Here is a 288,358-nt window from a genome sequence, read left to right as displayed (position 1 = left end):
GTCTTGAAAAGTAGATGTATTGCTGCCCTTGACATGGAAGTTCCATTTTTAGCTACTACTAGCAAATCGACCCTGTGTATGCCTGATCTTGTCTGATTGTGGAAGCTAAGGAGGGTTAGGCCTGGTTAATACTTGGATGGGAGACCACCAAGGAATAGCAGGTGCTATAGGCTTATACCATAGTCTTTCGAGACTGAAGGTTGACAACCAACCATTGGCGATTAGTCCTTGATAGATCCATAAATTTTTCTACTGTATTTTTTTTAATCATCCATCTTAGTGGCTATCACTACATTTTGCAATAATCAATGCCCAAACTCGGTGAAAATCAATATCACATTTTAAAATCTGAATCTGCCTGAATACTGATGAGATCTGTGTATTTTTGAAGCATTTGGGTTCTTATGATCAAATTTTTGTATATAACTTCAGATTCATGAATGCATGACAGAGAACATACTGCATGACAGTGAAATCCTTTACATGTCTACTCAGAAGTAAGTCTAATTTAATTCAGTTTAGAGATGTTAGTTTCCAGTGAGTAAGATAGGATTACAGTCTAAGTCTTACTGAACACAGTGAACTTACTTCTGAGTAAAATAACACCATTTTCAAACATTTCTATCCAATGATACTTATTCCCAGGTAAGTGTTTATAGAATCTCAGGCCAAATCTGCTTCTAAATTCAGGGTTTTTGTATCTATGAGAACTTCTTTTGATATACTTAAAAAGCACCTTCACTGAGATGTTAGTAGCATTCACCTATTTGTAGATAACCCATTTTTGCCCGGCCCACCTGTGGGCTGGGGAAAAATGGGTTAAGGACTTTGTCATGCAATATATGGACTTCCTATTGTCCCTCCTAAGATATGATGATGGCCATTGAAGTTTAAACAGCTTTATAAGAAGATTAGACAAATTGATGGATAGGCTTATCAACCAGTATTATGGCGCTTCCATGTTTAGATACAGTAAGACTTCTGAATACCAGATGCTCAGGAGTCAGGAAACAAACAGTGAGGGAAAGCTGCATGTCCTACATGTAAGCATTCCAAGGGAACATGGCTGACCACTGCTGAAAACCAATTGTCAGACTAAGTCAAGTTCTGATCTGATCCAACAAAGCTCTTGTCATGCATTCTTCTGTTCTTAAGAACATAAGAAGACTCTTGCAGCATCAGGCTAAAGACTCATCTAGCCCACCTTCCTGTATCTCACAGTAGCCCACATGGTACCTCTGGTAGGGACTCAAGATGACAAGATGGTATCCTCTTGCCATTTTCTTGCATCAAGCATTTAGAGACAGTCTCTGAATATTAACTGATCACCTAAAGCCAGATGAGGATTTTTTAACTTGAAGATTTTTTTAAATTGGCTGATAGATCAATGAAGATTTTTTTAATTGGCTGACAGATCTATCACATACTTTTAAATAATTATACATTAAAGTATGCCAAATAAATCTGTTTAGCTATCCTGATTGCATGGGTGGTAAAATGGCATTTTGTTGTTGCCTTGATAACTGTTTGCGTTTAAGCATTTGTACAAAAGATTGTTGTGAATTTGAACCAGGAGATGGTAACCATTCTAGCTTTAACTGTTCTGGAGCAAGCTGAATGTGAGTGCAGAAAGAGAGAGGAAACTTAATATGTGTCTATGTGCTTTTAAAAGATAAAGTAAGAGACCTAACCTTGTCCTAAATTCATTGAGTGACTATGTCTCACCCATTTAAAATGAGCATTGGTAGGTTTTATAACAGTAAATAAAAGTCTTTGGTATGCGTGACCTTAGTAAGCTCACATTAATCAATCATCTTCAGAGAACCAATGCAAGCTCTAAGGCAGAAGCCAGCCTTACTACTGGGAGGCCAAGCTAGTGTGACCATTTACAGTGAAAAAGGCCAATTTAGAATGTATGCTAATGGGAGCTGAAGCCTCATTTGTAATCCAGGCCTATTAAACTAAGCTCCCATGAAGCCAATTTCATTAGTTAAACACACATAATGCAATGAAGAGATCTCAAGGTTCAAATCATGATTTAACCATAAGTCACAAGGGAAACGTGTCTGGCACGTTTCATCCAAGTATGGATGAGAGAAATTGCTGCCCAGACTGGCATGATTTGTAGCATGCATTTGAAGGCCAGGCAAAGAGTAATGGAGCCGTTTGTAGGCTGCTTCAGAGACATGGTTGCACAGGCACAGGGCTGTCATCGGTAGGGGGTCATGCTGAAATGAGTAGAGGTCAAAGCAAATTATCCCAGTCTGATTAGGCTTCCCAGATTCTAATTTACAATATTCTAATTTGATTTTTATTCATTATACCCAGTCATAGAGCCTATTAGATTTGGGGAAGGTTTTAAAAAAGGGTGTGTGAGTGCCTGCTATTGCATTTATTAGTTTGATCCTTAGCATTCACCCTTTTAAAAAGCATCTTTCAAATATGCATTTCAAAATGAAGTTATTTTGCTGAACGTGGGCCAATGTCATTTCAATACTAGCAGAGACTCTGTGCTGTAACTTAGGAACACTTAGGGCCCAATCCTATGGACCATCAGTGTTGGTGTTGCGCTCCAGTGTTGGCACTAGGTGTCAAATGTGCCATGAAGCACATTTATGTGTACCATGGGAAGAGGGAGTTGTATCGGGCCATTGCCAGTCTGCACTGGGCCCAGCGTCAGGAGGAGAGCACTGGGCAGCCTCCGGAGACAGGTAAGACCATAGGGCAGTGGTACAGCTTTTCAGAACAGGAGGGGGTATTCCAGAATGGATATTTGAGATGCAATTCAATATTATAAAAATCTCAGCTCAAGTGAGATTTTCCATGCTTGCGGAAGGATACTTGAAAACATGTGAACAGCATCTAGCAACACCTCCGACGCAAGAGAATAGTTCAGCAGAACATCCAATAGTCAATGATTAGCGATTTCTTACCCTAGTGAGCTCCTTCCCCATTGCTATTACTTCCTAACACCTGATTTTTCACCATGTCTGTCCCCATTGGCCAGAACTCACGGAGCCCTGTATGCAAAGCCAAATGATTTCATGTGTACATTGGAGCTTTCCCAAGTTAAATGGTCCAATCATGATTCTTTGTATGACATCAGGGAGTGTGTTCTTACTGGGGCCTCCAGATCTCTAAGGCATGAGTGAAAGTTCCATATCAAAACTTGACTCTTGTCTTTACCTCATTTTAGTTCCCCTGATTTAAAAAAAAATGATCCAAATTCTTAGAAAATCTGAATCAGGACAAATTCCACACAACTCAAGTAGGTTGCTGCAAACTTCATAATGTGCTTATTAATTCTGGATGCAGGTTCATTGGCAGTGGTGTCACTAGCGGGGTGCGGGGGGTGTGAGCCACACCGGGTGATGCACAAAGGGGGAGTGACGCGCAAGGGGAGGGTGACACCACTAGTGAGCAAGATTGCTAAAATGACAGTTTCTAGGAAAAATACCATCATGTTATATAAAATTTGATGCATAATTTACAGCCGAATGCAATGAAAAAACCGGAGTGAAATCATTCTGACTTGCATTCTGAGGCAGCATGCCAAATACTGTCCCTCACATTCAGCAATGTACCAGACTCTGCTCCTCCCACTCTGCAATGTTCTAGCTTAGCACTCTCCTCCTCTCCACACTCCCTCTTCCTCTCAGCCCCCCTCTTCCTTTTCCAGTCTGGTGAATGGAAGGAGGAAGAGGAGCAGTGGAGGCAAATAGGTGGTCAGAGATGGGCACTCCCCACTAATCCGCTGCCTGAGGCAACTGACTCAAATGGCCTCATGAGTGGGCCAACCCTATGTAACTCTAGATGCCTATGCATATATTTTGTGATTGGTTCACTGTGCTTTATTCCCATATCCCTGTGTATATGAGACGATACAAGAATAGTAGCAGAGATTGAATCAATATGTGCTTCGTTGTGTCAGCTGTGGGAGTACATTGCGAGTACAACAGTGGCGTCACTAGGGTTTGGGTCACCCCATGCGGGAGGCCAGCTTGTCACCCCCTTGATGGACTTCCTTCTATGCTCCACTTGTGGGTGTCCCAGGGGTTGGGCACTATTACAGGCAGCATGTTGGTCAAGGTGAACCGTTGGTCAGCTTCAGCAAGACTCCCCTTACATTCTTCCTCTAAAATTGAATTAACTAATGGGTTGACTGGCATCTTGATCCAACAGATATGAATTTCTTCCATATTAGGCAGGAGGTCTGGTCTGGGCAGGAGGTCTGGTCTAGAGGGTAGAGCATCCGTCTGCCTGAAGATAACATCCACAAGGTCGCCAGTTCGAGGCCACCGGCACCGTGCGACCTTGGAGCAGCTGACAAGCTGAAGCCGAGCTATTCCATCTGCTCTGAGCGTGGGAGGATGGAGGCCAGAATGTGAAGCCAGATCAGAATGAAACACCTTGAATGTAGTCGTTCTTGAAAGAAAGAACCTTCTTTGAAATTGTAAAAATCCCTATTTAATAAGGGATTTAATAAAACCTGCCTATGTAAACCGCCTTGAATAAAGTCTTGAATAAAGACCAAGAAAGGCGGTATATAAATACCTGTTGTTGTTGTTGTTGTTGTTGTTATTGTGAACTCCTTTGTAAGACAGGTGGGGCAGGACTGGCCTGGCATAATATGCATATCATATCCAATATAACTGTAGAAGGTTATTACCATCACTACATACCCAAGTGCAAACCTACAGCTTTGGACTGATGCGAAGGCTTTGTGGGTGATCTGGAGACAGTCTGTTGGTAAGTTTGTATTGGCAACCTTCAGTCTCGAAAGACTATGGTATCGCGCTCTGAAAGGTGGTTCTGGCACAGCGTCTAGTGTGGCTGAAAAGGCCAATCCGGGAGTGACAATCCCTTCCACACCAGGAGCAAGTGCAGTCTGTCCCTGGTCTGTCTCCCTGGCTATGGGCCTTCCTTCTTTGCCTCTTAGCCTCAGACTGTTGGCAAAGTGTCTCTTCAAACTGGGAAAGGCCATGCTGCACAGCCTGCCTCCAAGCGGGCCGCTCAGAGGCCAGGGTTTCCCACTTGTTGAGGTCCATCCCTAAGGCCTTCAGATCCCTCTTGCAGATGTCCTTGTATCACAGCTGTGGTCTACCTGTAGGGCGCTTTCCTTGCACGAGTTCTCCATAGAGGAGATCCTTTGGGATCCGGCCATCATCCATTCTCACGACATGACCAAGCCAACGCAGGCGTCTCTGTTTCAGCAGTGAATACATGCTAGGGATTCCAGCACGTTCCAGGACTGTGTTGTTTGGAACTTTGTCCTGCCAGGTGATGCCGAGGATGCGTCGGAGGCAGCGCATGTGGAAAGCGCTCAGTTTCCTCTCCTGTTGTGAGCGAAGAGTCCATGACTCGCTGCAGTACAGAAGTGTACTCAGGACGCAAGCTCTGTAGACCTGGATCTTGGTATGTTCCGTCAGCTTCTTGTTGGACCAGACTCTCTTTGTGAGTCTGGAAAACGTGGTAGCTGCTTTACCGATGCGCTTGTTTAGCTCGGTATCGAGAGAATGAGTGTCGGAGATCGTTGAGCCAAGGTACACAAAGTCATGGACAACCTCCAGTTCATGCTCAGAGATTGTAATGCAGGGAGGTGAGTCCACATCCTGAACCATGACCTGTGTTTTCTTCAGGCTGATTGTCAGTCCAAAATCTTGGCAGGCCTTGCTAAAACGATCCATGAGCTGCTGGAGATCTTTGTAAGATCTCCAGCAAGTTGGTAAGTTATCCCACCTATTATCTCACAGCTCACCGCTGCCTCTTTTTTGCTGCCTTTTCCTGTGCTGCTGTACAGTTTTCTACTAATTATTATCACCAGTTCTCTGATGCTGTGGAGTTATAGAAGTGCAAGCAACACCTATGGTCACTGCAACTGAATTGTGATCTTCTGCATCCTGTGGGATTGTGCGCAATAAGGTGAGTTTGCTTCCCTTCCCTGGAAAACTCGAGTCCTCTCCTTTCCATGAAACAATGCCAGAAGTACATTTCATTAGTCCCTAAGGCTCTTGCAGCCAAAAAGGCTGGAATCCTTCCCTGTGCTCCCTCCTTATCAGAGTCTGAGAAGGAATATCAGCACCTTCAAAGGAAGCTAAGGATTGGGTCCTAACAATGACACATTGTGTCACCTTGTAGAAACACCCAGTAGAGTTCAGTTGGATCATGTGTCTGTCTGCTTGGACCCAAAGACTCATTGGATCAATGAATAGGAAATGTCTATGTATGGTGACCAATTAGGACACTTAAGAGGGAATGGGAAGTTTGCATAGAATCATAGAGTTGGAAGGGACCTTCAAGGTCATCTAGTCCAACTCCCTGCCTATAGTAGGACATCATCCTGGAGCAACGCCAGCAGGTTAGGCGTTCAGGTGCTCTGTTGAGCCTCTGCTTGAAGATCTCCAGTGAGGGAGCCTCCCTTGGCAATCTGTTCCATCGCTGAACCACCCTTACACATCCTCCATTTTCTTGGTTCTGGCTCCACCCACGGTAAAAATACCCTGAGGTTCATCATTTCTTAGCAACCTGAGCAGCATGCCACACTGTTCCCGATCATATGGGATTTTTCCATTTTCAATCTATTTCCTACATATGTTGTTTAGCTGAGCGGCTGGCAAGAGGGCTAGATCTCTTATTAGAATTAGATAATGACATAGAGGCTATTACGGAAGAAAGACATATAGACAAAAATGACATTTTAATACTCCTCTGTTTAGCTTTAGGGGATAAAATATGCAAATGAATGATCAGGTTCTTAAGAAATTCCAAATGTCCCTCCTGTGGGTAGAATATTTAATTGCGCCCCCCCCCCCATTTCCCAATGAACACTCATTCTTTTCAATGAGGAATGCAGCCCATTTGGGACAGGAGGGAGGAGGAGGAGGAGGAATTAACAGCTCCAGATACCTTTTCACCTTTAATCATAAGGCATATACAGCTGCTTTCATTAGTGCCAAATGCACACTCTCTGCTCGCTTCACTGCCCTTCATTATCATCAGCAGAAAACAACTCTTGTTCACTTGTACACAGAGAGAAGTGTACGCAGTGAAGATCATTTGTAGAGCACGCCGCTCCTCCGGAAAGAGCAATTGCATGAATTTTGTTGAAAAGTTAAGAAAGCAGGAAGGAAAGCAAAGGTCACCCAGCCACTTATGCTAATATTTGGCTATAATTCTCTCCACGCTGACACTAAATAACTAAGCTACTAAATTTTAATAGCTAAGTTAAGCCTTCTAGACAAGCACAATATGGGGCATGAGTAGAAGGGATGAAACCACAGCTATTTAACCTATTTTAATTATTTGAAAGAAAAAAAGGGGGGATTTCCATAGTCTAACATTTAGACACTGCTCCAGAAATACATTGTTATGATATTTCTGCTTTGTGTTTGAATTAGATATCAGCAGAATAAAATTGTGAGCAGAGAATTAAAGAAGAAGGTTATATAAAGCTGTGTGACTCATAAATCTCTGTAGGAGAGTAGACTGGCAATAGCTATTATTTGGTTTGGTCAAGATCAACAGCCCATTCTGGGTGTGTTGGGGGTTTATAGGGCAGGAGGTCTGGTCTAGAGGGTAGAGCCTCCGTTAGCCCGAAGATAACATCAGAAGGTTGCCAGTTCGCCAGCTCCCTGATTGGCTGAGAATGGCGAGACCTTGAAGCAGCTGACAAGCCCAGCTGAGTGATTCCACCTGCTCTTGGTGTGAGCAAGAAGCGTTTTGGCTGCCCTCCATGTGAGAGGTGGAGCTGCTTGTCAGCCTGCCTGGGAGAACTGGAGGCCAGAAGTGAGACCAAACCAGGAAGATCCATCTGAGATGTGGTTGGTTCTTGAAAGAGAGAACTTCTATGATTGTAAAATTCCCCTTGAGGGATTTAGAAATGCCTGCCTATGTAAACCGCCTTGAATAAAGTCAGAAGAGTAATCCGATGACCAGAAAGGCGGTATATAAATACCGAGTTATTATTATTATTATAATACACACACACACACACACACACACACAGAGAGAGAGAGAGAGAGAGAGAGAGAGAGCTACATCATTGTACATGACCGTTTACCCAGAATACAACTGTTACCCTGCACATGCCCAGTTAGTACTTGGATGGGAGATCGCCTGGGAATACTGGGTGCTGTAGGCTTATACCATAGTCTTTCAAGACTGAAGGTTGCCAACCAACCGTTACCCTGGCCCAATGGGCTTACAACCTAGACCAATAATTTTCAACCTTTTTCATCTCGTGGCACACTGACAAGGCACTAAAGTTGTCAAGGCATGCCATCAATTTTTTTACAATTGACAAGGCACACCAAGCTTTTGGTGGGGGGCTCACATCCCCCAATGGCCTTACTAATAAATGAGTAAGGCCATGAGTAAGGCCTCCTCCAAACTCCTGTGGCACATCTGTGCACAGTGCACCAGTGTTCCCCAGCACAGTGGTTGAAAATGGCTGATCTAGAGAGACATGAGGGAAACAACAGAGGAAGAGAAGTGGAGGAAGGCAGGACAGAATATGTTATTATTTCAGTTTCTTGTACTTAAGATGTTATACAGTAGCAAGAGAAGATTAAAGCATTGTGCCAAAGACTTTGCAGAAATGGTAAGGTTTTAAGAAGGGATTTGAAGGACATACAAGAGGTGGCATCATGCCAGAGTCAGGAGGCAGCTCCAAGCATACAGGTTTTCCCAGTGGTGCCACTCGCAGTCTCGGCAAACTGACCAGCAATGCCCATTCAGATTTTTCAGTCCCATCATGTTTCTCTGTCTCCATCAGCAATAATGATGTGGAGTCAGGGTGGTCTTGTGGTTGTTCTTTGGTGTTTCTCTGTAGGTTGGAAACTTTGGAGGAATGTGGGTCAAAAAGCACAGTTTAAGTTGTATTTATTAAATAATATGCATTTTCCACATTCTTGGTTCAGAAATAGCCACATGCCAACTACTCGAGCTTCATTTTCCTCACCATTTACTCCTGGAAGCTTTTCAATCCTATCACAACATTCTCACTCATGATTGCTCAGCCTTCCTGTGGAACTCATAGATATATGTAGCATATAAAAATTCCTGATATGATACATAGACCAGTAAAGCATGATATGAAATATACGTATTGTTCTTCTAAGCTAAAATCATAATTTTACTACAAAGATATCTCAGTTGAGTTCCATTATGGTATCACTTTCTATTCCTCAAATGTAACAAACATGAAATAAAGGATCATTGCATGTATAGCTTTCGACTCTCATCCCTTGTTTCCTTCAAAGGCATTCTGATAAATATTTTTAGAAGAGCATACCAGAGAAGATCCCATAAATGATTATTTATAATGGGCAAGATAAACAGTCTCAAACCAGACACACACATAGGGACATTCACTAAGTTGGATGGGCTGAAGTAAGAGTGGATAGCTTATAACAAGGATGTGTAGCCTAAATGATACCACAAAAGAGCCGAAAAAAGGAAGGGACCAGTATAATGGAGATCTCAACAACAGAGGCTGTAAGATGAAAGGAAAAGAGAACTTTGTGTGTTTTCTGCCTTCTTGTGTTTGGTCTCAGATGCAACCACACATCCTTGTAAAATGTCAGCAAGCTGGAAAGCAAATCAAAAGGGGCATCTCTGATATAAGATGGGTTTCGTATATAAAAAGGAAGAGGGTTTGAGAAGGTGAAACATGGCCCATTAGGCCAGCTGGTAATGAGGGGAAGGAGATGAAAAACACAGCGAAGGAATTATGACAGCCCTACAATGAAAAGGATGATGGTGGAGTTGTGTCCATTTTGCTGCTACAAGTACAATTCCACACCATTTATCAAAGAGCCCATTGAATTGCAGCTTTTGTTCCTTTTCATTTTTCCCCCAGAAAAATGTGGTTTAAAAGGTCTTGATATGTTATGTTTAGGAGCAGCAAGAATATAGCCATATACTATGATTAGATTCAAAGGCACTGAATAAACTCCCCTAAACTGAAATTCATACCCTGGCAGCTCTCAGGGCTGCAGGACCAGTTCACCATCAAGTAATATTATCAGCTGTGCTTTTCAGACAGATGTTAACATGCATACACAGGGGAAATGCATCTTGTATTCTGAGACTCCGTGCAGTGGACAATGACATGGCTCAATGTCCGGCAGGAAAAGAAGAGGGAGGCAACAATGAAGGTGCAATGAACAAAGCTTTATTGGGATTAACATACAAATGCAAGAAGGGGTAATCATGAATAAAAAACCATTTAATGTCTCTTATGGTCCAGTCCTATCCACCAGGCTATAGCACACTGCACCACTGTTGAAACATGTGCTGCATGCGATGGGAGACAACCACATAGCCCTGGAGAGGTAAGTAAAACTTTTTCTTACTTACCTCCCTGTAGGCCATCTGGCCTCCAATGGGTCTGCTCAGATTTACGCCCTCTATTTTGCTGGCACAGATCCAAGAGTCTCAGGAAGTGTTTAGGGGTGAGAAAAGGGGAATAGGATCTTGATATGTGTCATTGCTGCTGAAAACCTCCTCTTGCCCCCAAATGACTCTCTGCCCAGCCCACTTCCCATCCTAAACTGCACTGACATCAACCTACCAGCTCCAGTGGGGTGCTCCAGTTTCATGTATATTGGGCCTTCAGCTGTTTGCACTGACAGCCCTGAAGTGCATGTTGGTAACAGCTTTACAGTGGCAGATTGCAAGAACCACCCATGTGTGCCCCCCATAGGTTAGGGCAGTTAGCCATTCACACAGCTAGGCCCTAAATATAGTCAGTTGCTAGATAAGACAGAAGGGAAAAGAGGAAATTCTTATAGTGTGTGTGTGATGGAGCAAGCATGGAGGGGGGAAAGAAGGGGGAGAGAAGGATGTAGGGAAATTAGGAGAGTTACCCCGAGGGGGGGCTGAAAAACCAGGAATTTGACAGTAGCAAGAGGTGGAGAGCTAGTGGAGACAGGGGAATGAAACAAGAGATGTTCCAAAGGTTCTGGCCAAAGGCCTTGTCTGGATTGCAGTGTTGTCTGAATCAAGGGCTACAGGCAAGGAGTAAGCCCTTAAGTGGACTGTGAAACCACTTCACATTCTTGCAGTGGGGGGGGGGGCTAATCCCTTCCAATGAATGATTCCCTTTTACCACAAATCAGCTGCTCACCTACACCAGGCCTACACCATGGCTTCCTCAGGAGGAAGCTGCTTGAACCATTCACTAAAGAGGCTATACTGTATCTCCAAAACAAGACATGAGAGGTCAAAACGGATGCCATTTTTGGAATCAGCATCCCAAATTCATATCGAACCACCATAAAGTTTGGGAAAAACTTTTCTGACCCTCAATTTTGTAGGCCTGTGTTATCTGCTTCTCGACAAACACAAACAAAATTAGGTTGAGGCTTCCATCTGGCCATCAGATATACAGCAAGTATTCCCTTTATTGTTGTCTTGTAAAGAGAAATCTCAGATACATTAGATGTCACATATACATCAGATGGTGAAATGAATGTGGATAAAATTATTATCAAGTATAAGGTGTCATTTTTTAATGTGTTTGATATGATGATATTCAACAGATTCCTGTGTATAATAGCATTAAACCAAATAAACCTTCTCAAATTCTAATTGTGATCATTTAAAGGTAAGTAGAATAATTCACCCTTGTTCCTGATTCAATCTGCCTGAAAAAACTGCCAGGTGCCTCTTGCTACAGGTAACATTTGGCCCACAATTGCTGCCCTCTGCATAAGCTCTTAAGACTCCATGAAGGTACTAAGATGTCTGTACTGTTTTAATAATGAGATGTTTAGTGTCTTCCTTTGCGATTGCTTAGGAACTACTTGACTGATGCTAAGCTGTTATAGTTCCATCCCCCTGCCTCCACCTATGACAAGAAACTCAGGTTAGAGCATATAGCAGGTCTAGAACGCCACAAGAAGCAAGGAAAAACTCACATTTTGTGAATAGAGATGATAACCCCAATCCAAATGCACTGGTTACAAGGAAGTTCCTACTGGCATTAGGTTTCCTCATTACACTGGCTCTGGTCCTCTCTTATATGTACAGTCAGTTCTCTTCATATGCAAATTCACTATGCAAATGATTATGGGGCTGGGGCGGCGTTTGGGCCTCTTCAGCCTAGAAAAGAGACGCCTGAGGGGGGACATGATTGAGACATACAAAATTATGCAGGGGAAGGATAAAGTGGATAGAGAGATGCTCTACACTCTCACATAACACCAGAACCAGGGGACACCCACTAAAATTGAGTGTTGGGAGAATTAGAACAGACAAAAGAAAATATTTCTTTACTCAGCATGTGGTTGGTCTGTGGAACTCCTTGCCACAGGATGTGGTGATGGCGTCTAGCCTGGACGCCTTTAAAAGGGAATTGGACAAGTTTCTGGAGGAAAAATCCATTACGGTGTACAAGCTATGATGTGTATGCGCAACCTCCTGATTTTAGGAATGGGTTATGTCAGAATGCCAGATGCACGGGAGGGCACCAGAATGAGGTCTCTTGTTATCTGGTGTGCTCCCTGGGGCATTTGGTGGGCCGCAGTGAGATACAGGAAGCTGGACTAGATGGGCCTATGGCCTGATCCAGTGGGGCTGTTCTTATGTTCTTACTATCTGAGAATTTTCGTATCTACAAGGGGCAGAATTGCTACCTATCTTTCATTATCTGTTCTCATTATCTGCCAGTGCACTCTGGGCAGGGGGGTGGTGGGCTCAGCACAGCCATAACCAGGTAGGCGGGAGGCAAGAGAAGTTGTGGAAGGAGGAGGAGAGACAGTGGGCTCCTCATGAGCAGAAGGTGCTGCTGGCACCATGCATGGAGGAGAGGAAGAGAGTCTTCCTACAGTCTCTGCCCAGTCTCTGGGAGCCACTGGGAGAGGGGGTTGTGGAAATTGAATCCAGACAATTACACTCCTTGTTTTTGAGCAAGTTGTCTAGTTTGGGACCATTTTCTGCATTGAACAGGCATTGGTAGTGGCCCATGGAGAATTGTTGAACACATTTGTGTCTACTTCCAGACTTGCCCCACTATCTTGGGCACCATCTTGGGGACTCCAGCTGAATCTTCACAGCCCTGGCAGTGATGAGAGGCCAATGATGAGAGGTCTCTGGAAGGCTACCTGAGGGCTGCCTTGGAGCTGAGGCAAGCCTAGGAAAGAGCCAACAGACATGCGGAGGAGGAGCACAGATTAAGCAATACCCTCCCCACTGCTGAACTCTGAGGCCTTGTTGTTGGGCCAGTAATCTTCAACAAGTCGAAGGGTAGCCAGAATGGAGGAGGAAGCATCAGATATTGGAGACATTGATGAGTCCTCATAAGAACATAAGAACATAAGAACAGCCCCACTGGATCAGGCCATAGGCCCATCTAGTCCAGCTTCCTGTATCTCACAGCGGCCCACCAAATGCCCCAGGGAGCACACCAGATAACAAGAGACCTCATCCTGGTGCCCTCCCCTACATCTGGCATTCTGACTTAACCCATTCCTAAAATCAGGAGGTTGCGCATACTCATCATGGCTTGTACCCCATAATGGATTTTTCCTCCAGAAACTCGTCCAATCCCCTTTTAAAGGAGTCTAGGCTAGACGCCAGCACCACATCCTGTGGCAAGGAGTTCCACAGACCGACCACGCGCTGAGTAAAGAAATATTTTCTTTTGTCTGTCCTAACCCGCCCAACACTCAATTTTAGTGCATGTCCCCTGGTTCTGGTATTATGTGAGAGTGTAAAGAGCATCTCCCTATCCACTCTGTCCATCCCCTGCATAATTTTGTATGTCTCAATCATGTCCCCCCTCAAGTGTCTCTTTTCTAGGCTGAAGAGGCCCAAACGCCATAGCCTTTCCTCATAAGGAAGGTGCCCCAGCCCCGTAATCATCTTAGTCGCTCTCTTTTGCACCTTTTCCATTTCCACTATGTCTTTTTTGAGATGCGGAGACCAGAACTGGACACAATACTCCAGGTGTGGCCTTACCATAGATTTGTACAACGGCATTCTAATACTAGCCGTTTTGTTCTCAATACCCTTCCTAATGATCCCAAGCATAGAATTGGCCTTCTTCACTGCCGCCGCACATTGGGTCGACACTTTCATCGACCTGTCCACCACCACCCCAAGATCTCTCTCCTGATCTGTCACAGACAGCTCAGAACCCATCAGCCTATATCTAAAGTTTTGATTTTTTGCCCCAATGTGCATGACTTTACACTTACTGACATTGAAGCGCATCTGCCATTTTGCTGCCCATTCTGCCAGTCTAGAGAGATCCTTCTGGAGCTCCTCACAATCACTTCTGGTCTTTACCACTCGGAAAAGTTTGGTGTCGTCTGCAAACTTAGCCACTTCACTGCTCAACCCTGTCTCCAGGTCATTTATGAAGAGGTTGAAAAGCACCGGTCCCAGGACAGATCCTTGGGGCACACCGCTTTTCACCTCTCTCCATTGTGAAAATTGCCCATTGACACCCACTCTCTGTTTCCTGGCCTTCAACCAGTTCTCAATCCACGAGAGGACCTGTCCTCTAATTCCCTGACTGTGGAATTTTTCAGTAGCCTTTGGTGAGGGACCATGTCAAACGCCTTCTGAAAGTCCAGATATAGAATGTCCACGGGTTCTCCTGCATCCACGTGCCTGTTGACCTTTTCAAAGAATTCTATAAGGTTCGTGAGGCAAGACTTACCCTTACAGAAGCCATGCTGACTCTCCCTCAGCAAGGCCTGTTCGTCTATGTGTTTTGAGATCCTATCTTTGATGAGGCATTCCACCATCTTACCCGGTATGGATGTTAGGCTGACCGGCCTATAGTTTCCCGGGTCCCCCCTCTTTCCCTTTTTAAAAATAGGTGTGACATTTGCTATCCTCCAATCTTCTGGTACCGTGGCTGTTTTGAGGGACAAGTTGCATACCTTAGTCAAGAGATCTGCAACTTCATTCTTCAATTCCTTAATAACCCTTGGGTGGATGCCATCAGGGCCCGGTGACTTATTGATCTTTAATTTATCAATGAGGTCACCTCGCTGTCACCCAGTCCCACAGACTTCAAATTAAGATACAGTTTCATCAAGTTCATAGAGAGTATGGTGAAGAGAGTCCCCTGGAACCTAACCCCATTTTTCCCATAGGCTCAAGATTCCATATCTGCTCATTCTGTATGCACTAGGACAGTGGTTCTCAAACTGGTGGGTCGTGACCCACCAGTTCATGTAATGCTTCCCCTGTCTCTTTCAGGATGTAATGCTTCCCTTTAAGGGGAGGGGGGAGGCAGCAACATGACCCCCAGGATTCCATTGCTAAGTGAGGGGTGAGGGGGTGCTTTTACTTACTGTGTGTTAGGTCAAGCAGCAGGAAGTGCAGGGAGCCCCACGCAGGGATAATTTCGCTGCCCTCACCCCTCCCCTGCAAAGACTTAATTTGAGAATAAAGCTCCCAAAAATTTTGAGAACCACTGCACTAGGGACTTCCAGGAACCTAACCCTAGTAGATAATGAGAACTGACTGCACCCTCAAAAGCATAACTAGTCAGAAATCACTCATTTCTCACGATGTTCTAATGCAGCCATTTTCAACCACTGCACTGTGGCACACTGGTGTGCCATGAATGGTTGGCAGGTGTGCCACAGGACTTTTAGGGAGGGTCATTTATTTGTAGGATCATTGGGGGATGTGCAGTGCAGCGTGCCTTGTCAATGGTCAAAGAACCGATGGTGTACCTTGGCTGTTTTAGCTCCTTGTCAGTGTGCTGTGAGATGAAAAAAGCTGAAAATCACTGCTCTAACGGGACTAATATCAGACCAAAACACTGAGATAAATGCAGCAGAGGCATGAAATGCATTGCTTGATTGAAAGCAAACTGGCAAAAGCAGACCTTCAGGACCCACCAGTCTTCTTCAGAATTAACAGTCAGCGTTTCAACAGCACTTGCTACATCTTGTCACAGAAACAAAGTCTTTTGTTTATATATCTGTAATAAGTGAGAATAGAGACTCTCTTTATCTTGCCAAGTGTTTCATTGCCTGTTCAGAGGAAATCTTGAGCAGCCCCAGAGCTGAGTTTTCAGCAATAACAAGGAGGCACTGCACCAGGTTTTAAGAAGAGGAAAAACTAGATTTAGAGACCTTTATTGGCATTAACTCATGTTCCAACAAATGAGTCAATAAAGTAAAAAAGAAAGAAAGATATAAAGTAAAAAGAAATAATGAATTAAAAAATAAAGTAAAGATAAGATAAAAGAAGATAAAGGTCACACAAATTTTAGGGTTAAAAAGCAAACAAATCATACAGGAGCAGGGCAGGAGGTCTGGTCTAGAGGGTAGAGCCTCCATCTGCCTGAAGATAACATCCTCAAGGTTGCCAGTTCGAGGCCACCAGCACCGTGCGACCTTGAAGCAGCTGACAAGCTGAAGCCAAGCTATTCCATCTGCTCTGAGCGTGGGAGGATGGAGGCCAGAATGTGAAGCCAGATCGGAATGAAACACCTGAATGTAGTGGTTCTTGAAAGAAAGAACCTTCTTTCAAATTGTAAAAATCCCTATTTAATAAGGGATTTAAATAAAGCCTACCTATGTAAACCGCCTTGAATAAAGTCTTGAATAAAGAGCAAGAAAGGTGGTATATAAATACCTGTTATTGTTATTATTATTATTATACAAATAAACATTACACCAATCTCTTTCCATACTTTTCTACAACTGACAAAAGGAAATTAGCAATGCCCTGCAACACATCTACTGGGCTGTCATTTAATAAATATACAAGTTTCATCTGCTCCGGGAGCCCATTCAAGAGGAGGAAAAAATTTAAAATATACCACTGTTTCATGGCAAGGTAGCTGTCAAATGCAGCAGCTTCATACACACCTGGGAACCACATCCCTTGCTGAGACTTCAACACTCTGGGACTTTCTGTTTTGCCATTTGAGCTTCTTTTCTAAAGTGGATATACCATTATTGGCAAATATTCAGGAATCCAGTGAACTTGTGCCTAGATGCCTTCTATCCTGTCTTATAGAGATGATATTAAATGTGTGAGTCATAGTTCTATTTGGTTGAAAAATCCTGGCAACGGAGGGAAAGCGTTTTGAATGAAGACATTTTCCCTACCCATCTTTGTACATGGCTCCTTGCCATAAAGCACTGTGACCTAATGGAACCATTGGATTCTGATATTCTTGTCAGAAAGCAAAACGGCAAAGAAAACAGATTCTTTTGTGCGTCGGTTAAAGGTTGTGGTACTATGAGCAGAAGGCTGGGCAATATTGATTGAATATTGGTCAACCTGTGGGCATTATATATCTGGACTTTCAGAAGGTGTTTGACACAGTCCCTCACCAAAGGCTACTGAGAAAACTCCACAGTCAGGGAATTAGAGGGCAGGTCCTCTCCTGGATTGGGAACTGGTTGAAAACCAGGAAACAGAGTGTGGGTGTCAATGGGTAATTTTCACAATGGAGAGAGGTGAAAAGTGGTGTGCCCCAAGGATTTGTCTGGGGACAAGTGTCTTCAACCCCCTCATAAATGACCTGGAGACAGGGTTGAGCAGTGAGGTGGCTAAGTTTGCAGACGACATCAAGTTTTTCCGAGCGGTGAAGACCAGAAGTGATTGTGAGGAGCTCCAGAAGGATCTCTTCACACTGGCAGAATGGGCAGCAAAATGGCAGATGCGTTTCAAATGTAAGTGTAAAGTAATGCGCATTGGGGCAAAAAATCAAAACTTCACATATAGGCTAATGGGTTCTGAGCTGTCTGTGATAGATCAGGAGAGAGATCTGGGGGGGGGGGGTGGACATCTTGATGAAAGTGTTGACCCAATATGCGGCAGCAGTGAAGAAGGCCAATTCTATGCTTTCGATCATTAAAAAAGGTATTGAGAACAAAACAGCTAATATTATAATGCCGTTGTACAAATTGATGGTAAGGCTACACCTGGAGTATTGTTCAGTTCTGGTCACCACATCACCAAAAGGACAGTGGAAATGGAAAAGGTGCAAAAGAGAGTGACTAAGGGTGCAATCCTAATCCCTTATGTCAGTGCTTTCTAGCACTGACATAAGGGCAATGCAGCTCCAAGTTAAGGGAACAAACATTCTCTTACTTTGAGGAGGCCTCCATGAGTGACACCCAACTGCAGGATGACCACATGTCCCATTGGCACTGCTATGCCAGTGTTGGAAAGTACTGACATAAGGGGTTAGGATTGTGCCCTAAAATGATTACAGGGCTGGGGCACCTTCCTTATGAGGAAAGGCTATGGCGTTTGGGCCTCTTCAGTCTCGAAAAGAGGCACCTGAGAGGGGACATGATTGAGGCATACAAAATTATGCACAGAAAGGATAGAGGTGGATAGAGAGATGCTCTTTACACTCTCACATAACACCAGAACCAGGGAGCATCCACTAAAATTGAGTGTTGGGAGAGTTAGGACAGACGTATTTCTTTACTCAGCGTGTGGTTGGTCTGTGGAACTCCTTGCTACAGGATGTGATGATAGCATCTGACCTGGATGCCTTTAAAAGGGGATTGAACAAATTTCTGGAGGAAAAATTCATCACAGGTTACAAGCCATGATGTGTATGTGCAACCTCCTGATTTTAGAAATGGGCTATGTCAGAATGCCAGACAAAAGGGAGGGCACCAGGATGCAGGACTCTTGTTATCTGATGTGCTTCCTGGGGCATTTGGTAGGCCACTGTGAGACACAGGAAGCTGGACTAGATGGGCCTATGGCCTGATCCAGCGGGGCTGTTCTTATGTTTAAAGTCATTTTAGTTAAGGCTTTGAATCCTGTTTGTTCAATTTATGAATAAGATCTACAGTAGATGACATGCTTCTGGTCTTGCAAGTTGTGACACTAACAAAACATCTTTCAATTTGATTTCCCTTTTCTCAAACAATGCAGCCACACCACAGTTCAAGACCAGCCCCATGCACAAGGCAAGAAACGCAGCACCCTCATGGATTGGGTGCTTGGGGAGAGGAATCTTTCCCTCAGTGTTTTCTCTCCCATTTGTATGCTGAGGTAGCCATTCGGAGCTTGTCCCATCTGAAATATTCCATCTCCTAATGCCCACTTTTTGGCTAATCGACACCTACCCTTCTCCACAAACAGCAGCTGCAGTGTGCAAAGGAACTACAGTACACTCTTATCAGTTGAGAGCAATTAACAAAATTTATTGCTACACAAATATTCACCTGCAATTTCTCTTGTCCAGAGGCTTTCTCTTCCCCCAAAGCTCCACTTAACTTAATGGGTAAAAGTCTTAAGCATCTAGTCCAAGTCCACAGCAGCTACAAAGCACAGTCCAATCTTCCCAGTCCAATCCAGCCGCATCCACAGGTCCTCTTCCATGGATGGGTGCAACACAGATCTGTCAGGCAGAATCCCAGCAGTCCATTCCTCTGTGTGTGTCTCCAGCAGAGTCCTGACAATCCCCTCCTCTGTGTGTGTCCCTTCTGGGGCTGCTTTTTATTCCTGCAACCCCTTGTTAAATCCAAATGAAGCTCAACTGTGAGCTACCTTGTTAGTCCATGTCCATGCAAAGACCCATCAAAGTCCAATGAAGCTCAGGTGTCCATCAAAGTCTCCATTGGCAGGAGGTCTGGTCTAGAGGGTAGAGCCTCCATTTGCCTGAAGATAACATCCACAAGGTCGCCAGTTCGAGGCCACTGGCACCGTGCGACCTTGAAGCAGCTGACAAGCTGAGCTGAGTTATTCCATCTGCTCTGAGCGTGGGAGGGTGGAGGCCAGAATGTGAAACCAGATCAGAAAGAAACATCTGAATGTTCTGGTTCTTGGAAGATAGAACCTTCTTTCAATTGTAAAAATCCCTACGGGGATTTAAATAGCCTGCCTATGTAAACTGCCTTGAATTCTTGTTGGCATCCTTCAGTCTCAGAAGACTGTGGTATCGCGCTCTGAATAGTGTTCTGGAACAGAGTGTCCTCTCCAGTGCGCAAAGCCTGGGTAAAGTAGATATGGAGGATAGACTTTTACCCATGCAGCAAATCCCCCCTCTCCACGTCGCTGAAATGCTCCAACGGAAAGGCAGAAGCCAATACGGTTGGTTCCAGCGACGTCGCAGGAGTTGCCAGAACGTGACTGTGTTCAGCCATGAACTGCCTCAGGGACTCCGGCTCAGGTTGACTCTTGAAGCCTTTTCCATAACTGGATGTAGCCACAGGGCAGTGGAGGTTTGGGATCAGAGTTTTCCTTCTTTCAGATGAGCTGCCTTCCCAGGCTAAGGAGTCCCATCTACCTGGTGGCTATTTAGTCGCCTCTTACAACAAGTACAGCCAAACTGAGGGCCTTGAATAAAGTCTTGAATAAAGACCAAGAAAGGCAGTATATAAATACCTGTTGTATTATTATTATTATTATTATTATTATTATTATTATTATTATTATTGATTACAGCTGTGGACACTAACCCTGCCCTTCCCAGAGATGTCAACCAGCTGTCAAAACATGGGAATCGCTGTCAACACCACATCTTCTGTCTGGTGATCTCCTGATCTTCCATTACAGAGCTTAGGTGACAATGTACCCATCCCACCTCCCTTAGGGATAGATTGAGATGATCTGGCCACCTTTGGGGGTTAAGTAGGAATGTTTTGGTCCCCACCTGATTAGCAAGAGGTGGGGTGGAGGGATGTTTTGCCTATTCCAGATGGCCTCCTTTGCTGAGGTGCTAGATTAACAAGTTTGATCACTTCTGGCTGGTGCAGGACTGGGAGTAGGAAGTGGGATCTGGCATACAACCTAAGATATGAAAAGGCCAGTGGGGAAGCCAGTACCGACCTCAAGAGGCAACCTGGCTCAGAGATGCTGGCTGGCGACCCTTAAGGCCTGAATTGCAAAGTCCACCCTAAAGGCTTTCCAGTTTGGGATGAGCCAGTGACGTGGAGTGAGATCCAGGCCAGAGAAGGCAACACATATTCACTCTCCCACCTTCCCGCCTTAAGCTTAGCCTCTGGAACACACACTCTCCCCACCCACCCATCCCCAAGAAATAAATAAATAAAGCTCAGTCTCTGGAACACTCTCTCCCATCCCCTCAATAATTTTTTTTAACTCACCCTTCTTCTTCAGTGCTGGGGATAGCTCAGCACAGTCCTCCTAAAGAAAATAGCTGCTCCTGGTGCTTTGGAGAGCTGGTCCATAGAACAGGGTCTCTGCTTTTTTCATTTTTTTTTTTAAACAGAAGAGGAGCAACTCTTCCTACTGCCTCCCCAGAGCTTGCTGATGGAGGTAACCTGCTATTTTTTGATTGGCTAGCCAGCTGTCCTGATTTTAATTTTTTTTAAAACAGTTGCAACTGTTGCCTCAAGGTAGCTGCTTAACCTAAAGGGAGAAGAGCTTGAAAGAAGGACTCGCTGAGGGATTTAAGCTTATTGAATCATAGAATTAATAAAGTGACCTGGCTTTATATCACATATCACCTTGTCTTGTGTAATTTGTGTGTGTGGGGAAGGGGTACTTGGGCAAAGCTCTTGTACAATGAAGAACATGATGGATCCAACCCCTTGCAATGACCTTTGGTTAAATTACTTTTTTAAAAAGAAGAAATGGCAGTTCCCTACCCAAGCAGTTGGCTTTGCAATCCACAATTTGATAGGGGTGGGGTGAAGTGTGAGAGAGTTGAAGGTATATGGAGAGAGGCAGGATTAATCAGGAAAGAACATGAAAACAAAATGCACTTGTACATGTATTTAGGCTTAATTTCATTTGGGCATAAGGACCAAGGGATTAAGCAACAGAAAATGTTTGGTCAAAGAAGGAATTGGAAGGAAGAGAGAGGTGTCACCATGATACTCTGGGAAGGAGTTCCAGATGATATGGGGGGCAGCAAGGGACAATTAAAAAAAATAGGTCAGCAATCCTCTGAAGTACTACATAATAGAATTTTTTTTTCCTGGTGGGAAATTGGAAATAGTACAGAGGCAGAATAGACCACAGTGCATTCCATGGTTTTAATTATAAGCTTAAAGGGGATTATCATTCAATGCCAGCGTATTCCATCCAATCTACAAAAATAACACTTAGATTACTGTTTATTGAGATACGGATCTTTATGGATCTGACACACCGATATGGTGATTTACTGATTAAGAAAGGCCCATTCTGGAGGGGAAAGAGGAAAGGAATGAAACTGGTTTGCTGCTAAAACGAAGAGTCATGCAATTAAGGAAAAGCCATGGTGAACCACCCAGTCCACCATCCTGTTTCTCACAGTAACCCACCAAATGTCTCTCGGAAGGAAAAACATCTCCACCAGCAGGAGATGATGGGATGCATGAAGGTGTGTGCCTCTTCCACAATTCCTCTCCTGTTATTGGTATTCAGAGGTCAACTACCTCCAAACCTGGAGGAAGTATGTGGACATTGGGACTAGTAGCAACTGAGAGCCCAATCCTAACTTGCACTAGAGACAGGCAGTCCAGAGTACCTACATTGTATCCAGTGCAAGTTTCTGGTGAACAAAGGCTCGACCGGGGCAAGGGGAAACTTTTCCCCTTGAGCCACTGGAGTCCCAATGGGGCTACGGAGGTGGCGCAAATCCGAGCAGCCCGGGATTGCCCTGGCCGCCTGAGAATGGGGTCAGGATCTGACATAACTGCCAGGTCCTGGCCCCGCCTCCTGCTCCCTGCCCCCCGCCACCCAAAACGCCTCCCTCCTGCCTCCTCCCCACCTTCCCCATGCCCCCTCCCAGACTCCTGCATCAGCCAAGCTCAACCAACACAACTCCCCCTCTCCCTGGGGCCCGCAATGCCGTAGGGAGGCCAGCACATGTCCGTGCACCGGCCTATCTCTCAGAAGAGTGGTGCAAAAGTGCTTTATGGCACTTATGTGACACTCCCAGGCTGGCACAAGGGACATGTATTGGCCCACATCCACTGTAGGATTGCTCCCTACTTGTTCTCCAACTTGTTCTCCAACTTCCTGAATTTTCAGATCAAGGATTCAGCATGAAGCTCCAATTCACCTGTGGCTGATTGTAAAATGTAAAATGTTTGATTGATTGATTGATTGATTGATTGATTGATTGATTGATTGATTGATTGATTGATTTCTATACTGACTTTCACCAGGCTACAAGCCTGGGGCTCATTAACAGCCCAATCCTACCTAAATCCCTGCATGGTGATGGCACAGCACTGGCATGACTGATGCTTGCATGTGGGGGGGTCTCCAGATCAAATCAAAGCTCCAGTGTACACCCTGGAATGTCACTGTCAGTTAGTGTCGGCAAAACTGAGCTAGATGGAGCACTGACCTCACTTGACATGAGGCAGCCTCCTATGTTCATCTTGGATATTTCATGAGAACAGGCCTATAGTTTCATAACAAAGAATTTGTTTCACTGAGGAGATTAATGCTGAAGAATGTTTACACATGAACATAAGAACAGCCCAGCTGGATCAGGCCATAGGCCCCTCTAGTCCAGTTTCCTGTATCTCACAGCGGCCCACCAAATGCCTCAGGGAGCACACAAGACAACAAGAGACTGGCATCCTAGTGCGCTCCCTTGCATCTGGCATTCTGACGTGACCAACTTCTAAAATCAGGAGGATGCACATACACATCATGGCTTGTAACCTGTGATGGACTTTTCCTCCAGAAATGTGTCCAATTCCCTTTTAAAGGCATCTAAATCAGATGCCATCACCACATCCTGTGGCAAGGAGTTCCACAGATAAGAGCCTACACAGTAGCTATAAAGTCTACAAAGTAGCTGGGTTTGGAAATTGGGACTGCAAGCCCATGTACACTTTCCTAGGAATAAGCCCACTGAAAACAATGGGATTTACTTCTGAATAGACATGTCTCAGGTTTAGTGGGATGCTGATCAAGCACACTTAGAATCTTTTTTTTAGATTGCAAACCCAAAGAAAAACTTTGGGAAGGGGGAATTGCGTTCCGTTCGGTATACAATCATATATTACAAGCTCAACAAATTAATATTCCAAACCAACTCCTGAGGAACTTCGGCGACATCACTAATTGGAGCCAAAGACTGTATCTTTTCCTAACAGCTGGACATTTGCCTCGAACTCATTAAGTTCATTTCAGTTCTCAGAGGAATGCCCTTGGGATGTGTGCATGTCTGTGTGCCCGCGTGTTCATGTGTGTGCTTTCATTTACTGACTAATCATAAAGGAACAAACAGATACATAATGAATGCCAATTTACCAATCTGTGCCGGGAGAAAGAAATCTCCACTGAAATAAAATATCAGTGTTTTCTTCTGATGAGTTTAATTCTGCAATATATCCATTTCAAACTAATTAGTTTTGGAGAGACTATTAATAAGCCCTAATATTTCTCACGGAGGAATGGGCTGGCAATGTGCTTATTTGTGTATTTATTTATTTTAATGAGCAGTTCCCCAGCTCTGTGCTCATTAAAAGCCAAGCGTCAATCAGCAATTGATCCAAAGTGAATTTGGAAAATGCAAACAAGGAAGCAAAATGAGCAAACAGTGCAGTATTTCTCGGGTGAAGATAAACCATGTACAGACCAAGAAGAACGAGGGGGCGAAAAGTGGTGAAGCAGAGGAAGGGTTAGCTGGAGCTGCCTTTTCCTTTGCTGGTGCAGAGAGCTTAATATTTTATGAGCCCTGCTGGGTTCTGCATGTATTTCTTCCAGATTGTCTGGGCACCGTCCAATGAACACTCGAGACAACACACATGGGAGAAAGGGCCACTTTATTAGCATTTTAATATGGAAAGGAGGCTGAGACCTACAGTTGCAGGGGCAGCGAAAACCCCTTTGCGGTGCAGAGGCAGGACCACTGGGCGGCCCCAGAACCAACTCTGTCCCCCAGGCTGGATGTGCACCCGACTCCAAGCTGTGCCCCGTTCTTGGGCAACGCAGCTCATCCAGGTCTGTCCCATAAGGGGAAGACAGCCGAACCGCGGGTTGTGCCACCTCAAGCCACTGAGCCTCTGAGGAGGACCCCTGTGGTCCCGACCAGGGCCCCAATCAATGTCCTCGTGCTGCTGAGCCCCTGAGGACTGCTATTGGGTTCTGCCCTGCCTATGCTGTCTGAAGGTGCACTCCAAAGTCCCAAGCACGCCTCTGCCGCACCACCTGCCACAAGGAGGGGTCAGCCTAGCACTTAACCACCCACTCCCAAACAGGGGGAGAAGCGCCTTAAGGCCATCCTGTAGGTCTCTCAGAAGGATGTCCGCCCCCTGCTCAGACAAGTGCCCCCATCTCCTCTGTAGAGAGCAGGCATCGAGAAGGCAATGGCTGGATGCCGAATGACCCATCCACCGGTCCTTGCCACCAACTGGCCAGTCTCTTGGTAACCTTCCTCCTCATCCCCTCCGCCTTAGCACAGCAGCTGGCATCACGTCACACCTGCCGCTACAGGAAGTCTGACCAGAACACCATGATGCCTGGCAGCCAACCCTGAAGGGTGGCGAGGTCCTTGCATGCTCTGAGCCTGAGTGACAGCCCGGACAACCCACACAGCTCATTTCCACCCAGGTGGATCACCAATATATCAGGCAAAAGGTTCTCCTTCAAATACTCCGCCATTGCAGGCAGCAGCTGGCTCCACTGCATCCCCCACTTGGCCGGCCAGCCCACTTGCGTGGTAGGGCCTAGTCCGAGCCATGTTCCAAATTGACTTGCAGCCACCCTCTTGCGGGCCCAAAATACAATGGAATGGCTGCAGAACAGAACACGAACCGGCTTATCCCCACATCCTGCAGAACAAGAAAAAGAAGTTATTGCCACCACCCCTGCACTTTGCAGCGTCCCCCCATATACGGAGGGTGCCAATGAAGGAGCCTGCCTCTAAAAGGTCTGAACGTAGCACCTATAAGCTGCAGAATGCTCACTCCGCAGAATGTTGCCCCTGGATGGGCCCAATGCCAGGGCTGCAGAAGCTGTCCCAATATGCAGGGAATGATGGCTATACTCCTTTGGCTGCCACCCCAGGGCTATGAGGGCATGCAAAAGGACCACCCTAAACTGGAATAGAGTCAGCGGGGAGCTGTCCGCATACTGGAACAGGGCACCTGCTCACACCCCTGAATTTGCTACGTGCTCCTGCAGCGCCTTAACCAGGCATAGCAGCAACACGCCTGTTAAGCAGGTTGGAAAACATCACCCCTCTCTGAAGGCGTAGGGGTAGCTTAGCTAAAAGGGGTAGCTAAGGTTGTCATCATAAGAACATAAGAACATAAGAACAGCCCCACTGGATCAGGCCATAGGCCCATCTAGTCCAGCTTCCTGTATCTCACAGCGGCCCACCAAATGCCCCAGGGAGCACACCAGATAGCAAGAGACCTCCTCCTGGTCCCCTCCCTTGTATCTGGCATTCTGACATAACCCATTTCTAAAATCAGGAGGTTGCGCATACACATCATGGCTTGTACCCCGTAATGGATTTTTCCTCCAGAAATTTGTCCAATCCCCTTTTAAAGGCATCTAGGCTAGACGCCAGCACCACATCCTGCAGCAAGGAGTTCCACAGACCGACCACACGCTGAGTAAAGAAATATTTTCTTTTGTCTGTCCTAACCCGCCCAACACTCAATTTTAGTGGATGTCCCCTGGTTCTGGTATTATGTGAGAGTGTAAAGAGCATCTCCCTATCCACTCTGTCCATCACCTGCATAATTTTGTATGTCTCAATCATGTCCCCCCTCAGGCGTTTCTTTTCTAGGCTGAAGAGGCCCAAATGCCGTAGCCTTTCCTCATAAGGAAGGTGCCCCAGCCCCGTAATCATCTTAGTCGCTCTCTTTTGCACCTTTTCCATTTCCACTATGTCTTTTTTGAGATGCAGCGACCAGAACTGGACACAATACTCCAGGTGTGGCCTTACCATAGATTTGTACAACGGCATTATAATATTAGCTGTTTTGTTCTCAATACCCTTCCTAATGACCCCAAGCATAGAATTGGCCTTCTTCAATGCCGCCACACATTGGGTCGACACTTTCAACGACCTGTCCACCACCACCCCAAGATCTCTCTCCTGATCTGTCACAGACAGCTCAGAACCCATCAGCCTATATCTAAAGTTTTGATTTTTTGCCCCAATGTGCATGACTTTACACTTACTGACATTGAAGCGCATCTGCCATTTTGCTGCCCATTCTGCCAGTCTGGAGAGATCCTTCTGGAGCTCCTCACAATCACTTCTGGTCTTCACCACTCAGAAAAGTTTGGTGTCGTCTGCAAACTTTGCAACCTCACTGCTCAACCCTGTCTTCAGGTCATTTATGAAGAGGTTGAAAAGCACCGGTCCCAGGACAGATCCTTGGGGCACACCGCTTTTCACCTCTCTCCATTGTGAAAATTGCCCATTGACACCCACTCTCTGCTTCCTGGCCTCCAACCAGTTCTCAATCCATGAGAGGACCTGTCCTCTAATTCCCTGACTGTGGAGCTTTTTCAGTAGCCTTTGGTGAGGGACCATGTCGAACGCCTTCTGAAAGTCCAGATATACAATGTCTATGGGTTCTCCCGCATCCACATGCCTGCTGACCTTTTGAAAGAATTCTATAAGGTTCATGAGGCAAGACTTACCCTTACAGAAGCCATGCTGATTCTCCCTCAGCAAGGCCTGTTCATCTATGTGTTTTGAGACCCTATCGTTGATGAGGCATTCCACCATCTTATCAGGTATGGATGTTAGACTGACCGGCCTATAGTTTCCTGGGTCCCCCCTCTTTCCCTTTTTAAAGATCGGCGTGACATTTGCTATCCTCCAATCTTCTGGCACTGTGGCCGTTTTGAGGGACAAGTTGCATACCTTAGTCAAGAGATCTGCAACTTCATTCTTCAATTCCTTAATAACTCTTGGGTGGATGCCATCAGGGCCCGGTGACTTATTGATCAGAACATTGCCCCTCTCTCACCAGAGCAGGGATCGCTCACTTGTTAAGTGAGTTGGTGGCATCACCCAGCTCTACAAAGGAATAGGAGCTGCGCACCTGTTGGCAGGTTGTTGACCGCACATCTCCCCTCTCCCACTGCAGAAGGGACAGCACGCCCATTAAAGTGGTTGGCAACACTGCTTGTTAAGCAGGTTGGTAACAACATTACCCTTCTTTCAAAGGAGTAGGGGCAGCACACCCGCTAAGCAGGTTGCTGACAAAACCTCACCCCTCCCCCACCGGAAGAGGGGCTGCTCAGTCATTAAGCTGGCTGGTGACCTCACCCTTCTCTCAAGGAACAGGGGCAACATACTCGCCAGCAGGTTGTTGACTGAACGTCACCTCTCTCCCACTGGAGGAGGGGCCACTCGCCCATTAGGCGGGTTGGTAACCTCACCCCTCTCTCAAGGAATGGGGGCAGCATACCTGCTAGCAGGTAGTTGACAGAACATCACTCCTCACCCAGCAAGGCAGGGGTAGCACCCCGTTAAGTGGGTTGGTAATAACGGTGCCCTTAACGCAGTAGGAGGGGCCTAGCACCTGTTAAGCGGGCTGTTAACAGAAAATTCTCCCTCTCGAGGAGTGCCATGATCCCATCAGGCAGGCTGGTAACTGAACATCACCCCTCCCCCAGGAGGAAGGGCAGCACCCCTTAAATGGTTGCTAATAGAATGTCCCCCTCTCAAGGAAGAAGGGGCCACAAATCCGTAAGTGGGTTTGCGAACATCGCCCCTTCCCAAGGAGCAGGGACAGTGCACCCATTAAGTGGGCTGGTAACAGAACCTCACCCCTCTCTAAGTAAAAGCGGTTACACAGGTTGTTAGCAGATCCTTCTCCCTTCTTCCAAAAGCCTAGGGGCATTACGCCCACTAAGTGGGTCAGCACAGAAACACCCCCCTTCTCTGGAAGGAGTAGATAAGCGCATTGTCGCCACAAGACCACCTCTCCCACGAGAGACGGGGACGCGCACCTGGTAGGCAGGCTGGTAACAGCTCAACATCTTCTCCTCAGGAGAAAGGGGTAGCATGCCTGTTAAGCAGGTCAGTAATGGAACACCCCTCTTCCCTTAAAGGTGTAGGGGCGGCACACCCAGTAAGCGGGGGTGGTACGAAACATATCTCCTCCCTCAAGGAGCAGGGGCAGCATGCCCACTATGTGCGTTGTTAAATGCTGTGCTGCCGCCCAGTGAAAACATAGTATTAAATGTGCCGGAGCGTCCCCTTCCACTCCTCTCAATTTCATGGGTGCTGAAGCCTGGCCCGGCAGCTTTCAAAGCGGCTCCCAATTAGATGGAGTACAGGCTGAAAGCAATCCGAGATGGCCGGGGTCCCCAATGAATCCCCTGAAACCGATGAAGTATCAACAGGGAGGAGTTTAGGTGCCTGCATAAAAGGGGAGGGACCTTCCATGGTCGGAGATCGTTGCGGGTGTTTGGACATGGTGCAAGCTGGGCCGATGTGACAGTTAGGGGAGCCACCACCGCACCATCGTCCATGCCCCTTCTCGGCAGTCTTATACATCTGCCAGAGTAAGTATGTTGTGTTAGGACTCAACCAGCCACCAACATGCTGCTGTGCATGTTGGGGGGGAAGCAAACCCCCATGCTTGGCGGGGGGAAGCAAACCTAGATTTGGCGAGCCGCTCGTTGGAGGGAGAATGCGCCCCTGTAAAGATACCAAGATACTCGCCCGCACGGCGACGCCTCCCCAGCCAAAGGGCAACGTAAGCAAGTTTCATGTTAATCCCCGCACGTGATGCTGGAGGTAGGTGGCTTGCACCCCTTAGCCACTATGAAGGCGACTCAACTAAAACCCGCCAGTGTCTTTTATATTTGCAAGTCCCAAGTGTAAACCAGCCAACGCTCCTGGGCCTAACTGAAAGGTCTCTTTATCTAGCCCCAGTAGTGACAGCATGAGAGAAAGGGGGGGACCTTCCTTTGCGAAGGGAGCTGACGTGCAAAATCTGCCGAACCTGCATGTCTTACTCAGGCAGCTGGATCTGCAAGGTTATGCCACCCCTGCCCAGGTGGCCTACTGATCCGTGCTGAGCTAAGGTCTCAGCGGACTGTGCTCAGAGTCCTGGTGTGCCTCCTGAGCTCTCAGCCAGGATGCCCTTCCTAAAAGGGGGAAGAACCTCAGCTCAGTCCTTATTTATTCAAGAGACATGCTGGGCAAAAGTGTCTGCATGTTCACTTTAAAATGCATAAAGCAGTGAAGCACCCCCCAGACACTTGCAGAGTCCCAATGCTGGTTGCAACTTGGAACTGACACAATTTGCAAATACCGTTGGCCCAGGACAAGAAACTAGCAACTGCCATGCTACGTCTTCTGCAGCTACCCTGTGCTCACCCTCAGTGGCCGGATCAGGGCCAGCTCCACCCGAAGGTGTGCGGAGACTGCTTGCTTTGTGCTGCAGAGACTGCAGGCATGTACTCTTGTATGTATGAGCGGCTGCATCTGAGCACTGCGGGTGGGTGGCAGGTGCTGAGGGGGAGGCACCGCAGCGACCCACCTGGCTGCCCCTCGCTCCCTGGACACCATCCAGCACCTGTCAGGAGCAGCGGCTGAGGAATCCGCCGCCGTTTGCGCCTCTGAGCCCCAGTAAATGGGGGAGGGGGCCCTCTGGCCAGGGGGGCAGTCCCCTTGCTCGACCCAAATGGGGCAGGGGGGGTATGGGTGCCCCTCAAGTGGTCACCCCATGGGAGCTTAATCTCTAGAAGCTTCCCTCTCCCTGGAAATTCTCCCTTAGCCCCCTCCAGCACCACCCAGTCTGCTTGCCACACCACGAGGAGGATCCCTCTCCACTTGATGCTCCGTTGCTGGCTGGGTGCTGTCTGCTCAGGGCCCACAAGCAAAGAAGGATGGGGGGCTGTTGCTGTGTCCTTAAATTACCTCTGCTCCCCCCAGCCACAGCCCTCCGCCAATCCCCTCAGGGGAAGGAGCTCGTGTGTTCCGGCCAGGCCATACAAACTCTGATCTCCCTGCTGTAATTGGGCGATCGGGAGACTGATTCTTCTGTTGTGGCCTGGGTTAAAGGTTGGTTACCGAGGTAGTCCTTTCTCTGCATATACGACTCACTATCAAAGGACTGCTGCCTGGGTTGGAATACAAAAGCAAACAGGGAGAGATGAAAAACAAGATCAAAGACCCAACCACAGGACGGAGGGACAGTGTGCCACAGATTTGCATTGCACGTGCATTTGTATCTGAGTAAGGCTCAGATCTCACCAGGGATGAAGTCAATGGAAAACCATTCCTCCAGTCCAGGGTCACTTACAACTGAAAGGCTACAATCCATGCCTAGAGGACTCCTTCTTCAAGGGCTTCCCATTCATTTCATTGGAGAGGGAGGGTCTGAGTCTGCCAAGGAGCTGCCTTCTACTGCAGGTGTGTCAAACTCATTTCATATAGTGGGCCAAATAGCAATCATGGCACCGGCTAAGACCAGAAGTGACATTATTAAACAGGAAGTGACATCATTAAGCAAATGGCAGCCAGAAATAAGCACTTTGTTCTCACATAGAAACTCATTAGCTACAAATGACAGAAGAGAAAATGTGCAAATCTTGTTCATAATTTCAAGATATGAGAGAGCCCAATTATCAAACTGGGAGAGCCTAATTATAATGAGGGCCATAGAAATTGCTTCTGGGGCCACATTCGGCCCGCAGACCTTATTTTTGGCACCCCTATTCTACTGAGTCTAACCAGCAATCCATCTAGCTTAGCATTGACTGTACTATCTAGCAGTGACTCACCAAGGTTTCAGATAGGGGTCTTTCCCAGCACTACCTGGAGATGTCAGAGATTGTCCCTGGGACATTCTTCATGCAACGCATGTGCTCTACCATTGAGCTATGACCCACCACTGCGCATTTGACGAACCTGCACCACCACAATGAACTGGGAAGCCTGCCATATGTAGGAGAGCCTGCTGGGGACCAGGCAGCAGAGAAGAGGTACATAAAAAAACTGATCTACTCTGCCACAGCCTGGGCACCAATAGGCCTACTTGGATCTGCAGCAGCTCTTTGGCTGGTGTAAATCCTAGTAAGTCCAAAGAGGGATGTCAAGCCTAGGCCAGGGACATAAGTTATTGGTGTTGCTCCTGCCTAAAACACATCCTTGGCCTGGTCAAAACCCTGTCCTGATCCTCCACTGAAACACCCCCTCTGCCAACCTGTGTGTGGGCATGGGTTTGGTACTCGATTGGTGCACGCACTGGTTGATGCATGCACTATGCACTTTTGCAGTGGCTGCCACACCAGCAATGCAGGCTTTGTTCTGACAGAGTGCAAGCTCTGTCAGTGCAAGACCTAGATAAAACTAGGTTAGAATTCTCTGCACGCTTCCTGGGAGTAAACCTTCACTGGACACAATTGGACTTACTTCTGAGTAAGTAATTGCTGATTGATTGGCATGCATAGGATTGTGCTGTAAGAAACTCCTAAGCTCATCTCACCTAGCAACAGGCATTGTCTGTTATTATGTGATCACTTGGTCTTTTGTGTCGTAAGAACATCACAGTTTCAGTGTTAAAAGTGAAAAATGTCTGTCACTATGACAGTGACTATGGAGGTGATCGACTGTCCAATCCTTTCCTCTCACTTATGTACTTCTAGTCAAAGAGACCAGCAATTATGTCCATTGGACAGCGTATGCATTGAAATAAAAATGTGATTCAATTCTTTTCAATGCACTGGTATGCTTCAAGTCACTTGCTTGTTTTCTCTCCCATTCAAATGTTTGTTCATCCAGTTGGTTTAGCGTATAATGGGGCCATTGGCAGCTTGAGGCTTTCTTGCCTCCTTGTCTTGCATTTCTATTTAGCATCATTAGGTTTTATGATTTCTACAACTTCTACACAGTGGTACTTTCACCCTGATATTATTCTGTGCATTATAATAACTTCCAATTAAAGCCTGCTCTGGAAATGGCAATGAATACACTGTGTGATATTTATTTAATGAGAAGAACATGTTTTCCACCACTGACCTTTTCATTGTATTTGTGTCTACTAAGGGAAGGAGAAATTTTTCTTTTTCCTTTTATTTCCATGGTCCTTGGCATGCAGCGCAATCCTAAGCTGCAGGAGGGTTGCAAATGTGCCATAAAGCATGTTTGCACCTCCTCATGAGCAAGCCGTGCCAGCTCATGGAGGTGCGCTGGCACACAGAGGCTGATTCCAGTCTCTGTGGTAGCTTGCATGGCAAGCCTTGCGTCAGCCCACCTGGGCCGACGCAAGGCTGTGGAGTAGACGGGGAGAAGGTGGGAGGGAGGTGTTTCTGGGTGGGGGGAGGGTGGGTGGGGAATGGGAGGCAGGGCTGGGATCCAGCAGGGCTGGGATCCGGCTCTCGCAGAGTTCGGAGCAGCTTGAAGCTCCAGAGGTGGCGCAGGTCCAAGGAGACCCAAAGGGGTCAGGGCACCTTTCCCAGGGGTAAGGGGAAAAGTTTCCCCTTGCCTCTGGCTGAGCTGATTCTGACCCCTATCCTGTCTGGATACAATGCAAGCCTCTAGGCATTCTCAACTTGCTCAATCATGATCCTGCTTGCTTTCCTGATATGAATGACTAATTACACAAACCTATGCAAGTTGCTGCCAATTACCTCACTTTCCAAATAATACCAGTATTTTTTGTCACTGGATTTCTCTTCTGATTTTAACACAAAGCAGTTATCTTTCTGGCTGCATTCACTTCCATGCTTCATCTGAGGGCACTCCTTCACTCTCAGTGAAATCCGGGGTCATCCTCTGCTCTTCTCACCAGCTGAGATGACTAATTTTGTCAGCAGCAACAGCTCTAGGATGGTCTCTGAGATAGGGGTGGGGTCATGCTAATGATAAGTCATGCTAATAAGAGACAATTCATCCAAATGGAAAGCTGTAGCACTCTGGAGCATCTATGTGTCAGCTTCCTCTAAGGTCTTGCCAATTCAGACTCTCTGCCTTGCCATAATGTCTCTTGCAAGCACACATTTTCCTGCATAATAAATTAAGCCTAACTACCTGGTGGCCACCTGGATAGTACTCTCAGATTCCTTCTCCAACAAGCCTCTCACATTAATGAACTAAGCATGGGCGCACCCCACAACCTGCCATACCTTTTGTCCCTCAGGATCCTTTCTGATTGGGGTGCAATTGAGCCTTTGTGATCTCCTGGAAGGACACACCTTAATCAACCCCAGGAATGCCTTTGTTGTCCATGCCCAAGGTCTTATAACTATAATTTTTTTTTTCACTGCTGAAGGCATCAATGCTTTTTTGTAGTCTGTCCATGTTTGGTAAAGTCTTTCCCCATAACTCGTGGATCCCATATCCACAGATTCACTTATTGCACTTTCTCACATTCATTACTTATCTATAAGTAATATAGAGCCATTTAGTTATTTGATTTTTCTCTGTAAACCGCTTCATGAACTTCTAGTTGAAAAGCGGTATATAAATACTGTCAATAATAATAATAATAATAATAATAATAATAATAATAATAATAATAATAATAATAATAACTGTAGCGCCAAACACTCATGGAATGCTAGAGGAGCGAGACAGGCAGAATGCTAACAGGAAGCAGGAAGCTTTCTACTTCCTGATAGCATTATCTTAAGGCCCAATCTTATCCAACTTTCCAGCACTGATGCAATCACGCCAATGGGGCGTGCACTTCATCCTGCTGTGGGGGGGGAGCAGTTAAGGAAGCCTCCTCAAGATAAGGGACAGTTTCTTCCCTTACCTTGAGGCTACACTGCAGCTGTATATATGCTAGAAAGTTGGACAGGATTGGGTCCTGAGTGTCATGTGAAAATCCTGACTCATATATATTTAAAAAATCAAAGAGATCAAACCCAAAAATAAATTGTATGGTCTCCTACATGGCTGAAAGTCAAATCAGGGCATTTCATAGCTCTTGCCTTTGTCTTCCATACCAATTGTGACAATAGTCAAAGGGTTACTTCAGAACAAGCCAACTGTAAAATATAACTTGGGTTTGTTTGCTGCTGTTTTAAACTGCCAGAATGAGCTAATTTATCTTTCTCTTATTTCTCATAAATAATTATACAAACTGTAAAACCCCAGAAGGGAAATTCTTTATGTTTACAAAGAAAATACAATACCCCCTCCCCTATTTGTGCCGCAAACACAGCAAATATCTTCTATAAACTAGTCTCTGCTGTTCCCATTTGTTTAAATTACAGGGTTTTTTTTATTTGGGAGACAAATGGTTTTGTGTACTTATAATACAAAAAGTTTGGCACTGGGAGGATGAACGAAAATGGCCAACGCCTGCTAGAGTTTTGCTGTCATCACGGTCTCTGTGTCAGCAACACGTTCTTCAACACAAAGCCCCAACATAGAGTCTCTTGGAGACATCCAAGATCAAAGCACTGGCACCAGCTCGACCTGATCCTCACCAGACGCTCCAGCCTTCCCAGCATCAAGATCACACGCAGTTATCATGGTGCTGCCTGCGACACTGACCACTCCCTGGTGTGCAGCAGAGTGAAACTGCAAACAAAGCGACTGTATCACACGAAAAAGGAAGGAAGACCTCGCATTGATACCAGCAAGACCCGGGATCAGAGAAAAGTGGAGGAATTTGCACAAGCACTTGAGGAATCTCTTCCAGGCCCGGCCGACGCAAACGCATCCAACAGATGGGAACATTTCAAGAATACCGTTTACAACACCGCCTTGTCCATATTCGGCAAGAAGACCAACAAGGCAGCAGACTGGTTTGAAGCCCACTCTGAGGAGTTGACACCAGTCATTGAGGAAAAGAGGAGAGCTCAAGCAGCATACAAGGCCTGTCCCAGTGAGCGCAACCTGCAGGTCCTCCGAACTGCTCGCAGCAAAGTCCAACAGACTGCCAGGAGATGTGCTAACGACTACTGGCTCCAGCTCTGTTCCGAGATACAGATAGCAGCTGACACGGGCAACATCAAGGGGATGTATGATGGTATCAAGCAGGCCCTAGGTCCAACACAGAGGAAAATTGCCCCTCTGAAGTCAGCCACAGGCGAGGTCATCCAGGATCGGGCGCAGCAGATGGAACGCTGGGTGCAGCACTACTCTGAGCTATATTCCAGAGAAAATGTAGTCACCGAAGAAGCACTGAACAACATTGAGTGCCTGCCTGTGCTGGAGGAGCTTGACAGTGAACCAACCCTAGAAGAACTTCACGTGGCCCTGGACTCCCTTGCCTTTGGCAAGGCACCTGGAAAAGACAGCATCCCTGCTGAAGTCCTAAAATGCTGCAAAGAGATCATCGTCACTGAGCTGCATGAAATCCTCTGTCTCTGCTGGAGAGAAGGTGGAGTACCTCAAGACATGAGGGATGCAAACATCATCACGCTGTACAAGAACAAAGGTGACAGGGGTGACTGCAACAACTACCACGGCATCTCTCTCCTTAGCGTTGTAGGAAAGCTGTTTGCCCGAGTTGTACTAAAGAGGCTCCAGGTACTTGCAGAGAGCGTCTATCCAGAATCGCAGTGTGGATTCCGAGCCAACAGGTCCACCACTGATATGGTATTCTCCCTTAGACAACTGCAGGAGAAATGCAGGGAACAACGACAGCCACTCTTTATAGCCTTCATAGATCTCACAAAGGCTTTTGACCTGGTCAGCAGAGACGGCCTCTTCAAGATTCTCCCCAAGATTGGATGTCCACCCAGGCTCCTCAGCATCATCAGATCTTTCCACAAGGACATGAAGGGCACTGTTGTCTTTGATGGCTCCACATCAGACCGTTTTGACATCCGAAGCGGAGTGAAGCAGGGCTGTGTTCTTGCACCAACCTTGTTTGGGATTTTCTTCGCTGTCCTGCTGAAGCAGGCCTTTGGAACTGCAACAGAAGGCATCTATCTCCGGACCAGATCAGACGAAAAGCTCTTCAACCTCTCCAGACTGAGAGCAAAATCCAAAGTCCAGCTGAAATGTCTGCGTGACTTCCTCTTTGCCGACGATGCAGCTGTCACTACCCACTCTGCCAAAGATCTCCAGCAGCTCATGGATCGTTTTAGCAAGGCCAAGATTTTGGACTGACAATCAGCCTGAAGAAAACACAGGTCATGGTTCAGGATGTGGACTCACCTCCCTGCATTACAATCTCTGAGCATGAACTGGAGGTTGTCCATGACTTTGTGTACCTTGGCTCAACGATCTCCGACACTCATTCTCTCGATACCGAGCTAAACAAGCGCATCGGTAAAGCAGCTACCACGTTTTCCAGACTCACAAAGAGAGTCTGGTCCAACAAGAAGCTGACGGAACATACCAAGATCCAGGTCTACAGAGCTTGCGTCCTGAGTACACTTCTGTACTGCAGCGAGTCATGGACTCTTCGCTCACAACAGGAGAGGAAACTGAGCGCTTTCCACATGCGCTGCCTCTGACGCATCCTCGGCATCACCTGGCAGGACAAAGTTCCAAACAACACAGTCCTGGAACGTGCTGGAATCCCTAGCATGTATGCACTGCTGAAACAGAGACGCCTGCGTTGGCTCGGTCATGTCGTGAGAATGGATGATGGCCGGATCCCAAAGGATCTCCTCTATGGAGAACTCGTGCAAGGAAAGCACCCTACAGGTAGACCACAGCTGCGATACAAGGACATCTGCAAGAGGAATCTGAAGGCCTTAGGGATGGACCTCAACAAGTGGGAAACCCTGGCCTCTGAGCGGCCCGCTTGGAGGCAGGCTGTGCAGCATGGCCTTTCCCAGCTTGAAGAGACACTTTGCCAACAGTCTGAGGCTAAGAGGCAAAGAAGGAAGGCCCATAGCCAGGGAGACAGACCAGGGACAGACTGCACTTGCTCCCGGTGTGGAAGGGATTGTCACTCCCGGATTGGCCTTTTCAGCCACACTAGACGCTGTGCCAGAACCACCTTTCAGAGCGCGATACCATAGTCTTTCGAGACTGAAGGTTGCCAATACAATACAAAAAAAATACAAAAAGAATAAAGTCTCTTCTCCAGTCTGTTTGAGCCTTTCTGTGGATAGTCACCAGGGTGTCTTTAAAAAGTGTATTTTGTTTGTTTTTAAACAATGGCCATAAATTGTGTTACAGCAAGTACTAAAAGGGCCACACCACCCTCACCTCTCTTGCATGTATTTGGGCATGGGTTTGTTTTTTGTTTTGTTTTTTTAATGCACAGGGTAAATCTTGCACACATTTTTTCTTGTGCTTCAGCCATTTGCATTTTCATTCCCTGAGACAAATGCATTCATTCTGTCAAGAAAGGTATTTCCATGAAAGGCTTGCCTGTCGGATTGTGTTAATCGCTCATCTTCAGTGATATTCATTATTGTTACTATCATCATTGTTCCAGAGGGAACTGCTGGTTTGCCAAGAAACAGGAAAAACAAAAACAAAAACCCCAGTTTCTGAAACCTGTACTGTTTAAAGCAAAGTTCACACAAAGAATACTTCACAGCCTGATCCTATCCTTGGCCAGCCTGCAGGGCACCAAGGCTACATCCTGTGGGCTGGCCAGCGACCATAACACAACAGAGAGGTAAGTTAATGAAATTCTTCCTTCCTTACTCTGCCTTGTCATAGTCCCCAATGGGTGTATTTGGATCTGTTTCAGCTCTTTGGCTGGTACAAGTGCAAGTGGACTGGGGGGGGGGGAGGTGATGACTGCATGTGATATCCTATGTGAACGTAGGATATCAGCAGCTCCATTGCCACCAATAACTGCCCCTGCCCTCCTCTGACATGCTTCCTGATGGCCCCAATCTCTACTCTGATCCTCCCCCTCCCCACTCGCAGCCCACCCACACTGTGCCAACTCACTGGTAGTGGCTGGGCACTCCCATGGCATGCACATGCAGTCATAAAAATTTCACACTGGGCACATCGTCACTGCAGCACCAACAGAGTGGACTTTTCTGCTGATAAAACACTTCTTCCATCAGCAGAAGGTGACCAAAGGATTGGAGTGTTAGCCTGCAAGCCTATACACGTTTTCCAAGGAGTAAGGCTCATTGAACACAATGAGAATTACATCTGAGTAGACGTTCATAAGATTGAGCTGTTAGTATTCAGGGGCACATTCTAGAACAGTGGTCTCCAAAACACAACCTGCAGTGGGCGTGGTGCAGATGAAGTCTTACTCTTCTGCTGCACAGCCTCCTTTCGTCACACCTGATCTTCGCAGAGCCTCATGCCAAGCAGCCTCTTCTGCTGCACATCACCCAGAAGGCTCTGTGCCCCAATTTCCCAGGGGATGTGGCTGCCTGGCGTGAGGCTCTGCAAAGATTGGACATGAAGAAAGGAGGCTGCAGGACGGCACAGTGAGGCTTTGCCACCACTGTGCCATACCCAAGCGGATTATGCTGGTGCATTGGAGCCTGCCTGCGAACCAGTGTTTGAAAGCTCCTGATCTAGAACGTGTGGCTGATGTGCAGCGCCATTCTATCTTGCACTGTAACAGGCAGGCCAGGAAGCCTGCGCTGTATCCAGTGCAAGATTGCAGCCAGAAGTGGCTCAGCCAGAGGCAAGGAGAAACTCTTCCCCTTACCCCCGAGTAAACCACCGCAGCCCCAATGGGTCTCCTTGGACGTGCCATCTCAGGATTGGTCATTGATTGATCATCTCAGGAGATGGCACAAGTCTGTGGAGAACAGAGTGGCTTCAAACCTCTCTGCGCTGCTCAGGGAATGGGGTTGGGATCTGGCATAAGTGCCAGGTCCCAGCCCTGCCTCCAGCTCCCTACCTACCCCCTGGAACACCCTCTGCCTGCCCTCCCCCTGCCCCAGAACACTGCCCTTCTGCCTCCTCCCCGCCCTTCCCAGACCCAGCCGAGCTTAGCCAATGCAACCCTCCCTCCCCAGGTTGGCACAGAGACTGGATGCAGCCTCTGTGGGCCAGAGCGCATCCCTGTGCCAGTCCAGTCAATTCCTGAGGTGGCCCAAATGTGCCTTATGGCACATTTGCAACCCTCCTGGGCCGGTGCAAGGGATTTGTGCTGGCCTAATATATAGTTAGGATTGTTCCCTTACACCAGTGATTTTCAATCTATTTCATCTTGTGGCACGGCACTACAATGGTCAAGGCACACCATCAGCTATTTGACAATTGACCAGGCACACTGTGCTGTCAATAGGGGCTCACATCTCCCAATTTACCATGGTTGATAAATGACCCTCTTCCAAATTCCCACTGCACACCTGGGGACCATTTGTGGCACACCAGTGTGCCACAGCACAGTGGTTGAAAATGGCTGTCTTAGACATTGATCAAACCTCCATAAAGTTCCTAAATTCCCTCCTTAAGGCCATTTAAATCATGGTTCTCACCAGGTCTTGTGGAAGCAAATATTCTCAGCAATGTGCTTGTCTATTTATCAAAGTCGTTAATCTTCTTTCCAGGTCAAGGTGCAACAAAACAACTGAACTTGCTCCTAGAGAGAACAGAAGAGGAAATTAGAGATACCCTTAGCTGGAGCAATTGTTGATGACCCTAGTGAGTTCTTGTACTGGATGCAGCAGATTAATGGTTTCCATCAAGGCAACAAGATGCCATTTTTCTCCAGAGCAACAGGATGAGGTCTTCTCCAGAGCTGATTGATCGAACCACATGCAATGGCTTAATGAATTAATGTTGCAGTGACCCCATTAATGCACTAGATGGCTAGCTATTTCATTCAGGTTTTGTTTAATTCAATGCTCCAATGTTTGTGTGTGCATTTGTGGAGTATTTCCAAGCACCAGCACAGAACTGGAATAAAGCAATGAAGAAGAGGCAATCTGGAAAAGGTAATGTGAGGAACAAACGTTATTACTGAAATAAAAACTCTCCTCGCCTCCGCAATTACTCAGTAAGTGTACTACTCGAAAGGAAATACAAGCCATTCAGCTTCCTCATGACTCATCTGGGGGATATCATCTTGGTAAATATTGACTCAGTGTTGTCAGTGTGATGCTTAGTGAAAACATTGTTCATGCACAATAAACCCAGGGAAAAGATGCAAGGTGTGTGTGTGTGTGTGTGTGTGTGTGTGTGTGTGTGTGTGTGTGTGAATGCTTTTGGAATTCAGTCCAATGCAGAGTTTTTGCTCTTATTCTCATGAATGGGGGGGCCCCCCCACGGGGTGGAGAGAAGCATAAATGCCCTGTTCTCAGATAATTAGAAAGAGATAAGATGGGGCAATGTTTGGCAAACATCATGATTGCCAACTCATTGCACGTTAAAATCTTTCACTCCTAAGGATGTTGGCTCTCAAACATCAATGACACTGTGTGAGACCCAAATGCCAGTGAACTGAGAGGCAAATCTTATCAGTCTCTGTGCTGAAAATGATGTGACAAGGTTAGCACAAGCACATGGGCCAACTGCTAACCTGTACAGATGTTGCAGCCTGCTACCCAAACACGACTCCGTCACCAAGGAAGGGGCAGCCAAAGGCATTCAGGGGAAGGAATGTAGCTCAGTAGAAAAGATCCCTTTCAATCTGGCTTCAGTCAGGCTTTGGGACAGAAATGGCCTTGGTCACCTTGGTGGGTGGCTACACTGGTGATTAGACAGGGGGAATGTGTCCCTGTTTGTCCTGCTGGACCTCTAAGTGGCTTGTGACCCCATTGATCATGGTGTCCTTCTGGGCCAATTTGCTGAGTTGGGGGTTGGGGCACCATCTTGCAAAGAATCCCACATAACCGATCTAATAGACATCAATGGAATGTCACCAGACATTGTCATTGTGGAGTCCAAGTTGTGATGAATGCATACAATTTTATCTTGAAAGTGCCTCGCAAACATGTCACAGCGGGCCTCTGTGTGTTCTTTCTGATCTATCAGAATGGAGTAGGTTTTGTATACAACATGGAACAGTTCTGCTGGACTGCTCTCTGCAGATGCGATGGTGGCAGAGAAGAAAATTCGCTTCTCTGCCCTCCGTAACATGGAATAGACTCTACAATTAGCTCATGTTTAGTTGGACTTAGTACAAGTTTTCTGTTACCGTTGCTGAAGACATCTTCCCTGTCACTTCATTATTGCAGCTCCTCAGGAGCTGCTCTGAGTCCACGACACTGCAGTGGTTGCTCAGGTGCAATTTCATCCACTGTCCTGGCCATTTCCCCATTCCAAAGGTCAACCAGGTCCTTTGGCAGCTGGAAAATCCCCCAGAGCCTTCAGAAAACCCTAAGAATCCATTAGCTACTGAGGGCAGACCATATAGTGCAGTCCCCCACCTCTGCAGAGGTAACCTGCAAACCTACCAGGAAGTTATCTGTTCACAAGACCAGAGTGATCTTAATCTCCTCCATATCCGGATCACCATTGACTTGTCCAGCTGTTAACACCAGGCACAAAATGTGTCCCACCTTGTTTGTTGGGTCAGGTCCATGGTTGTCATGGTGGCCATGAAATCCTGAGCCACACCTACCCCAGGGACCTCAGCATTAACACTGAAATCCCCCAGCATTAAAAGATGGGGGAACTCCAGTGCAATGCCCAAGACCAACCCGGTCAGCCCAAGCAGGGAGACTGTTGGGCTTTACTGTGTCAGACAGAGCTCTACTATATCACACAGAAAATCAAGTCCAACATCTTGTTTCAAGCATAGGCAGCAATACATATCAACACAAAATCAGAACAAAAATTAAAGTAAGCTATTGCAGTATTTTAAATTAATCTGAAATATGCTTCATCTTAATTTGTCTAGCACAGGAGCTCTATGCTTGAGAGCTGATTATAAATCTGTGCCCAGTTACATCTGCTTACGCCTTACTATGTGGCAGACTTAAATTGCAACACTGCAGTCCTAATGTGTTTTTGAAACCAGTTCCAGAAGCGACACATGCCATTTTGTTGTTGAAAAGCAAACATGGCTCCCTGGAGAGCCTATGATTGGCTGCTATGTTGCCCTGGCTGCTTCTGCATTCTTAATGCTCAGAGCTATTCGGTAACTGGAAATCAATCACAAGGGAGCTGTCCAGCTGCTGTTTCACATAAGTTGGTTTTCACAGTATAGTTTAACTCAAGCACATAGTTTTACTCTTTGTGCTAGACTGGCACACACCCTATTCACTCCAATGTGCTTAGTGAAGTATGCCCTTTGCCTTTAAGTGTATTGTATCACCAGTGTCACTCCCCAAAAAGTGCTTGAACTGTATAATTTTGAAGTCCCAGATAGTCCTTGTTTAATGAAGTAGATCAGAATCAGGTAAGGAAAGTGTGATGGTAGTGTAGGAAGATTAACTTTAGAAACCACAGCGTGAAGAGTGAAATTGGGACATCTAAAAATCAAGCAGAAACTTCTAGAAGCTGTCATAGAAACATAATTAAAATATAAACTGAAGCTGTTATGATTAGAGTGCACCAGGTCTAGGAAACAATCTGCAAGGACTCGGCTAATCTTGAGGGCCACCCCCCTTCCCCCCAAATGGATTTCCTATAAATAATTTCCTTTTCTTTATAACTACATGCCTTGAACTGACCTTGTTAAAAGAAGTCATTTACTAAACTACGTGCCTTGAACTGACCTTGTTAAAAGAAGTCATAGATGAACAGGCCTTGCTGAGGGAGAGTCAGCATGGCTTCTGTAAGGGTAAGTCTTGCCTCACGCACCTTATAGAATTCTTTGAAAAGGTCAATAGGCATGTGGATTTGGGAGAACCCGTGGACATTATATATCTGGACGTTCAGAAGGCATTTGACACGGTCCCTCACCAAAGGCTACTGAAAAAGCTCCACAGTCAGGGAATTATAGGACAGGTCCTCTCATGGATTGAGAACTGGTTGGAGGCCAGGAGGCAGAGAGTGGGTGTCAATGGGCAATTTTCACAATGGAGAGAGGTGAAAAGCGGTGTGCCCCAAGGATCTGTCCTGGGACCGGTGCTTTTCAACCTCTTCATAAATGACCTGGAGATAGGGTTGAGCAGTGAAGTGGCTAAGTTTGCAGATGACACCAAACTTTTCTGAGTGGTGAAGACCAGAAGTGATTGTGAGGAGCTCCAAAAGGATCTCTCCAGACTGGCAGAATGGGCAGCAAAATGGCAGATGCGCTTCAATGTCAGTAAGTGTAAAGTCATGCACATTGGGGCAAAAAATCAAAACTTTAGATATAGGCTGATGGGTTCTGAGCTGTCTGTGACAGATCAGGAGAGAGATCTTGGGGTGGTGGTGGACAGGTCGATGGAAGTGTTGACCCAATGTGCGGCGGCAGTGAAGAAGGCCAATTCTATGCTTGGGATCATTAGGAAGGGTATTGAGAACAAAACGGCTAGTAATAATGCCGTTGTACAAATCGATGGTAAGGCCACACCTGGAGTATTGTGTCCAGTTCTGGTCGCCGCATCTCAAAAAAGACATAGTGGAAATGGAAAAGGTGCAAAAGAGAGCGAATAAGATGATTACGGGGCTGGGGCACCTTCCTTATGAGGAAAGGCTACTGCGTTTGGGCCTCTTCAGCCTAGAAAAGAGACGCTTGAGGGGGGACATGATTGAGACATACAAAATTATGCAGGGGATGGACAGAGTGGATAGGGAGATGCTCTTTACACTCTCACATAATACCAGAACCAGGGGACATCCACTAAAATTGAGTGTTGGGCGGGTTAGGACAGACAAAAGAAAATATTTCTTTACTCAGCGTGTGGTTGGTCTGTGGAACTCCTTGCCACAGGATGTGGTGCTGGCGTCTAGCCTAGACGCCTTTAAAAGGGGATTGGATAAGTTTCTGGAGGAAAAATCCATTATGGGGTACAAGCCATGATGTGTATGCGCAACTTCCTGATTTTAGAAATGGGTTAGGTCAGAATGCCAGATGCAGGGGAGGGCACCAGGATGAGGTCTCTTGTTATCTGGTGTGCTCCCTGGGGCATTTGGTGGACCGCTGTGAGATACAGGAAGCTGGACTAGATGGGCCTATGGCCTGATCCAGTGGGGCTGTTCTTATGTTCTTATGTTAAGTCTGCTGAGAGCACCGTAATGAACTCACAGGGGTGCAACAGAATGGCCCCAGTAGTCTCTTCTTCCTGGCTCACCTGAGCACCACCATAACCCAATATCCTCTTTTCAACAATGGCCCACCTGATGCTTCCAGGCACAAAGGCATCAGTCCTCATTTCATTTGTCCCAAGCTAGTGATAACCAGAGATATATGGACAGGCAGATTCTACTTAGCTCTCAAGTATACTGATAGGCCTATCCTCCTTTATTTTTAACTCTGTATAATTTTGCTGAAGAACACTGGCTTTAAGTTGCACATTTTGTTCTTAAAACTCATCTTCTTTAGAAGTTTTAAGAGCTAAATCGGGAACTAAGAACTCCCCTTATGCTCATTCTCCCAGTGTGGCTTCTGATGTGCTTCACAGCTCAGTAATCTTAGCTTAGAGTTGTATTATAAGGGGGCCTATGTTGAGAGTACAAATTTATTTTGTCACAGACTGACACATAAAGAAGAAAGACTCTTTGGCTCTAAAGAATGACCAACTCTTTAAACCAGAGATGTCAAACTTGTTTCATACAGCAGGCCAAATTGCATTCATGGCACCTGCTGAGGATCAGAAATGATGTCATTAAGCAGGAAGTGATGTCATTGAGCAGGCAATGACCAGAAATAAGCACTTTTTTCACTTACAAACTCATTAGCTGCAAATAGAAGAGAAAATAAGCAAATCTGATAATTTTTCCAAGATATGGGAGAACCCAGTTCACACAGGCCGTCCCTTCAGCAGTGACACCTCAGCACAGTTCAGCAGCTGAGAGTAATTGATGGTGGTGCTGGGAGAGCCTAACTATCATGCAGACCAGATAAAGATCTTCCAAAGGCTGCATCCGGCCCACAGGCCTTATGTCTAACACCCCTCTTTAAACAGCAAAGAGATGTCCACCAAGATTCTCCTTCAGCTGAACCTCATTTCCACTGAGTCTTTTGTGCCTTGCTTTCTGCTTGCAGGATAGGGACTGTCAAATCATGGAAGGCTGGAAAGGCAGTGGCACAGCCTTCCTGGCACAGTATAAGAGAATCTGATGGTTTCTGCACATGTAACAGCCTCTACTTCGAGGCCCACTAAAATGTTTTCTTGGCATCTGTCTTCATGCAGCTAACCATGCATGTAATTGTTCACCATATGGTACAGACTCTGCCACAGCATCCTCCTCTCTCCTAGCCTCAGGACTGCGTTATCAAGTTCTTTATCACTCCTTATTTGTCTTTATTTGACATACGCTACTAGCGACCCGATCCTAGAAGCTTCTCACTCCAATCCGAAACATAATTTACAGAATAAGTGGCCTTGGAGAGGGGATTTGAAAATAGACAGGAAGGCGGCTTGACCAGTAGAAAAGAGGCAAGTGGTCTTTAAGTAGAAAGAGCAACGCATTAGAGGGTGCAAAAGGAGGAACAAAGAAATGAGGGGAGCTGAGAAGACATGAGATCATATGGAGTGGAGAGTATGCTGTGGAATTTAAGGGTCAGGGAAATTCACACATGATGATGTTGGCAACCTTCAGTCTCGAAAGACTATGGTATCGCGTTCTGAATGGTGGTTCTGGAACAGCGTCTAGTGTGGCTGGAAAGGCCGATTCAGGAGTGACAATCCCTTCCATGCCGGGAGCAAGTGCAGTCTGTCCCTGGTCTGTCTCCCTGGCTATGGGCCTTCTTTCTTTGCCTCTTTGCCTCAGTCTGTTGGCCAAGTGTCTCTTCAAACTGGGAAAGGCCATGCTGCACAGCCTGCCTCCAAGCGGGCCACTCAGAGGCCAGGGTTTCCCACCTGTTGAGGTTCACTCCTAAGGTCTTCAGATCCCTCATGCAGATGTCCTTGTATCGCAGCTGTGGTCTACCTGTAGGGCGCTTTCCTTGCACGAGTTTTCCATAGAGGAGATACTTTGGGATCCGGCCATCATCCATTCTCACGACATGACCGAGCCAACGCAGGCGTCTCTGTTTCAGCAGTGCATACATGCTAGGGATTCCAGCTCGTTCCAGGACTGTGTTGTTTGGAACAACTGTGTTGTTTGGACTGTGTTGTGTGGAAATTCACACAATCAGGCACAAAAATAAGACATACCAATACATTTGCTGAAGCAAATGTAAGAATCTGAAATTGACATTAGGAACGTAGGAAGGTGCTTTTTAATGACTCAATGATATGAGTCATTATAAAGCACCTTCCGAGACCATTGGTCTACCTAGGTCAGAATGGCCTATTCTTGTAACAGCATTCTTGGGTTTGGGGGGGGGGGGCAGGCTTTCCTATCTGGAGAGACCAGGAATTGAACCTTTCTACATTCAGTTTCTCACTGAGCTACATACAGCCCCTTCCCAGTTTCTTTGTCCACTTTTAGGCTAGATGAGGGCGGGGATTATGGCACTATCCAGAAGCATTAAAGTTAGAAATGGCAGCATTTGGGGGAAACTCTGACACTCAGCAATGACATTATCACTATGGGTGGAGGCAGGCCGCCACATTCTCCCCTGGCCCCACACAGTGGCTTGAACTGCTGCAGCTCACACCTCCCATTCTCACTGGTGCTCAGCTCAAGATCTCAACCTCCCATGGCTGCTTTGAAAAAAGTCAGGAGAAAGTTATGTGCAAATAGGTGTTACGTGTAGTCTGGTCCAGAGAGCTTTTGTCCCAGTTGTATTACAAACAGAAGAAAAGGGCAATGTGGGACTGTGACCTTTGCAGCATGATTTGTTGCTTTTCAAGCTCTGGTGCCTTTATTATTTTTCCCCCCTGATCTTTTATTTTTCCAAATTAGTTCTTTACAGGGGGCTTTTCTACAGGCTGCCTGGGTGTATTTGGGTCACTCTTCACTGTAAATATTTCATAAGAAACAAACTGTTCAGTCAGGAGAGTGAGTTCCACAGAGGGATCTGAGGGCGTTTTGAATTTTTCATGGCACAATTGAGCCAAATATGTTTCCAGTTTGATTCTTGGCACTGCACGCAGTCAAGCTGCTGACCCAGGAGCTATCTTGGCTCTTCGTTCCAATTAGCGGAACTCTGCCTGGATTTTGACTGCGCCCAGCATACCCACTGCAAGCAATGGTGAGAAAAGAATGCCTGGTTCTCTGCCCAGCTGCCATTCATAGGGAGAAAGCCAGAGCGTTTATGCTTCTTCTGGGGGTAGTGTCTCAGCTGTTTCTGGTGGGAGATGCTAACAGCTTCTAAAATGAACCTCCTCTGTTTCCTTGCCAGTTCACAAGATCATTTCCTTGCATAACTTCTCTGCGGAGATCAGATTGGAACAGAGAAAATGAGTTTCTGGACACCTGCCACTCATGTGGCTGTGGAGGTGTCGAGCCTGAAATGGATGCTGTAAACACATAAAATTGTGACCTCCTCCATCTCAGGCACAGAATATTTTTGAATTAGTGGTGACATATCTGCGAATAAGCTCTCCTGCATTTTTTAACTATAGTCACGGGGTGGTAGAGGCAGGGGAGGTGGCTCAGTTTCCTGTATTTATATGAATGAATCTGGTTGCTAGAGGTCCTGGGACAAAGACTTGCAAGGGCTCCCCATGGCACTCCAACTGCCCCCTGCAACACCACTGGTACTGGGGGTTCATCAGTCAACCTGGCTCTAATGAGGCTGGGCCATTGGCCAACTCGGCTGACCCATGACACCACCCCTGGGTATGTATATGCTGCCTTTCTTATCCATCAGGAGAGATTCAAGGTTACTCACAATTATTTAAAAAAACTCAATAAAACCAAAAAAAATTGCCATTTTGCCATCAGTTCTGCTCCTGAAATCATGTTACTAGCTTGGGCTGTGTTCTCTTGGCAGGCTCCCAGCACACATGTATACATATCATGCATCTCTGACATAAAATGGGAGGCAGGGTAGGAGGTTTGTCAGGCTACAGGGAGCCAAAGGGACTTTCCTTTTTCCTTCTTTTTCTGGCTTTGTCTTCCTTTTCTTTGCTGCCATTGTCAACTTTACAGTAGTCGGAATGGTGGCTGCCATGTTTGTTGTGGAGGGTAGGAGTTTCCAGCAGAGCAATATAAACAACTGTGCAGCAGAAACTTGAAGCCGATGCTCAAGGCTGTCCCACAAGAGGCACGACGGTTGCAAATAACCACTCCAAACAGAAGGCTGGGTTCCACCACCAAGGTATATTTACCGGAGATATTTACAGCAACATAGCAGACAGCAATGCTGGTCAAACAGACAAACACATGTCCAGCTCCACAATCTCCTATGCCCCTGGGGAGAGTTTGTTTGCAGGCCTGCTTTATACATACAGCTATGCCCAAACTCAGGTGCACGGGGTTTGCACTTAGTAGCACCTGTCACTTAGATACATGGTGCACAACAGAATTAAACACCAACAGGCTACATCAGATACAATGCCTGTAACTTTCCTCCTGTGAACAAGACCTAAGGGATTTCTCTGAGGGATCTTTTCAAACCTCAAGATTGTTTTTCTCCAATGATTCCCTAAAGTGAAGCATTGCCCTGTTGGACTTCAGAATGGTGCTACATGACATGATGGCATCATTCAGAAAACAAAGGAGAACATTTCCTTCCCTTACTCTAGCGACCCTGGGAAGGGGGGAGGAAATGGCAGCTGCTGAGGGCCTCTACTACTACAACAGGACTTTCTCATCCAACGACATTCTTGTGCCATTCACATCTGCAAGACGGGTACAGAGGTGGAAACAGTGGCACATGTTGAATTTCCGCTTGTCATGCAGCTGTTAAAGGCTCAGGAGTTCTGCCGGAAACTTCATCTTACTTGGTGCTCGAAGTGATGGTGTGTAATTGGTGATTATTTAGCAACCTGTGCACAAACTTAATTGGTTCTCCCACAAGTGTGTTGAATCCACAGACCTTTAAGCCTGGAGATAGTCTTGTGCAAATGAGAGGAACCAAATCTTCAATGTGTGTCATGTTAATTTCTCCTGTTACTGTCACCAGCGCCTGGGTAGCTTTTAAGAAAAGGAGGAGGTGAAAATTATGAATTAGAATTGCACGTGCCATATGATATTAAAGTCCAGAGTATTTTAAAAGTTAGCAATTTCAGATGAGCTGCTCATCAGCTCACAGGAGCAATTTCCCCATCATATTCTGCTCTTCTCTTCCTCACTAAAGAGAGAGGAGGTAGTGTCTACTCAGGTGTAAAAACTGCAGCAATCTAACTCCAACTCAAAAGCAGAAAAATGGTTCCGCTTGAGGGTTTAATGCATTTTAAGCGTTCTGACTTTCTGTGATGCAGAGTTCTGTTTGCATCACGCAGGTCCACCATGGGAGGCTCAGACAGGCAGAAGTCATTAGATTTTCCATCACTCTGCTAATGCCTTCAAGCCTGCTAAGCTTTTCATAAGGCTCCAACTTGTGAAAATCTTTCGTGTCATGCGAGAGCATAGTGAAGCCTGATCTTTACATTGTCCTAGAAGGCAGAGCTGTGCTAACGTGAGCAGAAAAATCCTCAAATGCATTTGCCTCCAGTACAATGGGCATATCACCTGTGCTACTCAGTCTCTCTCAGAATAGGCCTCTTTTGTTCTGGGCACTCTTTCTCTTGTGCCATTATTCCAGCACACTTGTGGTGACTACTTTTTTTATCCATCTTTCTGTCTGACAGTATCCTACCCTTTCTCCAAGGAGCCATATGTAAGGTTGTCTCTAGGTCCAGCAAGGATTCACAGTCCTCTCAAGCAAATGCCAAGCCAGTTCAGTGTTTTAGAGGCAGCCTATTTCTGATTGCCAGATGCAAGGGAGTGGCAACAGGATATATGTATCTTGTTATCTTGAGTGCTATCTGATGCATCTGGTGGGCCACTGTGAGATACAGGAAGCAGGACTAGATGGGCCTCTGGCCATCTGATCCAGCAAGGCTCTTCTTATGTTCTTACGGCATGTTGGGGAGCTACCATTGCTGTGATCTGCACTGGACCCCTCAATGTTGAGACTGAAGGGTACCATTTTGATTCCACAAATTGCATTGCCTGTCACAGTTTAGTGTTGCTCTGGAGTCATTTTGCATAGAGGCACAATGCATTTTGGGGATGGGGAACTAAAATGGTGCCTCTCAGAGCCAGTGTTGAAAAGGAGTGCAGTCTGTTGCTCACTCTCAGTGCTGGAGCTGAGAGGCACCACTGTTGTTACCTCAGAACATAAGTCCACCCTGATTTAATGTTGCTTCAGAGCAACACTACAGAGAGGACAGTGCACTGTGGGAAGGAGGACTTAAAATGGCATCTCTCACTACTGGCACTGGGAAGGAACAATGCCCACTGCTGCAACCAGCCATCACTCTTTCCTGGTAAGCCAGAGCCTCCCGTAAATGCTAGAATAATAGAATCAGAGAGTTGGAAGAGACCCACAAGGTCATCTAGTCCCACTGCCTGCAGTATGAAATCATCCTAGAGCACTTCCAGCAGGTGCCTGCCAAACCCTCTGCTTGAAGATCTCCAGCGAGAGAGAATCCAGCACTTCCCTCAGCAATCTGTTCCACCACCAAACCATCCTTACCATCAAGAATTTCTTCCTGATACCCAGTTGGATTCTTTTCTCTTGAAATTTTTTACCCATTTGATCTAGTTCTGCTCTCAGAGGAAGTTGAGAGCAAATGTGTTCCTTCCTCCACATGACAGCCCTTCAGGTATTTGAAGAACGCTAACATATCCCCTCTCAGCATCTCTTCTCCAGGTTAAACATACCAAGTTCCCTCAACCTTTCCTCACAGGGCTTGTTCTCTTTAAAATCAGTTTCAATTTATTACTTTAAAAAAAAATGAAATTACCATAAGACAGAAAATTTGGCATTAGGATAATTTCTGGAACTTATGCATTTGCTAAATAGTTTTGACTTTAAAAATATACTAAGTACAGAATGCTGTGTTGAAAGCTGAAAAGCAAAATGCACACATACAGTAGAAAAATCAAATAGTTAATATTTGCTATTTGTGTGTACTCAGGCACAACAATTGTTGTGCTTTGGAGAAATGTCTGTAATTTGGAGGATTCATTACACAGCAGATCCCATCAAACTGACTTTCACATGAATACAACCCTGTGGTGGCTGAAACCTGATGTTCATCTAGACCAGGGGTGCCCAAAGCCCGGCCCGGGGGCCACTTGCGGCTCTCGAGGCCTCTCAATGTGGCCCTCAGGGAGTCCCCAGTCTCCAATGAACCTCTGGCCCTCTGGAGATTTGTTGAAGCCCGTACTGGCCCAACACAACTTCTCTCAGCATGAGGGCGACTGTTTGACCTCTCGTGTGAGCTGTGGGATGAGAGCTCCCTCCACTGCTTGCTCTTTCACATCTGTGATGCAGTAGCAGCAGCAAAGGAAAGGCCAGCCTTGCTTTGTGCAAGGCCTTTTATAGGCCTTGAGCTATTGCAAGACTTTCATTCATTCATATAAGTTCATCTTTAATATATTCATTTATGTAAACTTATGTAAATTTATTCAAATTATAAATGTAAATTAATTCTTTTTCCCCCCCCTGGCCCCCAACACAGTGTCAGCGAGGTGATGTGGCCCTCCTGGCAAAAACTTTGGACACCCCCGATCTAGACCAGTGTTTCTCAAACTATGAGTTGCAACCCACTAGTGGCTCATGACCTGATATGTAGTAGATCACAAATCAATTCTCACTGTCACACTACAAAGCATTACTGGGAGCCACCAGAAGCTGATTCTGGGTTGCACCAGGCCTGTGACCCACCTCATGGGCCTCCACGGACCCCAGAATACCTTGCAGAATCAACCACAAGCAACTTCTGGTTTGCTTCTGTGACTTCTGGTTTGCTTCCGCAAGGTATTCTGGGGCCTGGAGAGACCAATGGAGTAGGTCATGGGTCGAGCAAGATTTAGAAGTAACTTCCAGTGGCTCCCAGTAATGTCATGCAATGGCAAGCACTGGGTCACAACCCAGCATGGAGATGAGGTGGGTTGTGGTGGTACAAAGTTTGAGAACTGATGATCTACAATTCATTAGAGATGTCACTGCACTTTGTGATTCCTTGGCTAATAATATAAACCTCGGTGACTTGAAAAGATCTCCTTAAACCAAGGGAGCATTAGCAAATTCATCTCCAGATTTTTACTGAACTACAGAAGATTATGAATAGAAGAGAAAAGAAAAAAAAAGAAATGAAACATTTCCAGAATCCTAACAGAGATGTGCCTCGCTCGCTTCCTTCATGAGGTTTTCTTGCATTTGTTTTCCTTTGCCATAAAATTAATGCAACAAATACCAAGCAAAAAATCTATCATAGAGGCAAATTGCAGAGGGAGGGGCAGGGAGAGAATTGGCTGAAGCTTCAAAAAAGAAAGGGAGGACAGAAATAGAAGGTCAGATATGCCCTGCTGGGTGTGATCGGAAAGGTGAAGTTCTGGACCCCCCAGGGTAACCTTCTCTAACTAGCTATTACGCCATGCTTCATAAAGGCAAAAGAAAGAGCTGAGAGGAGGCCTATTATAGACAGATTTAATCAGACACCACTCCTGTTGTCAGGCAACTCCTGGAAAGAGATTGCTTTGGCTCTTTGGTTTCCCTCAAATCAGATTATTAAGTGTGGGGGGATTTTAATTTAGAAAGGTGCTGACCAGTCGCAGCATGCTCATAAATTTTTTTGCCATTTTTCTCCTCACCTCCATGTAGTTCCTGGCAAGTGATTGAAAATAAAATTGCATGAAGAAAGCCAGAAAGAGAAGGCATTTTTTTTTTCCAATTTTGAAAGTCAAAAGCATGTCAAGAAACTTCATGGTTGAAGATTCATAAAAGTAAGAAATGCCCACAACTTCCAGGCTAAATAAGTTCCAAATGTACCTTCATTGTGGACTTAATTTTGATTATGCCTTTCTTCAGAGTGCAGTGAACAGACAAACGGCACTGCTGTTATGTGGCCTCATCCACTCGCAGAAAATAATCCCTTTCAAGACAGGTCCCTTTCAAGACAGCAAACAGTTTTTCTGTAAGTAAAGAGGTGTCCCAAAGTTTGGGGAGGATCTAAATTACAGATGATAATAAACTTCAGTAGCTGATAGGGCATCTGCTGAAATGTTAGTGCCTCAAACTCAGAGAGAATTACAGCCCATCTTATCTATTACCACCACCACCACCACCACCACCACCACCCCAACCCGCCGGTCAATGTGGCACCAAAATAGCAACTACTGCATCTTGTGGGGGGAGGCAGTCCAGGAGGTCTCCTCTAAGTAAAAGAACAGTTCCTTTAACTGGGGGTAAGCCTCCATGATGGGTGGGGAGGTCTACTTAGACCGGTGTTAAATAAATAGGTCCATGTGACCTGCGCCAGAGGATTGGGTCCTGGTAGGGAGTTAGGAGATCAGCAGCAACGCCTGGGCCTAATCTGCCCATCTCCTGCCTTCCCCTGCCCTGTTTTGCCTCCTCCAACCCCATTCTGCCTTCCCACCCCCCTTTCCAGCTAACTTTCATCAGCGATCGGTGAGAAAAGCGCTGCATCGGACAGGAAGGCACAAGCTAGTGCAGGAGTGTCAAACATAAGACTGGCAATCTAAATGTGGCCCCTGGAAGCAATTTATCCAACCGCCATTATAATTGGGCTCTCCCAGCTTGATAATTGGGCTGTCTCATATCTTGAAAATATGAAGATTTGCACATTTTCTTTTCTGTCATTTGCAACTAATGAGTTTCTATGTGAGAACAAGGTGCTTAGTTCTGGCCATTGTCTGCTAAATGATGTCACTTCCTGCATGATGATGTCACTTCCAGCCCTCAGCAGGGACCATGAATGCTAACTTTGGCCCTCTGTAAGAAATGAGTTTGACATCCTGGGCTAGCGCATTGACAGAGCACCTTTTGCAACTGAACAGAAGACCTGAGGATGCATGGTAAGAAGACCCGAGGATGTGCAGTAAGTATAAGATTGGGCTCTTCAGCTGTGCACATAAATAAATGTTCTTGCCCAGAGACTCCAGGCCAATGACTAGAACAGGAAGATCATAGTAAGTGCACCTTGGAGCACAGATGGCCAAATTGCAGCATGGGTGCTGCAATTGGTACAGGCCGAAACAAATGATGGAATTCCTGGACATGAGCATAAAAGTTCATGAACGTGTGGGCATCTCTAAGGAAGGCTAGAAAAGACCCTTGGCTGAAATCTTAACTGACAGTTAATGTCAGGGGTGGTATCAGAGATCAGCCAGGTGAGGCACTGATTAAGGCTCCATTCCCATCAGAGGGCCCACCCAGCCAGGCCCCTGAATTCTCACTACTGGTAGCAGAGGTTGAACCTCACGCACCATACTGATGGAGGTATTCTATACTGGTGGAGTTGCACGAGTGGTTTGACTCAGCATCTTCGTCTGTTTAGTGGGGAGAGTCTAATGAACAAAGGCAAGCTGTAGATATTACATTCTGTACCTTCCCTATACTTTTTGAAGCCACAAGACATAATTGGAAGCAGGGATGTGCAGAGTAGGGGTGGCAGGTGAGGCGGAACTGCCCCATTGTTGTCCATGGGAAAGTACAGCAGCTGCCCTGTCTGCTTAGGGCTCTCCTTACATCCACTTTCTCCTATATAAAGTGAATATAGGAGAATAAGGAATATCTCCTCAGGTGTAAGTGGGTGGGGTGGCTGTGGTGCTTTTCCACAGACAACACCAGGAAAAGGGCACCAGGATGGGCACCAGGATGAAGGTCTCTTGTTATCTGGTGTGCTTCCTGGGGCATTTGGTGGGCCGCTGTGAGATACAGGAAGCTGGACTAGATGGACCATTGGCCTGATCCAGTGGGGCTGTTCTTATGTTCTTAACAATGGGGAGGATCTGCCTCACCTACTGTCCCTGCACCGCCTGTTTCTGATTGGAAGCCACGAGACTATCCCAGTAAAAGCTCCTGAAAGAAGTACTTCTATTCTTGCTCTTTTCAGAGCAAGGATAAGAACCACGAGCAGAATAAATGATGCTGACACTGACTACCAGTGATAATAACAAATAATCCCCAAAAGTACATGACAAGGACAGTGTCTTTCCTGAACTGTGTTTCTAAACTAGATTCCCATCCACCCATCCCATTTCTATTTGTCTTTCCTGTAGCTGAGTATTTATTATGCAGTGTGACTCTTTAGCAAAGTACTTCTGGAGGAAAAAAATCACAGCTTTCCATTTCCTTCCTCAAACTTTGCTTGATCTGGAATGCGCAGAGAAAAATACTCAAAAAAAAAAAAAATACTAAAATTCAAGGGTTCCTCAAGAAATTTAAGGGAATAAAAATTTTAGGGAATGGGTGGCCCAATCCTGAGCTACCCGTTGCGCCAAAACGGCTGCTGTGGCATCCTACACTCAACAGGGCAGCCGCTGCCAGCTCCTTGGGGTAAGGCACTTTCGTTCCCTTCCCCCGGGTAAGGCAAGTAGCCCCACAATGGGGCTACTTGATTCTGTGGCAGCCTTTGGGCTGCCGCAGAATCAAGAGCTTCCGTGTCAGGCCCGTGGCCCGATACGGAGGCTCTGAATGCAGAGGAGAGGAGCTACTCCAGTCCCACCTCCCTCCCTCCCCAGGCACACTTCCTCCCCACCTCCCCCTGCCCTCCCCCCACCTCCCCCACCCCAGAATGCCCACTTCTCCGCATGGCCCTACCTACCTCTCCACCGCCCTGCAGTTCTGGAGACCATGGAGTGGCAGAGTAGCAGCAGTCTACCGGTGCTAGCCCAGAGCCAGCCAGCACTGGACTGGTGCTGAGGGCTGCAGACATGCCTTATGGCACATTTGTGACACTCAGTGCTGGCGGTGGACCGGCACTAAGAGCTCAGGATTGGGCTTGTAGTCAGTTATTTAACTTGGGATGGGACTCCAACTGTTTTTTGTTAACCTTTGAGCTTGCTATCATCATATGCAGAGTCAGGAGGTTAAATCTATTTATAATGCATCCCTGCGGAGATAGGAATGCATTTTGCAAAAACATAATTTAAATCAGTAGGCGAACCACACTTTTCTCCCAAGGTTCCCACAAATCTAAGAGGGAAATGCATCAGTTTGCAACTTGTGATATGATTCCATCTCTCTGGCATCACTGTTTCAGCAAGTTGTTGGAGGAGATAGCAAAGCTGTTGGACTCTCATTATGGGTTCTTGGTTCACATGTCCCATGCATCTGTACTTCAATGAGCCATCTGATTGGCTGCTGTGGGAAGCCAGGCTGAGCCTCATGGACTTTTGTTTGATCCATCAAGGCCCTTCTTATGCTTATAAGACCCTCAGATGCTTATATGACCCTCAGATGCCTGCTGAGGGTCAGAAGTGATGTCATTAGGCAGGAAGTGATGTCATTAAACAGGTCTTAACCAAAAGTAAGCACTTTTTCTCACGTAGGAACCCATTAGTTGCAAAGACAGAAGAGAAAACACACAAATCTTGATCATATTTCAAGATATTGGAGAACCCAATTTTCAAGTGGCTGCCCTTTCAGAAGTAACACCTCAGCACTGCTCAGCAGCTGAGAGCCTGAGGGCCAGATAAAAAGCTTCCATGGGCCACATCCGGCCCCCAGGCGTTATGTTTGACACCCCTGATCTAGCCTGTTCTCCATCTCAAACTGGCCATCAGTACCTGCAACCATATTAAAATACCAAATGGTCAAAAATAAAAACAATACATAGCAAAGTTTTAAAAAAGGATTACTTTACAATCTGATGCAAAATTTTCTCACAGAAAGACTTATCATTGAGCATGGGAAGCTGCCTTGGAATGAATCAGATAATTGTGCCTCTACTTCAGACTGGCATAAGAACATAAGCTCCACTGGATCAGGCCAAAGACCCATCTAGTCCAGCTTTCTGTATCTCACAGTGACTCACCAGGTGCCTCAGGGAGCACACAAGACAATAGGAGACCTGCATCCCAGTGCCCTCCCTCACATCTGATGTTCAGAGACAGCCTACATCTAAAATCAGGAGGTTGCACATACACATCATAGCTTGTAACCTGTGATGGACTTTTCCTCCAGAAAATTGTCCAATCCCTTTTTAAAGGCGTCCAGGCCAGATGCCATCACTACATCCTGTGGCAAGGGGTTCCACAGACCAACTGTATGCTGGGTAAAGAAATATTTTCTTTTTTCTGTCCTAACTCACTCAACAATTAATTTTAATGGATGTCCCCTGGTTCTGATGTTGTGAGAGAGAGAAAATAACATTCCCCTAGCCACTCTATCCATCACCTACATAACTTTGTATGTCTCAGTCATGTCCCCCTTCAGATGCTTTTTTCTTAGACTGAAGAGCCCCAAACTCTGTAGCCTTTCCTCATAAGGAAGGTGCCCCAGCCCAGTAATCATTTTGGTTGCTCTCTTCTGCACCTTTTCCATTTCCACTATGTCCTTTTTGAGATATGGCAACCAGAACTGGGTGCAATACTCCAGGTATGGCCTTACCATCAATTTGTACAACAGCAATTGGTCATTTTATTCTAATGCCATTGTACAAATCAATGGTAAGGCCACACCTGAAGTATTTTGTCCTGGTCATCACATCTCAAAAAGGATCTATCTCAAAAAAGGCAGAAGCTCTCTTTCAGATAGGCTTCTGTCCTGGCCCATTCCTAGACATGCCATGGACCAGACCTCGGATTATATGCCTGTAATGTACATTCTTTTCCAGCCAGCTATAATTTCTTCCCTAACACTGAACAAAGTGGGACTTTGTTCTCCAGCCAGAACAAAGTCAGGATTCTGCAGCCAGCCAGCAAATACCATTAAAAGTGTTGAACTCTTGTTTAATCACAGTAAACAGTGCTGCACCTATTTCTGGAGATTCCTCTGCTCTCTTACAATCTTTCCATGCCACAGCCACACCATTGTTGAAGGGCCTTCAACTCTCAGGGGGCTTTGTCTGCAGGAGGAAGGAGAAGACAGAAAAAAAAATTGCTTGTTATAAAACTGTTGTGCAAGTGCAGCTGAGGATGCTGCAGAGTTAGCATGAGCTCCTAATGAAATGACAGTAGTAGGGTTTTCCAAAGGTAAGGTGCTACAACTGAAAAGGCCCTCTTGATTAATACTAGATTAATACAGGCCCAGCTAATTAATACTGCAAGTGTGCTTACCAGCAGATTGGACTGGAGTTATCATTTTAATCTTGGCATGGAACCCTAGTTGAGGGCAGGTGCCTATTCCTTTGGGGGCAAAACAAAGTGCTAATTTCATTGAGGTGGAATCAAAGAGATTCCCGAAAACATGTCTATGTGACAAACAGGGACCCAGAAATGAGAGACCCATATATTTGCATTGCCACTGTCAGGATCATGTTATTATTTTGTATCACCTGTCAAATGTGTGACTTTCAGCATTTCAGTCAAAGGTTTTCAAAAGAAACAAACAAACAAGGTGGGAAAAGGAAACCAGCCAGCAGCACTGATAATTGCTATGAATAGAGAGCGGCAATGCAGCTCTTTAGCATTTCAAAGGAACTATTTCTTTTTCTCTAAACCTTTTTCAATGCTTCACATCCATCAGCAGCAACAATCCCAAAAAGAAGGAGAAAAAAAAATCTGACTCCAAACAACCATCTCCAAGACATGTTTTCAAAGGAGATTGCAATGACGGATTGTAATATATTGTGCTCGTGTGTCAGCCCAGACTGAGCTAGAGCTGTGGGGGTGACCTGTCAGTTCTAACCAAGATAAATGTTGCCTCTGACTTTCCATATTTCATTGTGCCAACTCTTGGATGATGGTTTCCCAAGCTGATAAATGCTATGGTCAGGAGTGGTGGCATCTCATGACCTAACCGTCTGTAGAATATGGTTGGTCTGCCTTTGATGAGGTTGATGATGACAAATCACACTCCAGAACTTTCTGTGAAATACGGCACTTCAAGTGAACAACATTTCACAGTGCACACCTTATGCAGCTTCTAAACTTTCTCTCTTCTTTGCCTGTCCTACAGTAGTTCATTTTCTATTTATGTTTCCCAGGTTAAGACCCCCTCCCACCTATTTCTCAATAACAGTTTCACCGAACTCCTTCCCTCCATGATTTTCAAGATGACACAACAGGAATAATTAGGAGTTTGTTTCCCAGCATGGACATCAATCTGTTGAGCATGCTAACTCCCTGTCCTTGATCTAAATTCAGTACTGCTCAACTATACTTTCTGTGCAAAGTTAGAACATTCAGACTCACCTAAATAGTTTATTTCTCTTTATTTGGTAAGGAGATAAGTTGTTCCTCAGTAGTCAGGACTAAAATAAATAAGCGTTTTTGCCAGTCACATTAAATGGTCTCCTGAATGCATATACAGGTGCCCCTGGTATCTGCGGCGGATATGTTCCTGCCCCCCCCCAGATACCAGAAACGATGAATAAGGGGGAACCTTAAATCTGTTGCTCCCTGTGTTCCACACCCATTATGTTCATTTAACTTCATTGCATTCATGTGAAGCAATAACTTGTCTTTTTTTAACCCAGCCATTTTCAACAACTGTGCCGTGGCCCACGGGTATGCTGCGAGTGGTCCACAGGTGTGCCACAGGAATTTGGGGGAAGGTCATTTATTAATAGGGCCAATGGGAGATGTGAGCCCCCACTGGCAGCATGATGTGCCTTGTCAATTGTCAAAAACCTGGTGGTGTGCCTTGACCATTTTAGTGCCTTGCCGTGAGATGAAAAAGATTGAAAATCACTGCTTTAACCAAAAATACTATAAGCCAGGGTTTCTCAAACTGTGGGTCGCCCGGATGTCAGGTAGGTCGCGGAAAGATGCACACCGCCATCTTGGAAACTGCAAATTAGGCAGGCGGCGCCATCTTGGAAGTTGGAACTGTCTTTGCATACGCTTGCTGTGTATGTCCGATGCTATCTTGGAAGCTGGCAAATTGGGCAGGCAGCCACCTTTGAAGCTAGAACAGCCTTTGCCTCAGCTTGCTTGTGTGTACTCAGAGTTCCTCCCAGGAGCAAAAGAGCGGGATGCACAGGTGCACAGGAGTGAGTGTGCCTGCTAAGTGACTTCAGGGAGCATGTTGCTGGATTATTTTGAGGTGGGTTGCATGCTCTCCCTGCAAATGGGGTGCATGTCTTTTTTGTTTGTTTCTTTCCAGTTCAAGCTCTGCCCTGTGATCCAGCTCTGGTAGAGAAATGTGCGTTCCTCTCCCCCTCCCCCTCTTCCCCCACTTCCATCCAGCCCAAGCTCTGCCTTTCCCACCCCCCTCCAAGAACTTAAACCTTGCAAGATTTTAGGTTTTTCTGGAGTCCAGTGTTTGTTTTTAGTGAAATAGATGTCTCAATTTATGAACTTTTTAAAATTACATACGTGGGAAACCCCCTGATTGTAAAGGTGACTTGTGGAGACTAGGTTAAGCATTATGGCAGAAGTACTGCTGTGCTACATTACGGTGATTGACAGCCCAGTCCTATCCACACTTTCCTGGGAGTAAGCCCCATTGATTCTAATGGGTCTTACTTCTGAGTAGACATGCACAGGATTGGGCTCTCAGGCTGCAGTCCTATCCACGTTTACCTGGGAGTAAGCTCCTTTGACTATAATGGGTCTTCTGAGTAGACGTGTATAGGATTGAGATCTCACTGACTTGGCTTAGCAAGCGTGTACTGAAGTTTGGTATTTGTGGTGTGTTCACGCAGGCCTATTTGTAGCATACCATTCTTTGGGGTGAAAATGTACAAGCAAAACCTAAAGTGACAAAGTGACATGGATTTGGTCCTTGCATTTAATTATGGAATCTTTATGGAAAGCTGATGTGATTGTTTAGAGATGGAGGGAGGGAAGGTGCATCTGTTGGTCTTATACTAGGAATGGTCTCTGAAAGGCAAGGTAGCAGTCTGTTCCTGTGCTCTCCTTTGCAGCCTATTTGTTTGGCTTTTTACTTATTAGTGAAAATACAAACTGGTGTGTGAGCAGGACACAGTTTTCTAAGCCTGATTTGCAAGTGGTGCAGCAGAAAGCCCTTTCTACAGCTTTTGTTGCTCTGATAAGCTGAGATTCTTCCAGGCTGACTTTTGCAGAATATTTGCTCTGGCAATCCTGTAATCCAGGATATTATTTTGCTTGTGTCAAGGGTGTAAATAGGTTTTTTCTCCTTATAATTTGCTATTGGAAAATGGCTGATAAATAACCCAATAAAAGTTAATAAAATACCATGAGATACTTTCCCTTTAATACAGTCAACAGGTGGCATGGTTGGTAGCAGTGGGGAGGGTGCAGTGAGAATTAAAACAAGTTTCTGAGCTGGACTATTTTCTCTTATCATTTGCAGTTTATGAATTACTAGGTGAGACCAGAGATGTCACTTCCTGCCATGACATCACGTCCAGGTTGATGATATCACTTCCTGAAGATCCCGGACAGATTGTCATTCTCCAAAGTGGGTCCCGGTCTAAAAGTGTGACAACCACTGCTATAAGCAGAAAGCTTATAGTAAGAAGCAGGCAGGCAGCTTGCAGGCTAGAGTTTAGATTAAGAGCAATCATTAGCAGGAAGTGGGAAGTTAATATTCATTCATAGTCTCCCTCTAGCCTGCAAGCTGCCTGCCTGCTTGCTTGCTGTAAACTTTCTACTTATAGTCAGGGCTTTTCTTCCCTCCTCCTTGCCCCCACCTTTTTTCCCCTGCCTGCACCACCCCGCTCCGCACTGCTGGCTAGGGAGGGATTCAAACGTCCAACCTTGTGCTCCACAGCCCAGCACTCTCTCCATTGGGCTATAGGAAAGCCTATTGTTAAAGTGTTCAGAACTAATATATAAGGACTTCAGCCCAGCTGGTAGCTATCAGTGCCTCAAGTATTAGTTCCAAACACTTTGAGCCTAGGAGCTCTGGTGGCTCAATGGCTAAATTGCAGGTCTGTGGGGGGGGGGGTTCAAATCCCAGTGAGGAATAATATATTTATTTATTTATATATATTTATTTATAATTTTTTTTAGGTGGGAAGGTGCTCCATGCCTGCAAAATATAAAGGTTGGTTGCTAGTTGCCAAAAGGGGGGCCAGTTGAGGCTGCAAAACTCCTCAAAGTTCAGTCCCAGGCAGGCTCTTTTTTGAACTTTTTTTTTTTTTAAGTCCCAGGTAGGACTTAACCCACAGCCTCCAGCAGGGGGCTCACTCCAGGAGCTTAACTGTGGGTTAAGTCCTAACTAGAACTTAAAAAAAAAAAAAGGTCAAAAAAGAGCCTGCCTGGGACTGAACTTTGAGGAGTTTTGCAGCCTCAACTGGCCCCCCTTTTGGCAACTAGCAACCAACCTTTATATTTTGCAGCCATGGAGCACCTTCCCACCTAAAAAAAATTATCCCTCATAGGGATTTGAACCCCAAGCCTCTGGCTCCACAGACCTGCAGTTTAGCCATTGAGCCACCAGAGCTCTTAGGCTGAAAGTGTTTGGAACTAACACTTGAGGCACTGATGGCCACCAGCTGGGCTCAAGACCTTATATATTTGTTCTGAACACTTTAACTACTGTATAGGCTTTCCTATAGCCCAATGGAGAGAGTTTCCTATAGCCCAATGGAGCACCTCCCCAGCTAAAAAAAAATGGGGTGTTTCACTCCAGCTGTGGCAGGAGTGCTTTTGCTATCAGGGAGCTCACACGGGATGGACGTGTGTGTGTGTGTGTGTGTGTGTGTGTGTGTGTGTGTGTGTGTGTGTGTGTGTGTGCGCGTGTGTGTGCACACGCGCGTGTATAAAAATGGTTTAAAAATAAATAAATAAATAAATAAAAAGTTGTGAGTTCCTGCACTTTTAATACAGCGGTCTGCAAATTTCACAGAACGAGGGCCACATCATATATTTTATACAGTTTCATGGGCCAACTGGGCAGCATCAGCATGAGGTCACATTGGCCAGTCTTTTTCCTTAAGGTAGGGCAGCAGCAGAATGAGGACACAATGGCTCGCAATTCTCCATCAGCCTGAGAAGCAACACCATGAAATCACAATGACCAGCCTCTCTCCTTCAAACTGGGCAGCATCACCACAAGGTCATAATGACCAGCCTCTCTTCTTCAGGCAGGACAGCATCAGCATGAGGTCACAATGGCCAGCCTCTCTCCTTCAAACTGGGCATCATCACCATTAGGTCACTATGGCCAGCCTCTCTCCTTCAGGCAGGGCAGCATCAATGTGTCACAATGGTCAGCCTCTCCCCATCAGGAAGGACAGCATGAGGTCACAATAGCCAGCCTCTCTCCATCAGACTAGGCAATGTCAGCATGATGTCTGGGGCAGGAGGTCTGGTCTAGAGGGCTGAGCCTCAGTTTGCCTGAAGATAACATCTGAAGGTCGCCAGTTCGTGGCCACTGGCACCATGAATGGTGAGACCTTGAAGCAGCTGACAAGTTGAGTTATTCCACCTGCTCTTTGGAGAGATGAAGGAGCTGCTTGTCAGCCTGTGTGGGAGGAATTTGGAGGCCAGAAAGTGATAACAGACCACAAAAGATCCATCTGAAATGTTGTGCGGTTCTTGAAAGACAGAACCTCTTCAATTGTAAAAATCCCTACGGGGATTTAGAACAGCCTGCCTATGTAAACCGCCTTGAATTAAAGTCTGAGGAGAAATCTGATGACCAAGAAAGGCAGTATATAAATACCTGTATTATTATTAATACAGGAGGCAGGAGGGCAGGAGGTCTGGTCTAGAGGGTAGAGCCTCCATTTGCCTGAAGATAACATCCACAAGGTTGCCAGTTCGAGGCCACCGGCACTGTGCGACCTTGAAGCAGCTGACAAGCTGAGCCGAGTTATTCCATCTGCTCTGAGCGTGGGAGGATGGAGGCCAGAATGTGAAACCAGATCAAGAAAGTAACACCTGAATGCTGTGGTTCTTGTAAGATAGAACATTCTTTCAAATTGTAAAAATCCCTACGGGGATTTAATAAGCTTGCCTATGTAAACCGCCTTGAATAAAGTCTTGAATAAAGACCAAGAAAGGCGGTATATAAATACCTGTATTATTATTATTAATAGAGAAGTGTCTCAATCAGCCTATCATTTGATGGGTAATGCAATGAAACAAACCATGTTGAACTACCTCCATTCTATCAAAAGTTATAGCTAAATAACCAAAGAAAGGAAAACACAACAACAAAAAGTGTTTACTTACTTTAACTCAGAACTGACTGATTGTTCTGAGAGCCAATGAGGTGTTATGATGACACAGCAGGGAACCAGTATGAGTCAGCTCTCATTTCCATGAATCAGAGCTAATACTAGAACTCTTATTCAGTTGTGTGTCTTCAAGTTGGCCACTGGTTTTTGTGTCAGTTTATTGATTTGTTGGCTGACCTGTACTGTTATATATTAAAATTAGTAAAGTTAATGGGGGTTACAGCAACCCTAGTCATTCCACTGTATTTAGGCTCTCACACTGGATGATGTAAACCCTAGTGACACCTCTGAGTAAGCTACAAACCTATCCTTGTAGTATATAAAGTTTCTAGGGTATAACTCTGTATTATGTCAATGTGACCAAGGGCCTTTGTAGGCCCTCTTTGGATCCAGTCCCACTAACATGTTGGGAGTACAGTATATGTTGCAGCTAAAACAGTCCTTCTCAAAGGGCAGCAGACTTTCAACACGTGTGCTGCTATTTGGCTTCACAAAATCCCAACAGCTATTAAATAAATGCTGTTTCCAGAGTTGTTTAATAGAGGTCATAGAGGAAAGGAAGTGCTAGCTGTTTTATATTTCCTTCATATGCAAGTTTGTAAGGTCTTTTGTCTTCCTATTCCATATTCACTTAGACCCCAAAGTGGGAATTTATCAAAGAAGACTATCAATTAAATAAGCAAACGGAAGCAAAGCAAGATTTATATAATCAGAGAAATAAACCCTAGGATGAGGTCAGTGATGAATTAAAACAAAAACTGCTAGGAAATGTCAGACGCCATGAGCCCATAAATATGTGGTGGCCAGTTATGGTTTTATTGATTGATCTGAGTTTTATTTCATATTATGTTGTTGTTTTGGTACTTGCCGTTGTTGAAAACCACCTCAGGTCTCTTTAAGAGAAAAGCAGGACAGAAATCTTTAAAAATAAGACAAGAAGAAAAGTTTCTAAATGCCTAACCTCAAAACACTGAGCAGGACACAAACTACAATGCTCTTGTCAGTTCTCTTGTCAGTGTACATGAGGGAGCAGGAACTGGCTACTCTGGGGTCAAATCCAGCCCCCTGAGGATGATTAGCCAGTGACATGGGTTTTCCAGAAAATGTTGAATCAGAACATTTTCTGAAAAGTGTCCTGATGCCTTAAATCAACTGGGATCTGACTTGGCACATTTTGATTTATGTTTCTTAAACAAAACTAAAAACATAGGCTATGTTAATTTTACATGCTGCATAAACAAATTTCAAGAGTTTCTGTAGGAGCCTTAAGTATTGAACTGAACTAATTTGATTAGGGAAATAAGTAAATAAATAAATAAAACACATCGAACATGGTTAAAATGATAAATTCAAATTACATCTAAGCTTGGAAATCGTTTTTTTTTTTGTTTTTTGTTTTTTTTTTGTGGGAATGTTTGTCAGTATTTTAAAATATGGCCATTCAGTAGTGAATGTCCTTATGGGGGAATGAAGAGGCTGAAAAGTGAAAACTGTTAGCATACTAAGAGCCAAATCCTATCCAATTTTCCAGCACCAGTGCAGCCATGCCAATGGGGCATGTGCTGCATCCTGCAGTGATGGTGCAATCATGGAGGCCTCCTCCAGGTTAGTGAGCATTTGTTCCCTTTCCTCAAGGCTGCATTGCGGTTGCACCGGCACTGGAAAGTTGGATAGGCTTGGGCCCTAAGGCTGCAATCCTAAGTACAGTTACAAGGGCATAAGGGCCCAATCCTTACCAGCCCTAGTGCTGAGCTCCAATGACAGCGCTGGGTGTTGCAGATGTGCCATAAGGTACATCCATGGCACCCGGGGAGGATGGTCTGTCGATACTCGGCCTCAGTTCCACATGGACGGACGGATGGTGCTCCTCCAGCGGTAAAGCCAGCAGTAAGCCTTCTCGGGATGGGGGAGGAAATGGGAAGTGAGTGGAACTGGGAGGATGAAGGGGAGGATCAGGTCCAGGAGGGGGGGTGGAGATTGTACCAAATGTGATTGTACAACATTTTAATCAAGGTGTATTTTTGCTTTATGGGCACCAATTTACCCATAATTTTACTCAAAAGGGGGAAAAATTGTTGTTTGTAAGTGAGATTCTAGCAGACCAATTGAAGATTTTGTATGTAATGTCCCATCTATGCTTGAGCCTCTGTGATCTATAACCATGAAGGCCTTACTTTTGGGTACTGACAAATTTAGTGCATACCTGAACCATGAGATGGGCAGCAAAGTACGCTTTTGCCCTCAGTCTAACCTGAATTGAATTGTTAGTAGCCTGTCCCCAGGGAGTACAGATGCTGGCCAACCCAGTCCTTGGCAATCTAGTATCTTTGCTCTCTGTTGAGAGAGAGCAAATAGCTAGCAAACAGTCCTGCTCAGTAATAGCTAGTATTGACAGATTTAATATTGGAGAGGTGTCTTTTGCCCTCAGGCAAATGGCAGAGGCAGCAATGCTGCCCTCCAGACCTCTCTTTGTACTTGGAGACCCCTGAAGGTGGAATCACAGCTTGCAGTTTGTCTATCACCTCCTATGCTTCTTCTCTGTCAGTAAAGTTCCTGTGTCAGTAATGGTTCAGGCTGGACTCCTGTTAACTTTCAAGCTGCTGAATTTTTTTTTTTCATGCTTGCTTTCCTTCCCTCTTTCAGCCATAACACACTTTTTCTTTATACACAGTGAGCTTTAGACATTTGGGAGCTAGGATGGTATCATGGTTCTGAAGTTACAGTCCAATCCTAACTAACAGCTGTGCTACACCAATAGCATAGGGCAGTGGTTCCCAAACTTTTTAGCACCAGGACCCACTTTTTAAAATGACACTTTATCAGAACCCACCTAGATATAAGAGACTTAAAAAAGAGATCTAGAAATCAATAACATTATTTCTTCAAGTAATAATTACCAGAAAAAAGATGCAGACATTTTATCTCCCTATACTTACACAAGCTTGCTAACTGCAGGAGCTGAGTTCCTTGCAAACCGCTGGAGCTGAGCTCTTTGCAGGGCAATAAGCAGCTTTCTGATATTTGAATAGCTTCAGGGCTTGATGCAATTAGTTGTCTGATCTTTCCATCCCCAGTGTTTTCACTGGAGGCTCTGCTTGGGGCTTTGAGATGCAGCAAAAATTGGGTTGCAAACCACCAATGGGTCCCGTCGCACAGTTTGGGAACCACTGGCATAGGGACACCCGTGCAGCCTAAACCAAATTCTATGCTGGCAGCTCTGCCATACCCCAAGGGCAAGCACAAAGCAAGGGCTGCCAACGTACACAAAGAAGCAAGGCACAGAAGAAAAAATGCCCCAAGGGGCAGTGTGTTCTGCCACAGCTTCTCCCCACTGTGCCTCATGCCCACTTAAGGCTGATTAGTTTCCCTTGTGAAACTCACCAGTGCTGCAAGCAAAAGTCAGAGTTCAGTTCCAGTCCACAGGTTCCAAGTAAACCAGTCCAATCAATGAGAGTTGCCAAATCAGAGTCCAGAGCCAATAAGCCAAGTTACAGTCCAAGGTCAGGTTCCAGGTAAGTCAGTCAAATCAGTCAGGGTATCCAAGTCACAGTCCGAGGTCAGATTCCAAGTTCAATAAGCCAAGTCAGTCAGTCTCCTCTCCAACCTGCACTCCTTCTACAACCCACAAACCCTTCCTGCCTCAGGTGTTCCTTATATCCCTGAGGTCCCTATTGCCTTCAAGTGGCTGCAGTTGTGCAGCACACTCTGCTGGATGCCCAGGCCTTACCCTTAAAGGGGCCACTGCTGACACCACATCTACCTCCTTGCCAGATCTTCCTTGATTCCAATACACAGTGGCCAAGCTGCACATGCTTTTATGCAAATGCCCGAAGTCTACGAGCAAAGGTGGGAGAACTGGAATGTCTGGTGACAAGGGAAAACATTGACATAGTGGGCATAACAGAAACCTGGTGGAATGCGGAGAATCAGTGGGATACTGCAATCCCGGGCTATAAACTCTACAGGAGGGACAAGCAGGGGCGTGTTGGAGGTGGGGTGGCCGTTTATGTTAAGGAAGGGATAGAATCCAGCAAAGTAGAGACTGAAGGTGGGTCCAACTGCACCGTAGAATCTCTGTGGGTTAAATTAACAGGCTTGTGCAGCGATGTAATACTGGGGGCGTGCTATCGTCCTCCAGACCAGAAATCTGATGGGGACCTTGAAATGAGGAAACAGATCAGGGAGGTGACAAGGAGGGACAGGGTTGTAATCATGGGGGACTTCAATTATCCTCATATTGACTGGGACAATTTGTGTTCTGGTCACGATAAGGAAACCGGATTTCTTGACATGCTAAATGACTGTGCCTTAGAGCAGCTAGTCACGGAGCCCACCAGAGGACAGGTGACTCTGGATTTAATATTGTGCGGTATGCAGGACCTGGTTAGAGATGTAAACGTTACTGAGCCATTGGGGAACAATGATCATGCTGCGATCCGTTTTGACATGCACGTTGGGGGAAGAATACCAGGCAAATCTCTAATAAAAACCCTTGACTTCTGACGGGCAGACTTCCCCCAAATGAGGAGGCTGGTTAGAAGGAGGTTGAAAGGGAGGGTAAAAAGAGTCCAATCTCTCCAGAGTGCATGGAGGCTGCTTAAAACAACAGTAATAGAGACCCAGCAGAGGTGTATACCGCAAAGAAAGAAGGGTTCCACTAAATCCAGGAGGGTGCCCGCATGGCTAACCAGCCAAGTTAGAGAGGCTGTGAAGGGCAAGGAAGCTTCCTTCCGTAAATGGAAGTCTTGCCCTAATGAGGAGAATAAAAAGGAACATAAACTGTGGCAAAAGAAATGTAAGAAGGTGATACGGGAAGCCAAGCGAGACTATGAGGAACGCATGGCCAGCAACATTAAGGGGAATAATAAAAGCTTCTTCAAATATGTTAGAAGCAGGAAACCCGCCAGAGAAGCGGTTGGCCCTCTGGATGGTGAGGGAGGGAAAGGGGAGATAAAAGGAGACTTAGAGATGGCAGAGAAATTAAATGAGTTCTTTGCATCTGTCTTCACGGCAGAATACCTTGGGCAGATACCGCTGCCCGAACGGCCCCTCCTGACCAAGGAGTTAAGTCAGTTAGAGGTTAAAAGAGAAGATGTTTCAGACCTCATTGATAAATTAAAGATCAATAAGTCACCGGGCCCTGATGGCATCCACCCAAGAGTTATTAAGGAATTGAAGAATGAAGTTGCAGATCTCTTGACTAAGGTATGCAACTTGTCCCTCAAAACGGCCACGGTGCCAGAAGATTGGAGGATAGCAAATGTCAAGCCGATCTTTAAAAAGGGAAAGGGAAACTATAGGCCGGTCAGCCTAACATCCATACCGGGTAAGATGGTGGAATGCCTCATCAAAGATAGGATCTCAAAACACATAGACGAACAGGCCTTGCTGAGGGAGAGTCAGCATGGCTTCTGTAAGGGTAAGTCTTGCCTCACGAACCTTACAGAATTCTTTAAAAAGGTCAACAGGCATGTGGATTTGGGAGAACCCGTGGACGTTATATATCTGGACTTTCAGAAGGCCAGTCCCTCACCAAAGGCTACTGAAAAAACTCCACAATCAGGGAATTAGAGGACAGGTCCTCTCATGGATTGAGAACTGGTTGGAGGCCAGGAAGCAGAGAGTGGGTGTCAATGGGCAATTTTCACAATGGAGAGAGGTGAAAAGCGGTGTGCCCCAAGGATCTGTCCTGGGACCGGTGCTTTTCAACCTCTTCATAAATGACCTGGAGACAGGGTTGAGCAGTGAAGTGGCTAAGTTTGCAGACGACACCAAACTTTTCTGAGTGGTGAAGACCAGAAGTGATTGTGAGGAGCTCCAGGAGGATCTCTCCAGACTGGCAGAATGGGCAGCAAAATGGCAGATGCGCTTCAATATCAGTAAGTGTAAAGTCATGCACATTGGGGCAAAAGATCAAAACTTTAGGATATAAGCTGATGGGTTCTGAGCTGTCTGTGACAGATCAGGAGAGAGATCTTGGGGTGGTGGTGAACAGGTCGATGAAAGTGTCGACCCAATGTGCGGCAGCAGTGAAGAAGGCCAATTCTATGCTTGGGATCATTAGGAAGGGTATTGAGAACAAAACGGCTAGTATTATAATGCCGTTGTACAAATCGATGGTAAGGCCACACCTGGAGTATTGTGTCCAGTTCTGGTCGCCGCATCTCAAAAAAGACATAGTGGAAATGGAAAAGGTGCAAAAGAGAGTGACTAAGATGATTATGGGGCTGGGGCACCTTCCTTATGAGGAAAGGCTACAGCGTTTGGGCCTCTTCAGCCTAGAAAAGAGACGCCTGAGGGGGAACATGATTGAGACATACAAAATTATGCAGGGGATGGACAGAGTGGATAGGGAGATGCTCTTTACACTCTCACATAATACCAGAACCAGGGGACATCCACTAAAATTGTGTGTTGGGCGGGTTAGGACAGACAAAAGAAAATATTTCTTTATTCAGTGTGTGGTCGGTCTGTGGAACTCCTTGCCACAGGAAGTGGTGCTGGCGTCTAGCCTAGACGCCTTTAAAAGGGGATTAGACAAGTTTCTGGAGGAAAAATCCATTATGGGGTACAAGCTATGATGTGTATGCGCAACCTCCTGATTTTAGAAATGGGTTATGTCAGAATGCCAGATGCAAAGGAGGGCACCAGGATGAGGTCTCTTGTTATCTGGTGTGCTCCCTGGGGCATTTGGTGGGCCGCAGTGAGATACAGGAAGCTGGACTAGATGGGCCTATGGCCTGATCCAGTGGGGCTGTTCTTATGTTCTTATGTTCACATGGCAAGTGAGCTGTGTAAGCAAGCCACACATGCACAGCGACCTCCTGGCAACTAAGCTGAGCATGGCTAGTGACCAAACTGTGCATATGCAGTGAACCAAGTGCAACCAACATACATAGCACAATTCCGTGCCTGCCCTCACACAGGTAAGCCCCACTGGGGAGCCAATCCCCAGGAAGGCACATCAAAGGCAGCTTCCACAGGGTGCAATCTGATACACGCCTCCCAAGGAGTAAGCGCCATTGAACACAGTAGGCCTTACCCCTGAGCAGGCAGATATAAGGTTACACTTTGTAAATATAAAGTACATTGGTTGGCAATCTTCAGTCTTGAAAGACTATGGTATAAGCCTACAGCACCCGGTATTCCCAGGCAGTCTCCCATCCAAGTACTATCCAGGCCTGACCCTGCTTAGCTTCTGAGATCAGACAAGATCAGGCATGTGCAGGGTAACAGTTGCTGCAAAGTACACATTGAGGCTACAATCCTATCCACACTTTCCTGGGAGTAAGCCCCACTGACTATAGCATGACGTACTTCTGAGTAGACATGCATAGCATTGGGCTCTGAGTTTTCTAACATTATTTACTGCATCACTGTTTGGTGGGGAAAGCTGTACTGATGTCAGCTCTGCTCCGGAGAAAACAGCACAGCCATGCACCTTGTGATGGACATAGTCATAGAACAGCAGACACCTTCCTCTCCTCTGTTGGCATCCATCACAGGAGTTGTGCAAGCACACTGCCTTCCTTGAGGCAAGCTTGGCATTCAGATTGTGTTCCCACAAAACAGTGATGCTGTGAATAACATTAGCAAACTTAACATTTACATGATACATAAACACAGTGTCCCAGCTGTGCCCTGAAATAAATGTAGCTAATGTAAATACAGGCACTAATGGGGATTAATGATTTCAAAATCTCCCTTGGTGAAGAATAATTCACTGGTGCTGTGTATTTTTTGGCTAGGCACATTATTACTGTTCCCTCCTCCCCTCCTTCCTCCGCTCTCAGTCCCACCTCATTCTGTCTCATTCTCCTCTCCCCCTTTAGGGATTCATACTTATGTCCCCCATCCCACTAAGAAAGAATTAATTCTTTGGCACCTATCCTCTCTCCTTCTTTTTCTTTTCATCTCCAGAGGGAAAGCCTACATTGCATAGCCCTCCTCTCCACTAGCCTGATGAGCTCTCTTCCTTACCTATGTTCTGCATGTCACACCAGTAGCGTACTAGTGGGGGTGCAAAGCACTAAGTTTTGCAGGGAGCTTTGCAAGTGGCCCCTACTCCTCCCCTCTGGAGCCATTCCAGGCCGCTAGAGCAAAACAGAAGGAAATGGAAGCAAAAAGGAAGGCTACCTGTGCACCAGAAATGATAGAAGCAACAATCTTATTGTATTGGATTAATAAGCCACCCTGGGGTTCCTTTTGAATGAAAAGGTAAGATATCCAAAAAAATTGAGCTACTTTGCTGAAGCTAAGCAGATCTAGGCCTGGATGGGTGACTACCTGAGAACCCTAATTTATGCCTCCGTGATGGAAGAAAGGAGGGCTATAAATGACAACAGAAGATGGTATGCTCAGCCTTGGCGCCACAATTCTCCACCTGCAATATGAAAATAATAAAAATGACCATACCGAGCAGCTTTATTAGAAGAATTATGAACAGCTAATAGAATTGTGCATCACTTTGAGCATTAAGGAAAAGGTCAATAGAAACAGTCTGTATCATTATAAGCAGTAACATAGAAAGCATTCACAGATTGGCCCGGAATTATATCATTCATTGCTAATAGCTCCACAAACAATACCCAGTAGGTGGCCATGACATTTGCACAGCCACATTCCACAAAGCAATTAGTACAGCAGTGGATATGCTTTCTGGCAGGGGGTGGGGTCGACAGTATTGCATTTTCTTTTTATGATTGATATTGTTCTTAGTATGTATTTAGGAAACAAAAAATACAAAAGAGGCATAACCAAAGCAAACCTGTTATGGGAAACATGGCTAATATTTTCTTATCAAGGACAGAGGAACCATAAGGGTGCAGTTCCAGTCAATTATGCTCTTGGAGCACGTAGAAGGATCATATTGTCTGTAGTTAAAGAATATTGCCGTTTGAGTGATGAGAAGTGTTATATAGTGGGTCCATGCGAATCAAGGAAGACATAGTGATAACAGCTCAATACGTTTATTCCATCTTCAGAACAGAACCTAGCATAAATTGAGGCAAACCCCTGGCTTTTTATAGCCTTTAACTCCGCCCAGACTTCCCGTGATTGGTGCAATTGAAACCTTAACTAGAGAGCCAATCGGATGGTAGGATTTTGATCCATCACCCAATTGGCCAGAACTTACATTAACTAGAGGGCCAATCGGATGGTAGGATTTCGATCCATCACCCAATTGGCCAGCCATAAGTCTGGGCCAATCAGTTATGCAGGATTTCGATCCTGCATAACTTACATACATAACAGGAAGCATCCTGTCACATTGGAGGAGAGATGAGTGTGACAACAAATAGGAATCCAGGTGGATTTATTTCAGAAAAACAGATGACATGCGACATTTTGTTGTTTTATGAAAGGTCCAAATTTATTTCTTTGGAGAACAGATCTCAGAATTCCGATTAAGTGGCTTCTGCAGAATCAACTTTGGAAAAGCACCAGTGGTCTCATCTTCTGTTGCAGAATTGTATCCACAGTTCTGTTGCAGCGTGTTAGCCAAGCCAAGCCAAGCCTTGACATTCTAGTTTCCTGGGTGGAACTGAGAGAGAGAGAGAGAGAGAGAGAGAGAGAGAGAGAGAGAGAGAGAGAGCATTTCACTGTGTAATGGAATCACCCCCACCAGCCTAAATTGGAACAACCCAGAAACAACACGGGGTGGGAAGGGGAGAAGTCCTAAAAACAGGCCATGCTTCATCCATAAATAAGTAAAAAATAAAGGGATCATTCTTTGATGCCCTTCCACCATGCAAACATCTTTAGATATCATAGGGAGATTTGGTACGCAACCCCCAGGAAAGGTTTTCTTCACCCCAGTAGATCCTAATATGTTTCTTTTAAGCTTTTACGGTAACCCCGGGAGCAGGGTTAACCCCATTACAATTTTAAATAAAATGTTTTCCCTTTTTGGTTCTGATTAATGCTTTTTCCTGGCCTTTCCTCAATTTCACTTCAAATTAATTTTCGCCGTCTCCCCTCTCCTCACGTCCTTGCAATATCTGCCCGGAAAGCCCGGTAAACAGTCGCACCTCGGTCACAAAATACTTCAGCAAGAGAGCGTCACTCCATCAAGGCGTAATAACCTTTCTCCCAGCAAGAATAATAGAACAGTGGCCTTCCAGAGACTGTTTCTATCAATTGGTATTAAAGGGATCCCTCAGTGCTGTCAGGCCACTCATTTCTCTGTGGAAGTTGGGGAATGCTGTGAACGGTGGGTAGTTCAGAAGGGGTCCAGGCGATGTGCATCGAAACCACGACCCAGGTGCCCTGTCACAATCACTGAAACCAAGCTTAATCCAAGCAGAGCTATTAAGAAGATACATGGCGAGGTTGCCTCTAGCCACTTGCAAGATAACTGCTTTTCAGACTTCAATATACCTGGAGAGAATTAGATTTTTCTAAGCCAAGGATTGCATTCTTCCCCTCCCTTTCACCTTTGCTTCTTTGTACCCCCCCACCCCCAACCCTTGCACACAATTTTATTTTTGTCAGAGGCCGGGTAGGGGACACTGTGCTACATTTGCCAGCGGCTAGACAAGCTTGAAACTCTGATATTATTTATATACATTTTTTTTTTCTTTTTTAACCCAAAGAAAGTCTGAGCATTTTTTTGAAACCATTGTACTAAACCAGTTGTTTTTAAAGCTCTCTGTTGGAAAGATACACAATACCACATTGAGAAATTCCATTTGTTGTGTAGAAATTCATTTCTCTTTCCTTGAAAATTCTCAGATATTTTTTCTTGAAAGAACCCTGAAATGCACTTCAGATTGCTTATTTTGGGGTGTATTTTTTTTTCTCAGAATTTCAGTACCAACCATAACTTTGCAATCCTATGCACATTTACCTGGGAGTAAGCCCCATTGAATATAATGGGACTTACTTCTGAGTGAACACGTATAAGATTGCACTGTAGGGCTAGTAGGAACGGAGCACACTTACATTATTAACTTTAGATGTGTTCACATCTGACATGTGGGCACAAGACATCCTGCTTCCCTAAAAATTCCGCTAAAAGGGGATTGGCTAGATTTCCAGAAGAAAAGTCCATCACAAGATACAAGCCGTGATGGGTATGAGCAACTTCCTGGTTTTAGAAGGCTACCTCAGAATGCCAGGTGCAAAGGAATGGCAACAGGATGCAGCAGTGTTGTAGCTAAGGGAGTGTAGGGGGTAGCAATTGTACTGGGTAACAAGCCCAGTGGCAACAAATCTGAGTTTGACAGTAGTGGCCAAAACTGTGAAAACCTTGGTATTTTTGAATAATGCCATCATGTTATATACCATTCAATGCAGAATTTAATGCAGAACGCAATGAAAGAAACCGCATCAAAATATCTCTATTCTATCAAACGTTATAGCCAAATAACAGAAAAGAAAAACACAGCTTCATCATGTAACAAAAACTGAATTTTCTTGATTGTTCTGAGAGCCAGTTAGGTATTATCATGATAGAACAGGGAAAAAATTAGGTGTTAATATGGGGACCTCCTGGGGGGAGGTGGCAGAGCAAGTGGTCAGCGAGCTGCTGTGGGGAGGAGGTAGATTTTTCCCCCATTTTCTCACTTTTTTAAAAGCCCAGGTGTGCGCTTTGGGGACATCATATTGAGCTCAGCACAGGGCTACGCAATCATTAGCTACACCATTGGGATGCAGGTATTTTGTTGTCTTGTGTGCTCCTGGAGGCATCTGGTGGGACACTGCACTGGTGTACCTGGAGGGGGGCAAGCGGGACAAATGCCCTGGGTGCCAACCTGCTAGGGGCCTCCTCAAGCCTCACCCCCCCGCTGCCGCCTGTCTGCCTTTTCCTTAAAAGAGAGAGAAGCCGGCAGCTCTGCCGGCTTCTGTCCCTTAAAAAAAAAAAGCCTCCTCCAAATGGAGGAGGGGCGCCCAGGAGCACTGTGGAGAGGCAGCATCTCCACCAGTGACTCAGCACCGAACTAGGCTGCCCCCCACCCTCCTCCTTTATAGGAGGAGAGGAAAGGGGCACCCTAGAGAGGCAGCACGATGGGAGTCACTACTCCCGTCGCGCTGACACTCTAAGCTGGGTATCTGTGCTCTCTCACCTTCTCCTCCAGAGGCAAGAGGGCACCCTAGAGTGTCAGTGTGACTCCCAACGCACTGACATTCTAGACTTCCCAGGCCCCAATGGAGCCATCCGCACTGCTTGCAAGCAGCGCAGAGGTCGCCTTTAGAGCGGTCTGGGGCTGCTAGAATCAGTGCCCCAGACAGGCAGGCTTCCAGCAGCCCCAAACTGCTCCAAAGGAGACCTCCGTGCCACTTATAAGTGATGTGGAAGGCTCCATCAGGGCCTCGGTTGCCTCCTTCACTCTCCCTTTTTTCCAAAGGGGGAACGGGGGAGGTAGCCGCACAGAAGTAATTGTGGTGATAATGCCGTCTCTGCAATTACTTCCAGGTCACAGTTTACACAGTGATTCTCAAACTGTGTTTCCAAGAACTTCAAGGTATCTATCAGGGGTTCCCCAGTGAGAAGCTAAATAAAGGTGACCAAGGTACGTTATGCCATTATCCCCCCCTCATTACCTTGCTGCCTGCACCTGCCACCTCAAGCAGAAAGTGGCTGAGCCAGCCCTGCATCTATGCAGTATTTGTGGGGACATCACCACCTGCATGCACCTGCTTTAACAAAACGTTGGATTACTGAGAAATGCAAGGATGACACCCAGGTCAGCCACTGCCATACGTTGAAGACAATGTGCAGTTTGCCCTCAACGAAAGTGCATTATTTAATGGTGCACCAAAACGCCCCCCCCCCAACTTTACCATCCTGTTTGCAATGCATGGAATTGGGGTCATTTTGGCATTTGGTGTGGCATGAACAGGGATGACGTGTTTGCCCCACTTACAGCTAGTGCCATTCACATTTCCCAGTACTGCCAGATGCCATTTCTTCAATGTCCTAAAGTTCCTTACTGGCCAGAAGATGCCAGAGTGATGACAGGAAGGCTTCTTGCCCTCGCCTTTTCTTGGTGGTAATCATACTTATTGGAGGAATGCTCTAGGCAGTCATGTCAGTTGCCCGGTGTCGCAGAAGGATGTGCAACAGGTCATCCGAAAAGATGCAACTGCCTAGACCCTCCTGTTGCCCAGATTTTCTGGGAAAGAACACAGTGTGGGTGCTGAATGGTAATCTCCACTTACAGAGCAGAGGGCTTTCCCCAAACCCCAGATCAAGCCCCTGAACTGGGGTTTTGAAAGCCCTGCTCTGAACCTATCCACTTTCCCTGGGACATTATGCTATAATGGCTTCTCCCCTCACTCACCTAGGTGCATGCATGCTACCTATCAGCTTAAGAGGAGCAAACTGATGAGATGAGCATAGCGCATGGTTTATTTTGCCTCTTTCCATCCATCTTATTACAGCTAATTCAGACAGGGTGGTGGAGAGCTGTCATCGTATACTGGAAGCTAGCTGAGATGGCAGCCACCGTGCACTGTTTGACACCAGCTGATTAATTTTTCATCATTCCAACATTTATAAATCCCCTTCTTGCTGTGAGTTAGTTATTTCTTAACTTTTCCCACAAGGAACCAAGCAAGAATAAATGGCTGCATGTCTAGCGTTCTTTGCCTGAGGGTAGGGTCTCCTTCAGTAATGGTTATTAGTGCTGAAAAGACTTTGAACCACATTGTGTGCTCTGGCTTTTTTTGCGAAGCTTGGGCTAAACAGCCAGCTAAAAATACATAATCAGAAACAAATAAGCCCCAAACAAATTTCACGGCGCCCCTGATGCACAAGGGGGATTTAAAGGTGTTTAAAAACAGCCCTGATTACTCTAGAGGTCATTCTGAAGCGGAGCCAAAGGTACAATGTCCTTCCTTTAATGAAACCTTTTAGTTGCCATGGGGACATCACAGCTACATCCCACAACAGCACTCAGATTTGACAACCAAAGGAAACTGAGAAAGCCAATCTTGGCACCTTTCAGTTCTGTGTGGTATGAGATATTTATGTGTGTGGCAGTTGGGTAGGGGGGGGCTTCTTCAGCAAGTTTTCGATGGAAGTAAATTGTCTCTGAACACATTTCTATAAACAGTTGACTACCCCCAGCACAAAACAGAAGAACATGGTCTTGTGGGCAAAACGTATTTAGTGCCACAAAACAGTACCTGATGCAGTGGGAGGGGCCAGGTGGCAAATGAAAATATCCCCGTATGAAAATAAGAAAATGTTTACTGTCAAGCAGGAGTTCTGCTAGGCAGTTATGGCAACATGGCATCCAGACTTACCTTCTTGCGCTCACCAAACGTTCCCTAGTCTCTTTAATCCGCACTACCGGTTTGGTCTCCATTTTATCACCGACACAAAACATAGTGCATTCAGTATCTTGGGTTGGAGAGAGGAGAGCAGGCTTAATGATGTATGAGTACCACCTGGCTCACTCAGGATAAAAACTAATTGGGCTTTTTAAGCATTCTTATCAGATTTTTTTTAGCATTCCATAGGAATGTACCCGAAAGCCCCATTGATTGCACTGCAGTTCCTCCCTGTCAGTAGAGAACTACAAGCTCCTTGATCCCTGGCAGGGAATGAAGCTCTATACATCATTTTCACCTTAAAAAGATGGCTTGCATGGCTCCTTGTGTGAGTCCTCCACCACCCATTATCCACTTCCCCTTTTCCAAGGTCAGAGTTTGGGAGGGTTGCTGGGGGAAGGTAAGGAGGTCTGGCAGGAAAGACTGGAAGTCTCCAAAGGCAGGGTGTGAACCTTATGTTGAGTCAGGTCCAGCTCAAAGGGGGCTGAACCCAACTTGGAATGAGGCTAGTGGGAAGGTTCAGTGGCATTCCCAGACGGGGGAGGCAAAACGACAAGTTGTGCTGGTGCCTCAATGCGCCATGTAAGCAGCCCCTCCCTCTCACCTTTAGAGCCATTCCTGCTGGTGAGAACAGTGTTGAGGTATCTCCTCTATGTTGTTGTCACCACCTAGAATGCTTCCAAACATGAGGGGGCACTTACATGACACATTGAGGCACCTGCACAACTGGGAAGGTTGCACTTGAAGCTTTCCTTTTCGAAGTCTTACCCTATTACTACCAAAGCATATGAAGGAGGAGAGCTAGAGTAGAATGGCCATGGACCCGTTGTCATGTTGCTTGGGAGAAGGTGACATGAAAACCAGCAAGCTCTCTAACCAGTATTCTATCCTCAACTTGGACAGTTGGAAAACAAAAGGCAGGGTATAAAAATGTTAATATGACAGGTTAGTTATCTGAGAAGTTGCAGCAGGGCAAGGGGGAGATCTCTGATCCCTGTTAAGCTATAAAACTCAGTAGCCTTGGGCTAATCACTATCCATTTGCCTAAAGTATTTCAGGATAAAATTGAAGAGGAAGAACCTTAGTTCCCTGGAAAAAGAATAGTAATGTGGTAAATAAATACAGGCTGATGTCTTTTTCAGTGGCAAATTGTACTTTTGGAATATCTAGTAGCCATGTTGACATTATTTTAAAAATGTATTTGACCCTGACATGCTTAGGTTTGCTTTTCTCAATAGAAACCATGGGGGAGTGCGCTTTAACCCTTGGCTTCCCTATAGCTGCTATTAGCCCTGAGAAGAAGGCTTCCACAGGCACTGCGTTTAGTGTGTGTTAGTGGGGACACATCAAAAATAGTTTGATTTGCTTGGCAAAAATAATTAGAAGTCAACATGGGCTTTTAATCTTCACCTGACTTGCTCAACAGGTCATGAAAAGGCCCAAAGTGGATCACCCTTGTGGTTCCTTGAGCCACTATCTGACATATTTCCTTATAAATATGCATAGGCAGAGATCCGGTTTTGCCTCCTGAGAAAAGGAGGTCTGGCCTATACACCCTTGAGGATTGAAGGTAGACTATATTAAATTATAACACAGGTTAATTTCATTAGTGATTCTCAAATACCACACCTAAGGAAAAGGTTATCATTTATTTCCAACCAGAGTTCCTCCCCAGAAATGTTCTCTAATTTCCCATAGGCCCTGTATTTATTATAGATGCCCGTGCTAGTTGAATCAGTTGAACTGTTCCGATATATGAGTCATGGCTTCTGCTTGCTAGAAAGGTGGCTATGCTAAGAACCTGACATTCTTAAGTCGTTCCTTATTTCCACAGCTTTTCCCAAACACTGTACTGAGGTGAATGCAGAGAGTTTATATGAATGTTCTGGGCTCAACATGCTCTTTCCAAGTACTGCACCCGGAATCAAATAATGAGCTATCCATAGAAGCAAACTTATATTTTTCTTTCTTTTTCGGGTAATATTTTTACTTTTTACCAAAAAAAAAAAAATTATAGCCTACAAGCTTCCTCTACTCAGAGCTCCTGGAATTTTCTCTGACTGTAATGGAAGATCAGAAGATCATCAGGTAGATGATGTGGTGTTGACAGTGATCCCATGTTTTGGCAGCTGGTTGACAGCTCTGGGAAGGGCAGGGCTGGCTCCACAAATCAAGGCCAATGGAGACCTGGATGGACACCTGAGCTTCATTTGACCTCTGTGGGACTTTGAATGGACATGGACTGAAGAGATGGCTCATCTGAGCCTAATTTGGACTTAACAAGGGGCTAAGAAGGTAGCTCAGAGCTGAGCTGCATTTTGGATAATGGGACATCCAAGGATAAAAGGCAGCTTCAGAAGGAGCCCACAGCTGCCTGACCCAGACCTATGGCACCAAGACCTACAGGACACACCCAGACCTACAGGACCCCAGACCTACAGGACACAGACGGACCAGGACCTACGGGAGAAGGGGACTGCCAGGACTCTGCTGGAGGACACAGAAGAGAGGACTGCCAGGACGCTGCTGAAGGAGACACCCTGCTGGAGGACTCTGACACAGAGGAAGGGACTCTGCTGCAGTGGACTGCTACAGGAAGGATTGGACTGCAGAAGACTGGACTGTGCTTTGGACACTGGACTTGGACTGGAGGCTTTGGACCTTTACCCACTAAGTTAAGTGGAGTTTTGGGGAGGGAAAGCCTCTGGACAAGAGGACTTGCAGGGAATAAGTGTCTGTAGCAATAAATTTGGTTAATTGCTATAGATAAGGAGTTCTGTGTTCATTCCTTTGCACACCATAGCTGTTTTTTCTAGAGATAAGGACATGTTAATTAGCCAAAAAAAGCAGGCATTGGGAGACGGAACATTTTTGGGACGGGACAAACTGGCGTAGTCGGCAGGATTGCAAGACACCGACAAAATTCAATTCAATGATCAAATTCGGTTATATTTATATTTATAATGTTATATTGGGTATAACAAAATTAATACACAAAATGCCCCTTTGTTAAGCAATTGTTTTTAAGATGCTAGCTTACAAAGTACAAAAACAAAGAAAGTCTTACCTTTGTAAGACTCAATGCTGCTGTTTTTAGTAATACTGCAGCCGACAATCAGGTGGCTGCCATTTTTTCCCTAGAAGTGACCTGGCAAAAATGCTGCATGATGACATGACATTCCAGAGGACTTCTGGGAAATAAAAACGGTGGTCAACCACTGACCAGAATAGTATCATGGCTTCCACTAAGGTCCCATATTTCCTCACCCCCTCCATTTTGCCACTGCATAATAGGGTAGCCAAGTTGAGAGGGGCACCATTTTTGCTCAGCTCTAGGTTAATCAACTATGGATGCAATCCTAGAATGTCCTTGGGCCAACGCAAGTCCCTTACGCTGGCCTAAGATGGTCACGAAAGTGCCGTAAAGCACTTTCATACCAACTTAAGAGGAGGGAGTAGACACAGGCCCCAATCCACTAGCGCAACGGTAAGCCTGCGCTGGCTGAGTTCAGTCAGTGCAGGGGTCGGGGGGGCATAGGGAGGAGGCATTCCAGCAGTTATGCTGGATCCTAACTCTGGTCCCGGGCAGCCTAGGCCAGCCTGTCTGCTTGGATCTGAACCACCTCTTTAGGTAGTGCAGATCTGAGTAGACCCTCTGGGGCTGCTGCAGTGCACCACAGGGTAAGGGGAAGTGATTCCCCATGTCCCGGGCTGTGCAGCTTTCAGCCCCAATAATGCCTTTGGATGCATCACAGGCCTGCCAACCTGCCTGCTCCAGGGCAAGTTAGAATTGGGCCATAAATCTTGAATTGAATGAAACTAATTTTAATTGGCAAATGTCACATCAATGTGGCTGCAAGATAAGGCACAGTTAATTTTTTTACCTGGTGTTTATTGTGTCAGGAAAGTGTTCATGACAACAATTTCTTAACAAGTACTGGTTTTTGTTTATTAAACTGTAACTATAGTGATGTTTGTTTTTTTCCTCCCTCTTACTCTTCATCTTCATCCTCATTGCATATACAATGACATTAGCATTTTAAAAATCATCTACTTAAGAAGCCTAAGGACAGGAACGCCAACTGTTTGCTCCTGGATTCGAGAGAGAGAAATCCAATTTAAGGTAATCCACACTCCTCTTACTGGGCACATGATGTCAAGAAACTAACATCTGTTTCTTCTTGTATCAAAATGAGGAGCCCAGTGAAGATTACGGATGTAAATCTCAGAATAAGTATCTGTTTCATTGTCCTCTTTCAATTGACTTGGTGAAAATTGCTGCTGTGCAGGAGTTTCATGATATCTGTATTTCAATGAATAAACTGCAATTTGGACAGCTGTGGGGTGGGGGAAGATATTTCTTTATTTTTCACATTTTTTAATACCACATTTCCTCCAAAGAGCTCTGGACGGTGTATGCAGCTGCTCCCCTCCTTTTGTTCTCACAACAACCCTGAGAGGTAGGTGAGGCTGAGAGAAAGTGACTGGCCCAATGTCACCCAGGAAGCTTCACAACTGAGGGGGAATTTGAACCTGGATCTTCCAGGTCTAAGTCCACCACCCAAACCACTACACCGCCCTGGCACTCATGTGGAATCTTTCATTCTTTTTCTATTTTTCTTGCACCTGTTCTCAGCTATTGTGGTCCTAAACTGCTTCTGCCTCAGTGAGAGTTTTGACCTGAAAGACCTTTGCCCACATTTTCAATTAGGTCCCATTGCTTGGTTGAACTGCTCATGGATACACATGCTGTTACTCTTTCTTTAAACCCCATAGTTGTGCACTGATGTGCATACATGCTGGAATGGGGGGAGGAGCAATCCCCTTGTGCACCCTTGGAAAAAAATCACAGAAAAATGAGGGGCACTGTATAAAAGGCACAAAAATGTTCATGACCCTCCCCACTTGGCTCAGTGCTAAGAAGGATGTCTTTCCTGAAGATTATTATTCCATTTCACCCACTTTTCTACCATCCCTCAGGACCAATTCTCAGATGGGCATAACGGGTTGCGCAGCAAGATGTTTGAGGAATGCCATTCCTCCTGTTGCATTCTCTCAGAGGAGTCTACAGTCACAGTTCTTACTCTCGCCTCAGTTACAGGAGCTCTAGTTGTTTCCGAAAGTGCTCAAGCTCGGTAGCGCCCAGAGTCTCAGGAGACTAGATCTGAATATATGATGCTCATTTGTCTTCCTTAAGAACACAAGAAGAGCCCCGCTGGATCAGGGCAAAGGCCCATCTAGTCCAGCTTCCTTATCTTACAGTGGCCCACCAAATGCTTCAGGGAACACGCTAGACAACAGATTGACATGTTGATTAACATGTGCTTGATTGACATGCGCTTGGGGTGGAGCAAAATCTCTGGCAGCAATTCCAGCTAATTCCAGTTGGTTTCCCGTCCCCTTTGTTTGTGCACCTCCCAATGAACACTCCAGACAACTAAGCTGGGAGAAAGGGCCACTTTATTAACAAGTAAGATAGTATAGAAGGAGAGGCAGAGAGACCTGAAGATGCTATGGCAGCGAAGCACCTGTGGTGCGGAGGCTGGACCCTCGGAAGGCACCAGAATCGTATCTGTCCCCCCAGGCTGGGCGTGCACCCGACTCCAAGCCTGGCCCCATTACCGGCGGCGCAGCTTATCCAGCTCTGTGGTGGTCTTGAGTTTCTTTTCTTGCTTTTGCACTGCATGAGATCCAATCTACCAGAGCTTATCTGGGGGCTAGGCCTCAGCGTTTCAATCCTTTGGGGTTTCTGTCCAGTGGGATGTATTGTTTTATCACCTCTGTGCTATCATTTCCCAAATGGGAAGAGCTAGAAAGAATATAAGAAGATGTCAAGAAACCGCTTTTTAACTGCTTTGGGAAATTAAACATGTTAATTGAAGTACCACATGGGGATTTTGTTTCTATTAAAAGAACGGGGGGGGGGTAAGAAAATTCTTCATTAATGTCACTGTTTCCTTTTCATTCGACAACTTCAAATTAGCACCCACCAGACTAGAACCAAGAAAAAAAAACCATGTTTAACACGTAGACCAGTTCGGAAATAAAAACTCACATTTTTTTATTACTCACACAAACCATGTGCATCACACCTCTCTTATTCACAAATTTAATTACAGTATTCTGGAATTGCCTTATGTCCGTTATTAATATGCTCCTTTCTACCGTGTCTCTGTTCTGGGCACCTTCTTTCACAGGCCACCTGGGCCCCTACTCTGAACTCAAACAACTGTGGCCTACATATCAGCAAACGTCCCCCTTCAAAAGTTCTCTCGAAACACCATCCTGAAAGAGGCTGAAACAGAAGATGAAAATTAATGCTCAGGCTAGACTCTCTTGGAATGCAGGGAGGACTTTTGCAGCAAAAAAAGTCCCCTGAAGACGAAATGTTACTTTGATCGAAGAGACAGCCCTACGGTCCTGCGTCGGAGTGAAAAATCACCATCACCAAGGACAGTGGCTTTGGTGTTGTCTTGGAAGTCAAGGGTATTCAGCATATTTATGAGGCTTACTAACATGCTCATTGGAGTGAGAGTCTTTAGAGGTAAAGTCAAAGCAATAGGACTTCCAAGAGCATTTTGTTCTAATAAGGACATTGTCAAATTTGTTTATACATTTTTCAGTTGAGGAAGGAGGATATAAGGCTTCCTAAGCCATTGCTGAGCCTTTCCCAGTAAACCATTCAGTCATTCTAATTTCCTGCTGCCATCCCTGAAAGACAGAAGCTGGCCATTGTGACCTCATGCTTACGCTGACCAGGCTGAAGGAGAACATAAGAACAGCCCTGCTGGATCAGGCTATAGGCCCATTTAGTCCAGCTTCCTGTATCTCACAGGGGCCCACCAAATGACCCAGGGCAGGACCTAGGAGAGGGAGGTAGAGGGGCCCAGGAGCCAAAGGAGGGGGCCCAGAAATTACCTGGGATCTTACATTTTCCTTTTTAATCAGTCTTGTTGCCTGCACGGGATGCTGGGGACACTGCCACAAGCATGCAGCTGCAGCTACTGGCAAGGCATATGTGCTGGACTGAGGAATGCATACATGACACTCCTTAACACAGTGTCAGATCTGGGAAGAAACTGACCTGCAGTAGCTCTTTGGTTTGTGGCTCTCCAGTGGAGCTACAGTTGCTGCAGAAATAAGTTTTAGTATACACAGGACAATTTCCATTCTAGTGTGAGCCTAAATATGATGATGCTAATTTTCTGCATGATTTTCTATATTTAAAGGTTTTAGAGAGACTTAGAAGTGTGTTTGGTTTTCTGTTATTTTTGTATCTAGCTGCCGATGCCACATGGATGGGTAGACCTGGGCTCCAAAGACTTTTCCAGCTGTCTCCACCCTCCCTACACCCTGTTTCACCCCTCCCTGCCCCCATTCTGCTTACCTGTCACCACCCTCTCCCATGCTGATTCACCCTTCTCCCTTTGTAAAGGGGCCCAAAAGAAACTTTGTACTCCCTGATAAAATTCCTCTCACAGGCAATGCCCCAGGGGAGCACGCAAGACAACAAGAGACTAGTATCCTGGTGCCCTCCCTTGCATCTGACATTCTGACAAAGCCCATTTCTAAAAGCAGGAGGTAACACATACACATCATGACTCGTAACCCATGATGGATTTTTCCTCCAGAAATTTGTAAAATCCCCTTTTAAAGGCATCTAGGCAAGATGCCATCACCACATTCCATGGCAAGGAGTTCCACAGATCAACTTTTTATTAGAAAATGTTTCAGTTTCATGAACAGAAAAACAACTGGATAGCAAATATAAGATCCCAGAACATGGCTACATACAGTGAGAGAGCATTGTCAGTCACAAACACAGAGCATTCAAGTCTGGTATGTAGGTCCATTCCAGGGGGTTGAGTTGGAAGTCCATAAGTTACTATATTCAAGGCTAGAGCAAGATACGCTCACTCCCGCCTTGCACATGGCCAGCAGTGCCAGGCCAGGCTTCTTCCGCCGAGGGCAGCCTCCGGTTGCGGGTCCTGGATCCAGGGGGTCCTCCGTGGGTGGCCTCCACGGTTGTCGCCAGCGTGTCTCGCTTCTGTGTGGGTTGTTCACACGTTGTAATAGTGAGGCACAGATCAGCATAAGGTGACATACAAAGCAGTAGGCAATTAGTTTAAAGAGGAAAAGAGAGTAACATAGGAAAGGAGTATGTCGGTCCTTCTGACAGCATAACTACACCTTGAGTAAAGAAATATTTTCTTTTGTCTGTCCTAACTCTCCCAACACGCAATGTTAGTGGATGTCCCCTGGTTCAGGTGTTGAGTGAAAGAGAAAAGAGCATCTCTCTATCGTTCCCATGCATAATTTTGTATGTCTCAATCATGTTCCCCCTCAGGCGCCTCTTTTCTAGACTGAAGAGGCCCAAATGCTGTAGCCTTTCCTCATAAGGTGCCCCAGCCTAGCAATCATTTCAGTCGCTCTCTTTTACACCTTTTCCATTTCCACTATGTCCTTTTTGAGACATGGTGACCAGAACTGGACACAATACTCCAGGTGTGGCCTTACCGTCGATTTGTAAGACTGGCCCTTGTGACTTCAGCTGAAACTGCCCTGCCTGAAGTAAAGAGGCTGGCTATTGTGACCTCATGGTGATGATGCCCATGCTGATGGCAAGTGCTGGCCATTGTGCCCTAATGCTGATGCTGCCCTGCCTTAAGGAGAGAGGGATGCCATTATGACATCATGCTGACGCTTCTGTGTCTGAAGAAGAAAATCCAGCCATTGTGATCTCATACTGAAGCTACCTCACCAGAAGGAGAGAGGCTGGCCATTGTGACATTAATAATAATAATAATAATAATAATAATAATAATAATAATAATAATAATAATAATACAGGTATTTATATACCGCCTTTCTTGGTCTTTATTCAAGACTTTATTCAAGGCGGTTTACATAGGCAGGCTGATTAAATCCCCGTAGGGATTTTTACAATTGAAAGAAGGTTCTATCTTTCAAGAACCACAACAGTCCAGATGTTTCATTCAGATCTGGTTTCACATTCTGGCCTCCATCCTCCCACGCTCAGAGCAGATGGAATAGCTCAGCTTCAGCTTGTCAGCTGCTTCAAGGTCGCACGGTGCCGGTGGCCTCGAACTGGCAACCTTGTGAATGTTATCTTCAGGCAAATGGAGGCTCTACCCTCTAGACCAGACCTCCTGCCCTCCTGCCTCCTGTATTAATAATAATACAGGTATTTATATACTGCCTTTCTTGGTCATCAGATTTCTCCTCAGACTTTAATTCAAGGCGGTTTACATAGGCAGGCTATTCTAAATCCCCGTAGGGATTTTTACAATTGAAGAGGTTCTATCTTTCAAGAACCGCACAACATTTCAGATGGATCTTTTGTGGTCTGTTATCACTTTCTGGCCTCCAGATTCCTCCCACACAGGCTGACAAGCAGCTCCTTCATCTCTCCAAAGAGCAAGTGGAATAACTCAGCTTGTCAGCTGCTTCAAGGTCTCACCATTCATGGTGCCAGTGGCCACGAACTGGCGACCTTCAGATGTTATCTTCAGGCAAACTGAGGCTCAGCCCTCTAGACCAGACCTCCTTCCCCAGACATCATGCTGACATTGCCTAGTCTGATGGAGAGAGGCTGGCTATTGTGACCTCATGCTGTCCTTCCTGATGGGGAGAGGCTGACCATTGTGACACATTGATGCTGCCCTGCCTGAAGGAGAGAGGCTGGCCATAGTGACCTAATGGTGATGATGCCCAGTTTGAAGGAGAGAGGCTGGCCATTGTGACCTCATGCTGATGCTGTCCTGCCTGAAGAAGAGAGGCTGGTCATTATGACCTTGTAGTGATGCTGCCCAGTTTGAAGGAGAGAGGCTGGTCATTGTGATTTCATGGTGTTGCTTCTCAGGCTGATGGAGAATTGCGAGCCATTGTGTCCTCATTCCGCTGCTGCCCTACCTTAAGGAAAAAGACTGGCCAATGTGACCTCATGCTGATGCTGCCCAGTTGGCCCATGAAACTGTATAAAATATATGATGTGGCCCTCGTTCTGTGAAATTTGCAGACCGCTGTATTAAAGGGAACCCATTCCTTGGGTAATAACCAGATATCATCTTGTACCGGGAGTTCAGAGCTTTTTCATTGCGAAAAGGGGGAACTAAGTGGCAGGGGACACGACAGAGGTTTTTAAAATCATGTATGTTGTGGAAAAGTTGAATAAGTTTTTCTATATCTACATATTAGATTTTGGGGTCATCCACAGAAATCTGCTAGGAGACAATTTAGGAGGAATGGTGTGTGCACAGTGTATAATGAATCAGTGAGACTTGCTGCCACATAATGTGGTGGTGAGTTGTACCTTAGACGGCTTTCAAAGAGGATTCAGCATTGATGGAGCACAGATGCCTTGGTCTGGCTATTAGCTATAATGTGGTTTCTCCAGGTTTCAGAGGCATATCCTTCTGAATGATAGTTCCTGGAGAACAATAATACCAGTAGAGACCTATTGCTTTCATGCCTTCCTTGTGGCTTCCCAGTAGCATCTGGTTGGTCACTGTGAAGAATCCTGGATTCAGTAGACTTTTTGGCCTGATCCAGCAGGGCTATTCTTGTATTCTTCTCTTAGGTCCCATATATGAGTACAGAATGTATTGGCGAATATCGGGATCCTTGGCAGACAGTGATGCATTTTCCATTCCTTTCCAGGGCTCAGAGAAGCGCCCATTCCTTATCCATTTTGGAAATGGATTACTACTTTAGCTCACCTACTGCTAGACCTTCTGCAGCAGACTTCAGTGCCACCTGGTACCATCTTCAATCTGTTCTCTGTTAATGGAAGTGACTATCAAGTTCCCTAAGAGCTGTTCTATATTTCGTTAAGCTCTCAATTTCAAGAGCTGAAATTTTAACCTAATGCTTTTTTTCCCCTAATGTCTGAGGATCTGAAGCATCATGATAATTGAGCTTGCTGCTACTGCTGGCTGAAATAGCACTCTCTTTATGGCCACCCTCTACTTCTCCCATTTACATCAAGGCCAAGGAATCAGTCTGCACACATTCATAAATGAAAATGGGCAGAATGAAACTGGCAGAATGGGCAGCAAAATGGCAGATGTGCTTCAATATCAGTAAGTGTAAGGTCATGCACATTGGGGCAAAAAATCAAAACTTTAGATATAGGATGATGGGTTCTGAGCTGTCTGTGACAGATCAGGAGAGAGATCTTGGGGTGGTGGTGGACAGGTCGATGGAAGTGTCGACCCAATGTGCGGCAGCAGTGAAGAAGGCCAATTCTATGCTTGGGATCATTAGGAAGGGTATTGAGAACAAAACGGCTAGTATTATAGTGCCATAAGAACATAAGAACATAAGAACAGCCCCACTGGATCAGGCCATAGGCCCATCTAGTCCAGCTTCCTGTATCTCATAGCGGCCCACCAAATGCCCCAGGGAGCACACCAGATAACAAGAGACCTCATCCTGGTGCCCTCCCCTGCATCTGGCATTCTGACATAACCCATTTCTAAAATCAGGAGGTTGCGCATACACATCATGGCTTGTACCCCATAATGGATTTTTCCTCCAGAAACTTGTCCAATCCCTTTTTAAAGGCGTCTAGGCTAGACGCCAGCACCACATCCTGTGGCAAGGAGTTCCACAGACCGACCACACGCTGAGTAAAGAAATATTTTCTTTTGTCTGTCCTAACCCACCCAACACTCAATTTTAGTGGATGTCACCTGGTTCTGGTATTATGTGAGAGTGTAAAGAGCATCTCCCTATCCACTCTGTCCATTCCCTGCATAATTTTGTATGTCTCAATCATGTCCCCCCTCAAGCGTCTCTTTTCTAGGCTGAAGATTTGCCGTTGTACAAATCTTTGGTAAGGCCATACCTGGAGTATTGTGTCCAGTTCTGATCGCCGCATCTCAAAAAAGACATAGTGGAAATGGAAAAGGTGCAAAAGAGAGCGACTAAGATGATTACTGGGCTGGGGCACCTTCCTTACAAGGAAAGGCTACGGCGTTTGGGCCTCTTCAGCCTAGAAAAGAGAAGCTTGAGGGGGGACATGATTGAGACATACAAAATTATGCAGGGAATGGACAGAGTGGATAGGGAGATGCTCTTTACACTCTCACATAACACCAGAACCAGGGGACATCCACTAAAATTGAGTGTTGGGCGGGTTAGGACAGACAAAAGAAAATATTTCTTTACTCAGCGTGTGGTTGGTCTGTGGAACTCCTTGCCACAGGATGTGGTGACAGCCTGGATCTGGATCTGGCCTGGATCTGGCCTGGATGCCTTTAAAAGGGGATTGGACAAGTTTCTGGAGGAAAAATCCATTGCGGGGTACAAGCTATGATGTGTATGCGCAACCTCCTGATTTTAGAAATGGGCTATGTCAGAAGGCCAGATGCAAGGGAGAGCACCAGGATGAGGTCTCTTGTTATCTGGTGTGCTCCCTGGGGCATTTGGTGGGCCGCTGTGAGATACAGGAAGCTGGACTAGATGGGCCTATGGCCTGATCCAGTGGGGCTGTTCTTATGTTCTTATGTAAATTGTTCACTGATATGAAGGGATCTGGGGATTGAGGGTAACTGTGATGTAGTTAGGGCTGGCCTAGCTACAAGGTGAGCGGAAAACTTTGCCTTAGGCAAAGTTGAGGGAGGGTAGCAAGCTAGCAGGGGACACTCTGTACCCCTGAGGGAGGGTAGCAAGCTAGCAGGGGACACTCTGTACCCAATGCCTGATTGCCACCTCCCAAAGGCAACCACCTACCTGGAAGCTAACCACATCCTCTTCTCATATGCTAGCATGCAACAGGAGAATGGGGAGGAGTTCCCTCCCTCCAAACACTGCTGCCATGTCTGCTACTGGACAGGAAAGAAATGCTGAGAGCTCATTATTCATTCCCTGTGAGGCCATTATCAGGAAGGGAGCTGAGGTGGGCAGGGGCGGCTTATCTTCCTGGAATTGGAGGAGAGGGAAAAGCTTTCCTCATGTTCCTTGTGTATTCTTGAAGGGCATGAGGATTGCAACTCCATGCAGGTGGGCAAGTGGACCCTCCCAGCACACACTATTGGTGGAGCACATTTGGGAGAGGTGCATGCCTGCACACCTGGCAAGCTAGTAGGATAAGGCAGCAGAATTGGGGAGATTCAGGAGGCAGTATAGCATAGCCTACCCCGTTGTAGTGGACTGGTGAGCCATGGGTTCAAATTGCCACTCATCCATGAGTGAATCCATCATCACTGGATCACCTGGGGTTGTTTGCTTTCTCTCAGCCTAATCTACTCTACCAAGTTGTTGTGGAGATGAAATGGATGGAAGATAACTTTACTTGCTGCTCTGAACTCCTTGGAGAAAGATCAGTATAAAATTTTCATGTAATACAAACAGCACCAGAGAGCCTATAATTAATGAAAATTCCCAGAAACATGAAGAGATTCAAGTTAGCTTTCAGGCTACATTACAGGCTACAAAAGGCTTCATTGCATAGGTTGCTCTTCCTGGCTTGCTGAAGGTGAGCTTGGATGAAAGAATCTACTCAGAAGATACAAAAAACCAATTCATTACCTACAGCAGACCCTCTAGTTCTGTTCTGCTCTGGCGTATTCCTATTCTATTCCAGTTAATGGGAAATTTGTAATGAAGTAATGAACTGCAAACTGAAGAATTACCAGTTAATGAGTAAACTACAGTTCCAAAGTTGCACTTTGGCAGGTTTTCTACAGCTCATTTGAAAGAAATCTGAATTCAGATTGGCACTATGCTGGTGAAATCAATGGACTTAGAAGCTTACCTCATAACATTGATGCCCCCATCCATACCATATTTCCTTGAAGGGAAGACCAATTGAAATCAACATACAGCCTGATCCACTGCTCGGAAGGAAATCCCATCCATGGCACTGACTCCCAAGTGAGACAACATGAGATTGTTTGCTTCATTTTGCTCTTCATGCTTTGAGTAAAACATTATTGTGCTGAGACCAGGAGTCTTCTGGACCTGCCTTTTTTTATTCTGTGTTTTTCATTTTGTTTCTAGGAGCATGAAAATGGCCATTCACAATGTTCAAGGATTCAGAGACTGCTGGGTTTCCCCCACCTCACCCCCAAAAACCATGTTTACATGAGCAAGGCAGTTGGAGTCATCTCTCTAGTCTTGTTCAGTAATACTCCTCCACATTCTCACTGAACACATGAAGAAGGGATGACCCTGTGGCCATGCCCCTCTCCTCTACATGTTCAGCCTAAATCTATACATGCAACACTTCCATACCAGCATAGCATAGCATGCACCTGGAGCATGTATGAAAACAGTCTTTATATGCATATAAGTGAGCAGAGCGTCCACATAATCATGAACCCCAATCACAAAGGTATCCTGATCTAATGGAAACCAGCTACCCAGTTGAAGTGAGACGCTAGCCACAGGCATGATGCTTGCCTGGCACATAGTCCCATTGAAGACTATAGTACGCATCCCATCTCTTCATCGCACCTGAATGCAGTCTACTCTCTTTATTAACTTATTTAGGCCAACAGGAAAACTAAACTTGACAGCTTTCAAGAAAAAACTCTCATGGAACTCAAGTCATCTCAAGTGATACGTTAGTGGTTCATTATACTGCTCCCTGCAAAGTTTAGAAGTGTATAGCACTCAGCTGTTGGGTGACTTTTGTGTAATTAGAAACTTTCCCGCAGTCTCATCCACCTGTTTTTCTTCAGTTCAAACAGTTAATATTTCCAGATGTTGACTTACTTCTGTGGCTTGATTGGGGTCCAGATGCACAGCCAATAAGTGTTTCTCCATTCACTGAGGGATCATTGGAACAGGTTTGTTGCAAGCAACCGTTGCCGGACAGATCCAGCCCAGATGGTTTCCTGGAAGCAAGTCTTCTCGATGTCAGGACAAGAGCCATGAGAACTATACGCATCGAATCCCTGAATAATACAGCGCTTGCCTTGCTTTCATGTGTCATAAAAAGACCGCAACACACAGGCTATCCTTGGCAGATCATCATAGGGCTGGATCCAGATTCAAAAGGAATGTGGCTGTTTTACAGGGGTATTGCTAAAGGCTTCTTTAGCACAACAGGTGTTTGTACTACTAGACACCATATAAAGCACAGCAGGGGAAGATCTGCGGTCACGGAGCTTACACACTAAGGGCACAAATCCAACAAACTAAAGAGAAAGTCAAATCCCATTGACGACATTAAGGCTGCAATCCTATCCATTTATTTATTTATTTATTTATTTATTTATTTATTTGCTTGCTTGCTTGCTTGCTTGCTTGCTTGCTTGCTTACCATCTTTCTTAATAGGCATAGGGTCCAATACAGACCCACACTTGGACAGACACAAGTCTCTTACACCAGCCCGGGAGTGTCACAAAAGTGTCGGAAAGCACTTTTGCACCACTTAAAGGGAAAATAGGCCAGTGCATGTCTGACGCAGGCTCTGGGAAAAGGAGGAGTTGCATCAGATGAGCTCGCAACTCACCTCCTGAGGGTGGGAAAGAAGCAGGAGGGAGACTTCTAGGGGCAATGGAGGGCAGGCAGTGGGCATTCCCGTGGATGGGCAGGGAGTGGGAGGCGGGGCTAGGATCCTGCAGTTACGCTGGATCATTCCCAGGCAGCGTAGCATGGCTCTGGGCTGCTCAGGTGTACACCATCTCCTCAGGTGGCGCAGATCCGATAGACCCATTGGGGCCACTGGAGTGTAACACGGAGTAAGGGGAAAGGTTTCCCCTTGCCTTGGGCTGCGCTGCTTTTGGCCCCAAGCTTGCACTGGATGCAACACAGGCCCTCTGGCCTGCCAGCTTCTAGCACCAGTTAGGATTGCACCCTCAAGGTGGTATATGTAGACAGGTTGAACATAAATCCAATGTTCAATGAGATTTTTTTCAAATATTATTCCGTGAGAAAATCTCTTAAAACCTCCATTTCTGCAGGTGTTTCCCTTCATAGAACAGTCATCATTCTGACTGCTGGCTACTGCAATTTCCGAGCTCTCCCAGACAGCTGCAAAATAAGCTTCAGACCAGCTTCTCAAGGAAGTTATCTGTCTATTTGCCAGCTGACTCCTCCGCACTCCATTCCTCTCCAAAGACATGCCAGTGGCCTGGGTCTCCCATCCAAGCAACTGATCCTACTTAGCTTTTTCAGGCAAGGTGACAGCTCAACCTTCAGACCACACCTCCTGCCTATTCTTACCTTGGAGTAAATCCCACTGAACTTCATGGGTTTACTTCTGAGTATACACGTCGAGACTGCACTGATAGCCCCATTAAAATTTTAGATAGCTGTGCTGGTCCGTTTGAGAAAACCTAAATGCCAGAGTCTGATAATACTTTTACTGGAATCAAAAGAGAATGACACAAAGTCATGAGCAATGCTGGGGAGTGTGAGGGTGACTAGAATGCTAGATGCAGGGAGGTGGCAGTGAGATGCAATTATCTTGCGGTCTTGTGTGTGCTCCCAGAGGCATCTGGTGGACTGCTGCGAGGTACAGGAAGCTGGACAAGATGGGCCCCGGGCCTGATCCAGCAGGGCTCTTCTTATGTTCTTAATGCTCAGAATTTTCTGCTGTTTTGGTTGGGGCTAAGGACACCACTAACAGACTCTGGCTTTGGGACTTAGGGCCCAATCCCATAAGCACATTTTGCCAGCAGAATATGCATTCTGCCAGCATAATGTACTTTGTGGCTGTTGCAAACGTAACCCCACCAGAGCATGTGGCCTAGCCACCACTGCAAGTGGCAAGCAGCCAGGTCAGTGCAATTTCCAAGCACCATCTGTGATCTTCTCTACAATCTTTGCCTCTTATGATGTCACTTCCAGCTTCCGGGAGACTCCTCCGGGTTCGGTGGCTCTGTTTCTAGGGCAACTGTCTGTAGTAATGTTTGCCCTCTTCCTCTGCCAGCCGACTCGAAAACCTGAAAGAGGTTATCTCCCTGAAGTTATCTGGTTATCTGGTTGTGCTCCCTGGGGCATTTGGTGGGCCACTGTGAGATACAGGAAGCTGGACTAGATGGGCCTATGGCCTGATCCAGTGGGGCTGTTCTTATGTTCCTAAGAGTTTTTCAGCTATTTTCAATGCTGTACTCCAAACTCCCAAGGCATACTTGCAGATCTTTCATGGCACACCAGTTGAAAATTGCTGATCTCACCTGACCAATATTTTTGTGCTGATTGTGTGGGGCTTCCCTGTTAAATGGGCAAGCTGTACTTTCTGCAGGTTTAAGTAGGCTTGGTTCTTTGACTTCAAGAAGCAGAGATTTATTCCACTCTGAGGTAGAGATTCCCATCTGAGAACATGGGGAAAGCTCCCCTTCTTGCTTGAATTTTCTTGTCTCTTGCTATCTGTTCAGGGTATTAACCCCACATTTCAGCAGCTGACAAGCCTCTGCACATTCCTCCTAGGCCCAAATCCCCATTTAGAGCAACAAAAGGCAGCATCTGTTTTTCCAATGAGTTCCTTTGAATTTGAAGGACCTCCTATTTGCTGGAAATGTGCTTGTTCCTCTTAGCAAATAAACCACGTTCTCAGCATGCTTATAAATGCAGGCAGCTGGAGATTTCTGCTTCTTCACAGCAGCAGAAATATCCCTTTGATAAAGCATTCTGACAAATTCCAGGCTCACGTGATCCTGAGAAACGGACTGTTGAGTAAGTGAACAGAATATAAAGTGTCCCCCGTTAAAGCAGGGTGGGGAAAGTGAGCTCAGCGCAAAGAAAATTGCAGAACATGATGTTCATTTCTGGCTGGTAAAAACTATGCATGAGCTATAAGGCAAATAGATTAATCTCACTGGAAGGGGAAAGAAAAAGACCCACGAGCCAGAGATTTAACCACTTTTCCTAGTTCATCCGTTTCTTGATAGTAATGAAATGAAAACACCTGGGGAAAGAGGCAAGTGGGGGAAACACAAGTGTGTGTTACTGATTGTCTATACTCTAAGCCAAATACTGCTCATGTTGGAACCAGTGTAAACCCACAAGCATGTCCCTGGGTTATACCTAGGATAATTGTAACCTCTGTTCGTTTTCTCAAGTCAATAGTTAGGAAGAAGCATGCCATTTCTCAAAGAAGTTAGTTGCACAAAGGCTGCTAGCGCTCTTTGTGCTAGTGCTAGCTCTATGGCGCGCTAGCAATGATTGCCATGCCTGCACCCCTATCAGCCAGCAGCAGGACTTTGCTGCCAGCTGATTGGCTGGCTGGCCTTAGGGGGCGGGACAACTGGGCTAGTTTTAGCGCAAAGGCGCTAGACTCAGCTCAGTCCGTTCCTGGAAGTGACCAGGTAGGACGCTTCTCCAGGAACGGAGGGGAGGCTGCCCCACCACGGGGTTGGGAGCACCATTAGTCGCGCTTCCAAGCTCCCGCCTTGCCCCAGATGGGTGGTCCCCCGTAGGGGGTAGCGGGCAAGGGGAGACTCTCGAGCCGGAGCTGTGGGCCCGGCCAGCTGTGTGGTCAGCGCTGCGGTTGGAGGCTTCGGCCTCCACCCGCCTTGCAGGCGGTGGCTGTGGAGGCGGGCTTGCCAGCCATGCTCCCAGCGCAGCAGCTTGGGGGCTGCAGGCTCTGCGCGCCTGCGGGCAGCGGCGACTGCAGTGGGCCCACTCAGCCGCGCCCCCAGCATTGTGGCTGGGGGCTACAGGCTCCGCGCGCCTTCCAGGCAGCGGCGGCTGAGGCGGGCCCGCACTGTTGCATGCCCAGCATGGTGGCTGGGGGCTGGCTTGAGACTCTTTTTGGGTGCAGGGAAGGCTGACCTCCCCTTGTGGCAGTAGAAGTGCAGGGTGGTTAGGCAGAAGACCTTCTCGGTGTCCAATCTAAGTCAGCAAGGACAGGGGTGAACCAGAACCGCTCTCAAGATGCTTGACCAGCTCGGGGAGGCAGGCTGGCTAGCCCCTTGTCTGAACTTGGGGGCCTTGCAGGGGTGACCTGAAGGCATAGCAGTTCGGCTGACTTACTCTATTCGGGCGACGATGAAAGGTGGGCTTAATAACAATTGAGCTACGCCTGGAGTCGGGTGCACGCCCTATGAGATTGGGGGACGTAGACGGCTAGGGCCATTTCCCCCACTTAGAACCCCGCACTTGGGATGGGTATTGTTTACCCTGTTTTGCCTTGTTGCTATCTGGTTGTAATTCAATAAAGTGGCCCATTTTAATCCCATGCCTATTGTCGGCTGTATTTATTTGGGGAATGCATGGTAAACCATTCTCCTGCTCAGAGTTTAATGTACTTGTTAGATTTATTCATTACAAAAACCGATCACTTTCATCCTCCATCGAGCATCTCTAAGAGTGGGTTATGCCAGAAGTGATGGTAAGTGATCGATGGTAAGGCCACGCCTGGAGTATTGTGTCCAGTTCTGGTCGCTGCATCTCAAAAAAGACATAGTGGAAATGGAAAAGGTGCAAAAGAGAGCAACTAAGATGATTACGGGGCTGGGGCACCTTCCTTACGAGGAAAGGCTATGGCATTTGGGCCTCTTCAGCCTCGAAAAGAGACGCCTCAGGGGGGACATGATTGAGGCATACAAAATTATGCAGGGGATGGACAGAGTGGATAGAGAGATGCTCTTTACACTCTCACATAACACCAGAACCAGGGGACATCCACTAAAAATGAGTGTTGGGAGAGTTAGAACAGACAAAAGAAAATATTTCTTTACTCGGCGTGTGGTTGGTCTGTGGAACTCCTTGCCACAGGATGTGGTGATGGCGTCTGGCCTGGACGCCTTTAAAAGGGGATTGGACAAGTTTCTGGAGGAAAAATCCATCACGGGTTACAAGCCATGATATGTATGTGCAACCTCCTGATTTTAGAAATGGGCTATGTCAGAAGGCCAGATGCAAGGGAGGGCACCAGGATGAGGTCTCTTGTTATCTGGTGTGCTCCCTGGGGCATTTGGTGGGCCGCAGTGAGATACAGGAAGCTGGACTAGATGGGCCTATGGCCTGATCCAGTGGGGATGTTCTTATGTGATCCTGGGGTCCCCCCCCCACTGTCACCTCTGCCTTTGTACCCCCCTGTCCCTGACCCAAAAGTAATTGCAGTGATGCCACAGCCACCACAATTACTTCCACATGGCTGCCTCCTCCCTTCCGTCTTTCAGGGGGATGGAAGGAGGCAGCCCTGGCTGCGACAGAGCCTTTTGCGCCACTTCTAAGTGATGCAATGGGCTCCATTGGAGTGTTTGGGGGTGCTGGAAGTGGCGCTCAGCACAGAGGCAAGCGCCGCTTCCAGCGACCCCAAAGTGCTCCAATGGAGCCTTTCGTGCCGCGCAAAAGGCTCCATCACAACCAGGGAAGCGCCACACGTCTCCTCCAAAATCAGAGGCACATTGTGCACACTGCTTCCCGCCATGTCTGAGGGCCATCCTCCTCTCCTTCCCTTTCTTTAAAGGGGAGGAGAGGGGGGCAGCCTCAGACACGGCTAGGATTCACGTCAAGAACTCTCAGCGCAGTTACTCACTGGTCTGAGTGCCGTTCCCCATCTCCTCCGCTTTTAAGAAAAGGGGGAGAGGGTGCGGCCCACAGAGTGGTGCAGAATCATTCCAACAACGGCTATGATCCTGCAGCCACTCTTGGCATGATTCCTGGTGTAACTTGGGGGGAGGTGAGAGGAACGCTGTGCCTCCCCCTCAAGAGCAACATCCAGGGTATTTGCCCCCCTGGTACCCCTCTGGGTATGCCACTGGCTTATGCTAGTTAAAAAAGAAGAAGAATCACAACTTAATCAATGCAAAAATTAAAATCAGCCCAACAGAGCAGTAGCAGCCTCTGCATAAACCCATGAAAACCATCAAAATTGCAAAACTCAGATGATTGGTCGGCAGAAACTTTTTATCTGGCCCTTGGTCTCTCAGCTTCTGAGCAATGCTAAGGTGTTACTGCTGAAAGGGCAGCCCACATGAAAATTGGGCTCTCCCATATGTTGAAATATGATCAAGATTTGTGCATTTTCTCTTCTGTCATTTGCAGGTAATGAGTTCCCACACGAGAATAGAGTGCTTATTTCTGGTTTTGACCTGTTTAATGACATCACTTCCTGCCTAATGACATCACGTCGAGCCCTCAGCAGGCATCATGAATGCTATTTGGCCCGCTCTATGAAACGAGTTTGACACCCCTGATCTAAAGAGTCTGGGCAAATAAAACTGCCTTCATTTGGTGCCAGATCAGGTTCAGTGTCAGGTGAACTGTCCTGAGGAGAGTGATCCATAACTAAAATGCCATCTTCAATATAAAGGCCTCTTCCCTGATCACCAGTTATGTCACTTCTGAAGATTGGGAGATTCAGAGAAGGGCGTCCAAAGATGATCATAACACAAAGGCAGGCTTGTGTGAAAGAGGGTAGACTTTCAGATCCTGCTTTTCCATTGGCATGCTCAAAGAGGCTAACAAAATTACCATTGCACAGCACAGTTCCAACCATTCAGGACAAAATTGTAGCCAAGCATAAGATCCATCACATGGGAGACGATTCTTGATGGAAACTTGGAGATGAAAGTTTTCAGATATAAGACTCTGGAGGAATCCAGTCATGCTAGCTGCTGGCCATGAAAATATCCAGGAGCTGAGAAAAATCCCAGGGATGCCTTCCAGCAACACCCCCTACCTTGCTGCATTGCAAACTCTTTCTGAAATTCCTCAGCATTGACAAGTGCCTTGTGATACAACACAGCATATGTGCTAGTCAGGGGGAAAATAAGACCATATGACCATGGATGTAGTTGCATGCTTCTCTGGGTTGTGGCCAAGTTAGCAGCACTCAAGTCATAGAATAACTGTGACAGTTCTTAGTATCTGACCCAAGTATCTGCTTGCTGTTGATGGAAACTCAATTGTTCCAGTGCCTTACCTAAACTGTTAGAGGCCCTTCCTGCTGCTTCAGAGGGAAGGAGGGGATGCATCCCCCTTGCCCAGAAAACTGGATGGATGCTCCCTGCCTTGCCATACTGTCTCAATAGTTTCACTGACCACCAACACCATTCAGCAAGACTTCTACCTCTCCAGCTCTTGTCACACATAGTTAGCATCATATTATGCTCAAATGTGAACAGGAAAGCCCATTTGAATGTGGGTCCCATGGAAATTAATGCAGTGGGGATAAACAACTGCAGATGGGTTTGGATATCATCTAGTTAGCATTGCATTTATTTCAATGGGATGCACACTGGAGGGTTTGCAGATGCTCACAATACAGAGAGAGAGTGTGTGTTTCAGCTTAGCACTAGTTTGTATTGTTGCTTCCCTACAATGCCTCTAATTTTTCTTTTGTTTCTTGTCACTCAAAATGAGAGCATCATGGATGGTATAGGATATTGTGACTCATTATTGTGAAAGACTGGATGCTGCAGAACAGTGGAAAAGGCAGCAGTATGTTCTACCTGTACTCTAACATGGTTGGACCACCTCACATTGTCCCCTGATTCCTAGTGTTTATGCAGTTTCCTAATTTCTTTCTGCCTGCTTATCTGTAAGCTCATCTTCCTATCAGACATGATCATTCCATTACACTGCATGATGTACTTCCTTTCTTGAATGTCCATCTCCCTTTTCCTCCAAATTGATGCCAGTTCTGTACTGGTGGTTAGGATGGACTTCTAATTTAAGAACTAACCCATGCTTCAAACTGATCAATACTGTTGCCTCTGGATCAAGCATGGAATCATCACATGAACCATACCCTTTAGCTCGGCGTTTCTCAATGCTTGTCCTCTGCCATACCACTTCAAATGGTCCACCTATTTGAAGTACCACTGGAAGGAACTGGTGATGACCTCATCACCAGTTACTTCTGGGTTGGGAGGCCAGATGTGACATGACAAACATCAGTAAGAGGCTCAGGGTGGATGGGAGAGCTTTCTCGAGCATGGAAAAACATGCTTTGGAACTCTTCCTGCCAAGCCAAGCCTCCTCCTACTCTTTATTGTGCTTGTCTTGCTACCGGGTGGAAGCTGTCCAGGGGTCTTGCGCATACAACCAGACACCACCTTAAGTACCACCAGTGGTATCTGTACCACTGGTTGAGAAACACTGCTGTAGCCTCTGCTATTGTCACATGAGAGCTCATCCTTCAAAGTTCTACATCTGAGTGGCCATGAGTTATCTCAGCCTTAGCTTCCATGTTCCATGTTCATGCTGCTTTATCCTAAACCAGAACAAAAATTCAATTCCATGAAGGCCATTCATCAATAAAAATAGTCAGGGTCAAACAGGTGTGACATTAAACATGTGTTTGCTTCTCTATCTCTTTTCTTCTTCTTTACTGGAGGTTGTCCATGACTTTGTGTACCTTGGCTCAACAATCTCCGACACTCTTTCTCTCGATACCGAGCTAAACAAACGTATCGGTAAAGCAGCTACCACGTTTTCCAGACTCACAAAGAGAGTCTGGTCCAACAAGAAGCTGACGGAACACACCAAGATCCAGGTCTACAGAGCTTGCGTCCTGAGTACACTTCTGTACTGCAGCGAGTCATGGACTCTTCACTCACAACAGGAGAGGAAACTGAATGCTTTCCACATGCGCTGCCTCCGACGTATTCTCGGCATCACCTGGCAGGACAAAGTTCCAAACTACACAGTCCTGGAACGTACTGGAATCCCTAGCATGTATGCACTACTGAAACAGAGATGCCTGCGTTGGCTCGGTCATGTCGTGAGAATGGATGATGGCCGGATCCCAAAGGATCTCCTCTATGGAGAACTCGTGCAAGGAAAGCGCCCTACAGGTAGACCACAGCTGCGATACAAGGACATCTGCAAGAGGGATCTGAAGGCCTTAGGAGTGGACCTCAACAAGTGGGAAACCCTGGCCTCTGAGTGGCCCGCTTGGAGGCAGGCTGTGCAACATGGCCTTTCCCAGTTTGAAGAGACACTTGGCCAACAGTCTGAGGTTAAGAGGCAAAGAAGGAAGGCCCATAGCCAGGGAGACAGGCCAGGGACAGACTGCACTTGCTCCCAGTGTGGAAGGGATTGTCACTCCTGAATCGGCCTTTTCAGCCACACTAGACGCTGTTCCAGAACCACCTTTCAGAGCGCGATACCATAGTCTTTCGAGACTGAAGGTTGCCAACTAAACTAAACTAACCCCTCAAGCCTTTTTCCTCCCTTTCATCAGTTGTGAGATCAGTCACACTGAATTCAGTACTGGGCCAATTAACATTTAACCACAGAGATTATTGAAATGCATATGGAGATGCTCAGAAATGCAATGATCTTGGTGGAAGCAAAACAGAGAGGCTGTGATTGTTCAGTCATGCTTAGCAGTAATGGACCTGCCCCACTACATTCCCCAGGGCAAAGGTCCAGGATGCCACCCTCCCCTCTTACCCATCACCATGGAGCCTTGCACAACATTGGGACTCACTGAGAAAGCGGAAGTACTGTTTAAGATCATGTTGGGAGCCACAGAAGGCTTCCCATGTGGCCTGGAGCACTGGGCACACACAGTGCCAAGGGCATTTGCCCCCCTGCCCACCTCCAGGTCTACCTCTGATGCATAGCACAGAGAAAAAGACCAATCACTCATGAGAATATAGAAAAGTAGAGGCACAGGTGTTAAGAAAACCCCACGCTTATTCACTCAAACGGGCCCAGTATGCAGATACATAATTGATGTTTTGACCCACAAAATGTAGAACTCGTGATTTTGTCATAGATGTGGGGTTCTGAATGAGTAATCACATGGACTCTGAAGGACAGTGGGCTTAACTGTGCCCTTGCCCTCCAGAAAGGATGGCCCTCCTTGACAGAATTTAAACAGACTCTGTTCGCATCAAGCCAACCAGAAATGGTTCTCTCAAACATTTGTGTTTTAGAAACATGAGGAGGAGGAGGCAGGTTTGCAACTGGACTGCTCAATGAGTTCAATGAGAGCCTCCAAAGGAGAAGGAATGGGAGGCAGCAGCTGGATCGTGAAGCCACTACCACTTCCTCTTCCTCCTCTGGGAGAACCCAGAAGTGACATTCCAACATCACGTGATGTCACAATGTCTCCACCCTGGGTGCCACTGCCTCTAGGGACACCACTGCTCTACTCATTCAGCAGAGGTGGTGAATGTGGCTCTTCCACTTGATTGGGAATGCTGTATGACCAGAGTCTCTGGTTACACACACAGCCTCCTTGCGTTCAGTTATACATAGAGTTCTGTTCTGAAAGCATGGAGGTTGGGAGCAGGGCCAGCAGATGCAATTCTGTTCTCCCCTCATATGCTCATGGAATGAGGGCTGAAGGTAGGGAAAAAAAGGTTTCCTTGGTGAGGGTTGGTGAGAGAACATTCTGAGGAGCATGAAAAACAGGCTCATTATGCAAGATGAAATGTGATGGAAGACGGATTAAGAAACAGGCATTAGGTCTGGTCTGGTCTGGTCTGGGCAGGAGGTCTGGTCTAGAGGGTAGAGCCTCCATCTGCCTGAAGATAACATCCACAAGGTCGCCAGTTCGAGGCCACCGGCACCGTGCGACCTTAGAGCAGCTGACAAGCTGAAGTCGAGCTATTCCATCTGCTCTGAGCGTGGGAGGATGGAGGCCAGAATGTGAAGCCAGATTGGAATGAAACACCTTGAATGTAGTTGTTCTTGAAAGAAAGAACCTTCTTTGAAATTGTAAAAATCCCTATTTAATAAGGGATTTAATAAAGCCTGCCTATGTAAACCACCTTGAATAAAGTCTTGAATAAAGACCAAGAAAGGCGGTATATAAATACCTGTTGTTGTTGTTGTTGTTGTTGTTGTTGTTGTTGTTGTTGTTGTTGTTGTTGTTGTTATTACAGAGCTACTCATAAATAACCATATGGAGAAGCATTTTTGAAACCTCAAAGCAAGGAGGAATGGTGTTTTAGACTGCTCTGGCTTGACTCTTTCCTGCCTTACTTCTTTCCTCTACCACAGGGGTGGGCAAACCACAGCCCATGGGCCATTTGTGGCACACAGGGACCCCCAATTCAGCCCTCAGTCTCCAATGAGTCTCTGGCCCATCAGCCTGTTGGAGCCCACACTGGCCTGTGACTGTGCTTTATGTTGGAGGTATGTGCCCAAGAGTTGTGTGCTCAGGCTGTAGGTGTGTGTTCAGGAGTTATTTATACTCCCCCCTTCACTCTTCTAGTTTGGTCTTCATGTCTGGTGAAAGCACATCCATAATTGTCCCAAGTGCATCAATTCATGTCTCCATGAGTTTTCTGCTTTCCCCTAGACATTATTTTAACCCACCCCCCCCATTGCCTCTGTACCACTTATGTCTCCATGTGTTTCTGGCTTGGTCTGTATGCAAGAGGTGTGTGGCAAACAGTTCATAGTTCTCATGTGGGTCTACATGCCTGTATTATAGTTCTCGTGTGTATTATAAATAAGCTCAGTACAATTCATTCATTCAAGTACCATCTCAAATGTATTCATTTATGTAAATTTATTCAAATTTGAAATGTAAATTAATTCTTTTATTTCCCAGCCCCCACACAGTGTCAGAGAGACGATGTGGCCCTCCTGACAAAATGTTTGCCCACCCCTGCTCTAGCACATAATTCCCCACACAGAGCACAAAGTGTTTACAAACAACAAATGACCAGAGCAATAAGTGCCCTTCTACTCTCATTTTTGCACAGCCAAGCAGCCTGCAGAAGAGCTTGCAGCAAATATACAGAGTTTTGTCTTGAAACCCTCATGTATTCCTCGGTAGGAGCAAGAAACTGGAACAGAGCTGGAGGTTAATGACCCTTGACAGAGACCAAAAGAACAGAAAACCTGCAGTTCTGTTCATGTAAGAGGAGACCACAGGGCAGTCAATGAAGTAACTGCAGCAAAAAGGTTTAAAGAGAAAGAAATAGTCATTGAGGCTGAGAAAAAGGCAGTTCAGAACAATCCTTCGAGAACCACATGAGAAGCATTTTAGAGACCCCAGGCATGGAGTCTCAGGCCGCTTCTTCACTTTCCTCCCTCAGTTTAGTGTCCTCAAGCTGAATCATGTCCATTCAGGTGTAAGGTGTGCAGGTTGGGATCATCAGAGAATAATAATAATAATAATATACAGTATTTATATACCGCCTTTCTTGGTCTTTATTCAAGACTTTATTCAAGGCGGTTTACACAGGCAGGCTTATTAAATCCACGCAGGGATTTTTACAAATTGAAAGAAGGTTCTCTCTTTCAAGAACCACCACATTCAAGATGTTACACTCCGATCTGGTTTAACATTCTGGCCTCCATCCTCCCACGCTCCGAGCAGATGGAACAGCTCAGCTGCAGCTTGCCAGCTGCTTCAAGGTCGCACGGTGCCGGTGGCCTCGAACTGGCGACCTTGTGGATGTTAATCTTCAGGCAAATGGAGGCTCTACCCTCTAGACCAGACCTCCTGCCCTGGTCTGAAAGAAAAGAAGAAATACAGAAGAAATACAGAGAAAGAAAAGAAGAAATACTGAAGCCTGTGTACCACTTCATATTCTCCATTCCCCTGAGCAGTGAGAAGTTCCTGGGGCAGCACTACCAGGTTGGGTTTCCTTTGCAGTAGAGACTGCATAACATTGGTTTTATCTTAGTTGTTGTTTATTACATCAGGTTTTGGGAAGCACATTTTAAGAATGAAATTGGTAAGATGCAACAGGTACAAAGGAGGGCAGCCAAAGATAGTGAGGGGTCTGGAAACCAAGTCCTATGAGAAACAGTTAAAAGATCTTGGTGTGCTTTGTCTGGAAGAGAGAAGACCAATCCTAATTCCGCCCTTATGGCACCAGAACTAGTTTCCAGTGGCATAAGGTGCTTTACAACTGTCACAAATGGCATAAGGTGGCATAAGTCCAGTGGCATAAGGTGTGACACACTGGCAGGAGCAGTCAGACACCGCTGCTAGCAGAGTGGCCCACCAGAAAACCTTCCATGGCCCCCAGAGCTGGTACGTAAGCGCAGGGGATGGAAGGGAGGAGGAGGGATGGAATGGGGCAGGGAGGGTGAAAAACAGGGAGGAGACTGGGCAAAACAGGGGAAGAACAAGGGTTAGAAGGGGGCAGCAGTGGCACCACTTATATCCTAAACCCATTACAGCACAATACTAACTTATGCTGGAACAGGCAGGCCGGCTAGCCTGAGATATATCCAGAGCAAGTTTGGGATTGGCTGTGGCTCAGCCCGAGACAAGGAGAGATTTCCCCTTCCCCTGGGTAGAGCTGCAGCAGCCCCAATGGGTCTACTCAGATCTGTGCCACCTAAAGAGGTGGTGTAGATCTGAGCAGAACCAAGCAGCCTGGACTCGCTCTACACTGCCTGGGAATGGGGTTAGGATCTGGCATAACTGCTAGGTCCCCACCCCCCACTCTCCTGCTGCCCACCCATGGGTCCACCTGCCCAACCCCTGCCTCAGAACACCTCCTCCCCACCTCTTTCCCACCCTCCTCATGCCCTCCAGAACCCCACACTGGCTGAGCTCGACCAGTGCAGACCTACCTGTCCCTGTCCACACAGAGGCTGAATGCAGCCTCTGTGGGCCAGTGCGCATCCCTGTGTCAGTCCACACAAGGAGGCACAAACATGCTTTATGGCACATTTGCAACCCCCCCCCCCCAGACTGGCACAAGGCAGGCACAGTAAAGAGCTCAATACACCTTCCTGGGTCCACCCAGATCTGCACCAACTAAATAACTGACCTAGGGTCTCCTGGCAAGGGAGCAAATATTCCCCTACATGGAGAAAATCTTCAGAACTGCCCTTCCATTGAATACAGTGCATGCTTTGGTGGCCTGGCTACATCGGGTGAGAGGGAAAGGATAGGATTTGGACCTTAGTAGAGATATAGTAGCCATCTTCAAGTATCTGAAGTGTTGTTATACAGAAGATGGGGAGGACTTACTCTCTGTGGCTCCTGAAGTCATTTCTAGAATCAGTAGGTTGAAACTATAGGACAGCCATTTTCAACCACTGTGCCGTGGCACACTGGTGTGCCACAAACAGTCTGCAGGTGTGCCTTGGACGTTTGGGGGAGGGTCATTTATTAGTAGGGCGACTGGGGGATGTGAGCTGCCTACCAACAGTATGGTGTGCCTTGTCTATTGTCAAAAAACTGATGGTGTGCCTTGACAATTTTGGTAACTTGTCAGTGTGCCATGAGATGAAAAAGGTTGAAAATCACTGCTATAGGTGGTAGATTTAGATCACATATGAGGAAGAATTTCCTATCTATAAGAGCTGTATGGCACTGGAACAGGCTGCCTCATATGATTGTGGTCTCATCTTCACTGAAGGTTTACAAGGCGAGGCGAGAGGGCAGGGGTGCCCGGGCTAGAGCGTCAGCATGACAGGAGTTGCGCTGATGCTCTAGAGCGCCTGTTTCCTCTCCTCCTGGAGGGTGGGGGGTGGTGGCCCGGTCAGGTTCTGAGTCGCTGCCGGAGAGGTAACTTCTTGCTGCCTCTCCAGGAGAGCTCCTGGGCTCCCCTCCTCCTTTGGGAAGAGACTTTTTTTTAAAGGGAGAGAAGCCGGCGGAGCTGCCGGCTTCTCTCCCTTTAAAGAAAAAGGTGGGTGGGGGGGAGGCTTGAGAAGGCACCCCTGGAGGCTTGGCGCCTGGGGCATTTTCCCTGTTTGCCCCCCTTCAGGTACTCCAGTGGCGACCTGGGATTCTTGAACTGGAGATGGCAGGGGTTGAATCCAGGAGGCACTTTCTGCATGGAAACTATGTGCTCTGCCACTGTGCTATGCCTGTTCCCCCAAAGACTTCTTACTTCTCCATCTGAATGACTGACTGGCTCTGCACATGTGCCATTCTACCTGCAGAAGCAACTGACTGGGGAATTGTTTGTCCAGCTGTTCAGGAACAGCTGTTTGCATACAGGATTCCCTATCCAGCATGCTACTGTCTGCAGCTGACCCGTCTCTGAGTTGAGTTGACCTACTCTGGAAAATGTTGTAAAACATGACTAATAATGATGTCACTCTGCACTCAGGTGTGTTTGAAATGCCATTCCAAAAGCCTGCCATAAAGCCATCCCACAAACAAACCACTTAAGGCTAGAATGTTTTTGGACCTGAGCCCATCGTCATTTGTTCCCCTTTTGTTTTTCCATATGACAGGCACAAAATTGTGGCTTTGCTGAGACACTAGGCTGATGCAAGATGGGTCACTTTCTCCACCTTGGGGGCTTTGGAACACACTTCTAGGTCTTGTTTGCCATAGAGAGGTGTGATTGCTACAAAATTAGCCAAGGAACCAAAAGGTTGGCCATTGTACAGTCCAAGTCAAACAGGATGAAGCCATTAGAAGGAATCCCCTGAGCAGGTCTGCAAGGTGGAAAATTATGCCCCTGTGCCTCTTGTTTAACTTGGCTTTGTTGTTGTGAATAAGTAGTTACTATAATTAATGCATTTTCACTGTGGCTGCGAATGGCTGACACCTCCCTGCTCTGTGGCAGCCAGGTCTCCAACAGTGTTGCTACACTCCCACCTAGCGAGGAACAGGCATAATACACGCTTGGTTGGGAACACATGCTTGGTTGGGAACAGAGTACAAAGCCAAAATGCTGAGAGGTGATCTGCAAAGGCTGGGGCTTTAATATTGCAACTGGCCTCTTCCAACTAGTTATGCATCAGACTAATCATTTCATTTTGAAAGTGTGAATAAAATCTCAGTGAACTTCAAAGGGATGCACTGCTGAACTGCGTAACAGCACCGTCAGGCCCACCAAAGCTAATCACCTATTTCTGCACAGGGACAGGAAGAGGAGGGAGGCAAGTCTCAATTTAATGTGGCACTCACTGTATGCAGGGTTATTTTTTCCTTCTCTTCATGAACCAAGCCCATAGGCAGAGGACCACTATCTTTTACTAGATTAAGTGCTCAATCCTATCCTTCCTCCCCCTGCTGGTGCAGCCACGCCAAAAAGGGGCACACTGTATCCAGTGGGGGAACAGTGGATCAGAAGGCTTCAGAGGGGGAAAGAAATTTAAATTTCCTTATCCCTCCGTTGGGTTTCCACTCCACAATGTGTGCCCTCAGACCTGCTCCATGGGTAATGACTGTGGCTGCATCTGCTGACAAGATACCACCCATATCACATACCTAGTACACTTCTAAAGCTATTATAGTTTATACTTATAATTTATTTAAAATGTGCCCTTGGAATAAAAACATATAATACTGTTTTCTGCACTTTTCCTGCACTTGGGGAAAAAAAAAATCTGTGAAAAATAAGATCACTGGAGAGAGGCCACCTCCGTTTTGCTCCCACCGCCTGGAATGGCTGCAAAGGGGAGGGAAGGGGGAGGGGCCGCTTGCACACTGTGGTGAGGCTCCCTGCAAAATGTATTGCTTTGCACCCTGTAGCTATGCCACTGAGTGAGCCCCTCCACATTCATGTGTTTTTGTGGTGCATGTCACATAAAATTAATTCTCGTTTCAACCAAATGGGCTCAATGTAATTATATTATAGGACAGCTCAGAGGAAAGCACTTTCATGGGGATTATGATGGAAATTGTCAAGTTGATTTCAACAGCCACTGGATCAGTATTATCTACAGATACCGTATTGATCATCCCGGGCAAAAGATCATCCAGGATTTTTTTTACTCCCAAAAACAAATGAATCCCTAGGTATGAGTTAGCTAATGAGCGTGCAGACCCACGGTATAAAGCTTCACACACACACATACAGAACACAGAAATCTAAGTTGAAAGAACATGTCCCTACCAAGTGGGGTTATAAATAGTTGATGTGTCAAAACGTATTTTCTGCATTGCAGATTCCCCTTCCATAACCTCCAAAATGTGGAGAAAATTGTACAAACTTTTAGCATAGGCAGCAGACAGAGGACCAAAACACATGTAGTGTGCAGCTCTTAGCTCACAGGCTACAAGGTCACACCATTGGCAGCACACCTTTGGTAACATACTGGCTGGTTCTGATAGGACTTCTGCCATATCCTACTCACACTGAAGGTGGAAAATGATGATGATGATGATGATGATGATTGCTTTTGTTGATTTCTGTTATAATCGGCACAAGGGGATGAACTAAACATTAACAGCACAATCCTATCTGTGCATACTCAGAAGTAAGCCTCACTATGTTCAATGGAAATTTCTCTCAGCAAAGAGTGCCTAGAATGGCAGAATAAGAGCCCAATCCTATGCATGTCTACTCAGAAGTAAGTCACATGACAGTCAATGGGGCTTACTCCCAGGTAAGTGTGCATAGGATTGCAGCCTAACAGCACAATCCTATGCAAGACTGCTCAGAAGTAAATCCCATTTAGTTTCATGGAGCTTTCTCTCAGGTAAGCAGGTAAATAATTGCAACCTAAGGCTGCAATCCTATGCAAACGTTCATGGGAGTAAGCCCCTTTGAACAAAATGAGACTTACTTCTGAGTAGTTGTGCATCGGCTTGGGCTGAAGCTCAAACCAGGAAGTACCTAGAAAGTGCATCTTTGTCACCAAAGAACAGCCGCAGGGGGTCCTTTCTGGATCAGGACCACGCATGGGGAGAAGATTTCATATTTCCCCCAAGCATCATCTTCCTACCAAAATCCCACCCACCCCCAGACACTACTGAGCAATCACAGCTACTATGTGCAGCAGGATACGTAAAAGCACATAACAGGCACCACATTCACGCACACTAGCTGGAATTAGAAAAAGCAGAGTCATACATTTTTTGTTAATCCTTCTGTGCGTGTATTTGATTCCTTGATAGCTGTGGAGTGCATCATGCAGAGCTATTCATGGAGTGTGTTTAATTTGAGCGCTCCTGACTTGTTAGAAAAATTAGCACTTTGCTTGTACCTCTTAGATTGGAGGTGATAGCCAAATTAATGAAGGGCATAATCAGACTGTGTTCAAACCTGGAAGCAAGTTATTCCTGTTTTGATGAGATCGAGGAAGGACCTAATTGAATTATTCTGGATTTTTTTAAAAATGTGACCATGTTTCACATGCCTGCTGCTTGCTTGTGGCAATTTTTTAAAGTTCCTGATGAAGAGATAGACCAAAGTCCAAGACCTTGTGTCCTGCCTTGACTGTCCTCTGGCATTTTTGCCCCTTCTTCCTGGCACATGAGGTCCATACTTAGGGCCAATTCAGGTGTGACATGGGAGATTTGTGATCAGATCTTCAACGTCTTTTTTCATAGAAACACAGCCACAGTGTGGAGGGGGGAAGAGAGTTTTACTGCAGCCGCAGCACTGAGGGAGAGAGTCATGCTCTTTCTTTCATGCTGAAAGAGAGTCATGCTGAAAAAGAGTCATGCTCTTTCAGTCAATCAGTTTCATTGGTTGACCCTGCTTTTATATGGTGAAAAGGAGCAATTTCTCTCTATCTGCACTTTTCACATTTTTGTATAATTTTATGTATGTATGTATGTAAATGTATATGTGTATAATTTTATGTATACATTTTGTATAAATTGAATAACTTTATGTTTGAAATCATGTTTCCCCAGATTATTCCCAGAAAAATTTGGGATCATCTGCAAATTTCACTGCTTTGCTATTGACCTCTAATGATCATGTATGAAGATTACAAGTACCAGTTCCAAGACAGATCCCTTGGGGACCTTACTTACCTCTTCGGTGAGAATTTCCCATTTAATCCTACTCTCTGCTTCCTGGTCTTCCTGTCCGTCCTGGTTGTTGTTGGCAACCTTCAGTCTCGAAAGACTATGGTATCGCGCTCTGAATGGTGGTTCTGGCACAGCGTCTAGTGTGGCTGAAAAGGCCAATTCGGGAGTGACAATCCCTTCCACACTGGGAGCAAGTGCAGTCTGTCCCTGGTCTGTCTCCCTGGCTATGGGCCTTCCTTCTTTGCCTCTGAGGCAGTCTGTTGGCCAAGTGTCTCTTCAAACTGGGAATGGCCATGCTGCACAGCCTGCCTCCAAGCGGGCCGCTCAGAGGCCAAGGTTTCCCACCTGTTGAGGTCCACTCCTAAGGCCTTCAGATCCCTCTTGCAGATGTCCTTGTATGTGCATAAGATTGTGTATACACAAATGTGTATAATTTGACCCTAGTGAAGTCATGACAGAGGTGAGATTCAAACCAAGGGACATCTGGGTTTGTAGCTCAGTCTCTCAGCTGCTAGACTGCATCATAAATACAATCTGTAACTAGTTGTTTCTATGCCAGGATCAGGCCCATAGCCAGAAATCTTGTGGCAAAGGTGCCTTTGTGGGGTAGGAAATGATTGCAGAACAGAAAAGGTTCTACGCATTTACATTAAGCATATTTTTTGTGCCTGGAGTTGTTTTTAATTCCTAAATATCAGTCATTAGAGCAACAATCAGAATTGTGACCATGATGAGTACAGAGGGTTAAAGCCCTGTCCCGTCCCACCCTATGTCACAGTCCCAATATTGATTGGGGTCCTTATGGCTGCTATTTGGTGATTAAAGAAAACAAGGAAGCCATACTCAAGCATAGTTAACATAATGTATCATTTGGCCAAAATACAGATAGCATAACATGTTTACAGCTATTCACGTCTCTCATTTGTGACCATTACATTTACATAATTGTTCATATCTTTTTTAAAAATCCCAGAAGTAACATTCAACAATGTTTGCTTGTATCCAAGCTTACAGAATAAATACATTTGCCGTTTTTCATTCCAAATGGACTGTCCTCTTCATTCCCTTTTGAGCTGGAACTGAGAATGAACAGGCTCTCCCCAAAGGTGACTTGAAAAGATGAACAAACCCAGCCAAGAGCTACTCTGGCCTTGCCAAGAGTTAGACGCACAGCTTCATCATGAAGAATGAAGGTTTCCCCTTGGTAATGAGGGCTGGATTTGTAAGATTAAATAATAGTAAGAGCCTGAGTTTGAGAAGCACCAGAAGTTCTGTCCATAGGGAATCTAAAGCACATGGTCAGCTCCAGAGTGTGAAAGAAGGGGCAAGTACTAGCCCCATGAAGTCATTTTTTAATCCCTAAGTAGCAGTGCAGCCCAATGAAAAGAGGATGACTCTCAAGTGTGCTCTAAGTCTGCATGCATGATGACCCTCCCCCCCTTGCTGGTTCATGAGGCCCACTGACAGTCTTGCTGGCCAGGGGACCCCCCCCTCACCCACTCCTGAACCTAGCTTTGCTAAACTCTGTTTTACTTTCTATAATAAAGACCAGGAGAACTGCAGCTCAGGAAGGATTCACATGCCGAACCTACCTAGTCTTCATGAGAAGATGATGACTAAGGATGCCCATCCTTAGATGAGGCCCTAAGAGTCATGGAAGCTGAACCAAGGCTTATCCCCAATAGGATTTTAGCCTTCCTTATTAGGTTTGACTTTAAATACATGAATGGGAAATCAGCAGGACCACCAGAAGGCCCTCCCCTAGCACCACAGGCAGAGGGGTGAGGCACTACTACCCTATGCCACACTCGCTGCATGCAGAGAGCACTTCTCTTCCCTTCAATCCCTGTGGCATACATCTTCCTCTTTCATTCCCTCTTATTTTACCCAGTTAGATTGCTGGCACGGGTCCAAGCAGACATACACGGGGCCTATTATTATTAATTATTAACAGTATTTATATACCGCTTTTCAACTCAAAGTTCACAAAGCGGTTTACAGAGAAAAATCAAATAACTAAATGGCTCCCTGTCCCAAAAGGGCTCACAATCTAAAAAGATGCAAAAGAATACCAGCAGACAGCCACTAGAACAGACAGTGCTGGGGTGAGGTGGGCCAGTTACTCTCCCCCTGCTAAAAAAAAGGAGCACCCACTTGAAAAAGTGCCTCTTACCCAATTAGCAGAGGCCTACTAGGGCTTAAATAAAAAAATATATTTTTACTTATGTCTTCCATTCTGCCCAGCCCCCCACCACCACCACCACCATAGCATAGCAGCAGATAGGATTAGGCACTAAGAGCCCAATCCTGAACTCATCCCATCAGCGCTCTGCTAGCCAGCACTGTGCTAGTGCCAATGGATCACCAGTGCTCCATTTCTTGGTGATCATGCTGGGTGGTAGAGAGGTGAGTGGAGGAGTTGGGGGAGACAGGGAGGAGGTGTTCTGGGCCAGCGGGAGGTGGAGGATGGGCAGGGAGAAGGCAGGGAGGAGGCGTACTGGGGGGAGGGAGCAGGGCAGGAGGGAGGTGAGACCAGTGGAGCTCTGCTCCACCGCCTCCTGAGCCTGTGTCAGGTCCACCACCCAAGGCTTGCTGTAGAATCGAGTAGTTCCAATGCAGGGCTACTTCCCTTACCCTGGGGAAGGGGACAAACGTCCCCTTCTCCTAAGGAGCCACCACTGCAGCAGCCCTGCACTCCTGGTAGCTCAGGATTGGGCTATAAGTCTATTGAAACCCAGGCATACAAATGACAACAGCCATGAGTATGTAGAATCTTGTGTATATTTACTCTTTCTCCACACTCCCCATACTCCTTCCGCTGGATTGCTTTTTCCATTGGTGCAGTTATTGCCCAGTCCTCGGTCTGCTCCCAAAAGCCATGGACACGATCCACCAGGAAGTTCTCCCGTGCAATGGGACATTCAATGAATGGGATTTTCAGAGTTCCTTCTGGTTTCCTCTTCCAGAACCAGGTCCATGTACTCTGGAATCCCTTTGTCCATTTGTAACCCTTCTCTCACTGAAACACGTTCTGGAAAAAAGACACCTCAAGTGAGGCCTGGAAAGGTGAAAGAAAGCTTGTTTTCTCTTTCTTGTCCTGGCTGTTTTCAAGGTTTGACTGTCACACTTCTGCTTCTCACATCTGTCATGTTTGTTGATGAAATTCGAATTGTGTCTTGAATTTTTTTTTCTCCAAGTTTTTTTTTAGTCCAAGAGGAAAACCCTTTTGGACCTAAGTGGCACCTGTACAATGACAGTCCATTTTCCTTTTACAGAACACTTGGCTGCACAATCCTGATATGAAAAGACGGCCCCTGTATATATAAAGGATGCAGGCAAGAGAAATGAATAAACCCCCATTCTCACCATGTCTCCTGCGATCATGGCTGTTCTCTATTATACTGAATGAATATTATTTTAACTGGCTTGTAAATTCCCAGGACTGGTGGGATAGAACTGTGGCTACAATTCCAGATATGCTTACCTGGAAAACGCCATTAAACTCAATGGAGCTCCCTTATTTCAGAGTAGACAAGCATAAGCTTCTCTCTCCCTTTGTGTGTGCGTGTGTGTGTGTGTGTGTGGTGTGTGGTGTGTGTGTATGTGTGTGTGTGTGTGTGTGTTTACATGATGGTTTCTTAGGCAACACAGTATGAGGGTGATGCTCTGAGCATGACTAATGCTTCATTTGCTACCTTCACATTTTTGTCCACCTTCCCAGCCTACCTATTTCGATTTATACCTTCTAAAAGCATCTTAACAAGAAGGGAGAATTCAGACCTGTGTGCCCTTTTCTGCTCACTCCATCTCACAAATAGGTGGGAGAGCCTTTGTGAAGAAAGGCTAAAGCATTGGGGGCTCTTTAGGGAAAAAGCTGACTAAAAGGGGGATGTGATGCAGGTTTTGTGATATTGTGCGTGATGTGGACCGAATGCATGCAGATGGATGCTAGTTTGACTTGGAAACAGGGAAAGGAAGAACTGTGATCATATACTCCAGAGAGGTCAGTCTAGTTTAGCAACTCTGGATTGTCTCCCTTTTAATTGTATTGCCAGTATTGGGGGGAGGGGGTGGGAATTGAACAGCAAGATAAAGAAGAATTTGGGTTATACTGGAGAGGGAAAAAAATCAGATTCCTGCCTACTGGGAGAGTCTGTGTTTATAGTGAATGAGACTCTGTCACTGGAGTTCCTGCAAGTCATCTTCATCATGGCTGTGATCTTGGGATGTGCATTATGCCCAACATGCTCTGTGCTGTTGCGCCTGACTGTGTGCTTGCCAAGGATATCCAGCATATGGCCCAGAGCCTGCCTGTGTTCCACTTAGGCTGCAATCCTAGCCTCACTTTCCTGGAAGTAAGTCCCATTGAATACAATAGGACTTACTTCTGAGTAGACCTGGTCAGGATTGTGCCCTTAGATGTCTCAGGCACAGAGTGACAAGAACAAAAAATTGAATTCCCCCCCCCACACACACACACTGTATCCACCGACGCCCTTTTCGTTGGCTGGCTAAATACTGCTTATTCAACAGTTGTTTGTACTTGGCAGATGATTTCAGTGAACTACAAATGGACTCTCCACCCGACCAATTTTGCAAGATTGAAGTGACTCTTCAGCAGCTGAGGCAAGACACTGGAGAGCATCTTCAGCGTTATACCAAATTAAGCCCCCATCTGCTAACCTAAATGCAGGACTGTCGTTCAGCATGAGGCACTGCAAGGAATTCTTCATGAAAAGCCACACTGATCTATCAATAGGACTCTCTCTACAGGCAAAAGAGGATAGCCACCAGACAGTGAGGGAGAGGGCTAGCTCTGCCATTAAGCAAAATAAGACCCCAATCTTAAACTTACCATGCATCCTCAGATCCAACACTTCATTGGCACCAACTGCTGTAAAGAGACGCTTGAGGGGGGACATGATTGAGACATACAAAATTATGCAGGGAATGGACAGAGTGGATAGGGAGATGCTCTTTACACTCTCACATAATACCAGAACCAGGGGACATCCACTAAAATTGAGTGTTGGGTGGGTTAGGACAGACAAAAGAAAATATTTCTTTACTCAGCGTGTGGTCGGTCTGTGGAACTCCTTGCCACAGGATGTGGTGCTGGCGTCTATCCTAGATGCCTTTAAAAGGGGATTGGACAAGTTTCTGGAGGAAAAATCCATTATGGGGTACAAGCCATGATGTGTATGCGCAACCTCCTGATTTTAGAAATGGGTTATGTCAGAATGCCAGATGCAGGGGAGGGCACCAGGATGAGGTCTCTTGTTATCTGGTGTGCTCCCTGGGGCATTTGGTGGGCCGCAGTGAGATACAGGAAGCTGGACTAGATGGGCCTATGGCCTGATCCAGTGGTGCTGTTCTTATGTTCTTATGTTCTTAAGAAGTTGCAAAAGGTGCTCTGTCAGCACCCCATACAGTAAGCCAGCAGGAGAGGTGGGAGGGGTGGAGGGAGGGCAAAATGGGGCACAGAGGGGGTGAAGTAGGATGGGGGAGGGCAGTTTGGGTCCAGGGCGGAATCAGCTGCACCGTCGCCGATATCCTAACCCCCTTCCCATGCCGAATCCTGCAGCACAGGTCAACACAGACGTGCAACAGAAAAATAGCTGGCACAAGGCTGAGTAGACCTGCCCAAGCCATGGAGGCTTACCCCCAGGTAAGGGAGTGATAGTCCCCTTACCTAGATGAGACCTCTGCAACTGCCTCCCACTGTAGGATGCAGTCGTAACCATTTTGGCACTGTTACATACCCCTGGAGGCTGGGGGATAAGAATAGGCCCTCCGTTTGGCTGTACTTGTCGTAAGAGGTGACTAAACCAGGTAGATGGAACTCATTAGCCTGGGAAGGCAGCTCATCTGAGAGAAGGAAAACTCTGATCCCAAACCTTCACTGCCTTGTGGCTACATTCAGTTATGGAAAAGGCTTCAGGAGTCAACCTCAAGGCAAAATCCGGAGCCGGAGTCCCTGAGGCAGTTCATGGCTGAACACAGTCATGTTCTGGCAACTCCTGCGATGCCGCTGGAACCAACCATATTGGCTTCTGCCTTTCCATTGGACCATTCCAGCAATGTGGAGAGGGGGGATTTGCTGCATGGGTAACAGTCTGTCCTCCATATCTACATTACCCAGGCTTCGCGCACTGGAGAGGACACTCTGTTCCAGAACCACCGTTCAGAGCGCAATACCATAGTGTTCCAAGACTGAAGGATGCCAACAACATCAAAAGGATAAGGATAAGATTGGGCTGTAAGGCAGATATAATATTACTTAACTTTTGTATAGTCATTTCTGCATGTACAAAGCGCTTCATGCAAATTGTTGTCCTTATAACAACCCTGTAAGGTTGCAGCTGAGGCTGAGAGAGAGTGGCTTGCCTAAGGTCACCTTCTGAGTTAATAATCAGATATAAGATTAAAATTAGGTAAGTCCTGATGTGCAGCTCATTCTTTAATTGTTATATTGTCATTCAACTTTCAGCTAACTGTGGAACAGCAATGTCCCAGCAATGCTAGAGGGACAGTGTGTGGAAAATACCTCAGCCCAGGGTCAGCCCATCCATGAGACCAACTGAAGCAGTAGCTTCAAGTAGCTGATTGGTGGGAGGTGTTCATCTACTTGCCTCCAGTACTCATCCTTCTCCTTCCATTCTCTAGATCGGAAATGGAAGAGGGGAACAGAGAAGAAGAAGAAGACGACTTGTGGAGGGGACAGGAGTGCTAAGCTAGAATATTGGGGAGTGGGAGGGGCAGAGGATGGGACATCAGGTAAGGGGGCAGCATTTGGCATGCTTCCTAGGATGTTGGGAGCTCTTAGGCTGTCCCTCGGGCAACCTCACCACCCCCCATCTGTAATGTGGAGAGAATTATATTTTGTAGGGAGTACCAGAATAATGTACGTTATATGCTTTCAACAGACATATATACATGCTCAGTGTTATGGTTGTCCTTGAAACATTTAAGTTCTTTTCCAGGACACAAGGCTAAAAAAGAGGTGACATCTGGTCACCCTGTGTTTGGGTGGCTAGCATGACTTGGAAACAGGGAAAGGAAGAAGTGTAATCGTATACTCCACTCCTTGCATTTGTCAGGTAGAAGGAGATACATGCTAGCAGGAGGCTTAATCAAAAATGTGAACAGAAGCAAATGAGGAGCAGCTTAAAGTCACTGGCTTGTTTCAGTCAAAAAGGCTTGCTCGTTGAGATGCCAGTCAGTTTTGAGAAGGCTCTGCTGAAGAAATCACAATCGATACTTTTGAATCTTCCTTCAGAAACAGGAAAAAAACACCACTTTTTTGTTTCAAGGAATACTTTGGATACCCCAGACAGATGTTGTGATGTTTACAAATGAACCCCAAGAAAATTTTGTTGTTGTTGTTTTGTTGTTTGACAATTAGTCAACATGTGTCACAATTCACATGTCCTGTAAACAGAAGCTCACACACACGTGTGTGTGTAATTGTGTCTTGTGGTGTACATTTGTATTCACTGTGAACATCTGCAGTGAAGTCTAAGGCATGTCTGCTCAGACATAACAGCCCATTCCTGCATAGATGGGACGGACATCTGCAAGAGGGATCTGAAGGCCTTAGGAGTGGACCTCAACAGGTGGGAAACCTTGGCCTCTGAGCAGCCCGCTTGGAGGCAGGCTGTGCAGCATAGCCTTTCCCAGTTTGAAGAGACACTTGGCCAACAGACTGAGGCAAAGAGGCAAAGAAGGAAGGCCCACAGCCAGGGAGACAGACCAGGGACAGACTGCACTTGCTCCGGGTGTGGAAGGGATGTCACTCCCAAATCGGCCTTTTCAGCCACACTAGACACTGTGCCAGAACCACCACTCAGAGCGCGATACCATAGTCTTTCGAGACTGAAGGTTGCCAACAACAACCAGGACGGACAGGGAGTGCTGCTGCCTCTTGTGGCAATTCTCCCCAAACAGCTACAGACTAAGCACTCCAGGCACTGTCGGTAGCCATTTTGCAGTAGCAGATCTCTGTTCTGCTGTTGCAAATGTTTCCGTGCGACAGCCCAAACCTGTGTAGGACAGCATATCCGCAGATTCTTTTTCATCGATGGACCTCACCCTGGCCACTAGAGCAAATAAGTCAGCAGTGGGCGCAGGGATGGGCAAAACTGGGTGGGGAGGTGCAAGAAGAGATGGACCTGGCAGTGATAATACATGCCAATCCTATCCCCTCCATCAGAAGCCTATCTGCCCCTTTTCTCAGAAAGTGTGCCAGCTACAAAGCTGGCACAGGTCAGAGGGGACCCATTGAGAAGTAGGAGGCTTGCAGAGGGGTAAGAGGATTTAAATCTCCTTTCCCCTCTGAAGCCTCCCAATCCACCATCCCCTCTGGACACAGCATACTTCTTTAACAGTGGCTAAATTTGCAGGAATTTGTGCTAAAAGGGAAGGCCTTGTCCACAAACACAAAGATCAGCATTATAATCTGTTAATTCCAAGCCTCTGTGAAAGGCACAGCTACATAGGCCAGTTCAAAAGATGGCAACCCTATTTACTATAATTAACTTCTTTATACATATTCTGTCTTCCCAAGAGAATGCTCAAGGCAGCAAATAAACATTAAAACTGCATGCATAATGTAAATAAACCTCAAGCAAAATCTTAAAATAAATTCTAACCCTTATATTTATAAATGCAGAAACAAATTGATCATAACTATTACAAATACCCCCCAAAGAAGCCAATGCAGCCAACAACATAGTTGTTCAAGCCAAGGTCCAGAGCACATATTCAGCAGCTGGATCCAGCAACTACTCAATGAAATCTCATGCCAAAAAATCAGTAGCTACTTTGAAAAATATGTCAGTGAGCAATTTACCAAAGGTCAGTCTAGAAACTTTCTGGCAGACCTAAGACCCAGCGCACAATAGATCCATTTAAAAATCAACTCTCACTTCTTCTTTTTTTGGCTTTTAAAAAAAGAACTCACTGCATTTAAAGGCTGAAGCAATGTATGGTTATTGTTCATTAGTCCTTAAGGCATCCCTGTTGTTGGGTGCCAGCAGTTTTCAACTGCCAGGTAGCAATTTCACTGTTAATGTTGCAGTGCCATCTAGTGGAAAAGTAGACTTTAAGCTCTTAATTTTGGATTGATGATATACATTTGAGAATGCTTCATACAAATGCTTAGTAAACTAAGTAATTCTGAGCAGATTTGTATGTATGATCTTAAAGCATATCTTTAAGAAATGATAAGTGGTGTCACTAGGGGGGTAAAGGAGATGCAGGGCACACCAGGTGTTGTGCCTACGGGGGGATGACACCAAAAAATGTTTAAATTTTCAAAATCTTGTTATTTTCAAATAATACCATCATGTTATATATCAATTAATGTGTAATTTCATGCAGAATGCAATGAAACAAACCATGTTGAAATATCTCTATGCTATCAAAAGTTATAGCCAAAAAACCAGCAGGGGTGGGACAGTGAGCATCACTTCACCCACCACCTGGGACATTGTCCTGCCCACTACATGGGAGGAGGTCCATCATGGGAGTGATGCGCTGGCCTCTCGTACTGAGTGACAAAACCCTAGTGTCACTACTGCATATGATAAACTAATCTTAGCAAACCTATGTGTCATACAGATTCCAGAAGATTAGCTATGTTAGGGTGGAACTGCATTGGGTGGAATAAACACTGGGCTATCATTGAAAATAGCAGCCTCATGTCGTATTTCCTCCTGCTCAGAAATATTTTCTTCCGTTTACCCAGGCTCCTAATATACATTTCCAGCAGCAGCCAAAAAGGCAAGGGCAGAATCATGGGTAGGGAACCACACATCATAATGCTATCAGGGCAGTATTGCAGTGGAAGAAGGGGAAACTTGACACAAGGCTACCATTTTCAGCAGGAGTCCTGAGTTTTTGTTATATGCAGTACCTATCTATTGCCTTGATCTGCAGTTCTGGGAAGTGGGTCACAATTGCTATTTTTCCATTTTCCAAGGCTTGGGGAGCCCTGCGGAGGGTTCCACAAATTCCCCACACCCCCAGGAGGCTGCTGCCCCTTCCCGTAAGTAAATCAAAGCCCCTGGCAGTGGTGCAATACTGAGAATCGCATCGCTGCATTCCCCCCTCCCCACTTCTTAAAGGGCCAAAGGCAGAGCTCTTCAGGCTGGGGTATTGCAACACTCCAATTTAAGAACTTCTGAAGGGCCTTGATCATTCAACAGAATAGGGATGGTGTCAGGAGTTGGCCAGGTGGAGCACTGGTTGAGTACCCACATCCATTAGTGGGCCCAGGGATCAAGTCAACCCATCCTGAAATTTCAGCACTGGTACTGGTAACATTCAGTATTCCATGAGGGGGTGAACAAGAGGCACCATAGGAGTCTGAGTGTGTCCCTTTTATTCCAAGGCCCTCCGCAGCCTTGTTACATTTTATTTATTTATATATTAGATTTGTAATCCGCCTTTCTCCCCGAAGGGCACCCAAGGTGGACTTCAGAAGCACTAAGCAAAGTATGGAGATTTCTTTTTAAGGCCTCGTGGATAATAAGATAAAAAAGATACAGTCTACATTCTGACATGACACCAGTGGCATAGCTAATGAACATGTAGCCCAGTGCAGAGCTCAAAATGATGCCCCGAAAATGATGTCACAACCGGAATTGATGTCACAGCAGGGCTTTTTTAAAAGTGCAAATTGGGGGGAAACCTGCCTCCTCCCCCCAGTAGTTCACTACCCACTTGATCTGCCACCTCCCCCCAGCCAGTGTCATAGCTAAGGCATCTATCTGCTACCTGGGATAAAAGAATACTTTGTAGCCCCCCCATGACAAAATCAAATTTAATTAAGTAAATAAATAAAAAGTGCGCTCCTTATTGGTTAGAGACACTGTGCTGGGGTGAAGAGGGATGGTTATTCTCCCCTTGCTAAATATAAGAGGAGCACCACTTGAAAAAGGGCCTCTTTACCAGTTAGGAGTAGCTGTATTATGATACATGGAAATGAGAGCTGACTCATATTAACACCTTATTGGTTCCATGCTGTATCATAACAACATCTCATTGGCTCTCAGAACAATCAGTCTCACAGGTCAGTTTTAAGAAAATCTACTTTTCGTTCCATAAGGCAGTTGTGTTTTCGTTTTCTGGTTAATTGGCCATAACTTTTGATAGAATACAAATAGTCCAATGGGGTTTGTTTCATTGCATTCTGCATTAAATTACCTTTCCAATGATATATAACATGATGGTATTATTCATACATACCAAATTTTTTCACAATTTTGGCCACTGGTGTCAAGCTCAGCTTGTTGCCCGCTACGACTGCTACCCCCTGCACCCTCTTAGCTACGCCACTGCATGACACCAAACCATGGCTTGGCATTATGAGCCTATGCAACCCTGGGCTCACATGCTCTCTTTTCCCTTTTTCTCCACCTAAGGGAGAAGACTAGAAGCTTCCAATCATCATTTGCAGGAAACCATAGTTTGCCGTTGCATCCAAACCTGGGAAACCATGATTGTGCAAACCAACCATTTACCTGCGAACCAAGATCAAACCATGATTTGGACCCTAATTTGCAGGTGAACTGTGGTTTGACATTACATTTAAATATAACCAAAGTTGACTACTATGACATGATGAATTAGTAGCCCAATCGAAACTAAATCCCTCTCCCAAGGAGGTGCCTTGGCATGCCTGCATGGGCGGGGAGATGGATTTAGGTTGGATTGGGCTGCTAATTTATCAAGTGCCTTAGCATCCTATGTTGGGGAGGGTGGCAGTTGGAGAGGTGGAGCACTGGCAGAGCACACAGACACATTAGAGCAGGGGTGCTCACACTTTTTTGGCTGGAGAGCTACTTTGAAACCCAGCAAGGCCCAGAGATCTACCAGAGTTTTTTTTTATAATGTTCGCGCCATCATAACATATAACATTTATGTGTACAATGTATGTTGGTGTACCTTGAGCCCCACTGAGTATAACAGGACTTACTCCTGAGTAGACATGCCTAGGATTAGGCTGTGAGGCTGCAATCCTAGCCACACTTACCTGGGAGTAAGCCCCATTGAGTACAATGGGCCTTACTCCCAGCGTTTCCTCCCAGAGGCACCTGAAGGGGGGGGTCAGCACTCCGCGATCTACTCATTTTGCCTCGCGATCTACCGGTAGATCATGATCCACCTATTGAGCACCCCTGCATTAGAGGGCCCAGGGAATCAAGTCAACCCCTCCTGAAACTTCAACACTGGTACTGGTAACCTCAGGGTAATAGATTTTTGTTCACTTGCCCTGTGGAAAGTTCCCATGGTCCCTATGGGACTCTTTTATACTGCACCATCTATTTTGCTGGTGCAAGACCAAGGTGTGTAAAAGCAGTAGGAAAGGAGAGGGATAGGATTTAGCTAGCACACATGCTGCCAAAACTGTCCTCTCCCTCTTTCATTTTACCTTGCCTCCTTGCCACCTCCCCACCCAGAAACTCCCAGGCAGTTCCACCTGGATCCTGCCAGTTTTGACGGCTGAACGCATGTTCCGCTATTGGAAAATTTAAGTAGGATTGTGCTGTAAAAGTACTAAAAGAAAAACACTAAATATTAAGTTCTCATACACTTTTTTCTCTAACAACTTTGTCAGACTTTTATTCAATATACCCTATCATGTGTTCCAGAGTGGTTGAGAAGTGAATGGTGACTTCTGCGTAATAATTCAATTCCTCCATATAGATAGCTGTTTGCCCACCGCTATACAAGCGACAAGAGTTTTAAAAAGTATACATTGGACAGCATGCAAATAAATGAAGCAAAAGTGAGGATCCCAGCCTTCTTCTAATTACTACAGTCCCGATTATTGCCCACCCTGCTGTTGCTCTGTTCAATCTCTCTGCAGTCCTGAAGACCACAGAGCAGCCTTGCTTAATATGCTGCTCAGAGAGGGCTGTGCAATGAGCTTGACATCATTAGAAGGCTCCCTCTCTCCTTTGAAGTACACTTGACAGACGCATGTGCTTCCCTACCTGCCTTGCTCTGGAAAGCCCTTCCTAACCTACATTTGACCTCCACTTTCACCAGCACCTCTTATGTCCTCCAAGCAACCAGAGACATCTTAAGTTTGATAGGTTAGTAATCCATCTGCAGCAGTAACCATTACTGATTGATTGAAAGAGGTCCAGCTTTAGTAAATCACCTTTTTAGAGCTTATGCCTGCCTGCCCTCCTCTTTCACTCTCACTCAAAATAACTGGAGACTGCACTTGCTGCTGTAGTCAAGCAGTCATTTGCTAAGGAAAAAGAGCAGTTCTGATGAGTCGAGAATGCCAGAAGGGTTCTTGCATTCTTCCCCATTTTTTAAGGCAACATTTGTTGTCTTCAGAGCCTACCTTTCCCATTCAGACATCCTCAATAAGGTCAAAGAGAATGATATGATCTAAGGTCCCTGTGGCTAGGGCAGGTGTGATCCTTTCCCACAATGCACCAGGCCTAGAACCAAAGTTCATCAGCGTTCTGGATAAGAGTAAGATTTCCCATACTCCTACAGGCCTGCCTGTTCCAGCGCAAGATAGGATTGGGCTGTTTGTTTTATGATCTGAAAGAGATGTGGCCAAGGAGGCGTGGCTATGGGAGCTGATGTCATGACAAGCTCCTGTGCTGTAAAATTTACCACTTCCGTTCTATAAGCAATGAGAGTATCAACTCTTCAAGTATATATGCAACTGAAAGTACCAGCCAATCCTGCATCTTGGTGAGTGTTATTCCTATGGCATTTGTTGCCCTTAAAATGTCTTGGTAAACAGACAATCTTAATAAGGTGTAAGAACCTTGACTCCAAAGAGGTGCAAGTTAATAGCTTTGAAGCTTGTCTGTAGAAACTTACCTGCCCTGTAGGAACACAACCAATTCCCAACATGATACCCATGAGATTCAAGTGAAATTGGGCCACATATAGTCTTCTGCCTAGAAGCCAACTAGCTTCTTTTGATGGCTAGACTCTTCATACACCTGTATATTCAACACCAAAGCCATGGACTGTGTTTAACCAAGTTTTATAGCTACAAGTTCATTTTTGATGAAATTACAGTGGAGAGCTATTGCTTGAGGTGGAGAAAGTTATTAACCGAGAAGATTACTGTAGTCTGCTCTGTGCCCAAGAAGTAATGAGATGGCACAAAATGTGGCCATTCAGTGGTAGAGGCTGTGTCCATTAGGAAGGTTGTGATAAGACCTGATTGTATTTTTAATGAATCAGTCAAATCCCAAGAATTGCTCTCTACTGCCTAGATCAAGAGCACATTTACCTTTAAACACTGTATTAGACACTTAGTAGGATGGAAGTTTTCTAGTTAGTTTATTAAAGGAAGATGTAGTGAATTTTTAATGGTTGTAGAGGTTTTTTTTAGCCCTAGCAAGTCAATCCTGCAAAGGAGACAGGGTCGTATAGTTGTCAGAATGCTGAGTTCTGGGGAGACCCAAGTTCAAATACCTCAGCCTTGAAAAATCACTGCCGCTAATATGAACCTACCCCACAGGGTTGTTGTAAGGGTAAGAGGGCAGGTAGACAGCAAAGCATGTCAACCTACACTCCTTGAGAGGAAGGGTGAGGAAAGAAAATGGGAGCAAACTCCTTCCTTCTCACTACACAAGAGTGGCTACTGAGCAAGCAGCTGACAGAAAGGCAATACTTGAACATATTAAGTAAATAGAGAGAGAGAGAGAGAGTAGAACAGACAAAACGAAAAATTTCTTTACCCAGTGTGTAATTAAACAGGATTTGGTGATGCCACCTGGCCTGGATGCTTTTAAAAGGAGATTGGACAGATTTATGGAGGAAAAGTCAATCAATGGTTATATGCAACTCCTGGTTTTAGAAGTAGGCTGTCTCTGAATGCCAGATGCAAGGGAGTGGCAACAGGATACAGGTATCTTGTTGCCTTGAGTGCTTCCTGAGGCATCTGGTGGGCCACTGTGAGATACAGGAAGCCTCCTTGTGGTGTCAGGCAGTCACTTCAGGTTCTCCCCAGAGGAGGAGGCAAAGGCAACTTCCTTGAAGTGAACCCTCCATAGCAGTGGTTCTCAAACTGGTGGTTCGCAACCCACCAGTTCATGTAACACTTCCCCTGTCCCTTTAAGGGGTGGGGGAAGGGGAGGGAGGCAGCAATGCAATCCCCAGGATTGCGTCGTGAAGAGGGGTGAGGGGGTGGGTGCTTGTGCATTACTTTGCATGATGCTGGGCTGCAGCAGGCTGCAGGAGGTGCAGGCAGCCCTGCACAGTGCTCCCGGATGCTTGGAACCTGCAAAAGAAACTTTGCGCCCGCACAAGAACTTACTGAGGGAGGAAAGCCCCCTCAAAGTCTGAGAAACCCTGCTCCATAGGAAAAGGAATGGGGGTGGGGGCATGAAGTTGCTGCAGCAAGCACCCCTCCTCCAAGGAGAACCTGGAAATGATGTCATATGACATGATGTCACATAACATCGTGATGTCACTGCTCCAGGCACTGAAGCAGTGTGTTACACCTCTGGTGAGGACAGCTAGGACGGGGGACCCTTCTTTTCTGTTACAAATGAATCTGATTACTCCAAGTCAGGAAACTCCCAGAGCAAATTTGTTCACAGAATGTGCTTTGCTGACAAGGTGCAGCCACTCATCTGATTTTCGAAACAAAAGCCAGGCAAGGCTTCTCCCAATTCAGGCTGACCAATTGTGTGGCCTTTCTTGAGGCCTGTGACATCCAAGACCTTTTGCCTTTAGTCCAGCTGCAAAGTCATGTTACTGGCTTGGGCCATGTTCTCCTGGCAAGCACGTTGCACAATGTACACATGTAGAGGGACACATCACACCAATAAGAGAAAGAGCAGGTAACGCTAGTCCTGGGACATACAGCAAGACACAGATTATATGTACTATACTGCTTTGCTTTAGTGTTTCCCATCAGTTTGAGGATGAAATGAGGGTAGGGAGGCTGAGATAATGAAGCCAATTATGCAACACTGCATAGCTGGGGGGAGGGCACTACATCCCTCAATTCTCCTTACAATACCCAGGGTATTAATATTGAGAAGATTGGTGTCTGCTCTTTTGCCTTGCTTCCTCAATAAGGCTATTGAGTTATCCTGTTTTTCTGAACTAGTTAATTCAACCCCATTTGATAATGTGTTTCAGTCCAGTGAGCTAATTAATTTCACTCAATTTAATATACCCACTTTTATAGGAGCCCAGTGTATTGAGAAGAAACAATAAAATTATCTGTGCACCAACTATAAAATCCCAGCTACTTCTCAACAAATATTATATATCTTCTTCCAGAAAGCTTCATAAACTTAAAAAAAAAAAATTTCAGTGATCGCTTCCCATTAAATAATTATTTCCATAATATGTAACCTGGAGCTTAGCTTGCCACTGGCAATCGTTAAAAGGACGCAAGCTAGAAAGCACAGCACTATTTCACTTCCAACAAACAGAACAATGGCTCAAATAAAAAAAATTAGAATAATAGCTAGTTATTAGAGGGAGCATTAAATATGAGAACTCAAGCCAGGCATCTGACTTTTGAAGACTGCAAGCAATGCATTTCCTGCCATGCTTCCATTCCAACCCATAGCAATCAAGCCTGATGAGGGTTAGCAGGAATGGACACAGAGACTACGTTTGCCACTTTTGTCTCTGGCAGAGTTCCTCTGCCTGCCTCAGCTGCAGGCATATCCTTTAACACAGTGGTTTCCAACTTTTTTACCACCGGGACCCCCTTTTTAGGTATGACAATCTGTTGGGACCCCCCCCCCAAGACCTAGGGCTGGAAGTGATGACATTAAGCAGGAAGTGACATCATTATTTTTAATAAATCACACTTTCTAAATAAATCACATTTTAAAGTTGTACTCATGAATAGCCCCATTTGGAGAAATGGGCAAATGGAAAATGGATGCCTTTCCGCTATGGAGGCAGAGAGTAGTTAAAGAGAAGTTTTCAAGATGGCAGTGCCCAGTTTTTCGAGTTTTCCAAGGTGGTGGCACCCAGCAATCTGCGACCCCCTGAAAATCAGCTCACAACTTCCAGGTTGGGAACCACCGCTCTTAACATTACACAGAGGAAAAAAGGGACACCTGCACAAACCCATGTTCTCCCATCAGTAGAGGTGGGAGAAAACAGTGATAAAATAAAAACACATAACGCCACTTTGTACACTTCTCATTTTTGAAAAAAAATACCAGAAACAAAAACACAAAATCTGCATTTTTAAAAAAACTGTTTTATTTGGTTTTAATTTATTATTTAATGCAGGATGCATGTGTAACATGGCTGCATTTGCTGACACTATGCCACCTACCTAGTTCACTTTTAAAGTGATTATAATTTATAATTGTAATGCAAATTTTGAATAAAACCACATAACACCACTTTTGCACTTCTACCTTTTGGAAAACACCAAAATCTCTTAAAAAAAAATAAAATCATTTTCTCCCACCTCTACACATAAGGCATTACTTAAGCCCACAAACACCTCTTCCACTATTATAAACAGCTGCAAACACAGCTTTGTCTGTGGCATGTAGGGTTGCCAACTTTCTAACCTGCCATTGTTGCTGTGCCTTTGCCTATGACTTGAGAATAGCGTGGGGAATAAATGCTGCTAATGGCTACATAAGAACACAGGAAGATCCCGGCTGGATCAGGCCAAAGGCCCATCTAGTCCAGCTTCCTGTATCTTACAGTGGCCCACCAAATACTTCAGAGAGCACAAAAGACAGCAAGACACAACCTGTATCCTGGTGCCCTCTCCTGCACTGGGCATTCCGAGATAGACTGTTGCAAGGTTCAAAAGCAAACTCAGTAGGCAAGAGTGGTGATCATCTGCAAGCTTTATTTCATTGCCAGCAACGGGCTTCTCAAGGGACTCCTGTCGGAAGCGATGAGAGCAATTTTTCCAGTCTGAACCTCTCCCTTATATTTCATTTTGGTTCCTTTGTTTGAGGAGTATTACATTTTTTCATTGACTGGAGTTTGACATCATAGATGGGGCTTTCTCTGGATTAGCCAGAGATAGGTTTGCAAACATTTGATTGGTGAGCTTCAAGTTACAGGTTTCAAATAAGGCAATACCATACATTTAAACACATAGAAAACTTTGTTTGCAAGTACCAGTAGAGAGCACTGTAACCTCATTTTTATTCAGAACTGGCTTTTTGGCATGTCCTTTGTACTTATCTCTTGGCATCCTTAACTTGGTTGGCCTTGGCAAGAGCCACCTGTTTATCTCTAACATTCCTTCTACCAGACACCATGGGGCTCTTTGCCAACATTTGTCTAAGCTGAGCCTTTTCTATTCCATGCTGTGATCCCATATGTGACCTGTTACCTTGATGTATAGTGGTGTAATTTATTTAATACAAGACAAACCAATCTCTTACTGAAAATAAGGATTTTAAGAAATCTTTTCTCATTTACTTTTAACTAAATCACATTTCCTTCTGTCTGTTGTAGCCCAGACAGAGGCTCTCATGGATGTTTTAGCTCAATCAGGGGCTTTCCCTATATGTTTTGTTATCTGTTTCTGTCTAGCTGTGTCTGCATCTTTGTTTGTTAGAAAATCCTATTTCCATCTGCCAACAGATAAAAAGTTGCATTGCTTCTCCTAATGTTGCAAGTCCCTCACCAAAATGTTACAAGTTTGTGTGTTTTCAGCCTTATATCATTCCAATTTTCCCACTTCTGGTGCCAAGACAAAAGTTTTATATTTGAAAAGCAACTTTTCCCTCTTGCTTTTGCCCGTATGCTGCTGTCAAATCTCTCTGAGATGCAACAATTCCAAAAGTATCAAACAGGACTTTGAATCCTCAAGGTCTACAGAGGAGTCTTATCTTTGAGATGTTGTTTTTCCCACATTCCAGAGTCTGTGAGCTGTCTCCCTGTCAGACCCTTTTGATTTTTAGCTAGAAATAGCTTTTATCTGAGTTACATTTCAGACTTGAGGCTTAAGCATCTTTAATAGTAAAATCTAATTGCTTTTTACTATTCTGTGCATTTTTATGCTCTAATCAAACGTTTAATAACATCAGGCAATTAAATTTTACTCTAATAACTATTATATATTGGTTACATTTTGAAAACAATAAGTATTAAGGCATTGAAGAATATTTGGCAAGCAAGCAATCTTTTGGCACTTGTATGAAACTTTGGTATAGCTCTCTTACACTGTTCTTTGGTTTAAAAAGCAACCCTGACAGAATTATGTTTAAACTGCAAATTCCCTTTTTGGCATGGGTTTTCATCTGTTCATGGTTCTCTGTTTAGTGTGACATACAAGCAAGCAGGGAATTTCCAGCTTAAGATGGCTTGGATGCTTTCCAGCATCTTCCCTAATACAATGTGCCTTGTTCTCCTGCTATCTGCTTGGTATGCTGCCAAAAGCCTCCTTTGCTATTTTTAGCTGTCAGCTTGCTGTTTGGGCCTCTTCTTCAGACAGAGACAATAATGTGGATTTAAGCTTGTTTGTGAGATGCTAAGCACTTAGGCTTTTTAAACATATGCTCTGATGATTTGTTTTAAACTAATAATTTGTTCTATAGCATAGCATAAATGCATTCTATATGACCCTGTATCAAGTCTACTTCTAAAATCAGGAGCTTGTACATACCTATCATGACTTGTAACCCATGATGAACTTTTCCTGCACAAATTTGCCCAATCCCTTCTTAAAGGCATCTAGGCAAGATGCCATCACCACTTCCTGTGGCAAGGAGTTCCACAGAATAATTACACACTCGGTATAGGAACATAAATGGTATAAGAGCATAAATGGCAAATCACTTGATTGACAGAGGTCTGCTTGTGTTTTCAGATCCAATTCTTTTCCTTGGAGAGCTTGACTTGTGCAATAAAAATGTTGAAAATTTCATTCCGCATGGTCAACATGAATACAAACTCTAGTTCTTGCATCTTGTTTGAAACGTTCTCTGTCCTGAGACAGCCTAAACAGCCTTGCATCTTGTTTAAAACGTAACAAAGTCCCAAGACAGCCTAAACAGCAGGTCTTCTATATCCATGGGAGCATGCAGGTTGTTTGTTCCTTTAAAATTCACTTTGCAGAGATTCCTATAAGACTTGTCTGTACTATCAGCAAGTTAATGGTAGCAAGATTGCTTTCTGGACCAACATCTCCAGGGAGGAAGATAAAGTATAGCTAATTAGTTCGCAAGTGAGTTTATCTCTTCAGCTCTTCCTTTTTGGATTGCTCTTTAGTAAGACACTTACATAAAGCACCTGATGTGGATAAGCTGGCTGATAGTCTTGGAGTTCTTTTTCTAACATTCCTTTCTCCTGTTGGCAGACAGCAAACATCAAAAGGCACATATGCAGAAAAGTCTAGATAGGAAGGCTTTGCATGAGACTTATATTCAAAAATCAGACAGTTTTATTTAAGGAAAATATAGCTTTGTATGAAAGAATGGAAGCGAATTCTGCTGCTAGTCTGTATAGCTACTGGTCTTTAGCAGAGAGAGTGCACAGAAGGAAGGATTGTTTCTTTTTTTAGCTTCAGTAGGCTTTTTATAAGGCTTTAGCATGCTAGAGGTATGTTGTTAATTTAACTTCTAGTATGCTAGCCAAGCTAGAAGTTTGGATAGCGAGCTTGGAGCTAGGAAATATGGCCTCCACCATACTTACTTCACTTTCACCTATTTTCTATCAAAACGAATGCAGGAACCTGTCATAAGAACATAAGAACATAAGAACATAAGAACAGCCCCACTGGATCAGGCCATAGGCCCATCTAGTCCAGCTTCCTGTATCTCACAGCGGCCCACCAAATGCCCCAGGGAGCACACCAGATAACAAGAGACCTCATCCTGGTGCCCTCCCTTGCATCTGGCATTCTGACATAACCCATTTCTAAAATCAGGAGGTTGCAGATACACATCATGGCTTGTACCCCGTAATGGATTTTTCCTCCAGAAACTCGTCCAATCCCCTTTTAAAGGCGTCTAGGCTAGACGCCAGCACCACATCCTGTGGCAAGGAGTTCCACAGACCGACCACACGCTGAGTAAAGAAATATTTTCTTTTGTCTGTCCTAACCCGCCCAACACTCAATTTTAGTGGATGTCCCCTGGTTCTGGTATTATGTGAGAGTGTAAAGAGCATCTCCCTATCCACTCTGTCCATCCCCTGCATAATTTTGTATGTCTCAATCATGTCCCCCCTCAAGCGTCTCTTTTCTAGGCTGAAGAGGCCCAAACGCCGTAGCCTTTCCTCATAAGGAAGGTGCCCCAGCCCCGTAATCATCTTAGTCGCTCTCTTTTGCACCTTTTCCATTTCCACTATGTCTTTTTTGAGATGCGGCGACCAGAACTGGACACAATACTCCAGGTGTGGCCTTACCATCGATTTGTACAACGGCATTATAATACTAACCGTTTTGTTCTCAATACCCTTCCTAATGATCCCAAGCATAGAATTGGCCTTCTTCACTGCCGCCGCACATTGGGTCGACACTTTCATCGACCTGTCCACCACCACCCCAAGATCTCTCTCCTGATCTGTCACAGACAGCTCAGAACCCATCAGCCTATATCTAAAGTTTTGATTTTTTGCCCCAATGTGCATGACTTTACACTTACTGACATTGAAGCGCATCTGCCATTTTGCTGCCCATTCTGCCAGTCTGGAGAGATCCTTCTGGAGCTCCTCACAATCACTTCTGGTCTTTACCACTCGGAAAAGTTTGGTGTCGTCTGCAAACTTTGCCACTTCACTGCTCAACCCTGTCTCCAGGTCATTTATGAAGAGGTTGAAAAGCACCGGTCCCAGGACAGATCCTTGGGGCACACCGCTTTTCACCTCTCTCCATTGTGAAAATTGCCCATTGACACCCACTCTCTGCTTCCTGGCCTCCAACCAGTTCTCAATCCACGAGAGGACCTGTCCTCTAATTCCCTGACTGTGGAGTTTTTTCAGTAGCCTTTGGTGAGGGACCGTGTCAAACGCCTTCTGAAAGTCCAGATATATAATGTCCACGGGTTCTCCAGCATCCACATGCCTGTTGACCTTTTCAAAGAATTCTATAAGGTTTGTGAGGCAAGACTTACCCTTACAGAAGCCATGCTGACTCTCCCTCAGCAAGGCCTGTTCGTCTATGTGTTTTGAGATCCTATCTTTGATGAGGCATTCCACCATCTTACCCGGTATGGATGTTAGGCTGACCGGCCTATAGTTTCCCGGATCCCCCCTCTTTCCCTTTTTAAAAATAGGCGTGACATTTGCTATCCTCCAATCTTCTGGTACCATGGCCGTTTTGAGGGACAAGTTGCATACCTTAGTCAAGAGATCTGCAACTTCATTCTTCAATTCCTTAATAACCCTTGGGTGTATGCCATCAGGGCCCGGTGACTTATTGATCTTTAATTTATCAATGAGGTCTGAAACATCTTCTCTTTTAACCTCTATCTGACTTAACTCCTCGGTCAGGAGGGGCCGTTCGGGCAGCGGTATCTGCCCGAGGTCTTCTGCCGTGAAGACAGATGCAAAGAACTCATTTAATTTCTCTGCCATCTCTAAGTCAGGAACATGGGAGCCTCCATAGTGTATGTAGCAACACAGCAACCTCCATACAATTGATTTCAATGAGAGGATGTCATTTTGTCTTTTTTTTTAAATAACCATGCTGGAAGCATACTGGCAGAATGCTGGAAACATCACTTCCACATTTTCTCTAGCATGCATTTCCAGAGCATAGGAAAGAGAAAAGAGATATCACCTTGTTCCCCTATTACTGTTAATTTATCCCCCACCGTACCATTTTGTGTGGTCCACCTATTGGAAGTACCACCAGAAGTAACTGGTGATGATGTCATTGCCAGTTAATTGTGGGTTAAGAGGCCAGATGCAACGTCACAAATATCAGTAAGAGTCTCAGAGTGCACAGAAGGGCTTTTTAGAGCACATGAAAAGCATGCTTTGGAGCTCTGCCTACGCAGCCAAGACTGCTACCAGTGTTTGCCGCATCATTTTGCTGGTCTCCCTAGTGGGCAGCAGATGTCCAGGGGTCCCACAAGTACCACCAGAAACCAAGCCACGTAGCACTGGTTGAGAAACACTGCCCTATTACTACCTAGCTAACCTTCCTGGTACGAGTGTAACAACATACCAGGGCTTTTTGTCTTTCACTAAACTCTTTTACTAAACCAAGCAACTTTGGTTCCTATGGCTCTCTTCTAGCCTATGATTCTTGCTTCTGTGATTATGGTGGCCTTTACCTGAAGTCACAGTCTGGGGTCAAAGGTCACTGTGCCTCACTTCAGTTGGCCTCATGGATGGGCTGGACATGCCCCTCACAGGAAGAGATATGAAAGCTTCGAAATTAAGCAACACATTCAGTCCAGAAAGAAAATAAATATATTATTTTAACACATATTAACACTTTGTTGGTTCCCTGCTGTATCATAACACCTAACTGGCTATCAGAACGATCAGTCTCACTGATCTGTTTTAAGTTAATAAAATCCAGTTTTTGTTACATAATAGGGTTGTGTTTTTATTTTCTGGTTATTTGGCTATAACTTTATAGAATAGAGATATTTTGACGTGGTTTGTTTCATTGTGTTCTGCATATAATTCTGCATTGAATGGTATATAATGATGGTATCAGTAAAAAATACCAAGGTTTTCACAATTTCGGCCACTAGTGTCAAGCTCAGACTTGTTGCCCCCCTAAAGCTTGTTGCCTGGTGCAAATGCTATCCCCTGCAACCCCTTAGCAATGCCACTAGCACCACCTCAGCTGCTTTCAGCTGCTGAGCGGCACTGAGGTGTCACTGCTGCCAGCGTGATAATTGGGCTCTTCCATATCCTGAAAATATGATCAAGATTTGCATATTTTCTTTTCTGTTGTTTGCAACTAATGAGTTCCTAAGTGAGAAAAATGTGCTCATTTCTGGTCATGACCTGTTGAATGACATCGTGTTCTGCTTAATGACATCACTTCCAGCCCTCAGCAGGCATCATGCCTGCTATTCAAATCACTGTATGAAGTGAGTTTGACACTCCTGCTGTAGCAAAAGTGTAGCTTTATAGGTGAAAAGTGCTTATTTCTGGTCATGACCTGCTCAATGACATCATGTTCTGCTTAATGACGTCACTTCCTGCAGAAAGACATCACTTGCAGCCCCCAGCAGGCATCACAACTGCTGTTCATCCCCTTGCTCCAGCATGTGTGTAGCTTTATAGGTAAAAAGTGCTTATTTTTGGTCATGACATCATGTTCTGACATCATCTTCTGCTTGATGACATCACTTCCTGCTAAATGACATCACTTCCGGCGTTCCACAGGCATCATGGCTGCTATTCAGCCACTGTATGAAATGAGTTTGACACCCTTGCTCAGGCATAAGCATAGCTTTCTAGCTTTGCATTGTGGGTACTGTAGTTCCTCAAGCAAGTCTCAGGCTTGGGACTCCTCAGAGTCTTTTTTTCTAGCTCTGTGATTGGACACTGGAACGTTCGATGTGCCCTCGTAGTGCCCTCTGATTGGTTGAAGTCATTGCTTTATAGTCCCCGCCTCAAAGTCCCAGAGTTAGAGCCAGAGGGAGAAACTTGAATGGCTTTAAAGTGAGCACTTCCGGTTCCAGTGCGCAGCGCCTAAAGCGCAGCGCCCCCTCCATATGCGGGGGGCACAAAGTGGTGGCTCATAGGGATCAATGGGAAGGAGTTATGGTTTCAAAACTCCCTTGAGCTGCAGTGCTTAGAGAGAAGCACCCCAGTTAGAAATGACAGTACCCAAAGGGGACTATTTGCTAGGGTGGGTGGGAGGTGCCTCACATTTACACCCGTAGGAGACCCATGTAGTCCGCCTGCGCGTGACAACCGGAAGTGTTGAGAATTTTGCTTTGCGCCTCTAAGCGTTTCTCTTTGGGCAAGGTACCCTCCCGCCTGCCCCGCCCCTGCCACGTGATTAGCCAGCTGACGCCCCAACCCGGGAATCGGCGAGTTTCGCCCAATCCGAAGAGGCCATGTAAGAGAACGTCTCGGCCAATAAAAATCAAGCACCGCGGACGCCGGGCCACTATTGGCTGCGTGGAGGAGGCCCGCGATTGGCTGCTCGCCGAGGGTGGTGGGCGGGGAGGAGGGAGCCGGATTCAGAGCTCCTCAGGCGCGGCTGGGCTGCAGCCGCCGCTGGTGTCGCCCCTCGAAGGAAGGAGGAACCGAGAGGGAGATGGCGCTGCCCGGGCGCGCCTGGCTGCTGCTGTGGGCCGTGGCGCTGCTGCTCGCGAGCCGCAGCCTGGTCTCCGCAGGTCGGTCCTGGTCCGTGGCTAGGGTGGGCCTCGCCCCACTGGGGCCGAGCTGGGGGAGGGGGGAGCTGGCCCCCGCCCCACACCCAAAGGCCCCAATCCTGCACACACTTACTGGAAAGTAAGATCCCTTGACCTCAGTGGGGCTTACTCCTGAGTAGACACACAAAGCTCTAGAGTGTTCTTTCCCCTCTTAGACAACACCAGGACCAGGGGGCAGCCACTCAAACAGGGTGTCTGTGGAACTCCCTGCCACAGGGTACAGTGGTAGACAGAGTGGATGATGGGGGGGTGCTTTTTTCTCTCTCACACCAGAACGAGGGGACAGCCACTAAAATTGAGTGTTGGGAGTGTTAGGACAGACAGACAGACAGACAGAAAGAAAGAAAAACATTTCTTTACCCAGCCTGTGTTTAGCCTATGGAACTCCTTGCCACAGTATGTGGTGATGGCATCTGGATTGGGCGAATTGATGGAGGAAAAATCCATCACAGGTTACAAGCCATAATGGGTATGTGCAACCTCTTGATTTTAGAAGTAGCCTATCGCAGAATGCCAGATGCAAGGGAGGGCACCTGGATGCAAGCCTCTTGTCTTGAATGCTCCCGAGGTATCTGGTGGGTCACTGTGAGGTACAGGAAGCTGGACTAGGTGGGCCTTTGGCCTGATCCTATGGTGCTCTTATGTGCTTATGTACATGTCGAGGATTGTGCTGTGAGTTCCTTTTAATGCTTGTATATTATATTGTCAGCCTGTCAAATGGGGGGGGGGGTCGAGGCATCACCGAGTGTCAGATCATCTCCTTTGTAGCAGAAGGTCCCATCCCAAGTTCAGTTCCTGGCTCTTCTGAGCAGAACTGGGAACTGCCCCCCCCCATCTTGAAACTCTGGGGAGGCTGCTGCCAGTCGGTCTGTGTGATCCTCATCTAGGTGGGCCAGTGGTCTGACTCTGTTTAAAGCAGCTTCCTATCTTGTATCTGCACCCCCCCCTCCAGCTTTTATTATGGAAGCATATGTGGTCACAGACATGGACCTGCTTAGTGGTTGCATCAGGCATTCTCAGATCATGACCTGGGACTAGTTGAAATGTTGCTATCGCCCTCCTGACTTATTCCATGAACATAAAAAGAGCCCTGCTGGATCAGGCCAAAGGCCCAGGTAGTTCAGCTTCCTGAATCTCAGTGACCCGCCAGATGCTTCAGGGAGCACAAAAGACAACAAGAGATCTGCCTCTTGGTGCCCTCCCTTGCATCTGGCATTCTGAGGTAGACTACTTCTAAAATCAGGAGCTTGTACATATTCGTCAGGGCTTATAAACTGTGATGGACTTTTTCTCCATAAGCCTGTTCAATCCCCGTCTAAAGACATTTAGACTGGATGCCAGCATCACATCCTGTGGCAAGGAGTTTCACAGACTAATGACACGCTGGGTAAAAAAATATTTCCTTCTGTTTGGTTCTAACTCTTCCAACATTCAGTTTTAGTAGATGTTCCATGGTTCTGGTGCTATGTGAGAGGGGAAAAAAAGTTCAGTTCCTGGCCTGTCTGAGCAGGATTGAGAAAGGCCTTCTATCTCATGACCCAGGGTGGGGTGGGGGGGTTGCTGCCAGTCAACTTGAGTAATACTCATCCAGGTGTGCCCGTGATCTGCAGAAGGCAGCTGCTTCCTGGGTTATCCTTAATATCTGTATTCCACCTGGGTTCTTTCATGGAAGCATATGTGGTCACAGACCAGGATTTGACTTGCTTAGTTTCAGCAAGGAGGTTGCATCATGCGCTCTCAGAACATGCCCTGGGAGCAATTGAAATTTTGTTGTGGTCCTCATGACCTACTCCACTGTACCACAGCATGTGGCTTATACTTGACAGCACATCAGTTACACGTTTGCTGTTCAAGTCTTGATTAGGATACTGACGTTTTTCTCCTCATTGTTATTTTTAGTGTCTGTTGTTGTTTTATGCTCTTCCACCCCAAAGTTTGCATTAAAGGTCTGGAGGGCATTACGGAGGGCATGGGTCTTTTCCTTTGTAAGTTTCTTACCTGTATGTGGCTACTTGTAAATGCACTAATGTTATTAGTGATCTTACCAACTTGCCAAATTAACATACGAATGGCCAGCAACTGATGGTACACTTGGTTGCACTGCTGGGGGCGGAGTAAATGATATGCACAAATGAACCAGCACATTCGATAAGTGCATTTACAAGCAACCGCATACAGGTAAGAAACTTACTAATGCTACCTGTGAATGGGCCAGCACAGTGGTACATGCATTTAAGCCTGTTATAGGAAGCTTACATTGAAAAAAGCTTCCTTATGGTTCATATTCTGTACTGGCTGTAGCCTGGCCAGTTGATGGATGTTGGAAAGCCCTAGATCAGCAGTTTTCAACCACTGTGCTATGACACATTGGTGTGCGACCAGTGGTCCACAGGTGTGCCACAGGAATTGGGGGGGAAGGTCATTTATTACTAGGACCAATGGGGGATGTGAGCCTTTCCTGGCAGCATGGCGTGCCTTGTCAAATGTCAAAAACCTGATGGAGTGCCTTGACAATTTTAGTGCTTTTTCAATGTGGCATGAGATGGAAAAAGGTTGAAAATCGCTGCCCTAGATCCTGTCTATCCAGGGGACTTCACCTAGTTGAGAAGCTACTAACCTTTTATGGGCCCTTTTCCCAAGGTACTGACAGGGATGTTTTCTCCAAGACATTTATGTAGCCGCAACAGGGGCCTGGGATTTTATTACTCCAAGCTGGACTGGATTGGCTTATAGGCCATGATTGCCTGCATAAAACAGGGTGGCTCACTTCTGAAGTTTTATAATGGGAATGAGTTGGGGCAAACTTGAAGTTGGCTGAAAGAACAGGCAAGGGCCACAACAGGTTGCACTGTGAGACAGTAGTCATTTGTATGCTGTTTAGGAGAATGTCTGGATAAGCTAATAGTAAACTTGAAGGTGGTGGTGGTGAAGTGTGGAGGAGTAATTGCACATAGAGTAACCTTGAGGTGTATTTACACAATTGGGGCTGCAGTGCTGTATGTGCTTACCTGAAAGTAAGTTCTGCTGAACTTGGTGGTGCTTGCTTCTTAGTAAATATGCATAGGATTGCAGTATTATTAGTTAATTGGCAGGTATGACTTGCCTTGGATTGACAGATGTGAACTCATAATGCTATATTTTTAGAAAGAGAAAAATATGCCACTTAAATAAAAATAAAATACTTTCTTTCAATTAAGCTTATTTTAAAGATTTGTGTTGCTTTGTGTGATACAAAATATAATACTATATAATACAGAACTTAAAATGGTTAAAATACAGCACATAGCTGACTAATGTGAATTCCTCTCCCTCCAAAACTGGACATTAAATCTGAACTCTAGATGGCTCTCATTCATAATTGGATCTCGGGGTCAAACCAAATGCTAAAGATGTTACTGGACTGTGTGTGTGTGTGTGTGTGTGTGTGTGTGTGTGTGTGTGTGTGTGTGTGTGTGTATTTCTAAAGTTAAAAAGCTGTTTGGAGAAGGGTGATAGGGCTAGAACTCCAGGAGAGGCAGTATTTATTACCTCTCCTGCAAGACCCTTCTGTGCTGTGGTCCTGATAAGAAAAGCCCTCCCCCAAATTGCTGTTGGACCCAGGCAGGAACCTCCATAAGCACCAATGAGAATCTTCCTCTCATGGATAATAGCAGTGTGGTTGGGATGGGATTTTGTTGGAACCACAGTGGGGAAGGAAGAGGTTAAAAAAATCCCTCTCCCAGTTCAATTCCTTCCCTCCCCCACCACTGTTTAGTAGAGAAGAAGCTTCAGTTATGCATGTACTGTCACATCTGGTTTGATTCTAAGCCTGTCTTGTATGTCACTACTTCTGCATGTTATACAGTTCAGCTTTGAAGGTAAGTAGTCTAGGGATTCAAACAGGATAAGGCTTCATGAACTGGATGGTTCTTCAAAGTGCTCAATGATGCCAGCTTAAGCACTGACCTCCTCTTCTCTTTTTAGTGTGCTACTACAGGGCAGTGTTCTTTATCTCACCAGTGAACAAAGAACAGGAATGCTGTCTAGCATAGGTTATTTCCACATATGCCAGATTATTCCTTGTGTACCTGTTGAACACTGGTATATTATCCAGGAAGATTTTTTTCCAACATTCTCCTGTTTTTCCACTTGATAATGTGGAGGCTTTGTTTTCTAAAGACCACCCTGAAGTCCGTGTTTCCTCTCAGCTGCATGGCCGCACCACACAAAACCAAGCTTTGCTTAGAGCAGTGGTGGGCAAACTTTCAACTTTAGGGATCTTGGACCTTTAACAATTGTGGATGAGAGAGAATTTCAGCAGGTGCAGCTTTTGCATTTCTGATCCTGAAAATGTACTGACCCTTCTTTTATAGCAGCCTTCACAGGGGCCCAAACATAAATCTGCTCTGATCCTGGGTTCAAAAGAATATATGAAGTTCTACTGAATATATGGAGGGTTTTTTTAGCAGGGGGAGAGTAACCGGCCCATCTCACCCCAGCAGTGCCTGTTCTAGTGGCTGTCTGCTGGTATTCTTTTGCATCTTTTTAGATTGTGAGCCCTTTTGGGACAGGGAGCCATTTAGTTATTTAATTTTTCTCTGTAAACCACTTTGTGAACTTTTAGTTGAAAAGCGGTATATAAATACTGTTAATAATAATAATAATAATAATAATAATAATGTGATGGGAGGCTTTCGTCTATGACTCAAGAAATTAGAGGTTCCTGTGCACTGTTTCTAATGCTCTCAGATACAAACTCAGTTGAACCAGGAAGATGTTTACTCAAACACAGTTAATTCTTTGAGATGTCTTTGTAGGTAGGGGTCTTGAATCAAAGTTGATTGGACGTGACCCAGGATGTGTCGTGGCTCTCAGCAAGGATTTAACTAAGCCTATTGATTTAAATGGGAATGGGTTGGGAAAACTGGCTCTGCAGTTTATTAGTACATGTTTAAGAGAGCAGTTATATGAGAACTTGGTCCTCTGGTAACTCTGTATTGAAAGAACTGACATAAGGTGCTCCAATTTGTTGTATTATAGATATTTGAACTAGCTATTGCAAAGCTGTGGAAATTGGAGTGTTTTTTAACCACATGTGGTGAACTTGTCAAAAGGTTTCCAAAGTATGGGGTAGTGTATTTGATTAAGATAAGGAGGATTGTTGAGTCTCAGGTTCTGAAGGACTCCAAACAGTGTGTTTTCAATATTCTTGATAAAATTGTACTGTATGCCAATCAGAGCTGGTTTTGTATCTTTCAGTAGTAGCCAGCCTGTTATGAAAGAAAACGGAGTAGAAAAACCTTCACTTGTAAGGGTCAGCCATCTGATAACACTCATAAATTCTGCTGATGGAAAAGCTCACCCACCAGATGAAAGTTGGCAGAATCACTCAATCTGGTTGACTTCCTACTAGTTTAGTCACTTGGAATATAATTACACTTTGTCTTTTTTTTGGGGGGGGGGGGATACACAAGGGTTATGAATATGCTTCAGCCTAAGCCTGGTAAATATTATTTAATAGATGCTCTTATTGAGGTAGGCATCGCTTGAAATTTTTTAGTGTATTTGTCTATGGTCCATTTTCATCTATATGCTTTTTCTCAGATGGCGAGGTATTTTCAGGATACTTTTTTCTGGTAAGGATATTTAGCAAACCCTTTAATGTTAAAATACTCATTAGTTTCAGTGGGAGAGATTTAAGTACATGCTTAACTCTACAATTGCGCTCATTTGAATTTAAATAAGTTTAACATGTTAAATTATCCTGCACTTGGGGAGAGTTTCTCCTTTATAATTTGGAATGTTGGCCTTTGCAAACAAATATTGTACACAGGGAGTGCTTAGGGCATGGCATCAGCGAGTGTGCTTCCATTCACATTGTACGCAATTTCCATAACATCCAAACAGCCTTAAACTGAGTAAAGTCAATACAGTAGTCTTCACTTTGCACAAGTGCAGCCCTACCCTTGTACCAGCTCAAGGAACTTGGGCACTTCCACTACACCCATGCAACCATACAGGCACAGCACATCTACACAGGGTCCTGGATAGAGGCTAAGTGGCCAGAAACACGGTAATGCAGTGGTTCTCAAAGTGGTGGGTCCTGACCCACCAGCTCATGTAATGCTCCCCCAGTCCCTTTAGGGGGCAAGGGTAGCGACATGATCCCCAGGGGATGAAAGGAGGGTGCTTGCTGCAGGCTGCTACCAGCTGCAGGAGGTGTGGGGAGCACTGCGCGGCCCTCTGTAGGGCTCCCTGAGGCTTAGAATGTTCAAAAGAAGTGATCACAAGCCAGTGCTTTGCGATCTCCTTTTTCAGTGTTGTAAGACTTTGGGAGCCCTGCAGAGGGCTGTGCAGGGCTCCCTACACCTCCTGCGTCAGCCTGTAGTAAGTGAAAGCACCCCCCTTTCACCCTCATTAGCAATGCGATCCAGGGGATTGTGTCACTGCTCTCACCCTCTCCCCTGGAAAGACTTACCTCGGGAGTAAAACTCCTGGGAAGTTTGAGAACCACCGCAGTGGGGAGTAAAATAGAACTTGTGAAATTTGCTTGCATCAAAGCATGATAACAGGTCCCACATGGGGTGCAAAGCCAACAAACTCAGTACAATCCCTATATCTACTTCTCCACAACCTTTATTGGCATATAACAAATATATATTATGCTTGCGCGTTTCAATATTTTCCCTTATTCATATCACCTTGGCAGATTTTCCCATATTTCTTGGAACCTCAGATTATGTGCCTTTTGCCATCTTGAACCGGATACGCTAGAGCAGGGGTGTCCAAAGTTTTTGGCTGGAGGGCCACATCATCTCTCTGACACTGTGTCGGGGGCCAAGGAAAAAAAAGAATTAATTTACATTTAAAATTTGAATAAATGTACATAAGTTCACATAAATGAATATATTAAAGATGAAATCATATGAATGAATGAAGGTCTTGCAATAGCTCAAGGCCTATAAAAGGCCTTGCACAAAGTAAGGCTGACCTTTCCTTTGCTGCCTTTGCTGCATCACAGACATGAAACAGCAAGCAGTGGAGGGAGCCCTCATCCCACAGGTCACGCAAGAGGTCAAACAGTCGCCCTCACGCTGAGAGCAGTTGCGTTGGGCCAGTGCAGGCTCCAGCAAATCTCTGGAGGGCCAGAGGCTCATTGGAGACTGGGGGCTCCCTGAGGGCCGCATTGAGAAGCCTCAAGGGCCGCATGTGGCCCCGGGGTTTGGGCACCCCTGCGCTAGAGCATATTTTGATCTATTGCCCTGCGCACTGTACACTTCAAAAGCTGTACTTGGAGCCTTTTTTATGCCATCCTGTTGGTCCATTTATTGATCCCCTTTTTGTTCCACTTAGCGATAATCAAGTAAATATTACTAAGGCAGTTGCTAGTTTTTTGTCTCAAATTATTAAAATATTCCCCCTTCCTAAAAATCTTTTTTCCTCTTTTCCTCTTCTATCTTTGGACCATTTCCCTCTTCCCTGCCTCACTATGTTTTTCTTTAGTAATTGTCATAATTTTGTTTATCTTGTTTATTTGTTATATGCCAATAAAGGTTGTGAAGTAGTAACAATCCCTATATCTGCAAAGGAACTACAAGCAAAATGAAGGTTAGAATGTCAGACATTCTAACAGAAAAGCAACCAGATGTGTAATTTGGAGTGCAGTAACAGCAAGAGAGGAAAGTGTTGGGAGGTACCCCGAATATCTTGACTCACTGTGGCCAAATGCTTAAAGACCTGTGCAGGTACTGCCTCTGCTAGAGCAGAAGAGGAAAATGTTTGTCTGGAGCTGTCTCTTGGCCACACTTGCTAGCAGGGGCAGGCAATATCTGTTGTGTGTAATCAGGCCACCACTGGCACACAGTTGTGAAATGCTGCTTGTAAGGGTTTGCCATTGGCCATCTCTCTACAGCATTGCCAACAGTAATTGGTAGTTTGTAGGGCAGGAAGTCTGGTCTAGAGGGTAGAGCCTCCATTTGTCTGAAGATAACATCCACAAGGTCGCCAGTTTGAGTCCACCGGCACCGTGTGACCTTGAAGCAACTGATAAGCTGAACAGAGTTATTCCATCTGCTCTGAGCATGGGATGATGGAGGCCAGAATGTGAAACCAGATCAGAAAGAAACATCTGAATGTTGTGGTTCTTGAAAGATAGAACCTTCTTTCAATTGTAGAAATCCCTACGGAGATTTAAATAGCCTGCCTATGTAAACCGCCTTGAATAAAGTCTTGAATAAAGACCAAGAAAGGCAGTATATAAATACCTGTGTTGTTGTTGTTGTTAGTTAAATGTTGGCAATGAACAAACAATCCAGTTGTGCCCTTGTTCTGGTAGCAAGACCCTAGTCTTGTGAGCCGCTTTGCTGGTATAGCAGCTGGCAGGAAAAGATTGGTTATCTCACACAAAGATATGGTGATGTCCATATTAAACCTAACTAACCACCTGCACTTTTTCCCTGAGGTATTTTTGGAACAATCGACTCTATGCAGCCAAAGAAAGGGATGCATTAAAGTTGCTTATTTGATTAATAGACAGTATATTTCAGGATTTACTATGCTGCTTCTGTGGTCAAATTGCTGAGAGGAATACTTCTATAATATTTACATGCGATACCAAGTTGTCTGCCAAGTATTTTAAGGCATAACAACTTTTCTGTTGGCATATAGCATTGAGCTTTAGCAGGAGATTAATTTTGAGCTAGGTTTTGATATTGGGTAGTTAAAGTGTGGCATTCAGACTATTTCAGTGCAGAACGTTTCCCATGAAAGATTATACTTTTAGCTTAAGGATGGATGAAAATTGACTTTTGGTTCCACATTTGTGTTTAGTGATTCATAGACAGAGATAACTTACATAAAGACCAGTTGCAGCAGTGAGTAGCTTAAAATGGCGAGCCATGGAGTTGACACTGCATGACAAGTAAAATCATAGAAGGCATTTCTATTAATGATTTTTAAGATGTTTGTCTTATGAATAAAGCCTTTTTTCCTTTCTGGTATTTACCAATACATTATTTGTCCCTATCTGACGTTACTTTTGGCTAACTTAAATGTGGTTTAATTATTCTCATGATAAGTATATATTTTGTAACTGATAATTATAATGTGAAATTTCTTTACGTTATTGCTGATGTCTTTGAGGCATTTGCTTTCTCAAACTAGAATTTGGTTAGTTTTTGAAAATATGCTGATCATATGTATGCCTTAAATCAGTGGTTCTCAAACTTTCCCACCCTGTGACCCACTTTCAGCATGGAGCTCAAAAACTTGCAAGTTGTGATGGTGATGCAATGACGTCATCATGTCACCACCAAAATGTCCAAGTATCTGAGCTTTCACATTTTTTATGTGGAAAGCCCACCACTTGGAGCGTCTGCACAACAGTCTTATAGTCGTCTCATTGTGTTCCTACTGATGAGCAGCCAAAAACAGCCCTGCACATTTAAAAAAGTGAAAGCTTGACAATCTGGCTGTAATGGCAGTGTGGCATTAAGCAAACCATAAAAAATAGGGTTGCAACTCGCAGTTTGAGACATGCTGCCTTAAATGAATACTTGGACATTGTTTAGTTATAGTACTTCTGTTTTAGACATACAATTAATCCCTCTTGATAAATGATGTGTATTAATAATGGATTGTGATCTTTGTGACTCCTTAACTACCAGAACTGAATGAAAACATTAACTTTCTGTGAGTTCAGTAATGATCTAAGAAACTGCTGTTTGCAGTTTCTTCTGTAAGGTTTCATTTTCTCAGGAGATGGTCAGACTGAAAAAACCTGAATCTTACATTATGCCAGCACCATAAGGAACACCGTTAAGAAGAGTCTATGGCAGTGTTTTTCAAACTGTGGGACGGGACCCACTAGTTGGGTCGCAAACCAATTTCAGTTGGGTCCCCATTCATTTCAATATTTATTTTTAGTATATTAGACTTGATGCTACCATGTATGTGACTGCATTTAGGGAAGTGTTAAACCTGTACTTTTAACAAGCTACTGTGTACATTCTTGAAAGTAAATGGGACTTACTCCTGGGTAAGCATGGGTAGGATTGCAGCCTAGGATTGTTAAAAATTTTCCTATTTGATGATGTCACTTCCAGTCACGACATCACTTCCACTGGGTCCTAACAGATTCTCATTCTAGAAAGTGGGTCCCAGTGCTAAATGTGTGAGAACCACTGGTCTGTGGGAAAAATAAACATGCCAAAGCAAGCATGTTTCAGAAAATCTAAATGCATTGCGCTACATCTTGTACCTTGCATCAAATCAGTTTCCTTGTATTCAGCATTAAAATATTGTCACTGATTTTATAAGTATACCATATGTCTTTGCAGAGAAGTGTGTGTACTTGTATCTATAGGCAACAGATGTAGATTTTCCGTTCTTAGTGTTCTTGCAGGTCTTGAACATGTTGCACACCAGTATGTTAGTACTTCTTTTTTTACAGGGGGAAAAACTAGATTAATCTTTTTTTAGTGTATGATATCAAAATGATCAGGTAACTGTTGCAAAAGGTATAGAATGTTTAGATATTCCAAAAAATAAAGATATATCTAGAAGGAAAGTATTGCCTTAACTTTTAGAGTATCTCATGTGTATTTGAGGGCTGGCATGCTGACCAGTTGAATATTGTCAGCTAACTGCCTGTTGACTGTGGTCAGATATTGTCAAATACTCCTTGAAGCCAAGTTGTCAGCTTTCCTTTGCAGATGTTGTTTAACATTGAAACCTCAATCTAACTAAATAACTAAATAGTTTTTAGTTAGTTAAATAACTCAGGCAAACACACATTTTGCTTTCTTAGACCTATTCCTGGGTATATTTGGGGTGCTGATTCCAAAAAACGGCATTGGTTTTGCCTTGTCTTGTTTCAGAGATACTGCATAGCCTCTTTAGTGAATGGTCCGAGCAGCTTCCTCGTGAGGAAGTCTATGCCATGGCAATCTCCAAAACTAGACATGATAGGGCAAAATGGATGCAGTTTATTGAATCAGCACCCCAGGTTCATATAAAACCACCATAAATTTTGCGAAGTTTTTCTGACCCTCAATTTCACTGGCCTGTGTAATTGCTTTAAGTTTATGCTTTAAGTTTCATTTCTTAAAATTTTGGAACTGTAGGCAAATGTTGTTCCAGGATAAAAACTAAAGCAAAGAACTGTTTGTGTTTCATTTCACGTTTTATAGAAACGTGAAATTTATAGAAATTATAACTTAAGATGAAGTTATAACTTCCATGTTTTTCCATGGAGCTGATGTTGGTTCTGCACTAACATTTGGCTAATTTTGTTTTTGTAATGAGTGTAATTTGCATGAAATATCTCATTTGTTGCTCTTAATGCTTAAAACATATATGACTGGTCCATTGATCACAACTTTTCTGACCAATAGAATACCCAGTTGTAAATGTATACAACATGAAACTGCCTCTGTGCTGAGTCAGGTCTTTGGTCTCTGTAGTGTTGCCTGCTCTAACAGGCAGCAGCTCTCCAGGGTCTTGTTCAGAGGTCTCTCCCGCCCTGGATACTTCAACGCAATTCACATAGAGGATGGCCGATTAAGATCAACTCCAGAAGCCCTTCTGTGTTTTCTCTCCTTCTGAAGCCAGGGGGCTTGGGTACCAAAGAAAATACCTTTTCAGTGATGGCACCCAAATAGTAGCTCCTTCCCCTGGCATGTTTGCTGTACATGGGGCAGGGGTTGGGTTGTGCTGCTGCTTTTACAGGTTTATGGTTACAATTTTAACTATGCATTAAGGCAACTTACAAAAGCAGTCTGATAAGACAGGTGTAAATGAGAGAAATGTCTTGAATCGTTAATTAGAGTAAAGATCTCGGCTGTGGAGTAGTCTGCATGTTGGTCTTCAGTATCTACTGCTTGAGTTGTAATTGTGCAAAATGGTCAGAAGTGGCCATGGAATTTCCGTGTGTCACTTAGCTAAATTCTTTTCTTGTATGAAGCAATTTCAAGAAACTAGATCTTAAAAAACAGGTTGTTTACTACTTGGGACTGAGGCAGTTCTTCACTGAACCTTGGTTCACCCAGGTGTATTACTTATGGGCTCCTTTGTGCTGTAGCAATATGAATTCAGAGTATTCATGAATTCAATGCTGAATTACCCCTGCTAATTGGGTAAGAGGCACTTTTTCAAGTGGGTGCTCCTTTTTTTAGCAGGGGGAGAGTAACTGGCCCATCTCACCCCAGCAGTGTCTGTTCTAGTGGCTGTCTGCTGGTATTCTTTTGCATCTTTTTAGATTGTGAGCCCTTTTGGGACAGGGAGCCATTTAGTTATTTAATTTTTCTCTGTAAACCGCTTTGTGAACTTTTAGTTGAAAAGCGGTATATAAATACTGTTAATAATAATAATAATATTCTTGTAGAGCTTGATAAAAAAACTGCAGGCTTCTAGGTTGTATTAGGCTGCCAAAGCGTTCTCTGTTGCAGGTGTTTTCTGACATTTGGTAAGTATTACAAGACAACTTAGTTAATCTGCTTAATTTAGGGTTTGACTTCTGCAGTATTCCCTTTAGGCCTGGAAATAATGTTGTGCCAGCAAATGTGGGTTCCCAGCCCCATGTTCGCTGAACAAGTTGACTTCAGGGATGGGGGAACATTTCATTTAAAATATTTCTATGCTACTTGAGTTTAAAAAAATAAATCCAAATGACTGTCACTAAGTAATTTAGTTAAAATAATAAATGCAGTCAGCAGGGCAACAGCTTCCAGTCAACACAGCAGTTTTAAAAAATAGCCAATGAAATGAATTAAAGAAGTATGACAATAAAAAAAGGAAAAGATTTAATCTGTATTCTTACAGGTAAGATGGTGCTCTGTGGACCTTCCTGGGTAGGCTGTTTCACAAACAAATGCAACTGCTGAAAAGGCTTTCTGCACACCTAGACTCTGGAGTGGGTGGCTTCTGGAAGAGGGTCTCTGAATCAGATCTCCAGGACTGAGCAGGTTCATACGAAAGAAGACAGTTCTTGCAGAGAAGTGATAGAGTATGTGTTTGAACTTTTCCCAGTTAGGCTTTATTCTCATCTTGGAGTCTAGGGTTGGGGGAGGAGGGGGAGCAGCTTGCAGGAAGGATTAAGTGGCCACCCCCACTTGCCACTTCTCCACCACAAATGCACATTAACTTTTTTTTTTTAATTTTTCCTTTTCCCTTTTCTGAAAAGGAGTTGTCCAAGGCAGCATACAATCTGAAAAGCTAATCAATTAAAAGAACATAATTTATTGACATTCCTCTTTGTTTAAGTATATGATTTGAGTAAGCTTTTATATGCCCTCAAGTAATACTTTTATAGGATTGTTAGCAGTGTTTTAAAAGATATTTGCACTTTGCTGGGTAGCTGAAATGCCCATCTCTTAGATGGGAGTTTTGCGCCAGGAATACTAAGCTAGTAACTGATCCCTCCTCCAGAGATTTTGTCCTGTTCACTGCTCACTGACTGACAAACTTGAAAGGAAAACTGTTCAAAATACTTGAAATACGTAATTAAACAAACACAACCTGTTTTCCCTCTAAGATACTTTGCTTTGGAAAGAATATCTATTTGCTGACAATTGGCACTGTGTTTGTCTGCAACTTAATATAGAGCTTATTCCTTTGGAGAGATGTCAGCATGATGCAATGAGAATGAAACGCACTGCTTGCTTCACATTATTATTGGAGCAGATGGAAATGTGTGTTTGGTTCTGGTTCTTCAGCTCATTCAACTTAACCTAACCACTTTACCCTTTAATTTGTGTAAAGAAAGCAGAGATTTTCACCAGTGCTTCCCCCTCCTTTGGGAGCCCCCAATGCCATTCCCTAGTCTGCTCTAGTGAGTCCCTACAGCCCCCCCTGGTGAATTTTAGGGTGCTGATAATGGGAGTGAGAAAGTTTCTTTGTCGAAACTTCACATTCATTAGTGTCAGAATGCAATATAATCTTTCCTAATTTTGTACTGCTTTCCCAAAACTCAGTGTCATTTGATGAGTGTATGTAATGTTTTGTGATCTGATCCTGATTTCTCTTTATTAATTCGTCCTCTCCAGTACAACTGTTGCTTCAGCATAGAATCCCAGTTAGTGGTGGCTATGTATTCAGCTTCATAACTGTGAAGCAAAAATATTTTCAAAGAAAAGTATGTCAAATGTTTCTACAACCCTCAAACGTGTTCTATCTGTTTAAAATTCTGTTTTTGTCTCTGAAGTTGGTCTCTGAAGTATCGGCTCTTGATTTGCCACTAGTGCACATTTTTAATAACTCATGGTGGCCACATTTAATTCTTATTGGAAGCACTGTAGAAAAAAATTGGATGGGGGTGGATGGGTTGGGAATGAGTTGCCCACAGTTTGTAGAGCAGTGATTTTCAACCTTTTTCAGCTCATGGCACACTGACAAGTTACCAAAATTGTCAAGGCACACCATCAGTTTTTTGGCAATAGGCTAGGCACACTATACTGTTGATAGGGGGCTCACATCTCCCAGTGTCCCTACTAATAAATGACCCTCCCCCAAACGTCTAAGGCACACCTGCAGACTCTTTGTGGCACACCAGTGTGCCACGGCACAGTGGTTGAAAATGTCTGTTGTAGAGGTTAATCTGTTGCTTTTCCAAACTGAAACCACATCAGCATCTATATTGCTTCCCTATAGCGTTTATTTAAATAAAAAATTCACTTAGCTGTTAAGGTGACCTTCCAGGTCTGTGTACAGTATACTTTGCTACAAGGAAAGTTGAATGAGTTTGTTTCCTGTATTTTTGTACCCTTTTTGCTTGGAGACTTTGATCTTCCTTTTCACTCTTTCTGCTCCATTCAACTTATTCTTTGTCCTTTTTCCCATCTTCTATCCTCAGAAAAATTTTCTGTACCCTCCTTCCCATTGAACGGATTTTTCCCCTTTTCCTGACGCTTAGAAATTATTTACTAGCTTCCAAAACAATGTCTTTTTTATCTGCAATGTGTCAAGTGCATTCTAAGACTCTCCACTATTATGATCTTGAAGTAACAGATTGCATTAGAGACTGAGTTCATAATCTTGGAGCTATTCTATCTTTGGATGCTTATAGCCACTAACATGTTTGAGAATTGCTAGGGTGTGTTTGACTTATGGCTCATATCTAGGTGTTAAGCAAGCACCTTTGCTGCTGTGCAATCAGTTGCTGGGAAGACTCGTTTGACATTTCTAAAAATTGGTATAACAATAAGCACGTGTCAATCTTGGACTTGAAGAAAGGTCAGATACTGAGTGCTTGGACAAGGAGAATTGATATCTCTACCCTGCTTCTGTTTAGGAACATTTTTTCTTTTTGAACAGGAATTGTGAACTGTCTGTTTTTCAAGGGAATAGTTCATTGCAATCTGAGTTGAAGTAGCCTATGTTTTTCAGAAAGCTGCAGTTCTGTTCAACAGCATATAGCTATCCTAGAACTAACTTTACCTTAACTTTTAAATTTTGCAGATGAAGAAGGAACTCAAGATGAGTCCTTTGAATCAAAGGTAAGCAGTGAATCTTCTTGCATGTGTGTAGTTGACACAGTTGGTCTATCCATGTGTGGAGTGGGTGGGGGAGAGGAATACTTTAAAAGCTGGGAGATAAGACCTGAATGATGATCTAATTTTTATATCATAAATCTTACTATTATATAATAAGATGTATTATATAATATAATCAAAATTGGCCTGTAAAAATTATTCAGATACTGCAGCAGAGGGTGGAAAATGTCATGTTTGCATTCAAATCTTAACATGCAATGTACTCTGGTCCCAGGAAGATAATCGTGGAAAATGTTAAGGTTGCATGGAGGAAAGAACATGTATATGTTGTTAAAGTGGCAAATGTTGAATATAAAGTTTTATCTTTGGAAGTTTGTCAGGAAAGTGAGAGATGAAGAAGAATTCACACATTCTAAATATCTGTGATGGGACCTTTCAAGCCTTCATCCTAAAACATTTAGGCTATAATAAAATATACTGAAATATGAAGAATCTACTTTCCTGTTATATTTGTGCATAAATCTTGGGTATGTGAGAGATTGTTAAACAGTTTTGTTTCTTTAATTTTTCTATGATTTCTAGGCAACCTTGCCTTCTGAGGAACAGGTGAAAGACCATTCAGCGGGAAGCCAAGTGGTGGCTGGTCAGATCTTCATTGATTCTGAGGAACCAGAGTCCCACACGGATGATGGAGAGAACTTTAGGAGCAAGGAGGAGAAGGAAAGCACTTTAGAGGAACTAAACGCTCTAGAACACCCAACGCTATTAAGCAAGGACTTGGAAACGATAGAAGTACAAAAACCAGGTATTCTTGTGTGCACTTTTGCACACAGCAAAGTTTTAAAAGGGCTGGGTGGGTGTGTAACACAGAAGGAGATAGGTCAAAACTAAGGACAAATTCTGTTTTACATGGTGCTGATATTGAGCAACCATCTCTTAACCATGGTTTAGTGATCAGAAGTGCACCGTGGGCTTGCACTCCCTCTCCTGTGCAGATTCTCCTCTCAAACAGCATTAACCATGGTGAAGCACTATATCTGCACTGGCTTCCTTGGTTAGATTCACCAAGTTTTAGCTGCTTTCAAACCAACTCTAAACTCTGTTTCCAAGTTCTGCTTAAAAGTTAACCCTGGTTTAATACGTATTACTGTAGATACACCACCATAATGGTGGAGAGGAATTTATTATACTACTATAATAAAGGTTATAGTAGTAGCATTGACTTGTAGCCTGCCCTGATACCTTTAACCATCTGTGAGAAGATCTGCTTGCTTTATGTTAATTTATATAGCACTATCTATGTACATTGTGGGAGAAACTTTTCCTTGTCCTGAAGGCTTGAAATCAAAAAGGCATAGCTAAGAGACTGAGCTGTGCATCGGGACGTCTCTGGTTCATATCTCACTTCTGCCATGAACTCTTAGCCAAGCCACTCTTTGGCATAAGCATCTCATCTGGAATAAAGCTGATTATCCTCCTTTAACTGTGGCTTCAAACGACTGACTGAATCACAGAACTGTTGTATCAAACCTTCATGCACATCCCCTCCCTCCAATGTGTCTCACTGTGTGCAAAGCAGGTAGAAAAGTGAAGAAGATACACAGGCCAGAGGCTCACACCTGCTAATGCAGATAATGCTAAACCATGTTTTAGTATTCTAGCTGAGCCAGATCTTTTCGAAAGGTCTTGTGGGGGGTGGGGCGTTTCAATGTAATTGTGTATCATTTTTAAACAGTTCTCAAAATGGCTTGCAAAAGAGAAGAATGAGACTGTTCTAAGTCACAAAAGACTTGCAACCTAAAGTAGGAAGCCTGTTTCTCAGTGACTTAAATGCTTTGCTTCATATGGAAACTCTGAGGCGGAAAAAATAACAGTTGCCAAGCTGTCATGCAACTATTGGATATCTAATTATAACATTTAGAACAGAGAGAATTTTTTTCAGTCACCAGACACAACTGGTGAAGCCTGATTTTTTTTTACTTCTCTCCTAATGCCACGTCAGCACCACAAACTGGCTTTATGCAAATTTCAGAATAGCCTTGTACCTGAAAACAATTCTAGAGATGAGTCTGCCCAAATCCTAAACTGTGTTTCTTAAGGAGTATAAGTTTACAGTATGATCTGCAGCAGTGTTTCTCAAACTGTGGGTTGGGACCCACTAGGTGGGTCGCAAACCAATTTCAGGTGGGTCCCCATTCATTTCATTATTTTATTTTTCATATATTAGACTTGATGCACCCATGGGTGTGACTGCATTTAGGGTAATGATACAGACCTGTGCTTTTAACAAGCTACTGTGTATATTCCTTTAACAATGATAGTAAATGGGACTTACTCCTAGGTAAGTGTGGGTATGATTGCAGCCTCAGATTGTTAAAAATGTTGATGATTAAAACATTATTATAACATTAAAATATGATGATTATAACATTAAAAAGGTGGCAGAGCAGCTTTTAAACTGATCCCTGGGGGAAGGCCGACAGGAGCCGAGGGGCATCCGGTTCGGGACTCCTCATCCCTATGGGATGAGGATGGGGAGGTTAGAGAACAACAAGACAAAGGCAGGGTAGGAGAAGAAATTGGGAACGGTAGGGTGATGGGATGTGATAGACGGTTTGGCACAATGAGAGGATGCGGGGACAAAGGAGCGAATAAGCAGCCCATCCTGGGGCATTCCGTGTATAAATGCTTTTATGCGAATGCCCGAAGTCTACGAGCAAAGGTGGGAGAACTGGAATGTCTGGTGACAAGGGAAAATATTGACATAGTGGGCATAACGGAAACCTGGTGGAATGCGGAGAATCAGTGGGATACCGCAATCCCGGGCTATAAACTCTACAGGAGGGACAGGCAGGGGCGTGTTGGAGGTGGGGTGGCCCTTTATGTTAAGAAAGGGATAGAATCCAGCAAAGTAGAGATTGAAGGTGGGTCGGACTCCACCGTAGAATCTCTGTGGGTTAAATTACCAGGCTTGTGCAGCGATGTAATACTGGGGTCGTGCTATCGTCCTCCAGACCAGAAATCTGATGGGGACCTTGAAATGAGGAAACAGATCAGGGAGGTGACAAGGAGGGACAGGGTTGTAATCATGGGGGACTTCAATTATCCTCATATTGACTGGGTCAATTTGTGTTCTGGTCACGATAAGGAAACCGGATTTCTTGACGTGCTAAATGACTGTGGCTTAGATCAGCTAGTCACGGAGCCCACCAGAGGACAGGTGACTCTGGATTTAATTTTGTGCGGTACGCAGGACCTGGTTAGAGATGTAAACGTTACTGAGCCATTGGGGAACAGTGATCATGCTGCGATCCGTTTTGACGTGCACGTTGGGGGAAGAATACCAGGCAAATATCTAACAAAAACCCTTGACTTCCGACAGGCGGACTTCCCTCAAATGAGGAGGCTGGTTAGAAGGAGGTTGAAAGGGAGGGTAAAAAGAGTCCAGTCTCTCCAGAGTGCATGGAGGCTGCTTAAAACAACAGTAATAGAGGCCCAGCAGAGGTGTATACCGCAAAGAAAGAAGGGTTCCACTAAATCCAGGAGAGTGCCCGCATGGCTAACCAGCCAAGTTAGAGAGGCTGTGAAGGGCAAGGAAGCTTCCTTCCGTAAATGGAAGTCTTGCCCTAATGAAGAGAATAAAAAGGAACATAAACTGTGGCAAAAGAAATGTAAGAATGTGATAGGGGAGGCCAAGCGAGACCATGAGGAACGCATGGCCAGCAACATTAAGGGGAATAATAAAAGCTTCTTCAAATATGTTAGAAGCAGGAAACCCGCCAGAGAAGCGGTTGGCCCTCTGGATGGTGAGGGAGGGAAAGGGGAGATAAAAGGAGACTTAGAGATGGCAGAGAAATTAAATGAGTTCTTTGCATCTGTCTTCACGGCAGAAGACCTCGGGCAGATACCGCTGCCCGAACGGCCCCTCCTGACCGAGGAGTTAAGTCAGATAGAGGTTAAAAGAGAAGATGTTTCAGACCTCATTGATAAATTAAAGATCAATAAGTCACCGGGCCCTGATGGCATACACCCAAGGGTTATTAAGGAATTGAAGAATGAAGTTGCAGATCTCTTGACTAAGGTATGCAACTTGTCCCTCAAAACGGCCACGGTGCCAGAAGATTGGAGGATAGCAAATGTCACGCCTATTTTTAAAAAGGGAAAGAGGGGGGACCCGGGAAACTATAGGCCGGTCAGCCTAACATCCATACCGGGTAAGATGGTGGAATGCCTCATCAAAGATAGGATCTCAAAACACACAGACAAACAGGCCTTGCTGAGGGAGAGTCAGCATGGCTTCTGTAAGGGTAAGTCTTGCCTCACAAACCTTATAGAATTCTTTGAAAAGGTCAACAGGCATGTGGATGCGGGAGAACCCGTGGACATTATATATCTGGACTTTCAGAAGGCGTTTGACACGGTCCCTCACCAAAGGCTACTGAAAAAACTCCACAGTCAGGGAATTAGAGGACAGGTCCTCTCGTGGATTGAGAACTGGTTGGAGGCCAGGAAGCAGAGAGTGGGTGTCAATGGGCAATTTTCACAATGGAGAGAGGTGAAAAGCGGTGTGCCCCAAGGATCTGTCCTGGGACCGGTGCTTTTCAACCTCTTCATAAATGACCTGGAGACAGGGTTGAGCAGTGAAGTGGCTAAGTTTGCAGACGACACCAAAATTTTCCGAGTGGTAAAGACCAGAAGTGATTGTGAGGAGCTCCAGAAGGATCTCTCCAGACTGGCAGAATGGGCAGCAAAATGGCAGATGCGCTTCAATGTCAGTAAGTGTAAAGTCATGCACATTGGGGCAAAAAATCAAAACTTTAGATATAGGCTGATGGGTTCTGAGCTGTCTGTGACAGATCAGGAGAGAGATCTTGGGGTGGTGGTGGACAGGTCAATGAAAGTGTCGACCCAATGTGCGGTGGCAGTGAAGAAGGCCAATTCTATGCTTGGGATCATTAGGAAGGGTATTGAGAACAAAACGGTTAGTATTATAATGCCGTTGTACAAATCGATGGTAAGGCCACACCTGGAGTACTGTGTCCAGTTCTGGTCGCCGCATCTCAAAAAAGACATAGTGGAAATTGTCTTAGTGGATTACGGGGCTGGGGCACCTTCCTTATGAGGAAAGGCTACGGCGTTTGGGCCTCTTCAGCCTAGAAAAGAGACACTTGAGGGGGGACATGATTGAGACATACAAAATTATGCAGGGGATGGACAGAGTGGATAGGGAGATGCTCTTTACACTCTCACATAATACCAGAACCAGGGGACATCCACTAAAATTGAGTGTTGGGCGGGTTAGGACAGACAAAAGAAAATATTTCTTTACTCAGCGCGTGGTCGGTCTGTGGAACTCCTTGCCACAGGATGTGGTGCTGGCGTCTAGCCTAGACGCCTTTAAAAGGGGATTGGACGAGTTTCTGGAGGAAAAATCCATTATGGGGTACAAGCCATGCTGTGTATGCGCAACCTCCTGATTTTAGGAATGGGTTAAGTCAGAATGCCAGATGTAGGGGAGAGCACCAGGATGAGGTCTCTTGTTATCTGGTGTGCTCCCTGGGGCATTTGGTGGGCCGCTGTGAGATACAGGAAGCTGGACTAGATGGGCCTATGGCCTGATCCAGTGGGGCTGTTCTTATGTTCTTATGTTCTTATGATGTCACTTCTGGTCATGACATTACTTCTGGTGGGTCCTGACAGATTCTCATTCTAAAAAGTGGGTCCCAGTGTTAAATGTGTGAGAACCACTGATCTGGAGCATGTTTATTCAGATGTCTAGCTAAGTTCAGTGGTGCTTACTACTTAGAAAAGATGTTTTTGATTTTAGTCATAATCTGCTGCAGTGAAAACTGCCAAATACAGGGGGCTTAAGTGGTGGTTTGCAAGTTCCCTGTATTGTCGGAGGACTTCACTGAACATGGGTCTTACGCTAGCTGTATGAGAGAGGATTTCTGCTCCAAGTACTTACTTGGTCCCAGTTTTTGAAACATTGTCCTGTTACTTTTCAGTTCTTGACTAATAGCATTTTATTAATGTGTCTGATCTTTAACCATATATGCTGTATGTTGCTGTGTAACAGCAGTTAGCGCATAGCTAATAATGTTACACAAATAGTTTTGTGACTTAATTAATGCTACCATCTTATTCATATGTGACTTTGCAAAAATCCATAATCTAGGGAGTTTCTGAATTGAAAAATCTGTCCTTCAGTCAGGCAGAAATGCTCCCTCTTAGGGAAGCTGTCAAAGTTCGCATGAAATAAAATTTTAGTTCTTGTTGACATCCTTCAAGATACATGACTGTGTGTTTCTGTAGTTTTGACAGCTCTTGGAGGTACTGCTGATGGTGAACCCTGCCACTTTCCCTTTCGCTTTCTGGAGAAGGAATATGACGAATGCACTGCAGATGGCAGAGAAGATGGCAGACTCTGGTGTGCGACAACCTATGACTACAAGACTGATCACAAGTGGGGCTTCTGTGAAAGTAAATTGCTGTACTCTGCTGTAAATTGCTGTCATCCTTTATTTGCTGAGGTTTATAGGGAAAACTGTTGCAAACTTGGAATCCTACAAACAAAAATTATGGCTTAGCCCACTTGTGGAAGCTATCCTGAGACACTCAGTTCTTGGATGCCATGAGACTAAAATGCATTGTGTAAGGAGATGTATTTCTCACAGCAGTGGAATTTGCAGTTCTCCAGAGCAGGGGTACCCAAACCCCAACCCTGGGGCCACTTGCGGCCCTTGAGGACTCCCAATTCGGCCCTCAGGGAGCCCCTAGTCTCCAGTGAGCCTCTGGCCCTCTGGAGACTTGCTAGAGCCCACGCTGGCCTAATGCAACTGCTCTCAGTGTGACGGCCAACTGTTCAACCTCTCGCATGAGCTGTGGGATGAGGGTTCCTTCCACTGCTTGCTGTTTCACATCTGTGAAGGCAGCAAAAGAAAGGCTGGCCTTGCTTTGTGCAAGGCCTTTTATAGACCTTGAGCTACTGCAAGACCTTCATTCATTCATATAAGTTCCATCTCTTATATATTCATTTATGTAAATTTATAATGTAAATTAATTCTTCCCCCCCCCTGCCCCTCCACACAGTGTCAGAGAGATATGTGGCCCTCCTGCCAAAATGTTTGGACACCCCTGATCCAGAGAAATTGTTTGGCAGCTGGTTCAAAACAGGCAAAATAAAAGATTGGTTCACGCAATGCACAGTTATCCTATGGAATTGCTGCCAGAGAGTGAGATTTAACAAAACCATTGAGGAATTTCATGTCCAGAAGCTCAAAGTACTAGCTTAACCGGAAGTGCCAGATGCTCACAAAGAGTTGGGAGAGATCTTAGAGGACGTCTAGTCCAGCCCCAAGCTCAGTACAGACTAACAAGCTGTGTGAGGGCCATTAACCTTCATGCCCTGCTTGGCATGAAGTATCTGGCTAACAGTGTGAGAAATATAGTGCTAGGCTTAATAGATCCTTGATCTGTTCCAGCCTGTCTATTACATATTAAGATACTGGTACACCCCTCCCACCTTGAAATTCCTTGAAGATGTTTCTCCACTTGATGTAGCTTGTTGCTGCTTCAAGGAAAAAAGTCAGCATTGGTTTTTTTCTTCCTTTACTTACAGAATTGAGACTGAGTAAGGTGATATTCTCATTCTAGAATTTTGGATCTGCATGTTTGGTTGTATGCTCTAATGTAAACAGCAGCTACATGGTATCCAGATAATGCTTCCCCTCCCTTCCTGCTACAAATAATTCCTATTGGTGCCATTTTCTGGATTTGTCCAAGGGCCAGACTGCACATGATGGCAAGTTCTGGGATTCTTCCAGATGCAGAAGATGGAAGTGAAGGGGGAAGGACTGGAGGCAGGGGGAGAAGGGCTGTTTATCTTGCTCTCTAAGGAAAAATCACAAAACCGATTGTCACATGTAGTTTACCCTAAACCAGCTGTAAGTGATTTCTGAAGGTCATTGTCCTTATACTTTCACATTCAATCAAGAGGAAATGCAAGCCTTAAAAAAGCTGCTTCTAGGGACAGTATGAATAACTTCCACCTTTGAATGCTCAAACCTCTAGCAGTCTCAACCCAGTCTTAACAATGCAAATGTCAATGCAAAATGTAGTTATTTTGTCATGAAAATGAATTGGAGATTAATTCAAGTGGGCTCCTGACCTGGGGTGGTAAAGAAATCTCATCTTTGTCTCACAAGCCTCATATAATTAGACAAATGATCACAAGGTTAGAACATTGTTTGCACCAGGTCTCAATGTGGCTATGCACAAAGAGAAAAAGAAAATTGTCAGAATGCAAGCAGGCATATTCTGCTCTTTAAACATTTGAGCTGGATATTCTTTTGACTGCTTCCAGTTTCTGAGCCATGAACTTCCTTGAGCTGCTTCAAGACAAGGATTGCAAAACACAATGGATAGTTAAGACACTGGAGCCCAGTGTGAAGTGCAGGGTATCCGTGAGGGTTCTGTTCCCAGAATTCACATGGATGGCAAAAAGCAAATACACTTAAACAATGTTCTTTGCTCAGCGATTTAAAAACAGTTTTTGTACTGCATCAAGCAGACAATCAGGCTCTTAGAAAGGCTTCAGTCCAAGGCAGTGACCCCTCCCTTCACTGGGAGCCACAGCTCAGGAAAGAATGGAGGAGGTGATAACCACTTCCACTTAGGATTATTTCACATGCTCAGGGGGAAGGGAGTGATAGCTTGCCTTGGAGTGAAACTGTTCTGTCTAGATTGATGGATTGCCTGCTAGCTGCCCTTTCTGACATTAATGAGGCTATTGTCAGAATGCCAGATGCAAGGGAGGGCACCAGGATGAGGTCTCTGGTGTGCATTTGGTGGGCCGCTGTGAGATACAGGAAGCTGGACTAGATGGGCCTATGGCCTGATCCAGTGGGGCTGTTCTTATGTTCTTATTGTTGAACATCTTTTTTCCTTGAATTGAAAGGGCCCTTGTCATGGTGAGATAAAACTGTGGGTGAAAAATCCATGGATAATTAAGCCATTTTTGCCCAACATTGCTTATACACAACAGTGATCAAGTGTGTACATTATGGAACTCCCTTCCCCTTGACTTGAGAATGGCTCCCTCTCTTGAGAGCTTTCGGCGAGGCCTGAAAACACTGTTGTTTAAACAAGCCTTCTGATTTCTGGCCTTCTTAACTTTTTATACATCTTTTAGTTTTACAGGCTTGATTCCTCGGTGATCTGCTCTTTTACTCTTTTAATCTGACTACTGTTTTTATGGCCCTGTAGTGTGTTTTTAAATGTTTTTATCTGTTTGTATTAATATTTTTTAAATTCTATTGTTTTTTAATATGTTGTTAGCCGCCCTGGGTCCCATTAGGGAGAAGGGCGGGATAAAAATAAAGTTTTATTATTATTATTATACCTGTGGGTTGGCAGAAATGGGTTAAGTTGTACCTGTATGTAGTTTTGGGGTGTTAACCTGGGAACTGTGTGAGCAGTGTTGTGATGTCTGAAATATTGTTTCTCCGCCCTTTTTATAAGCTGAAGAACAGTCTAATAAGAGAAGACAAATGCAAGAGGCTGAAGATGTTTATCAGATGGGGATGAAAATCCTTAATGAAAGCATCAGAAAGGATCAGAGGAAAGAGTGAGTCTAATTTTCCATAGCCCAGCTATGAGGGCTTTTACAATTATAGGATATACAGGTTGAGCCTCATTATTCGGTGCACTCACATGGATGGCAAAAAAAAACACTATAGCAAATCAATTTAAAAAACAAAGTTTCTTTGCTCCAGTGTTGCAAAGTTTCTTTGCTCCAGTGATTTAAAAACAGCCTTGCTGACCTTTGTGATAGTCATTAAGATGACAATCCAACAATCATTCTCAAAGTGCTTAGAAAGGCTTCACTCCAACCCCTCCCTTCACCAATGCAAAGTATCTTTCTTTCACTTGCTCAGGGGGAAGGGAGGGGTCACCTGGAGAGAGAAGGATTGATGGATTGTCAACAGCTGCCCTCTCTCTCTCTTTCATTAAGGAGACTATTGTTAAAGGACTGTTCAGTTCTTTAAACTGATTTTAAAGGGGTGCATTTTTCCCCTACTCCAGGGATCAGCACATTCCTTCTCATTTGCAGGGGCCATTCATGTTGAGTCAAATCCGTATATAAATAGGCTGGACCTGTACTGCTCAGGATAGAATTAAAAAGCAAAGAGAATGAACATACAGTAGCAAGCTGCTGCCTTTTGAGCCAGACCACTATCCATCTAGCTAACAGCCGAATCCTATTAGGCTGCTGCACTGGCAGAACTAGTGTTTGGCCAGTGTTGGCTGCCTTAAGGTGCATTCCAGCTGTACATGCTGCCAGAATACTTGTGGGCAGGCCAAAGCCTTCCATTGTGATTGTCACCACACTGGTGCACACCAGTTCCTATTCCTCCATTTTTACTGCTTCCCCATCCCCTTTCCTCAGAAATCACTGGCGTAAGTCTAAAGAGGCCCACTGCATGCTGGGAGGTTTATGGAGAGGAAAGGATTTAAATCCCCTCTCCCCTCAGAAGCCTCCCACGCCCCCCCCCCCAGCTGGATACAGCATGTGCCTTTTCAGCACATCTACACCAGCGAGGGAGGGAAGGATAGGCTTGTGCCACAGGTCAGTCTGCTGTGGCTGACAGCAGCTCTCTAGGTCAGCCATTTTCAGCAACTGTGCCATGACACACTGGTGTGCCACGAGTGGTCTACAGGTGTGCCACAGGAATTTGGAGAAGGTCATTTATTAGTAGGGTCAATAGAGGATGTGAGCCCCCACTGGCAGCATGGTGTGCCTTGTCAATTGCCAAAAACCTGATGGTGTACCTTGACAATTTTCGTGCCTTATCAGTGTGCCATGAGATGAAAAAGGTTGAAAATAGCTGCTCTAGGTTATTGAGTGAGAGCCTTTCCCCAACCTAACTGGAGCTGTCAGTGTTTGAACCAAGTACCTACTGCATGCAAAGCATGTTCTCTTCCATTGATCTATGGCCTCATTTCCCTAAGGCGAAGATTTTCAAGCTTTTTCATCTCATGGCACACTGGCAAGGAGCTAAAATTGGCAAGGCACACCATCAGTTTTTTGACAATTGACAAGGCACACCACACTGCTGAGGAGGGAGGGTTCACATCCTCCAATGGCCCTACTAATAAATGACCCTCCCCCAAACTCCGACGGCACACCTGTGAACCATTCAAGCACACCATTGTGCCATGGTACAGTGTTTGAAAATAGCTACCCTGAGGTATTGAGCTAAATGAATTGCTGCCCTAACATATTGGGCATAATGATTAGGATTTGTGAAGAAGTTTGTGCATGATTTATATTAGGGACCCATAGTCATGGGTGGCTCACTTTTAAAAATGAGTTTCAACCATACATTGCCTTATCCAATTGCCATTAATGTATTTTTAATAATGCTAGTTTCTCAATTTAAGAACGCCACACATTTACATTTAGTTTTTATAGATTATTCTCTATTTCAAGTAGTTCTTGAAGCAGCAGGCAAGCTTGTAATTTTCCAACCTCACTTTATAGAACTGTCTCCTTTTTTTCTTTGCCCAGCTGAGTAATAAATGAGATTTTACAGGAATGCTGTAATAACCTGTCTCTTCAACATACATATGAACAGCTGTGAGCTTGGTGATGCTTCTAATCTGATTTGCTTTAGTGAGATCTTGCTTAATGAAAACAATGGAAAAAATGAGCTCTTAGGACAGCATTTGGCAGAGACTCTCTCTCTTTGCCCTTGAGGTCAGAGCGGGAGCTGAGATTATCTGAGTATGTCCTCCAATTTTGTGATCATATCACAACAGTGTAGATTGGAACCAGGAGCAGAGCTCAGCAGCCTAACATTGCTGCTTTGCACTAAAAAAAAATAAACCAAGGTTTTAAAGGTTCTGAAAGCCTTATTGGTTGGCATTACTCACAAATCTCAAAAGCCAGTGGTCAAGGCTGATTCTGCTTAGTACTTCTTCGCCCTCTACAGTTGGCTCACATGGAATAAATTAAGCCAAATAAGCATATAAATGTTTGTGTCTGTGCATGCACGTATATAATTTTGTTTTCTTTTTAAGTGCCTATCAATATCTTCTGAGAGCAGCTGACATGAATCACACAAAAGCAATGGAAAAGGTTTCTTATGCTATGTTGTTTGGAGATTACCTGAAGCAAAACATCCAGTCTGCTAAAGAGCTCTTTGAGAAACTGACCGAAGAAGGATCTCATAAAGGGCAAACAGTATGTCTTCTTTGAAGGTCTCTTTGCTAATGCTCCGTGACTTGGTATTTCCTGTAACTTGTGTTCTTAGGAAGTCCATCCATTCTCTGCTTAGAGGTGGCCATCCTTGCATGTAATGTCATGCATTTGTTGTCGCTTGTTAGGGGTACATCAGGTTTGACTTCCTGGGTGCTATCAATAATGAGTCAGTTGTAAGGCATAAAATTTTTTGACATGTATACCTTGCATGGATATAACCTGACTGCAGTAAATGTGGGTTGTAACTTCAGTTCAGCTAATCCTGAAACTACTATATATGAACTTCTTTGTATGTTTCATTTCAGGCTCTTGGATTTTTATATGCATCAGGCCTTGGTGTGGATTCCAGCCAGGCTAAGGTATGGTAAATTCTCCTGGGTTCATTTCTCTGATTTTCTGTTGTGTACTAGTCAAAATAGCTTAATTAACCAACTTCTTTTTTGTTTTTATAGGCATTGGTTTATTACACTTTTGGAGCACTTGGAGGAAATTTGATAGCACATATGATTTTAGTAAGTGTTTCCCACCTAAAACATGATGGATTCAGTAAAATACCAAGATATTATACTGCCAAAATAGAAATGTAGAATAATATTTAAAAGTACTGGCAGATTTTTGATGTTTTTATGACTCCAAGTGACTATTTTGCTTTAAAATACAGAACATTTCTGTGTTTAGTTCTTGAGGCTATAATCTTGCTTCCATGACTTTGAATCTATTCAGATCCTGATGTATCCGTTCAATTGATCTGAACTTAATGTTGCTTTATATCTCTCTTTAGGCAGTTAAGACTACAGGCAACCTTTTCCTAACTGTAACAAGTCAGCTCAGTTATAATTCTGGTCAGGTTTTCAAGTCCCAGAAGGCAGGTTGACTTAGTTAGCAACTTAACTGAGAGCAATTAGTTGCAAATCTTTTAGAAGAGAGTGCTTTCTTTCTGGGAAACTTCATAACATGATGTCTGGGTTAGTTAAGAAAAGAACTGTCTGTTTATAACAAACACTGAAATGATAGTGCAGTCCCTGGGCTCTTTTGAACATTTTAAAGTCCATTTTAAAATAGGTGCTTCCCATTCTTTTCCCATTTTTCCCCCAGAGGAAAACGTTCTTTGAAGCAAATGTTCATCATTACATACAATATCCAGTTAAACTGGGATATTCTATGTGCTAGAATTTGCGATTTCAGCATTAAAATTGCATTCTTTATTAAGAGATTTATACCCTACCTTTCCACCCCATTTAAGGGCCCTCAAGGCAGTTTACAGTAATATTTCAGTACAATAAAAACAGTGCTAAAAACATTAAAACAATTAAAAGCACAAAAATAATAAAACACAATTGGATTACAGACTAAAAGATGTTTCATTAAAAAAGTGGTAGCTCTCCAGTGTCAGCATTTTAAAGCTTTCCTAAATAAAAAGTTTTTGAGGTTGCGTCAGAAGGACTCCAAAGAAGGAGCTGTTCTCAATTCCAGAGGGAGGGAATTCCATAGATGGGGTGCCACCACTGAGAAGGCCCTATTTCTTGCTTACCCCCCTCAACTCTACTGGTGGCAGCACAGTTAGAAGGGCCACCTCTGATGACCTGAGAGGATGGATAGGATTATATGGAAGGAGGTGGTATCTCAAATACCCTGGACCCAAACCAGGGCATAAGTTGATAGTGAAGGAGTGTCTTATAATTCACAGCTGTGAATCAGCCTGCCAAAGAACCACTTAATAGGAAGTTTCCTTTTAAAATCTTGAATTATAACTATTACCCTTCACAGCAACTAAATAAAATGTTTTATGCACTTGAATATAACTTCTCCGCCTTCTTCCTCAGTGTCACAGTCTGCTCAATGTCATTTGGGACGGAAATGTTTTCCTCCCTACTTGTGTACTGTCGCCCAAACCTATTTCTCTTCTATGTATAAGTTGCAGTAACACAACTTGTTTCTTTTCAGGGTTACCGGTACTGGGCTGGGATAGGAGTTCTTCAGAGTTGTGAATCTGCTCTCACACATTACCGCCTAGTAGCCAATCATGGTATGCACACTTAACCGCATGCATTCTGAATTGTGTGGTTTCCAATATTTGGCACTGAATACTTAAGTTGTTTTTGGTGCAGCTTATACTGAAATCAGGTTAGCCTTCTACATAAAATAAAGATTTGTAGAATTAACAGTGCTGGCCTCCTTTATCTTGTAAGATGGAAAGATGGTTTTGCAGTGCTGACTTCTAATGCCACAGCTACATTATGACTGGTAAACATCCGTGGTTTAAGGCATAAGATATTTTATGCCTTTCAATTTAATTGTAAGAAATTCCAAATCGCCTGCTTGCAACTTAATTCTTCTTCCCCTGTACAGTTAGAGTTGTAATTGCATTGCAACTCTGTTTTTCATTTGGATGTCACTTCTCTTTACTTCCCATTTTTCTTGCACAAGGTAGGGTGCTGAAGTGTTCCATTCTGGAACCTGCCGAGGATACCCAAAACTGCTTATACGCAGAATGCCCCCCTGCCCCTTTGGGCCTTGCCTCCAGAGTCTCTTCTGAGCCCTTTAGAGGCAATGTGTGTCCACCTACGACCTCTGTGGGTCTCGGAATGGCCATTTAGGCCAAAAAAATGCTACTTCTGGTTTTGCCAAAAAAACCAGAAGGGATGAGTTTATGCCTTTAAAAGGCATTGTGAGGATATGTGAAACTGTGTATATGGAGGGCCCCCCCCCCATACATGACTACGTACAAACAAACTTATTTGTACATTTAAAACAACATGCACTGTACGGGTACTTTAGTCAAGAAACTTGAACTAACCAGACTCCCTGTTGTTTATACTTTTTGTGGCAATCCTTGATTTGTACAGCATAACAGACAGACCCATACCTGAGTTTCATTGGAATGGTTCCTTGGATTTTCATTGTGTGTCTTTTAGGGGAAATGTGTAGCGTGTTAGAGGTGATTGTATGTAGTAACATGAAGACCAACTGAATAATGCATTTGCCCTGTTCTTTCTCTAGTGGCTAGCGACATATCTCTGACAGGAGGCACAGTGGTGCAGAGAATTCGACTACCGGATGAACTAGAAAATCCAGGAATGGCTAGTGGGATGCTAGAGGAAGATTTGATACAATATTATCAATTTTTAGCTGAAAAAGGAGATGTTCAAGCTCAGGTATGATTAGCCTGCCAAGTAAGAATGGAAATTCATCAGACCAGCCATTTTCAACCACTGTGCCATGGCACACTAGTGTGCCGTGAGTGGTCCACAAGTGTGCCACAGGAATTTGGGGGAAGATAATTTATTAGTAGGGCCAGTGGAGATGTGAACCCACCACTGGCAGCATGGTGTGCCTTGTCAATTGTCAAAAACCTGATGGTGTGCCTTGACAATTTTGATGCCTTGTCAGTGTGCCACAAGCTGAAAAAGGTTGAAAATCACTGCATTAGACTATAATGGAGGATTGGCAGGGGTGGTGGATCGCAGCATAACTTGGTATTTTAGGAGCAGCACTGTGAACATTTGGGTAGCATTAACCAGATGTAAGAAGCATCCTGATATTAAAGTAAAAGCCCACTTGGCTATAGCCTTCATCTTCCAAAAATGTGACTGTGAGCAAACAGCTTAATTTTTTAGTTTGCTTACTGGAAATGCTCCTAGTTCTGGCCCATTTAAGATGACATACTAGGAAACCATGGCTTCATTTGTTAAATAAGACTTTGATCTTCATAAATTGTCCTGAGAATCACATAATTGAATCCTGCATCAAAAACAAGATGTTATGGAGAAGGCTAGGTTCAAACCCTTCTCCCTGATAGTCATCCGTGTGCAGGAAACCGTGTGAAGGTTTCAACCTGTAAGCAACTGCCTGCAGAAATGCAGATCAGATACCGCTTCACCACCTCTGAGAACTTTGTGTCACGTTTGCCTTGTGTGGAAGGACCTCTACAGGACAATGTTTTCATCACTGATGTACACTCACTGTTGACAAATATAAACAAGTACAGGTGGAGCCTATTTATCCGCGTTAGTTCCGTTCCGTGACTTGGCGCGATTAACAAAAAACGCGTTGTGCTAAATTCCATAGAGTTACGCAAATACACTGCAGCCTGACACTTCTGGATGGAAGGAAACTAAGGCAGCTGTTCTCAGTCCCCTCCCCTCCATACTCGGCCCTCCCTGTTGCAAGCTGCCGGGCTTCTTTCACAGTTGGGATGCTGATCTTTTGAGAATCCAGCCCTATGTGTTTCTACTCAGAAGTGAGTCCCATTCCAGTCAATGGGGCTTACTCCCAGGAAAGTGTGGAGAGGATTGTAGGCTATATCTCATGCTTTGCTTGGTGGGAAGGCTTGCTTGTGACAGTGATTGCCTGCACCATGGGCGGGGGTTGCTTGTGTTGGTGATTGCCTGCACCACCTCATTGGGGGGGGGGGAATTTGGCAAACACTCCCTGGGTTTTTTAAAGCAATCCCCTCTGTTGCTGCCACACCTGCCCCTGTGAGAGTGAGTGAGTGAGAGCGCTGCACCTTGCTGCAAGTGTTCTGGCTACAGAGATTTTTGGCCCCCCGTTCCTTTCTTCAGCCTCTTTGCTGGCTCAGGGGCTCCAGGAGTGTTACTGTTCCTTTGTAAGGGGAACCCCTTCCAGGGCTACCTGGTCAAGGCAGAGCCTTTTTGCAGTGTTTTGGGCTGCCTGGAAATGGAGTGAGATGCCAGTGCAGGGCAAAGGTGTGTGTGACTTTTGGTTTCTCCACCCCATTCTCATTGAGACAAATCCACAGATAAAAAATCCATGGATAAATAGGCTGCACCTGTATATGCAAATCTCCACAATGTATGCAGTTGTTGGTAGTTATCCTTTGTAGGGTTAGAAGTTCCTACCCCAATTCTCTTGGGATCTAAGCTTATGTTCAGAGATTTCAAGCAAAAACCTACAAACATAAGTGCATTGCTTAGAAGAAGAGTTGATAAAAAGATATGTTTCTACCCTGCCAAGGGATTGCTGTTCTGTCAGGGTTAAAACTTTTAGGGTTAAAACCCTAAAACAGTTAGGGTTAAATACTTTAGTTTTGTAAAACTATACAGCGCATGTCAGACAGGTTTGGCCTTGTATGTTTCAAAGATCAGTGTTCTGCCTTCCTTTTGAGAATACTGTTGAGCAAGATGGGCCATCCAAGAAACATCATGATTAACTGATGTTTTTGTTCATTCTTTGTGACACAGCATTAACATCTCTGGAAAATACTAAATACTAAATTTAGTTTGACTAAATTGAGTCCTAGAGATTTCAGTAACATCATCTTTGGCTTTAATATATTGATATGTTTAATAATAGTATTTAATGTGTTACTACAGTTCCATATACCACACAAATAACACTGTAGAGTTTACAGGCATTATTGGAATCCTTTTGGGGTTTTAGTGTTTAAATTGTGATAGCCTCTACAGGCTAATTGGAAAGAAGGAATATAAATTCTGAGAGAGAATACATCTTTCAGGCTACAAAAAGCAGAAGCTTTTTGCATGTAGTAAGTTAGCCTACTACTGGCAAGGTAGTATGGATTAGCTGTATATGCATGACCTGTAGTTGCTTTACAGTGGAAGGACACTGATTACCACATATAGAGAGACTAGCAAATGGTGGCTTAGAAATTTAAAAGGGAATTCAGATGATACGGCTGACCTCAAAGGAAGGTTGCTTAGTTTTAATGTCTAAACAGAAATTTCATGCCTGAGCATAGTTTTCTTGCAAGTTGATGGCTTCAAGTTATTGTAGCCACTGAAGCAGAACCACATTTCGTCTCCCTTCTTCCTCCACCCCAGCAATTGATTGCTTGATTTGAATGCTGTATCCTTATGCAGTGTGTGGGTGTTCAGCTTATGGATGAATTTGTTTGGCAGCAAAAATGTGAGACACATTTTCATGTTCCAGGTTGGGCTTGGGCAGTTGCATCTACATGGAGGAAGAGGAGTAGAACAAAATCACCAGGTAACAAGGTGTTTTTTTAATTGCAATTTATTTGTTTCAGAAAGAAGATGAAATGTTGGCTCTTGTAAAAAGCAACTGGAATGAAGCGGGAATTTAAATACCACATGAGCAAGGCAATAGTTGTCTGTCATTACCATATTTTATAGTTATTTGAAACCCCCCTCAAAAAATAAGTATTTAATGGCAACTTTGAATCAGGAAAGCAAAAACAAATGGAATCAACAGAGCAGGAAGAAAGGGTCTACTCAGCCTTCTTTCTCCCTGTTGTTCTAGTTTGCTTTTAAGACTGGTACCACCCCACTCCCAGATTATAATCTAAATTGGTACATCCCATTTTTTCACCTCCAGATCTTCCCATCTCCTTCTGCTGCTTATGTAAGACTGATCCTTAGTATTGTCCCAAACTAGAAGATTTAGGGCACAATCCTAACCAGAGGTACTCAGAAGTCCTATTGTGTTGAATGGGTCTTACTCCTAGGAAAGTGAGGTTAGGATTGCAGCCTTAGTCTTTAGATGCTAAAGTGAAGGGTTTCAGTGGTGGTAGTAGGTAGTAACTTACTACTTCTACTATAGCAAAAAACACATTTTTGAAAATAGAGTAGTGATGGAATAGTAGCCGGAAAGGAGGATACTATGTGACTTCCATCCAAGTTACTTGTTCAAATCTTCTTATGTCAAAGGGTTCAGACTTTCAGGTGCAAATGAAAGCAAATGGTGTACAGAATGTAACGCATCCTGGGATGTGATAGGGACTGAGCTACCATGTATGAGTGTCAGTAACTGAGAAAGCAAAAACTGTTAGCTGTGTATAATGTACAATCTAGTTTATAAAACTGAGAATAGCTGTAATGGGCCGATGCTTTGAAATATGTGTAGACTTGTATCTCCTCTTCTTCCCCCACTCATAGCGAGCCTTTGAGTACTTCAAGCAAGCAGCTGTTGCTGGCAACTCCCATGCCATGGCATTCTTGGGGAAGGTAAGACATACTGACATGAGGCTGAGTGTGTTTGGGAAATTACCTTTGATTATCAGTGACACCAGTTGTCTAATGAAGCATGTAAGCAGGAACCAAGCTCCTTTAAAGAAGAAAAAGGTATGTCTTTAAACATTGTAGGAGTTATACTTCTGAAATCTAATGTGCACCCCCCCCCACTCTCATATACTATAGTGTACATGATCATATATGCATAGCTGAAGCTCAGGATGCTGGGTTTTAAGGATCTCCCTCTGAAAGAGATTGGGGTCCATTTGCACTCTCTGTATATGCGTCTTTTATGGTAATGCTTTGAGAATTGATCCTTTTATCTCTGCTTCAGTTCAGAAGAATTTATTTTTCCTCTTCAGGAAACTAGTGTGTATAAATCAGCCTGCTGAAATACTATAGGACTGTGGTTCTCAAATGTTTTAGCACCAGTACCCACGTTTTAAGATGATAATCTGTTGGGACCTACTGGAAGTGATGTCCTGGCCAGAAGTGATATTATCATTTGAGGCTTCAAACCTATGCCTTGATTGGCCAAATCACCCATTTACACAGTGTGCCCATGCTGTTATTTTGCATAGCTCAGAATTCAAACATTCCAGCTCAAATGTCAAAGCAGAGCACAAACTTGAATCCTTCTCTGACCACACAGCCCTCCCACCTTTCCATCATCCCATCTTCGCACCTATTCAGGGCAAAGCACCATGCCTTATTCCACTGGGAGCCTGCCCTGTCCAGCAGCTCTGTACCCTGTATTTTCAGCTTTCTTTTCATTGGCAGCTGAGCTAGATGCAGCTAGTGGGTCCCAACCCACAGTTTGAGAAACACTACATAGAGCACTTGAAACTGCCTTTATACCAGTATGATTATCTTGTACACTGACTGGTTGTGTAGCAGGTCACAAGGGACTTTTTCACCACTCTGTTATCAGTGGCTCTTTTCATTGCAGATTTCAGGGACCGAACCTGGGGCTTTGTATATGCAAAGTGTATTCTCTGCCAGTGGAACTGTGGTTCCTTCCCTCTCTTTATTTATATTAAACCTGGTCAAGGAGGTTTTACATTGATGAGAAATCATTGCCTTTCTAAGGTGATGGGAGCACCCTATTGCAGGGGTGTCAAACTCATTTCATGAATATCATTCATGATACCTGCTGAGGGCCGGAAGTGATGTTGTTACACAGGAAGTGATGTTATTAAATATGTCCTAACCAAAAATAAGCATTTTTTCTCACTTAGGAACTCATTAGCTGCAAATGACCAAAAATATGCAAACCTTGATTATATTTCAAGTTATGGGAGAGTCCAATTTTCACGTGGGCTGCACTTTCAGCAGTAACACCTCAGCACTGCTCAGAAGCTGAGAGCCTGAGGGCCAGATAAAAAGCTCCTGCGGGCCACATCTGGCCCCCGGGCCTTATGTTTGACACCCCTGCCCTATTGGGTCAACAAGTACACAGCTTGCTCAGAATACTTGAGCCTTTGTTTAACAGCATACAACAACAGAAGCATACCTTCACCTTCTAAGGTTTTTTGAAGAAACGGGCAAAACAGAAGCATCTTCGTTAGTAGATGTGGATGTTTTCCAGAAATTGTCCAAGAAATTGTCTTGTTGGAACTATAGTTGGTAGATCTTATAAGTAGTCAAGACCAATTATGTTGTTGCTGCCTTTAAATATTAGCAGCATAGTAGTTTGTATAGCTTTATCCCCTTATCAAGTAATAATTGTATGATTTTAAAGGGGGATGCTTTCTGCATTCTTTATCAGTATCAGTTTCTGCGTGGAGTCTTCCTAAACATATTTGTGCACCACACAGTAAGCCTGCACCTTTCTAAATAACCTTCAGTTGTATTTTTGTTCTTCAGATGTACTCGGAAGGAAGTGATATTGTACCCCAAAGCAACGAGACGGCTCTTGAGTACTTCAAGAAAGCTGCTGATATGGTATGATTTGACTGTGAAAAATTCCATGTTGTCATAAAAGTACAAAGTGTTCTGGCTTAATCAAGAGGGCTTGAGATTTAATAGGCTGAGGGGCACATAGATGCCAGCATTGAGGGCAGGCTCAGCTCACCCATGAGGCAAGGTGAAGTGTCTGCTTCAAGCAGTGGATGAGGGCAGATGGCACCCTGCATCCAGCCACCTCGCCCACTTCCTCTTGAATCTCTTCCTCCTTTCTCTGACTCTCTATTTTGGAATAGAGCAGGACCCAAACAAGGAAATTGGAAGGAGCACCACCCCACTTGCAGAAAAGGATGTGGGGAAGAAGAAAAGGGGTAGGGAGGGATAGCAGATGGGTTAGCATGGGGGGAGGGAGTGGAGCCTGCTTTTGCTGTGACCACTTTTGGCATCTGCTCTGGAACTAGGAGGAAGACGTATCCTGTTGGGATGGGCACTTACTGTCTCTCTTCCCAGCACTGCATCTTCTAAAACGGCTGGCAAGTTGGAGACTTCTGCTCCCAGAATCCTTCCTGCCTGGCTAGTTTAGAAGAAGCAGTATTTGCAGCTTGGTTGGTGCTGATTTACCAAGTGTCTGACGCGTAATTTCAGACAGGGTGAATTAGATCTGAAGCCCACAGCATAAAGCAGTGGTGTCAAACTCGTTTCATACAGAGTGCCATTCATCATGCCTTCTGAGGGCCAGAGGTGATGTCATTAAATAGGTCATATCCAAAAATAAGCTCTTTTTCTCACTTAAGAACTCATTAGCTGCAAATGACAGAAGGGGAAATACACAAATCTTGATCATATTTCAAGATACAGGAGAGCCCAATTTTCATGTGAGTTGTCCTTTCAGCAGTAATGCCTCATAAGAACATAAGAACCTCAGCACTGCTCAGCAGCTGAGAGCCTGAGGGCCGGATAAAAAGCCACATCTGGCCCCCAGGCCTTAAGTTTGACACCCCTGGCATAAAAGGTAGGCTAAAACTTGGCATTGTGACTCTTTAAGATTCCTGGAGTTCTTTTTATCCTTGTGAATATTAGAAGAGCATGTTGGAGATCTAGATCAAAACTTGTAATTACATTTTCTTGTTGTTCCCCTTTGTTTTTAGGGTAATCCAGTAGGACAAAGTGGACTAGGAATGGCTTATCTATATGGAAGAGGTGTTAAAGTGGTAAGTGGGTTTGGTACAGCAGCAGTACTGATCTCCCTAGCAAAGACCCAATAAATGAGATGCCTTTAGATGTGAGTCTAAGTTAATGGAGAATGTCCAGGTCCAAGTCAAGTCCAGTTTTTATTCAGTTTTATCTTCTAGTATCAAGGCTTATCTATCTAACAAGCTCCTAGTCAATGATGATTATACCCATGGGTTTAGAACTGCATGTGTACTTGTTACAACCCCATTCTTAATGCAGGGTGGAAACCCAATAATGCTGCTTGATTCTGCCATGTGTCTTTCTGCAGGATTATGATCTGGCCCTGAAATATTTCCAGAAGGCAGCTGAACAGGGGTGGGTGGATGGACAGCTTCAACTTGGATCCATGTATTACAGTAAGTCGCTGCAAAAATGTCAATACAGCAATACCTTGGTTAGGGACCAGAGCATGGATGAAAGTCAAAATTCGATGAATGGCAAAGCATAGCCTTATTCAGCTTGCAAACTTATTTTGGTCAGTGAAAAACATAAATAGCTGACTTTGTAATGTTAATAACCTATTAACATAAGAAATAAGAACCTATTTCTTATCCTCGGAACATAAGAAATAAGAACCTATTTCTTATCCTCAGATGCCTGATCTTGTCTGATCTCAGAAGCTAAGCAGGGTCAGGCCTGGTTAGTACTTGGATGGGAGACCGCCTGGGAATACCAGGTGCTGTAGGCTTATACCATAGTCTTTCGAGACTGAAGGTTGCCAACCAGGAATGTTAATACATGCGAAACCTAAATAAACAAAAGTAAGAGAAAAAGAGGAAAGTGTGTGGGCAAAATTTGTGGTTTTAATTGAAAACAACTGAAAGAGTAAAGCAACACAAGTCAAGTGGATCAAAGTCAAGGTATTGCTGGTATGCTTAACAAGGTTTGCATTGCTCTTTGGTGTCCAGTAGGTGGCTCTAGTAGCTCCAAGATAATTGGAGGGTTTTAGTGTAAAAATCCTTGCTTTTTTGCATGCCATCATAAACAGACTGGAGCACAGACTAGAAGGTAGATTTTACCTGTACACAGATAGTGTTTAGAGAATGCAAAATAAATGACAACAATTTAATCATTCAGGTTAAGAAATAGCACTAATGCTTTGCTGTCCCTTCTCTTCTTTGTAGATGGCATTGGTGTCAACAAAGACTATAAACAGGCCTACAAGTATTTTAATTTGGCTTCTCAGGGAGGCCATATTTTAGCCTTCTATAACCTGGCACAGATGCATGCTACTGGCACTGGGGTTATGCGTTCCTGTCATACTGCTGTGGAGGTAAGAATCTGGCAGTGACTCTTTTCTTAGACCCACTTGTCTGAACAACTATGTTGCAGGTACAATCCAGCAGCAGTTTGTACTCGGTGGAGTTAGATTTGCTTTAACTGATCTGCATATTTGATCCGGTATCAGCTGTTTCAGTTATCTGGATGGACCTTCCCTTCTGTTACAGCACCTTTGTTTTTCATCTGTAGATATTGCAGCACAGGTGTTCTTGCTTAAACTGAAGAGTTTGCTTGCTTGCAGGCACATTGCGTTCTTCAGTTTAAGCAAAAAGCACCTGTGCTGCGATAGCTACAGATGAAAAACAATTTGACTTTGAATCCAATCCTGAGGTCCGTGGCATGGCTTGGCGCCGCAGACCACAGTCGCAAATGTGCTGTAAGGCATGTTTGCAGGGCTCACCACCGGGCTCCCACTGGAGCTAGCCCAGCGCTGGGCTAGCACGTGGCGGTTGCCCAGGTTCCGCAGTTCCGTGGTCTCCCGGACTGCCAGACTGCGAAACAGGAGGCGGGGGCATGGGGGAGGCGTTCTGGGGAGAGGGGAGGGGGAGAGGCGGATCCGCAGAGCTGAGCTCTGCAGGATCCAAGGCACTCATGGAGGGCTACGCGCCGTATATGAGTGCCCTTACTTTTGCGCTGACCTTTTGGTCGCCACTAAAGTGAGTAGCCCCATTGCAGGGCTGCTTCCCTTACTTGGGGGAAGGGGACAAACGCCCCCTTCTCTCGAGGAGCCTCCCGCGGTAGCGCAGAAGGCGGAGGAGCCAGCGGGAGCCCTGCGTGGAGCCACCGAGCCTGGGCACTGCGGGCAGCTCAGGATTGGGCTGCCTGCCTGTAAACTACTTTGGACTTCTGTTGAAAAGCGGTATATAAATACGGTGGATGATGATGATGTGTCTGTGATGTCTCATAAAACAGTTGAAGAGGTTATAGGAACGCTTAATTATCCTGTCTGCATTTCAAATAGTTGGTTAAGGAAGCTATAACTGCCATTTCTTTTCCTGCAGCTGTTTAAGAATGTGTGTGAACGGGGCCGTTGGTCTGAGAGGCTTATGACAGCCTACAACAGCTATAAAGATGGTGATACGAATTCTGCTGTGGTCCAGTATCTCCTGTTGGCAGAACAAGGCTATGAAGTGGCACAGAGCAATGCAGCCTTCATACTTGATCAAAGTAAGTTATTTGACCATCTTTTGTATACAATAATAGTGACTCAGCAGGGATATTCCTTGTACTAAACATCCAAGGCATTTTTTTAATTGGACTACTTTTGTGCATGCTCCGTGGGACTGCCCATAAATGTCTAGAAGCAGTTGGTATAAAGCTGCAACCAGGCTTTTCACTGAGAGTTCTCATTACGATCACATTGCCTTAATTTGCATTGGCTACCAGTTTGATTCTGGGCTCAGTTCAGCTGCCTTGAGTTGCCATTGGGCAAGACTGGCAGGGAATACATGTTTTAAATAAATAAAATGCTTTTGTGAGTAGGAATAATGAATTTGAACTAACAAGAATCTTTGCAAACCTCCTATATAGCTTTACTTGTTTTGCTTGTAACATCTCAAATGGTTAATGTAATAGTAACACGAAATTCTCAGTCGTCCACACCAAAATGCCAAGTCTGTTTTTTTAAATTTGCCTGTTGTCCAAATAGATGTATCACTGAATCACTCAGTGGATCATCAGCTAACTGCTGAGTCCCTTTTTTAAAGTTCAGACTTCCTATTGAAAAACATTGTAGCCATTGTTGATCATTTCATTGCATTCTGGCAACGTATTTCAGTGATTCTAAATCAGGGGTGTTAAACATAAGGCCCGGGGGCTGAATGTGGCCCGTGAAAGCTTTTTATCCAACCCTCAAGCTCTCAGCTGCTGAGCAGTGCTGGGGTTTTACTGCTGAACTTTGCATTTTGGATGGAGGAAATGCTGCCTTCACCAGAGCCAGTGGGGGCAGAACCTTTTTTCCAATTGAATCCAAGGCTACCACTTTCTAGCAAGTTCAACTCCAAATCTGAAATACAGAAAGCCTCTGCAGCAAGAGGGTAGGGGTGTGAGTTTGCCTGCTTTCTCCTACCTGGAAACACATCAGATTTGTGAATTCATTCTTCAGTATGGAAGCAGTACCTTGAGTGGAAAGCCATTTTTGAAAACCTGCATCTCGTATGGTCAGATACACTCCTCTACCCCTCTGTCTTGGGTGCAGGAGGAGTAACTTTGCTCAGCAAAGCACAATAGCAGAGGAGGAATTCCATGAAAGATTTTATTTTTAAACCTATTGTTTCTGCTTGCATTTGACACTCTACTGCAAGGGAAAGGCTAATGCAACTCCTTAATTTTCCTAGACTCACACCCCTCCCTTGTCTCAGATGCAAGCAAACATCTTACGTTCTTATATTTTTTGGCTGTGGAGTGAATTAGGAAAGCCATTTTGGATTCTGTGATCCACCAAAACACTTGAGTGTAGCAGAATGAATGAATTCTGCTCATTGCTGTGCAATGGAGTAGCATCTAAATAGGCCTTATAAGGTACTGCAGGGGTGTCCAAAGTTTTTGGCAGGAGGGCCACATCAGCTCTCTGACACTGTCAGAGGCCGGGGGGGGGAATTTTCATTTAAAATCTGAATAAATTTACATAAGCTTACATAAATGAATATATTAAAAATGAACTTATATGAATGAATGTCTTGCAATAGCTCAAGACCTCTAAAAGGCCTTGCATAAAGCAAGGCTGGCCTTTCCTTTGCTGCCGCTACTACATCACAGATGTGAAACAGCAAGCAATGGAGGGAGCCCCCATCCCACGACTCACACGAGAAGTCAAACAGTTGCCCTCGCGCTGAGAGAAGTTGTGTTGGGCCAGTGCAGGCTTCAACAAATCTCCGTAGGGTCAGCGGCTCATTGGAGATTGGGGGCTCCTTGAGGGCTGCATTGAGTAGCCTCGAGGGCCACAGGTGGCCCCAGGGCCAGAGTTTGGGCACCCTTGAGGTACTGGATTCTTGGGGGAATTCAGAATGTGACTTGAGTCTTAATTCTCCCAACTCTTTAATCTCAATTTTTATTCTGTCTCCTCAGAAGAAGCCAGCATAATAGAAGAAAATGAAACTTACCCCAGAGCTTTACTACACTGGAATAGAGCAGCCTCTCAAGGTGAGTCTCGGTGAAGATGATCATTGAACTTGAATGGTGCCATTCCTGGGGAATCTGTTTGTGGCAGCTACCTCATCAGTCTGCCTCACTGGTAAAGATGAAATCCCTGTTGGTCTATCTGAACCAGCTGTTGTAACTAGCAGTACATCACAATAGTGCATGCTAAGTTCTTCATGGATTGAAGAACTTGCTTGTGCTATTTGTATCTTGTTTTTGTCATTGCCTGCCGCCACAGTGTTCAGCAGAATACAAGCAAATATGCATTATGGGAGGATTACAGGTCTACTACTGTCTTGGTACAGTTGTTGCCCTTTTGATACATTGTGCAGCTGGTGTAATTGTAGACAACACGGTTATAGACTTTGCCACTTCTAAAGTAAGTTCCATAAAATGCTGCTCAATCACCTTTTTGTACAATGAGGGGGGTGTCTGTATGTTTGACTCGGTATTGCCAATTCAGAGGGGGTTCTTTTTGGTTTCTGTGTAGCCCTCGTGTAGTGGAGTTCTGTGTATGTGCAGAGCCAACCTTGAAAGTCTTCACAGCTTTGTTTTCTGCCCCTGCATTCAAGTTGTTAGACCATATCCACAGTTGCATGCCTCAAGCGTGGAATGGGCATCCAATCCTTGAGTTCCTTTTAATTGCTGTTAAGCCACTATCGGTGCATAATATTCAGCTCAATTTCAATCTTTATTTGATATAATAGGTTTTGTATTTTAATGGTTAAGTGTTTGTAAAATTCATGTTTTAGAACTATGTAGTATAGTCAGTTAATGATCCTGTTCTGCCAGACGGCGAGTAGGACATTAAAAAAGTGTCACCACTGTGATGCTAGACTCTCCTCAATGGATGAGACATGGCTGTTTGAACTTTGCACTCTGCAGTCTAACCCTCCATTTATCAGGTTTCATCCTGACAAGGTGGTGCTGAGGCAGGATGTTGCCTTTGCTGGAGGTGTTCTCAGCATTCCACACTAAACCAAGATTTGACCCTGTCTGTCTTTTTCCAAAACCCAACATTGGTGCAGGGGGAGGAAGGCTATATGGACGTTGGATAAGGGCGAGTCCTTCTACATCTGTAGAACTACATCATTTGGTGTGAATAATACTATCTGCTCTCAGGGACCTCATAAGGAACAAATTGTATCATGGCTGACCAACAGTATTTCACTGGATTGCCTACTGATGAAAAAAGCCATTGAGAGCACACTCCACAGAGCAGTCTCATCCTTCGTCACCTTGAGAGAGATCCTGCTCCCATCACTGTGCTCAGCACTTGGTCAGAGCTAGTGAATGAAGTACCAGCTAGTCTCCACCAGCTGTGGCTGCAAAGAAAGCATAAAGGAGGACAGGTTGCTTACCTGTAGCAGTAGTTCTTTGAGGGGTTTTCTGTGAAGATCCACAATCCATTCCTTCACAAATCTGGTGTTCAAGCTCTGGCGATTGCTCTTCCAGCCAGACTTCTTTCAGTAGAGAAGTGGGACCATGGGACAGTCCTCAAGGGATTAAGTGTTCTTCCCTGCTTGATGCACGGGGTCTGCCCACTTGGGTGCCAGTTCAAACACCTGACAAATCTATGAAAGCTTCCAAGATCAGCTCTGTGCATGCACTGAACTCCACTGTCTGCACCAAAGACCACTCGGAGAACTATAGTTACCGATAAGCAACCTGTCCTCTTTCTGTCTAAAGGCCAAGGGAAAGCTCTTGAAATGAAAATCTCTGTGCACTTATTGGAGCATCTTGCCCACTGGCCTTCTCATCAAGATGGTTCTGTTTCTGCTAATAGGTTACACTGTTGCAAGACTCAAACTTGGCGATTATCATTTCTATGGCTTTGGCACTGAAGTGGATTATGAAACTGCATTTATTCACTATCGCCTGGCAACAGAGCAACAGCACAGCGCCCAAGCTATGTTCAATTTGGGATATATGCATGAGAAGGGACTTGGCATCAAACAGGTGAGAACAGCTTGGGATACATGACTATTTTTGCATGTTTGCAGCAGCACTAGTACTAGAAAGTAATTTCTTACCTTCTGTCCCATGGACATTATATATAATTCGCTTGGCGAGAAAAAAATCCCTGTAACTCAGAACTTGCAATCTCATGATAAAAATAGTTTCTGTTTATGAAAATGACTTAAGTGGAATGCAAGAAAACACTGTTGTTGAAAAGCTGGAGTGGCACTGATAAAACTTCTGATGAAAGCAACAATTCCCTAAACCAGTATGGTGTTAGCACTTCTATTGTTAACTCTTTCATTAACAGGAACACCAAGCAGTTCTGATAAGCGTAGCTTGTTTTAAATGCCAGTCCCTTTTAAGAAATGGGAAATGGAGTTTGTTGCATCTTAGTACTGTCATTTGGAACTTAACAATGGCAAGTGATCCTTTTTCTGTTCATACAGATGTTGTATATTGTGTATCTGTTCCAGGATATTCACCTTGCAAAACGCTTCTATGATATGGCAGCTGACGCCAGTCCAGATGCTCAAGTTCCTGTGTTCCTTGCACTTTGCAAATTGGGAGTCGTTTATGCCTTCCAATATATACAAGAAACCAATGTAAGTAACGAGAACTTCTTAAAGACAAAGAATGATACTGAGATATTTTATAGTAAAAGCCTATACATGTCTACTCCATTAACTTTAGTGGGACTCACTCCTATATCTGTGTAGGGTTTCAAGATTAATGGTGTTGGGATTCCGAGTCAGAGTTATCCTTTTTCCTCACCTTGAGCAAGACAGCTTTGGATGACCATGTATAAATTGCTTGAAGCATAAATTAGGTCAGTGGTTCTCAAACTTTTAGCTCCAGGACCCACTTTTAGAATGAGAATCTGTCAGGACCCACCGGAACTGATGTCATGACCAGAAGTGACATCGTCAAACAGGAAAATTAAGTATCCTAGGCTGCAATCCTACCTACACTTACCCAGGAGTAAGCCACATTGTCTTTCATTGTTAAAAGAATGTACATTGCAGTTGGCATCCTTCAGTCTCAGAAGACCATGGTATTGAGCTCTGAATTATTTCCAGTGCGCGAAGCCAGGTTAAGTAGATATGGAGGATGATAGACTGTTACCCATGCAGCAAATCCCCCCCTCTCCACATTGCTGAAATGGTCCAATGGAAAGGCAGAAGCCAGTATGGTTGGTTCCAGCAGCACTGCAGGAGTTGCCAGAGCATGACTGTACATATAGCTGCAAACTGCCTCAGGGACTCCGGCTCCGGATTTTGCCTCAAGGTTGACTCCTGAAGCCTTTTCCATAACTGGATGTAGCCACAAGGCAGTGGAGGTTTGGGATCAGAGTTTTCCTTCTCTCAGATGAGCTGCCTTCCCAGCCTGACGAGTCTCATCTACCTGCTGGCTGTTTAGTCGCCTCTTACGACAAGTACAGCCAAACTGAGGGCCTATTCTTATCCCCCAGCCCCCAGGGGATAAAAGCATATACATAGTAGCCTGTTAGACAACAGTGCCCTTCATGTCCTTGTGGAAAGATCTGATGATGCTGAGGAGCCTGGGTGGACATCCAATCTTGGGGAGAATCTTGAAGAGGCCGTCTCTGCTGACCAGGTCAAAAGCCTTTGTGAGATCTATGAAGGCTATAAAGAGTGGCTGTCGTTGTTCCCTGCATTTCTCCTGCAGTTGTCTAAGGGAGAATACCATATCAGTGGTGGACCTGTTGGCTCGGAATCCACACTGCGATTCTGGATAGACGCTCTCTGCAAGTACCTGGAGCCTCTTTAGTACAACTCGGGCAAACAGCTTTCCTACAACGCTAAGGAGAGAGATGCCGCGGTAGTTGTTGCAGTCACCCCTGTCACCTTTGTTCTTGTACAGCGTGATGATGTTTGCATCCCTCATGTCTTGAGGTACTCCACCTTCTCTCCAGCAGAGACAGAGGATTTCATGCAGCTCAGTGACTATGATCTCTTTGCAGCATTTTAGGACTTCAGCAGGGATGCTGTCTTTTCCAGGTGCCTTGCCAAAGGCAAGGGAGTCCAGGGCCACGTGAAGTTCTTCTAGGGTTGGTTCACTGTCAAGCTCTTCCAGCACAGGCAGGCACTCAATGTTGTTCAGTGCTTCTTCGGTGACTACATTTTCTCTGGAATATAGCTCAGAGTAGTGCTGCACCCAGCGTTCCATCTGCTGCGCCCGATCCTGGATGACCTCGCCTGTGGCAGACTTCAGAGGGGCAATTTTCTTCTGTGTTGGACCTAGGGCCTGCTTGATACCATCATACATCCCCTTGATGTTGCCCGTGTCAGCTGCTATCTGTATCTCGGAACAGAGCTGGAGCCAGTAGTCGTTAGCACATCTCCTGGCAGTCTGTTGGACTTTGCTGCGAGCAGTTCGGAGGACCTGCAGGTTGCGCTCACTGGGACAGGCCTTGTATGCTGCTTGAGCTCTCCTCTTTTCCTCAATGACTGGTGTCAACTCCTCAGAGTGGGCTTCAAACCAGTCTTCAAACCAAATCAGATCTTTCCACAAGGACATGAAGGGCACTGTTGTCTTCGATGGCTCCACATCAGACCCTTTTGACATCCGAAGCGGAGTGAAGCAGGGCTGTGTTCTTGCACCAACCTTGTTTGGGATTTTCTTCGCTGTCCTGCTGAAGCAGGCCTTTGGAACTGCAACAGAAGGCATCTATCTCCGGACCAGATCAGACGGAAAGCTCTTCAACCTCTCCAGACTGAGAGCAAAATCCAAAGTCCAGCTGAAATGTCTGCGTGACTTCCTCTTTGCCGACGATGCAGCTGTCACTACCCACTCTGCCAAAGATCTCCAGCAGCTCATGGATCGTTTTAGCAAGGCCTGCCAAGATTTTGGTCTGACAATCAGCCTGAAGAAAACACAGGTCATGGTTCAGGATGTGGACTCACCTCCCTGCATTACAATCTCTGAGCATGAACTGGAGGTTGTCCATGACTTTGTGTACCTTGGCTCAACGATCTCCGACATACATTCTCTCGATACCGAGCTAAACAAGCGCATCGGTAAAGCAGCTACCACGTTTTCCAGACTCACAAAGAGAGTCTGGTCCAACAAGAAGCTGACGGAACATACCAAGATCCAGGTCTACAGAGCTTGCGTCCTGAGTACACTTCTGTACTGCAGCGAGTCATGGACTCTTCGCTCACAACAGGAGAGGAAACTGAGCGCTTTCCACATGCGCTGCCTCCGACGCATCCTCGGCATCACCTGGCAGGACAAAGTTCCAAACAACACAGTCCTGGAACGTGCTGGAATCCCTAGCATGTATTCACTGCTGAAACAGACGCCTGCGTTGGCTTGGTCATGTCGTGAGAATGGATGATGGCCGGATCCCAAAGGATCTCCTCTATGGAGAACTCGTGCAAGGAAAGCGCCCTACAGGTAGACCACAGCTGCGATACAAGGACATCTGCAAGAGGGATCTGAAGGCCTTAGGGATGGACCTCAACAAGTGGGAAACCCTGGCCTCTGAGCGGCCCGCTTGGAGGCAGGCTGTGCAGCATGGCCTTTCCCAGTTTGAAGAGACACTTTGCCAACAGTCTGAGGCTAAGAGGCAAAGAAGGAAGGCCCATAGCCAGGGAGACAGACCAGGGACAGACTGCACTTGCTCCCGGTGTGGAAGGGATTGTCACTCCCGGATTGGCCTTTTCAGCCACACTAGACGCTGTGCCAGAACCACCTTTCAGAGCGCGATACCATAGTCTTTCGAGACTGAAGGTTGCCAATACAATAGTAGCCTGTTAAAAGTACAAATCTGTAATATTTCCTCAAATGTAGTCACATACCATGGTAGCATCAAGTCTAATATATTAAAAACTAAAATGAATGGGGACCCATCTGAAATTGGCTCACAATCCAACTAGTGGGTCCCAGCCCACAGTTTGAGTAACTCTGAACTAAGTTATATGAAAAAAAATCAAGGTACAAGAATTCTTGCCTGTATGACTTTCTTGGCTATCAGACTAACGGTCTAACAGATCTGGGGTGTGACTGCCTTTTGGCTAGTATTCGCTATCGTTTTAGAAATTGGGAAAGAACACAGAAATATCAATCTGAAAATTAAACTGAAGGGGTATCCAGATGAGAGTAGATTTTGAATGAGCACTTCTATTTTCACCAATATTCCATAACTGTAACACAGGGGTCTGCAAACCCAGGCCCGGGGGCCAGATGCAGCCCGCGGCAAGCCTCTAACCGGCCCGCAGCCAACCTCTTGTCCCCTGAAAGCCCCTGGCGCACTCAACTGACCATGACCAGAACTATGCTCTGATTGTGTCTGGAGGGTTTCTGAGGGCCAGAGGGGTTGAATGAATGAGCCCATTCATTCATTCATTCACTCATCTAAGTTCCATATTTAATTTATTTATTTAAATTTTATATTTAAATTTTTTCCCGGCCCTCAACACCACGCCAGATATTTGATGCAGCCCTCTTGCCAAAAAGTTTGGAGACCCCTGCTGTAACACAACAAAAAAACTGCTGCTGGGGAAAGTGTCAACCAGTGTGAGTGAACAGGGATTGGGGGTGGCTGCTGTGTTTTGCCTTTTTGTCTGAGAGTGCAGTCCTATTCAATTTCCCAGCACTGATGCAGCCCTAACCTTGTTTCCTTACTGTGGGGAGGCCTCTGTGACTGCCCACCACCACCACAGGATGCAGTATACACCTTGTTGACATAGCTGCATCAGCACTGGAAAGTTTGATAGGATTGTCCCTCAGATTCTGAATGTAGTACATTTGATAAATGTTCTGTATACAACTGCAGGATTAAACTAGGAAGGAGATAATCCCTTTTATTGCTATGCCTGTTCCACAGAATTGGTGAAGAGTAAAAATTAATCTTGATCTTAAAATAATGAACCATACCGCACTAATGTAAAAGTTTCTAGAATTCTTATACAATTGGGGTGCACTGCAGTGAATAAAGGGATTATTTTTACTGCACTGCTTCAGCATAATCTGGGTTCTTCTGCTGCAGAATTGTTCTGTGGGGATTATTCATCACTCACAGCCAGACTAGACATGCAAAAATCCATGTGGGAATAAGCATTTTCCACAGAATAATTACATGTTTTAGATGCAAAACCCATAGGTTTCCTTCTCCAAGTTGGTTTGCTCACTGAATATTCAAGTACCTTCTTTCACTTTTTGTTTGAGTTCCAAATCTTCCATGTGGTCTCCAGATGTTCCATAATAGGAAAGCTTTGGGATACAGTCCTGTGCCAGCTTGCAAAGAAGCCGCAAAGAGAGAGCTTGTTCCTGTTCAATTGAGTCGGCCTTCCATGCATGCTGGCACATTAGACAAAAGCCTTGTCACTGGCGGGAACCAGAAGTTTACAGCTCTCAGAAGGGCAAACCCTTGAGAAAATTCCCATTCCTTTCAGTGGGCAGGTGCTACTGGAATACGTAGATACACGGAAAGTCTACTAAAGTTTGATTTGCAGTGTGGGAGGAGGGACTAGCATGGCTTTTGCCATGAAGAAACCCCAAGATTGGAGTGACCTTGTGATTGCAAATCCCACATGAGTTGAAACTCAAGGATGTGACATGCAGATATATTTTCTTACAGAACAATTGCATGTCTGGGAGGGGTCTCAGTTTAAGCTTTCCATTTTATAAGATGTTGTCATACATAGTAAGGAACAGTAATTTGCTGAAAGGGGAAACTGGAAAATGTCTGAGCATCATAGTCACCTGTTACTTAGTGCTGAATTTCCTACAATGAAAAGAGTATAATGTTATCTCTTGCTTTGTGTAGATCAAAGAGGTTTTCTTGCATCTTGACATGGACCAGCTTTTGGGACCCGAATGGGACCTTTACCTCATGACCATCATTGCATTGCTCTTGGGCACAGTTATAGCTTACAGGCAGAGGCAACACCAAGCAATCCCCAGACCTCCAGGGCCACGGCCAGCTGTTCCTCCCCAAGAGCCTCCTCCAGAACATCAACCACCACAATAGCAGATGGGAGTGTGTCAAAGGGAACTGGATTTTCCAGCTGAGGCTGCTCTTGTGATTTTTTTAAAAACACCAGATCAATGGCCACATCTGCAAGAAAGACAAAGAAGCATTGCATTCTGAAATCCGCTTAGAACTATGCCTTTTTGCAGGGATACGTTTGAGACGGAGTTGAATGTTGTTGCAGTGCCAATGGAGTCACAAAATAGCTTTTTGTGAAACACAAGCGTTCTTCTTCAGAAGTGATGCCTGCTATCCAGATTGCCATTCAGAGCCCTTTTCAGTCATCTCCTGAGCGTTCAGATGTCCTTTCTAATGGAAGTTGGCCTCAGAAAGAAAAAAAATATATCTTGAAGGCTTAATACAACACCTCCAAATGAGGCTTGTGCTCTTTGTTTGGCATTGTGATAACCGTGACGATTTATTTTCCTTTTCTTCTCCCAGTTGTTTCTAAAGCCATCTTAATCCTTTAATAGTATTTTCCACGCTTGAGCGTCTTGATATTTGTTTGGATGCTTTAACCTTGGTATATTGAGGCAGATAAAGACAATCGGCAATCTTAACAGCATAGAACTTGGTCATACTCTTTCCCTTGTAGTAGAATGCCTAACCTCTAAAGGTTAAGAGTATGGACTACGTTTATAAGATGAAATTATATAGATTAACAAAAGTCTCCAGAGTCTGCAGAATTCAGACTGCAAAATGAGTGCTGCTCACTCAAGAGCATGCCTGTAACTTGCAAGATTTTCACATACCACAGTGCGCAAGGTCAGCTTGTTTAGTCTTCCTCTTAAATTGTTCCACATATAATAATCCACAGTGGACTGAAAAAAGAACCAGTGTTGAAGCCTTCCAAGCTCAGTTCCCGGCAGTCTCCTGATGTTTTTTCTTATGGGATACTACTGGTTTGCTTTTTTCTTATGGGATGTTACTGGTTTGCTTTTCAGTCCAGCATGATAACATTTCTAATGAGTCAAACTTGTCTTAACTTGGTATGATAGTGACAGGGCTAGACCAACTCTGGGAAGTTGTAATTTGAAATCATTATCTTATCAAAATACTTAGGCACTAAGTTTCTGTCTCACACACTACCCCCTACTGGGGTACAAGTACGAAATGATATGTGCTAAACTGTTCTGAAAAACAGTGTCGGCATTTGGATTATATGTCAGTCTGACCCCACAACCCCCGTGCCAGTCATGCTCTGGCTAGAGCACATGGTGTAACTTTTCTGCTCCTTGAAGAATGGAGATTTTTTTAAACCACCTTCAAAGTTTGATGTCATAAAGCAGAACCTACAGTCCAAGTTGCAGAAGGAAATCTTCTCCATGGCAAAAGTTTCTTTTGCCATCAGATCACCTGTAACATTGTCCAGTCTCACGGTTTCCCTTTTTTTGATACACCTTTTAAGGTGAGTTAAAGATTAATGTTCTGACTGAAGAGCTAGAAAGAAATGAGTTTTGAGCTTCAGTAGCAGTTGTCTGTTTTTCTAGAACAGCATTATATAGTCTGTTCATACTGTGGAAAGCAGAGTGGTTTTTGAATGCTGATCTTTAGAGCCTAAACCACATGTGAGAAGTGTGCCACTTATTCTTCTCTGTACACAAACAGCTTTGGTTCATGCACAGGCATTTGATTCATAAGTTCTAGCATTGGTGCACCATGAACCTCCCTCACTAAATGAGATGCTGTACAGCTCTGAAATATAGAGATTGCTGAGCAAGACTGCCTTATTGTTAACTTGTTCTAAAATCTATGGGGAAAGGCTTATAGCAGTAGGGTATTTTGGAGCTTAGCTACAGTATTATGAAGAATGACAACCTTGTAAGCACTATTGAAACTTATCTTAGAATGCATGCATCAGATGAAAATCTACCATAAGAGATCTGAAACTTTGACTTAAAAGAAACAGAATAATTGAAATTCTAAACAAAGGTAATGGGGGAGATTTACTTGTGCTCACAGCCCTAGAGGCAAGCCACTATAAGCAAGCAGCTTGTCTCTTCAGGAGGCAACTGCAAATATGTCAAGAGTCATGCCTGTAATAATAGGTCATCGAAGCTATAGAGTGAAATTCAAAGGAAGTAATGTGCATTTGATTTCAATGATATCTAAACAGTCATATGATTGCTTATGTCATATTGAAATCAGTGCTCATCTTTTTTAATGACAACAAGTAGCTGCTTAGTTCAAGATACAGTAGCTGCACTTTCTTTCCCGACATTGCATATAATTGCTATTTTGGAGGTTTTTAAAGAATTGCTGTTTGTGCCCCTCCAAATGGTGATTTCATGTTATAGAACATATTTGTTTCAATTCTACCCAATGTAGCAACAATATGGTTATGTCGCCATATCTTCTGTACAAAATAAAAAAAAACTTTGGGGGCGGATAAGCAAATCACCTGATCTTTTTCCCTTTTTGAATTATTTCCATATTAATGAAATACAAGAAGCAATAAGGGTATATCATTTCTTGGGTTCTACCATTGCATAATTTATAGTATCCATTTGGATGTGATGTAGCTGGCACTAGATTACATGGAAAGAATCAAGCTAACTCAGGGATTTAAGAATGATGAGTAAATCTTTTAGGTTATCTGCCTAGAATGTGGCAACTTTGAGCACTCTCTTTCATTCTGATCTTGCCTATTAAAACTTGATAAAGCTAGCATTTATCACTAAAGAATTGCTTGGCTCAGCACTAGGAAAATAGATGTTAATGTTTAAACTTCTCTGGATTTCTATTGGGGGTAGGGAATGCCTTGTTATAAGAACTGGAGGCTGGGTCATAAATTATCCAATCTGAATGGACCTCTTGAAATGGAAACTTCAATTTCAGTTCAAAATTTTGATTCTAATTTAAAAATTGCCTAAGTGGCATTTGCTTTTCAAAAGTTAGAGATATTTCATCCAAGAATTTAGATACAAAGGATGGTTAAGGATCTGCTGAAATGCCTATTTCTACTGCATCATTTTCTGAAAGTTGTCGCTGTACCAGGTGTCTTGAAGCATGAACCACTTTGTGTTTCAGAGAATATAATTATATACTGTTTGAATTTCACATACCTGAATGTAAGTAGTGCTGTCCTGATCTCCATATGTGTGCAGAAATTTTCTCCTAAAACATGCAGAGGAATGATAGTGTTTGCATGAAGGGCCTATCTAATTCTTAAATCGCAAAACCAGAAGTACACAGAATATTTGAAACAATGGACATCCCACCACAAATTTGTGTTCTAGGTTCTGCCTTTCTCTTCTTGGTAGTTGCCACAGATGCATCTTAATCTGTTATCTATAATGTGGTGGTAGTGTGTATGTGTGGAAAAAAATTTCACTCTTGTAACTAACATCCTTAGGAAGGCAACAAAGAAAAAACCCTTTAAGAGAAAATGCCACTGATATCTTGGCTGCTTTTCTGAAAAGGGTTGAAATGGAAGAAGGGTTTTCTATGTTTTAACTAATTAAACAAAACACACTGGCCCCAATCCAACTAAAGATAGTGATTACTGTTGGGTTCTATTTGGAGGTGTTTTTTTAATTGTGACACCAAGTAGAAACTAACAGATCCAGTTAGTTGCAACTAGCTAAACATGCATGAGATAAACTCATGTGCTCCTGGGCCACAGAGCTCTAATGCAACTAACTTGCTTAATTGATTTCATTGAAACATAGGTAGCAGTCATGTGTACGCTTACCTAATTGAATACAGTGGGACTGAATTCCACATAAATACACACAGGAGTGGGCTGAAAGTCATGGCTGACATTGTTGGACTAGGTCCATCTCTGTTCGTCCTATTTCTAATGAGGTTTAAAACTCACATGCCCAAATTTTAAGGATAGAAGTTTACTTCTGCCAGTTAATATTTTTAAACACAACATAGGCAGATTATTTTTTCCCCGGGTTTTTTAAAGGTTTGGTGTGACTTGAGAGCTGCAGCTGAATGCGTACAGTTTGAGAGGGCTAGTGAGAAGGGTCATCTTGTCTCATGTTGGCCTAAGTCGCTAAGTGTGGAAGGACTTTTGTAAATTTTCTTTTGTATTTAAGATGATGCAGTATAAAGGCTTGAAAAGTGTAATATAACTGTGTAAACAATCCTGTTAATAGAGAGATGTACAGATTCATTTTGTACTATATCTTGTTGAATAAAGATGCCACTTTTTGTGATTGGCCTGTAATGCTGTAAGATAACTTGTGGGTGTTTTGTTAACTTAAGGAGAACTAATGTTCCCGACAAAACTCTGCCCTATACCTCTGAATGTCCACCATTCAAATTTAACACTGGCTCTTCTCTTAGGACCAAACACTACAATGAAATGGTTTACAGAAGTAAATCCTACTGAGTTCACTGGGGTTTAGTCTCATGTAAGCAACTGAATTCTAGGATTGAGATCGTGGGGCATTTAAAAGCACTTCATGTACATGTTATAGCAATCCTGTAGCATAATGCTGGCTTCTCTTTTGCCACATAGCAAGTGGATGGCAGAGGTGAAATTTGGCTTGGGATTTCCAGGTTCATTACTTGGTCTCTCACCACCTCTGGTGGAAAAAAAAACAAATAATGGATACAGTACTTGTAATGGTACTGCAAGCCAGCAGGGGGTGCAAAAGGCCGTCTCTTTAGATCATGTAGAACTACAGCTCTTAATATTGAGCAGAACACTTAAAAGTCCCATTGATTTCAGCAGGAATCACAAATGTGTGTTAACATCAGAAAGCTTTTTTTGACTGTCGTGCTCAGCAACTGCTTTTTGTGTACCCAAGAACTTTTCAAGAAAGAGCTAAGCAATATCTTGTGCATCTAAAAGAGCACAGGGGGAAAAAGTGAGGTTGCAAAATAACTTGCAGTGATGTGGAAAAGGCAGAATAATGTGTCCAGTGCCAGTATACAATGTGCTTAGACGTATGTGTGCACAGACAATCACGCATGTACATATGGGTGGTCTTCCATTTGCTGAAGTTGGTGAAGAAGCAAGTTCCTTTACGCTTAACACAGGACAGCACAATGTGTATGCACAAGGATGGACAGAGGAAACACTCCTTTTTGCTTCACATACTACTGTGCTGAACGTGCTCTTATCTTCCAAATTCCAATGTCAACCAGATGCCATACCTTCCCTACACCCACACACACACACTAGCATTACTACTACATAACTTTGTGGGTTGCTTTTTAAAAATAAATAATAGGAAGAATTTAATGAATATTTCTTTGGAGGATCTCAGATCACTTGGATGAGTTATTTATAAATATGCTACTTTTCAACAAAAAAGTATAGGAGTTAGTAGTACACAAAGTGGGTTTACATAGCAGAACCAGTCAATGGCTCCCTGTTCCAAAAGGCCTCACACTAAAAAGACATGCAGAATAGTCACCATTAGCAAGCACTAGAAAAGATGCCACATTGGAGGTGAAGGGGGTGGTTGCCCCTGCTAAGAGGACACCACTTTACAAGGTGCCTCTTTGCCCGATTAGCAAGGGTGCTTAGAAAAACACACTGTCTGGGATTGCAGGTGTAGGATTGACTTTGAGTAGTGTTGGGAAAACCCAGCAGGGCTTGAAGTGAGTCACCGCCCCCAGGACTTGAAAGAGAGTCCCAACGGAGGTACTTTCCAAGTCACCCTTTAATGAATCGAATGGACTCGAGTTGAATTGCATCCCCCCTTATAAAGCCCACTGTGGAAAAAATGGGACTGCTGCCAAGGAGTGTGTGTCTGAGTTCCCTTACCCACTCCCTTGATGTCCCAGCCCTTCTGTAAAGAGGGCAGGAGTTGTGGGAGGGACAACAGAAAGCCAGGACAGAAGCAGTAGGGAGGAGGGTCACAAGCAGCAGCTGGGAGGCTTACCAGGATGACCCAATCCTTGTAGCACTGCAAGGACCCTCTTTAGCCACTCATTTAATGAGGCTTCCCCCTCCACTGCTCCTGTTCCCCTCAGCCAATGGAAATATGAGCATGCCCATTCTTTGTCCAGTGATCATGTTTCTTCTTCCTATCAGAGATGGGAAAAGAGAGCCCAGTCCTGCCTCCTGCTTGCGTTAACCCTTCCCTGCCTCCCGGCTGGAATTCCCTGCTGCTCGCCATCAGGATGCTTGCCCCACGAGGTTTTCCATGTGGCAAAAACAGTGAGCAGGTACCCCTAGACACAGGCAGACTTGAGTCAGCATGCGTGGGGACAAGTGCCAAATCGGGGAGCCCTGACTCGAGTCTTTTTCAGAGTCTTCCACACGTCAAGTCAGTAAAAACCACATATTTTTGTGACTCGAATCCAAGTCACTGACTCAAGTTCCCAACACTGCCTTTGAGAGCTGATAAAGCATTATGGTGAAGAAGGAATGATCTGGGTATAGGCTGTGAGCTCGAGAGTCCCTGAGGAAGCCATAGCCTCTGCCACCTCTAATTCCTAGTCTTTAGTATGGTACGAGTAATCCTGTCTTCCTTTACAAAATTGTTGTTATGGTTACTGATTTAATGCTCAGAATATGTGAAAGTACTCATGTAGCACTTATATAGCTGCTCTTGTAACAACTGAAGTTTCTAAACACGGTTCACAGGTGATCCCACACAGGGCCTCTAAGAAGGGGTGTGGGGGGGTACATCGTACCTGGGTTTAGGGTCAAAAAGGGGGCTCAGGACCCAAAAGGAGCTAAAAAGGGGGACCTGGGAGTCAAATTCAAGTTTGAAGAGAGAGGAGAAGGGGCCCAAAAGAAATCTTGTATCCTCTGATAAAATTCCTCTCAATGGCTCTGGCCCCATATAGAGCATATTACAATAGTCCAGCCAGAAGGTAATCAGAGGATGGATAATTGTAGTTAGGTCACACCTTTCTAGGAAAAGCTGCTGCTGACAAATCAGCCAGATCTGATGGAAGTGATTCTGTAGCATTGAGGCCAGCTAGGCCTCAACAAGGAGCATCCTTAGGCTGCAAACCTGGGCTGCAAGGGAAGTGCAACCCCATCAAGGAGAGACTGAACATTGTCTCCCAAATCCATAGAGCATCCAACTAACACCGTCTCCATCTCTAGATGACCTGCTCTGACAGGCAGCAACTCACCAGTGTCAGGGACGGCATCTGGGTTCGACAAATTGGGCCTAATCAAAGGTCCACACTCCCAGCAGAGGGCCCATCTAGCCAGGCTGATCTTGAACACTTGGAACCAAAGACAGTGTTGTGCTGTGGCACCAGGAATTGTTTTTTTTTTTGGAGGGGGGGCAGTTTAGGGCTCTGCTCTGGGACTTCCAGCAACCTGAAACTGCTACACTTTGTCTAGCAAGGTTATTTCTCCATCACCTGCTGCCTAATTATTTTAGCTGGGGATGTTGATGTCTGACCCAGGATATTATGAATGTGAAGCAGATGTATTATTATTTATTGAATATTTATATACTGATTTTCCACAAGAAAAACGTTCTCAAAGTGGTTTACAAAGAAGATCTACTGTTGAATTATACCTTCCCACCATCCAGATCTCTTTCACTGAAATAAACAAGACTGAAAAGTGCTTAGTTTTTTAGCTGGATTGTACCCATAGTTTATTTTTCAATCATGGTTATTATTACTAGAGTTTGATTTGGCCTTGGGGCGAAAAAACACACAGAAGGGAGTGGGATACAATGCAAGAATTCTGAACAGAATGACATAATATGATCTCACTCGACAGCTGTCTGCTTTTTCTGCCCCTCTGTGAGATTCCCTGCTGAGGTTCTCATGGTTTGTGCAGTAGTCTAGATCAGGGGTGTCCAAACTTTTTGGCAAGAGGGCCACATCATCTCTCTGTCGGGGCTGGGAATAAAAAATCATTAATTTACATTCCAAATTTGAATAAATGTACATATATTTACATAAATGAATATATTAGAGATGGAACTTATATGTATGAAGGTCTTATAATAGCTCAAGGCGTATAAATGGCCTTACACAAAGCAAGACCGGTCTCTCCTTTGCTGCTACAGCTGCATCACAGACATGAAACAGCAAGTAGTGGCGGGAGTCCTCATCCCACAGCTCATGCGAGAGGTCAAACAGTTGCCCTCACACTGAGAGCAGTTGCATCGGGCCAGCATGGGCTCCAGCAAGTCTCCAGAGGTTCATTGGAGACTGAGAGCTATCTGTGGGCTGGATTGGGAATCTTTGAGGGCCGCAAGTGGCCCCCAGGCTGGGGTTTGGGCACTCCTGGTCTAGATCACCAGGTGCTCAAGAATGCACCACTGTGGATGGCCCTGTGGAATTTTCCAGAATGAGCCAGAGGTTAATCCCAAATAATTGTTTGTTCTATTGTTCATATATATATTCCATTTCTGACCTTCCCAGAAACCTTCTTCAAGCAGCAGGGAGAAGACAACTGTAAGAATGTAAACAACAATTTGATTGGCAATGGAAATGTATATTTGTTCCTGATAACGAGACTGGAGAGTTAATTCATTTTTTCCCATCAACAGGTTATACTGATTCACAAAAGCAAAGACTATTTAATCCAGTGTTTTTCCACTTTCTAGCTTTCATGGATCCTTTTTCCACATGACTCACCAGTGGTGATTTTCCCCCAAAAGAAAAATATTTGAGGAAATGCCGGGGGGGGGGGGGGGATTGTCTATGGAAACTTGTGCAAAATGGAAGAATTCTCCTTGCAAGCAATGGTCTCAAGCTGAGATTGCCCCCTTCCCCTCAACTGTGAGAGAGATATACAGGTCCAGCCTATTTATACACTGATTTTTAATACACATAAGAACAGCCCCACTGGATCAGGCCATAGGCCCACCTAGTCCAGCTTCCTGTATCTCACAGCAGCCCACCAAATGCCCCAGGGAGCACACCAGATAACAAGAGACCTCATCCTGGTGCCCTCCCTTGCATCTGGCATTCTGACATAACACACTTCCAAAATCAGGAGGCTGCGCATACACATCATAGCTTGTACCCCGCAATGGATTTTTCCTCCAGAAACTTGTCCAATCCCCCTTTAAAGATGTCCAGGCCAGACGCCAGCACCACATCCTGTGGCAAGGAGTTCCACAGACCAACCACACGCTGAGTAAAGAAATATTTTCTTTTGTCTGTCCTAACCTGCCCAACACTCAATTTTAGTGAATGTCCCCTGGTTCTGGTGTTATGTGGGAGTGTAAAGAGCATCTCCCTATCCACTCTGTCCATCCCCTGCATAATTTTGTATGTCTCAATCATGTCCCCCCTGAGGGGGGACACATTTTATGGTGTAGGCTTCCTCATGAGGAAGCTGCTTGAACCATTCACTAATGAGGCTATATCTCCAAAACTAGACGTGATAGGGCAAAACGGATGCCATTTTTGGAATCAGCACCCCAAATATACTCAGGAATTGGTGTAACTTTTAAGGAAGCAAAATGTGTGTTGGCCTGTGTTCTATACTGTGTGAAGAACTACTTTCTTTTGTCTCTCCTGAGTCTTCTATTGATCAGTTTCACTGGATAACCCTCAGTTTCTAATAAGGATCTCTATCCACTTTCATCACCCCATGTATGAATCAATATTATATACCCCTTTGGTTGCCTTTCATTCCAAACTAAAAATCCCCAACTGCTTTAGCTTTTCCTCTCCCAGGAAGATGCCCCAACCTCCAGGGCATTTTAGTTACTCCCTTCTGCGTCACTTGTCTGTATGGCATTGTTTCAAAAATCTGATGCAGGCATATAATGATTACATTTGTTGCTGCTTTTGGACACTTATAAATATACCTATGCTCTGATTGGTAGAAATCAGTCACATGGGCCAACAGAGTTGATTAGTTCTGCAAAGGTATTGTGTGACATGTATAATGTCTGCTACTTTCCCCCATTTTGGAATGCATTGTAGTTGTCTAATACCCCATACCACTTTCAATGATGGGATGACAACTTAGGATGGAAACAATACACAATTCCAGTGAGAGCCTTCTGCAGTTGGTAAGGCAACCCTTCTCCTCTGCCATTATATTTCTGTGTTTACCCCAGAGATGAGTCAACCTCACAAATGTCAGTGACAACTTCACAATTGTGTGCAAGAGAGAATTCTTGGTATTCTTTCTAGTTCTGTTTCCAAGAGATGTTTGTAACCCAGCCTTTGTACTAGGCTGCATTATATTAGGAAGAGGTTATCCAAAAGTCATAATTACCAAATCTGTTTTAAATTGATCTGTATTGATGTGCAATTAATTTCTTATCATGTGTATTTATTCAGTTTCTATCCAACCACATGCTTTAAAAAAAAAAAAAAGTCCAGAGTCCTTAATACTTGATGGCCAATTTCAGCCAAACATTATTTTGAGATTCAATCACAGATGTCCTACCCAGGCCCATGGGTCAGCATTCCTTATAGCTTCCATTCCAAACTTATAGCTTTAATTCCAAGGGGCAGGAGGTCTGGTCTAGAGGGAAGAGCCTCCGTCTGCCTGAAGATAACATCCGAAGGTCGCCAGTTCGAGGCCACCGGCACCGTGCGACCTTGAAGCAGCTGACAAGCTGAGCCAAGCTATTCCATCTGCTCTGAGCGTGGGAGGATGGAGGCCAGAATGTGCGACCAGATCAAGAAAGAAACATCTGAGTGTTGTAGTTTCTTGAAAGATAGAAACCTTCTTTCAAAATTGTAAAAATCCCTACAGGGATTTAAATTTGCCTGCCTATGTAAACCGCCTTGAATAAAGTCTAAGGAGAAATCTGAGGACCAAGAAAGGCGGTATAGAAATACCTGTATTATTATTATTATTATTATTATTATTATTATTATTATTATTATTATTATTATTATTATTATTATTATTAACTTCCTAGCTTTTGTTCTCTTTTTTGCAAATCATACAAATTCCTGACCCTTCGACTCATGCAAGGACTCGCTCTCTTTTTGCACCTGGCTTCTCTCCCCTTTCAGCTCCCACCTTTTCACCCATAAACCCACTTTGTAGACTTTTAACTCTCTCTGCCTCTTTGCACCCTGTTCACAGGTTGCCAAGTGGGATCCACACTCTCCACGCAGCACTCGGACCTCCCTCCCTCCCGTCACATTTAACGTAAACAATGCACTTTTGTTGTCTTCTATAGTCAAACAGGCAGACTTTGCTGAGCTTGCCTTGGAATGGAAATTCCACAACACTGGGGCCACCACAGATAAAGCCGTGTTCCATATCCTTGCTAATTCCACCTAATTGATGAAGTAAACAAATGTTTTGCCTCTGTGTTGTTCTCCTGCATTGTGGAGAGGGCGAGAAGTCACCAGTGCTATTATCTGCCCTTTTCTCTCTAAAAGAAACCTTTATCCATATCAAAGATGATGGTGTTATGGCACCTAATGTTATCATATGGGCAAAAGACTCTACAGTACTCGCAGATACTCTGGGCTGCTATGTTGTCATAGGTGGTCCAAAGACAGATACTTTATATCTCTTTTCAATGCCTTAGGGTTCCAAATGCCCTTTGAAATGTTGTACAAGGAAGGAGGGAAAGTGTGAGAATAAACTGCTTGCATTCTCACATTAATGCTTTTCATTTTCATGGCAATACCAGCTGCTTGTAATGAACAGAAGGATATCTTACAACATTTTGGTGTGACTGAAATATAAATAAAAATCACTCTATTTTTCCCTAGAAAATTTCTTTAAAGGGCAAGAAACTGTTAATTCTTGTAGTTCTTGTAGGCAACGCTGAATTATTTTAGCCTCTGGATAAATACGGCGCAGAGTGGACAATGCAGGATCTTGCAATGACCAAGTAAAATCAATATGTCTGTGTGCATTAATTAGGATAGCATACAAAAGCATATATAGATTAAATGAGTAATGCAAACTTCAGATGGCAGCAGTGGGGCAAGAACACATAAAATGTTCAATGGAGAACCACAGACTGTCTTGGCCTTGATTGCTCCAGCAGCCCTGGGGGCGTCAGCTGCTGCCACCACTGGGGCAGCTCTGGTGATTGTAGCAGCAACACAGTTTGCCCATCTCCCCCCCCCCCTTTTTCTGGCATTTTTGGAGTTTGGCACTTCATTTGCCACCACCTTCTCTTCCTGCACTAGCCAGTCAGGTCACCACCCCCTATCTATAGTCTGAAAAGGATGGCAAGTGAAAAGGTGTGAGCAAAGCTGTCACTGGGCAAAAGAACAGCTTTCAGCCTAGAGAGACTATTTCACTGCTCATCAGGGACAGCCCAATGTGATTCACAGCCAGACCCTACAATGCCTTTATTCCTCCATCACTGTTGTGTGCACGCCCCCCCCCCCCCGCAATAACCCAGAAATAAAATAACAACTAAACCCCTTAATTTTCAAACTGGGGTGTCACAATGCCCCAGCCTGTGGGCCCTGGCCTCAGGATCTCCAGGATTGCGCCGCTCGGGGGGGCTGCAGAGGTTTGGGTGCACTTACCCAAGCCTCCTGCAGCCTCCCCAAGGTGTGGGAAGCCTGGCACGACCTTCTGCAGGGCTCCCTGCAGCTGTGAAAGTGAAAGCGGAGCGAACGCGCCCCATCTCCACTAAAGCAGAAGTGGGGGAAGACAGTGGGGGCGGGCAGAAGACAGCGGCATGATCCCCAGGATCGTGTCGCTCAGGGGGGCTGCAGGGGCTCGCGTGCACATAGTGAATCTAGTACAAAGCACCATGAATCATCAATATATCTTTGATTTAAACAAGGAAAGAGCTTTCAAACTTGCCCTCGGTATCAGATTCAACTGTGGAACATATGGACAAGTATGGAAAATAAGCAGTCAATTCCGGTGTGCTTTACATAAAATTTCCATGACAGAAGACATAAATTCCACCACAGCCAACCTTACGCTCTGACATTTATGCCTGGAAGTTAGGGCCAAGCTGCACATTTCTAGCAATTACATATAAGAAAATATTCTAATAACAAGAATAAAATAATTATTTAATTCATAATGCTTTATTATAACTCTCTTCCAGCTCTTTTCTTCTTTTAAAATAATTGTTATTCTAATAACAATTAATAAAAGAACAGTATGTTCTCTTCCAGCTCTTTTTCCTCTGTAGGGTTTCAGGTGCCTTGTCAATTGGCAAAAAGCTGATGGTGTGCCTTGACCATTTTAGTACCTTGTCAGTGTGCTGTAAGACAAAAAAGGTTGAAAATCACTGCTCTAGACACACTTTTCTGGGAGTCGTCCCTCTTGGGTACAGTGGGATTTACTTCTGAGTAGGAGCGCCTTGGATTATGCTGGCAGTTTTAGAGGTTTGTCACATGTAAGAGGACGAACAGTCAGCAATCCTCATTTGTACAGCAATATCTTGCACTTTTGTCTGGATAGGGACCAGAGCCTGTATGAAAGTCAAAAATGGATGAATGCCAATGCATAGCATTATTTAGCAGGCAACTTTATTTTGGATGGCGAAAAACGTCAATAACTAACTACATGACATGTGTGAATGAGTGCAAAACCTACACAGGAATGAAAGAAAAAGAAAAACAAGTATCCTGATGAACGTTGTGGATGGTTGGATGAAATCAGACAAAAGTGGAAAGCACGTGGACAAAATTTGAAATGTGGTTATAATTGAAAGTGGTTGAAAGAGCAAAGTGACAAAAGTCAAGTAAATGAAAATCAAGATATTACTGTAATCGGTGGCATCCCTAGGGTCACCCAGTGCGAGAGGCCAGTACATCACCCCCACGATGGACCTCCTGCCACGCATAGTGGCGGTAGGCATGGTGATGTACCATTGCCCCACCCCTGATTTTTTGGCTATAACTTTTGATAGAATAGAGATATGTCAATATGGTTTGTTTCATTGCATTCTGCATGAAATAACGCGTCAAATGATATGTAACATGATGCCATTATTCAAAAATACTAGGATTTTAAAATTTTGGCCAATAGTGGGGTCAACCCCCTGTGTGCATCACCGGGGGTGCCTCATGGCTCACACCCCCTGAGTGATGCCATTCACTATAACTAAAATAGCAGTGCAGATGACACTTTTGCAAAGTAACAAAGAACAAAAGCAAAGCGATGTCCAACCAATCCTCATTTTTATAAGAGACATCACAGAGTGGAGGTGTGAGAATGAGAAAGGCAAGCGTAGGAATGCACCAGTGCAGTTCACATGTGCTTAGGCTCAAATGGGGTTGAGGAATAAGACTTCACTAAACAGGTACATGAAGCGGCAATTAGATGGGAGATGGCAGCAAGTGTCTGTTTAGGAGGGAGTTCCATGCATGAGGTACACTAAACAAGAACAGGGCCTGGATTGAATTTGCAAAAACCTGTGTGAAAATGAGCATTTCCCATGAAGTAAGTGCATGTTTGGATGCAAAACCATTTTAAATTTCCTTATCCATGAGATACCCATTAGTTTGTGTTTTTTTTACCACTGATTGTCCAGGAACCTCTTTCCCGTTTGTTCACCTCTTAATCCCCAAGTGTAGAGCCTTCCCTATAAGTTTTTGAACATTTGGTTGCTAAACCAATGTGGTTCTTGATATCTGTAATTTTGATTGGTGAGACAGGCATCCAAGACTTTCTTCCTGGGGTGTCCTTCTGCGCCACAGCTCCTCAGCTCCTTTTAGACAGTGTGTCTAGAGCAGTGATTTTCAACCTTTTTTGTCTTACAGCACACTGACAAGGTACTAAAATGGTCAAGGCACACCATCAGCTTTTTGCCAATTGACAAGGCACACCATGTATTGGTGGGGGGCTCACATCCTCCAATGGCCCTAAATGACTCTCCCCCAAACTCCCATGTCACACCTGCAGATCATTTGAATGCCAGATGAGGGCACCAGGATGGGGTCTCTTGTTATCTGGTGTGCTCCCTGGGGCATTTGGTGGGCTGCTGTGAGATACAGGAAGCTGGACTAGATGGGCCTGTGGCCTGATCCAGTGGGGCTGTTCTTATGTTCTTAGTGGTCGACCATGTCTGGTCTAGAGAATTGCATTCTTAGGGCCAAATCCTCTCCAACTTTCCAGGGCTGGTGCAGGCATGCCAATGGGGCATGCGCTGCATCCTGTGGTGGTGGTGGGGCAGTCACAGAGACCTCCTCCAGGTAATGTTTGTTCCCTTTTCTCGGGGCTGCATTGCTGCAACGCCGGCACTGGAAAGTTGGATAGGATTGGGCCCTTAAAGTGCTACACACTAGACCGGTGCCATCAACTCTTCCTCCTTGATCTCAGAGTGTGTGCAGGGGGTATGTGTAGGAAGGGAACACCCTGGACCTGCCTGCCACTGCCACACCCTCCCTGCTCTCCAGCCAATCCTGCTGCTCAGGCTGCACATACTCTCCAATAGGGAGGCTCTCTTTCACTGGCTCCTTCCTCTAAGAAAGGAGGAGCATCCCTCACGCTTCGAAGATACACTGTCGATGCTCTTGGTTTCCTGCGCTACCGCAGCTCAACTTTCCGGCTGGAATTCTCCGCGCCGTCGATCCTCCTCTGTCCCACCTGTGACTCTGGAGTCACGCCGCAGGGCGTTCCCCAGGTAGTGCGATCTGCCTCGCCCGCGCTCAGATCTCTGCTCCTGGACAAGGCAGGTGCAACGCAGCCAGCCAGCCAGCCAGCCTCTCCGTCCCTCCCTCCCTTCCTCCCTCCCTGCACTTGGTGCATCAGGCGCAGGCTTGCAGGTAAAGCAGCCTCTCCGTTGTTTGTGTGAACGCCTGCACACGCGTTCCGCCTCCTTCCACCGCAGCCATGGGTTCGGCTCGCCTTGGGCTTGGAAAGGGCTTTCCACAGTCCAGCCTCTGGGATTGCCCCGGCAGCCCTTGGCAAAGCGTGGAGTTCTCTCTCTAGCCAAACAAAGGCTAGAAGGGAACCTCGCAGGCATTGCTCCCCGTAGGCGCTCCATGACCTGAGATTGAGGGTGGCAGGGGGCATCCCGCGGAGGGGGCATCGAGGGTGGCTGGAGGTGGCTGGTGTGCTTGGGTTGTGTGTTGATCCTTATGTTAAACCCTTCTGGAAATGCAAGGCTTGCAAGAGACCGTGGGGGGCGGGGAGAGATCTACGATCTCCTCCTCCCCTTGGGAGAGAAGAGTGTTTTCTATGCAGCCTCTGTGGCTCGGTTAAAAGGGATTATAATCTCGTTTTCTTTTACCAGCCTGGTGATCGGATGGCTTGTTTCCTTTCCTTCCCCCGCTTGCACGCTGCAATGCTCTTGGATAAGCACCTGCTCCAAAGCAACCCGGTTATTTCTAGCGAGCAACCCTCTTGCTTTGTCACTTTCCTGAATTTGAGTCCTAAAGTTGAGTGTTGGCAGAATTAGGACAGACAAAAGAAAATATGTCTTTACCCAGCGTGTAATTAGTCTGTGGAACTCCTTATCACAGGAAATAGTGATGGCATCCTGCCTTGATGTCTTCATGAGGGGATTGGACACATTTCTGGAGGAAAAGTTCATCACGGGTTACAAGTCATGGGAGGTACGTGCAAGCTCCTGGTTTTAGAGGTAGGCTACCTCTGATTGCCAGATGCAGTGGAGGGCAGGTACCAGGATGCAGGTTGTGTCTGTTGTCATGTGTGCTCCCTGGGGCATTTGGTGGGCCACTGTGAGACACGGGAAGCTGGACTAGATGGACCTATGGCCTGATCCAGTGGGGATCATCTTATGTTCTTATGAATGCATTTTCTTCTCAGACACTAGCAATGGGGGGGGGGAAGAGTTAAAAGGTAAATCAATTAACGTGTTCAAAGTTGTTCAAAGTAGCCAACGCTCCCCCCACTTCCCAGTACACATCCATTACTTTTATCCTTCACCTAGGAGAGCAACCCTGTATGTACACTCATTAACTATAATTGCCTTTTCACTTCTCTAACCTAAGTTCCCTTGGATCTGATTGGAAGGTTCAGAAATATCACAAAGCCCCAAATCCTAACCAACTTTCCTGCACTAACATAACTGTCCCAATGGAGCATGTGCTGCATCCTGCAGTTGGGTGGCAATCACAGAAGCCTCCTCAAGGTAAGGGAATGTTTGTCTCCTTACCTTGGACCTACATACATTGGTGCTGGAAAGTTGGTTAGGATTATGCCCAAAGTGGAATAAAATCTAGCACATGAATGTTTTGTGTGTTGTTTATCTGTGTTTGAAAATAGCAACTACCTGGGCTGATGTAGAGGTGCCATTAAACCCATCTTTACCCAGCTCACAGGTGTACACATTTGGTCCCTGTTGTGTATATGCAACATTGGTTAGAAATGGGAGGAAGGCTGATCTGTCCTATACAGCACAATCCACCTGTTGGATGTCTGTCTAGTGCTTGTTCAATCCAGTTGAATTTTGTGTGGGAGAACTTCCTGATGGATTGAGCTGCCATGTTGGCACAAAGAAGGATGCCATGTGAGTTTTCCTCCACAGAGGCTGCCTTCCTCCAGAGCAGTGTTTTTCAACTGCTGTGCCACATCACACTCGTGTGCTGCATGCTGCTTTGAGCCTTAAGTGCAGCAGAAGGAAAATGAGCAGGCAGCCAACCAGCGAAGGGTTGCTTTGGAAGGCTGCAACCTGATCCTGATTTACCTGGGAGTAAGCCCCATTGACTATTATGGGGCTTACTTCTGAGTAGACACACCTAGGATTGGGTATTATGTCCTTGCCTCCTCTTCCTGCTGATTGGGCAACCAGAGAAGCTAGGAGGAGGGTGGAGTGAGTGAGAATGAGGGAGTCAGGAGCAGGCATAAGAACAGCCCCACTGGATCAGGCCATAGACCCATCTAGTTCAGCTTCCTGTATCTCACAGCAGCCCACAAAATGCCCCAGGGAGCACACCAGATAACAAGAGACCTCATCCTGGTGCCCTCCCTTGAATCTGGCATTCTGACATAGCCCATTTCTAAAATCAGGAGGTTGCTCATACACATCATGGCTTGTAACCCATAATGGATTTTTCCTCCAGAAACTTGTCCAATCCCCTTTTAAAGGCGTCCAGGCCAGACACCATCACTACATGCTGTGGCAAGGAGTTCCACAGACCAACCAAACACTGAGTAAAGAAATATTTTCTTTTGTCTGCTCTAACTCTCCCAACACTCAATTTTAGTGGCTGTCCCCTGGTTCTGGTGTTATGTGAGCAAGCAGGTATGAAGGGAGTGAGTCTGCTGAGGCCACCAGCCTAAGAACTGGCTGGCTCAAAGGGTCCTGGATAGTCCCTTTTTCTTGCCACAGTTTGCCTGCAACTCCCCAAATCGACCCTCCCTGTATTGCCTTTTAGGGGAAGGGCATTGGGCCCCAATCTCCATACTTACCTGGGAGTAAGCCCCATTGACTATAATGGGGCTTACTTCTGAGTAGATGCCTAGGATTGGGCTTTTGGTCACACTTTTTTTTCTTAAATACAGGAGCAGGCAATTGGCTCTTCTCCCCACCCCACTCCCTCCCACAGGCACTTGCCCCCCAAATCTCATAATTGCAGTCAGCTCCTCTCTTACTGTCCCTCCCTTCACTCCTCCGCACCTTCCAAAGGTTCAGAATCACTTGCTTCAAGTTCTCTCTTCCCCCCACTCCAGCTGAATCCTGTAGTTGTTTCACTCACCCCACCCCACCCCACACCCTTACCCCACAGCTTTCCTATGTGCTCAATCTGACTTCTCTTTGCCAGCTCTATTAATGTTTCTTTAATAACATTTTTCATCCTTTTCACAATCGCATATCCTTTCCTCTCCAAGCTTCTTGTGAGTTTCTTTGTCATGTAATAATATAATTGTATTAATTATATTAACAATTAATTATAATGTAGTGATTTAATGTAAGTAAAAAACTGGTAGTGTGCCTTGACAATTTTATTGCCTTGTCTGTGTGCCGTGAGCTGAAAAAGGTTGAAAATGGCTGCTCCAGAGTGTTGCCTTCCTTGCTGTTTCTATTTCCATGCTGCTCTTCCTTGCAATCAAAGTTGAGAGAACAGGAATGTCGAAGCCAATTGTCCATGTTGTATTGTGTTTGTGGTGGCGAAGGCATGCTCATTACCCCTACCCTCCTCTACTAGTGTAAAACTTCTTGTGAAACTATGAGGAATTAACAAAAGCAGTTTGCAGTATGACAGGCCATTCAAAGAAAAACAAATTCTACTGGAGGAGCACAAGTTTCTGGGCTCACAAAGATCTTTGCAGCCCCTCTATGGTGTCTTGTTCCTTCAGATTCATTTTTACAGGGATATATTGCCTTTGTTATAATATATTTTTGACGTTTCCAGAAATGAATGTGTGTACTGATGTTTCTTAAAAGTAGCTTTCAGAGCTGTTGGGGATGTTTTCAACAAGAGCAACACAGTCAGAAATATTACACTGGATTTGTTCTCCTTGCCTGGACCCTAATTAATTTGCAACTGGAACAGTTTCAAAAGCATGCTTTTATTTAAACATGGCCACATAAGAACACCTCTACTGCTGGATCTAACCAAAGGGCCATCAAGGCCATCATTCTGTCTTGCACAGTGGTCTCCAGGAAGTCCACAAGTGGGATGTACATGCAGTGGTCCTCCCTTTGCAGTGGACCTCCTCCCAGCAGCTAATATTCAATGGTCTGCTGTCTTTCAACATAAGAGGTTCCATTAAGCTAATATGGCTTTATAATATTATTAAGCTAATATTATGGTTAATAATCATTAGTAGACCCAATCTTCCACAAAGTTCTCTAATTCTATTTGAAAGGCACCTAAGGATGCAACTAGACATGGAAAAGGTGCAAAAGAGAGCGACTAAGACGATTACGGGGCTGGGGCACCTTCCTTATGAGGAAAGGCTACGGCGTTTGGGCTTCTTCAGCCTAGAAAAGAGACTCCTGAGGGGGGACATGATTGAGACATACAAAATTATGCAGGGATGGACAGAGTGGATAGGGAGATGCTCTTTACACTCTCACATAACACCAGAACCAGGGGACAGCCACTAAAATTGAGTGTTGGGCAGACAAAAGAAAATATTTCTTTACTCAGCGTGTGGTTGGTCTGTGGAACTCTTTGCCACAGGATGTGGTGATGGCGACTGGCCTGGACGCCTTTAAAAGGGGATTGGACAAGTTTCTGGAGGAAAAATCCATTATGGGTTACAAGCCATGATGTGTATGAGCAACCTCCTGATTTTAGAAATGGGCTATGTCAGAATGCCAGATGGCACCAGGGCACCAGGATGCAGGTCTCTTGTTATCTGGTGTGCTCCTTGGGGCATTTGGTGGGCTGCTGTGAGATACAGGAAGCTGGACTAGATGGGCCTATGGCCTGATCCAGTGGGGCTGTTCTTACGTTCTTATGTTCCACCTGAAAATTCTATCCTTCAAGGCAGCTTATTGGCTGAAAATAAGCACTGCAGGGTGTTTCTTAGCAGGACAAGGGGTAAGAGCTAATCTCTTCCTACACATAGGTCTGTCCAGGATGGGGTTCCCTTTAGCTGATGGGTTAAAAAAAGAGGCAATTCTGGAGGTATATTTAAGCACATGTCTAGTGTGGCCTGTAGCTAATAGCGCTGCATCTTGTGGCAGTGAGTTCTGTATGCACTGTATAACAAGAAGGGGAAAACTGATGATAACTTTAGATGTTCTACTCATGCAATCCTGTACTACAAAATACCTCCCAAAATCAAGGGGTGAGGGTGATGCCTTTGATTCTCTGGGCTAAACCAGTATTCCATGCATGGTTAGTGTGGACCTTCTCCCTTTTCCTGGAGCCATCCCAGGAAGATGGTGGTGCCCCTGTAGGGTATGCGAAGATTTACCCCCCCCCCCCCCGGACCCTTGGGAATCAGCCACCTTTCCTAAGGTGATGGAAATTGAGAGACCCACAACTTTTTTCACAGGTGCTGTTTGAACAATTCACACATGAGCCCCTCAAATAGCAGCACTTCCATTCATGTAGCAAGACAGCCCCTTTGCAGACACCACCATGGCTTGTGTGAGGGGGGAGACCCCTCTTGGCTGTCTTCACCAGTCCTTTCATAGCTCCCCCCCCCCATAGGGAACCAGCCAGGCCTATACTCTCCTGTTGCTAGGCAACATTTCACACAAGCTCTCAGCAAAAGCCACCCCGTCCCAGAGAGCCGCATTCATGGGCCAGTCATTTCTTGCAGACTTCCACATGTGTATGCTCTCAAATGGGAACCCTCTAGTACCAAATGGCATGTAGAAAGAGTCTCATGGGGCCTTTCTGGATGACTTGCATGGTGCAATAACAACATAGTTGGTCAATGGGACCCAGACCCCTTTCCTCAAGCCAACACTTCAGCTGTGGGGAAATTAAATTAAATTAAATTAAAAGCAGCAATATTTTGTAGTTGGAAAGAATGCAGTGTCCACACTCCCCCCTCCCCCCCCTGGTAGGGTGGTCATATTGATTGCAATAGGAGCCCTGTACAAACATCTGACAGCCCAATTCTACACATGTCTACTCAGAAGTAAGTCTCATTAAAGTCAATGGGGCTTACTCCCAGGAAAGTGTGGATAGGATTGGGCTGTGAATTGCCTTAAGTGGTCGGCTTTTTAAAAAAAGCTCATATCGGGTGCCAAAGTGTGATGAAATCATAATCCGCAACTATCTGTTTCCTAAGGTGCAAATTAGAGTTGCTGTAAATAAAAATGATTCTCCCTGTCAGGCCTTTGGCACCCCAGGCCCTGAATTGTTATAAACCAGGATGTGGCAGGAGGGGCCTTGATGTCCAGGCTGGTGTAAAATGTAATTAAAGAAACAACAGCAGCACTGTATATGTATGCTGATACAATCAGCTGCACCTGTTACAGGTGGGAGTCACGTGACTCGGGGAGAGATGTGCGCAGAGTCATGTAGGCTATGGTGAAGTGGTTCAATGCACCACTGGACAGCCAATCAGAGTGGGTCACAAGACTGTCTTCTGACTATGAAGTCGCCCTACTCTGATTGGCTGGCCCCGGTATATACAAGCTCAGACACCATGGTGTGGGTTGTTGTGGCGGAGTTTCTGCATGCTGTGCTGCTGGTTTGTGTACTGATTTGGACTGCTTTCTCGTGACTGTGACCTGCTTTATCTCTGACTTCTGGACTGTTTGACTGACTACTCTTCTGCCTGCTCCTTTACCAATACATGTTTCTGCAGCAAACAAGCCTGTGTCTGCTTCTTTGGCTCTGTTTGGGATCGCCTGCATCTTGCGCTGTCTTCCTACGCTCCCGTGCCACTTTGCTATCGGGAAAGCAAGGGTTGTCCTCCCCTGCTGACCTGACACCCCCCCCCCCCCCGTTTCTAACAAATACAGAATTGGTAGAAGCTCATCGATTATGTAACTGCAAGCTGGAGAGATACAGAATTTGTTTCCCACTTGGTTCAAAGGCGTCTCCCAGATAGGTTGTATAGTACGAGGCATCTCTTAGTTACAGCAACTTCATGGAATACAGTGTTGCATATATATATTTTATAATTGCATAATTATATAAGCTCCTCTGTATTTGCCATCTTTAAAAAAAAACACAACATTGGGCATGAGAAGAATTATGCTGGTTCCCCAGTTTACTACTCAGTGTCTCTTTTTTTTCCCATCTTGCAGAAGAAATGCTCAGGCCTAATATTAAGGAAGCAATTTTATCTGCATTCTAAACAAAAGAATGAGTCACTGGGAGAACACCAAGAGAAGAGAGAGTGGGGGAAAAGAGAGAGAAAGAAGTCATTAGGCTGGAAGGGCATGTCTTTCTCCTAGCCACAACACTTTTTTCCTACGCATTTTCAGTCCATTTCCCCCCCCCCCCCCCGACTTCCTAAATGCTTCAAGTTACATTGTGGAGTGAATGGCAATTTCTGCTCTTACTATTTGCAGCTACCACTGTGCCTAGATGGCACAGCCTAATATTTGATATCGAATTCCTCCTGTGGTGAAAGTGGGAAGCTAGGATATACCTAGCTTACGATCTTGCTGAGCAGGGCAGCAAAAAAAGAGAACAGAATTTCCCCCAAACGAAGAAACTTTGATCTGCTGACACAATAAGTGTAATAGGAATATACTGTATCTCCTAAGATGAGGCATGGGTTGTGCACATGGTTAGCCAGAGTACAGAAGCTACAGGCTCACTCTTGCTCACCAGATAGACACTATCTGTATGTCCAGACCCTGTGGGATTCAGCACTACGTTTGGAGCATAGCGATAAGGAAGTATAACATAGATTTGGGAGGGGCTTAGCAGTAAAGCACATTCCTTGCATACAACCAGTCCCAGGTCCAATTCTTAGCATCTACAGGCAGGGGTGGGAAAGAGCCATGTCTGTACCGATGTGTAGCAACTCTTCAGGGTTTCAGATGGTAGTCTGTGTGTCCAAACTTATCCATCTTTCTAGCTATGGCAGTAGGGTGTGCGCTGCATCCTGCTGTGGGGGTGGGAGCAGATGTTTTACCTGAGAGCTGCATCAGTGCTGGAAAGTTGGTGAGGATTGGGCCCTCACTTGGTACAAGGCAGCTTCATTTGTTGCTAGATCTGCATAATCCTCAATACTAGTGATGTCTGCCATTAAGAAGAATGCTGGTTCAAGTCTCCACATACCTATCTTGCAGAAAAGGCAGTCATGAAAATCATCTTTGCATTTGCTATGCAGTTATGTAATGGGGAAAATACTTTGCACGCATGAATAATGCAGGATCAGTGCTAAACGCAGTGAGACTCGGTGAGTAATGTTTCAAGTTGATTCTTTGAATGTCATTTTAATGGTCCAAGCAGGAGAGGTTTCCAACCAAGGTCTGTCTTACCTGACAGAGGTTGACAGAAGACTGTGAATTAATGTGTTTGGAGTCTCTTCCTGTTTTCTTCTGCTACAAACACCTGTTTAAATCCCTCTTAGGGTCTTGTGTAACTTGTAACTTTACCATGGTGCTAAACAAACTCCATGAGAATGGATCTTATGTCACTTTAAAGACCAGCACATATTTTGTGGCATAACCTTTAGTAGGTCAGAGCCCACTGTTGGATGTATCTGACTTGTGCCAGATCTCCCCTCTCCTGTCCTTGTGCAGGGGGCAGCTGGCAGCCAGGTATAGTGTGACTTGATCTTAAACCTTAATAACAGGATCTCAGTGACAGCGTAGTGCACTCTCAATGGCCTCTGATGCTGCATGCAAAGAATGGTTTAGCATGTGTTCCATAAGTGTAGCTATGGCAATGACAACAATGACATATTGCTACCTGAATCAGAACATGAAATATTCCCCTCCCTATTAAAATTGCATGCCCAGTTCTTCCCTTCCTTTCGGATATCTTTCCCTTCCTTCTCCAAAAGAAGGGGAAATGCTGCATGGTGCCATCATCTGCCATCTATGGGGGTATTATGTGGGCTGCCCCTGAGAGTTGGTTCATAGTCATCATGCATCATACTTCAGGCTGGTCCTGAGCAGTGGTACCTCTTCATATCAGTAGTAACTGAGCCTTATGCCTAATAAAGGTTAATGAAATGAATATTACTGCTGAGTAGTAGTGCCAGCACCAAGTTGCTTTACCAACTTGCTGGGGTCCCTGTGACAAAGCCCTGTCCTGGACCACCTCCATGGTACCCCCACCTGCCCTCTTATGGTGTCTTGGGCACTACAACTGTGACTAGTACTGAGGGTTTGGAGGCTGACCCAACTACTGGGTGTACTGATAGGCGTGAGCCCTTGGCCAGTGCTTGCCCTGATACCTCCTGTGTTCACAGCCCAGTCCTTAGCTTGTAGCGCTGGTGGAACACGTGTTAGGCAGTTGTAGAAGCACTTCTGGTTGCAAGCAAAGTAGTGTCCTACCAGTGGGAAAACTGGAGCCTTCCCACACATGTTAGGGATTGCCAGCCACCTGCCAAGGCAGGTAAGACAAATGGGGTGGGGGAAGCAGAGAAGGGAGTGGGGGAAGGAAACAGCAGTGGGCTCAGGGGAAGGCAGGTGGGACAGGAGAAGGGCAAATTGGGTCCACACAGACCTGCATCAGCAAATCTGCTAGTACAGATCTGAGTAGGGTTACCCCGGAGACCTTTGCAACTGCCATCCTGCAGGAGGCAGCAGTAGCCATTTTGGCATTGCTGGATTGTTGGGGGTGGGGTGGGCAGAACTGATAGGAGTGGGCTCTAAATCACTTTGGGAAGACTTTGAAACAACAAGAGGCACAGCTAATGGCCCTATTTAATTTACCACCAGTGTGCTGTTTTTCGTTGCAATCGCCTGAAGTTTGGTTTGCATGTCTACAGTTAAACAAATTCTGTGGGATTTAGTGTGCCACATGAATATTGAGAATTTGGATCTCAAGAAAGCAGCTCTGTGCATATGTGGCAATTACGTTTTATGCATTTGCTGTGGGGAGATGCTGGTATACCTACAGCAAAGTATAAAAAACAGCTGAGTGTCCTTAAACAACCTTGGACGTGCAGCTGCCAGATGTGATTGGTCAGTGGCTTTTCAACACATGTACATTTTTATAGTTGTTTATACATTTTTATAAATGTCTCTTTCATATGAGAGAAGGCAGTCCACCTCAGCCAACGGATTTGTAGCTACAATTAAAGGACAATTGTCAATTTATAGTACAGGCGTCCACTGCTTAACAACCTTCTGCTTAACAACGGATCACATATATGACATGATATATGTGATGTGATATATGACACACATATATGATCACATATATGTGGTCAAAGCACAACAAAGAGGCTCTTAATGAGGCAGTCAGGACTCCCATAGCTTGTGGCAGGGTGTCTCTTTACACAACAAAGAGGCCCTTAATGCAAAGAAGAGGCAATCTATCTCCAGTAGCCTGTAGAGCCAGCTAGTTCCTGGCAGGGAGTGTCTGTTTACACAACAAAGGCACTAGATGGGACTGAATGTTTGCTGGAGAACATATCCCCCCCCCCCCCCATCATTAAGTGGCACACACCTGTAAATTGAATTGCTGCCTTTTCAGGTAACTCACTTGCTTCCTGAGGTGGACCAAATTGTTGGGGGAAAAAACACAAAACCATTTTACTGTTGTTGTGAGTGCATCATATGTGCGCTGTGCTGCAGGCATCCAAATGCCCTTGCCTGTCCCTTTAAGAGGCGCATGAGCATAGCAATGCTGATGTCTGCAGCTGTATGAATTGTGTGGTTTGGTTGGATCCCAGTGCTGGCAAAAGGAGAATTACCCTTCAGTAGTGGTGCGGAGTGCCACCCAATTCCGTGAGGTGTCGTATCCATGCTGTGATTCATTGGGTCATTAAGGTCTTGGTTGCACATTTTCTGGTTAGCTACTCCTCCGTTAGGCTACATCAGCACAAAGGGCTGCCTTTACTGGGTGGATGACGTGCGTGACCCTGGTTTAGGCATTACTAACTGTTCAGCCTGAATGCAATGAGAAAATGCTGTAAGAGTTTCAGCAGCATCAGACAAACCCAACTGTGCTCCAGAACTTTTGTTGATCAGCTCTCTCTGGGTTAAGGGAGGGATGGGCATGACGTGTGGGAATGGGAAGGGAGTGAGGATAGACAAATATTGTCAGACTGAATCTTACAGCACTCTCCACCCTCCTGCCACCCTCTGGAGTTTTTCTTGGACAGTGGGGTTTTTAAAAGCTTTCTCTTTCACCTTGGGTGTGTTAAACTTTAGATAAAATGTTTGGTTTCTTCATTTCCTGCCCTTTCAGATTTCCTTCAGGACTTCTGTGTGAGGAGAGAGTTCAGTGCTCTGCTGTTTTAAAAATTTACTCAAGTTACAGATATATTTAAGCAAGCCAAAAGCACAGTCCAAATAGTCAGGTGGGAAAAGCAAGAAAATATTGAGGTCAGTCTCTCCCTCCCTGTCTCAAGGGCAAAACCAAAAAGAACACACACGCGCCTGTGACCTTAAATGTCTCTGAACAGAGGTCACTATAGCTATCTGGCTTGTTTAAAGCATGTTTTATATTTGGCTGAAACCATTTTTTTAAACAAATCAAACTACTGCATTTCATAAGCAACATAAAGCCGTAATGGGATTAAAAGTGATCTGCTCAAACTTCACAACTGTGGAAAAAAACTTGCCAACTTGTTTCCCTTCCAGGAACAAGGAAGCTGGTAAGAGAAAGAAAAGGGGGGCAGGGAGAGAGAGAGAGAGAGAGAGAAAGAGGATTGCCAGCAGGGCTTAGCGCCATGGTTCATCATACCTTAGCCCCAGAAACGGTTTACAGCACCATGCTTCAGACCCAGAAATCTCCAGGATCCTAACAATATTTCCTACTAGTTTCTTAATGGCCAGGTTTCAAGTGCTTTTATCTATATAACAAGCAGAAACTCAACATAGTTTCTGCCTTTCCATGCTTGGGAAAGCTGTACCAGTTGGATTTCTGCCTCTTGTGCAGCTGTGGAAGACCCAGAAAAAAGTTCTTTTCATGTTCTTTCCAGCTGTTACCATTTCTACTTCATGGGATTATCCAGGCTTTTGAAGATACTATCTGTTCTACAGTGGCTTGTCCCTAAGGAAACAGAATAGGTGTCTGTGTGTTCCTCCTGTGTGCAAATAGCAATATGGGGGGGGGGCAAGTCTAATTGGGGAAGATAGTGGGGCAGAACAGTTACTTTCCTCCCTGTAGCTGATTTTTAAAATTTAAACAAGTAAGATATCCTCTTCGTGGTTCTCCCGCATCACATCTAGAGTACAATCCTATGCATGCCTACTCAGAAGTAAGTCCCATTGTATCCAATGGAACTTACTCTCAGGAAAGCATGTATAGGATTGCAGCATTAGTTTGGTCCGGTGAGAACCATGAAGGCCCACTGTATTCTGTATGATAATGAATTTCTGGAATAGCAGTCAGCCTTTACTATTAGTCCAATGACCCGCAGAGGTTCCAAGAGATGCTGTTCCCAGCCTCTTCTTCTCACTTGCACTCTATGTGTTCATTTCTGTCAATTTCGCAAATGACTTTTGTAACTTTTCTTCCTTGTCATCTGCTGTGTCTGAAATACAGAACTTGGCAGCATGCTGGAGTATCTGTCCTCTACTAACTGTTACTAAGACGGTACTATCTGCTGGTGATGCGAAGATGTATAGCAAGCTGCAGCAAGCATGACATCTCTGGCCAACGTAATTGCTTCCCAGCAGACTGAGTGGGTCTCCTTCAGTGATGGGCTTGTTCTACCAGTTACCACCCAAGGTAAATTCCTTCCGTTTGATGGAGTAGACTGTTGCCACATGTCACAATTGATAAGATTATCAAAGGTAACACTCTACTTTGTGCCCCAGTTGAAATTCCCCCATGTACTGCAATGCATGCACGCAGTTTTGACATGGAGCAACTTCTTTGCTACATGGAAGTAACCATTCTGGGATTTTGTGCTTCCCAGTTGCACATCACACTAAGAAACCCCAGTGAACATAGTGAAGCTTTTGCATGTAGAGGAATTCCTCATGCCTGCAGCCATCTGTGGAAGAGGAATGACTACTACCAGAGTGGGCCAACACAGAGTAGACAAAGTACTGTGTGGATAGAGTGTTGTACTTAAGTCTGGGTTCAGTTCCCTGCTCAGCCATGGTTATTGGGTGTCCTTCGGCCAACCACCATCTCTCAGCCTACCCAGCATCGCAAGACTGTGGAAGTCGAGGTGGGGGAATAGTGAGATACATCATGTGTCCACTACCTTTAGATCTTTGGAAGAAGATCAAGATTAAAATATAATAAGCCAAATGGTTCAGAGATTTGATTACAGCACATTATGGCCAAGCTAGTCAACTGTAAGTATGTCTAGAAAAAGAGAACGTGACCATGTAACTCACCACAGTGAGGTTCAGTGAATGAGGGGAAAAGTGTGTTGACTGCATATATGGATTGGGCTTAAGCCATTTCTGCCCAGCGCTGCATATACACAACAGGGATCAAATGTGTACACCTGTGGGCTGGAAAGAAATGAGTTAATGCAAACTTACTAGGTCACAGTGCCCCACAGCCTCTTTTTCCCTGCTCAGCCAGCTGCTTCCATCTTGGATTCCACGGGATTCAAGGTGGTAGCGCCCAAATCTCATGAGATTTCATGAGATCCAGGATGGTGGTGTGCAGGAGAAACAGGTCGTAGGACCAGCTGGGACATCCTATGAGTGTGATGCCCTAAGGAGTCATGACACACCCTTTGGGGACCCCTGGATTAAATGATGCACTGGGTAATTTCTACAGCTTAAGTTCCACTGGGTTGACCTGCATATTTTCAGAAAGATGGGACTGGTGCTAAACATGGTCCCATGTTGTTACCCCTTCCCTTCTGTCTAATTCAGCATCCCTCATTACCTGATGTTATTTCAATGTGCATATCCTCGCTTCACTACCATATCATTGGCTGGCAGGAACAGAGAAATGGTCAGTGACCAGTGGTCAGTGAGCTTTAAGGAAAAACTTGTACTGTGCATTACAGAAGGGGAAGAAAGAAACTTGAAATGGAGCTGCCAATTTCAGTGACAACCCTATATTTCGTATAACACGTACATCCACCTGGAAAACGAAAGTGGCAATTTTGTCTTATATCATTCACACATTGCAAATTAAAAATAATCAGATAATAATTATGGAGTATTTATATATTGCTTTTCAACAACAGCAAAAAGTTCACAACAGGATTTACAGATGCAATCACATAATGGTTCTCTGTCCCAAAAGGGCTTACAGTCCCAAAAAACATGCAGAAGAATGCCAGCAAACAGCCACTAGAAAAGACACTGTGCTGGGATGAAGAGGGACAGTTACCCTCCCCTTGCTAAATAGAAGTACTGCTTGAAAAAGTTGCCCTTTGCCCAGTTAGCAGATAATGATGGTGATGCCACATCCTTCCCTGCCTGTCATGCAGGTCAACCTGAGGATCCTCTTGAGGGGTTTCTTTCCTCCTCTGACACTTCCTCTGAAGGCACCCGAAACCTGGATGGAGAACTTCAGATTGCTACACAGGCTGAACTGGGTGATGCAACGGACAAAACAGCTGAGGACCCTGCATTCACATGTTTGTTTGAAAACGATCAGACTGCCAAACCAGATCCATCTTCATCATTTAGCACTTGGGTCCAGTTTGAAGAAGAACCCTGGACCACCACTTCACCAGAGTACACACATACAGGTTGGAATGTCCTCCTATATTAAGGTTTATTATATGAGGAAGTAGCAACAGGATTGGGCCCTCACTCCCTCTGTCACAGCGATGTAGCTAGTAATGGAAATGATGACAATATATAAAATGACGTAGTCCCCTGGAAGGAGCTGCAGTGGCACTGGAGACAACTATGTCAGTCACACAATCCATATGATACCTTGTTACCAATATCGGACAGTATGTACAGAAATGGCTCTCTTGCATTGCAAAGGTAACTTAAGAACAGTGCACAGATCATAGAAAAAACTGTAGGGGGTTCCTTGCTGAAATGCATAAGCCCTGAATATCCCTCCCCCTGTTTTAGCCAAACCATGCTCTTTATTGCCTTCTAAAACCATTAGATAATAAAGCCATTGGGGCCCTACCACCTTCTTCTCTTCCTAGGCAATTTGAGTATTGCTTAAGAACCGGGCCTTAAAATATCCAACAAATTGTTTCTTGTGTTGGGGCCTCAAGAGAGTAAGTTACCGACAAGATCTACTGTTGGAGCAAATTGCACTTTGGAATGTAGCGAGGCATGAAAATTAGAGCTAGAAAAAGTCTTATTGTGCCATCTAACCCCATGCTCCTCTCGAGGACTTTGTCTGTATCAAGTTGGCTCGAGTTACTTGGACTTTTATCTCGCATCTTTGGGGAGACATTTTCACAACAGAGCAAATGTCTCATGATGGCGGTTGTGCTGTTCAGTCTGAAAACGAGAAAAAATCAGTAGAGAATAAAACAGCTGAGGAGGAAGAAGAAGAAAACAATAACTGAAAATGTAGGGCACTTGGGGTAATGCTAAAATCAGAATAAATATAATCGGTGACGTAGCTGGAGGGGGGCAGAGCGCTCAGTCTGGTGGGGAAGCTTAGTGGGGCGGGCAAGCGGCCCCTCCTTTCCCGGCGGGGGGAGCAAAACGGAGCCCCCAAATATAATATTCCCGTATGAGGCTCCCGTAGCTAAGGTAACTGGAATTTTTAGGGTATATGTGATATAATATAAACAGATGGGAAGGCACTTCTCATGTGTGTTGTGTTTTTTTATTTTTTAAGTTTTTCAAAATCGCTTCAAATGATGGACATTGTTGGATTTAGGCTTAGAAAGAAGACAGAGCTATTTGGACACTGTATATACAGTGAATCTGTTGAAGAAGGATCAAGCTCATGAGGGCAGGCCCTACCTTTACTTTCCATTCCTTCACGATTGCTATGTGCGTCTCTCTGTACATGTGATCTGATGCCTTTCAATAGGGTAGCTCGTGAAATGCTGTTTTTGTTTTGATTTTTTGCTGCTATATTGCTGCATTGTTTTAGGGCAGGGGTGTCCAAAGTTTTTGGCAAGAGGGCCACATCATCTCTCTCATACTGTGTCAGGGGCCGGGGAAAAGAAGAATTAATTTACATTTAAAATTTGAATAAATTTACATAAGTTTATGTAAATGAATATATTAAAGATGAACTTATTTGAATCAGTGAAGGTCTTGCAATAGCTCAAGGCCTATAAAAGGCCTTGCACAAAGCAAGGCTGGCCTTTCCTTTACTGCTGCTACTGCATCACAGATGTGAAACAGCAAACAGTGGAGGGAACCCTCATTCCACAGCTCACATGAGAGGTCAAACACTCACCCTCACGCTGAGAGCAGTTGCATTCTTGACTGGGCACTCACCGGGTAAAAAGGTATCGTATTAGTGCTTGCACACATAAACGTGTACAAGCACAGGGCTCAAAACTACCACTTGTCACTCGAGTATAAGTCGATCTCACAGATAAATCGAGGGCAGGTTTTGAGCCAAAAATCATGAAGTTTTCTATTTCCCTCGGATAAGTTGGGGGCGGGGGGTAAACTGAGTGTGGTGGTAAACTGCGTGTGGTGTCTATCATTTTATTTCAGGCCAGATCCTGAAAAATAACCTACCAGTAATTGTTACCTAAGAACTGTACAGTCTCTAATTTATCATAAAGTACATTTTTATTCATTAACTTTTTCAGTTCTGGTCTTCACAACCTTTTGGTAAACACTGTCAGAGTAAGTGCATTGTAAAGAACAGACCAGTGGAACCATTCATCAAATCCTACTTTAAGGTGCCTGGTGTGTTGAGGCTCAACATATAACTTATAACACATAACTGGGAGTGTTCAATTCAGTTCACAGCGGAGAGACTAGCAACGGGGAATGACTGTGAGCAAGTGCAGCTACATATAGCTACAACCTGATTTACTCAGAAGTAGACTCATTTTTTCCCATGGGTGTTATTCTTAAGTAATGGTGCACTGCATTGTACCTTTGGACTGTATTTCAAGTGGAAATGAGCATTACCTCCAGGTGTTTTAAAATCCAGACCTCTGCTAAACATTTGCAAAATGGAACAAGGGTGCAGAAGGGTCAGAGTGATCCTGCCAAAGAGAACGAGGCTTGCTTGATTTAAATGGAAGCCTTGAGCCCTGGCTTACTTTTTTCTTAGGAGTGGAAAGGTTAACTTTGGCTGCAGCTTGCAGTGGTTGCCCTGGAGACTAATTGCCCTCTATCTCTGCATGGTCCTCTTGCTCTCCTCTGGGCTTCTCCTGGCTGCCACGATGTGCCTGAACAACATAAGGCAAGGAAATGATCTATGTTTGATTTATTGGCAAAAATTTCTCTCCTTATAGGCGAGTATCTAACAGTAACTGCATCTAGTGAAAAGCTCTTTTCCCAACCATTTTTGATCAACTAGAATTACCAGAGTCCACACATGCTTGGTTTTTTTTTAAAAGTGCTTGATGGGTTGCAACTTAAATTCTAAAATATAATCTAACTTCTGATAAATGCTGCTGGGAACAGGGGGGTTTTCAACTTACCTCCCCCTGTGCTGGCCTCTGGGGGTGCATGGAGCCCCACAGATGATTCTGCAGGGCTCTCCAAGCCTTAGAAATGTTAAAAATACTGATCAGAAACCACTTCTGGTTTCATAACTGAAAACTAGAAGCTGGTTCCAATTGGTATAGTATTTTTAACATTTCTAAGACTTGGGGAGCCCTCCAGAGGCATCTGTGGGGCTCCCTGCACACACTCCTCCCCAGAGACCAGCACAGAGAGAGGCACCGCAGACACTCGACTATAAGTCGACCCCGCAGATAAGTCGAGGGCAGGCTTTGAGCAACAATCATGGAATTTCTATGACCCTCGGATAAGTCAGGGGTAAAACTTAGGAGGGTGTCTGACTATAGTTTTGTCTGATTTTACCTGAGGCCAGATCCTGAAAAATAACCCACCACTAATTGTTAACTAAGAACTGTAGTCTCTAATTTATTAAAAACATAGTAAAAGATCATAAGATACATTTTTATTCTTTTTAAAATTCTGGTCTTCACCACCTTTTTGTAAACACTATCAGAGTAAGTGCACTGTAAACTACATACCAGTAAAACAGTGGTTCCCAACCTGGTATTCACGTACTCCCAGGGACACTCAACAGGACCTTTAGGGGTAATTGAAAAAGAATGAAATAATGGCAGAAAAAGGCAGGCCGTGCTCCAGAATGCCTTGCAAGACAGGAATGCCTTGCAAGGACCAGCAAGGCAGGAAGGCAGGTAGCTAGTTGGCTGTGAAAGCCCCACCAATAGCTAGTTTTTGTTCATCAATTCATCTGTGAACCAGTGATCGAAAACCTGCACAGTAAAAAAGCTGAAACATAATATGGAAAGTGATCAATTAGCCAGAATTTTTCAGCACACTTCTGGTGCAAAACAGTGCAAAGGCAGAGTCTTCTGTTCTTCAAACAGATGAAAAGAGAAAATATGTGATCAATACATGAAGCCTGGGTTTTCATATGGAGGAGATGAGGGCTTGTATTGTTAATTACAACATTTTGCTAACAGGAAGGGTACAATTTATAGAAATGGGCTGCCAAGGGATATGCAAGTGAAAAAGGTTGGGAACCACTGCAGGAGATCCATGAATCAAATCCATCTTTAAGGTGTCTGGTTAAGCCATCTTTAACGTGTATGTTAAGCCAGAAGCTCAACATACAACCCATAACACATAACTGAGAGTGTGCAATTCAATTCACAGCAGAGAGATGAGATATTTGCAACCATTTTTACTCAGAAGTAGACCCACTGCTTTCCATGGGTGTTATTCTGAAGTCATGGTGCTCTGAATTGTAGCCTGGGAAGGAGGGTCCCATCCTGGTGTTTCAAAAAACAGACCTGCTTTGCAAGCATTTGCCAAGCAGAACCAGAACCAGGCTGCAGCAGAAGGACGGAGAATAAAAGGTTAACTTTGGCTGGAATGCCCCTTGTCAAAGACCAAATCTAGACATGAAAATGCCAAATCCCAGCTGTTGGAGATAGAAGAAACCCATCTGAGTCTCAGGTGGATTTGCAGGAGCTGGCCCCTGAGAGTAGGAACTTTTGTAATGGTTAATGGGGAGCTTCGACACTTGTAACTCAATACTTCGATCCTTTTTGCCACTCTTTTCTAGCAACTTCAGAACAATTTTAGGCTGTTGGTTATTCTGCAGAACAGAATTTCCTTGTGTTAGGAAAGCTTACCCTGAAATTGTCAAGAAACCTCTCACTCTTCTTGTAATATTTGTATTGCCCAGTGCCTTCATTTCTCATGATCCACCTTTGTGGATTAGTGCAGTCTAGTCCCATACATTGCTTTGTCTCTGTTTTTCAGCCTTTTCCCCAAAAACATTCTCCCAGACATGCCCCTCCTCAGGATCTTCTGAGAGACGACCTCTCACTTCAGACAGCAGTTGGACAACTACTTCTGAGAACACCAGCAGCCCAAGTATCACCCCTTCCTATACAGATCTACAATCCATAAATACAGAAGACCTGACTAGCGGTGGAGCATCTGCAGCAGACTCAACTGGTAAGGCAGGCATTCTTCTCCTTTCTTTTCCTTTGGTCAAATATCCTTGGGGTAAACTTCAGAGTCCACATTTACAATGAATTTTGAATCAACCTATTGCAAACACTGTATTTCGACAGGAGCTTCAGAAAGGAAAAAAAAACACCTGACAAGTTAGCCATAAGTTCTCCTATAGCCAAGGTTCTCAATGCTGCTGTTGCTTAGTTATCAAAGGAAGCCTTCTAATAAATCTGTGGGCATTTTGACACATGCTTTGGAAATCTCTTTAATTTGCACTTGGAACATTTCTACTCCAGCACACTTGCATTTCTTTCATTCTCAAGTGAATGCTTCTCCTGCTTGAAGAGTCTCCAGCTGGTTCCTTGCACATAATAAATAAATAAATAAATAAATTTTATTTATATATATATATATATATATAATATATATATAAATAAATAAATAAATAAATAAATAAATAAATGGTGTTTAAGTCAAATCATCAGGATGTATCAGACCCTGATTTCATGTGGATCACAACTGTGGCTCCAGGAACGTTTTAAGGGTGGTTTTATTTATTTGTTCATTCAGGAGGAAGGAGAGTGAGATTAAGATCAAAACCATGCTGTAGGAGATTTATGATTCTGACTTTAAAAAATTGTGGCACTTTAAAGCACCTTCTCAGTGGGGCTCTGGTTTTTGGAGCTTCATCGCTGGGATGGAAGGGAGTTTCAATGCTCAAAGCACATGAAGACTAGCTCTCTTTCCTTTCTTGACCAAATTAAAGCTGGATTTCTGTGCAGCCAGTGTTGGGTTCCTAGAAGAGGGCAATCTCCGTCTGAGTCAGCCAGATAGAATGTGATGGGGAATAGAGGGATTGCTAGTCTAAGTGTGGCCTTCCTCTTGGCCTGTGGATCTGATGCCTGTGACATCAGTCCAGGAAATTGTTGTTATTATTGGTTACGAAATTGGAGAAGAATTGCTCTTTTCCAGCGTGCACACACATGCCTGTATGCGTGTGTATATATTTCTTCAGTACAATATAAAAGGCATAAAAAGACTAACAAGGCAACACTATGGATTCCTGAGAACTTGTCAAAGCCCATTTAAGTCCCTGGGTATAAGGGAACCATCTTTTGGCTTTACTTACCAGGTGCGTCATTGGAAATTATGAGCAACCACCAGTGAAAAGGATGCCTGGTTATTTAAGGTGAATGTTTGTCCTCACAACCACAGCTGTGGCTGAGAGCAAGCCATGTCTGTACAAAGTTTTGTGCCGTTCACAACAGAAATGAACATGGAATGTCATGTCAGGCTCAAACCTGCAATACCACAATGAGCTAATTTTCTTGTGATGAGTTAAATACAAGACCGAAGCTTGCACTCTCTCAGTGTGGTTTTTAAGTAACAGGAGATAAATTAGTGAGGTTTTATCAGACAGACTAGTTGGTGGAACTAGTAACTCATTTCATATGCTTTGGCTTTTGGAGTACATTTTTTGCCAACTACACGCACAAAGGTGGCATTTCCAATCTCGCTAATTGAGCAGTGATGCTGCTCTATCCCCAAGAACTGACAGGACCACCCAGCAAGTGAGGAATCGAGAAGAGCTCCTTTTGCTGAAATAAGAGATTTAGCTTCTTTGTAGCTTAGTGTGGTCACATTTAAAGCATGGGAAAGGATGAGGACAAGATCATATCTGTAAGAAGCAGAAGAATGTGGGACAGCAATGATGAGAGGTCTAAAGAATCAATTTTAGGTCCAGCACACAGGTGGCTAATTGGATGCAGATTTCACGTAAAAAGAGATGGGAAAGTTGGTGGAAGACCATGTAGGTCCATCCATAAACCTTTATTGGCATTAAACCCATGTAGGTCCAAAAGCTGGCTGTTCCCCTGTTATGATTTTCTTCCTAGATGGCCATACAGAAACTGTGTTGCAGGTTTATTTAGTGCTTTTTCTTGGGTTTCTAATTATTTTGTTGCTAATGCTGTATATCATTGTATTTCGTGCAGTTTAGAGCTTAAACTCTGAATACAAGCTGGCCAGTTCATGATGGGTACAGAATGGGTACTTTTTGATATTCAATCCAGATAATGTCTACACATTCTGTATGAATGTCTTTGACAAAAGACAAACCAATCCTGAAAACGTGACTACAGAGGTATCAAAAGTTGCTGGGCTGACAGCACAAACATCTTGTATACCTGTCATTTATTGCCTCTTTTAGTGGCAAACTCATAAGGACTAATGAAAACGTCATGAGAGGGAACGCTGGAAACAGATTTAGTTTTTCAACAGAAGTCTGTGTGAGTAGTTGAATGTATATGCTGTCTTTGGGACCCTGACCAGTCCTAGGCCCAGGTGTATGGGAGACAGCCTGTAAATAAGTTGTGCTTGCTTCTTTTTTCCCCCATCACTTAGTTTTGTGAAGTACCATTGGTTTTTCCGGGAGGTTGTTACCAATGATTTGTTAGAAGAGGTCTGGTATATGCTGCTGTTCTTGAATCTCCAGTAAGTACTCTTTCAGTTCTCAGGCAGAGAATTCTTTGACCCCATCCATAAAATATGTCGCACTTTTGAAAAGAGCTTTCCTGTTTTTTGTTTTAAGAAAAAAATGTGCTTTTTGCACTTTGTTTCTTTCTAACTAATACCCCATCCTACTTTGTAATAGCTTTGTTGTCCTTGTTCTACCCTCCTCTCTGGCTGCATGACATACTTTATGGGCAATCCCTTCTTGCACGTGATCCTTCTCTAATGCGGCTCATGCATAATCTCTTGCAGGTAGGAGAGAAAAAAATTGGCTCTCTCAGGTGGCTTCTCAATGAGAGAATTCCTGTTCTAACTAGACCGGAACTCCTTATAGGACAATAGTGCAACCAGTAAGTGCTTAAACTGAAGGCACTTCTCACATCTGCTTAAAATTTATGTAGGTGTAGCTGATCCAGATGGCATGTTGACACAATAAATGCTGACAAGCTGTTTATAATAATCTCTCAATAATGTATGAATTTTGTTGTCAAGCTCCTGAGAATCCACTTGGCTGTGACCTGGAGCATGTTAACCAGGTTAGGGTATAGTGTCCATAAATTGGCTTAAGTGCAGGACCAGGCCCAAGACCTCCTGATAGTGGAGGAAACATGCCAAACACTCCTCCCCCCCTTACCCAATAATTTGCCAGCCCCTGCTCTTCCAGCTCTCTAGCCTTCTAGCCTACACATTTTGTTCCCTCCACACTTCCTTTTCCTCTCTGTTCCCCCTCTTCCTTTCCCAATCCAAAGAACGGAAGAAGAGGGAGAAGAAGTGGAGGCGAGTCAGCAGACAGAGGTGGGTGCCCTCCTCAATCTGCTGCCTGAGACTATCACTGCAGTTGGCCTCATGGATGGCCCGGCCTGGTATCAGTGGCTAGAAATTTTCCATAGCTACAAGTAAAGGTAGAAGTGGATGTATGGGGAAAATAACCTCTGGCCAAAGTGGGAAAAGGAGACTAGGATCTACTGGCTAGGGGAAATGAACAGGCAGGGAAAGAAGGTTTAGGAATAGAGACTATCTAATCCAGAAGAGTTCGCACAAGACTTCCTGATATTCTAGAAGTCCATTAGGGTCTGTTGGAATTTTTAAACCAGAAATATAAGAAGGTTCCAATTCTTACCAATCTTTTAATATTGTCTGAATGGCTGAAGCCTCTGTCTTCAGATTTGGGGGGGTGGGGGAGTTCTAGTTCTGTAATTATCACTTAGTAATGTAGGGGAGAAAGAAAAAACTTTGTTCATTCTACTTTCTTTTCTACCCCACCCTCCTTTCAAGTTTTCTTTTAAGCGGCTCTTAAACTGAATCTCCAAAACTTTCACTCTTTCATTTTTAACTTGAGGATATTTAAAAAGCAGATTGGGTGTGTTAAGAGTGGAACTCTCAGAGCAGTTTCAGTGCATAGCGGGGTGCATAGCGGGGATGTGCTGGAGCCTCAGTGGTGGGACTCAAGTTGAGTCCTGAGTCTTCACGCCCATGACTTGAGTAGCCCACAAGTCATAACGGCTTCTGCTGCAACTTGTCCAGACCCAATTTTCAAGTCATTTTGACTTGATTCTGAGTCTGAAAAGCGAGTCAAGCTCCGAAAGTGGCAGGAAAACAAAGCAAGCAAGCACATACACAAAATGGAGTCACCAGCACACACAAAAGTGAGTCTTGACTAGAGTCTGAGGGCCTTTCCAACTTTCCAGCACTGGTGCAGCCACAGTGCAGCTTTGGGGTAAGGGAACAAATGTTTCCATACATTGAGAAGGCCTCCTTGACTGCCCCACCTCCACAGGATGCAGCACACACCCCATTGGCACGGCTTCTCTGGCACTTGAAAACCGGATAGGATTGGGCTCTGAGTCTTTTCATTTTTAGCGTAAAACTCCTGAGTCAGTGCTCAGGTTTTTGACATGCGTGACTCGAGTTGTATGAATCAGAAAAAATGCAGTCTTTTGTGACTAGAGTCCATCTGATTCTTGGCCCATCCCTGGTGCATAGTGTGGTGTGATTTCACAGTTCATATGCAGATGGAAAAGGTGATGCTGCTGTATGTTTGAACTTTTGCCTACTGCTGAAGAAGCACAGAAATACAGCACAGTTTCTAGTGGTCGAGTAAAAAAATAAATTTGTTCAGTTTTCTCATTTGATTATTTAGGAGATTTCTGGACCACTTTTCCCCAGGGGTATGTAGGCCAGACTTAGCCTGAAAATGCCATTGGTGTGTTTGCTGATTTGATACAAGGATAGTTTGACTTGACCATGATGGAGAAAAATAATTTGTATTTATAGCTGAGTTACTTATTGTTTGCTTATATGGATCCTCCACAATGCAAGAGTGGATGGAGAGGCGCTCTTTTCCCTCTCACATGACACCAGAACTAGGGGACGTCCACAAAAGTTGAGTGTTGGGAGAGTTAGGACAGACAGAAGAAAATATTTCTTTATCCAGCGTGTAATTAGTTTGTGGAACTCCTTGCCACAGGATGTAGTGATGGCATCTTACCTGGATGCCTTTTAAGAGGGGATTGGACAAATTTCTGGAGGAAAAGTTCATTACAGGTTACAAGTCATGGGAGGTATGTGCAAGGTAGAGGTAGGCTGCCTCTGATTGCCAGATGCAGGGGAGGGCACCAGGTTGTGTCAGTTGTCTTGTGTGCTCCCTGAAGCATTTGGTGGGCCACTGTGAGATACAGGAAGCTGGACTAGATGGGCCCTTGGCCTGATCCAGCGGGGCTCTTCTTATGTTCTTAAGAATTTCTCAACTGTTTTAGGTCTGTGTTTCTTTCTTATTAAAAACCTCACTCAGGAGGAGAATAAAGCATTGTAGCTAGCCACCAGGATTCTGGCTTTGTTGGCTGAAATCATGGGTTGAATTGAAACTGATGCTTCAGGCAGTATTGGAATAGATAGGTGTTTGCACTGAAACCTTCTGCCTCCAGCCTTGAGGTGTGTGTGTGGGGAGGGGGGGTGTCTTGGAAATAGGACTAGAAATTAAAACATGTTCTACGCTACTGTAATTTTCTGAACTGTCCTGAAGCAGATTCTGGATCAAATATATAATTAAGTAGATGTGCATAATGCAGACAATTTAGCCCATGTCTGCCTTCAGTGATGATGTGCAAGTATTTGGAAACTGGAAGGGGGGGGGGGAGGAAGATTGCTGATGCTACTCTGAGACTATAGATCACACAGAACAGAATCTTCAAATTTATAGCAGAGTCCCAAGCACCTTGACTCTAAGGCAGGGGTGTCCAAAGTTTTTGGCAGGAGGGCCACATCAGCTCTCTGACACTGTGTCAGGGGCCGGGGGGGGGGGGAAAGAATTAATTTACATTTAAAATTTGAATAAATTTACATAAGTTTACACAAATGAATATATTAAAGATGAACTTATATGAATGAATGAGGGTCTTGCAATAGCTCAATGCCCATAAAAGGCCTTGCACAAAGCAAGGCTGGTCTTTCCTTTGCTGCCACTGCTGCATCACAGATGTGAAAGAGCAAGCAGTGAAGGGAGCTCTCAACCCACAGGTCACACGAGAGGTCACACAGTTGCCCTCACGCTGAGCGAAGTTGCGTTGGGCCAGTGGGGGCTTCAACAAACCTCCGAAGGGCCAGAGGCTCATTGGAGACTGGGGGCTTCCTGAGGGCCGCACTGAGAGGCCTTGAGGGCCGCAAGTGGCCCCCGGGCCTGGGTTTGGGCACCCCTGCTCTAAGGCATCATTGAGTCCAGTGATCTTATTGCTTAGTACAGTGGTTTCCAAACTGTGGGTCAGGACCTCCTGGTGGGTCATGACCTGATTTTTGGTGGGTTCCCATAGAGTGATGGAAAGATCAGATAAGGAATTGCCTCAATCCCTGAGGCTATTCAAAAATCAGATACTGTAGCTGCTAATTACTCTGCAAAAAGCTCAGCTCCTGCAGTTTGCAAGCATGTGTAAATAAAGGGAGATACTTATAGGGAAGGTTTTTTCTCCTGGTTATTATAAATAAATATTTCTTTCTAGATCTCCTTTTTTAGAATGTCTGATAAACCCTGGGTGGGTCCCGATAGAGTGTTTAAAAAAGTGGATACCAAAGCTAAAAAGTTTGAGAACCACTGGCTTAGTAAGTATAATTCTGCTTGTGGTGTCAAGCTATAAGAACACTCTCCCCACCCCAGCCATCTCCATCTATTATAATTATTTCATCTCAGCTGTTCTTCTGACCACAGTGAGAACCAAATAGAATTTTAAGCAGTTATGAGTGTGTTGTTTGGAATTAGCTGTTCATGTGAGCTCAGCTTTAAATAACCAGCGTGGGAGAAAAGGAAATGGGAGAGGACAGTGTCATGAAGGGGAAGCAAAGAATCTGGAGGGGACAGCAGAAAAGACAGGAACTGTGACAGTACTTCAGCAAAAGGTTTACATAATATTTTTTAGGATGAAATCCTTCGATAAGAAAGTCCAGACTTTAAGTCACAAAAGCAGAGGAGGTTCCAGTCGCAAGTGAGCATTCCTGGAGCTGAGGGAACAAGAGAAAGAAATGTCCCACTGTGTTCAGTGGAACTTACTCGCAAGAAAGTGTGTACAATATAGGATTTCAGCCTCCCTGTAGCACAGACACATAATAACAGTATACATGATAACCTGTTAACATGAACATCTGAGGGGGAAAAATTACAGTGGGCCCTCGGTATCCACCTGCTTGGCACCTGTGAATGCTGAGTCTGTACCTCAGAGGATCTCCAGGGTGACCCAAAGTCACTTGGCCCACTCCTTTGGCCCACTCTGTGGGCCTTACTCAGCCTCAGAACAACTCTCTGACACAACCAGAAGCCACTTCTAGTTCACAGATGCAACTTCCAGTTATGTCCGTGAGGTGTTCTGAGGCCATGAAGTGGGCTGCGGGCCTTTTTGCACCTCAGAGCACCTCCCAGACCCAACTGGAATCATGTCTATGAACCAGAAGTGGCTTCTGGTGGCACTGGAGAGGGGTTCTAAGGAGGCAGGGAGACGCATGGAGTGGGCTTTGGGCCTGGTGTGGACTCTAGAGCAGTGGTTCTCAAACTTTTAGCGCTGGGACCCACTTTTTAGAATGAAAATTTGTCAGGACCCACCAGAAGTGATGTCATGGCCAGAAGTGACATCATCAAGCAGGAAAATTTATAACAATGCTAGGCTGCAACCCTACCCACACTTACCCAAGAGTAAGTCCCATTTGCTATCATTGTTAAAAGCATATACAGAGTAGCCTGTTAAAAAATATAAATCTGTAAAACATTTCCCCCAATACAGTCATATGCCATGATAGCATCAAGTCTATTGAAATGAATGGAGACTCACCTGAAATGGGCTCGTGACCCACCTAGTGGGTCTCAACCCACAGTTTGGGAAACACTGCTCTAGAGGACCCAGTGCGGTCCCAAGTTGAGTGATTGCAGTGCTGTGACCCTGCTCCCCTACAGACTCCAGCATTTGCAGATTTCAGTATCCATGGAGGATCTGGGGACAGATCAGATACTGATTACTCTGCAGATACTGAAGGCCCACTATACTTTTAATTTATATTACTATTGCAGTATGTGTTTTATTTCCCCTTTAATAATAAAAACATGGTACAAGAGAACCTGCAGAGTGCTGGCTTTTGTGTTTGAACAGGTGATATGCATTGTAAGAATTGTCAAAACCTTCTACCGCCAGGTAGCCCCCAGGTCCAAGTGTGCTGTACTTTGACTGTAGTTTAATTGGAACCTGTTCATACTGCATAAAGACACAACTTTGATTTATAATTTTCTTGTTAATAGCTATGCATCTGCATGCCTCTCGAGGCTGAAACTTGAGAGAGTTCTAATGAAGTAATTGCAAAAGGATTGAGAACTGTGTGTTGGTGTGAGAGGAAAAATATATGTTTGTAGGCAGAAGCAGATTTGTGCCAGTCTCATTGATGCTGAGCACTAGAAAACAAAGCTATCCTGCACCGCAAAAGATTTTGGCTCTGTAAGTGGAGCAGTCAGATTTTCCCAGAGTGCTTTGCATCACTTCCTTTGTGGCAAGGTGTTCGCTCACTCTGCAGCATTAGGATTTGGTTGGGAAACTTTGCACAAAAGAACTTTGGGGCTCCAGAGGCTTTGCTTTCATTAATTCACTTCTTTTTTTTCTCCATCCTCCCTGGCTGATCTGTTTGCAGAGGCTTGGTTGCCTCAAGCAACGTAATATCAATGTGAACTATGAGGTATCCTTGGAGATTTGCAGGATTCCCTGCAAACCTTTTCAGTCCTTTGCCTTTTCAGGGGCAGAAACAAACAGGCTTCCCCCCCCTTTTCTCTACAGATGCTCTTCCTTCATTTTTTCTATTCCCTGTTGTGGAATTTATAATAGCAGCTTGGTGTGCTTCACAGGCAGGCATTGTAGCAATGCCTTGAGTGGCACAGTCTCTTCTTGCCATCTTAATGCTGTTAAGGAGAATGAACCTTCTCTAGGCCTTGCACCTATTCATGCCTGCTAGTCTTTTGACTAATCTTGCCACTTTACCTGGCTGGCTGGGCTTCATCCAGATTCTGAGTTTGCTATCCGGTGCCTTTTCGGACCATTAGCTGGCCTGGCTTGTCATCTTTCATTCTTTAAAAAAAAAATCTAGCTATTGTAGAAGTTGAACTGTGACTCAAAATGTGCAGGCTGTATTCTGTCCACTTCTCCTAGTGGCCAACTAGGCAGAAGTCAAAAGCAGCATTGGGCATGTGTGGACAGGCATACTATTGCAGTGGGAATGCTTTTTGGCAGGCCAGGAGTGGAGCAGAGAGTGGCCAGTGTTTAGCAGCTGCTTTTAGCTTCTTCTGACATGGGGAAACCAACCAAGCCAGTGAATGAGACAGCAGAGAGGTGTTCAGCCCAAAGGTTTAACAAGGCTGAAAGAGAGTAGTCTGCGGCATCAGGGACAAGAGGGAGGAACGAGGCAGAAGACTTGTAACAGCCTTGCACACCCATTGCCTAGCCTGCTGTTTCCAGCAGCTCAAAAGGGGATTGGACCAAAGTTCTCTTTTTCCAGCCAAGGACTTGCAACAAAGTTAGTGAAGGGATGAAGATCCAGGAACAAGTTCTTAGCTTGCTGCTGTTCTTCTTCCTCCACCCAATGATCTGGGGCAGACAGACATGAGGAAGCGGTTCCCTTTAAAATCCACAGTTCTCCCCTTCACTTGAAGTGCTTCTGTGTCCTTTAAATACTAAAAATAGTCCATTGGAAAAATTCCAAACCACACGTTCTGGTCATACTTTTATTAGGAGCAAGCAGTCAAGTTCTCCACAACTCTTCATCAGGCTGAATGCTATGCTAAGTTGGAGGAGGAGTTGGTACTGTACCTCCAATGTACATCACTGGTGACAAACCATGATGACTATATGCAACCTCTAGGTTTTAGAGGTATCTGTCCTATCTCTGAATGCCAGATGCAAGGGAGTGGCAACAGGATGAAGGCATCTTGTTATCTTGAGTGCTTTCTGATGCATCTGGTGGGCCACTGTGAGATACAGGAAGCTGGACTAGATGGGCCTTTGGTTTGATCCAGCAGGGTTCTTCTTCTGAAGGAAGGAGTCATGTTACAGGAGTACAGAAATGGAATTTTAAATTGTATGGGATTTAAATTTTAATGGAATTTAAAACTCTTGTATTCACTTTTAAAAACACCATTTGTGAGAGCATGAATAGTAAACAATTGCTGTAGTTCCAAATGTGTGAGAATTTCCTGTTATAAATGGAAAGAACCATCCAGAATCCATATTTAAATGAAGAGATACAATGTAAAATGTGTTAATTCAAATTCACAAGTGTAGTGTATGTTACTGCAGCATTTCTCAATGTGTGCTCATAGGAACCCTAGGGTTCCCTGAGACCCCCTTCAGGGGCTCCATAAGTGGCTGCCTCTGCCCCCTTCCTGGTTTGCATGTCTGCCCCTCCCATCTGTTTGTGGTTCTGCTTCCCCTCCTATTCCGGTTCTTCACCTGGGGCTCCTGTAGACTCCATACATGCTGTGGCGGGGCTCCCTGAGACTCTTTTAAGAATGCAAAGGGCTCCAGGGACTGAAAAGTTTGAGAACCGCTGTGTTGGAGTGACCTTAAGTCAAAAAGGGAATATACAGGCTGACAAAATGCCACCTCTCCCCTTATTTCCACATGTTTACATTTTAATGTTAGGTTTATGTTCATGCATTCTCTTACATGGGGACAGTTCAATCTAGCCTCTTTAAACAACAGCAGGGCACTGTTGGCAGGTGATGAAGGACCTTATATTGAAGGATATGTAAGTGAATAAACCCGTGGCAGACTGTGCCGTTTTGGCAAAGTAGATGAAAGAAAGAGCTGGCACCAGTGTTTGTTGTAAGATTTCTTGATCTGTTTCTCTGTTGACTTGCCTGCCAGTGAGTAGGCGTTCCAGGTTAAAAGAAGGTCCAAGAATCATTTGGTGACTATGGTTGAAGTATTGGCTATTTGTGTGTTGAGGCTTCCCCACTGCTGTATTGTGCTGTAGAAACGTCATATAACAAAAGATAATCAAGATCTTGATACTGCAGTTTTGATTTCTGTGTGTTTGTTAAGACTCTGAAGCAGTAACTTTATTCTTCAAAGGATTAAAAAAAAAAGACTCTGAAGCAGTCACACTGCTGCTGACGGAAAAGAAGTAGATTCCAAATGAAGCTTGCTATTTGAGATAATCCCTGAGGGGTACATAGCGCTTTGGGGCTTTCTGAAAAGGTATCTTAGAACCAATTGCCATGTGGTAGTCTCAGTCCTCCGGAAATAAATAATGGTGATGCAGCAAACCCAACCTTTCTTTCCATTCCTTCCAGAGGGTGTTTCTGATCACTCCCAAACAAGATGATGATGATGATGATGATGATGATGATGATGATGATGATGATGATAATAATAATAGGTATTTATATACCGCCTTTCTTGGTCTTTTATTCAAGACTTTATTCAAGGCGGTTTACATAGGCAGGCTTTATTTAAATCCCTTATTAAATAGGGATTTTTACAATTTTGAAAGAAGGTTCTTTCTTTCAAGAACCACTACATTCAGGTGTTTCATTCCGATCTGGCTTCACATTCTGGCCTCCATCCTCCCACGCTCAGAGCAGATGGAATAGCTCGGCTACAGCTTGTCAGCTGCTTCAAGGTCGCACGGTGCCGGTGGCCTCGAACTGGCGACCTTGTGGATGTTATCTTCAGGCAGACAGAGGCTCTACCCTCTAGACCAGACCTCCTGCCCTGGAGGATACAGTTCATATATTACCATAGGGAAGGGAACTGTTTCCAAGACTTCTTCCCAGACCCCTCCACTTATAGGCATATGCCAAAACTGTGTGGAGAAGGCAAATGCTCTGGTTCCTTCCAATGTGAATGTGACCTTCGTTGCTGGCCGTGTTATTGAAATATAGGTGTTAATGTCGTGTGATACCCAACTATTGTGGGAATTGTTTTGAGATGCTAACATGCTGCAAAAATAATTGGACTCATTTATGGGACAGCCCAATCTTAGCCTGTCCTGCAACAGACAGGCCACTGTGGCATGTGCTGTAGCCAGCAGTATTATTAACAGTCTTTATATACCGCTTTTCAACAAAAAGTTCACAAAGCGGTTTACAAGAGGAAAATAAAATAACTGATAGCTCCCTGTCCTAGAAGGGCTCACAATCTTAAAATATGCAAAAGAACATCAGCAGACAGCCATTAGAAAAGATACTGCTGGGGTAAGGAGGGCCAGCTACCCTCCCCTGCTAAATAAAAGAGGAGCACCCACTTGAAAAAGGGCCTCTTATGGAGTTAGCAGTGGTAACGTAGCACAGGTTAGGTGCAGGCTGGAGATCACCCTCTCCTACTCCCTGGGCCTCCTAGCACAAACGTGTCCCATTGGGCTGGTATAGGGCTCTCTGGCTCTCTTAGGACAGGGGTGTCAAGCTCGTTTCATACCAAGGGCCAGACAGCATTCATAATGCCTGCTGAGGCCCGGAAGTGATGTCATTAGGCAGGAAGTGATGTCATTATTCAAGATGTGGGAGAGCCAGTTTTCATGTGGGCTGCCCTTACAGCAGTAACATCTCAGCACTGCTCAGCCACTGAGAGCTAGATAAAAAGCTTCCACCGGCTGCATCCAGCCCCTGGGCCTTATGTTTGACACCCCTGTCTTAGGATGTTGAAGTTGGGTTCCTCCTAGTCCTAGATGTTCTTTGTAGGCCTGCAATGTTTTGTCCGTTGACTGATTTGACTAAAAACCTTTGATAGACTTAAAAAAGGTCCTCCCACATGATCAGATGTAGACTTATAAAGGAGAGAAAAACAACTGTTTTTTAATATTGATATTTGTAAGCATGTTGGATTGCAAAAGCCACCCTACAAGGGACATTTCCTTCTGAATGTAAGAAGGGGGCATATTTATTCTAAGATGGTGCATGCACATGTACACCCCATAGCCAGGGGTGAGCACATAGCCAAACCAACCCAGTGGCCATGCACAATGTACCATCAGGGAATTTGTGGGACAGTTGGGAGGGGAGCAATTGCAGGGCTATGTCCCAGGAGGGCCCCTAGCAATCTAATGCCAACAATGATTATAGCAGTCATCTAATAACAAAGGATATATGCCCCCCCCCTTCAGAATGGTGGCTCTTTTGCATATACAGATTGAACCTATTAATACATAACTTAGTATACAATCCTATGCATGTCTATTCAGAAGTGAATCCCACTGTATTCAGGAAAGTAAGTATAGGATTGTAGCCTTAACTGAGTTTTTAATTTACTTGAGATTTATTTAATTAGGTGACTCCCTAGTTTTCTGGGTTGTGATACTTAGAATTAAAAAACACTTTCTTGGGGCTGAATCCTATTGTGGTGCTGCACCACCACAGTGGCTACTGTACCAGCTTTAGCTGGCACAAATGTGCTGTAAAGCACAGTTGTTATGATTTGCAAGCAGTCAGCACCTACTTCCCTGTGGGAAGGCCAGCACCGTCTCAACAGCTCTGAATCCAGCCTGGCAGCCACCAGGACAGGTAAATGCTGCACCGGGCAGGGGGAGGGCAGAATGGGGAGGGAATGTTTGAGGCAATTCAGGCCTAGGAGGAGGTGGAGCAGCAGAGGAGAGCACTTCTTTTTTTCACAAGCCACTTGGCAAAACAGTTCTCCTTTGAATTGATCTGGGGCTGCTATATAGAAATGTATCTTAAGAAGAGCCCCGCTGCATCAGGCTAAAGACCCATCTAGTCCAACTTCCTTGCTCTTGCTCAAGCAAATACCATACTAGACCACAGCTCCTCTGATCAGTGGTCCAGTTTTTCAAAAGGGATTTGCAGGTGAGTCAAGAGTTCTAAAAACACAAAGCGTTCCCATTTTTTTTTTTACACTCTCTCTCTTAACCGACAGATGAACTCAGGGGCATGGTTATGAATTTTAAAGAGCATCCAGCAAAACAATGCTTTGAAATTAGCTTCTATTGTGCCTTTGCTAAAAAAGCAGCAGAGCAGCCCTTCTGCCTCCTAATCTCAGTTAATAAGGGTGACTGAACACATCTTCATTAAACTGTTGGTGTTGCTGTGCTGGGGGATTTATTTGGCCCCAGCCTCCTTTCAGACCATGACCTCGATGAATCAACCATAGTGCTTCTGTTCTGAAAACCTTTTGTTTGGTTCCCATGGCTCTGAGAGCAACAAGTGGTTCAGCATCTTTCAGTAGGAAAAGATACTAGGATTTTAATTTTTTTGTTTTGTTTTGTTTTGTTAATGAGGAACTGTCATATACCTTACTTCAAACTTCATTTGACTCAGGCTCATGTGACTAATTTTAGCTGCAAAACCCAAATTCGCAGGAGACAAAGAGAGCAGGTAATGAAGCCTGTCATTTCTGGATCATTCTTTTCTCCATACCCTTTGTGCACATTCTGATCACTGTGTGCTATACAGTTCATGTGTGGGGTGCTTCCTTTTAAATAAATGAATAGCTAGAAATATGCTTTCCTCCACAGTTGAAACCAGTCTTTGAAACCAAATGGCCCACCTGCCCTCACTCCACCCTGGTCAAAATTCTGAAGAGACAAGCACATATTAGTAAGAAACAGCTATGTTTTCCCCAAGCACTTAAGAGGGATGAACTTGAAGAATGCATAATTGTAGGCATACCATTTCAGATTTCCAGGGCAAAGGAGTGGGGGAGACAATATTCTTAAACCATATATTCAAAACCAAACTGCAGGAGCAGGACTTTTGCAATAGCAGCTTCAACCTTGTGGAGCACCTTCCCCAGGAACATCTGCTAAACCTGTTAATGGCAAGCTAAAACCTAGCTTTTCAAGGCATTTGGCATTTGAGTGGAACTGACTTGACTCCCACAAGTACTCCCAGATTCTGATCTGCTGGGGCTACTCTTTATTCTTTTTTTTAAATCTGTTTGTGTTGTGTAAAGGTGTGTGCTAATATTTCTCTAGGCTGCTGTGGCAAGGAGAGGGTTACAGCCCACACTTCGGGAATCTCAGGACCTGTGAATTGGCCAGACCTATCTGATGTGATCTGAAACACAAGAGGAAAGTACACAGTACCCCATGGGTTTATTATACAACATAAATATACGAACCCGACCTTCTCATTGGTGTTTTTTGCACCATAATTCTTTCTTATGGCCACAAGGTGGCATTATTTAATATCAAGCTTCTAAGGTCTTCTAAGATCACAGGTGGCTGCTATCTATAGGGCAGTGTTTTTCTAACTGTGGGTCGGGGCCACTAGGTGGGTCCCTATTCATTTCAATATTTTATTTTTAATATGACTTGATGCTACTATGGTATGTGACTGTATTTGGCAAAATGTTGCAGAGCTGTACTTCTAACAGGCTACTATATATATGCTTTTAAACTGGTAGTAAATGAGACTTACTCCTAGGTAAGTGTGGGTGGAATTGCAGCCTAGGATTGCTAAACATGTTCCTGCCTGATGACGTCACTTCCGCTCATGACATCACTTCCGGTGGGTCCTGACAGATTCTCATTCTGAAAAGTGGATCCCACTGCTAAAAGTTTGAGAAGCACTGCTAAAGGGTAAGACCACTAGTCCACCAGTATTGTTCCCTGACTGGAAACAGTACCTTTTTAGAGCAGTGGTTCCCAAACTGTGCTCTGCAAAGCATCTCCAAGTGCTCCATGAAGAGATTGGGAAGAAAATAAATAAAATAACTTTTTTGGTTTTGCAACTGTAAAAATGGTTTTAAATGCCATATCTATGTGGGTAACATATTGTGGAATTACAATACCTGCTTTGAATTCATTCTCAAACATTCTGCCTTTTTGTTATTGTTTTGTTTATGTAGTTGAGTAAGGGTCCAATCCTAACCAACTTTCCAGCACTGGCATAGCTGTGCCAGTGACGTATGTGCTGCATCCTGCAGTTGGGTGGAAGTCACAGAGGCCTCCTCAAGGTAAAGGAATATTTCTTCTGAGCTGGAAAGTTGGTTAGGATTGCATCCTAAGTTCCTTATTTCTCTGAAATTAGTGGAGAAAACAATGTTTTGAACAAAACTTCATGTTTACATGCCCAAATGCTTAAAAACACCTTCCATCATCAATACTGCTGTCATTTGGTTTAGTACCTACCATATGTAGGTGCTAGGTAAAAATATAGTTGCTCTTATGCCAAAGACATGTATGTGCAAAATTGATGTTTTGAGAAAATGGCACTTAATTTTTCCCATTGAAAGTCATTAAATTGAAACTTTAAGTTTAGAACAAAATTTAAGCTATTTAGAACTCAAAAAAAAATCATGCTTTTGCTATATGATATATCAACTAACAACTTGAAAAATATAGTTAGGTAAAAACAGCCAAAAATACGCATAAGTGGCTTTGGCATAAGGACAACAATACTGCTCTATGACAAATTTCTTTCCTGAAAAGTGCTCCACGATTCAAAGTTTGGGAACCACTGTTTTAGATAAGGGGTGTCCAAAGTTTTTGGCAAGAGGGCCACATCATCTCTCTGACACTCTCTGTGTCAGATGCAGCCGGGGAAAAGAAGAATTAATTTACATTTAAAATTTGAATAAATTTACATAAGTTTACATAAATGAATATATTAAAGATGGACTTATATAAGTGAATGAAGGTCTTGCAATAGCTCAAGGCCTATAAAAGGTCTTGCACAAAGCAACACTGGCCTTTCCTTTGCTGCCGCTACTGGATCACAGATGTGAAACAGCAAACAGTGGAGGGAACCCTCATTCCACAGCTCACACAAGAGGTCAAACACTCACCCTCACACTGAGAGCAGTTGTGTTGGGCCAGTGCAGGCTCCAGCAAGTCTCCGGAGGGCCAGAGGCTCATTGGAGACTGGAGGTTCCCCACGGACCAGACTGGGAGTCCTTGAGGGCCACAAGTGGCCCCAGGGCTAAATTTACAGGCTAAATTGCCTTTTATGTTTTGTTAAGCGCAGTGTCCTTTGTGAATGAAGCAAACTACTTCTTCCTCTTTGACACCATGTTCCACAACTAAAGAATGAAAGGCTTCTATAAGCACAAATTCTTTGCACAGCAATGCCAGTCCTTTGACATTTTTGCCACAACTCCAAGCTTAAGGAAGTGCTCTAGTCTGGTGTGTGTCGTAGCACACATAAATTCTTCCCTTCCTTGCGCTCTACTGTGGCAGGCAGGCTTGACTGTGTCATAGCCAGATCCACAAGCCTTCTCAGTCCTGCAAAAACCACAGAGAGGGACAGGTCGACAGTTTCAGGTGTCTGGAGAGTACACTGCCCTCTGGAATCCTGCAGGCAGCGTTGCACCCAAATTCCAACGAGGACATGGGCTGCAGTGCAGGGCTGTGAAGTGCTCTGAGCCACTGAATGTTGTCTGGAGGGAGGGGAGATGAAAATGTTAGACATAATTTATTTAAAAGAAGAACTGACAGATTAAGTGAAGAATATTTCACCTCTGGGCAGGGGATGCTAGCTGATAGTGTTCTTTCATTGATGGAAGTGAATGGCATATTTCTGTTCTGTGCATACACGTATTATGCAAATTGTGAAAGGAGTAAAGCCAAAGTAAAGAAATTAAGGACACAATCTAAACATGCCCTTGCACCAGCCCCAGAACTGTCGCAAACATGCTGTAAGGCATGTTTGCGCCTACTTGTGAGTCAAGGAGGCCAGCGCAAGGACACGCACCGGCCTCCCTGTGCCAACACAGACCCCGGGCTCAGTAAGTTTGCACTGACCTTTCCAGGCCAGTGCGGAGGTCTGGGGGGGTGTGTGTGGGGAGGAGGCATTTTGGGGCGAGGGCGGGCAGTGGACGGGCCCATGGGTGGGCAGGCAGGGAGCGGGAGGTGGGGCCAGGATTCGGCACTCTTCAGGTGCCGTAGATCCAAGTAGACACATTGGAGCTACTGCAGCTCTACCCAGGGTAAGGGGAATTATTTCTCCTTGCCTCAGGCCAAGCCACAGCCAGCCCGAAACTTGCACTGGATACAGTGCAGGCCTGCTGGCCTACCTGTTAGGATTGCGCCGTAAGTCTCCATTAAGTAAAATTGTCTGGAGCTGCCATCCCTATATTTAGTGTGTCGTGCCAAGTAGTGACTGCTTGTAATGGCTGAATGAATTATGAGCTCTAATTGGTGTCCAGAAACCAGGGAGTGAGACTGGGGTATGCTGCTCTTGCCTCTTTGGTTTTGCTGGTTCAGTAACCAGATACATCAAGCATAAAATTGCCCCTGAAAAGACCTTCTGTCTTAGGGTTAAGGGCTGTGTTAAGTTGCAGGAGGGAGGCAGAAACAAGTGCTAAATGGATCAGTTATGTAGGTTAAAGGAGTTGGGGCTTCATGGCTGCCCTATTCACTCTTGACAATTTTGAGATGAGCCTGAAGTTTGGATTTCCAATTATTTTTTTTCCATAAAAAGCCCCCAACAAATAGTCTAATGCCAGTATAGTCTGGTCATGGTGTAAAGATGCCACGTAGGAAGACGTCCCTGGTTGTTTGTGGTTTTCCTTTCGAAGCAAAATTTTCTCCACTTCTCTCATGGAGTGTTTTGCTCCTATCATTCATGTAACTGGAGAATAAAATATCAAAAGATGGCAATGCAGGAGAAATATAGACTCACAGTTGAACATTCAAAGTGACAGCCTGTACTGAAAAGTGTTGTGTTTGTGGTAGGGTAGAAAGACACTGAGTCTGTGGTGGTCGATAGTGACATCTGCTTCCCACATGATGTTGTAATCACTGAACATATGAAGCTGCCTTTTATGTCAAGTCAACCCATTGGTTCATGTAGCCATTGTTAAGTTTTTCCAACTGGCCGCAACTCTGCAGGATTTTGGGCAGACATCTCTTCCAGTTTTGATGCCAGAGATCCTTTTTGCAGGAGATGCCACACATGCAAAGCATGTGCTCTGCCAGTGAGCTGATTTTCTGCTGAACATGCATGTGTGGACTTGCACTTAATGATTAATGTGGATGACTATTATGCAGGAATTCCATCTTGTGGCTGATCTACCCACTCATGAATTTTTCATCATGACTTTTTTTGTTTGCATTTTTATCAACCAACTTCAGAATCAAGGCAAATGAAGTTCAACCATCGCTAACTGTGTACACATATTAAATTTATTTTGTATAATTTTTTTCCCGTCTTTATCTACCAGAATTTTGAGTGGCTTGAAGTGAGCAATAAAATGCCACCAGCTTTTTAAAAAAACATTCTGCAAGTTGAACACTAAAAAAAGAGAACAGCCATGTTTTCAAAGCAGTTCTTAACGAGACTTCTTATGACACTTTTGAAATAGGAACATAACTAAACATGTCGGAAAGCAGATTAAAAACATAAGAAGAGCCCTGGTGGATCAGATCAAAGGCCCATCTAGCCCAGCTTCTTCATCAGATGACCCACCAGATGACCCACCAGATGACTCTGGGAGCACACAAGACAACAAAATACCTGCATCCTGGTGTCACACTTTTGCATCTGGCGTTCTGAGTTAGCCTACTTCTAAAGCTAGCAGGTTGCACATGCCCATCATGGATTGTTAAAAATTATCCTGCTTGATGATGTCACTTCCGACCATGACATCACTTCTGGTGGGTCTGGACAGATTCTCATTCTAAAAAGTGGGTCCCGGTGCTAAAAGTTTGAGAGCCACTGCTTTACACTGTTACTCTAGACTAGGTGAAGTTCGACCATCAGGATTCCTAAAGATTCATCCCAGGATTCATCCCAGAGCCAGGCCAGATTGATACTTGTCAAGAAATGTTATCAGTGCTGTTAAGTTAATTTTGCTCACCTTTCATGTGCATATTCTCCCTCTGATCCACATTCCCTCAGTAATTCAAAACTAGCACTGGAGTTATTACTGTTTCTGTTGGATACTGTCCACTGCACTGCTTGATAAAGGAAATTACGCTGTAGAACATAGAATTGAAGGGAACACTGTGGACAAGTATGTGTAGTCTTTCCCCTAATGATGGTTTGGGAGTTTTGTGGGTGGGCTATGAAGGTGTCAGTTGTCATTATTGTACTCAAGACAATGCAGCACAAGAAGGTATGAGAGGTTCACTTCTGGGCCAATGTTTAGAGCCGGTTCTGCTTTAGCAAAGATTTAACACAAATGCGGACTTTGGGAGAGTCAGACAATGTCTCCCCTAATATAGCCATTCATTAGTCACAGAGACTGTGGATTTTAAATCTAACTTTAATTGGAGTTGTCTGCTGAGCAAAGGGGTGATTAGTGATGCTGGCATTGTTGTAAACAAAGCTGCCTTGCAAGTTAACGTGTTCCTCTAAATCAGTGGTTCCCAACCTTTAGGAGCTCAGGGACCACTAAGGCAAAATTTTGAGATGGTGGGGACCACATGCAACCCCCCTACCCTCGCACACAAAAAATACAATTAAATTTGTAATACATAAGAAGATTATTTAATAATTAATGTGATGGTTGTGCTTGCATTTGGTTCACTAGCTGTGAAAGTCTTGGGTTTACATGGAATATATGGAACATATAATAATTCCCCCCCAACTCAGAGGTTTTCACACCCACCCAATTCAATCCAGTCTCTTTTCCCCCACACCAGACCACATTACGCACAGCCCTTGCCTCTTTTAAGTGTGGAAAAACACCTCAAAAAGGGAGAGGGTAAGCACAAGGGGATTATAGACAAGTCATGCAAGGTAGTTAAATGAGCCAACAAAAAGCACACACATCCCTCCACAGTTCCTTTTGTTACACAGCCCTGGCCCTGCTCTCCCCCCCCCCACTTGTGAGTCCAGAGTCCTTAGGAAAGTGTTCAACACAATTTAGGCAGGTGGGTCCTGAAGGAGGAAAGACGTGTGAAGGAAGCACCAGCTCAGAGAATCTCAGAATGGCTGCTGCATGTCTCAGGAAGATAAGTCCTTTTGGTGTGCACTGCAAGGTCTCTAGGGGGAAAAAAAGCCTCTCTTCACTTCCTGTTCTAATTACTGTCATGTTCTAGCTGTGGACTACTTTGGTTGGAGCTAAATGAGTGTGAGCAAGCCTATACGTGGGCTGCAGCCACAAAACAACAGCTGCCTACTCTGCCATTAGTCTGTGGAACTCCTTGCCCCAGGATGTGATGATGGTGTCTAGACTAGATGCCTTTAAAAGGGGATTGGAGAAATTTCTGGAGAAGTTCATCACAGCCACAGTGTGACTAACAGCCCCATTCTAGGCATGTCTACTTAGAAGTAAGTCCCATTATAGTCAATGGGGCTTACTCCAAGGTAAGCATGCATAGGATTGCAATCTGAGGAGATGGGGAACTAGCCAAGTTTTGGGTGGGGGAGGGCTCTCCATGGACAAAGCTGCTGCTGCTCTCTGAAGAGGAAGAGTCAGGAGTTACACCTGCTGTACTTGGCTATGGTAGTGCCTGTTTTGCAACTTCTGGGATTGCTTCTCCCCAGGTGGGCAGCTTGCAGTAAGACAGCAGAGGTGCTACCTGTTTTCCTCTCCAAAAGGGGTGCCAAAACCTGGTTGCCTGGATCCCTTGCTCCACCCCTGGGCGTTAGAAGAGCTCATCCAGGGGGCCCAGTCCTGCCAACTTTGGAGGGGGTACTAGGGCTGGGGGTTGAGCATACTCTTTCTCCCCTCTCCGGCTGCCACACTGCCTCCAACTCCATTCCTCTGTGTTCCCTGGCCAGCTGGACTCCCAGGGAAATCACATCCACCCTGGAAACTCCACCTGCCCGCCCAAGAGACTTCCCAGGCTGGCTGCAGTCCTGATTTGACTCCTGAAAAACCAGGCTGCGAGGGCTCACCTCAAGGCACAGGGTCAAGGAATGGAGGCAGCGGTGGCAGGGCACCTCTCCTCTGCATGCAGCTGAGCCAGGAGGCTGCACAAATGCGTGTACCTTACAAGGCGCCTGCACTTCACTTTTTTGCTTGTCTGGGCACTCACAGACGAGGGAAGGGAGGTGGAGGGGGGAGACAGGACATGGAGAAAGGCTATGCTCTGATTGGCTCTGAGCTGCTCTGATTGGCTGCTGGAGCTACAGAGGCTTTTTTTTCTTCCTGGAAGGGCATTTTTTTTCTTTTTTCACCAGAGAGGTCGCAGACCACCTGAGAGGGCACTGTGGACCACAGATTGGGAACCCTAGCTCTAAATGATCAGTCTGCATTATTGAGCTGAAAGTAATTGTTATCTTTCATGGGATATCATTATAAAAATGTCATATATTGCTGAGATGTACATTGTTGGAAAGGAAGGCAGGTGATGGGGTAAACAGGATTTGTACTGGCTCATATGCTTAGAAAACACTGGAATTTAATTATGAAGGATAAAGGCTGAATTTTTTTTAAAGCTGTTTAAAAAACTGAAATAGTTATTCATAGATAAGCTATCTTTCTGGGTTATCCTGGGCTGCCAATGGGATGACATAATTTGAGAGAACCTCTGAGCATATACAGAGTGTGCTTTCCTCACCCCAGGATAACCCTAGGCTTCCCCTATTTATTTTTCTAATGTGAAAGGACAGATTTTCCCTGCCAGAAAATGTGGCTTCCAGCCAGTCTTTTAAAAAAAAACAACAACAAAAGCTGCTACTACTAACCATTGTGTCGCCTTCGCCCCTCTCCTCCAGTTCCATTCCATGGAGGTTGTTCCTCCATGAAGGAACAACCCCCCCCCTTTCAAAATTTTAACCCACAGATCCTTAAGCTGCCCATATCCTTCTCCTAGCGCTTGTCTGTCTGAGTGTGCCTTGTTTAACTTGAAACTAACCTGCTGCACTTTTTTTTTTTCCTCCTTGTATGCCCTCCCACACCAAACAATTGGGACGAACTGACAGGCAGGCAAACAGCCACAGGTCCTGCTCAAGCATGCATAATGCATACCTCCTCGCTCCACTCCCACTTGCAGCCTCACACATCCAGCCAAGCAAAAGGGAACCCTGGCTTGGCCGTCATTCTGAAAGGGACGTGCTAAACTGTCAGGCACACTACGCTGTCTCCAGGGGTAAGTGCCACAAGGTCGGCTGCCTTGCTTAGATTTTAATGCGGAGGGACTATGGCAAGCTGTGGGGGAGGCAAAAGACCAGAAGCTGATTGGGAGAAAATTGAGTTGAAAAGTGTGTGGCTGGCCAAGCCAGCCGGCCGGCCATGTACTTGGAACTGTTTTCAGACTCAACTGACTCAACTGAATTTGTAACCTGAGAGCATGGAGGTGAGGGAAAGACAGTTTGCTTTTAACAGGAGAAAGAACTAGGGATCTAGAAGGATGAGAGTGTGCTGCTCTTTAACACCCCCCCCCCTCACTGTCTTACAAAGCTGATCAGGAGGAGAAAAACCTTTTGATGCAGCTTTTCTTCAAGTTGGTCAGTAAAGGCAGCATGTAGAATGAACTCAAGATACAGTGGCCTGATTGGCCCCACCTCTGCCATAGAAATGTGGATAACCTTTGCACTTGTGTTGAGTTGAAAGGAAGGCTGCAGAAGGCTTGCTCCATACTTTGTGTGGTGGTTCTAGGTTGTGTGTGTGTTTTAAGTAGGTTAAGCAAGAGCTGTATGGCTCTCTCGCACTATAAGAGAACCTGTAACTAAGGGAAGGTGTGCGCTTCTTGTTTATGCATTGTGGTGAAACAGAAAATGAAAATTGAGCACTGTTTTTGCCCTTTTGAAAAATCTCAAAATATAGCATGTGAAATCAGCCTCTTGAATTCAGTGGCACAGACTTCCAAATGAACATGAATAGGATTGGGCTGCATGACTAGTCAGAAATGATTCTAATGATTCTATGAGAGAGAAAACAGAAGACGGTTATTGTGGGGAGGTAGGGAAGCCACACTCCAACCAACATAGACTTCCATTCAAATTTATGTGCATGAAGATGTAAAAACTGATTTTGGAAATGGCATAGGAAAGCTTTGTTAAGCTGACCTTAACAATCAGGGCTTGAATTTTTTAAAGTAGGCGGACTTAATCAAGTGACTGCAGAAGTGACATTGGACTTTTTATTATTTCTTCACATTTTGTTGCCTTGGTGTGTGAGGAGGAATAAATCACTGAATTAATGAGTGATCTGAACTGTGGAAGCCGTGCCTTAAGCAAGGAAAGCAAAAGTTCCTTGATGGCAAGCTCTTGAAAATCTATGGGGGTTGTCAATTTGATTCAAGTTTTTTTTTTTAAAGCCTCCTTTGAACTCCAACCTAATTAACGTTAAGAGCGTGGAAGTCCTGACAAAGCATTTGCTGACAGCATGAGGGCTAAAAGTGCAGTACAATAAATTAATTTTACTTTTTAGAAACCATATTTTGAGTCTTCAAAAACTAATTCAAAGCAGAATTATTTACAGTAAGGCACTAAGAGTATGCAAGTGCTGTTTTTCTATATTCTTTTGCTCGTAACTTTCTTTTTGTCAAGAATATACTAGCACACATTCATTAAACTGGGCCCTGTCAAATGATGATGTCTGCCTGAGAATGATGCAACACTACCCAAAATAATTCTAAGGTTCTTTTTAGTTGCCTGTGAGTAGCTCTGTGTTGGTCAACTGAAGGAAAAACAAACGCAGAATCCTGTGGAATCTTAAGGACTGATAAATGTATCGTGGCATAAATTTTTGTAGACAAGAATCTGCTTGGATGCTTCTGATGAATCAGACTGTTGCTTGATGAAAACTCATGCCACAATAAATGCTTTAGCTTTTAAAATACCACAAGATTCTCTCTTGTGTTTTTTCTCTACATTTATGACACAGTTCGGTCCTGCAGTCTTGAGGACTAAAGGTATACTTATATTTCAAAGTGAATACAACAACATTTTATTGTTCCATAATACTTGTGGATTTTTTCCCACAAAAGAGAAATCAAAATATATTTGTGGTATCGTTCATTTATCTTGAGGTTCTCATTATGGATAACTGTTGGGGGTGTGTGTGCCAAAAATGGAATTGACCACGGTTGTGCGCCCTGGGGAAAGGAATGGTCTCTTGTCTGCATAAAAGAGGTGACCTCTTGGCTGCCACCAGCATACCGGAAGTCATAGAATAGAGCAAGGGTGCCCAAACCCTGGCCCAGGGGCCACTTGTGGCCCTCAAGGACTCCTGGTCTGGTCCGTAGGGAATCTCCAGTCTCCAATGAGCCTCTGGCCCTCTGGAGACTTGCTGGAGCCTGCACTGGCCCAACACAACTGCTCGCAGCGTGATGGCTGACTGTTCAACCTCTCACGTGGAATGAGGGCTCCCTCCATTGCTTTGCTGTTACACATTTGTGATGCTGCAGCAGCAGCAAAGGAAAGGCCAGTCTTGCTTTGTGTAAGGCCTTTTATAGGCCTTGGGCTATTGCAAGACCCTTGTTCATTCATTTAAGTTCCATCTCTAATATATTCATTTATGTAAATTTATTCAAATTTGAAATGTAAACTAATTTTATTTTCCCCGGCCCCTGACACAGTGTCTGAGAGATGATCTGGCCCTCCTGCCAAAAAGTTTGGACACCCCTGGACTAGAGGAACAGTCTTGGTGAATCACAACTCTATACTCTAGCTCAGGGGTGTCAAACATAAGGCCTGGGGGCCAGATGCAGCCCATGGAAGCTTTTTATCTGGCCCTCAGGGTCTCAGCTGCTGAGCAGTGCTGAGATGTTACTGCTGAAAGGGCAGTCCACTTGAAAAATAGACTCTCCCATATCTTGAAATATGATCAGGATTTGTGTATTTTCTCTTCTGTCATTTGCAGCTAATGAGTTCCTAAGTGAGAAAAAGTGCTTATTTTTGGTTATGAGCTGTTTAATGACATCACTTCCTGCCTAATAACATCACATCCAGCCCTCAGCAGGCATCATGAATTCCGTTCAGCCCTTGGTATGAAACGAGTTTGACACCCCTGCTCTAGCTGAGTGATCTTATCTTGTCAGGAGCTGGAACCCACCTCTAATTCATCCTGCATCATGACAGAGCCCAGCAAGCAAAAGTGTCCAGAGTTCTTCCTTCTTGACTGGTGGCAACCAAGCAGTATGCTGTTACTGTGTCATTCTGCCCTTTAAGGCCTGTTGTAAGGGGAAAGGAAGAGAAGAAAGGCAGAGCAGAGAGTGTACCCTAGCAGAGAAGAGCAGGTTGGAGACTAGGAGCACTCAGCCAAAAAATCCCCTTCCAAAGCCAACATTTCTAGGAGAAGCAACATCCTCTAGGACTCCTGTCTACTGTTCAAAGTGCACAGGCCTGAGCCTCAAAAGAAAATGGTGGCAGCAGCACTGGTACAGCCCTTTTCAGGTCAGGTTGCAACCCGTCTGTTGAAGACCCCTGCTCTAGCTAACCCTATTCACCAGTGACAGCACCTATTTTTGAACACCTTTTGCTGACAGATGTTTGCCTTTGCTTTGTCTTTTGAGGAAGATGTTGCCTTTTTAAAGGTTCTTTTTTCACAGTGCACACCCAGGAACTAGTGCACACCATGTTTTAGCCCCTCCCATGAATCTTGATATTAAATCTCTGAGGAGGAGATGGATGCACCTTGAATCTTTCCCCCATCCCCTCTTTTTTTTTACCCTTTAGCCTGATGGGAAGAATCCTGTGGGATCTGAAAAGCTTGCTTTTTTGATAACTTACCTTTTGCTTGGTCCTAATACAAGCATACTCCTACTTTGTACTGTGCATTTTCCTTCTAAAGGAGCACGCACAATTTTGTGATTTTGAGAATCCTGCAAATGGTTGCCCAGATTTCTCAGCTGAGAAGGTTGTTTTTGCTCCAGACAATGGGGCTTACATTTGGAGGTGTGAAATGTCCTCCAACACTAAATAATGCTCCCAAAGTGTTTTCAGTGGACTTTTCAGCCTAGTACAGTGTTTCCCAAATTTACCTGTGTCACAAAGCCCATGCATTCTCTTCCTGGCTCAGCCAGGTGCCACCCTCTTGGATCCTACGAAATCATGTGAGATCCAAGAGGGTGGCACCCAAGTCTCATGAGATTTCATGAGATCCAAGATGATGACTCCCAAATTTTGTGAGATTTGGGTGCCACCGTTTTGGATCTCATGATAGCTCATGAGATCCAAGGTGGTGGCATCCAGAGGAACAGGTAGCAAGGTTCTCTGGGGACATCCCATAGTGCCCCGTGAGTGTGCTGTGATGCCCGAAGGCGTCGCAGCGCACACTTTGGGAGCCCCTAGCCTAGTATAATACTTTAACTCAGGTGCAGCTCATCTGACCTCTCACTATGCTTTGGAGGCACTCTTAGTAGATCCCAAAGCTCTACATGACACCAGAGATGAGACGCTCTCTTGCTGCATTAGGACAGGGACCTGACCACCTCAACTGGTGACTGGCTACTAAAACCAGTCAAAAATTTCAAACTTTTGTTATTTGTATTGCAACTGGTGTAGCATAGTGACTGAGCTGGAGCTGTGGCTCAGGATGTTGCAGGTTTGAAACTCACTCCATGAACTCAGTAGGTGATCTTAGACAAGCCACTCCTAGATCCACAGCTGCTGTATGGAGATAATACATTTTTGTAAGCATTAGATAAAGACAGTGCATGTAAAACGTCTGGAACATTCAAAAGAACTTCTGTAAATACAAAGTAGTATTTTTAGCTGCACTGTAATAAGTGCAGCAAAACCAATTGAGGTTAATCATTGATAAGTTGTGTGTGTGTGTGTGTTGTTCTCTAATGGAAACTGTTATGGTTGATTTTCTAACACTCCCCTGCTCTGGAGGACAGGACAGATCAGCCATCCAAACTAGTAGCTATCACCATATCTTGTGGCATATATTAATTGTGTAACAATTTACGGGCTGAATGAATATAGTTGGTGGCAAGGAGACTTCAGCAATAGAGGCTCAGGATGCAATCCTTCATGTGAGAGTAAAGCATTCAAAGTACAAAAGAGAGTTACTGTTTCACTTGTGAAATGTTGCAGGAAATGCACAGTGTAAACATCAAGGGTAGAGTTTCTTAAACTGAAGATTGTGACTCAATTTTTGGTGGGTTGCAGGACTGGCAATACCCAGAAGCTTCAAGACATTGTGGAACACAGAATACCTTGCAACTCCTGGGTAGAACCAGCGTGCAACCCACTTCATTGGCCATGTCATGCCACAGTGCACCCCAGAATGCCTTGTGGCTTTGCATTCGGGGACACTACCAGGAAGCTGCAGGGCATTCTGGGATGCAGCACAACCGCCACGACTAATGAAGTGGGTCAATGGTGGTGAAAAGTTTGCGAACCAGTGATCTAGGGCAGGGGTCTCCAAACCCCAACCTGGGGGCCAGATGTGGCCCGCAGCAAGCCTCTTTCTGGCCTGCGGCCATCCTCTTGTCCCCTGAAAGCCACTGGCCCACTCAACTGATCATGACCAGAATTACTGTGCTCTGATTGTGTCTGGAGGGTCTTCTGAGGGCCAGAGAGGTTGAATAAATGAGCCCATTCATTCATTTATTCACTCATCTATGTTCCGTCTCTAATTTATTTATTTAAATTTTTTTTCTGGCCCTCCACATCACGCCAGATATTTGATGTGGCCCTCTGGCCAAAAAGTTTGGAGACCCCTGATCTAGGTTAACCACTAATGATTGTAATCTGGCTTTTAATTTTAATCAAGACTTGGCTTCAGGCCCTGTTGTTAGTACTATGGCTCAATGCGGGAACATGTGAAGTACCAGTATGATGCTGAGCCTGTCTAGTGTGCATTTGAGTTTCCACTGTAACAGTAGCCTTGCAAAGCAAATCTTCCAGGCCAATGAGCACACACTTTCTGGGAAAGTTTGAGCATGGGTACATTGTTCTTGAGAAAGTTAACTCCTACATATAAGCTCCCCCTCTACTTGCTCCTGTATATAACCTCATAGTGTGGGAGAAGAATGGGCTTACTCTTTCCTCTTGAGCAAACTTATACTGAGAATTGACCTGGGTTTTGCATACCTGTGTGTGTTGTGAGAAGGCATAATCCATGGTCACGTAAGGCACATCCTGTGAATTTCTCAAACGGCTTTCATGACTTAGCCTTAGGCCTCACTGCTTTTATCCTCCATCTCTTACACTGGCCAAAGAGGAGTTGCAGTGATGCATTCAAATTGAGAAGAAATTACTGCTTCAAAGTTGACTTTCAGCTTAAGATTTTAGTATAATTGGGAGATTAGTATGCATTTATGAATGCTTCTTTTTATATTGGTGAATAGGTTAGGCTAGTGTTTCTCATACTGTGGGTCGGGACCCGCTAGGTGGGTCATGAGCCAATTTCAGGTGCATCCCCATTCATTTCAATAATTTATTTTTAATATATTAGACTTGATGCGACCATGGAGGAATGTACATGGTCATTCCTGGAGTACAGACCTGGAGTACATACCAGGAGGAAAGGCTACGGCGTTTGGGCCTCTTCAGCCTAGAAAAGAGACGCTTGAGGGGGGACATGATTGAGACATACAAAATTATGCAGGGGATGGACAGAGTGGATAGGGAGATGCTCTTTACACTCTCACATAATACCAGAACCTGGGGACATCCACTAAAATTGAGTGTTGGGCGGGTTAGGACAGACAAAAGAAAATATTTCTTTACTCAGCGCGTGGTCGGTCTGTGGAACTCCTTGCCACAGGATGTGGTGCTGGCGTCTAGCCTAGACGCCTTTAAAAGGGGATTGGACGAGTTTCTGGAGGAAAAATCCATTATGGGGTACAAGCCATGATGTGTATGCACAACCTCCTGATTTTAGGAATGGGTTAAGTCAGAATGCCAGATGTAGGGGAGAGCACCAGGATGAGGTTTCTTGTTATCTGGTGTGCTCCCTGGGGCATTTGGTGGGCCGCTGTGATATACAGGAAGCTGGACTAGATGGGCCTATGGCCTGATCCAGTGGGGCTGTTCTTATGTTCTTATGTTCTTATGTTCATGGTCTGTGCCTGCATTTGGGGAAGTATTACAGAACTATGAACAGGCTACTATGTATATGCTTTTAACAATGACAGTCAATGGGACTTACTCCTGAGTAAGTGTGGGTAGGATTGCAGCCTTGGATTGTTAAAAGTTTTCCTGCTTGATGATGTCACTTCTGCTTATGACATCACTTCTGGTGGGTTCTGTCAGATTCTCAATCTAGAAAGTGGGTCCCAGTGCTAAATGTGTGAGAACCACTGGGTTAGGCAGAATCAACTGTTCAGATTGGGAGGGGGGGTTAATATGTTCCCAGGCTTTATCTGACTCTTCCCTTCCTCCCTCCTTCACCACCATCATTATCATTCAAGAGAAAAAAAAAACTTAAGCTCTTGTGGTTTTGGAGACAATGCTCCTACTCAACCCTCTTGTTTATGCATTGTCTAATTCAAGCTTTATTTTAGATCCTATTGTCTCATTTTCTCATGTTCATGAATAACACTACTAACCTCAAGGCAGTTCTGCTTTCCTGATTTTGTTTGAAAAAGAAATTAACTATATAGTCATATTTTCAAATATGAAGCTAGGTGAGTTTATTTATTTATTTATTTATTTTTGTGCAGATGTAGGTTAGCTGACTGAGGGCCCAGTCCTATCCAATTTTCCAGTGCTGTTACAGTTGTGCCAGTGGGGTGCTGTATCCTGGGGTGGAGGGGCAGTCACTGGGGCCTTCTCAAGGTATGGGAACATGTGTTCCCTTACCACAGGGCTGCACTCTGGCTACACCAGAGCTGGAAAGTTGGATAGGATTGGGCCCTGAGAGCCTATGCAGGTCTGCTCAGAAGCAAGTCCCATTATAGCCCATGGGACGTATTCCCAGGTAAGTGTGGCTAGGATAGTAGCTTAAATCTCTTCATATATAGCCAGTAAATACGTGACACTACACATGCATTGTGAGTTGATTATCTGCTAGAGGCAACTGGATACTTCTTTGTGGGAGGCAAAATGGAGAAAAGCTTTTTAGAGGGTGTGGTGGTGTCAACTAGTCCTGTCATGACTGGTAGGTTTAGATGTTCAGGTGGCTGCCAGGTAACTCAAGGGAGCAGAATGGACTGAGGCATCCTTGCAGGTTTTCCAGGATGCACCAGGATTTAGGTATCTTGTCCTGAGTGCTCCCTGAGGCCTCTGGTGGACCACTGTGAGATACAGGAAGCTGGACTAGATGGGCCTTTGGCCTGATCCAACAAGACTTTTCTTATGTTCCAGCAGTGAATGGAATCCAAAAACCAGGTAGAGGCAGAGGGATAGGTATTTATAAGGTGTGCAGACTGTCCTAAATAGTGCATTTGAAGACTGGAATGAGTATAAAATGAAATAATTCTGTCCTGTGCATAATTAATATAGTATGTACCACATAATGTGGTGATACCTACTAGTTTGGATGGCTTTAGAAGGGGATTGGGCACACTCAGGGAGGACAGGTCTGTCAGTCATGATGGCGAGGTGTTAACTCCAAGTTCAGTGGCAGGGGAATGATGGTGGAGAGAAGAATGTCTTTCTCTCCTGCCTGTAAACTTCCCAGAGGTAGCTGATGAGCCTCTGTGGGAAACAGGATGCTGGAATTGACCTGATCCAGAGGGCTGTTTTTATGTAAAATTGTATGTTTCTTGTTTTTTTTTTCCCCCATGGCAACCTGCAGGTATAAAAGGACTATCTCTCTAATGACTTCTGCATTGATCCTCACTTCTTTAAAAATGGCCTTCTAATGAGAGAGAGAGAGAGAGAGAGAGAGAGAGAGAGAGAGTTTTTAAAAAGCCTGTAAGCACTGTCTCTTTCTAAAATGTAAATGTAATCTTTAGAAGCAGGAAACAGTTTCTTTCATTCCTCCCTCCTTTTCTCTTTTACATTCATCTCATAGCCTACAGGGTCCGGTTGTGGCCAGACACATAAAGTTTGAAATGTTTTCTGAAATGCTGATCTAGCAGCTTTTCTGTTCTGACTTGACAAGTTGGAACTCCTGCAGCAAAGACTAGCCCAAACATTTAGAATCTGCAAGAGCAACTCACACACACACACATAATGCTATAAGGAGCTGCACGTATCTGATTTTAAAAATGGTTTATCTAGACTTAACTGAATTCACGTATAATCAATAAATAGTACCCTATTTGCATAAAAAGTTGTAGCTGTTTTTCTGTTTTCTCTCAACTAAATGATTTTAGTAAATCTCTGCTACACCCCTGATTGTAATTAACCATTTCTTTGGAGGAGAATGAGTTTTAGAACTCTCAATTTCTGTGCCACATTTTGCAAGCACATTCCATCCTAACTCTTTTTCCCCCAACTTCAAAACTTTGTCTTTAGTGTAATCAAATAGTATAAGGGTTTAAGTTACGGTGGAGGAGGCAATTATTGAACAGTACAGACAGTCTTCCTTCAGAAATGTTTCATTATGGGGTACTTCCACCAAATATGCTCCAAGTTGACCATAGGCTATACACACTGCTAACAACCCATACTATTAATAGTAAATCAGATTAACAGTATGGATTGTTAGCAGTGTGTATAACCTATGGCTGACTTGGAGCATATTTAGTGATGCATAATCAATAACATAAATATAATATATAATAAGATATTTTATCTTATAACAAAATTTTTAATAATTGATTAGTTTGTGCTGCCTTTGCTCCCATCAAAGGGACCACCAAGGTGGTTCACAACAACTCATAAAAATGCATAAAACAATAAGAATTGTTGACAATAAGACAGAACAAGATAGAATATACTTCCAGTTTGAAAATGTTCAGGTGAGTCAAACCTACTTGGGAGGATATTCCTTAGTTGGGGAGGTGCCACTAAAAAGCCCTTACTTGGATCTTGCTTTGTCTAAAAAGTGTTAGATACCATTCATATATTTAAAAAATTATCTCTTATTTGAACACAAAGAATATACTGAATCCTCTGATTGTATTTTTGACCAGGTTGATTCAGTCTTATTGGACTTGCCTGATAATCTCATCCCATCTTTTCTTAAAGCTTGTTTTATCATCAAGATATATTAAATGAGCCAAAATTTTGAACTCACAGTCCAGTCCCCTGCTACAAAGGCTGACTCTCCTATGGGAATAAATAATGAATCTGTTAGGTTGTTCTGTACAGAATCTTAACGGAAGTATTGTAGCCATAAAAGAGTAGTCTGACTGAACTTCAAAGTTTATTCTCCAACCTGCATATATCTCTCTTGTTGAGTAATATGTTAGCGTATCTGATCCAGAAAGAGAGATTTCCTGCCTTCCATCCCAAATGGATCTTCACAGCCCCTTTCTATTTATGTAGTGTTGCATTATTTTTTAGTGAGTCTGGAGAAAAATAAAATGTATAATGGATGCAATCCAGCAGAAGGTAGTCAGAACTAAGGCTACAATCTTATGCACATTTACTGGGGACTAATCCTCACTAAATACTGAGTAAACAGGCGTAGGAGCAGGCTATGAATAGCCAGGGGAGGAGGGGAATGGCTGCCAATCATAAAGCTAACCATTGTTAGCTTTGGAAATTAAAGGGAAGAACAGGATTGTTCAAGTTGGAGGACATTCTCAATCTCCTAACCTTGATTAGGAGATCGGTTAGTATTACACTTGCACGCTACTGATTTTTAGTCATAACTAACATTTATTAGGGACTTATACACAACCCAGAATATTAACAAGCAGATACTTATATTTCTACATAGGAGTATCTTCACTGAATTTGCACGCTTACTGTTACTGAGACACTAGAATTAAGCTCCATAGCAAAATGTGGTTCCAGTTTTTAACCAGCTTGTTCAAATTTTGACCTGGATTTATTAATCCTAGAAACTAGCTGTATTTACTGAGGAGTACAGCTTGATGCAGCTCTTCTTCCTTGCTAGAATGAGTTCATTGGTTGCTTGTTATCAACACTGAAGCAGGTTATGTGTTAATGTAAACAGACCCTAGAGTTCTGACATCTTTGACATCTTTCTGACTTTTCTGCTACATGCCCCATGTGTGACATGCATGTGATATGATCCCATATCCAAACATTTTATCTGCAATCCAACAGATATATCTGGTTCTGCATGTGTTTCTTTACTTGGCTTCTTTTCCTCTTCTACTTCTTCCTGTTTAGCAGTTCAACAAAGGGTTAAGAGTATCACAGCTACTTCATAATGGACATTGTGCTGTGGGCTGACCAGGGATTTAGAACTGATGGTCCTAGCAGCAATTCTGCCATTGAATCCTGTTTGTCCTGCTGCTATAGCAACAGGTTGAGAGTTTCTCCTCTTTAGTTGCTCAGAAGAGACTGCTTTGCAGATGGCTGTGTTGTCTGCAGTATAATTGTTTTTCAATTAAGCATCATCTTCATCCTGGAGATAAAGGAGCTAATGAAAAACAGAGCCTTAAAAGAGTGGGAAACTGAAGAGAAGAGGGTGGTGATAGAAGGACTCTCCTAGTATATATTGTAAGTATAGGGGAGTGTCTCCTTGCTTGACAAGACTAGGATAAAGGCAGTGCTTGTCTGCTGCTGTCTAGCCATTGTATTTAGCTAATCTAGTTCTGGTGATGTGGACTGAAACATCCAGGTTTGCAGATAAGGACACTGTGTTTCAGCCTGGAAGTTATCCTCTTGCTTTGAAACCAAAACCTATGCTGAGTGAGCTTGGTAGGTTGTCTAGCTCTTAGTGCAGTAGTTCCCAAACTGTGAGTCATGGCTCTCTTGGGAGCTGCAGGAAGCAGCCAGGAGAGCTGTGGAACCCTAATAAAAAAAACCCACTGCCCTATCTAATGTATAGGATTGAAGCCACAATGGAGAGCCATGGCCAATGGCCCAGTAATTATAGGGAGCCAACAATCATAAAGGTTTGGGTGTCAGTGTGTCAGCTTCTACCTTTCTGTATAAGGCTTTGATTCATACTGATAGACCGTTTACTCTTACAGAAACTTTTTGAAGCTGGAGATAATCTTCAGAGGCCCTTTAAGTGTAGGCGTCCTTAACCTCCCCTTTTTTGGTCTTGTTTTTCCTGCTAATAGGGGGCCTTTAATTTTTTTTTAGCTACTTTTAAAAACCTGTTCCTAATGGTGCTGATGATTTTAGGGTGTTTTCCATTGTTTTAATCACTGCCTTTTAAAAATGCAAGTCTTGAATCATCTGATTGGATCCTAAGAAGTACAGGCTCTCCCACAAGCTCTCTGCCCCCCCCCTACAGTTGCTCCCTGAGTTCCTCTGAAAAGTGGGAATTTGGGCACCTCTGGGAATGGGAATGCTGCAAGGGACAGCAGTGACTTGATGGACTTTATCCAATTTCCAGATATTTTCTTTCTCTCTCTGCATTACCTGCCTTTTCCAGACTGCATTACATGTCATTTCCAAGGTCCACGAAACTCAGGGGGTGGTTTTTTAGGGAGGAGGTGAAGGGCACTTGTACCAAAGTGATTGCGCTCACACTACTTGATACCCAATCCATTGTGCGTATTTTTAAAGCTCCCCTGGGAGTTTCATTGTCAATGGAACAGTGGAATATAAATACAGTAAATAATAACATAAGTGTATATGCAGCAGGGTAAGTGCTGGCAGTCCTAACAACCTGGAGAGAAATCCAAGCAACAAGCCATTTTGCATGTAGTGGCACCCTGTCCAGTTAGAATGTTCTTACCTACAGCATTGCAATTAAAATTGAGAGCTGGAAGAGTAAGGACAAACTAAAGGAAATATTTCCTTACCCAGCGTGTGATTAGTCTGTGGAACTACTTGCCACAGGAAGTAGTGATGGCATCTTGCCTACATGCCTTTCAGAGGAAATTATGTGCTCCCTGAAGCATTTGATGGGCCACTGTGAGATACAGGAAGCTGGACTAGATGGGCCTTTAGCCTGATCCAGCTGGGTGCTTCTTGTGTTCTAACCCTCCTCTGCTGGCATATGCTGCACATTATTTAAAATGACCAGAGCTGTGTAGAGAGCCACATGCACAAACAGCTGGCCAAATGCAATTGCCTTTGTGCTGCAGATTTGCAGGTCTGAATCAAGCCCTAGTTCCTCAAAGGTGATGCTTATTGTTGTACTCTTTCAACACATTAGGTGGCTCATTGACTCATTACAACTGCCTTGTAAGATTTTGCTGCTGAATGCCAGATCGGAGAGCTTTTAGAATGTCAACTGCATAAAGAACGTGACAGACAGGTAGTTGCTATAGTATATCATTGAGCCAGCAACCTGAAGCCAGGGTTGTAGCTAAAGGAAATGATAATGTTTCTGTTTGTGGTGTGAAATGGGGAAGGAAGTATGGATTTCCTGTTCTCTTCCCACCATGCAGTCCCAGGACAATTATCAGATCATGCTGTAGTGCCATGAATTGCTCATTGTTGACCAAGCAGTTCTCTTACCAGTCAGCTTTTGCTCTGAAATAGCGGTCTAGTGCCCACCTTTCTTTTTATCATTTGTCCTTTCCCTCTCCCTGCACCCACATGGCCTCTAGGAGAAGGTGAGTGTGAATGTTGTGAGAGAGGAAGTGGTAGCCTCTTAGCTAATTCCGTTTTGTGGGTTTCTGTGGTGTGACCCTGGTAACCCAGTGAACTTGAATGGCCCCTTGTGTGCACAAATACAGGGTAACCAACAAAATCCAAGTGGCAGCTGAAAGATAACAACCCAATATTGGCTTCTGTTGATTTCCTGTAATTGTCAGTGGTTGCACTTAAGCAACTGAGCCTTTTGTAGGAAGGGCTCTGCTTATCTAATTGATGGGAATATCTGTCATGCAGGAGTCCCAAACCAATCATGAAGGCCCTCCCAGAAAAGAGGTCAGTGAGGGAATAACTGATTCATCATGAACACTCATGGTCGCTTTTGGAGCCTCTGTGTCTGGGGTGTTTACTGGGTAAAGAAGCATAGTTTAAGTGGAGTAATTCATCCCAAGACCTTGGAAGTTGACGTTTCTGCCCAAGAACTAAGCTATTTCACTCTCGAAAAGATGATTTAAAAGGTGCCTACTATGCTCGTAAGGGATCATGGTTATTTTATACAATGTGTAATTATAAAACACAAATTACAAAGCTGTATTGAAACACAAAGCTTCAGTGTTAAAAATGCCACTACCAGCTGCATACCAGTTGTATGGTGGGAAGGATATAGCTCAGACATTTTCAACCACTGTGCCATGGCACAGTAGTGTGACGCGAGTGGTCCACAGGTGTGCCACAGGAATTTGGGGGAAGGTCATTTATTAATAGGGCCAATGGGAGATGTGAACCCCCACTGGCAGCATGGTGTGCCTTGTCAATTGTCAAAAACCTGGTGGTGTGCCTTGACCATTTTAGTGCCTTGTCAGTGTGCCATGAGATGAAAAAGGTTGAAAATCACTGATATAGCTGATAGAGACCTTGCATTTGCACCTGCTATGTCCTTCCCTCCATACACACAGCCCCAGTGTTAAAAACACTGCTGTTTGCAGGGATGCTACCAGTTCTTGCACTGGCATCACTTATCCCTGAGGTCCAGGTCTCTTGCTGTCTTGTATGCTCCCTGGGGCATTTGGTGGGCCGCTGTGAGATACAGGAAGCTGGACTAGATGGGCCTATGGCCTGATCCAGCGAGGCTGTTCTTATCTTCTTATGTCCTATTGGCAGCAGTTGTGAGCCCATCGTAATTCTAGAACTTATTGGATAGTGAACCTTGTTTTACTATGGAGAGTTAATTGTAAAGTGACCTGATCATAAAGTGAACCCATTGTAAAAAGGAGGGTCCACTGTAGTCCCCAGAAGGAGTGTACCACATTCTGAAACCATAGTTTACGCTGCTAAAGAATGAAAAGGCTGAGGTGTTTGTCCTTCTGTGTTGGATGTGGCTTGACGAAGAAGGCTTTGAAGGTGATAGGCTCTGATGCTGGAAAGTCATTCCAGTACCTTTAATCCGAATTGTGTCCCATCCGCGTTACCTGGCAAACAGGGCTAGTTTTTTCTCATTCCAGAAAGACTCAAGGGGTCACTGGCAACAAATTCCTTTTAAAAAATGTGTGTGTTAAAATTGCCAGCAGCACTGGAGTTTAGTCTATGCTACAGCTGGCTCTGGCAGTGCTGCTGCTGAATTGTTGCTGGAGTTTTATCTCCAACCCAATGACCCAATAAATAAAGATAGTGTAACATGAAGTGTAATTGGCTTATCCTCAATGGAAGGAAAAGAAGCTATGATATGCTTTTTTCAATTGTGTTTGGAGCCAGTGTGGTTTTGTGGCTAGAGTGTTAGCCTTGGGTAATGATCCAATCCCTGTTCAGCCAGAAAGTTTACAATGGGCTAACTATACAGTGGTATGGTCAGAGGCAAGTATTGGAGCTCATTGTCATTTCAAAACAACTGCTTTCAGAAGATGAATGAGAATAGAGGAACAGTGGGGAAGGGGGCGTTTTACCCTTCTCCTACTCTAAACTCAGCAATATCTCTTGATGAGAATTCAGAATTTGCTTTCACATACATTTGAAACCCCACAAGGGGAAAATCTGGGGGGGGGGGGCCCTTTGGTGTAGCAAAACAGTGGACGGTGAAAGGTTTAGGTGTTGCCCATCTTGCCCCTTTACTCTGTCGGCCATCTCAACATGGGTTTTCTTTTTAAAAAAATGCCATTTGGGCTCTGATATCTAGTTCACAAGGAACAGCGGTTTAGATCCTGTGTATGGCCTTGGGCAAGTTGCTGTCTTTTAAGCAAACCTCTCTCATAAGGCTAGGCTGAAGATAATGGAAATCTTTACTTCACTTTCGGTTTTGCGGAGATGGAGAGCAATCACTGCGCTTTCACTTTTTAAGACGTGGGGAGCTTTGCAGATGCTCGCACAGAACTCCCTGCACCCCAGGGAGGCTGCTGCAGGGGCTGGTGAGTACATCCCAGTACCTGAAGCCCCCTGAGCAACACAACCATGGGGATTGTGTCGCTGTCTCCCCCCATCCCCACAAGAACTTACTGCAGTTCACACTCTCCTAGGGAGTTTGAAAACCACAGGATAAATAGGATGTCATTTTCTTTGTCAATTGCATAGGCCAGAGGTTCTCACACATTTAGCACTGGGACCCACTTTTTTAGAATGAGAATTTGTCAGGACCCACCGGAAGTGATGCCTTGACTGGAAGTGACATCATCAAGCAGGAAAAAATTTTTGCCCACACCCAGGAGTAAATCCCTTTTACTAAAATTGTTAAAAGAATATTCATAGTAGCTTGTTAAAAGTACAGGTCTGTAACATTTCCCCAAATGCAGTCACATACCATGGTAGCATTAAGCATAAAGTAATGAAATGAATGGGTAGCATCAAGCATAAAGTAATGAAATTGGCTCGTGGGTCCCGACCCACAGTTTAAGAAACACTGGTATAGGCATTATAGCACATTAACTATGAAAGTAGAAATGCAGAATGTTGGGATACACTGTATTATCTTGTACAGTATTCTAAAGTATAATACTAGTACAATCAAATATATGGGAGGTTTATTGGGGTTAGTGGAAAAGTTTAGTTTTGAGGAGAGGTTTGAAGAAACAAAGAGAGCATCCCTCAGGTGACTGGGGAAGGAGATGCAGGCATGATGGTTAGCAATAGAGGTGGAGCTGTTTGAGGGAACATAGTTGTCCACTACAACTGCATTTGTGGACTGTTTCATGAATTGAACTTAAGAAGAGCTCCATTGGATCACGGCAATAGCTCATCTAGTCCAGCTTCTGGTATCTCCCAGTGGCCCACCAGATGCCTCAGAGCACACGAGACAACAAGAGACCTGCATCCTGGTGCCATTCACTTGCAGTTGGTTCTCTCTTTCAGCTTCTTCACCATACTCTGCCTTCTTGACACCATCAAACCAATATAATTTATTTGCTATTTGCCTATCTCATTTTCTACCGAGATAATGATGCTGGTAAACATGGCTGTTCTTGTTACTCCCCAAATAATATAGATGAATAGGTATTATTTGTCCCATTCTGGTTTGTTAGAGTATAAAGTCTTCACTTCTGCTGGTTCTAAATTTATAGGCAATGCAAGCAAACTAAAACAAAACTAAATCATCTCCACAATTTCCATGGTAATAGCTTTGCTGCTTATGGCTCACTTTGCTTTCCTGGCCACAGTTATACATGGGTCTGTTCTGCCTGTCATTTTGGTATTGCTGTTTATATTTATGCTGCCTGTATCAGTCTGGCTAGGCAGCAGCCTGGCGATAACTTGACAAGGGAGAAATGATGAAAAAATGCTCCTTCTGCTTACTGATATTAATTTCATATCTAGTAGATTGCAGCCATTGATGTAAGGCTCACAGCAGCCCATGTTTTCCTATGGAGCCACAGAGAAAAGCACAATCAAATATATTTTTCAGGAGGAACTGTTCCTTCTTCAGCACTTGCATGGCAGAGATCCTTTTGTACAGTAAAAAAAGAAATGTAGTCATGGCTGAGTACCATTGAAATCACTGAAACAATTTAGTGTCATTACATGAATTCTATTAGTTTCAATGGGACTGAGTAATGACTGACTTTCTGTGGCTACAACCCAATACATATTTGGATAGCGATACAACCTTTGTTGACTGTAGCTCAGTGTTAGAGCACATGCTTTGCATGCAGAAAGTCTTAATGCGATCTCTGGCTTCTCCAGGTAGCACTGGGCAAGACTGTTGTCTGAAACCCAGTTGCTGCCAATGTAGACAATACTGATGTTGATGGAACAATCGGCTGATTCAGTAGAAGGCAACATCACATGTTCCATTTGTTGTATTCATTTCTCTTGTGAACAGTTCACCTCATGCTGGAATTGCAGGCCATCATGCTTTTGGCCACCTTCCAAGCTGGGTTGGTCAGTAAACCGTTCAATAGACCGTGATGTGTATGGATACTCAACACAATTGGGAAAACTTGCCTCATGGAGTACTAGATAAACATACCTCATTTTGGTAGCCATCATTTATTGACACTATTATAGCTCTCATTTTAAAATTTACAACGTTGTTGGGGTTACAAAATCACTTCATTTGGTTTTATACACCCAACACGTACCACTCTTCAGCTACTAATTTATCATTCTGTCTTGTGGTGGGTTTGCACATTTCAAGGAGTGTGCACAAGGCTCTATAAAATGAAGTTTTATCATGCATCATAAGAACATAAGAACAGCCTCACTGGATCAGGCCATAGGCCCATCTAGTCCAGCTTCCTGTATCTCACAGCGGCCCACCAAATGCCCCAGGGAGCACACCAGGTAACAAGAGACCTCATCCTGGTGCCCTCCCTTGTATCTGGCCTTCTGACATAGCCCATTTCTAAAATCAGGAGGTTGCGCGTACACATCATGGATTGTAACCCGTAATGGATTTTTCCTCCAGAAACGTGTCCAATCCCTTTTTAAAGGCATCTAGGCCAACATCTTCAAGTGTACTTGCAGAGTTGCAAGTCTACCCACCCATTGCTGGAAAATGAAAGCATCACTTGTTCCATTCAATATTAGCTATCCATACCTTTTAGGTAATTTTTCTCTCATCTTTTTGCTCTAGCAACTGATGAGACCCATACTTCAAGACTGATTCTCACAAATGGCAGATGAGTAGATAAACCTGATTCTGGGTCATAAACTACTTCAGACTGTAAGTGGGGGCTCATGTGAATAGATGCTTTTCTTATAAAAAAAGAAATCCAGGCATGTAGAATGCTAGTTCTAACCTTTTTCCTGACAAGCTAGTTTTCTGTGTGCAGGGACATAGGAGGAACATTGGATTATGTGAGCCCCTGCATGAAAGAAATTAGGCAGCTTTTAGCATATGGACCCTGTCCTTATGTACTGTCCCTGCATATGGACACTGCAACATTCCATTTCCATCATAGCTGAACTCTTAACCAACACCAGAAAATCAACTCCTGTATTAGTTATATACATGAGAATTTCCAGCAAAAACATCTGCTAGGAAGAGGACCACTTCAAACCAGTAACAAGCATGGATATTCAGTGCAAATTTGATTAGCAAAGAAAAATACAGGTTTGCTATGGAACAGTGGTTCCCAGACTTTTTAGCACTGGGACCCACTTTTTAAAACAACACTCTGTGAGAACCAACCTAGTTTTATGAGACTTAAAAATAACCCATTTTACCAGCCGCTCAAACCTCTGTTTTTATCCATTTTATTATGGTGGGGGGAACTTTTGGAGCGCTTGTTGAGCTTCACATTTCATCAACTTGGGACAATTCTCATGGCATTGTGTTCCCTTTGACCTGCCCTTCTAAGTGGACTGAGGCAAGTTCACCTACTCAGGAGTAAACATGCTTATGCTGTTCCATTTCAGTTTCCATAGGGCTCAGTACATTTTGCTTGTCAGTTTCGTGACCCACCAAAAACTGGGTTGCAACCCACTGGTGGGTCCTAACCCACAGTTCGAGAACCACTGCATAGAGCAAAAGAGTTTTTTTTTTTTTTAACATAGGTAGACCATCCCCTAAAAACAGAAAAAAATTGAACAGGCACTGCAGAGTTCCATGTTTATCAATTTCTAAAACTACTCAGTAATTCTATACTATACGTCAAAATGTATTTACAGAATGTTAATGTTCTACAAAGCTATGTTTATAAATGCATTTTGATGTGTTGCTTACAATTGCAGTGAAGTTAATATACTACTATTACACTGCAGTCCTAGTATTGGCAACCTTCAGTCTCGAAAGACTATGGTATCGCGCTCTGAAAGGTGGTTCTGGCACAGCGTCTAGTGTGGCTGAAAAGGCCAATCCGGGAGTGACAATCCCTTCCACACCGGGAGCAAGTGCAGTCTGTCCCTGGTCTGTCTCCCTGGCTATGGGCCTTCCTTCTTTGCCTCTTAGCCTCAGACTGTTGGCAAAGTGTCTCTTCAAACTGGGAAAGGCCATGCTGCACAGCCTGCCTCCAAGCGGGCCGCTCAGAGGCCAGGGTTTCCCACTTGTTGAGGTCCATCCCTAAGGCCTTCAGATCCCTCTTGCAGATGTCCTTGTATCGCAGCTGTGGTCTACCTGTAGGGCGCTTTCCTTGCACGAGTTCTCCATAGAGGAGATCCTTTGGGATCCGGCCATCATCCATTCTCACGACATGACCAAGCCAACGCAGGCGTCTCTGTTTCAGCAGTGAATACATGCTAGGGATTCCAGCACGTTCCAGGACTGTGTTGTTTGGAACTTTGTCCTGCCAGGTGATGCCGAGGATGCGTCGGAGGCAGCGCATGTGGAAAGCGCTCAATTTCCTCTCCTGTTGTGAGCGAAGAGTCCATGACTCGCTGCAGTACAGAAGTGTACTCAGGACGCAAGCTCTGTAGACCTGGATCTTGGTATGTTCCGTCAGCTTCTTGTTGGACCAGACTCTCTTTGTGAGTCTGGAAAACGTGGTAGCTGCTTTACCGATGCGCTTGTTTAGCTCGGTATCGAGAGAATGAGTGTCGGAGATCGTTGAGCCAAGGTACACAAAGTCATGGACAACCTCCAGTTCATGCTCAGAGATTGTAATGCAGGGAGGTGAGTCCACATCCTGAACCATGACCTGTGTTTTCTTCAGGCTGATTGTCAGTCTATCCAGATAGTAGAATGGACTGTGTAGGTGGGAAGTCAGATTTTTCTGTCAGGGCCTCATTGGCAACTCTCATTCCATAGACCAGACTTAGTGACTCTTTTCACCTGTTTCATACGTTTTAGGGTTGGCCCCTGTTTCCATAGCACACTACTTTTTGTGGGGGGGGGGGGCAGGGCTTAAGCCCTGTGAAGCTGATCCAGCTGCAGTGAGCACCTATACGAAAGTTGGGTTTGCCATCAAGACATACTGCAAATGAAACTGACAAACCCATAACTCCTGGATTATTCTGCTCAAAACTTCACACACACACAATGTAGTGGACAGAATTGTTTTGATCAAAATGTGATCCAGACAGCAACTCTGGGCACTCTGAAGGGTATACTAGTAACACCATTGAGATTTCATGTGGAATTTATTTATTTATTATTTAGCGTATGGCTTGTAATACGTGGACTTATATATCAGACTAGATCAAATGACAATGTCCAGTTCATCCAGCCATTCAAGGACAGAGTTATCTTCATTGAAAAAGTCAGACCATGGACCAGTATACGCCCTTAGTTTGCAGCCAGACACAATGTGGTATATGATTTGGCGGGAGAACCCACAATCACACTGTGGGATAGATACTAGCCCCCATTTAAACATTGAGTCCTAACAATGGGGGCTTACCCTGAGTCCTTACCCTGGGGGCTGGGGGCTAAGAATAGGCCCTCAGTTTGGCTGTACTTGTCGTAAGAGGCGACTAAACAGCCACCGGGTAGATGGGACTCGTCAGCCTAGGAAGGCAGCTCATCTAAGAGAAGGAAAACTCTGACTGCAGTCCTATGCACATTTATTTGGGAGGAAACCTGTTGAATGTAATGGGATTAGATTCAGACTATAGCTTGGCAAAGGACACAGACAATGGCCTGCACTACTGGTATGTACACTAAACTTGCATCAGATCAGAGATACCACATATATAAGAATATTATTGGGCAATTCTAAAGCAAACATGTCTTCCTTGCCCAGAGAAATGTCTCTTAATATAGCCCACAGAAGTTAATAACCTGTGAAAAATGCAGCTAGCCCTCTTCCCAACAGTGTTTCAGTCACTGAGGTTCACTGAGCCTGCAAAAATGTGTTTTGTTTTGTTTTTGTTTTTTTAAAAAAGAAACCTCATCCACTTTTCAAAATCTTTCCTACCTTTTTGGCTGGAGGCAATTCTTACTGCCGTTGACCCGGACAGTGGCTACTTACAAGCTACCATAATGAAACTGAAAGGCTGGTTGATGTTGTTAAATACTGCCAATAAAGCTTCAATACTTTTATATGATGCCTTGCTAACTGTTGGATATGTATCCGACAGGCAGCCCACTGACATGGTACAGTGTAAATTACACACTTCCTCTCATTTTCCTTCCATCTCTCTCTCTCTCAGGTTTTTGTTTGTCATGCTCAGCAGATAGAGGATATACTACTGACTGGGGTGACATTTGATCCCTAGGAAATACCCTGGACATAAGAAGCAGGAAGGCAGTGTTACTATTTTTGAGTCCAGGAAGAAGCCAACAGGAGCAGAATAGTGGTGGCAAAGCTTCTGGTTTGAAAATTAGAGATGGTTGCTACGTTCCACCTTCCCCTTCATGTGAAATCCTGAAGGCCAAGTTATAAATCTGTTCACACAAACAGTATTCTTAGATGTGGGCCAGTCCTACTTTGAGAATCATTCGTCACTCATGAAATTAGGTCTGCTATAGTTCCTGTGACCCTGGTAGCTAACAAACTCCAAAAATAGTGCTGTGGAACCAGTGCCTGCCCATGCATACTGATGCAGGTTCCGTTGGCAGCAGATTGTGAGGAGTCTGATGGGGTGGCAGATGTCTCTTTCAACCCGCGACTGCTCTTTCAGGGTGTCTCTTTCATCCCGACACTGCTACTGTTACCTCTCTCCAACCTGCCGTCAATGCTCACCGATGAGAAGTGAGCAAGTGAGAAGCAGATAATTCCCCTCTTTACCGTGTCCCTTGCTTGCTCTATGAAACCCTGAACTCGTGCTGTCCCTGTAAATGAAACCAGGAGTCACACACTTCCGGGTTTCATGCCAGCATGCACAGCATGTAAGGGTGGGGGTTTTTTTGCAGAGGAGGGGCTTGTAGTGCAGAGAGTGTGGACCCAAGACAGCATCAAGTAGAGTTTAGGTTCACGCTGCCCCTGTGTGGCTCTCTCTTAGGTCAAAATTATGTGTTCCAGGCTGACAACCCAACTCAACTTTATCAAGAAAGGATCAGGCATAGCAAAGACAAGACAAGTTTCCTCACAATTTTTTCTATGACTCATGAGTCTTACTGTGGCCTGGAAGATCAGCTTGTAGCAGTCATAAAAAGATTGTCTCACCTTGTCTCTGGCCTACAGAAACCATGGAATCTGAACTAAATTGTCTCTCTATGGATGCATTTTTGTGGAAACAGGGAGGGTACTTTTTGCCAATCTTCTGCAGTCCCTGGCACCTCTAAAACCTGAGAAAAACCTCTACTACACCAAGATGGTATTGGCATGCAGCAGCAAACAGGAATGCCAGCAATCTTTGTATAGTACAGATCTCTCGAGTAGTACAAATCTCTCTTTACCTGTTCTTTGCTTAAATTTTGAGGCAAACAGTCTAGTTCAGTGGTTCTCAGACTTTTTAGCACTGGGACCCACTTTGTAGAATGACAGTCTGGCAGGACCGACTGGAAGTGATGTCATGGTCGGAAGTGACATTATCAAACAGGAAAATTTTTTAACAATCTTAGGGCACAATCCTAACCACGTCTACTCAGAAGTAAGTCCTCTTTTGTTCAATTCACACTTACCCTGGAGTAAGCCACATTGACTATCATTGTTAAAAACATATATATACTAGCCTGTTAAAAGTACAGATCTGTCACATTTCCCCAAATGCAATCATATACCATGGTAAAATCAATAATATATTAAAAATAAAATATTGAAATGAATGGGGACCCATGTAGTGGGTCCCGACCCACAGTTTGAGAAACAATGGTCTAGCTTATTTGTGAGAAGTAGAGCAATGGAAATGTGTTGTGCATATAGGAGCTTGCCTGAACATGTGGTTATTTGATCCTTTAATGCAGGGCTCTATAAACCCCGGCCCGGGGGCCAGATGCAGCCCGTGGAGAGCCTCTATCTGGCCCGCGGCCAGCCTCTGATCCCCTGAGAGCCTCTGGCCCAGTTGACCAACACAACCAGAGTTGTGCTTGTGGGGCAGGGGAATGGGGGTCCATTTAAGTGTATGCTTTATTTCTTGGGCTGTGTTGGTACTAGGAGAAATCCTGGACATTTGAGCCCATTCATTTATTCATTCATCTAAAGTCCATCCCTAATGTATTTATTTAAATTTTATATTAAATTTTTCCCCGCCCTAAATACCATGCCAGATATTTGATGTGGCCCTCTGGCCAAAAAGTTTGGAGACCCCTGCTGTAATGCACAATGGATATCTTTTCTATATGTGTGTTTCTCTTGAAGACTTTGTCCCTGTTGTTCCACTACCTGAAAGCATGAGCTTCTTGAAACAAGTAAAAGTGACAGTAATTCATTCTCCTTAAGAACCCCAGACATGCAAGACTCCAGCATAGCTTAGAGAGATACAAGTCACCTTCTTAGTCCTATGCAGGTGTCTGGAATTAGCAGTCTGATATGTTCGTATGACAGCATTGACCTCCTAAGCATCTCTCCCTCTGATAGGAATCTGAGAGGAGGCGGATATTAAACTGCATGCGGATATGAACCAAGTCCAAAGTCCTAGCGGGCAGACAGCCTGTCTCTCAAGAGTACAAGTGCATCTGCTGCCCACAATGAGACTTTCACACTCCAGACGTTACTCTGATGAAGTGGGCTGCAATCCATGGAAGCTTATAAATCTATTTAAGGTGGTACGAGACATTTTTTTCATCTCTCTTCCTAGTGCAGCATCTGAAATTCCCGTCTCCCAGCCAAATCCACCCGCTCTTTCCAATTATTCATAGCCAATTATCCAAATCCATTCAGTGTTATTCCAATGATCAATACATCTTAGAGCACAATCCTAAAAAAGCGCTTGGCTGCGTTGGCCTGGGAGGGTCGCAAAAATGCCGTAAAGCACGTTTGCATATCAGTGGAAATGATCCATGATGGTGCACAGCGGTGTGCTAGCCCAAGGAGGCCAGATCCAGCCTCCATGGCAGTGAAAGGTAAATCTGCACTGGCTGAGCTCAGCTGGCGTGGGGGGTGGGTGGAGGGCGAGGAGGAGGCGTTTCAGGGCAGGGGAGGGTGGGAGGGGAGCAGGAGGTGGGGTCTGGATCAGGCAGTTATGCCGAATCCTAGCCCCTGTTCCAAGGCGGCACAGAGCAGCTCTAGGCTGCTCCATTCTGCTTGGATCCAAGTAGACCCATGGGGCTGCTGTGGCTTTCCCCAGGGTAAGGAGAAAAGTTTCCCCTTGCCTTGGGCCAAGCCTCAGCATACAGCGCAGGTCCACTGCGCTGCCCATCCTTTTTTCAGTCAAGGTAACTTTAAGGTTACTGCCTGTTTTCTTTAGTTGATAGTATAAATCACTTTGTCCAGTTCTACTCTTTCCAGCACCTTGATCAGTCAGTCTCCCCCTGAGGGCTGGGGATAAGAATAGGCCCTCAGTTTGGCTGTACTTGTCGTAAGAGGCGACTAAACAGCCACCGGGTAGATGGGACTCCTTAGCCTGGGAAGGCAGCTCATCTGAGAGAAGGAAAACTCTGATCCCAAACCTTCACTGCCTTGTGGCTACATCCAGTTATGGAAAAGGCTTCAGGAGTCAACCTCGAGGCAAAATCCGGAGCCGGAGTCCCTGAGGCAGTTCATGGCTGAACACAGTCATGTTCTGGCAACTCCTGCGACGCCGCTGGAACCAACCGTATTGGCTTCTGCCTTTCCATTGGACCATTTCAGCAACATGGAGAGGGGGGATTTGCTGCATGGGTAACAGTCTATCCTCCATATTTACTTTACCCAGGCTTCGCGCACTGAAGAGGACACTCTGTTCCAGAACACTATTCAGAGCGTGATACCACAGTCTTCTGAGACTGAAGGATGCCAACAAGATCAGTCAGTCATTGAACAGCTCAACCTGGAACGTTATTTGTAATTCTTCCTACAAACACTACACATAACTTTCCAGGGTTGAGCTCATCAAATTCTTGCTGTAACCAATCAATTCCATAGTGACAGTACAGTTGCTCTTGCCAGTCTCACATCATAATTATCCAGAAAAATAAAATGTCTGACTGAGGTATCAATCTTGTCCCAATTATCTGGAAGATAATTATACTCTTAAGGTCCCATACCTTCAAACACTCAGGCAGTTCCACCACATAAAGGAAAACTCAGCATGCAAGACCAATTCTTGGCAACAGTGTTTACCAGGCATGCATTTTAAGACATGGTGTAACATGCGCGTCCTGAGGAAATATACTTTGATTGCAGGATTTGAGCGCAGTGGCCAATGGCACAACTCAGTAGGATAGCATACAAGAAGAATTACTTTTATTGTGGGGATAATATAATGGGGAAGAGGAATCAAAAGCAAAATGTGATGCAGTACTTTCAGTTACTCATACAGTGAGGCTCAAAACACAAGCAGTTTCTAGATTGAAGAAAGAGCAAGAAAATCCTTACAAGGAAAGGGGACCTGTAATGGCACAAACTGGGAGGGAAGACCAGTCAGGGAGCAAAACATTGGGAGATCAGGACGGTTATTCAGGAGGAACTGGGGCTAGAAATCCAGGCTTTTTGTGATAGAAGGAGGGTAGAGGTTAGGAGAGGAACAGAAGAAAGAGAAGAGAAAGAAGTAGGGGCATTCCAGGGTTCCAGCCATGGCAAAAGATTGTGGCTGTGTTGCAGTTTTCTGTAGTCTGAATCAGGGCTGCAGACAAGGAGTGAGCCCCTCAGCAGCCTGTAAAATCATGTCACTCACTGCTGATGGGAGGGCCAGTGTCTGATTGTCCCAAGCCTCCAAGAGGAGGTCTGATGGGAGCGAGGGCCTTAAGATCCCAGGTCTCCCTCCTAAAAGTGTTTAAACGTAAACAATGCGTTCTAGCGTCACAGATATTCTCAAGCACAGAGGAGGAAACTATAGATCACTAAGTTTGTTGTCAATTTGACTGCACCTGAGATAAGAAGATAGTGGGAGTTTTGTGGCTCAGTGGTAGGACTTGCAAAGGAGCAAGGTTACCTATTCATATGTACTGTTTTCAGTTTGGAGCGTTGCAGAGTGGTAGGGCAAAGGTGCCCACAGTGATCTTCATTTGGAAAAGTGGGAAGAAAGGGATAAACGCAAACTCAAACAGGTGGCAGTACTCCCAAGATCAGTTGTTTCTCTGTTGTTTTGTACCCTATTGAGTGTGTGGAACTCAATGAATTTGCTCTGTGAACATACTTTAATTAAGATTTAGTCATGGAGTTGGTGAGGACAGCCAGCCTAGGCTTGGGGGACTCTTCTTTGGTGTCATTAAAGACTTGGTTTACTCGCAAGTCAGGAAGCTCCTAGAAAGTGGCTTTTGTTTACAGGTTTGCATTTACTGTGCAAGCAAGGTGCAGCCAGTCATGGAATTTTCCAAGAAATGAAGACAAGATTTCTCACAAGCTGCTGGCTAGAATTGGGAGGGGGCAGGTATAGTGATTGCTCTGGCAGCCCAAATTGTGGCCTCCCTGAGGCCTGGAGGATCTATGTCCTCTTGCCATCTTGCTATCAGCCCAGTTCAGATGCCACAAAAGAGTGGCCTGCTTTCCTGACAGGTACCCAGTGCCACTACATGCACAAACAAATGTGTTGGCACAAATAAAAAACTTGTCAGACACAACTATGGAAATTTTTCTCCCAAGGTAAATATTGTGCATGAGGCACTTGCCCACAAGTGTGCACCACATCTAAGGCCCAGAACAAACATGCAGTTATTGCATGGGAAAATACATCAATGAGTCTCAACCTATGTGCCCTCAATCTGCCCTCCCCCAGCCCCATTGCACCCCCTTCCTGCCCTTTCCCTACCTCTGTGCTGCTCCACTTGGAGCTTCACTGCTCTGGCAGGTGCTGCTCCTTGCACTGGTGGTAAAGTTCTGGTCTTCCCATTGGTGCTACTATCCGGTGCGCTTTTGCAACATACTGAATGTGCTACAGCGCGTGCTGCTGGAGTGCGTGTTCCACTGGCACGGAGGCTGGCTAGGATTGGGCCAAAAGAAATTTCAATTACAAAAATATTTTTTTTTAATGTAACAGGAACAAAGAAGAATTTTTCAAATGTGCTCTATGTTGTTGGGAAATGCTAATGTCCGCATGCATTTTTGCATGCTTGTTCTGGTCCTGAGCGTATGAAGTTGTTCACACTTTTCTGCTTACTTTTCTTGTTGCTCTTCATCCATACGAATTATTATGAGTTTCATTGCCCCTGCCATTTTAAGAATACTAAGTAGAAGATCATAAAAACACTAATTAAAGCAATCCATTCTCAAGCCAGCACAATACACATAAGGGGAGAAAAACCCTGTTCCATGTATTTTTTTAAATATTTGCTTCCAATTCTCCTGTGAATTCTTCTCACTTACACTTTTGTCTCCTAAAAACAGCATTCTACCCATGCAGCCTGCAACATCCAGGAAAATGTTTCTAATCTGTATTGAGGTTCTGAACATGCCTTACAACAGTCCTTGAGTAGCTGAGAAATGCTTCCTTTCCCAGCAAAGCATATTCCCTATGGTACATACAATTCAAGGTCACAGATAGTGGCCAGTGCAGCTATACCTTAATACGTATTTGAAAATGCTTTGGAAATGTAATGTATGTCTTATGATGCTTGCAACCCAGTCCCCAGAGGTCTCCTCTGCTGGAGGAGCTGTCTCCTCGGAGTTAGGGAACATTTGTCCCCTTGTCCCAGGCTAAGCCCCAGCTGCCTCAGTGGGTCAACTTGGACCTACACTGGCGATATTGCCCCCTCCCCCACCTTCACCTTGCTCCTGAACTAGACTTAACTGGTTCAGCAGTTATCCCAGTTATCCCAGGAGCTGCAGGAAGGAGCGAGCTGGGGAAGAGACCAAGCTGCAGAGCAGAGCTACAGAAGAGCTGAGGAGAGAGCTGGAGGCAAGGAGCCCCTGGAAGAGCCTCTGAGAACCAGGGAGCAACCACCCAGCCTTTTGCCTCAAGTCCTGCTGCCTCCTGCCTGCCTAGTGCCTGCCTCAGGTCCTCACTCAATCGGGGTATTTGGAACAAAGCTATTGTCATTTGGTGCAGGTTCCATTCCTCACAATAAAAGCCTTGAACTTATGTTGGCTTCAGTGGTCTCTGTCAATCCTGCATAACAACTCTGATGTATACAGTTCTAGAATAGAGATTGTTGAAAGAGCATGAGTAACTTGGAACGCCTGGGTAAAGAGGGCTGGATAAGCATGTGGGGAGGTACACACAGACCTCCTCTTTAATGGCCCATCATAGTATCTGCAGGTTTGCCTTTGCCTAAATAGGGGCAGAGTGAGGGAACAGGGCTTTATTCAGTTCTACTGAAAATTCCACCTGTGGGTGCCCTACACTGCAATGCTGTTGCCCTGGATGCAACTTACGCCTTCTCTGGAAAGTGTTTCAGGTATCTTGTATTCATCTTAAACATATAGGTTTTGAAACAAGTGGTATTACTTTCAGTGGAGTGTATGTCTTCCACAGCACCAGTATGTTCCATATCCATAGATAAAACATTACTAGTGCTACTTGTTTGGTAAGTATGTTAGAATCACTGCAAAAACTATGCTTTAACAGTGTAGTAGGAATGTAATCTTTCAGGTTTCTGTAGCATGCACATTTTGGAGTGTGTGTCCACCATAAATCCACAGTTGCATTAAAAATAGACCTTACTATGACATGTATATACTTTATCATTTTAATCTCAAAAAAAGGACTTGAGTAGCCTGGTTTTATCACACCACCTTCTGGCCATACTGTTAAACGACTCTGCTTTAAAAAGGTCATGTTTATGAACTTTGTGATCAGGATATGGTACAACAGAGAGAAGGGCCTTAATTCATATGTTCTTGACAATATGTTTGCCTCTTGAAGAAAAAGCACTTCCATGTGGTGTGGCCTACACCACTGTTGCACCTTCATCAGGTGCACAGGCATGGAATCTAACCACATGATCCAGGTTCCACATGTGGTTACAGCGTGCATATGTTTCAGCCATATTGTTTATCACCAACCATGCAGAGTCACTCTTGTTTAATAACATTGACATTGTCCTGGATACATATCAGTCAAATCCCAGGCTTCTAACTCACAAGGACAGGCTAAACCTACAACATGTCTAGGAGAAGCATCTTCCCAACATAGCTGAGATATTGCTAGTATACCTGTTATTCATGGTGTTGAGTCTCTAGCAGGTGGAGTTAGGTGGAGTCCTGCATTTATAAGTTAGCAATTAATTTATTGGGTTCTACTTATAGAAAGCAAATGAAACTGGCTGGAGCTGAGTCAGTATTTACCCAGAAGTCATCACAGAGGGGATGGTTATTCTTGCTAAAAATGAGCCATAATGGATTTGATTTCATGTTATTGTTGCTACAGTGTGATCCTCTACTTAGCAAGAGGCACACCTAGTTGTGTTGGTTCTTTCTCATGTGCTTTGAACAAAAGAACCAATGGGTTTTACAAAGGATGTCGCCCTTGCCAGTGCCATGCAAAAATTATTGCAAGTCCTGGAGCATGTCGGGAGCAAACTTGTTCAGTGTGGCATTGCTGGTACATGAGTGGGAACTACCTGCACCAATTGTGGTGGAGATCCATTAGCAGAAGGATTCAAACTCTAGACTTGTGCATTCCAGTGCATTCCACAAGCAAAGGATAGTAGGATCAAACCATTATGCACCCAAGAGTGACAATTTGGGCAGTGCTGTAATGTATATATCCAGTTCCCACATTCCATCTTCTTGTAAATAAAAGGCTGTTATTCATTTTATGGGGGAAAAGTAAGTTGTCACAGTTGTGGACATCATTAGAGTAGGGGTAAATCTCTTTCTCCCCCCTTAACATGGTGTTTTGGTCTCCACTGAGACACCACAGAAAGATTCAAATGTTACCTTAACTTCCCATCATTCTAATGGTAGGCTTTTTGAATAGGCAGCCATATAAATATCTCCATATTAAAGAGAGATGTATAAAGTTATTACCCTTCTAATGGAACATCTGTTGATCTATCTGATAAGTTTTCTAGATCTAGGTACAAGCAAGGATGCCCCCAAGGAGGAAAAATAGCATTATACAATTTGGTTTCCTGTCTCCCCAACCATTATTTTTCACTAATTATCTTAATTTGAAACACCTGCTCCAGTTTCTTAAACTCTCCAGTCCCTTATTATTTATGTGCCTGGCACATCTAATAATACCAGGTTGCTAATCTGTCACTCTTTTCTCTGCCACACAGCCTGACAATCTGTCAGCTTGATGATGGTGCGTTGGCTAGTGGCAGATTTATGCAACTGACAGAAATGCTTGCAAATGGAAATGAGCAAATAAAAGGGTTTCGTTTTCTGTTTTAAGCATCTGTACAGGAGACTCTCAGGGCACCAAAACCTGTATCTGAACATGGGGTAATCAGAGAGCAGCAATCAGCAGCAGCCCAACTCTTTAGGAGCACTGGGGAAGGAGGCACTGTGTTTCAGCCTGACATTCTACAAATGGTTTCTCTAACCTAAAAGAAACAAAAAAGGGAGTTTGTTGGGAATTTTTTTTCCCTTTTTGCACAGCTGTTGTGGTATTTTCTTTACAGAAACCCTCAAGCCTGGAACCATTTAAGCATATTTTACGTGTGTATGCCATGATATACATAGTAATGTAACAACTAGAACTTATATTGTAATAATGACACACACATGCTCTTCTCTTGTCCTTCCTTTAGACAATTCCTCATCCCTTCAGGAAGATGAAGAGCTAGGCATGGAGGCTACTAGCTGGCAGCTGAACAGCACCTCCATTAATGGCCACATTGAGACCCCAACAACAGCACGTTTTCCCAGCTGGGTGACCTTTGACGACAATGAAGTCAGCTGCAGCTCTCCACCGACTTTATCCCCCTTGAAACCAGATCCCCCATCAGCAGCAAGTCCACCAGCAGCGGCAACGATCCCAGCCACACAGATCTCAGATGCAAACCCCGGTGTCTTCTCTTCATCCTTTAAAAAAAGGGAACGTCCCAAGAGCACACTGGGTGACCTCTCTAAACTTCAGAAGCTAGACCTTTCCTCTATCACCAGGCTGCCTTCTGTGGGGACACCTCCCTGGAGTGCTACTAACCCTTTCCTGGATGAGTCTCTGAGCAACGTACAGCCCTCCCCTATCAACCCATTCAGCTCTTTCTTTGAGGAGCGGGATAGACGCTCTCATGCCTGCTCTGTCTCTGGTACTCTGGGTAAGAACCAGAGAGACTCCCTCATTATCCTCCATCAAGAACCTGACAGTATCAGCTTCAATGAGTCAAGTAAACACAAAAAGCACAGAGATGCTGTGGAGCAACTCAAGCAGCTCCAGATTGGGGATCCAGATCATCTGAGCAGTCCCACTTTGCCCGACGACGACCCCACACTGCCGTTTGTGCTGGATAGTGCCTTATCTAGCTTGGGACCACCTCCAAGGAAAGATGGCTGGCCAATGATGCTGAGGATACCCGAAAAGAAGAATATTATGTCCTCTAGACACTGGGGGCCAATTTATGTCAAACTGACAGAGAGTGGGCATTTGCAGCTCTTCTATGAGAAGGGGCTGGAGAAGCCTTTCAGGGAATTCAAGCTTGACATCAGCCATGAGATTTCGGAACCCAAGCTCCAGAACTACGATGATAATGGGAGGATACACAGCGTGAGGATAGACCGCACCATGTACAAAGAGAAAAAGAAGTACCAGCCAAAGCCTTCTGTCACTCATGTGGCAGAGAGAGAACAGGTGATCAAGCTTGGCACCACCAGTTATGAAGATTTCCTCAGCTTCATCAGAGCAGTCCAGGATACACTAATGGATTTGCCAGCCTCATCAACAGACCTGAGCACCGTGGGATTGAACTACCAAGAGGAGGAGATCACTGTGGATGTAAAGGATGAGTTCTATGGCACCTTGGCCAAAGGAGACAACAGGATTTTACAGCACAATGTGTTGACAAGAGTGCACGTTCTCACTTTTCTTTCTGGCCTAGCTGAATGCAGGCTGGGCCTCAATGATATCCTTGTCAAAGGGAACGAGATTGTCTCACGCCAGGATATTATACCCACCACCACCACCAAGTGGATTAAATTGCATGACTGCCACTTCCACTCTTGTGTGGATGAGGAAATGTTTGCCAGTGCCCATGTCATTCTGTTTAACCCCTTGGATGCCTGCCGGTTTGAACTGATGCGCTTCAGGACTGTGTTTGCTGAGAAGACGTTGCCTTTCACCTTGAGGGTTGCAGCCAGTATCCATGGAGCGGAGGTGGAGCTCCAGAGTTGGTTGATGATGTCGCCAGGGTTCTTGTCCAACCGGGACCCTCTAACTCAAGTTCCTTGTGAAAATGTGATGGTCCGCTACCCAGTGCCGCAGGAGTGGGTGAAAAACTTCCGCAGAGATAGTGTCCTTGGGGAAAAGTCTCTGAAAGCAAAGGTGAACAAAAGTGCCAGTTTCGGATCTGCCAGCGTTTCTGGTTCTGAGCCAGTAATGAGAGTAACATTAGGAACAGCCAAATATGAGCATGCCTTTAATGCCATCGTATGGAGGATAAATCGACTGCCTGACAAAAGCTCTGGTGGGTACTGCTGCTAGACCTGACGTTGGAGACCTGCGACTAGGCTGAGCCAATGTAGGTGGGAGCTTGAAGAATGCAGAGCTCCTAGAATATCAAAGGGAAAAAATTAAAAATTCCAAACATAAAACAATTAGCATATGAGGCCCGATGGACCACGTGAACCAGGTTCTCAAACTTAGTGAGAACTTGGGTCACTTGTTTTGAATACATGATTTAGGCCCCTATCCCAGTGGCGGACCTGGGGTGGGGGCAGGGGGAGCAAAACCCACCTGCTGCGTCACCCCGCCTGCCTGCCTGAGCCATTCCGCGGGCAGGCGAGGCCCCACATGGCACTTGGCAGTGGGCAAAAAACGTTCTGAATCTTCTCCCGCTGTTTTAAGCAATACTTCTGGTTTCATTGGAAAACCAGGTTTAAAACAACGGGAGAAACCTCAGAAGGCTTTTTGCCTCCTCATGTGAGGTTTAGGAGGGAGGGGATGGCGGTGTGCTGGAAGGGGGATGGCATGTCATGAACCTGCCCCAGGGCACAATGAGGGCAGATCTGCTACTGCCCTGTCCTACAGAATCTGGAGGCAATACTTAATATTGTGCACACTGCCTGACTGATATGTACTTCTGGCTCATAAAACTGGACCAAGCCTGACCTCACTGACTGATCCTGTGACTCATGAAAACACCAGTTGCCCTTTGTTAAATGCGAGTTAAGTAGTGTGCAGCTGTCTTTGTTGTGTGAACTGTTTTCCTACGTCACAAAACTGATCCATCCAAAAACAAAAATGCAACACCCTGTGGTGGGCCAGTTTGCAGCTGTTAAGATCAAAATAGTGAAATGGAGTTCCATGAACAGTGCTACTGAGATCGTTCCAAGAACAGCTTGGTAACTTCTATTGCATTCCCCGATTCATAACCAACACGTTGACGCTGGCTGATAAAATAACAAGTCTTGTTTACAGGCTGTGAGCAGCCTTCATCCCAACTGGACATGTTTCAGTGCTGAAATGCCGGAGTTTGTGTCTTTTCTTTCTAGCCACCAAGCAAAGCAGAACAAAGAGTGTTAAGAAAACATCCATTCATAGCATGTGTTTCTGCTTTGACTGTGAGAAAGCCAACACATATTGTGGGAGAACAGGGCTTAAATCACAGCTTTGGATCTAAACACTGTAAGACAACTGGCATCTAATCAACTTCTAAGAGTACTGAATGTTCCTTTCTCTAGAGCGCATTGCACTGAATATCTGAATATGAAAAGCAGGGAAGTTTTAAAAGGTATCCCTTGCAAAAATGGCCATTCAGATAAATCTCAAGTTAAAAAACAACCTTCCTGCTGATTCTCAGTACAGATTTATTTTCCAGTCCAGATAAGTTTTTCTTGGATAAAGTTCAGTGGAGGGCCTACTTCCTAGGAAATAGGGTTATAGCCTTAAGGCATATTCTGACTCACATTTTCACATGTTTTCAACCTGTATTTATCCCATGCCCATGAACATAATAGACAAGAACTGGGAGGGATTATGGCAAGGGCAAAGCGACACATTATATATAGTTCCACTTTGAAGCAGAAGCCTGGCACTGGGGGAAGGGGAATTCTTAATCCTTTCCCCCATGCCCTTTCCCTCTGAAAATCACCCTTCCTGGCTCAGCTGGAAAAAAAGATAGATACGTGTATTTTTCCCAGTGAGTGTAAAGGCATTTGGGGGGGGGGGAGTTGGTCTCAGTAGGGGAAAAAAAAAAGGCTTGAGATGACTACATTTTCCAAAGGACTTTGAGGGCTTATGAACCTATGCTTACCCACTGCCATCCAATCCATGAGGCCATCTGATATGCACTGCATCAGCAGCAGATTGCAAGGGATCTGGGGGGAGGCAGATTCGGGATGCCTTTCACCCCAAGTCTGTCCCCACTGCCTCTCTCCAAACTGCCACCAACGCAAGCCAGAATGAGCTGCTCCCCATTCACTCGAACGAGAGTTCAGATAATTCCTCTCTTTACCGTGCTCCTTGCTCACTGCCATGAAACTTGGAAGTGAAGAACTTCTTGTTTCATTTACAGGGACATCGCAAGAGTAAATGAAGCCAAAAGTCCTGCACTTGCGGGTTTCACGGCAGCATGCAAAGAGCATGTTAAGGGTTGCACCTACTCTGTGCCTACCGATTTGTTGGTGAACTTCTGTCAAGATGATTCCATTTTTTTTTAAAGAAAACCTTAATCGTGTCTGTCCATATATCTTATTTTTCTATAATAACATGAAAACTGCACTCTGAATCTTTACCTTTCTGCTGTGAGGGTTTGCTGCTGCTTATTTTCTCTATTAGATCAAAAAGCAGGCTTTTAATTTTCACAGTCATTTGCTTTTGCTTTTTCATAGCTACAAGTCATCCTCATTGCTTCTTCTGCCACCTGGAGCTTGGCTCAGACCGGGAAGTGCCTTCCAGTTTTGTCCGCTATGTGGATGTGGAGTTTGACATGCCAACCACCTCAGCTTCTAAAGCCGCCATTCGTTCCATTTCTGTGGAAGGCAAAACCGATGTCAGGAAGTGGGTCAACTATTCAGCACATTACAGTTATAAGGTATGACTGAGCAGCTGATGACCAAATGCGTGCATGTTCTTCCTTCTTTACAGGGTGGTGGTGGGGAGTAAGTAACATTGTTCCATTGCTCAGGACTTCTAACTTCAGTGAACAGACTCTGACATACAGGCACTTCCACCTGGATCCTGCAGGCTCTTGCTCTGCCAGTGGAAGATTTAGATAGGATTGGGCTATCCACTATTCAAATATTTGTCAAGGATCTAACAGCCAGAATGCCTGATGAACAGAATGCCAGAAGGGAGGGCACCAGGATGAGGTCTCTTGTTATCTGGTGTGCTCCCTGGGGCATTTGGTGGGCCACTGTGAGATACAGGAAGCTGGACTAGATGGGCCTGTGGCCTGATCCAGTGGGACTGTTCTTATGTTCTTAAGCCCAATCCTATTCTTCTCCTGCCACTGATGCAGCAGTACCAGAAAGGCTACCACTGCATCCTGTGGGGGTGGAGCTGTCTCAGAGGTCTCCTTCGGGTAAGGGAACAAAAGAGGATTAGGATTTGGCAGGTGCTTCCCAGACCCAATCCACCCCTTTTCCACCCTTGTCCTGCTGTCATCATGCCTCCCCACCGGCCTACTTTCATCAATGGGCCTGCAAAGGTCTGCTGGCATGAGATGCTGCTCTGGCTTCTCCACTGGCACTCCTTCAGCATGTGAGTTCATGCACTGCTGGAGCAGTTTTTACAACTGCCATAAAATAGTCACCACCACAGAATGCGCATTCCACTGGTGGCTGGTCCAGATAGACTTGGGCTGTTATATTGGTTAGTCACCTTGTAAGGCAGTTTTGAATTTTATCAACCTCTCCGTAAAGTAGATTAGGCTGCCAAAGCAATCTAGCCCTCCAGAGGTTTTGATAGACCAACATAGGCACGTAAAATTTCCCAGGTGTGTCCATGTGTGTGTATAAATGAGAATAAAACACAGGTGTAACCTAATTATCCATGCATTTTTTATCTCAATGCGATGAGAAGGTTCCTTTCAATTAAAGGAAAAAAGTCATTTAACAATAGCCTCATTAATGTGAGAGAGGGCAGCCGGCTGACAATCCATCAATCATTCTCTCTCCAGGCAGCTTCACTCCAAGGCAAGTGACCCCTCCCTTCCCCCTGAACACGTGAAAGAAAGATAAGCACTTTGCATTCTTTCCCAGCACTGAGGTCTGGGTGAACGGAGGGGTTGCTGGCTCGGAGTGAAGCCTTTCTAAGTGCTTGGAGAGAGACCGATTGATGGATTGTCTGCCTAATGACTCTGTCTAGCATCACAAAGGTCAGCAAGGCTGTTTTTCAATTGTTTAGCAAAGGGACACTGTTTTTTAAATGGATTTGCTTTAATGAGATTTTTGCCATCCAGGAGAGTTATGGGAACGGAACCCTCGCGAATAATGAGACTCAACCTGTAGACTTCCTTGCCCAGATGACTACCTGGAAAACAAAGTGGCCCTTGACATTACAGAGTTGGCCACCTTCGATTCTAGGGCAAGTTACTCTTGATTGAGGACACCAGAAAGGTTTTTTATTCAATCTCTTCCCCCCTGCTTTTCATTACAGGTAGAAATAGAGCAGAAAAAAAGCTTGAATTCGGATCGGATGGGAGAAGACACTGATAACCCCAAGGAATGTGCTGTACAGTGAAGGATTAAGTTTGCCTGCTGTTGGAACAGCAAAATCAACAGGACCTGAAGAAGAGAAAACACAGCACCTCACTTCTGCTGTCAGCAGAGCAGGGAAGCATTTGGAGTGTGAGGTTTCCTGGCCCTCTGTGACCTTTTGGTAGAGAGGAAACTCTTTTGAGATTTGTTTACAATAGGCTGGTGGTGTTGGTAGAAACATGCCGAGTGTCCAGGCTTACAGTTCATGCAAGCCTACCGTCATCCCTGCCACTAATCTTTCTACAGCAAAATAATGGTATTTTGACAGCTGCAAGTCAAACAATATCCTCAGCCCAAACCTCACTAACAATCTCTTCTGGTCACACAGTTTGACATTTTCTTGAACATTGGTATATTCAGTTCTCAGAAAAGCTATACTAGATGGTCAACAACAGCACCAAGGGATATGATATAGGAAAGAAATTCTGGAAAGCCTTTGTTCCTATCAAGTTCACGGCTCACAGGGAAGAGTTGTAACAATACTCCCTCTCAACCAATGTAGATGCAATCATCTAGAACAGGACAAGGTAAAGGACAAGTGGATTTTTTTTTCCAGGTTGTCACCTCTAAGACAGGAGATTTGAATATTGCACATTTTTCTTGGATTCTGATTGGTTGTCAGAAAGCTTCCTTTGTTTACTTAGACTGACACTGAAGCCAGAGTTACTCTTTAGACTTGACATAGCTATAGTTGCCAGTAGAGATGACTTGACTTGATCATTCCTGCCTAGGAAGATACTTGGAGGAGATGGGTTTTATTTGAACTTTTACTTGGGTGGTTAGGTGAGATGGTAACGGTTTCCTCACCAGATTAAAGTTTCTCTGACAGACTGCAGTTTACAGTTCCGTGGTGGCAAGGAAATGCTCTGGTTTTTCGTAGGTGCTGACAATGCTACTTTCATGCTCTGTCCCTTTACTACATCTCATTTTAGAAGTATCATAGTGTGATGACTCTGTGTGTGCTACCAGTAATTGGTGGTGTTATTTTATAATGTACAGGAACAATGGTATTGCATTAATTTCTACATGTCTACAGTAGCCTCACAGTAGTGCCAAAGTTAACATCCTGAAAATCTGAGCTGGGGGGGGGGGTGTAATTAAGTCTAAGCTTCTAGCCCATATCACTGTGAAAATAACCATGAAAATATCTGTTCTTGCCTGAGCAAGATGTTCAGTGGCCATGTAGTGAGCTGCAATGCTTTGCATACCACTTTGACCTTCCATGCGGTAAGCAGAAGCAAATTTGCTTGCATGTGTATTCGTAATGTGGCTTTCCTTATGAGATAACTGGATGACAGTTGATTGAACTTTGGAGCGCATGTACATGTGTGCATGAATATATAGACAAAAGCACACAGCCTTGGCTTTGATGTTCTTCCTGTGTCCCAACAGATCTGTGCTCCAGAGAAATAATGATTTGCAATACATTTGTTCTGATGCCTCCAGATAATAAGAAATTCTAATATTTAATAATAGTAATTTATTCCCATTTCTCACTGTAAAGGGACATCTTTTGTAAATTGTTCATTTTTTTTAAGATACTAGGATTCTTTTCAATAATGCAGTCAGTTAGTTGACTTTGCTTTAGCTCTTTGGTTTCCTCGTATTATAGGTCTGTCTCTTTGGGGATCAGGAAAACAGATTTCTTTACTATGTGGAAATGTCTTTTTTTGAAACAAATTGATCTTGTGTTTTCAGCACACCCTTCCTGTTTGTGTGCCTATGTCTTAGCAGCCTGCACTCTTTTTTGAGCAGCATATACTCTGTTTTGCAAAGCAAGTTGCTACTCAAGAATTGACCAGTGACCTGATGTTCGAGTGTGTTCTTAAAGCGTTTTCAGGTATTCTGTGAATCTGTCCACATTCCCAGCTTGCATGGGCTCACTGAGAAAAGCACCTTCTTTCCACTCTACCCACAATGAGAACAGCCACAACCACAGATGCAGTCCCAGGCTGCAGTGTCCAAAGGCAGTGTTTTGTTTCTCTAAGGCCTGATCGACACAAAGTGTAAGCATCTGTTTAAAAGGCAGTGATGTAGAGGTTGCTGTATATGCTCAGTGTTTCTCAAACTGTGGGTCTGGACCCACTAGGTGGGTCGCAAGCCCATTTCAGGTGAGTCCCCGTTCATTTCAATATTTTATTTTGAATATATTAGATTTGAAGCTACCATGGTATGTGACTGTATTTGGGGAAATGTTACAGAGCTGTGCTTTTAACAGGTTACTGTTAATAGGCTTTTAACAATGACAGTAAATGGGACTTATTCCTGGGTAAGTGTGGGTAAGATTGCAGCCTAGGGTTGTTAAACTCTTCCTGCTTGATGACGTCACTTCAGTGGGTCCTGACAGATTCTCAGTCTAAAAAGTAGGTCGCGGTGGTAAAACTTTGAGAACCACTGTGCTAAGTCATTTGTGAAACCCCACAGTTGCCAGTCATTACATTATAACTGCACTACTGCAAGCCACAAAACTAGAATTGTGATGGTAAATGTCACATAAAACTCCCACCATGCAGTTGTGTCCAAGCAGCCATCCACACTGCAAGTTACACATGTGAAACGTAGATAGCAGACAGTTCAATTGCTTACTTCACATACATTTTCCCAACCTGGAAACACTCCAGTGGTTTTTCAACAGTTGGGCCAGCCACACAACTGTGCTGCTTATAGTAGATGCTTACATTTTTGAGTTCATGGCCTCTTCCTTCTCAAGGAGAAAGAATAATCTGACTTGTTTGCCATTGGATGAAGTTGCAAAATTGCATATTGGTTTCTATTTATCCCAGCTAAACACTAAAGCTGCAATCCTAACCACACTTTCCTGAGAGTAAGCCCCATTGAACAAAATAGGACTTGCTTCTGAGTAGACCTGGTTAGGATTGTGCCCAAAGTTGCACATGAAAACTTTCTTAGCTGCTTGTTGTGCATTGTCACCAGTATTCATTCCTGACAACCTATCTGCAACTCAGTGAAGGGTCTTACACCACCATTTAGAATTTATTGCTGTCCAGGAAATAACTTGCCAAGAACAGGCTTTGAACATTTATAGGCTACCCATTTTTATTGTCACCTAAAATCTAGGTCTAAAAAAAACTAGACCTAGAGTCTAGTACTGTACTAGTGTCTACTAGAGTCTAGTACCTAGTTAGTACTGTGCTGTGCTGCAGAATTGAGGTTCTAACTTGCTAGTAGGAAAATTTAAATGTCTAAGGGCACAATCCTATCCTGCACTGGAACAGGCAAGCCAAGAGGCTTGCGCTGTATCCAGCGAAGGATAGCGGCCAGAATCTGCTTAGCCAGAAGCAAGGGGAAACTTTTTCCCTTACTCCTGGGTAAGAGCCACTGGCCCCATGGGTCTCCTTGGACTTGCGCGACCTCTGGAGCCCACCACCCGCCCTCCCCCTGCCCAGGAACATCCCCTCCCTGCCTCCTCCCTGCCTACCTTTGTGGCTTGTGTCAGCCCAGCTGGGCCGACGCAAGCCTCAGAGAGGAAGCCAGCATGGAGGCTTGTGTCAGACTCCGCAGGCCGGCGCTTCTCAGAGCGCTGGCCTGGCTTCCCCTCGAGGAGGCACAGTCGTGCCTTAAGGCACATTTGCGACCCTCCTGGGCCAGCGCAAGAGACTTGCACCAGCCCAAATCATTTCTAGGATTGCGCCCTAAACCGAATAATTCTGCAGTGGTGTTTAAATAAAAACAAAATACAATTAGTTCGTAATCCTTTTTTAGTTATAAACCTGTCTTTTTAGGTATAAACAAATTGAGCCATTTTACCATTGGGCAGTCCAATCCTATCCCTGGCGGGGCTGCCGGGTGCAGTGGTGCCAAAATGGTGACTGCTAAATCCTGTGGCCCTACAGAGACCGCTTGACATCTCTTCAGGGGGGAAGGAGACTGTAACCTTCCCTCAAATAAGGGTGGAGGCCCCACAATGGGGGTACGCGAGTCTGCGCTGGCTGTTTTTCCAGCATAGACTGGAGAACCTCCATGTTGGGCTTTGCAGCCCAACACATAGGATCTGGTGGAGCAGGGCTCCATTGGTCCCACCCCCTCCTGGCCAGTCACTCCCCCTGCCCCGGAACGCCACCCCGGCCCCAAAAAACCATACTGCCACTCAGCAGTGCAGCTTACCTTTCAGCGCTCCAGTGGCATCTCCACTTGGTGCTGAGGCCCAGCACCAGCCGCCCCTCCTCCCTGGGTACCAAGGACATGCCTTATGGCAGGTTTGTGACACCCAGTGCCAGCGCTCAGGGAGTTAGGATTGGGCCCTAACTCTTTGAAGAGTCATGCCACCTATGAACAATTTCTTTTTCTTTTTTTTAAGGTAATAACACTGTGGGGTACAGAATTGGACTGGGACTGCAGTGCTGGAGTGCTGGGGGGATTTACCATTTCCCACATACTATTTTCCCAAGTTGAATCCTCCTTTCCCAACAACATACCATTTGCCCCCAAAAGGGAAAACTATAGGTATCTTAGAACATAATCCTATGCATTCTCCTGTTGTTCAGAAGTAATTCTTATTGAGTTCAATTGACTTACTTCCAGGTAAGCAGGTATAGGATTGCAACCTTAACTACGTAGTTAAGATATATAGATATGACAATGGGGAAATTATGATTTGGGGGGGCAGTTTTTAATTAGAACAACATCATGGGTTGGGAGAGTTTAAAAAAATAGCTCTCTCCCAGCTACAATTTAATTAAGAATACTTATATACCAATTTTCAATAAAACAAGTCCACAAAGCAGTTGGCACAGAAGAGAAATGAAAAGATGGCTCTCTGTTCCAAATAGATCCCCCCCACCCACTAAAAAAGACATGAGAGACCCCAGGAAACAGCCTCTGGGAAAAATGGCATGTTGGAATGACAGTTACTCTCTCCCTGCTAAATATAAAGAGAGCCATCATTTAAAAGGTGCCTCTTTACCCAGTTAGCAGGGTCAATGATTTGTTCCTA

General features: G+C 44.6%; 2 protein-coding genes, 1 long non-coding RNA gene and 1 pseudogene across 6 annotated transcripts; 2 read left to right on the top strand and 2 right to left on the bottom strand.

Annotated features, from left to right (window-relative positions):
• Positions 1–71,996: 71,996 nt before the first annotated feature.
• On the bottom strand, positions 71,997–72,116 carry LOC136637180 (5S ribosomal RNA; annotated as a pseudogene).
• Positions 72,117–137,761: 65,645 nt separating this feature from the next.
• Positions 137,762–192,363, top strand: SEL1L (SEL1L adaptor subunit of SYVN1 ubiquitin ligase). Its single transcript, XM_066628041.1, has 21 exons — positions 137,762–137,938; positions 153,410–153,447; positions 154,027–154,249; positions 159,760–159,927; positions 162,967–163,072; positions 165,529–165,691; positions 166,015–166,068; positions 166,162–166,221; positions 167,654–167,735; positions 168,710–168,864; positions 171,620–171,676; positions 172,585–172,653; positions 174,526–174,603; positions 175,713–175,775; positions 176,066–176,153; positions 176,922–177,070; positions 178,080–178,245; positions 180,145–180,219; positions 182,003–182,175; positions 182,652–182,780; positions 187,970–192,363. Exons 1-21 carry the CDS (start codon positions 137,860–137,862, stop codon positions 188,171–188,173), a joined length of 2,379 nt encoding a protein of 792 aa, XP_066484138.1. The 5' UTR covers positions 137,762–137,859; the 3' UTR covers positions 188,174–192,363.
• Positions 144,577–182,031, bottom strand: LOC136651544 (uncharacterized). Its single transcript, XR_010794529.1, has 2 exons — positions 181,578–182,031; positions 144,577–144,781 (listed from the first exon to the last, which is right to left on the bottom strand). It is a non-coding gene; the product is annotated as an uncharacterized lncRNA (long non-coding RNA).
• Positions 192,364–203,514: 11,151 nt separating the features above from the next.
• Positions 203,515–287,713, top strand: STON2 (stonin 2). Of its 4 annotated transcripts, none has more exons than XM_066628000.1 (7): positions 203,515–203,601; positions 215,987–216,172; positions 217,851–218,114; positions 222,790–222,987; positions 277,299–279,170; positions 281,536–281,738; positions 283,304–287,713. In XM_066628000.1, exons 2-7 carry the CDS (start codon positions 216,085–216,087, stop codon positions 283,385–283,387), a joined length of 2,709 nt encoding a protein of 902 aa, XP_066484097.1. In that variant the 5' UTR covers positions 203,515–203,601; positions 215,987–216,084; the 3' UTR covers positions 283,388–287,713. The 4 variants fall into 4 exon arrangements, with proteins under 4 accessions (XP_066484097.1, XP_066484127.1, XP_066484117.1 ...); XM_066628020.1 differs by lacking the exon at positions 203,515–203,601 and adding an exon at positions 203,697–203,743; XM_066628011.1 differs by lacking the exon at positions 203,515–203,601 and adding an exon at positions 211,641–211,715.
• Positions 287,714–288,358: the final 645 nt, after the last annotated feature.

Source organism: Tiliqua scincoides, chromosome 1 (assembly GCF_035046505.1).
Source record: "Tiliqua scincoides isolate rTilSci1 chromosome 1, rTilSci1.hap2, whole genome shotgun sequence".
NCBI classification, from domain to species: domain Eukaryota; kingdom Metazoa; phylum Chordata; class Lepidosauria; order Squamata; family Scincidae; genus Tiliqua; species Tiliqua scincoides.
This window is presented reverse-complemented; position numbering and strand designations above follow the sequence as displayed.

Bases quoted from the DNA above. Each gene is read 5' to 3' on its own strand.
- STON2 (XM_066628000.1), top strand. From the start codon at position 216,085: ATGACATCTCTGGCCAACGTAATTGCTTCCCAGCAGACTGAGTGGGTC. The intron at 222,988-277,298 runs GTAAGGCAGGCA...TCCTTCCTTTAG, and splicing joins ATCTGCAGCAGACTCAACTG to ACAATTCCTCATCCCTTCAG. The intron at 281,739-283,303 runs GTATGACTGAGC...TTTTCATTACAG, and splicing joins CAGCACATTACAGTTATAAG to GTAGAAATAGAGCAGAAAAA.
- SEL1L (XM_066628041.1), top strand. From the start codon at position 137,860: ATGGCGCTGCCCGGGCGCGCCTGGCTGCTGCTGTGGGCCGTGGCGCTG. The intron at 168,865-171,619 runs GTATGATTAGCC...TTCATGTTCCAG, and splicing joins AAGGAGATGTTCAAGCTCAG to GTTGGGCTTGGGCAGTTGCA. The intron at 182,176-182,651 runs GTGAGAACAGCT...TATCTGTTCCAG, and splicing joins AGGGACTTGGCATCAAACAG to GATATTCACCTTGCAAAACG.